Source organism: Antedon mediterranea, chromosome 6 (genome assembly GCF_964355755.1).
Source record: "Antedon mediterranea chromosome 6, ecAntMedi1.1, whole genome shotgun sequence".
Taxonomy (NCBI): domain Eukaryota; kingdom Metazoa; phylum Echinodermata; class Crinoidea; order Comatulida; family Antedonidae; genus Antedon; species Antedon mediterranea.
In genome coordinates this window covers 1069633-1357990 of record NC_092675.1, presented here as the reverse complement: position 1 = coordinate 1357990, position 288358 = coordinate 1069633, and the positions used below count along the sequence as shown (strand labels likewise).

The 288358-nt window shown below is 33.7% G+C and overlaps 24 protein-coding genes and 1 long non-coding RNA gene across 45 annotated transcripts; 18 read left to right on the top strand and 7 right to left on the bottom strand.

Annotated features, from left to right (window-relative positions):
- Positions 1 to 7748: 7748 nt before the first annotated feature.
- Positions 7749 to 15513, top strand: LOC140052358 (mitochondrial enolase superfamily member 1-like). 2 transcript variants are annotated; one of them, XM_072097896.1, is made up of 14 exons: positions 7749 to 7854; positions 8562 to 8670; positions 9021 to 9136; positions 9342 to 9428; positions 9899 to 9925; positions 10377 to 10417; positions 10859 to 10929; positions 11035 to 11117; positions 11432 to 11554; positions 12231 to 12365; positions 12645 to 12816; positions 13475 to 13574; positions 14040 to 14121; positions 15030 to 15513. In XM_072097896.1, exons 1-14 carry the CDS (start codon positions 7774 to 7776, stop codon positions 15129 to 15131), a joined length of 1329 nt encoding a protein of 442 aa, XP_071953997.1. In that variant the 5' UTR covers positions 7749 to 7773; the 3' UTR covers positions 15132 to 15513. The 2 variants fall into 2 exon arrangements, with proteins under 2 accessions (XP_071953997.1, XP_071953998.1); XM_072097897.1 differs by lacking the exons at positions 7749 to 7854; positions 8562 to 8670 and having other exon boundaries at positions 9094 to 9136; positions 9346 to 9428; positions 15030 to 15512.
- Positions 15514 to 15696: 183 nt separating this feature from the next.
- On the bottom strand, positions 15697 to 21321 carry LOC140052360 (tartrate-resistant acid phosphatase type 5-like). Its single transcript, XM_072097898.1, has 6 exons — positions 21166 to 21321; positions 19477 to 19697; positions 19135 to 19259; positions 18306 to 18509; positions 17671 to 17818; positions 15697 to 16866 (listed from the first exon to the last, which is right to left on the bottom strand). Exons 1-6 carry the CDS (start codon positions 21218 to 21220, stop codon positions 16621 to 16623), a joined length of 999 nt encoding a protein of 332 aa, XP_071953999.1. The 5' UTR covers positions 21221 to 21321; the 3' UTR covers positions 15697 to 16620.
- Positions 20402 to 56974, top strand: LOC140052357 (cytokine receptor-like). 3 transcript variants are annotated; one of them, XM_072097895.1, is made up of 18 exons: positions 20402 to 20631; positions 42068 to 42147; positions 43413 to 43691; positions 44250 to 44376; positions 44664 to 44812; positions 45322 to 45479; positions 45601 to 45751; positions 46149 to 46225; positions 46691 to 46811; positions 48545 to 48643; positions 49092 to 49233; positions 49709 to 49866; positions 50320 to 50445; positions 50803 to 50967; positions 51366 to 51635; positions 51929 to 52279; positions 53062 to 53198; positions 54412 to 56974. In XM_072097895.1, exons 2-18 carry the CDS (start codon positions 42084 to 42086, stop codon positions 55195 to 55197), a joined length of 3360 nt encoding a protein of 1119 aa, XP_071953996.1. In that variant the 5' UTR covers positions 20402 to 20631; positions 42068 to 42083; the 3' UTR covers positions 55198 to 56974. The 3 variants fall into 3 exon arrangements, with proteins under 3 accessions (XP_071953996.1, XP_071953995.1, XP_071953994.1); XM_072097894.1 differs by lacking the exon at positions 20402 to 20631 and adding an exon at positions 21756 to 21831; XM_072097893.1 differs by lacking the exon at positions 20402 to 20631 and adding an exon at positions 21808 to 23428.
- Positions 56975 to 61593: 4619 nt separating this feature from the next.
- LOC140051403 (uncharacterized) lies at positions 61594 to 73808 on the top strand. Of its 3 annotated transcripts, none has more exons than XM_072096612.1 (17): positions 61594 to 61635; positions 62641 to 62713; positions 63260 to 63345; positions 64004 to 64282; positions 64731 to 64854; positions 65071 to 65246; positions 65590 to 65747; positions 65939 to 66089; positions 66529 to 66605; positions 66690 to 66816; positions 67080 to 67181; positions 68101 to 68229; positions 68352 to 68516; positions 68866 to 69144; positions 69456 to 69746; positions 69960 to 70093; positions 70794 to 73808. In XM_072096612.1, exons 3-17 carry the CDS (start codon positions 63279 to 63281, stop codon positions 71913 to 71915), a joined length of 3381 nt encoding a protein of 1126 aa, XP_071952713.1. In that variant the 5' UTR covers positions 61594 to 61635; positions 62641 to 62713; positions 63260 to 63278; the 3' UTR covers positions 71916 to 73808. The 3 variants fall into 3 exon arrangements, with proteins under 3 accessions (XP_071952713.1, XP_071952712.1, XP_071952711.1); XM_072096611.1 differs by lacking the exon at positions 61594 to 61635 and adding an exon at positions 61675 to 61771; XM_072096610.1 differs by lacking the exons at positions 61594 to 61635; positions 62641 to 62713 and having other exon boundaries at positions 63256 to 63345; positions 63481 to 64282; positions 70794 to 73807.
- A 1046-nt stretch (positions 73809 to 74854) lies between these two features.
- Positions 74855 to 81891, bottom strand: LOC140052027 (uncharacterized). 3 transcript variants are annotated; one of them, XR_011845571.1, is made up of 5 exons: positions 81804 to 81891; positions 80949 to 81161; positions 79536 to 79658; positions 75992 to 76145; positions 74855 to 75844 (listed from the first exon to the last, which is right to left on the bottom strand). It is a non-coding gene; the product is annotated as an uncharacterized lncRNA (long non-coding RNA). The 3 variants fall into 3 exon arrangements; XR_011845572.1 differs by lacking the exon at positions 79536 to 79658; XR_011845570.1 differs by lacking the exon at positions 79536 to 79658 and having other exon boundaries at positions 80977 to 81161.
- LOC140052026 (uncharacterized) lies at positions 76499 to 85209 on the top strand. Its single transcript, XM_072097398.1, has 9 exons — positions 76499 to 76598; positions 77580 to 77671; positions 78649 to 78924; positions 79435 to 79558; positions 81007 to 81170; positions 81312 to 81401; positions 81787 to 81927; positions 82479 to 82612; positions 83133 to 85209. Exons 2-9 carry the CDS (start codon positions 77596 to 77598, stop codon positions 83616 to 83618), a joined length of 1491 nt encoding a protein of 496 aa, XP_071953499.1. The 5' UTR covers positions 76499 to 76598; positions 77580 to 77595; the 3' UTR covers positions 83619 to 85209.
- Positions 85210 to 87226: 2017 nt separating this feature from the next.
- LOC140051785 (cytokine receptor-like factor 1) lies at positions 87227 to 90416 on the top strand. Its single transcript, XM_072097100.1, has 4 exons — positions 87227 to 87388; positions 87556 to 87831; positions 89739 to 89862; positions 90341 to 90416. The coding sequence occupies exons 1-4, from the start codon at positions 87322 to 87324 to the stop codon at positions 90414 to 90416; spliced, it is 543 nt and encodes a 180-aa protein (XP_071953201.1). The 5' UTR covers positions 87227 to 87321.
- A 4506-nt stretch (positions 90417 to 94922) lies between these two features.
- LOC140051784 (cytokine receptor-like factor 1) lies at positions 94923 to 101942 on the top strand. The gene is made up of 9 exons (XM_072097099.1): positions 94923 to 95028; positions 97525 to 97608; positions 98160 to 98429; positions 99070 to 99196; positions 99651 to 99847; positions 99986 to 100143; positions 100723 to 100879; positions 101398 to 101436; positions 101559 to 101942. Exons 1-9 carry the CDS (start codon positions 94923 to 94925, stop codon positions 101687 to 101689), a joined length of 1269 nt encoding a protein of 422 aa, XP_071953200.1. The 3' UTR covers positions 101690 to 101942.
- A 34-nt stretch (positions 101943 to 101976) lies between these two features.
- LOC140051782 (uncharacterized) lies at positions 101977 to 106057 on the top strand. The gene is made up of 8 exons (XM_072097096.1): positions 101977 to 102067; positions 102274 to 102425; positions 102760 to 102910; positions 103080 to 103211; positions 103458 to 103631; positions 104147 to 104218; positions 104545 to 104678; positions 104892 to 106057. The coding sequence occupies exons 1-8, from the start codon at positions 101977 to 101979 to the stop codon at positions 105405 to 105407; spliced, it is 1422 nt and encodes a 473-aa protein (XP_071953197.1). The 3' UTR covers positions 105408 to 106057.
- A 4613-nt stretch (positions 106058 to 110670) lies between these two features.
- On the top strand, positions 110671 to 118639 carry LOC140051378 (cytokine receptor-like factor 1). Its single transcript, XM_072096573.1, has 8 exons — positions 110671 to 110848; positions 113655 to 113729; positions 114246 to 114524; positions 114689 to 114812; positions 115136 to 115284; positions 115523 to 115677; positions 116231 to 116395; positions 116730 to 118639. Exons 2-8 carry the CDS (start codon positions 113666 to 113668, stop codon positions 116772 to 116774), a joined length of 981 nt encoding a protein of 326 aa, XP_071952674.1. The 5' UTR covers positions 110671 to 110848; positions 113655 to 113665; the 3' UTR covers positions 116775 to 118639.
- Positions 118640 to 119813: 1174 nt separating this feature from the next.
- Positions 119814 to 121997, bottom strand: LOC140051777 (fibrinogen-like protein A). Its single transcript, XM_072097092.1, has 4 exons — positions 121862 to 121997; positions 121364 to 121743; positions 120648 to 120918; positions 119814 to 120067 (listed from the first exon to the last, which is right to left on the bottom strand). The coding sequence occupies exons 1-4, from the start codon at positions 121929 to 121931 to the stop codon at positions 119814 to 119816; spliced, it is 975 nt and encodes a 324-aa protein (XP_071953193.1). The 5' UTR covers positions 121932 to 121997.
- A 758-nt stretch (positions 121998 to 122755) lies between these two features.
- Positions 122756 to 145193, bottom strand: LOC140050905 (calcium uniporter protein, mitochondrial-like). Its single transcript, XM_072095902.1, has 9 exons — positions 145107 to 145193; positions 144729 to 144823; positions 142793 to 142856; positions 132674 to 132844; positions 128580 to 128684; positions 127560 to 127720; positions 126786 to 126989; positions 126070 to 126186; positions 122756 to 125617 (listed from the first exon to the last, which is right to left on the bottom strand). Exons 2-9 carry the CDS (start codon positions 144801 to 144803, stop codon positions 125534 to 125536), a joined length of 981 nt encoding a protein of 326 aa, XP_071952003.1. The 5' UTR covers positions 144804 to 144823; positions 145107 to 145193; the 3' UTR covers positions 122756 to 125533.
- Positions 145194 to 145229: 36 nt separating this feature from the next.
- On the top strand, positions 145230 to 155318 carry LOC140050904 (calcium uptake protein 1, mitochondrial-like). 2 transcript variants are annotated; one of them, XM_072095900.1, is made up of 13 exons: positions 145230 to 145278; positions 145952 to 146148; positions 146472 to 146616; positions 146944 to 147106; positions 147597 to 147634; positions 148425 to 148457; positions 151071 to 151182; positions 151944 to 152026; positions 152269 to 152469; positions 152777 to 152917; positions 153177 to 153285; positions 153536 to 153625; positions 154023 to 155318. In XM_072095900.1, the coding sequence occupies exons 2-13, from the start codon at positions 145979 to 145981 to the stop codon at positions 154169 to 154171; spliced, it is 1434 nt and encodes a 477-aa protein (XP_071952001.1). In that variant the 5' UTR covers positions 145230 to 145278; positions 145952 to 145978; the 3' UTR covers positions 154172 to 155318. The 2 variants fall into 2 exon arrangements, with proteins under 2 accessions (XP_071952001.1, XP_071952002.1); XM_072095901.1 differs by lacking the exon at positions 148425 to 148457.
- Positions 155319 to 158735: 3417 nt separating this feature from the next.
- LOC140051775 (aldo-keto reductase family 1 member A1-like) lies at positions 158736 to 161412 on the top strand. The gene is made up of 7 exons (XM_072097090.1): positions 158736 to 158928; positions 159070 to 159221; positions 159431 to 159626; positions 160113 to 160312; positions 160409 to 160481; positions 160811 to 160897; positions 161314 to 161412. The coding sequence occupies exons 1-7, from the start codon at positions 158767 to 158769 to the stop codon at positions 161410 to 161412; spliced, it is 969 nt and encodes a 322-aa protein (XP_071953191.1). The 5' UTR covers positions 158736 to 158766.
- An 810-nt stretch (positions 161413 to 162222) lies between these two features.
- Positions 162223 to 168068, top strand: LOC140051334 (aldo-keto reductase family 1 member A1-like). The gene is made up of 7 exons (XM_072096520.1): positions 162223 to 163009; positions 163498 to 163649; positions 163885 to 164080; positions 166089 to 166288; positions 166398 to 166470; positions 167017 to 167103; positions 167586 to 168068. The coding sequence occupies exons 1-7, from the start codon at positions 162809 to 162811 to the stop codon at positions 167685 to 167687; spliced, it is 1011 nt and encodes a 336-aa protein (XP_071952621.1). The 5' UTR covers positions 162223 to 162808; the 3' UTR covers positions 167688 to 168068.
- Positions 168069 to 168280: 212 nt separating this feature from the next.
- LOC140051333 (aldo-keto reductase family 1 member A1-like) lies at positions 168281 to 171005 on the top strand. Of its 2 annotated transcripts, none has more exons than XM_072096519.1 (6): positions 168281 to 168621; positions 169200 to 169351; positions 169437 to 169632; positions 170247 to 170446; positions 170544 to 170616; positions 170748 to 171005. In XM_072096519.1, exons 1-6 carry the CDS (start codon positions 168421 to 168423, stop codon positions 170916 to 170918), a joined length of 993 nt encoding a protein of 330 aa, XP_071952620.1. In that variant the 5' UTR covers positions 168281 to 168420; the 3' UTR covers positions 170919 to 171005. The 2 variants fall into 2 exon arrangements, with proteins under 2 accessions (XP_071952620.1, XP_071952619.1); XM_072096518.1 differs by having other exon boundaries at positions 168281 to 168648.
- Positions 171006 to 171222: 217 nt separating this feature from the next.
- On the bottom strand, positions 171223 to 210341 carry LOC140052333 (PDZ and LIM domain protein 5-like). Of its 9 annotated transcripts, XM_072097844.1 has the most exons (21): positions 210227 to 210341; positions 206808 to 206938; positions 200160 to 200311; positions 199557 to 199662; positions 196097 to 196329; positions 194640 to 194740; positions 193871 to 193972; positions 192874 to 193015; positions 192238 to 192323; positions 191771 to 191879; positions 189134 to 189310; positions 184129 to 184245; positions 182301 to 182390; positions 179896 to 180102; positions 177316 to 177363; positions 175831 to 175943; positions 175180 to 175363; positions 174718 to 174898; positions 174150 to 174270; positions 173507 to 173622; positions 171223 to 172986 (listed from the first exon to the last, which is right to left on the bottom strand). In XM_072097844.1, the coding sequence occupies exons 2-21, from the start codon at positions 206904 to 206906 to the stop codon at positions 172912 to 172914; spliced, it is 2559 nt and encodes an 852-aa protein (XP_071953945.1). In that variant the 5' UTR covers positions 206907 to 206938; positions 210227 to 210341; the 3' UTR covers positions 171223 to 172911. The 9 variants fall into 9 exon arrangements, with proteins under 9 accessions (XP_071953945.1, XP_071953946.1, XP_071953947.1 ...); XM_072097845.1 differs by lacking the exon at positions 177316 to 177363; XM_072097846.1 differs by lacking the exon at positions 182301 to 182390.
- Positions 210342 to 211311: 970 nt separating this feature from the next.
- On the top strand, positions 211312 to 215528 carry LOC140051605 (PDZ and LIM domain protein 3-like). Its single transcript, XM_072096870.1, has 5 exons — positions 211312 to 211481; positions 212723 to 212871; positions 213352 to 213520; positions 214143 to 214354; positions 214775 to 215528. The coding sequence occupies exons 1-5, from the start codon at positions 211383 to 211385 to the stop codon at positions 214950 to 214952; spliced, it is 807 nt and encodes a 268-aa protein (XP_071952971.1). The 5' UTR covers positions 211312 to 211382; the 3' UTR covers positions 214953 to 215528.
- Positions 215529 to 219254: 3726 nt separating this feature from the next.
- On the top strand, positions 219255 to 226261 carry LOC140051546 (uncharacterized). Its single transcript, XM_072096795.1, has 7 exons — positions 219255 to 219321; positions 219595 to 219711; positions 219876 to 219962; positions 222561 to 222806; positions 223260 to 223526; positions 223795 to 224397; positions 224602 to 226261. Exons 1-7 carry the CDS (start codon positions 219255 to 219257, stop codon positions 224877 to 224879), a joined length of 1665 nt encoding a protein of 554 aa, XP_071952896.1. The 3' UTR covers positions 224880 to 226261.
- Positions 226262 to 227102: 841 nt separating this feature from the next.
- LOC140051952 (small ribosomal subunit protein uS11) lies at positions 227103 to 230056 on the top strand. The gene is made up of 5 exons (XM_072097308.1): positions 227103 to 227186; positions 227978 to 228127; positions 228587 to 228748; positions 229516 to 229592; positions 229873 to 230056. Exons 2-5 carry the CDS (start codon positions 227979 to 227981, stop codon positions 229938 to 229940), a joined length of 456 nt encoding a protein of 151 aa, XP_071953409.1. The 5' UTR covers positions 227103 to 227186; position 227978; the 3' UTR covers positions 229941 to 230056.
- A 2466-nt stretch (positions 230057 to 232522) lies between these two features.
- On the top strand, positions 232523 to 247924 carry LOC140052151 (zinc finger SWIM domain-containing protein 8-like). Of its 2 annotated transcripts, none has more exons than XM_072097585.1 (18): positions 232523 to 233128; positions 234037 to 234184; positions 234823 to 234917; positions 235163 to 235443; positions 235666 to 235868; positions 236171 to 236372; positions 236559 to 237515; positions 237883 to 238023; positions 238388 to 238561; positions 239065 to 239257; positions 239435 to 239646; positions 241145 to 241649; positions 241970 to 242189; positions 242860 to 242949; positions 243588 to 243874; positions 244236 to 244447; positions 245095 to 245833; positions 245948 to 247924. In XM_072097585.1, the coding sequence occupies exons 1-18, from the start codon at positions 232927 to 232929 to the stop codon at positions 246364 to 246366; spliced, it is 5280 nt and encodes a 1759-aa protein (XP_071953686.1). In that variant the 5' UTR covers positions 232523 to 232926; the 3' UTR covers positions 246367 to 247924. The 2 variants fall into 2 exon arrangements, with proteins under 2 accessions (XP_071953686.1, XP_071953685.1); XM_072097584.1 differs by having other exon boundaries at positions 239423 to 239646.
- Positions 247925 to 248013: 89 nt separating this feature from the next.
- Positions 248014 to 252882, top strand: LOC140052154 (cytochrome c oxidase assembly protein COX18, mitochondrial-like). 2 transcript variants are annotated; one of them, XM_072097588.1, is made up of 7 exons: positions 248014 to 248132; positions 248585 to 248689; positions 249880 to 250359; positions 250998 to 251148; positions 251249 to 251370; positions 251849 to 251956; positions 252269 to 252882. In XM_072097588.1, the coding sequence occupies exons 2-7, from the start codon at positions 248651 to 248653 to the stop codon at positions 252446 to 252448; spliced, it is 1080 nt and encodes a 359-aa protein (XP_071953689.1). In that variant the 5' UTR covers positions 248014 to 248132; positions 248585 to 248650; the 3' UTR covers positions 252449 to 252882. The 2 variants fall into 2 exon arrangements, with proteins under 2 accessions (XP_071953689.1, XP_071953690.1); XM_072097589.1 differs by lacking the exon at positions 248014 to 248132 and adding an exon at positions 248142 to 248267.
- A 76-nt stretch (positions 252883 to 252958) lies between these two features.
- LOC140052152 (uncharacterized) lies at positions 252959 to 266313 on the bottom strand. 2 transcript variants are annotated; one of them, XM_072097586.1, is made up of 25 exons: positions 266188 to 266307; positions 264365 to 264395; positions 263951 to 264106; positions 263365 to 263419; positions 262995 to 263141; positions 262547 to 262758; positions 262066 to 262326; positions 261409 to 261660; positions 260772 to 260909; positions 260307 to 260489; positions 259941 to 260072; positions 259624 to 259710; positions 259206 to 259445; positions 258841 to 258925; positions 258399 to 258469; positions 257882 to 258133; positions 257185 to 257298; positions 256533 to 256689; positions 256136 to 256314; positions 255782 to 255895; positions 255271 to 255424; positions 254764 to 254951; positions 254394 to 254583; positions 253777 to 254057; positions 252959 to 253638 (listed from the first exon to the last, which is right to left on the bottom strand). In XM_072097586.1, the coding sequence occupies exons 1-25, from the start codon at positions 266236 to 266238 to the stop codon at positions 253322 to 253324; spliced, it is 4047 nt and encodes a 1348-aa protein (XP_071953687.1). In that variant the 5' UTR covers positions 266239 to 266307; the 3' UTR covers positions 252959 to 253321. The 2 variants fall into 2 exon arrangements, with proteins under 2 accessions (XP_071953687.1, XP_071953688.1); XM_072097587.1 differs by lacking the exon at positions 263951 to 264106 and having other exon boundaries at positions 266188 to 266313.
- A 953-nt stretch (positions 266314 to 267266) lies between these two features.
- LOC140051589 (caspase-6-like) lies at positions 267267 to 282603 on the top strand. Its single transcript, XM_072096850.1, has 5 exons — positions 267267 to 267595; positions 277500 to 277732; positions 278177 to 278352; positions 278653 to 278803; positions 279371 to 282603. The coding sequence occupies exons 1-5, from the start codon at positions 267372 to 267374 to the stop codon at positions 279601 to 279603; spliced, it is 1017 nt and encodes a 338-aa protein (XP_071952951.1). The 5' UTR covers positions 267267 to 267371; the 3' UTR covers positions 279604 to 282603.
- On the bottom strand, positions 282602 to 285227 carry LOC140051774 (synaptotagmin-15-like). Its single transcript, XM_072097089.1, has 4 exons — positions 284678 to 285227; positions 283813 to 284136; positions 283449 to 283575; positions 282602 to 282945 (listed from the first exon to the last, which is right to left on the bottom strand). Exons 1-4 carry the CDS (start codon positions 285221 to 285223, stop codon positions 282602 to 282604), a joined length of 1341 nt encoding a protein of 446 aa, XP_071953190.1. The 5' UTR covers positions 285224 to 285227.
- Positions 285228 to 288358: the final 3131 nt, after the last annotated feature.

Here is a 288358-nt window from a genome sequence, read left to right as displayed (position 1 = left end):
TTAGGAAAATCCCCCAAATAAATAATTTAGGTCTATTTCAGTTTCTCTTGACAACGGTATATTTATGATACTGTAATGGTATTAAATAGTGTTTATAATAAACAACAATAATAGAATAGGGACACGAAAGTACTCGCACCTTTGTCGGTTGCTCATGCCTTGTTTGCAAAATACGCTTCACATCATTATTTACACGTATAAGCAAATAAAAATTCAGAATAGATTTTTGTAGACGTAAACTTAAATTAAATACTTTGACTATTTATAGTATGAGACTGGATTTAATTAGATGTGCAGACATTTATTAATATTATATAGGTCTTTGTAGAAAACAATTTTGTTTACTATTTTTCATTTCTACATTTCATCCACGATGTATTGGTTGTGATATTATTGTTGCTGCTACACTTTAGAACAAGGCCATATACAATGACTGCAGTCACGTGCTCAAATTCAAATCATAGTGAGCTGTAGATTTATTAATCTTTTTATTCATTTTATATACTTGATTATATATGTTATCTAATTTGCTTTTTTATTATCAACATTTGTTTTAAGGGTGCTCATAAGCTTAAAGATCTCTGCTCTGCGTAGCACAGATCTTAAACTTTGCATCATCTTGTTTTATGTATCACGAAAGAGAAAACAAATCTTGTTTATGTAGGCCCATATGCACGGGAATTAAAGCCAATTGAAAATTCCTATAGAGGAGTGTACATTGACGAGAAAGTCGGAAGAATACATTTATTTGGTAATATAATGGTTTTATTTTGTATTCCATTAAATCTGGTAAACTACATTTCACTGTATTTCCAAATCCATTTAAAATATACAAACTCAGAAAGGAATAGTTGATAATACAGTTACGTAACAAGCCTCGGGGTCAGCGACATTTTTATTATATTACGCAAAGATTAGTGGCAATTCAACTTTTGTACAGATTTAAAGATTTTAAGGTTGATTAAGTTAACCCACCAATTACTCACATTAACTGCTTTTCCGGAACATCGTCCCCAGATTACAAAACGGGAATCTGACCCGGGTCTCACCGGGGACGACACAGGCGTTCTCATACTTAAGTACCTGTCAGGGTCTTCCGTTCTCTTTGTACTTTATTCGTACCGCGCAGCCCACCTTTAAAAACTGTACATAATTCAAGTGAAGAATAATCAACTAATTATACCTTGTTTTGTCGCGGTTCCGATGAATAGTTCAGTTCCCTCTAGTATCGGACGATGGCCCTACTCCCCCTCACAATTGTGCTAGTTCTTGGAATTTAATATGTACTTTTAAGGGGCCCTGTGGTGTGCATGCTATAAAGTGTGAAGTCATCGGATGTGATCTTAACAACACTGATGTCTGCTTGTGTGCAGCAATAACAGCGATACTTTGCTACGTCACCAGTTTTGTAACTTGGTTAAGTTATTAGTAACAAATTAGATAGCAAAGATCACATTTAATCTTTTGAAGGAATGTAAAATGTTGCTGGATGTTTGTATTAAAATACAAATATAATTTTGGATTTCTAATGTGGCTGTGGTCATGTTTTTAGTGAGTTAAGAGTCTGATAGCTCCTATGAATCCCTTTGCCATTTTCCCTCTGAAAATGTTTTTCCATGGTTAAACTCATATCTACATTTATTTGTCTACAGACGGTACAGTTTTAGTTGGACAGCCAATGAATAAAATATAATATTAAATTTCGTTGAAAAAATACTAACAATGCTTCATGATAGATTCAATCTGTTAGTGTCGGTTTTTTCGATGTTGGTTGTGAACTGAATAAAATAGAATAAATATTATATGTGATATTATTAAAAAAACACTTTAACAATAAAAATGATTGTAGATTATAACAATGTTATGTGTAGGAGGTGTTGTTATGAATGTTGTTTTTAGGCCTACAGAAATTGGACACCGTTCTGTGGTATACCAAATGTTATCCTTTGTGGTTCTGTGGCATTGTTTGACGTCAATGAAAGGCTAACCAGGGTACTATGAATATCCCCCAAAAAACCCCAACAAATCAAGGTCTTGGTAGGCCTACATGACGCATTAATCCGATGTGATAAACAAGGATAAAGGTGTAACATAAACACGTCCTTTGCGAAGCTCGAACGGTCCAATGTTGTGCAAACCACGTAGTACGCTTTGTTTAAAAGCTCTAAAGCGTGGTTCCCACTAGCGACGCAACGCAAGGACGTAAAGCAACGCAAGTGAATTGACCAATCACAAGCGATGGCTTATTCGCTTGTGCTGTCTATAACTTCGCTTGTCATTGGTTAAAACGCTTGCGTTGCGTTTACGTCCTTGCGTTGCGTTCTAATGGGAACCACGCTTAAAGCTCGGTTCCCACTATGACGCAACGCAAGGACGTCGTAAACGCAACGCAAGTGTGTTGACCAATGACAAGCGACAGTCGAATAAATCCATCGCTTGTGATTGGTCAAATCTCTTACGTTGCGTTACGTCCTTGCGTTGCGTCTCTCTAGAGTGGGAACCAAGCATAAACGTAGTCCCTATTACAAACAATAGAGCATAGGTCTATAATAGATAGAACGTTGGTATATAAGTACCTGGGTCCTATTCGGTTCATTTTCAAAAGTATGTCGTCGATCAGGTTGATGACGCCATAAGTTTATATCATGAATTGTGCAAGAACAACAAGGTAATGACATCTTGTGGTGACGTCGACGACCATCTGGTGACAACCAAAATGAGGTGTCCGTACATAAAGTCACCATTTGTAACCGGGACCACGTGTGGTGTTCAGTTATTTTACTAGGTCGATCACTCAATTATTGTCTTATCAAAGCAGAATCATACGTTGTGTTTAATCCTTCATATCCTTATGACCCGTAGGCCTATATAAATCCGGGGTTCATAATAAACTACTTAATTATTTCTAGACCTTTACCTACATTACCATACAAATTATACGACTAAATGAACAGATCACGCCATATGAACTTTTAATCTGAATTGCAGAATTAGACTATAGCGGCACATTACTGTCACTTTACAGTAGTCACAGATGTAGCAAAATTGTAGCGCAATATCTAATTTAAAATTAACTTTGTGAAGCAAAGTAAACCCAAACCCTGTCAACAGAAGACCGCTATGTATACGACAGATTGCTGGTTCGAATCTCGACGGAAGACCGCTATGTATACGATAGATTGCTGGTTCGAATCTCGACGGAAGACCGCTATGTATACGATAGATTGCTGGTTCGAATCTCGACGGAAGACCGCTATGTATACGATAGATTGCTGGTTCGAATCTCGACGGAAGACCGCTATGTATACGATAGATTGCTGGTTCGAATCTCGCCGGAAGACCGCTATGTATACGATAGATTGCTGGTTCGAATCTCGACGGAAGACCGCTATGTATACGATAGATTGCTGGTTCGAATCTCGACGGAAGACCGCTATGTATACGATAGATTGCTGGTTCGAATCTCGACGGAAGACCGCTATGTATACGATAGATCGCTGGTTCGAATCTCGACGGAAGACCGCTATGTATACGATAGATTGCTGGTTCGAATCTCGACGGAAGACCGCTATGTATACGATAGATTGCTGGTTCGAATCTCGACGGAAGACCGCTATGTATACGATAGATTGCTGGTTCGAATCTCGACGGAAGACCGCTATGTATACGATAGATCGCTGGTTCGAATCTCGACGGAAGACCGCTATGTATACGATAGATTGCTGGTTCGAATCTCGACGGAAGACCGCTATGTATACGATAGATCGCTGGTTCGAATCTCAACGGAAGACCGCTATGTATACGATAGATTGCTGGTTCGAATCTCGACGGAAGACCGCTATGTATACGATAGATCGCTGGTTCGAATCTCGACGGAAGACCGCTATGTATACGATAGATCGCTGGTTCGAATCTCGACGGAAGACCGCTATGTATACGATAGATTGCTGGTTCGAATCTCGACGGAAGACCGCTATGTATACGATAGATTGCTGGTTCGAATCTCGACGGAAGACCGCTATGTATACGATAGATCGCTGGTTCGAATCTCGACGGAAGACCGCTATGTATACGATAGATTGCTGGTTCGAATCTCGACGGAAGACCGCTATGTATACGATAGATTGCTGGTTCGAATCTCGACGGAAGACCGCTATGTATACAATAGATCGCTGGTTCGAATCTCGCCACAGACACTGAAATAAAACCAGACGTCTACACTGCCAAACTAGCTTGACAAACTAAACCCAAACCCTGTCAACGGAAGACCGCGCTATGTATCCGATAGATCGCTGGTTCGAATCTCGACGGAAGACCGCTATGTATACGATAGATCGCTGGTTCGAATCTCGCCACAGACACTGAAATAAAACCAGACGTCTACACTGCCAAACTAGCTTGACAAAGTAAACCCAAACCCTGTCAACGGAAGACCGCGCTATGTATCCGATAGATCGCTGGTTCGAATCTCGACGGAAGACCGCTATGTATACGATAGATCGCTGGTTCGAATCTCGCCACAGACACTGAAATAAAACCAGACGTCTACACTGCCAAACTAGCTTGACAAAGTAAACCCAAACCCTGTCAACGGAAGACTGCGCTATGTATCCGATAGATCGCTGGTTCGAATCTCGACGGAAGACCGCTATGTATACGATAGATTGCTGGTTCGAATCTCGACGGAAGACCGCTATGTATACGATAGATCGCTGGTTCGAATCTCGCCACAGACACTGAAATAAAACCAGACGTCTACACTGCCAAACTAGCTTGACAAAAAAAGTGTGATGTGTCCAAATATGGTAGTAATGTGACATCATCATGTCCATATATGGGCATATCAAATATTTTTGTCACATAGATATTGCGTTTCACCAAAAGTGTTCCTAGACATTGGTAGGCCAATACCATTCAGTAGGCTTGCTCAAGTGTTAAGACTAAATTTGATAAAGCTACTACAGTGGATTCTGAGATGAGGAGTTGCAGACTCGTCCTACCATTATGATAGCTATTAATGTTACCCGAATAATGGCACTAGTTATTGATTTGCAGTGTCGTAACGTAGAGACCTGAAGCCCCTGGTTTAGGAACCCTAAGTGGTCCTCCAACCCTGGAGGCCTCGGGCGTTTTTACCCCTTTTCGACATATTTTAATGCCTGTTTTTCCTCCTCTGGGTACTGCTCAGGGGCCCCCATAAGCCCCTGCGTTTAGTCAAGTGAGCGCTCATAGCCATTACGCTACTGTTGATATGCCATAAAAAAAAACCAAATAATTGGAGAAAAGTAATTGCAATCTAATATTCCCTCTCTGCAAAAAAAAAATGTTTCAGGTTCATTTAAAAATCGTCGGTTCTACGGATATCCGGTATACTGCGACCTAGTAATTATCGAGTGGGGAATGAATCCGGAATAGATCAATGGATCACTATCGGAACAAAATGTAATCGGCACTATTGTTAAAATCTCCTTCCGAATGCTATACCATCTGGTTACCACGCGGTATATCATGACGTCTAACGGGAATTTTGTTTTAATACCGTGGATTTTGTAGGCGTGAGAAATGATCAAGATGGCAGGTTAATAAATAAACAAGAAATTTAAATAAGGACTTTAAATAAGGTACTTCAAGGAAAAGTACGCTTGATTTGTACTTTATTAAATTTAATGGGATGGGAACAGTTACTTCTATCTTATTTTTACCACAGACGTTAAAGGAGGTGATGAGCTCGGGGTGAAAATGGACCTCTCTAAATAATCCATCCTTATTTAAGCACAATTAGGTATACCATCACGGTATATATGCCATCACGGTATATAATTATTCACTTTTTAAACATTAGAAAAAAATACATTCAAAGGAAATGGCTCATCGTTCTCTAGATGGCGCACTATATAATAAAGCAAACGAGGTTGAGTCGGCTGTTGCACCGTTTGCATTCTTATACAGCGCCCTCTGTTCCCTATTATGTCATAATTAATCATGAATTATTCATGATTTCTGCCCACGTTCGTCCTGGAAAAAAATAATTACGCGCACCGTTTCACCTAATAATTGTGCTGTTTCTGTACCGTAAAGCTTGGTTCTTAAGCGTGGTTCCCACTAGCGACGCAACAAAAGGACGTAACACAACGCAAGTGAATTAACCAATCACAAGCGATGGCTTATTCGCTTGATTGCTAACTGTCTATAACTTCACTTGTCATTGGTTAACACGTTTGTGTTGCGTTTACGTCTTTGCGTTACGTTCTAGTGGGAACCAAGCTTTACTAGATGCGCAACGCAAGAACGTAGATGCAACGCAAACGAGTTGACCAATGACAAGCGACATAACGAATGCTTCATCGCTTGTGATTGATCAACTCATTTACGTTACGTTGTGTCCTTCTGTTGCGTCTCTAGTGAGAACCAAACAAAACTAAACTAGTCTTATACTGCTTCTTCTTGACAGGAGCTGCTAACACAACTAACTTCCTCAAATCAGGATTTGTTTACTGCAGTACCTCATTTTCTCTAGGATAAAACTAATTTTAATCAGCCTCCTTTAGGTCCTATGACAAACGGTAATGATAATGTAAAAATATAGTATTAGGTAAGGAGAATTATGGAAAATGGAAACTTATCAAGAATAAGGACTATAAACCATGGGTCCAGCGTACACATCCAGTTCATGTGCACTTCGAAGCGAGTAGGGGGTACCCCTGTGTACACAAAGCCACTCATAACTCACCATAAACGAGTAGGGGGTACCCCTGTGTACACACAAAGCCACTCATAACTCACCATAAACGAGTAGGGGGTACCCCTGTGTACACACAAAGCCACTCATAACTCACCATAAACGAGTAGGGGGTACCCCTGTGTACACACAAAGCCACTCATAACTCACCATAAACGAGTAGGGGGTACCCCTGTGTACACACAAAGCCACTCATAACTCACCATAAACGAGTAGGGGGTACCCCTGTGTACACACAAAGCCACTCATAACTCACCATAAACGAGTAGGGGGTACCCCTGTGTACACACAAAGCCACTCATAACTCACCATAAAGGCCAATTGATTAGGCTGTTTAGGGTTACCCTCTATAAATAAGGTTAAATAAGAAAATAAATAAATAAAAAACACTCTAAATATATACTCAATACGGAATTTTTACCAATATTACTTAAAAATTATCTTAAATAACTTTATGTTTTGTTCTTGAATGTTAAATATTTTGTTGCGATATCATTTTCATAGGCTTTGCAATTTAGCTCGTCAAAGTGTCACATTTTCTTTGTTATAAATAAATATTAACAATCACTTTTAGATCAGTGGCAACACATTTAATAAGTGGTGCAGCCAAACTTGGAAACTTAAGCTACACACAATTAAAACATTATATAACCAAACAAATCACTGATTTAAATTTAACACACACAGAACTTTCAATAAAATAAAAACAATAATACAAATTCACTGATTAATTAGTAATGCCTTAACTTGAATAAAACATCTAAATTAATAACAAAATACAATATAATTAATAAGCAACCAATGCAAATTAAATCTGTTTTTTTGTACCCTCACGAAAAAGTCGACTAACCAAAAACATGCAACCAATCAGATTTCAGAGAACAAAGATAAGTTAAGCAAAGTTTATTCACCATCCAGGTACGTGTGTACGCCACGAAAGATGTCACGTGGACTTCGCTCCGCTTGGGTGAACACAGTGTGTTTTAGATTTTGTAGGCCTAGCATTTACTTATATTATATTGCTTATCAACATAATGACTGTTCTAATATCATCCCTAGAAGTGAAAGATATTCGTTTTCCGACATCTCTTGAAGGTCATGGATCAGACGCAATGGTAAAGATGTTTACAAAGTCACCTCTTTCCTAAATCTAGCTAGCATTGCTTTCTACACAGAGTCTGTCACTGCTGGCTGAGCTGAGCTTCACCTTCTCAGCTCTGTCTTAGAAGAATAGGCCTCTCTAGCCTAATTTAAATAGGCCTAGGCTAGTAGTAGTAGAGGCGTATTAGTAGTACTAGTAGTACAGTAATTTGTAATCATGCCTATATATCACATAACAATTTCCCCGGCTTTAGCTTAACAATGAATTATTTAATGGAATGAAAATAGGCCTACCGTAAATGTGTTTGCATTGTATTTAGTCTGTAGGCCTTATGATAATGCCATTAAATTGGTATTTTATTATATATAATATTTTTTATAAATTTTAATGCACTTGTCAATTGTGTGACCCATACAACACCCCTGCTGGTAGAGGTACGTCATGGGTGAGTCAATAATAATGGTACGTCACATCAACGAACAATTGTGTGTCACTTTACCACCCACCATATCATGGACAACATGGTAAATGGTTCTTTAAAATGGGTGTGTCATGGTTACTTAAAGGTAAGTCACTTTTCTTGACGCACGGGTGCGTCATGGTATTCTTAAGGTATGATGCACATCGAAAAAATGACGCACCTCTCCCGGGGTCGTAGAGTGGGTCATACAATTGCCAAGTGCCTACAGTAAATGCCTATTTGAACTTACTGTTTGTCAGCATACAGACCCAGACTATTCCTGTGCATATGTGATAATTGGAACCAATGTGAATGATGGATTAACCGGACATGGACCAACATTTACTTGTGGAAGAGGGACTGAAGTTAGTAAGTACAATTGAATTATATAATCTTAAGCTCTGTCTACAATATCAAACTTTATGTGTCAAAAAAGTTTGATGTGCCCATAATATATGGTAGTGTAGACAATGCTTTAAGCTCTGTCTACACTACCAAACTTTAGTTGTTGTCATATAAATCTGGACAATCAATTGTCATGCTTTCCTTAAGTGATGCTTACCTTTAAGTGAAATAAGGAAGCAATAGGAGTACTTGTAAAGGCTGCCTGCTAATTTGTATGTGCTATTTATTTTAAAAATTCAATTTACCTCCACCCTTTCTAACATAGATCTGTAGAAATGTGCAAATTTGAATAAACATGAATTTCTTTATTGCAGTATGCCAGGCAGTGAAAGCACTCGTACCATTTGTTGTTGGTAAGGATTTCAACAAGATTGTTGCAGAATTTGGAAGTTTCTGGAGAACCTTAACTAGTGAATCTCAATTAAGATGGGTTGAGTACAATTAAGATGTTTTCAAATTGTATACTAATGTAAGGGTGTGTGGAACAGTGTGTTGGACGTTCGTTGCATTGCTTGTATAAATGCAACAACCAACATAAAAATTCATTGTTATCATTACCATTATTATTAGATTAACTCATCAGCAATATACTGAAAATATTAACAATTACCTCATTTTATTTCTAATTTTTTTAGATAGGTCCAGAAAAGGGGGTGATACACTTGGCTTGTGCTGCGATTCTCAATGCAATATGGGATCTCTATGCCAAACGAGAAAAAAAGGTAAGCTTATCATTACGGAGTGGAGTTGGTTGGTGGTCTAATGTTTGCCTAGCTTACCTGTATAAACCGACAATAGCCCGTGCTCTCCAGAGGGAGGGCTTTAGATACGAAAGTGTATGATGCTTGGCCACCAATCAAAGGGTCCTGGGTTCAAGTCATGTCAGGATTTTTTATAATGACAAATTATAACTCCACTCCCAAAGACTTGTAATAAGACTTTGTTAATGTAGATCATCTTCTGTATATGTTTGTCTTGTGAACAGGTTATCCTTGGCAATGTTTTAATAGATAATCTTTAATTGATACTAAAAATATAAAAAAAAAATGCAGCTTTCACTTGTAGTTAGATGAGATAGGACCCAGAAGATGACATGTTTTCCTATTTTAAGGATTCCATACAATTTACGCAGCACCAAATGAAAACTGTGGTATTAGACCAATCATGATGAATTTTTTATTTTTTTATTCAGCCTTTATGGAAACTTCTAACAGACATGGTAAGTACTTTTATTACGTCTATTTGTCCTTTATGTTAAATATTCACTTTACTTTATTATAAACCAAGTACTTTATTAATTTTACTAAACATTCTAATAAAACGGATCATGTTGCTTAAGCTCTGTCTACACTATCAAACTAGTTTTACAAAAAAAGTGTAATGTGCCCAAATATGGTAGTGATTTGACATCATTAAGTCTATATATGGGCACAAGACATTTTTTGTCACATATAGTTTGATAGTGTAGACAGAGCTTAATTCATGACTAGTTTATCTGTATAAATATATATATATATGGCTATTTCCCCTTCCTTGAAAAGTAACCGTGTGTCAAAACAGTGGTATTGTCATATTATAAATATTCATATTTTAATTTTTTCTTTAAATATTTAAATTGAAATATTCAAATAAATGTGAATAAAAATAATTTGTTTGAATATTGTTTCTAGACACCAGAACAACTTGTTTCTTGTGTAGATTTTCGTTATATGTAAGTTGTTATTTTTGATGAATTTGTTCATCATTTTTAGAGGACATAATGTTTTGGAAAATGGACACTATTAGTATTCCTTGTTTAATAATATAAGCTACAAACCTGTTACTATAATTGTACTATTACTATACTACCTATTACCACTAGGGATCATTTTCTGTTACATTCAGTGGTGCTCACTGACTAAACCCTGAGCCCTGGAGCTTATGGGGCCCCTGAGCAGTGCCCAGAGAAAAGAAACAACATTAAAAAATATGTCGAAAAAGCTAAAAATGTGCAAGGCCTCCAGCGTTGGAGGTTAGGGTTTCTAATCCAGGTGCCGAAGCCCTCTGCGTTACGCCACTGGTTACGTTATGTTAATTCATTTTGCGATGCCTTTCTTACTAGATTCCTCAACACAGTATAGCTACTTAATGATTCATAATTTTACGAATTTAGAACTGATGTTGTTACAAAAGATGAGGCAACTGAAATACTGCAACAGCAGCAATCAACAAAGCTGAAAAGAGGTAACAAGTTATAGTTATCTTCATTTCACAATTTGTTGCTATCCTTTTTTTATTTTCAAATTCCAGTGTAATTAAAATATTTTATATACATTTATTTTTGTATAGAAAAGTTTGTATGTGAGAATGGTTACCCAGCATACACAACATCCACTGCTTGGCTAGGTTACTCAGATGAAACACTAAGAGAAGTAAGCAATAATCTATCCTATCTTATTCATTCTATCCTATCTTATTCATCTATCCTATTCATCCTATCCTATTCATCCTACAAATATCCTATTCATCCTTACTAATTAATTGTTTGAATTGATCCAAAGAGTCTAAAATCATTAATACTGTGTCTATAAGGTTTATTGCAGATAGCAAGTAAATACTATTTCAAGCTTTCTAAACCTTATGAAAAACTACAGTTTCCCCAAAAAAGTGCATTGAACCTTGACAATTTACTTACCTTAGGTGAAAATTAATTTTCTGTTGTTAAAAAGCTACCTTGTTTTTTCAGAAATGTAGAAAAGCTCTGTCAGAAGGTTGGACAAGATTCAAAATGAAAATAGGAGCAAATTTGGAAGATGACAAAAGAAGAGCAACAATTATGCGTGAAGAAATTGGATGGCAGAATGCACTTGTAAATGTTTATAAATTCTATAATTAGTAGTATTAGTATTTAATCTAGTATAATCATTTCCCTTTTTTACCTCCGCCAAGGAGGAGGCATATGTAGTTGATCGCGTTTGTCTGTTTGTTTGTTTGTTAGCAGGATTAATCAAAAAGTAATTACAAGATCTTTATCAAAATGAATGAAGATATGTGGTCAAGGACCACTCCATTAAATTTTGGAGGCAATCCAGACCATCGTCCCAATTCTGGACCACTTTTTAGTATAATCTTATGTACCAGAATTTATCAGGCTTTCTAGTTTTCTGAAGTGTTCTTTCAAACTATAGACCATCATGTACACTGCCATTGGATTCCGTGTTATTTTTTGGTTGATTGCATTTGAAATATTTTTTTTATATATATTTATACTGGGCTATTCTTTAAAGAATGTTTTCCAGTAAAATTGTTTCTTGTACTACCCTCCACGATAACATAATGTCCGAAATGTCCATGCAAATACTGCCATTACTTGTTTACAATATGTACATGTATTTATTCTGGTCCTCAAGCTTAACTGGTAACTGAGGAAATTTCGAATTAGTTCTAAGGATTCAATTAGTATGGTACTCCGACACCCAAATTAGATAATGTGAAAAGACACGCAGACATTTTTAGATCAATTTATGTTTTTTTTTATATTTCAGATGATGGACTGTAATCAAAGGTGGGATGTTCCTGATGCCATTTCATGGATGAAAGAACTTGCTCAATTTAAGCCACTCTGGATTGAGGAGCCTACTTCTCCAGATGACATACTTGGGCATGCGACTATTGCAAAAGTAAATTTAACATTTCATTGTGTTATTAAATTAATCAAATTTGGAAAGTAGGCATCTGTGATTCTAGTTTAAATATGAATGATTGTGGTGTCAAGTAAGTAAATCTATATATTTTTAAGATGATTTCTTTAGTATTTTGTGGCTTGTTGAATTACATTTCAAAAAGTGACACATCCCTTGTGATCGTTCAAATGAGAAGGAAATGTATTTAGGAAAAAGTAAATTGTTTTGACAACTAACATCGATATGTCCCAATAACATCTGGTTGTCACTGTCTAGGCCTTAAATCCTCTTGGCATTGGAGTTGCCACTGGTGAGATGTGTCAGAACAGAGTGATCTTTAAGCAGATGTTACAAGCTGGTTCCTTACAATTCCTACAAATTGATAGCTGTCGTGTCGGCAGTGTCAATGAACTCATTGCAATACTTTTGATGGCTAAAAAGTTTGACAGTAAGGACAGACTTTTTTTTTTGTTTCGCTTGTTTTTTTTCATTTGATGATACATAGTTTAAGTTTAATGGGATGCATGTGAATAATACTTGTTCCTTTCAAACTGTCTGCCTGTTTATTTTACAAAGTTTTTACATAATAATGTTGTATTTTGATTTGTGATTCCTTAGAACAAATAACCATAGATTGGAAATGATCATGCATTATAGTATGTTGTCATCATCTCACTAAATTTTGATTGAGGTTTTGAAAAAAGCAGAATCTACAAAATTGTGTACGAATACTTGACGACATAGCTTCTAGTTTATCACAAATCGCAAGCTCCTTATTAAGATGTACAGTTGGTGACCTTTAATTGAGTTTTTTACAAATTATTATTGTAATGTTTTTGTAGTTTTAAATTGATTACTTATCAAGATGTGTATTATTTTGTAATGATACTGTCCTAATGCTTCTAATACCATAGAGAGGAATTTATGTCATCCATGCTAAAGCTCTGTCTACACTATTAACCTTTATGTGACAAAATGATTATAATGATGTCATATCACTACCATATTTAAGCACATCACTGCCATATTTGGGCACTTAATACTTTTTTGTCAAACTAGTTTGATAGTGTAGACAGAGATTAATAAATTGTTTCATTTTCTTATAGTACCTGTTTGTCCTCATGCTGGTGGTGTCCTGCTTTGTGAGCTTGTTCACCACATCAGTATGTTTGATTTCTGTTGTGTTTCAGCAACGATGGAGAATAGGTGAATGTTTATTTCTACAGTTTCATTTAATTTTGAAAATTGTTCTAAGTTATTCCATTAACACAAGGTGCTTTATTATAATAAGTGAAATAGAAGTCAACCTTATAGTAATGTAACATATTTGTTACAATTTTTAATCTGCAAGTCATATAAAATCAATAGATTTAAAAGTCTTGTAGAACCAGTTTTAAAAAGTGAACAGTGTACATTCTGCTTGCATGCTTGTTGGAAAGATTGTCATCATGAATGAGGAATGTTGGAAAGATTGACATCATGAATGAGGAATGTTAGAAAGATTGACATCATGAATGAGGAATGTTAGAAAGATTGACATCATGAATGAGGAATGTTGGAAAGATTGACATCATGAATGAGGAATGTTGGAAAGATTGACATCATTATGGACGAGGAATGTTTTATACCTTATAAACAATAGACCATTTGTTATTTGTTTTAATATTTTAGAGTCATAGAGTTTGTTGAACATCTACGTGACAAATTTGTTTATCCAGTGAAAATGAAAGGAACAAACTATTTACCACCTAAGGTAAGTTTTTGATATCCACAACTGGTATTTGTTTGTACGAATTAATGAACTAAAATTTTAGATTTTACTTTAAATACCGCCATTAAGATCTATTTAAACAGGACACAGAATCTAGGGTCAACTAATAAGTTTTAAATATAAAAACAATATTTCAAACTTTGTTTACTTAAGGAATCTTTAGAATCATAATGGTTTTCCTCACTTTTTTTAAAGTTTGATATATTATATTAAGCATTACAGAATATTGATAATAGGTAATTTTGGCTTAGTTGACTGGTAAAGGTTTATTGTCAAAAAAAGTTTTGAGGTTTAAAAACGTTTTTACTTCATGTTTGCAGTAGTAAATATATTTGTTTCATGGTTTCATTTATATTATAAAAGATTTAAAGGCAGGAATTAAAATTAATTTACAAATACATTACACACACGAGGTGATTTGTATTATACAGTAGTAGCACTATTAACACTTCGTTTCCATTTAAAAGACATTTTCAATCATGATTTCATTTCAATTTCTTGAAGGATAGTCGATGTTAGACATTGCGCATCTCACCTGTGTTCGTCACTCTTAGTGTGTGTAAGCCGTAACTAGTCTTGGTGCACTGTGTCTAATATATTTCCAATATCATAGAAAAGAACCATGTATCATAATGTCTAACTTAAAATAAATTCTATTGTCACATACTATCATTACATCAAGAATTATAAACACTGCTTTTCATCCTTTTCATCATCACACCACACATCATAGTCCTGGTTCTAAATTTTAATTCAGCTTTTGGCACACATAGCGTGTCATACCTCAACTTGAGCTGGAATCACAAAAAATCACCAACTTTATGGTGGCGCTATTATACAAAACCATGTTTGTATAATAGTTAAAACTAACATTTTGTTTGAAATTGTAGGAGCCTGGTTACTCTTCAGAACTTACAGCTAAGTGTATAGAAGAATATGAATATCCTAATGGCAAGGTTTGGGCCGAGTTATTTCAGTCAGGAAAATTTTAACTTTAAGTTGTTTGTAGTTGAAAAAAGTCAATCAATTTTGTCACAAGTTTTACAATCAAGAGAATAGTAATTGGCAGGTTTTAAAGAAGTGAACTTGAGGAATAAACAGTTAAATGTAATTTTAAAAGGAACACTACAGAGAGAGAGAAATACAATAATTAAATAATAATTATAAGTTGTTATTCTTAATAGTAATAAAATATTTTAACGTTATCATTTATTTAATTTATTTTTTTAATTTATCAAAATCAAAGACCTGTTTCAAGTCTAGGTTACAACTACTTTTTAAGTTGCATAATTCTAAAAGAGTAACAGTTTTCATTATTAGTATAGTAGGCCGTTGACTCTTTTAAATAACACATTAATTTGAAGAATGGAAGAAGATCATTATTTTATTATAATATATAAAAATACAGTATACATTGGGTTATTGAATACATACATTAAAATATGCTAAAGAAATTATTTATGACTCAATGTTTTGGTATTTTAATAGCATTTTTCTATAAAAATATTACACAAAATTCTACATTGTTTAAAATCATTCACAAAATGTGCACACGTTATATCATACTCTTGTAATTATGTTTGTATTTTTAAAATATTATATTTAAAATAACATTATTTATTTGGTTATCAATGAATAATAATCAGGAGTGATAACAGCCTTCTGTAGTTGATTTAACTTATTAAACAATTAATTAAATCAAACAATCAACTTTTATTTCAGAACAAAGTCCATGGCTTACTTATAGAACAAAAATATAATCCTAAACTATAGTACTGTACATATTCCGAGGTAGAAGCGTTACTACCTAAGGTCATAGTGACTAATCAAACAATTCATCTATATACACACCAGGGTATGCACACCAGGGTATGCACACCAGGGTATGCACACCAGGGTATGCACACCAGGGTATGCACACCAGGGAATGCACACCAGGGAATGCACACCAGGGAATGCACACCAGGGAATGCACACCAGGGAATGCACACCAGGGAATGCACACCAGGGAATGCACACCAGGGTATGCACACCAGGGTATACACACCAGGGTATACACACCATTCACTAAAACTATTTACCATAGAAGAAGGATTAGACTATTATTATTAATATAATGACTAGGTTGACAGCCAAACTTTGTTTATTGAACAGTTCTTTACAGACTAGACTACTAGTCTACATACATCTCATAGACTATCTTCTCCTAGACATGCTTTGGTGTTTGAGCATGCCCAGTCCGAGTTTCCAAAAACCCATTTTTTTACCCGTAGTAAACTATAAGCTACCGCATGGTAACTCTTTCCAAATTAGTCCGTTCTCTTGAATATAACTGCCTAAAGGAGTAGTGCGAAATTATGTATAATATAAAAATAATATAATATGATTATATAATATATAAAATAACTAGAAAAAATAAAGTAATCACCTCAATCAACTATTTGATACAAAATATTGTTTAAAAAAAGTAGTTTTAGTGTTTTAGAAATTCTTAGATCTCGGTAGGATAATGTTTTGGTAGATATCCTTTCCTTCATGTCCATCTGCAAACGTCAGTGTTATATTCTGTGACGTTGCTGTTAGATACGCAAATCCACCTACTGGTTGTGAATAGAAAAATTTCAGCGAGTTAGGTGGTACACTATCCATATGCGACTTGGATGGATCTACAAAATTGGCTGAACCAATAACAAAATATTTCACTGTTGAATTGTCCTCCTTAAGATACTGAAATTCAAATAAATAATTTTAGTTAGTAATGGTTCAATTCATTTTAATTACCTCTATAGCTTACAATTAGATATCAATCATGTTAATAAATATTAATGAACAAACAAATTAATACAGTAAAGCTCGTCTACACTATTAAACTTTATGTGACAAAATAATGTGATGTGCCCATATATAGACATGGTGATGTCGTATCACTACCATATTTTCACACATCATTTTGTTGTCAAACTAGTTTCATAGTGTACACAGCGCTTTAAAGAATAAATAGATTCAGCAGATAGGACTGAATGTAATTTGGAAGAGCCGTTACGGAAAATTAATATAATGATTAAACGATACGAGTTAACAACTCATAAATATTTGTTCTATTTTCATTCTGATTTGATGAACTCCTAAGTACATGTGCTAATGAGTTATTTTCTATGTATATGAAATTACTAATTTAAGCATTAGCTAGAGCGATCATCAAGCTTGTTATTCTTTTCATGGCATGCCATACATTTTGATTATTTTTCTTTAAAATTTTGACTATATAGAATGTAATTGCGTGGTTTTTGCTAATTTTATTTTTCTCAATATAGTAGGCCTACAAACAAAATCTGCTTGATTCGATCATATTTATAGATTTTGTTTATTCGGTATTAGTTTACTAGTTTGACAAAAAAGTGTGATGTTCCCAAATATGGTAGTGACATGCTTAAATATAATAGTGATAGGACATCATCATGTCGATATATGGGCACAGCACATTTTTTTGTCACATAAAGTTTGATAGTGTAGACAGAGGTTAAGTCATACTTGTAAATTATGGTCATGTCCACAGAAATATGCATTAACTCGGTACTTGTTTAAGAGTGGTTGTAGTCGTGATACCAGGCACTCGGTGGGACCATGATGTGCCACAGACCATACAGGGAAATGACCGGCAACTATCACATATTCAAAACTGAAAAAGAAACAAGGAAGGAACTTGTATGTTTAACTTTAAAAAAAAAAAAATCAAATATTGGCACATCGCCTATATTAAACCGTTTTGTATTTTTTTACAAGAAGCAACAAAAAACAAAGATAACACAGAGGTTGTGAAAGTAAATGCAATAACAGTACGAGTCATACATAGGCACTTTTAGGGCTTATTTACCATGTATAAACGATAGGGACATATTTACCCCTCTGTCACAAAAAGCGTTGTACTTCATTTGAGTCCGTTCTTGGTTGGCTTGGTTCCCACTAGGACGCAACGCAAGGACGTAGACACAACGTAAGCGAGTTGACCAATGACAAGCGACACATCGAATAAGTGATTGGTTGTGATTGGTCAAATCCCTTATGGTGCGTTCATCGTTGTGTTGCGTCTCTAGTGGGAACGCATTAAGGCAGGCAGACACAAGATGACAACTTTGTATTGTTTGTTTTAGGAGTAAATCACTTACTTTTGAGAATTGTTTAGTTGTTGCTCAATCCACGCCCATTGCTCTTCAGCTGCCTGGGGATCATCTGGCCCTGTAGGCGCTGATCCAGGAAACAGCATATCGGAGTTACCACATAACACGACAGTATCAATCATCACTATTAATATTGATGATTTTGTATTTGGTATGTCAAACTTTAGTCTGTAGTACAGGGATGGGAAATTCCTAAAAAAAAACAATAATTAAATTAATATTCGTTTCCCTTTATTGCTAAACCGGTCTCCAAGTTCTATTAGACCATGGAGAAAATTCTCTTGACCATGATCAGAGTAGGGGCATGGCACCAATATCAGACCATGAACGTTACATCCTCCGTGATCAGAGGCACACACGCATTGGCTGAAAAAAGTTTTTAAATCGACGTTTTGGTCAGTTGAAAATCGTTGCTGAGAAACAAATATTCTGAAAACCATTCGTCTAAGGCATCTTGTAGTAGTTGTAGAGGTGGCTGTACCTCTGGGAAACTTTGACAGTGCTTTGATCTCAATTTTTAGTAGGCTGCTACGTCTATCTGATGTTCCAATCTGATTTTTTTAAAATTAATGTAATAGTTTTGTGTACCCGATTCTCAGTGATTTATCTCCAAACATAAGATAATGTTGGCACAGTATCATAAGACAATCCCGTAACACAGCATCACATGTGCATCACATGTGGTGTCTGTATTAAGGTTAAATTAGGCCTAATGGTTAGGTTATGAAATAAGATAGGCCTACTGGGCGATACACGTGAAACACAATTTATATTGGGAAATCTAGATAAAGTACCAATAACCAGGTTTGAGCCTTACCATCTTGGTGATATGTTTGTATACTCTGTTTGTCCTGTAATGTTACCAACGTGGTCATGGTTGCCACCAACAATATACCATGGTATATCGAGTGATGGTGCTGTGTAAACATTTTCAAATGTGTCCTAAATACAAAATTGAAAGTCTTTTACAATTAACAAAATGCAAAATGAAAACGAATGAACAAATCAGGCGCCCCTTTACATTTCACTTACTAAAAATATACAAACCAGCCCCCCACCGTACCCAGGCCCATCGTTAGTGCCTTCGGCGCGAAATTCTCACCCCGCACACTCCCCTGTCTTTAATAATTCTTACAATAGCATTCATATGGAAAACTACCTTAAATCGCCGATCATGCTCGTTCTCTACACCGTTGAAATAGAAGTTATCTCCCAGCGCTAGCACAAATTCTGACTTATAATTTGTAGCAATATCACCCATAACTTTAGCTACAGAAACCTCAATCGGAGTAAAATATGGAGATATTGGTAAGCCACCCCAGTCCGCTAACACCAGAAATCTAAGCGAATCATTGGTGTATAGTTTGTCCGATGATGCCACTAAAGTTAAAAAAAAAGAGAAAGAAATTAATAAATGTCGGGGTTCGAATCGCAGTTTTGCAATCTCGCAGATTTCCGCATTTTAACCCTTTAAACATTGATTATTTTCCAGTATATCACTGGGCGGTTTAATGGTTCTCTATGCATATTAATAAATAATTATTGGTTCTTATAATTTGTTAAACATGTGAAAATGTAAACTTTAAAAACAATTGTTATAGGATGTGGTAAGCTCTAATCACCAACCCAGCCTTACTGTCTGAAAAATACATAATTTAGAATCGCATTGCTGTTCAAAAGCGCCCTTTTTAATTATGGATATCCCAGAGAAACAGGATCTATGGGGTATCGGAGTTATAGAAAATTAATTTGATTAATATAGCCTACACATGGTAGGCCTATATAACGAGGCTAAAAGACTATACTATACAAGGCCGTAGTGAGATGTTAAAAACAGACGAGGCAATACTTAATAGGCCTAAATATAATTATTAATATAAAATATGACGATCTGTGCTGGGGAATTGGAGTGGGCGGTGACAATTGAAAAAAAACCCATGCTGGCTACGGCCCTGATACTGTCAATCAATTTGTCTATTTTTTAAACCAACAGGAAAGCTTTTGAATTTAAATGAATCCTGTTTTTTTATTTTAGTATAATAAGTTGTGGGCTACACAATTATTCACGACAGTAGTATAAATTATTATGCTATTATTATTTGTATATATTTATTCGCTGAAATATATGGTTGTTGCGTCATAAGTAAAATCAGTGAGGCGAGAATGTCATTCACCCGGACTAAAAAAAACAAAACACGTAGGCCTATGACAGAGTTGTAAACAAAAATTTATCATTGAAAAATAATAATTGAGTGTTCCAACACACACTTAGTCCTAAGGAGCTCGAGATATTGATCACTGTGTATCCAAGCTAGTAAGTTACCGTATATATATTATTATATTATATTTTCCTATTTTTGTTGGATGCACACGTGCACAGTGTGACGTAATCTTTTTTTTAATCTGTATACCCTACCTACTACAGTACCATTTTGATGTTTTTATATTTTAATAAAATGTGTTTTGTATGTTTTAACCTAATGTTTAACATATGTTGTAATATTTTTAAATTCCATGAACACTCAATATATTTTCATTTTTACTGAGGACGAAAGTAAATTGAAATGAATAACGATGATAATATAAATGGTACAGTATAGCGATGGCTTTTAGTTTAGAATAGTTTTCTGACAGGCGACACAAATTTGAATTTGTACGGACTTTCAAGAACATTAACGGAAGGATAATGCTCGCCTGATATATAGCAATGACGTAACAGGAAGTGACGTAACGCTTAATGTAACGCCGCGTTCCATTCTTCGAACTTCGTTGAAATGTATTAGGTCTGCAAACTAACCCCATAATGCGACTCGTACTTAGAACTTGTAGACATACACTGTGTACTTACCGCTTGAAATGACAAGTAATACTATATTTGAACATAAATATGACCGGGACAACATGTTTAAGAATTGTCAACCACTGAATTTTGTCTATATAACACTCTGAGCGTCTACAACACAAACTACGTTCAAAAGATATTCATTTATGAAGACAATACTGTAATGACAACAGTATCTGTTCCGGGTCACATGAGCTGAACAAAAAAAAACCAAATAGTTTCCACGTGACGTAACCCTGAGAGTATTATATTATATATCATGGATCGATTAGTGTACTCGAAATGGAGAAATACGGAAGTACGTCATAGCCTGTCCTATTGAGAATTGGCCCTCACACGTTGGTGTGTGTTAGGCCTACACCATTGTCAAATAAACCCTATTGTGCTAAAACCCTATTAGCCATGCAGGGCTATACATTATATGTAAGCTTTTAATTACCGTACTAGTGACTCAACTTGGTAGGGCCTCAGGGCGTTTTAATGGGAATAATGGGTTTGGTTAATACGGTCTGGCAGGATTTCTAAAAACTTTCTAGCGCTTTGTTTACATGTTGGATTTATACAATAAATATAACCAACCTCGGCAAACTGTTTACACTATTCCATTTTCAAAGTGCAATGCAGTGTGTATAGCTAGTTACTCATTGTATAGGATTGTTATGAAAAGTACCGGTAAGATCAGAATTTTTAACTTTTATACAATCAGAATTTAACTTTTATACAATCAGAATTTTTAACTTTTATACATTCATAATTTTTAACTTTTATACAATCAGAATTTGTAACTTTTATACAATCAGAATTTTTTACTTTTACACAATCAGATTGTTCAGATAGCAATTGCATTTTTATAACACTTTTGTTAACATTTTATTATACCATATTTTTCTATGTATTTTTCTAAATTTGTTAAATGTCGGTTTTATTGTATCCGATCAAGTTGACAGGGGCTGGTCAAGCACATCACAAGATGACAGTTTTATACTTTTGCTTTTCCGCTACTCCCCTGTTATACTTATATGTTTGTTTTTTTGCTATGTAGAAAGATTGAAAATAAAATAAATAAATAAGATACACCTGTCTGAACATCTATCTCTCTCCACCACCCCTCCCATAATATGCCAACCGACCCGGTCTCTTCCGGCGTCATCTTCGTTACGACGACGGTAGAAATCACTATCACGTTCAGAAGCACACCTTTATGGAAATTGTAACGTTGGTTTTTTAGTTGTTTTTTTTCATTTGAATGACAAGAATTTTGCTGTGTCAAAGTCAAACAATTCTGTACAGATTCAGAAAAAAAAGGATTGGCGTGATTGTGGTCATTTTTACTTCTTATAATGCATTTCTCAATCGTGTCGCAATTTTGTGATTTTCGTTTGTTACTATTCCTGATATATCATTAGTAAGTCTAGAATATCTATAAAGTGTCCATTTTTGTTGATCGTTTGAAATATCGTCTTATACGGTGTGGCTTTATTTTCGGTTTATGTAATTGTGAACCATTATTAACTTGTTGTATCTGTATATATTAGTTGTTACGAGAGTGTTCCTCCGTTTTAAAGGAAAGCAACCAATACATTTTAGTAGATTTCCAATAGATTTTACGGTGTATTATTTCTTTTCGTTATGCAATTAACAAAAATGGAATAATCCCATGCGCAAAAATAATAAGATATCACGTATAACATCCTTTCAACGTCAGCGGGTCCTGCTAAGAAATTTAAACCTTTTAGTAGATACTGTTGAAACTTGAAGAAGAGATTCATTTCGCGAATTTTACGATCACAGTAATTTTTTTTGGCACAAATGTGCACAGGATGTGGTGCACCGGAGTAAAATAATAGTATAATCTCATGCGCCCTCTAGAGAAACTAAACTTCCTCTCTCGATCTTCTTTCCGTTCCGAGCTTCTTCGCTCAATTTTTTGTTGGTGGTGATAGGCCTAGGTTAGGCCTATACTGTCTGTCATTTGATGTTTTGTGTTATGTATAAACTATGAACTTCAGATTTCCATCTTAATGTATAAATACCAAAATTGACCACCTGTGTCATTTAGCCTTAGATAGGCTATATCCAAAGCTTTCTTCCAGACCAGTTCAGGAAGTCAAAAGTCAATACTCAATCAATAACTAACGGACTCAAGTGTCAGCTCGATTGTTTACTTGAAAAGCACGCATAGGCACCGGCCTAGCTAGGCTTTGCTTTTTTCTTAGGTAGGCCTAAGTTGGCCTACCAAGAATTTATATATAACCATGACGTCAGTACGGTGAGTTCAAAGAAAGTTATTTCTTATTTATAAGTCTAACGCTATACTCTAAGTCTACACTATCAAACTTTATGTGACAAAAACACGTGATGTAGTACCCATTTATATATGTGTTATGCGCGATTTGAACGATTTGCGCAATTTGAAATTGCGCAAAAAAATCCTTGCGCAATTTGAAATTGCGCAAAGAATTCTTGCGCAATTTAAAATTGCGCAAGGATTTTTTTGCGCAATTTCAAATTGCGCAATCAACTTGCGCAATTTCAAATTGCGCAAGAAAATCTTTGCGCAATTTTAAATTGCGCTGCACAATTTGTAAATTGCGCAAGATAGTTCTTGCGCAATATGACACCTTTGCGCAATTTGAAAACGAACTGTAAATTTTCCCATACATGGCTAGGCTAGGCCTAGGCAGAGGAGTTTAAAATTTAGTATTTTATTATATAAATAAGACCATTTCAATGAAGATAATGTTTAATACTCACTTTTTAAGTTTTTAATATTAGTTTAAGCTAGGCCATGTAACCTAGTCAGTATCAGTAGTCCAGACCCTAGCTAGGCTAGAGTAGTATAGCCGGCCGCCCGCGCCGCGCCCGCCTGGTGGAACACCACCGCTTCGTTTTCCTTCGTCGGTTCTTCGACGGTATGCTAACTTATAACAATATTTGCACTACTAAAATAAGGAAATGCGATATTTATGTTTAATTTTGAATCATTCTTAGAAATTACTATAAAAATATGGGTGTGCATGATTTCACAATCTGTCGAAAAACCTTGCGCAATTTGCAGATTACTTGCGCAATTTAATACGTTGCTTGCGCAATTTGAAACACATGTTTCAATTCAAATTGCGCAAGGATTTTTTTTGCGCAATTTCAAATTGCGCAAATCGTTCAAATCGCGCATAACATATGTACATGATGATGTCATATCACTTCTATATTTGGGCACATCACACTTTTTTTGTCAAACTAGTTTGATAGTGTAGACAGAGCTTAAGACCAGAAAAGAGTTAATACTCTTCCCTACTAAGACTAATTAGGCCTACTTAGTAGAGTTTAATTTACTGGCACTTTTACACCTCTGCTGCGTTTGAAATCGATTGCGTCTTATTTTGTTTGCGATAAAATAAACTTCCAGCATGTTATTACAACTGCTTAAAAATGGCAGCCTACGGTTAAAAAAAACACCCAATCGATGTGATTGATGTTAGAACTCCATTTAACCAGTATTGCTGTGCAACTTTTAGCTGCAACGCAATGGTTATTTGATTGACAGCTGCTGACCTTAAGCACTGTAATAACATTTGAATTGACCACCAGTACCAATTGAATTTTAGGTACTTCTAACGTTTTCCGTCAAAGACCATCCACTCATTTAAACGGTTATTTAGGAGCAGAAATGCAGTCGATATAAAAACTATATTTTTAACCTATTTTGAACTAAACGGTTTATTCGGCGCTATGCACGAGAAACATCCATAGTGATAACCAAGCTTTAGTCACAATGTATCAATTTATGTTTCAATAATGCATTAGTTTCCAAGGACATACATGCAGCGCAAGTCATTATCATACATGAATGTTGGGATGATCCTCGCGTTGTATTTAGCTAATGTTCTTGCGTCATGTCCCAGTGGGAACCAAGCTTTTAGTCACAATGTTCAATTGCTTACTTTAAGTCATTACTTTTCGAATTATTTAAATAAAAAAAATAAAGTAGCCTACCAAACTTGCAACTCTCAGTTCAACAAACTACTTTATTTCACTGAATCTGTGGAAGATGCCTTGGTATCTTATGATACAAACTATGGAAATTAGTAAAAATATCATCAAATGGATAAAAATTAAGAAAAAAATCCAGCGGCCTATCAATTAATGATTGATTACTAAATTTCAAATCATTAAAAAATCAAACCTATTTACTGTTTTTAACCAAATACATTATACACTATTATTTATGTGAAAAATTGAAACGAAAAGTTTAAAAATAAAAAATATTACTACACAACAGACTTAATATGTTTATTTAGAGACGACAATCTTGAGCTTCAAAATTCTTAAATTTTCACTATAAAAATATTGAAACCGCGATGTTTGTTTTGCAACGATTATTTCAGATTTTACATAATGATATTCTGCAAAAATAAACTGTATAAAATGTTAAAAAAAACAACTCTTACTCTAATTCATTTTGTGTTTTTAAATTTGTGTTTGTACAGTATAATTTATGAGCTTGAAAATAACTTGCCTTACCAAAAAAATGAAATAATAATATGTTTATATTTTTCTCTTTAAATTGTAGTGGTGCTATAGCTTGGTGGTTAATGTGCTTGCCTTCCAATCCCAAGGTTCAGAGTTCAATCCTGACCTAGTGCCAGGGCTGTAACTCACAACTCTTTCAATTCCACTCCCTAATCCTCAAATGAGACTTAGTATATAAGCAGAATACATATTAAAATAGTTTTAATTGGATGAAAAAAATGAAGAAAACATTAGTTTCGAGCAATGTATTTTTAGCGGGAAATTGGGAGGATGACTTGAAATATCATAGTCAGGTCTGAGTACTTGTACCACTTAGTAGGCCTGTAAACAGTTTTTTTTATTGGAACTGGGCTAGTTGTCGGGAAACTAGGCGAGACGTATCTATAATGTAGTACTGTATGACATCAGATCCTTGGAAATCCATACACATCTATACAAAAAAAGAAGACAGACAATGATGTCTTGACTTCCAGGAAAACTAACAATACCACTGGGTGCAGTTTGTTGAAAACTATCCACTCAAGGTGCCCTTGTTTCGACGATCCTGTCTTCATTTTTAGCCCAAGTTAAGTTGGTATCTTACTTCTGTGAAGTAGCTGTATGTTGGTCCTTCAGTTGATTTTAGTCAAAAATACATCGAACAAAATTAATGTATGTTGAATATCGTAAACCGTGTATTCTGATAGCAACATGATATCAACAATTAACATTAAGTATTATCCAATACAATAGGATACATGACATACATGATGAACCATTCCCCAGAGATTCAATAATAGCACAGATGTGTAAGCTATCATCTTTTGAGTCTTACTTATATATTTTCTCTCGCTCATAATTAAATTTTTTCTTTTCACAATGTCTTGCACTTTAATCATTAAAATTATATTAGTTGACATTTAATATTATTACCATAAATGCTCTTATAATTTAACTACATTTGCTCTTAATTTTAATGAGTAATTTCAGTGAAAAAAAAGTTATTAAGGAAATGATTGTGACATGCAAGATACTAAGTTCAAGGACTTTCTTCCTATCTCTTTCCACCTTTTCTTTGTATAAACTATACACTACTTTAACAAGGAACAAATCTATCCTCTGACCACCAACACTATACAAACAATTAATGTAAATTTGAATGGTAAGAATATTTCATGGGTTGAAAGAAAAGTGCTCTATTTAAAGATAACAAAATATTTGTATTCACTTTGAGAAAAAACTGGATTTTAACAAAAATTATTTTCCTAAACAAATTTCAACTTAACAGACAATGGCTTTTGGTTAAAATTAACCATTTCTTTTGTCTTTTTATAATTGTAATAATTATTTTTTGTTGATTTTTCTTTTCTACGGAAGTGAATAACTTGATTAAAACTGCAAAATTACCTATCATTATTTTGAGGACAATACATCTTTAACTCGGCTCTGCCTCAATTTCTTTCTTATTTTTCGTACATGAGAACATTTTTTTACATAAAAGCTGAACATGCATTAGAACCATTAATTATCACATTCCTGATAGGTAGAACTAATATTGAACAGCCGCTGTGATGCATATTAACCAATCAAGTGGTAAGGATACTGCTTGTGTGTGTACTTCTGTATGAATTCAATACAGTAGTGTATCAAATGAGCTATTTGTACATATAATTCAAATAGCCATTTTAATTTATAAATTGATGCCACTTATTAAATTCAGTTCAATATCTTGAATTAAAAAAAAAACAAACAGTCCTATCCTGGAAAATGTTTTAATAAGTTAATAAACAACCTATTACAAGTAGTACCAATAAACTAACTTAATTACTCTCAGCTAACATTAAGAAGTAGGACATACTGTATGGACATATGCTATGATTTATAAACAGTATTTTTTTTGTGGCAGCAGAGACCTCATAAACAAGAATATTTCTTACAAAAAACGCTGCTCGCTTATTGTTATTGCTAAGGTCAAGTCTGGGGGTCACTTCATCACGCCTAGATACTTCAAGTATCCTATTACAAACAAAAACTTCAATGGACTGTTTTGATAATAATTCAATGATTATCTGACAGCGAATTATATCATGGGACTCATAAATACCAGAATGCTTTGGGATTTGTGTTAGACTCTTTTCTCAGCCGTTTTTGGATTCAACAGGTGGTACCAATAAATTATAGTGGAGTTTCCATTTTAACAAAAATGTCAAAGTGTAGTACTATAAAGCTGCTTGATTTCATCTAATGAATGAGTCATCTCGTGTGACGTAGCGGGCTAGAGCAGCAGCGTGAAAATATACCATATATATACTGATATTTATCATTTAGGATATTATACGGTGTATTTCAATATTTACACTGTACCTATGTTTCTTGCACCATTTCTGCTGCTTTTAAAACATACACAAGAAAACATTGTAATAGTCCTCCCACAAAATAGTTTTAGCAGAAATGGGGTCATTGAATTGTATACCATATATTATTATAGTATTTTGTATATTGATGATATGCAGCAAAAACGAGGCCTATTATAGTATTGTATTGATCATATATTTTTACAAGAGCATATTGTACTTAAAATGTGGATTAGTATTGTGTATAGATTAGGTAATAGGTCTAAACAAAATTCAAAACATTTTACAATTGAGTTGATGTCATGTGATAAAGCAATACGGTATATACATAAAGTAAAGTAGTATATTAGAAGATAGAATCAAACCTAGTGTATAAATATTGTTATTAACCAGTCTGCGATTTGAGAGCTTTTGTTATAATTTTTATATGATCATTGACAGTATTAATTATACAATTCATATCAATTTTTATGACGGATTTACCAGGATTTAGATAATAATAACATTTGGGTTCATGACATTGTAAATATTTTTTTACAGGTACTATAAAGTTCCACATATTTTTGTAAAATCTTTCTTGGTATTAGTATAAAGATTTAATATTGTAATAAAAATCATGACCCATTTGTAACCTGTGATATTCACCAATCAATTAAACAATAGTCAAGAAACAACTAGGTTTTTTCAAGTGTATACAAGGCAGAAATAGTGTACATTAGATCTCTAGTTTTAAGTCCTTCTACAAGGCTGAACCCAGGATAGGCCATGTGGGGTGGGGGAATTTAGGACACTTGGTATTTGAGTCACAAGCACCCCCCCCCCCCCAACACCATTTTAAGTTAAATTAAGTTAAAATGACACCCCTAGATGACCGGAACATGGTACTCTTGTAAAATTCATGATAAATAGCACCTCCTCCCATGTAGCGTGCTAGCAATCAGCAAAAAACTTCTGCCTGTATGAAACACAGATGGATAGGGTAGATTAAGGGGGTTTGACGTTTAAAAAAAGTGGGTGTATGCAAAAGATTCAACAGTTATTAATAGATATTCCCGATCTTTTGCTTGTTCATAGAATGTGGTAATTTATTAGCACAATAACAAGTTAAGGTGTGTCTTGAGTTTTTTTAAAAATAACAACTGACCTCGATCCACTCTGCAAGTTACTTTTTGATTTGAACCAGGGTTGTCATAAACGGGCCAGTCCAGGTTTCAATTAGCTTACCACTTCAACAGGATATACACTTATTCATCATTTAGATTAATTTTCATATCACATCTTGAACTATTATGAGATAATTAAGTATGAAGCATCTAAAAAAATATAATGCAGTAGCTATAATTTTTTTTACCACGTTTCGTGATCGCTCCCATAACCAGATATAAGTGGCTTCAACCCTCTAACACCACAACACTACATTAAGGGTATGTTCAGATCCATGGAGTTGTGCTTTCGTATCAAAAGCAATGTCATATTATAATTAGCGTCATAACAGCAATAATAACGCTTTCGTTTGAAACTGAGGTGCTGTCACTGATTTGGGCAAACATCTAGTATGCAGGAGTAAATTTGATTGGTTGAAAGTTAACAATTTGGATGCATGACTTTCGTATCATAAGTGTCATTCACTAATCTTGTCGTAGGAGGTGGCTTCCACTAATCTTGTCGTAGGAGGTGGCTTCCACTAATCTTGTCGTAGGAGGTGGCTTCCACTAATCTTGTCGTAGGAGGTGGCTTCCACTAATCTTGTCGTAGGAGGTGGCTTCCACTAATCTTGTCGTAGGAGGTGGCTTCCACTAATCTTGTCGTAGGAGGTTGCTTCCACTAATCTTGTCATAGGAGGTGGCTTCCACTAATCTTGTTGTAGGAGGTGGCTTCCACTAATCTGTTCCTGGTCCAGACCTATGGAGTGCAATACAAAAGCATAATTCCATAGGTTTGAACAGGGCCTAAGTCATATGTACCATGGGCTACTTCCAATGTCAAATAAATATTCCTTTAATTGCAACAGAGTGATCCTGTTAAATAGCATTGTAACTTTCAATCATCAGAAAAAGGACCAACTAGTATGATGGGCAGTCTGGTTTTAAAATTAAATTGTAGAATTTTAAAGAAATAATAACAACAAACCTAGTAGCCTACTTAGTGTTTTGTTGAACTGTTTGGATTGATGGATGGATTAAGTACTCATTTTCGTCATGAAAAAACGTAACTTCAAATAATGAGTCATGATTGAATGTTCATAAATAAATCAATTATGCACTTTATTCAGAAATTACACGTTGCATCAGCGACACACAATTATACCGAGTGATGCATCATATTGGAAAGAGAAAAAAAAATTCAAATCTATTAAGATATTTCATAAATTTGGCCAAATTGATTAAATTAACTATAATTTAATGATCGCCAAGGCAATTTAGTATGTATGTAGGTATGTAATATGTTTGTATAGAATTTTAAACTATAATAATATAGTTTTATTATAGCCAAGAGTATCGTACGACGAGTTGAATGAGATAGCGGGCGTAGTTTTTAGGTATTGGGATAACTTTAAGTTGGCCTTTAGAGAACCAGAAGGACTTTGTTATTTTATTTTATAAAAGTGGACACCTAAATGTAACTCTATAGCTCTTTGTCATGTATTTGTACCAGCAACAGGACTACAATATTTATGCTGGAATATGATTTCCGCAATAATTATTGCGGAAATCATATTCCGGTATAAATGAATATTATATTCATTCAGAAAATTGTTTTAATGGAATATGTAACCTGCAGTATAATTTTGCAATATAAAAAGATTTGATGAACCAATGAAAAATCATGCGCGAGTAAAGTCACTTGGCAAGAATTTTAAAAAGTGGATATTTTGGCCATTTTTTAGTAGGGCACCAGGTGGTAACCAGGAAACCATAACTGTGATGGTTAGGCCGGAACTTGGTGAAAAAGGGGCTTAATAAGTCATCAAAACCTAGAAAGAAAGCAAATTACATCTGTGTTGATGGGCAACGTATTGGTGGTAACACCAATGCCATTATTCATTTTAGAGTTTAGTTAATAATTTACAGAGCAGGATTTACATCTAATCTCCCTATTAAGACTGGTAAAACAATTTGGATCATAGTAATCGATTGTTTATAGACCTTGATTTTAAAGTCTGGATATGAAGAGTATAAATGGATAAATTAACAAAAAAGTAAAGAACCAATAAGATGATATGAAATTCACAATAACCAAAATAGGTGAATACAGAATGATGGTGCCATAATATGAAGGTTTTACAACTTTACATTTAAGACTTTGAGGGTAGTAGGAGCAAAACAAAAAATTAAATGTGACTTAAATATCGGTAGGCCTACAATATTAACTATTATCACATTGATTGAGTCTTAAAGAGGTGCCACATGTGTATCTGTTCCTCCAACTCATCTGGAAATTTCACATTTAAATTGGATTTATCATCCAACCTGGGGAATGTCTCTACCAAGGTATTTGAATGACAATTGCTGAATTCTTTGGAGATGTTGATAAAGAACAATTATAGAATATAAAAATGTGTTCATAGAAACATAAACAACATTAAATTACTGTGACCTTGTGAAGTATTATATAATCTATGCAACAAAAACACTGATTACATAGCAAAAATGTTGGCAAGCACCGTTTTAGCTCTAAATAAAGCAAGCCTGTATAAAGAAGATCAGGAAATAAAGATTCCACTCCTAAAGTCTTATTAGAAAAAAAACATAAAACTTCCTTCTCCCACAAAACCACAACAATGTAATATTGTTATAATTTTATTTCTTTTATGATGTAGTAATTGACTAAATAATAGGAAATAAGGACAGTAGGTCATTGTTTTAGTTGGTAAACAAGGTTCTATTGTACATTGAAATATACAAGTCATTAGTTGATTTTGTATTGCTTTGTTTTACCTCTGTGTATTAAACACACTCTACGTTCTGAAATAAATAAAGTTAATTTCCCCTACCACCTGCCCTCTCTCCCACCCCTGATATATAGATTAGGAAATCTGTGAGAATAAATTTTAGTGTAAAGGCCAGTGTTTGCTGTTTTTTTTTTTTTTTTTTTTTTTTTTTTTTTATGTCTTTAGGCAATGTGGCCAAGGATTACCAATAGTGAATTAATCACTGTCCTATCAGATAGGTGGTAATCCCCCTGATACAGGGGCTATTGTGTGAACCAGTTCACCGGGGTAACCTCCTACTCTTTTTCGAATAATGAACTGGGTTTCTTTAAAGTACACACAGGTTATAACTGTGTACACTGGACCTACGGTTTATAGTCCTTATCCGAGAAGACTTGTTCCACCACCAGAAGGAGCGAGTCGGCCTCAAACCCTTGCCGATGTTGTTGTTGGTTCTTTAGGTACGGTAAACGGCGCCCCTGCCTTAACCGCTCGGCCATATGACTCACTCATGTTAAAGTAATTATTAGGGAGATGTCTCATCTTTTTAATAGTAGAGTATATTCCAATTAATTATAGATAAAGTCAGTAGCAAATTTGATTTAAAATGATATTAGTGTTGGATTATTCGAGTGGGATTTTGTGTTTTTGCATTTTATTCTTCACAAGAAATTAACCACGTTCTTTTATTGATAATTAATTAGAATTGTACTGTTGTACTAAGAAATCATCTTCCTTGATTACCATATATTTTAGTTATAATTTATTGGAAACAATCGAGAGGTAATTAAATTTTGTGAACTCCCCCGAACCCGGACATCCAGAACGACTAATATTGGCAGTATACAGTGATACTATTACCATGGCAGTACGATTTTCTGTCAGAACGGCTCATGCTGTATGACAGAAAGATTATACAGACTATAATTTAAACAATTTAATTTCACCGCCATTTCTACAGAAAAATATACAATAACGAGAAAGAACGGCCAACGCAGTACAGTAGCAGAAATTGCCTGTGAGAACAGAGCTAAGACAATGACACCAGATAATATTTGGTTTCAACCACAACCAACAGCGTACGTGACGTGTGTGAAAAACAAACCATTCATTTCTTTCAGTACTGTTATTATTATAACTAAATGTTTAATTTTTTCGTCCATTATTTAAATATGACCTACAATAGTTTAAGCGATTCCGAGAAATTAAATTAACATTCTTGATTTATACATGAAATCATACGTTAATTAATCAATAGTTGAACTTGCGTAAGTTTCGTCTTTTGATTAAAGCCAAGTTGTCTTTTGTAATCACGACTATGACATCCTGTAATCACTCTCAGATTAATGGATCCTCAATCATTTAATCATACACATCATTCTCTGTTCCAAGTCTGCTTTTTAATCAAGTAACACCCACATATAAGCTTTTTCATTCAGTAATTTAAAAATTAAGCAGTTTGTATATTTATACAAGACGTTTGATAGATAATAATTATATATTCCAGAGGCACAGTATTAAAAACAAGTGTAGGGTGGGTAGATCAATACCTCTATCCCCTTTCCCTTTCCTAATCCCCTTTCCCTCTCCTAATCCCCTTTCCCTCTCATAATCCCCCTTTCCTCTCCTAATCCCCTTCCCCTCTCCTAATCCCTCCCCTAATCCCTTTCCCTAATCCCTTCCCCTCTCCTAACCCTTCCACTAATCTTCCCATTCCTAATCCCCTTACTTTTCCTAATTCATCCCCTTTTCCTTTCCTAATCCCTTCCCCTCTCCTAATCCCCCTTTCCCTCTCCTAATTTCCTACCTAATCCTGGATCTCAATTGAATGTTACATGTTCTTTTGATGATAACTAAGAAATTTATTTGTTTGCACTTTTAATTTTCTTGTATTTGGAATATAATAGTAAAAAACAAAAAAAAAAAAAAGAAAAATTCTGATACTAATTATGTATTATTATTAATTATAAATTAATTGATACATGGGTCTTGGCATTTTTTCTTCTATTTGTAGTAATCAACTTTTTTATATCCTACCATTTGATTGCCATATAAATTTGTAGTACACATTAGTAACATTTCTATAAATGCTCCTATTGCACGTTTTTAATAGCTCCGCCATCTCGTGGTCTTTTGACATTGATTCATGATGGAAGAATCAGATTAATTGAATAAAAGTTTATAAAACAAATAATTAATGTTGAATGCATTTGTTACATTTTTCTTTTTTTAGTGAGAAGGGACAGCGAGATGGTATATTTTCTATTTTTCAACTCATCCCCTGACTATTTGTGTAGGCCGACACAATACTAAACCAATTTATCATGTACATTGATTTTTTCTTATAAAAAAAGCTTTGGTAATTTTATATTAGGCTATTTGTCCATAAGTCATTTCCTCATGTTATTTGCCCACATTTTTTTCCCATCTGTATTTTCCTCCCACTTATATAAGAAACCTTCATACACTGGCACGAACCATCACCATCAAAACCACCTACTACCATTCATTACTGTCATTTTTAAAATCAAGTACTTGCAAGCCCGGCAGCCAGAACACAGTACACGCTCTAGTCTTATTCCATGAATATATATATATATATATAAATATACCATGTGACTATAGTGACCAATAGTTTGAATCAAATATGCGTTATCGTTTATCTGATAGGATAATTAAATATGTACAAGCATCACTTCTTATTGGCTGTTCTGTTTCTCTATAAAGTATACATACCTGCAGATAATTCTCATCCTAGTAAAATTGTTCAGCTTGTAGTATACAAGATCTTCTGAAGTTTCTTCATTTCTCTTTTATTCATCTATGAAATTTCTAAGGTTGGTCAACATTTTTTAATGAGTATGTTTGGCTAAGTACAATTATTTAAATTGTTCAGCTAAATATTGTTCAGTTTTATTCATAATCCACTTAACTATTAAAGATATTCATTTTTAAAATTTGTTTGTTTGTTTTATCTTTATACTGGGTGACCTCTTCAGTCAAAGACTGATCTCCCAGAGGGCCCAGTTGGTGATCAGTGGCTGTGATGTACTAATACACCGGGGAAACCCCCTACTCGTCTCGAAAGATGTACTAGGTTCTTTAAAGTGCACACGAGCAAGTTGTGTACACTGGACCTACGGTTTATAGTCCTTATCCGAGAAGACTCGTTCTACCACCAGAACCATGGAGTGAGTGAGCCTCGAACCCCTGCCGATTTTATGGCTACGTGATTACGGTTCCACTGTCTTAACCGCTCGGCCACTCACTCACTCCATAAATAAGTAAATAAATTGGGAGATCCCAGTCCCCCTCCCCCTTTTTTTTCCTTCTTCTTACCATTCTCTCTATTTTTCCATCTTTTTAATTTTGTTGTTAGAGGTTATGCAATTTGGTTCATATCCAACACCTAAAATGTCATTCCATCTCTTGATAATGGATGTCTTTAGCCAGAATTGACTAAAAGCATTTTAACTTACTTGTAAATCAATTCATACCTTGTATCTATCTATCTATTCTATTGATGGATATCTTAATAGCCAGAATTGACTAAATAAGAACATTTGATTCTACTCATAAATCGAGCCATGCCTTATTATTACCTCACTATCCACTGTGGTTGGGGCTTGTGAGAAAATTAAGGTAGGAACCTCAAATTGCTTTATTTTATTTTATTTATTTTATTTGAACCATATTTAATGAGGGTGATCCATCCTGCACTTGCTGATCATTTAGGACCCTCAGAGAATTGGAGATAGTGGTCTACCGTCCAATGTATGGCATTAATGGCCATTCACCATCATATTTATCCTCAATGTTTAAGTTTAATGACTCCCTCCACCCCAAATGCACCCGTAGCCAAAGTTGTAAACATTAATTACACCAAATTGGAAAAATGCTCAAGGTAAAAGAACCTTCAAATAGAGCAACAAAAGAATGGAATATTTTACCAACTGAAACTAGAACAAAAGTAACTGGGAAACATATTTATAAACTCAAAAATATAGCAACTCTTATGTCATCCAAGTGATCCTACATTTTTTTATATTTAATTTTTTATATTTTATTTGTTTTTAACTGTTCTGTATATATCTTTTAAATTAGGCCTACTGTGTATTTATGTTATAATTTTTATTTACTTTTAAACGTTGTATAACTGGACCATTTTGGAAAGCAGTACTGCGTTACTGAAAATCCAATCCAGTCAAAAGAAAGAATAAATAAATAAATAAATAAGGCAACACAGTCCTGGGGTTCCCCTTTTAATATGTAACTTTTAAAATAGCGAAAGAAAGATTTAAGATCTACTGATGCAACACCAGTAACTACTCAAGTGAGTACGGCCCTAACATTTTCATTTGTCCTACCTCTTTCTGGGCCTTGGTACAGACCAGTCATTTTCAAAAACTTGAAATCTGGATTGTTTTTTAGTGTACAAAATCCATAAAAAAAACCAAATATTTGATATTTATATTTTTTAAAACGGCCTAACCTAATTAATAAATTAATTAATGAAAAGGGCGGTTCAAATCTACTGGTTTTGTCTGCACCTGCACGGCATGTACTTGCCATGTAGAACGCCGTGCAGGGCGCCGTGCAGGGTGCCGTGCAATTTAACTTTTTTGAGAAGGTGTCTCAGTGATACGCATAAGGATGAGAAGCTTCTTTTTGTTTTATCTTGGCCTAATTAGTTTCTTGACCAAATATATTAAACATTTTAATTGAGACTGATATTTGAACAGTTGATGAGTTTCAATGTTTATGCATCTGGTTTTCATGAACCTAGTTAAATCATAGAGAAATTACTTATATGGTTAAATCTAGTATTCATGTTCTTTAGTTATATACTGTGGAAAAGCGAAATCGTTCAATTAATTATTTAGTGTTGTAGGAAATGTATGTTAATGGTCTGTGCTTTCAAATTAAAGAAATTAAAAACAAAACCATATTTATAAAAATGTAAATAAATTGAAATATACATAGAAAATATGTTAATTTATAAAACTAGATGGTACGCTCGCTTCGCTCGTTCTAGGTCGTGCGCACAGATGGTTCTCGAATACACAGTAATTTCAGCGTAGCAAATGGCGATTTTAAATGTACGTACCGCAGGACTATAATAAATTGTTGTTAGTCGTTTACAGAAACGAATAAATAGACACGATGATTTATGTAGTCAACTAAAATTAGCACCCTGGGAATTACTTCCGAAGGAGAAACTTATCACAAAATGAGTCCAAATTTTTGATTTAGACTCATTTAAAGAAACCCAATTTGTGTTTTTTATGTAACACATAAAAAATAAAAATAAAAATAAAAAAAATAATTAATAGGTATTTACAGTAAGTATTGCAAGTTTATTCTCAAAGGGCCCATATATTTACCTACCATATGTGTTAAACCAAGGGCTCATAAATTTACCTACTTGTGTTAAACCAAACTCTGGCAGACTGAGAGATTGGGATGTTCCATTCATCGCAAATCAATACAATTTTTAATCGTATATTAAATCTATCAAAATAGTATTTTTTTAAGAAAATCGGCCTGTCTTCAACATTATGATGGTGTACTCTAGCTGTTCAACCGGTTTTCAGCTATTAAAAACAATTATCGTAGGAGGAGATAGGAAAATGCGAAGCCTCCTCGCATTTTTGTGACGGGTATTTTTCAAGACGGACATCCATTAGACAGTGTATACCACGATCGGAAAACCCCTATTTGGGGCAAATTGTTGAACCTAAATTCGTTTTAATCATCAATAACTAATTATCTAACTTAATTTAATTAGTAAACAGGGTTACATCAGGTGTCAGTACCGAAAGTATGAACCAACTTTATATACCATCGAGTAAAAATTCTAGAAGTAAGGCGCGATTTACCGAATTTTGCCCTTACGTAAATTTACATATAGATGTAAGTAAATACATAAAAGCCTATTTTTTATACTGTTGAAGATTATTTGACTTTGGCTCTTCCTCAAGACCTAGGCCGTTAATATAAACATTTATTTAATAAAGTAAATTTTTTACCAGCGAACCATTACTGATTATAAAGATACAGCTACGATTGCTCTTCATTAATTAAATAAAGTTAATATAATATTAATAATTCACAAAATGATAATAAAGAAATAATATTAACTTTCACTATACAATATGTTTAGAGGATCCTCTAGTCAAGGCCATTTTAAGTCATTAGGGACTTATTATTTAAATTAATGATTTGTGTGGATGTTACGGACGTGTACAGTATGTACTGTACACCAACAACAATATTGTGAAATGAGGACATAAATGGAAATACCATATTTTTCTAGGAGATCATTAACATTGTTTGTCTATTACCCACATCAGAGAGAAAAAAACACACATCTCCTATTTGTTTCATGTATTGTTCTTAAACTTTGCGATGGAACTCGCTAACCATCTCAACAGTTTTTTAGGTCCAGATGACACCCGACAACACCTAGGCCGTTAATAAAAATTTAATTAGACATTTTTAACATTACAGAGCTGAAAAACGGTATATTATAGAGATATGTCTGTATACTATACAAATAATTAATGTTTATCCGTGCAATGGTACAAATAATTCATCATTAAAAATGAAAGGTTATATTTTCGCTCGGCACACCAAGTGAAAATATAATAAATTTTCTTCTTTCTACAATTATTTGTTCCATTGCACAAATATAAAACGTACATTATTTGTTTTAACACACCTACATATTCCTGAGGCTTAAAGTAGGCTAGAAAAGCAGATTAGCGATAGGCCTATGATTACACATCTTGTTTAGTTGTTCTCATTGATTAATCAAAACCATACAAAACTAGGATGTTTTGTTTTTTTGGTCTAAATTAGCTCTATAAAAATTCTAGTAGTGCCATTTTGAATTTATCGTTCACATGCCAAATCCAAGACATCATTTGGCAGCGTTGTTGGATTTCCACTACAAAATTTCTGTACTCAATTCTGTATATAACGTCGAAAAGTGCTAGTGCAGTTATTTAATATCATGTGACAATCACAATCAATGACAAAAATCTACTTAATGGTTTTAAATTTATATATCGCAAAATACAAATAGTCTCCCTATTCACTGTTTAACAAAAGTGTTATTGTTAGATAAACCAGAAAAAAGGCTTAATAAACTGAAAAAATTGACCAAGACAACATAAATAAAGAAGTCTGCCACTTAGGTGTGTTTTAATACAATACTAGGAAGCCTTTCTTTGGAAATCTGCTGTCAATATGTTTGTCATTTCCTTATGTTATAACATCATTACATAAAATGACATGTACAGTATGTATTCCAGAAATGTAATCACTGAAATGTAGCATACTGTATCCAATAACATTTCTTTTTGTAGCTATGTACAATAAACATGATTTTAATTTGTTATCCTTAAAATAAAAGATTATTCTGAAAGCCTACACCTAATGCATAAATATGAAAAGGATAGATATGCATATTCTGTCATTATAAATAGTTTAGAGATTCATTCTCCTTCATTTAATTAATCTAAAAGGAAAATATGAATTGAAATTACCTTTTTATTTATTTTGTAATACAGTTATTGAAAATTAATGCCAAAATAAATGGTTTTTATTTCTTTTCTTGTTAAAAGCTTGTTTGATTATTCTCAAAATACTGACAAGACTAACTAACTACTAAGAAATATATCATTTTTTTATACTCATGCATGCAATAGTACACACTCTTCTGTTATATTATTCAAATAATTAATGTTTATGAGTGGAATGGTACAAATAATGCCATGTTGAGGTGAATGATAAAAGATTATATTTATTATATAACTTTTTATCATTCACTGATTGACATTATTTGTACCATTCCATGAAACATTCATTGTTTGTTTTAGATAATAATATATATTCATCTTATTGGTATCAAGCCATTAAGATCAAGAAATTAGAGAGTTGAATGCTTTTCACCGAAGTTTATTAAATATTTGTTTTATCATGTATCGTACTATAAATCGCCAGACATCAATTTAGTCCAAACCATAAAATTCATCTTTAATAATCTCTGTTTCTTAATGTCCTCCTCTAAGTTGTTTGTGTATCTTTCTTCAACATGTCTCATAGATTTAATTATTTGAAAAATATATAAAGTACTACTTGGTATAAATACATGTTGTTAATTTTTAACCAAGTGTAATCAATATGTCTTGTTGGAGTGATAAAAATGTGACCGCACAAATACGGTTTGACTTTCGAGGAAATCTTCAACAAAAGATTAATGACATTAATGCCAAATGCTTATTGCTACATTATTAAGATCCTTCTAATATGATGCTACTAGATATTAATTACCAGCGATCTTTGATTAGGAATAAACAATCTTGTAATAATATATTAAAGAAGCAATACTGATAATTATTGCATTACCTGGAAACCTTGAATTTGAGTCTTTTTATCACTATTGTAGATTAGCAATGGTGCCAAGATCGTCCCGAAAAAAAAAAAGAACAAAAATTGGGGGAAAAATATCTTTATTTTTATTCTTCTTATTTATTTCTGTAGAGATTTTGTTGTGATGGAGATAGAACAATCATCATCATGTCCATATATGGCACATCACATTTTGTTTTCACATCAAGTTTGATAGTGTAGACAGAACTTAAAATCCATTCTTTCATATGAATTTGTTTAGTGTGACGAGAAAAGGAAAAACCATGCGACAAACAATTTAAACATCTTAAAAGTGATGTGAAAATTCAGCCCATTGAGAGTTTAGAAACATTTGAGGATAATTGAATAATTTTGTTGAGTGACATAAATAGCAGATTTAGTTTATTATTTTTGTTTTTTTTTTGCTTTATGCTTTTGATAGAGATCAAGATAAGTTGTTAAAAATTATAATAGGGATTTTTCGCAGGAGTTATGTTTTTAAGAATAAGAATTGTTCATCGCAATATGCTATTTATCACCCAATATTCATGATAAACATGCCTAGCTGAGCCTAGTCTCTAGGCCCAAGGTATTCCATTTTTTAAAAAATAAGCGGAGCAGTGTATGTTGCGTGCGCGACACATGCATTTTGTTCAACACTCGCGTTAAAGTGCAAAATCGAAACGAACAAGTACATTAACTCAACTCTTTGCTAAATTATGTTGTTATGAAATGAGTAGAATGTTGACGTCATCCGTTAAAGTTAACGTTTACGTGTTTCTGCGAAAACTCCCATATTATTCAGAATATGACTGTATAATGACATCAACACCATATTGATCTCTGTTATACATATTGAGATTCAATACACCACAATACCATTATGTTTTTTCCACCAAGATGTTGTGACAAAAACCCTGAATAATTCATGAACATTTCTAAATGACATAAATTAATACATTAGAGAGGGCACGATGATTGATGACGTCCATACCATATTTAGTGGAACATCATGATTCAAAGTTTGTCTGTGTGTTAAGCCAAAAATATTGGGAACGATACACACAATAAAAAGAGAGAAAGATTACCATAAAAGGAAAATAAATAAAAAATGTATATTATATACATGCCATCAATCATGTTCTATGACAGAGTTTTTCTGAGTGTCAGTGATAGCCTTAGTTTCATATTTACACATAGATGGATTCAAAGGGGGCCCAGCTGGCCTCTCCCCTCCCCCCAATTTTTTGCAATTTGTAATGCAAAAGATAGGACACTAAATATCAGTTTGGGACCTAAAATTTGCCATTATAGGCCCAGGGCCCTCCCTATTAGGCCCAGGGCCCTCCCTATTAGGCCCAGGGCCCTCCCTATTAGGCCCAGGGCCCTCCCTATTGCAAGGCCCAGGGCCCTACCTATTTGCCATTTTAGGCCCAGGGCCCTCCCTATTAGGCCCAGGGCCCTTCCTATTGCAAGGCCCAGGGCCCTCCCTATTTCAAGATATTGGATCTGCCAATGCATGTTACATGATGTTATTTTTGTTTTCATATGTTGCCATCGACAACAGTGTTGTCATATTTCATATTATATCATTGTGATCTTCTTGGCAATATTGTGATGTAGATTTTCCTGGATAGATAAGTGTATTTTTTCTTTTTGAATTGGTGGTAACATGTTTTCTTTTTCTTCTCCACAGATTAAAATTAATAAACATGAACATAATCTATATACTTGCAAGCTTATTCATTCAGGCGTACCATAGTAATGCTCGTGCAGGTAAACTTAACTCACATTTTATTAAACAATACTTTTTCTTCTTTTAAGTGTCTTTCACACTGTAAAATTGCATCTCAATGATACATTTTATGACACTCCACACAGCTATGAGCTCTTCATATGCGTGTAGTCTAGTCATGTGACACATAAAAATGATGCATTATGCCAGACCACAGAAGGTGTGAATAACCCTTTAAAGGAAGTAAATTTTATTTTAAAAAAACAGGAAATCAGTTATCTAAAAGATTAAAACATTGATCGCACTGGATTTAATTTGGTAAAATTAACAGAGTTGCTGGCTGAATTGGCCAAGAAAAGTTTAATATTCAATAAAATTACCAGCCGGCCTACAACCTTACCATGGTCTTGGTAAAACTAACGATACAGGCTAAAAAGTCCAATCTGAAATTGTGACTTGGGTAAAAACCCAGAGTTGACCTATGCCCTTCAATCGTAGTCACAGTTAAAATTTTGGTAAAAACCATGGAAAAACTGTCTACGGGAAATTTATCAAATTTACCATTACTACAAAAAAAAAACAATGTAAAGAATTGATTTGATTGGATCAAAGTTTTTGTAAAACAGGTATATGTTAACCTTCGTTTTGAAACAAAGTAATGTACTGTACCTGTCATCAGGAAAGAATGTAAAAACAAGAAATAATCTTAAAAGGAAATCATTTTAGTTTAAAGATAATTTTTTTAGATCTATAAGATGCAAAATCAATTGGAGGTCCAGTGAACCCAGAAATAAAAGGTGTGTTGAGCCCGGTGTTGAGTTGTCATAACAGGAACCAATATCACACAATCGCCTTTAAAAAGGAAATTATTTTGTTTGAAACTGGATAAGATGGTAGATAAGACTCATAAAATGAACCAAGATAATTGCCAGGTTTTAAACAAACTTTACATATGTACAGCACAATTTTTAACATTGGTCAATTTTACCTCTATAAATTGATTCTTAGAAAAAAATAATAGAATAATAAAGAAAAAAAAAAGCAGTAATAATTAAAAAAAAATACCCGATACCAGGGAAAAAAAGTTTAAAAATGCAATTTTTGTATAATTTATTTTATTTATACAGAGATGTATAATATTGATAGCAATCTGGAGCTTGTTAGTCTAACAGATCACAGTCTGTGGAATAATGCCTAACCTGGATAGCTTGATGACGCTTGGCTTATCAGGGATAGGTTACTTTATTATAAATACAATTTATATATAAACATAACTCCTAGTAACAAAATAAATTGTATTTTTTAGTGACCACATCACCGATGGACCCTACCCTACCTGCTGGATCAGATTTAAATATTACTTGTACGTTAGATAATTCAACCACATATACCTCAAGAGATATCATATGGACGACTAGTTATGATAAAGATACTGATAGAATAGACCCATCGAAGATAGATATCATATCAGACCGAGTGGCTATGCTAAGGTTACAGAACTTAGCGATGGTAAATGATAAAGATGATGAATACCATTGTTACTTACCAAATTCGTTATGGCATGGAACAGTTCTACATATAGGAAGTAAGATTTATTTTTTTATTTTAAAATCATATTAAATTTTTTTTTCTCCTGACAAACGTTTTTTTACTGTATGTTAATATTTGTTTGATTCAAAATCAAGACATTTTTATTCCACCAAATTACAAAATGTTCATAAATGTTTCTAACCTTAACACCAAATAGTATTTTTATTTTTATTTAGATTGCTGGCTGGATCAGCATCTGGGTTCTTGTAACATGCCCCACTAGATTTTTTGGAAATTGCTCATTATTTTTGTGAAGTGAATTATTTATTTAACTGCAAAATGGCCTATATTTATTGTCTATTATCCTATATTATCCTATATTTTCCCCCTAAAAAATAATTTTGTTTACATTTTTTTTAATATGCCATTTTAATATTTAAAAAAAAATATCTAAAAAAAAGTTAATTGTCCAATTTCTTAATAGCTCAAAATCCTGTAGCACTCCGTTTGAAATAGGGACCCAATTAATGACACCAAAAACAAATGACACTACTGCCATGGGGACGCCAATTGATATATTTTTTTCTTACAAAATAATATTCTTTATATACAGCGGCACCAACTAAACCAACACTCAACTGTTTTTCAACAAACATAATTGATTATTGGTGTGAGTGGTCAAAAACCGAAAACACAAATTTAAAAGATGCGTATAAATTTGAATATGAATACGAAAATGAGTAAGTACCAACTGTTTAATTTTGTTTATTACAGTATTATTAATTTATATGCCAGCCAAATTAAGAGTGTATTGAAAATTGTATGTGTTCAAACTATTAACATAAATTTATTTTATAACTAGACTAGATAATTATTAATAAACATTTTTATTATATAGCAACAAGCATGTCATTTTTATATTAAGAAAATACTGTAAATAAACAGAAAGGTGGTACGATAAACTATATTAGCATCTTATCCATTATGATAGTAACATGTATATTTTCTGTATTGTTTTTTTCTCAAGCTCTTGGAGAACCTGCCCTGAAAAAGTTGGCGAATTTAGGTGTAACATTAATTCTGCAAACAGTCCTGGAGTTCCCCATCGTATCAGGGTAACCGTTACCAATAAGCTTGATAAAGCCTCAACCCAAATTAAATTTGACTCTCACACAGGTAAGTAAATATTATTACTTGCATATAATAAACAAAGAATATACAAAGTGTTTAATAAAGCGGATCACAAATGAATATTTAAAAATAATGTTAGTGAGTGGCCAAGCGGGTATGACAGAGGAACCGTAATACCTACCTTAACATGGGCACCGGTTCGAGCTTCACTCGCTCCATGGTTCTGGTGGTAGAACGAGTCTTGAATAAGGACTATAAACCGTAGGTCCAGTGCACTTTAAATAACCTGGTACATTTTTTGAGACGAGTAGTTACCCCGTGTACTAGATACACAGCGACTGTTACACACACCTGTATCATAACTCATCATCAGGGCCCCTTGATTGTCAGCATACGCTGTTTAGGATCACCCTCTATAAATAAGATTAAATAAAATAAAAATAAATGTAATCAATCTTCCGTTCACACATTATTTTAATAATAATATAATAAGGCATCACGGACAATTGTATTTATAAAAATATATTGTTGTTATTATTATTTGCTTTATATAGCTGCCATCCCTCGTATGCCAAGTATTAAGAAGGTAGAGCCAACTAATGCAACACTGAGAATTACTGTTCAACTACAGCCAGATGCTGGTCGCTATAAGAACAGCTTACGTTACCAAATTCGCTACTGCAAGAATGATACAAACGAAAACTGGAAAGAGGTAAGAATTTATTTAGCCTTTGATTAATCCTGCAAATCGTTACCAGATAAGTTTTTAAAACTTAAATTCTTGATGTTCACAACATTTCTGTTTATTTTCTCTCTCATAATTGCTTTTTCAGGATTCAGATGACGATAATCGTTATAATCAGCCCATCACTATTATTAAACTTGAGCCCTACACTTGGTACAACCTACAAGCGCGTTCAAAATATATATATAATGATTGGAGTGATTGGGGACCAACGTATTCAGCTAAAACACTGGATGGTAGTAAGTTAATGTACATGATATATTGTATCTATAATAATATGAATGTAGCTAGATTTGACCTTGTCACTTTGGCGAGTTAGTTATGCCATTATGACCTGCAGAAATGTTTTGATTTATATTATGAAATCTATTTTAAAATAAATAGTTTATTCACCGCTATATACATAGCAGAAACAGGCCCTTACTGAGATTTGTGCTTATGTAGTTGAATATATAGCAAGCCTAAACGTACCTGCAACCTAGTTTATAATTTGTAATGGTTTGTGTAAGGATATTCAGTAAAAAAGAGTTAGTGCTCAACTACCCTATAGGTGCTCATTTGCATAATATTTTAACTAAATCAGAAATTTTACTATATTGTTTACTAAACTAACAAACATCTTCCTTATTATACTAGAACCTGAAGGTCATGTCAATTTTAGTGTAACTGAAAAAAACTATACTTTGACAAGAGACATCCTGGTGCAATGGACGGTAAATATACTATACTACAGTAATACACTTTTCACATCTTCATACCTAATTGTTACAGCTTGTAATGGTGATCTAATGATTTGTTACACATTTTCATACACACATAAGCAAACCCTGAGAAATTTGGGAAGAAAGCATAGTTGCACACTATTACTATGATTGGTCAGTTTAATACCAGGGCAATACATGCACGCGCAGTAAAAACCGAGGGATATCTCGGAACAAAAAACAGGCCTGTTATCGGTGTGTTTTTCTCTCGAGATTTCACAGGGATCCCTTGTGATTTTCCAAAAAATTGTCTTCACACTATGCAAACTTGGTTGTTACAAGTTGTTACTTTTTGTAGGTGTGAAAAGGGTATAATTTAAAAATATAAATGAAGTGTGTTTGTGGTGTCACTGGTATTCAGATTGTGATAGTTTAAACAATAAATTTCAATTATGAACAATTTTGTTTTGTGTTTAGACATTTTCAGAAGATGAACTGAACGGTAAACTTAAAGATTACCAAGTAACTCTGTGGCAGAATGATTCAATTAGAGAACAACAAAATGTTTCTGCAGGTTCTGTTAATAAGACCATAAAGAGTAAGTAAGTTCATAGGAACAAGGAAAAAAACACCTTGCACTACACTGATTTTCTTTACTCTTCTTGAAATTCATTAAATATAACGATAACAATTTAATTCAATTCAACAAACATTTATTTCATCAAATGCCATAATTTACATAACTAGATCTAGGTCATGCTCACAGATGGTTCTCGAATACATAGTAATTTCAGCGTAAAACACTGGCGATTTCAAATGTACGTACCGCAGGACTTTAAAACATTGTCGTTTACAGAAACAAATAAATAGACACAATGATTTATGTAGTCAACCAAGATTAGCACCCTGGCCGGGAATTACTCCCAAAAGAGAAACTTGTCACAAAATGAGTCCAAATTTTTGACTAGGACTCATTTAAACAAACCCACTTTGTGTTTTGTATCTAACATTAGAGTTGAGGGTTGGGGATGAGGATAGGTACAAAGAGGAACAATTTTTTAAATTAAATTATTCTTTATATTTCTTTATTATCCACTCAGTAACGAAATATTTTTTTTATAGGCCTATAAATAATATACCACTAAATAGAGTAAAACATTTCCGATTTAATACTTTGTTAAAACTGTCACTGTCATAGTCAATTTAAATAGTAAAGTACATGTAACGATACACCACTACGACATTTATATTTTTTGTAATTATTAATTAATACAAACGTTGAGAAGCAGCTGTCAGTAATAAAGTATTATATTATTATGTGTTTATAATCTAAACGTAGGGGCTACCCACACTCACAGTAATAAAGTTTATTAGTATATTTGTTTATATTATATCTAACAGTACCAACACTCACAATAAGAAATTTGCGATTCAAATGGCGATTAAAAGTGGTTAATACCTATTTACAGTATTGTATAGCTTTACAATACTATTTATGTTTATTTTCCAAGGGCCCATAAATTTACCTACTAGTGTTAAACCATAATTTGGAATGTTCAAGTCATTGCAAATCAATACATTTGTATAAACGTATATTAAGTCTATCAAAATAGTATTTTTTAAAGAAATCGGCCTGTCTTCAACATTATGATGCTATACTCGAGCTGTTCAACCGGTTTTCAGCCATTAAAAACAATTATTGTAGGAGGAGATAGGAAAATGCGAAGCATCCTCGTATTATTATATGCGGGTATTTTTCAAGATGGACATGCATTAGACAGTGTATACCACGATCGGAAAACACCCCTATTTGGGGCAAATCGTTGAACCTAAATCCGTTTTAATCGTCAATAACTAATTGTCGAACTCAATTTAATTAGTAAACAGGGTTACATCAGGTGGTTAAAATCAGTATCGAAAGTACAAACCAACTTTATATACCATCGAGTAAACATTCTAGAAATAACGCGTGATTTACCAAATTTTGCCCTTACATAAATTTATATATAGATAAAAGCAGTTCACCAGAGTAACCCCCTACTCGTCTCGAATGATGAACTGGGTTCTGGGGGCACACATGGTGCAATGGACCTACAGTTTATAGTCCTTATCATAGAAGACTTGTTCCACCACCAAAACTAGGAGCTCAAATCCATGCCAAATATAAAAAAATAATAATTGCCTCTCAGGTACTGTAAACGGCACTGATCCTGCCTTAACTACTCAGCCATTTGACTTTCTCACTCCATAATCTATTAATCATAATTAGTCTTAAGTGTCATTGCCAATAGTTGCCAAACATGTTTAACCCTTTATTTTGTTTTCCTACAGAAATTTCAATGTTTGAACAGTTTTACGTTAGTGTTGTTGCATTTAATTCTTATGGAAAAACAAAAGTTATTAAAAAGCAGATACCTGATCGTTCGAGTGGTAAGTTTATACTGTATGTAATTTGATGACTTGGCAGAAAGCATGGCAGGAGTTTGTACCTGATGATTAGTCCAAAAGCATGGCAGGAGTTAGTACCTCATGATTAGTCCAAAAGCATTTGCTGTTGATGACAATAAGATGGTAGTGATTTTTTTGAGAGCACAGATTTAGCAGATATACTGTTGATATAAAATTGACATTTCAAAATCTGTTTGTGTGGTGCGTGGGGGTGGGGAAGGGCCCCAAAAATTGTGTATTTAAGTGCTGAAGTGAACCTACTATATGTCCTATCTTTTGAATTGTTATTGGATCCATCTATGGATGATACAGCTTTGTATTTACTGTAAGTTCTACTATTCTATCTTTTGCTCTAAAATTGATTTTTTTTTCATATTGGTTGCATAAATCTGTTATTAATAATGACTGTTATTTCTGTAAACTTTTGTAGAACCAGGAAAACCACGCAAGCTTGAAGCCACGGCCATGTCAACAAGTGAAGTACATGTCAGTTGGAAATTCCCGCGTAAACCTGGAAGTTCGAATCTTAATACTTACGTACTGGAATGGAGAAAAATTGATAGCAAAGTGTCGTAAGCACATTTATTTTATTCATTTTTATAACATAATGAATGCATAGATCATTAAGTAAGAACATGGTAGTAAATCTAATTGGATACTACTATAATATGCAAATTACACAAACATGTTATATTCAAAATATCTAAATGTTTATATTGCAATGATCTGTCATATGGTAAGTCCGATATTATTTATGGTATACGCAGGCATAACATAAACAACTGATATTTAAAATAAACAAATTAGGCTGCTATAATGAAGAGTTTTACAGAATAATTTCTTATTAATAATATTATGAACAGTAATAATAATTAGTGAAAATGATGTAGCTAACTACAGTACTCCCACAGCCTGTCACTTCAAATCTTTGTAAAGTCGCCGTACAGATAGACTTCTTCATCGGTACTTTCTAAGAATGTGTGGCTATACGTTAGTTGATCATACCTCAGTACCTCATGACTGAAATTAAATACATTTTTTTTATAGTCCTGAAAATGTAACAATTGATTCTAATTCTACGGAAAAGATATCGTACAATGTAAAAGATCTTGAAGCCTGCACCATTTACAAGTTCAAAGTGAAAGCAAGAAATGAACATGGTGATGGGGAATTTTCTATATTAAATGAATCGACAAAGCAAACTGGTATAATATTTTTTTTTCAACAACTTAAGTGAATTAACCATTTTATTTTTTCTGTTGTAAAAAAATTGTCTGTCTGGCAAATTCTAGAAAAGTGAAATATAGTATTCTCCAAAGTACACCTGAACTCTGACCTTTTGCTTGATATTATACAGACGCCCTATAATTCAGACCCATCACTATTTACATGTTTCCTGCTCGCATGTACAGTCGGCCGGTATAAAATTGTTGACTAATGGTAGGAATAGGTAGCGGTAGCAGTTGAGCATAATAAGTCCTTATTTACTAGGCTTACAGTAGGTAGTGTGCTGTTTTGACTACAACAATCTTGATACTGTATTGCGACTAGGATTTGGACGCAGGACCCTGGGATTTGTAAGCAATAAGTTTAACCACCAGCCTATAGTGCCACTGTAATTATTTTGTTTTAAAATTATGTCATTATTGTGGTTATAGTTCCAGGTAATGTAACTTCAATATCAGTACAACCAGAAAAGATGAATTCAACTGTACTAAGTATTTCATGGACTCCACCAAAGAAACCAGAATGTGTAATGGACTATAACATTCACTACCAAGAATGTAAGTATTTTACATACCATTATTATGGTAATCAAATATTTAAAAATGAGCCTGGAAATGATGGAATAGTTGTGCAAATAAATGAACATTTTTTTCTGAATTCAATGAATATTATTGATAATTTTATGAAACGCCTTCTGTTCTAAAACTACTTTTATTCAATTAATCTGCTTCCAAAATTAATTTTTTTAATCATAATGTCGATTCAAATGTATTTTTTCCCTACAGAGTGGTAGATTGATGGTAACTGTATGCTAATTGGAAATAATAATAAACTGAAAAATGAAGAAAATAAAAATAAATATTTCACATTTTGTAAGAATTATTCTATGTTTTGTTTTTGTATTTTAATGTTAGATCCAAATGGTGATGTTAATTTTCTATCTCTGAATTCCAAACAACAAAGTTATAACCTTGCAAACCTCAAACCCTTCTCTGAATACAAGGTGTGGATGACAGTCAGTAACAATGCAGGAGAGGGGCCTAGCAGTGTTCATGTTACCAAGAAAACAAGCCAGGGAAGTAAGTTAATTTTACCGTAATCAAATTTATTAATTTTCACATTAAAAAAGTATTATTGATAGCACTATCCTGACTTCATGCTACACCTGTGTTTCTGCAAATAAGTGTTAAATGACTGAATTAATACTATGCTTGGATTTAAGAATAGTTGTTATCTTGCTATTAAAATTGATGACAAATTATTTATAAAAGTTTAAGAAATGTTTCCCTATAGTAAGTATAGCACATAAATAAAATCCCTTGTGGTTATGTGTGTAGTCAGAATTAATCGATAATAAATAGTTTATGAATATTAAAAACAATATATACCAGACGAGGCAGGCCTTACAGATGAAAGTTCAATTTTCTTTGACATAAAATTTATTCAAAGGTTTTTTCTTATTTGTTTTTATTTTCAGCTCCTAGTGTTCCGAAGAATATCAAACACAACTCAACTAACAACAGTTTTACAATTGTATGGGATGCACCATCTGAAAAAAATGGATTAATTCACTATCTTGTTAAATTGAACCAAACATTGGAGGTTAAGAATACCACAGACACAAACACTGTTTTTCAAAACCTCTTTGGATACACAGTGTATGAGGTGAGCGTGTCTGCATGCAGCGAGAGTTTGGTTAAACCATGTAGCGAAGAAGGAAAAGTTTATATCACAACATTGATAGGAGGTAAATATTTATATCAATTTATTCAGCTGATTTTGGCATTGTTGTATTTATATTTGTCTAGCATCATAAGAAAATTCTGTGATAGAGCATCTTATGTGTTTCACATGTGACAGCTGTTTCATAACCTATAACCTAACCTTCCACGATACAGAAATCACATGTGATACATGTGAGGTGATATTATTATCAAACTTGCCTATGATACTGTTGGTTGATGGGCTTTTGATGTAAAGTGTCACAAATATCTGATTTGTTTTTTATGTAATATTTTGAGTGTTTTTATATGTTTTCAGTTCCTGGACCACCTCAAGATGTAAAGTTTTTGAAAGACACAAATGAGTTACAATGGAGCGAACCAACGCATCCAAATGGACCTAAAATTGACCATTATGTAGTCGCATATGGAAAAGAGAATGATGAAGAGGAGGAACGTAGAACTATGTCTAGGTCATTAGATGTGGATGTTAAATGTAATACAAAAAATCTCCAGTATACATTCAGTGTTAAGGCAGTAAATAAGGATGAAAATGGAGACGAGATCAAGGGACCTGCAAACATTTTTTATGAAAGTATCCTGTGTACTCCCACTCCACGTGCTGAAGCTAGTAGTAGTAATAGTAGTAGCAGTAGTAACAATGATCCTTGTAAGTATACTTTGATTGACACAAGTTTGTATATGTTTAGCAACCTGTGTCATTCACAGGTTTTTACCAGTCAGTTGTACACAGGCTTGTTTACCTGTGCAATATAAACAGTACAAATGACAACTTAAAACTTATTTAGTTAGTTAGTAGACAAACTATTGAAAAAATGCAGTTTTATTGAATTTTTTATTTGATTGAGTTTTTAAATTGTTATGTTTACAAATTCTAGTTGCTCGATATTTTCATCCAAATCTTGTGATAACTGTCATTTACTTTTCCACTTTGGAACCAATTTCCCAAACATGTTAAATCTGCGACTTTATCATAAAAAATAATATAAGATTTCCTTATTGTTAGTAATTGCACTGATGGAGGGCTAGTGTTGCCCGAAAGCTCTGCTAATTCTGGCTGTTTTTTTATTCTTTTTCTCGTTTTGATTTAGCTTTTTGCTTATTTTATTTTGTATCTCCATTGAGATCCAGCCACTGATACCCACAGTTTTTTTTCAGCAATTTGCCTTTGCACTTATTATTATTAAATGTTCATTATGTATACAGTGTAGTACAAAATAGTCCTGTGTTTCATATATTATACCTTTGGTATATTATGTACAGTAAATTAGCAGTTTCATTAGAATGTTCGTATCAAATTGTCCGACTGTAAATCAACTCAATTTCAATCTAATTAATTAATCTACCCTAATTGATAAATATTAAGTTGTCAAATAAAAAGAAGAAAATAAATCATCTGTTTACTATATTTAACGATTTTTTTTTTTTTAGTTCCAGGAGGAATCTCTACAGTCATCCTAATACCAGGTGTCATAATATTGACATTTGTCCTTGTTATCTACATCTATAAACATAAATATCATGCTAAATATTTTAAACCGTGGCCTGATCCAAAATTCTTACATATTGTAAGTATATATTTAAACACTTATTTACACTTGGGGTGGATTGCTATAAAACAGTCTTAACTGATGGTCTTAACTCCCCGATTAAAGCCGGCTTTATCAGATAGACGGTCTTATTAAAGCCACTCCTGATAGACCATTGCTATAAAACAGTCTTGGATAAGACCGCGTAAAGTAACAAATTGAGGGCGTACTTTGCGCGTAGAATACCAAATAAGGTAATGTTCGTCACGCTTGTTCAATTCACAATCATTAAACAGTACGTACATTTCTACGCGAGAAAATCCATTCTAGGCCTATATAAGAATAAAATCACCGTTATTATTTGATTTAACACTTAAAACTCGTTTAATTGGTTGTCTTTGACGATAAATAATACGTAAAAGCAACAAAAAGAGAGGTTTAAGACTGTTTTAAGACTCCTTCGAGTAGGCTTTAATTTTAAAGACCGTTTACAGGTCAGACCGCGGTATAGCAATGGTCTATAAATAAAGACTACTTGCTACGCCACGAATTATAGCCGGCTAAGCGCTAAGACCGTTTATAGACCGCTTATAGCAATCCGCCCTTGGAGTTACCAATAATCTATTCTACAGCTCTGTATACACTATCAAACTAAACAAAAAGTGTGATGTGCCCAAATACGGTAGTGATATGCTAAAAAATGGTAGTGATATGCTAAAACATGATAGTGATATGACATCATCATGTCCATATATGGGCACATGACATTTCGTTGTCACATAAAGTTTGATAGTGTAGACAGAGCTTAAAAACGTCAGTGTACTATAGTTACTAACGATGCAACTTTAATAATAATTAGCTTTATTCGTAATCTTTATATATGCTGTATAATCAATATTTATTTTAAAAGTAATAATTTGAATTAATGCTATACTTGCATTAATTATTATTATTATTTGATGTGACCACCCCAAAAACAAGTTTGGTTATACTTCAACCTTCAAACCTTATAGAAGCTATGTGTATTTTATTCTTTCATGAAAAGACAGCTAAAGATACCAAAACCAAGCTTCAAACATGGTCATTTATAGGATTTGAACGATCATTATAATGATGGTTAATTATTATAGTAATTTCTCAATATCCATACAACTTTTATACAGGGCAGCAATATTTTTGCATTACTTTAATATTTTACAAATTACAATCGCTACAATAGTTATTTATCTGAAATTTTGTTTTATACTTTAAGGTGATTGATCCAAAGTTGTCCCCTCCTCCAAGAGAAAAAGAGATATTTGACGATCTTAAGACGAGGCCGAATAACAAAACCACAATCGGAAGCACAACAAGCTCTGATCAAGGATTCCATGACATGTCAAACTCTGTTTCTCAAATAGAAGAGAAAATGCAAGAACAAGGTGAAAAAGATAAAACTGTCGGTACATCACACTCCTTTAAAGAAATTGACGACGATGATGCATTTTATCCACAAGAACAGAAAAAGACAGAAAAAGAAATGCTGTGCAAAAGTGGTGCAACTCTTTCAGGCAATACGCGACAGGAGTATTTTAACAAGAATTATGAAGGAAACTTTGTGGAAGGTGAGATACCATATCGGCATCTTGTAAAGAGAGGATCAAAAGTGGAGTTGGTTTTTTCCATGCCTGATAATACTTCAAATATTGATCAATATACCAAAATGGTTCCCATTTCACCAACCAGCATGAACTCAATTCGACCATTTGCCAATGAAGATAGTGGGTATGTACCTAGTACAAATGTAAAGGAAATAAATTATTTTAATAGCGATAATAACAAGTTAGGGTATGTGGATAAATCCCATGCGCTTGTGCAAGACCGCAACAGTGAGCCTATAATTGGGGATTACATAACAAATGATGGTAGATTACCGCACCCAGTTTCAAATACGTTGGCCGATGACTTCACTGATACAGCCAGTGAAATTGATGATTATTCACAAATGGAGATTTTATCCAAATTTCTTGATAATATTCCTAGCACCATACAAGAATGAAACAATTCTACCAACTAGAGGGTATGTTCATTTTGCTCCATTACCCCCTAATAAGGAGTTGTGTAGCCGAGTGGTGAGGACACTTGACTGTCACACAGAGAGACCTGGGTTCAATTCCTGACAACTCCCAGTATACTTAGCTGTAAATGAGTACCTGGTTGAAAATAAAAGCGCGGCTAAGGTGGTGTGGAAAGGAACTGGCCACCCTACCACATAATGCCTAGGCTTGTCAAATGGAGCTCCTAACAGCTTATTACATTCAGAATTGAATATGGGACCTTTACCTCTATTTACACTCTAATAAATAATTTTTCTGTCAGTTGACCTGTGTTTACCTTCATACCTATATTACACTGGATCTACATATTTTGATGCCGTATTTGTGTGATAATGAATTAGGGATGTTTCCACCCAGTCGGCCGGCGCATATTGTCTGAAAAAATGAGGTTTTAATAATAATATTAATTGGAAAATCCCAAGCAACCTTATACCTGACATGTAATAAATGAGAATTTAACCTATCACTAAGCAAAAATGTCAAAAAATGTCAGCCTATCTTAAAAACGATTTATATAACACATATATATCACTTGCACTGATGAAGGGCTAGTGTTGCCCGAAAGCTCTGCTAACTTTTCTGGCTGTTTTACTTCTCGTTTTGATTTAGCTTTTCACTTTTATTTTGTATCTCCATTGAGATCCAGCCACTGATACCCACAGCATTGTCATTTTTTCAGTTATTTGCCTTTGGTTTTATATATATATATATATATATATATATATATATACGCTCTTTGTGTTCATAATCAGTGTACCATGTCCCGCATTCCTGGCTCAGCCTATATATTGTGCCAGTTCTGCGGTACATTTCATTTCGAAACCTGAGCTGCACTGACGAGATCTAATAAGATCGAAACAGTACTGTCTGCAGATTGGATATATATATATATATATGTATTTTGGTTATATTGGTGAAACTAAACGCAGGTTAGGTGATAGGTTTGTAGAACATTTAAGGTCTATTAAACTAAAGACTCCCGGATTACCTGTAGCCACCCATTTTTGTAATAATGAGCATTCTCTTTCGGATATTACTATTTCTGGTGTTAAAGTATGTAATGGTTCTGAGACATCTCGTAGAATTATAGAAGAAAGAATAATTGTAAAGCTTGGCACTCTTGCCCCTACCGGCATAAATGTACAATTTAGATCCTTTAAACATTAATTTTGCCAGAGACATTCACATATTAACTATTATTTACACTTGAAGCTTTTGTCTTTGTTTTAAATTTCCTGCTTTATAAGCAACCATTCCTGCTTTGTACACCATAGCTTTTGGAGGCGTGCCTTTATAACTATGCCTTTTGTTTGTTAACATCTTTGATTGGCTGATTTGTTTTATTATGTAATTTTGTGACTTATATATGTTATCCTTTGTTACAATTCTTTTCACCTGATGATGGGCTATGCCCGAAACATGTCGTTAAAATAAATCTATATTGAGGCACTTTTAACTTATTTGATCTTGATTTTTTTCTATATCCTGCCTATGCAGCCCTTTGATTTTTATATGTATTTTGTATATTTTAAAGACAAAAGGTATAATGATGGCAAATATACGATTAAAAGATTTGGAACAATGCAAAGGATTAAACAAAGCAGGTATTATATTCAATGTGTGTGTTTAGTCTTCGTGTCAAAAGAATATTATTATGTTTAGTTTTGTGTTAGTAATAGTAATATCTGCAGCTAGCAAAATGTAAAATAGGAGGTACAATTATTTTATCTTAATATTTTAGGCATATTTACATTAAAAAATTGTTTTTGTAGTTTAACATGTATATTATGCATCAACAACATGCTAAGATTAAATACTAATTTATATTATATTTTACATTGCAATTTTTTTAAATTTCGGTACTAAGTATTGTCTTAATTGTATGAATACAGTATATTTGTTGAAATTTGATGTGAATGTTTACATAAAGAACATGTACACATACATTTATATGTTTACATGTAAATCTACAAGATTGGTCAATATTATGTACAACCCATTTGTATACTGTATTATTATAATGAACAAGGTCATCTGAAATTACACAAATTAAATATTAAGACAAAATAGATCTTGCAGCATAGATATTGTAAATAACAATGATCTGGGGAAACAAATTAGAATTATAAATAAATTATGTTGTAAATATTTATATTTTTATATGTTGTATGTATGTTTTTTCTGCATAAATTGTCTATATTACATGATTTCGTAATACATTCCATATATGTTAATATTAATTGTTTTAAACGATTGTTCGTAAATGCGTAAGTTTGACTTGTAGGTAGGTTAAGGTGTTTACGGTATTTTCAGACAAATTCATAGTATAATTTTTGCGACAATAAAATCAGTATTAAAAAGTATTCTCAAAAATTTATTTTTCTTATTGATTTTATTGATGAAAATTTGTTAAAAATAAGACGGAAATTTTGACCCTTTCTTTTTTTTACTTAATTGGTTACATTTAAAAATAAGGTACTATTACTATATTTGCATGTATTGTATTATTATTATCTTATGGTGTGTTATAACAAAGTTTTGTCCAAAAATAGAAGGGTCCACATTTGCCCAAATTTTGACAAATTCACTAAACTATAGTACAGGGAAATTTCGACATTATGAAATAAAAAGGTCGAAATTTTGTCCAAAAATTGGCAAATTTTTGACCTTTTTATTTTTCGATAAAACTGGTTACTATAGCATAATTGACATGCGCAGACACCCATTATTCGCTTCTGCGCATGTTTATTATGCAATAGTAACCATTTATGTCAAAAAATAAATGGGTCTAAAATCGGCCATTTTTCGAAAATTTTCCTGTACTATAGTACAGGGATTTTTCAAAAATTGGCAAATTTTTGATCTTTTTATTTTTCGATAAAACTGGTTACTATAGCATAATTGACATGCGCAGACACCCATTATTCGCCTCTGCGCATGTTTATTATGCTATAGTAACCATTTATGTCAAAAATGGTTACTATAGCACAATTGACATGCGCAGAACCAATTTTTCGTCTCTGCGCATGTTTATTATGCAATAGTAACCATTTATGTCAAAAAATAAATGGGTCTAAAATCAGCCATTTTTCGAAAATTTTCCTGTACTATAGTACAGGGATTTTTCAAAAAATTGGCAAATTTTTGACCTTTTTATTTTTCGATAAAACTGGTTACTATAGCATAATTGACATGCGCAGACACCCATTATTCGCCTCTGCGCATGTTTATTATGCTATAGTAACCATTTATGTCACAACTGGTTACTATAACACAATTGACATGCGCAGACACCCATTATTCGCCTCTGCGCATGTTTATTATGCAATAGTAACCATTTATGTCAAAAAATAAATGGGTCTAAAATCGGCCATTTTTCGAAAATTTTCCTGTACTATAGTACAGGAATTTTTCAAAAAATGGCAAATTTTGACCTTTTTATTTTTCGATAAAACCGGCTAATATAGCACAATTGACATGAGCAGAACCCATTATTCGCCTCTGCGCATGTTTATTATGCTATAGTAACCATTTATGTCAAAATTGGTTACTATAGACAATTGACATGCGCAGAACCCATTATTCGCCTCTGCGCATGTTTATTATGCAATAGTAACCATTTATGTCAAAAAATAAATTTATTTCATTTTTTTTTTTTTTTCATTTCTTTATTCGAATTCATAAAATAACACAACATAAAAAAAAAATTGACATGCGCAGAACCCATTATTCGCCTCTGCGCATGTTTATTATGCAATAGTAACCATTTATGTCAAAAAATAAATTTATTTCATTTTTTTTTTTTTTTCATTTCTTTATTCGAATTCATAAAATAACACAACATAAAAAAAAAATACAAAGAATGAATTCAGGGTAACACAAAAAAGTAACCAAAGGTCAAACTTATTTCCATTGTGGCCCTTAAGGATAAAAACACCATAAGAATAAACATTTACAATAAACAATAACACTTATGTCAAAAAAAAAATGGCCAATTTTCGACCTTTTTATTTTTCGAGAAAACTGGTTACTATAGCACAATTAGTCGACTCTGCGCATGTTTATTATGCTATAGTAACCATTTAAGTCACTTTTGACATAAATGGTTACTATAGCATAATAAACATGCGCAGAGTCGAATAATGGGTTCTGCGCATGTCAATTGTGCTATAGTAACCATTTATGTCAAAACTGGTTATGATAGTACAGGGATTTTTTTCAAAAAATGGCCAATTTTCGACCTTTTTATTTTTCGATAAAACTGGTTACTATAGCACAATTGACATGCGCAGAACCCATTAGTCGACTCTGCGCATGCTTATCATGCTATAGTAACCATTTATGTCAAAAGTAACCGCTTTTGACATAAATGGTTACTATAGCATAATAAAAATGCGCAGAGTCGAATAATGGGTTCTGCGCATGTTTATTATGCAATAGTAACTATTTAGGCCTATGTCAAAAAATAAAAGGGTCGAAAATCGGCCATTTTTCACAAATTTTCCTGTACTATAGTACAGGGATTTTTCAAAAATTGGCACATTTTCGACCTTTTTATTTTTCGATAAAACTGGTTACTATAGCACAATTGACATGCGCAAAACCCATTATTCGCCTTTGCGCATGTTTATTATGCTAATCAAAATAACATTATCTGCACACGTGAAGAGCTAAAATAAGAACACGTTTTGTTGATTATCTCAAAACTTTTATGCTTTTATGAAGTTGAGTCGTTCTTTCCTGACGGGGCAGTATAGTAGGCCTACAGGGATGTTTTGAAAAATCACCCAAATTTCGACCTTTTTAAAATCCACTTATGATGCACTAATATTGCTATATGTGCACGTATAGTGCAATATCATCATCGTAAAGTGTCATTTGACCACTTTATATCGAAAAATAAAAAGGTCGAAATTTTTTCATTTTTCGAGAAAATCAGGGATTTTTTGAAAAATCACCAAAATTTCGACCTTTTTAAAATCCAATTATTATGCACTAATATTGCTATATGTGCACGTATAATGTCATATTATCATTTTAAAGTGTCATTGGATAACTTTATGTCGAAAAAATCACCCAAATTTCGACCTTTTTAAAATCCAATTATTATGCACTAATATTGCTATATGTGCACGTATAGTGCCACATCATCATCGTAAAGTGTCATTGGACCACTTTATATCGAAAAATAAAAAGGTCGAAATTTGGTCATTTTTCGAGAAAATCAGGGATTTTTTGAAAAATCACCCAAATTTTGACCTTTTTAAAATCCAATTATTATGCACTAATATTGCTATATGTGCACGTATAATGTCATATTATCATTTTAAAGTGTCATTGGATAACTTTATGTCGAAAAATATAAACATTTCGTCATTTTTCGAGAAAATCCCTGTACTATTAGTACATGGATTTTTTTGAAAAATCACCCAAATTATTTGGAATTTAAAGTCCAATTATTATGCACTAATATTGCTATATGTGTACGTATTATAGTGCCATATCTTCATCCTAAAGTGCCGGCATACCATGGGACCACTTTATGTCGAAAAATAAGAAGGTCGAAATTTGGTCATTTTTCGATCAAATCCATCCGAGTGGAAGCTCTGCTGAATAAAATCTCAACCGAAAAAACTTGTCAAACGCATGTAAAGTTGGAATTGAAATCTCTTGTTACACTAAGGATTGAAACAGTTTAACATAACATACGTCTGGTACACTAAACACTTATTATAAATATGCAATGTTATTCTATACAGAACATTTTACATTATACTATTATTTTATATACACTTGCAAGTTTTAGGTACCGTCCGTGTTATCTGAAGTTCATCGTTCTTTACGAATTTGAAAGTTGAAACTTTTTTCTGTTGCTATAGAAAACGTATTAAAAAGTGTTTTGAAGGTGTTGGTACATCCGTATTAACAATAAAAATAACAAAAATAACAATAAAAATGATGTATAATAGTGACATGAACTTTTCAATTCCTGTAAACGAATTATTCATCTATTGAACTGTAATAGGCTATAGTAGGACCAGGACCACAATGGAAATAAGTTTGCCGTCTCGGTACTTTTTTGTGTATTTATCCTATTGATTTTATATCAGAATAAAGAAATAAATAGTTGTGTTTAGTACATAGACTCAAATAGGCCAAATAAACATGCCAAAGGCCTATTTGCTTTAGACACACGGAACAACATATTTTTTGGCTCCAAGCTTGAGAGAAAAAAACCGACAGAATATAATGCGTCTTTTGAACATTTAAGGAGACGTGTTTAGCTTGTAATTGTTGTTTAATCATTTCTGGACTTATAGAACTGGTTAAATAAATATCGAGTTGTGGCAACACACTTATGTATGAACCTGATAAGTAAAGTGAGTAAACATGATTATTTAAAATGTAAAGGTACAAATTCTAAAGTGCATTTCTATTTAGTAGCTGGCAGGAGCTGGTCTCAAAATGTGTTGCATTTTATGCTTATACATAATATTTTGAATGAACTTGTGAAAGGTAAGTGTATGTTCTTACAGGTTTGACCTATAATTGTTATACTATTAAGTTATCTATTTTATACTAGGGAGCGTTTGTACGATTGTCGTTGTTGTAAGAAATCTCCTGCCTGGTGTATTGATATAAAAGTTGTGAATAGGTTTACTGATATAGCAATCACAAATGAACAATAATCAGAAATAAGAAAGAAAAATGTGTATACTGCACGCAAGTGTAGTAATAGATGTCAATGTAAGAGCAAGGCAATCACCCAGGACACTGAGCTCACCTTGCCTTATGTCTGGCTGCGACAAATACCAACTGTTATGTACTATGAACGGCACTGTTCTGTTAATTGGCGTGAAGAAACTGATCGTGTCGCAGCCACAGATAAACCCTTTGATGGACAACATTATTGAGTATAATCAAAAGTTTCATTAGTGGTTATTAATTCTTTAAATACAGCTTTCTGAAATTAATAAGATTATAAGCACTGGACTAAATTACTTAGTTATTTGTAATATTGGTAATATTTCTACTATCATCCAATAACTATATACATCCATGTAAAATGTATAGGTAATATTTTTAGGATTTAGAGTCATATCCAATAGCCAATACCAATCGTTATAAGTATCATTATACACTTCCGAGTCTCGGTACTATGAACAAATAGTTTCCGTAAACATCTGAAATAACCATCTTTCTGTGTTCCCAAGGAGTATTTAAAATAATAAAACGTAATTGGTATAAATTGTTAAAAAATATAATAAGGGCCAAATGTAGGTATAACTCGCATGCGAAACATATCAGCGGATTGAATTAAACTACTTTTCAATGTGTGGTTTTAATTAATAAGTTTTAATACAGTACGCAAAATTATGTTTCAGGCTTATTTACTGGTGCTGGAGTAAGTAAGACAATTATCGGTAACTTTGGTGGAAAGATCACCGACTTATCCAGGTAAGAAGTAACACAAATCACATTACCTGACTGTGAAGCGTTTCCTTATAATCTACCAACGATGTTGTTTTTTTACAGTTTTTTTTGTTTTTATTATTCCATATTTTATTTCCTCAATCATGACATCACTGTATTCTTAGAAATGCAATCACAAATATTTATATTTTAGCTTAGTGTAATGTATCAAATTACACGCTATCGGCATATACATAGATACAATTTCACATAATATGTAAGCCTACACCTATAAATATAAATATATTTTTATCATGTTTTTCCTCATGCAGGTCATAAACATGGCTAAACTATATAATAATTATTTAATAATATATATAATGTTAATCCTTTACTAATCATAAGTTTTATTGTTTCTCCCCAAAAGTTAAAACTCTATAAAATGAATTAATAATATTAATTAATTATCATTATTATTGATTAATCAGTTTCTTCAAGTTCAACATCAAAATAATTAAACATAGCTAAACACTCCATATAATCAATTAATTGTATAATAAATTATTGATTAAATATTTTTTTCTTCACCAGATAATAAAATCAATACAACATGGCTACATTTTATATACTTGCCAGCCTAATCATTAAGATTCATCATGCCTATTGTTATGGTGCAGGTAAAACACAATTTATTATTTATCTTTCCTCACATGAATAATTACTATTATTTACCTGAAAATAAAAACACCCCCACTGTTTATTAGAAGGATACATAACAAAACATAATATTGTAATATTGTAATCTTCTGCAGAAAAGTTTCCTTTTGTTTTACCTGTCAGACCAGAAAAAACTATCACGAAAGCATCATAGAGGAAACAATTATTTTATAAAGATAGCATGCTATAATAAAACGAATACGACACGAAAGCAATAAGGAAATAATTAGACTGACTACATTTCACAGCTATGCTTGATTCTAGTTATATTCCTTTTCAACAACAAGTGGAACTTCTTATAAATACTCAACGAAAAATGTGTATCGTTTCCTATATTTTAGACCCTACTTAGGCTTCTTTATAGCTCTTTATGTGACAACAAAATGTGATGTACTCATAATGGACATGATGAAGTCATATCATTACCATATTTAGGCATATCACTACCATATTTAGGCATATGACACTTTGTTTTTGTTAAACTAGTTTGATAGTGTAGACAGAGCTTTAGACATTCGTACAATATTAATGTTAATGTAATGTTAATTTCTTTACATTTATGTCTGATAGCTGTTTTTGTACAAAAGCTGTACTTAATCAATTGCATATTATCTTTAGTGACCATTGCACCGTTGGATCCTATCCTACCTGTCGAATCGGATATAAATATTACTTGTACATTAGATAATTCATCCACTTATACATCAAGAGATATCATATGGACGACTAGTTATGGTAAAGATACTGATAGAATAGACCCATCGCAGATAGATATCATTTCAGACTTAGAGGCTATGCTAAGGTTACAGAACTTAACGATGGCAAATCATAGAGATCAATATTATTGTTATCTATCTAATTCGTCGTCATGGGCTGGAACATATTTTCACATAGGAAGTAAGTTTACATTCAAATTCAGGAATTAAATCTGTTTAATAGAACCATGCCCTAACATTAAATATTTGCGTATACTGAATGTTTCTAGAAGCAGTAGTTCCAGTATGATGGTGTCCCTTCCTTTAATGAGTATATGCGAAAATCTATCTATGGCTTCATGCAACGTAATATGTTGAATAGTTGTAATATTCTTGTTGCTTGCGAATTTTCTTTTTTCTTTTTCTGTCTGTACGTTTGTTGATATGGATGACATTTCTCCGAAATAAAAGACACTGAATTAGCACCAATGTAACGACATAGATAACACAGATGTGTTCCTTTTGAAATTGCATGATCTTCTTTACCCACACTACACACCTCAAACCAAAAACAGGCCCATATAACAACCAACTCATCATCTTCATCATATTTGTCAGATTAAAAAAAAACAGTTTTTACTCATTTATAGTGGCACCATCTAAACCAACACTCAACTGTTTTTCAACTAATATAGTCGATTACTGGTGCGAGTGGTCAGAGATCCAATATACAAATTTAAAAGATACGTATATATTCGAATATGGAGATGGAACGTAAGTACCTAGTGTTTAATTGTGTGTAGAAAAGGCACTTTATTTCATCAGGGCATATAAAGCTTTCTTTCTAAAGATTGAATTTGTTGTAAATTAGATTCCTTGTTTTATCTATTAAAAATTGAATATTTTCTAAGTAACTTTATTTCTTATATACAATGTTGCTACTTATTTGAATATGCAAATTACCAAAATAAATTATTTAATATTTCACAGAAACAACATACGCTGGCATCCTTGCCCTGAATATGTAGGTAATTTCAAGTGTAATGTTCCACTTAAAGACGACAATGGAACTTATTTGAATCCAGGAATTGACCACAGTGTCAGGGTAAAAGTAAGCAATTATCTTGGCAACGCCTTAACCAAAATTGATTTTGATCCCAGCAAAGGTAAGAAAACATTTATTACTTATTAAGCTATAAGAATTAGCGCAAGTAAAAAGTATATATCATAAAAAAATTAATAAAAAGGATAAATTCGTTAATTGAAGAGAAATCAATGGTTTTTATGAAATAACAATAAAAATAATCTCATTATCCCTGACTTGGCACTTCCTTTCTGGATGTTTTACTTTATCGTTTTTATTAAAATTTGTGCTAATTTTATTTGTCACATTTTCCGTAATTGCCTTTGGATTTACCACCAATAATACTTATATCATGTATAACTTTCATATCGAATTCGGCTGCCTGTGTGTGGAAAATAACAAAATGTAAAATGTGTTTCGTCTAGATGCTGTTCCTCTTCCGCCAAATATCCAGCATGTAGAGCCAACCAATACGTCAATGTCGATTAATGTTGAACTTCAACCAGATATTACTACATATACGTACAGCTTACGTTACCAAATCCGTTACTGCAAGAATAACACTAACGGTAACTGGACAGAGGTACAATATGAATTTACTGTTGCAAATTCTAGGCCACAGTAATCGTTTTATGATCATAATCTCATCATTATTGTCGTAGTTTTTAAGAGTATCTGTCTAAATTTGTGTCTTTATTACGATTTGATTAGATATTTTGAGCATTCACATACAGGTAAAATATTTTTTAATTATTTTCATAATTTGCTTTACAGGATTTATACGTTAACAATAGTTATGATGTAACAATTACTATTATTAAACTTGAGCCCTACACTCGGTACAACCTACAAGCACGTTCACAATTTCAGTATAACGATTGGAGTGATTGGGGACCAACGTATTCAGCTCAAACACTGGAAGGTGGTAAGTTTGTCTAGTCTTGATAATACATAGACTTCACTTATTTTAAATGTATACCAAATGTTATAATATAAGACATTTATTTATCTTCGTAAAATTACAAAGAAATGTTGGTTGACAGCAAGTCCGATTAAAAAGATACAACGGTAGATAAACTATGTAGAGTAACATCTGAAAAGCAATATCTTTCTTGAGTATGTACTGGAATTATAACATGTTTGCATCGGAAGGTGGCATGGTCAGCAAGGGAATTTCTGTTATAATATGAATATTTGATGCGATGGAAAATATTGTGTTTAATTCTGACTCCCTCCCTCAAGTCGGTACCTCCAATCTTTCTCCATAAATGATGGATGTTTCTTACCCAATCCTTAAGTTTAAATCCCAATAATTATTTATTGTTTACCAAACTAATTTTAGTAAACATCTTTATTAAAAATAGAACCCGAAGGTCATGTTGATTTTAATATCACTGCTACCAATTATACTTTTACAAGAGATATCCTGGTGCAATGGAAGGTATAGTATAATGTTTTCTTTACCAGCGTTGGCACCAATATTTATAAAATAAATATTTGATAAACAATTTTGTTTTGTTTTTAGAAATTTTCAGAAGATGAACTGAACGGTAAACTTCAAGGTTACCAAGTAACTCTGTGGCAAAGTGATTGTCAAACAATTAGTGAACAACATAATGTTTCTAATTTTTCTGTTAATATGACCATACATGGTACGTTAATACTTTTACACTTATTATAATATACATACTAGTTATGCAATTTTACACAGACATGTTTTAAAATTTATTATATTTTCTTACAGAAATTTCGATGTTTGATGACTTTTACATTAGTGTGGTTGCATATAGTTATATTGGGTCCACATAAGCTGCTTAGCAAAAGCAAATAAATGACCATTTATTACACTTATTATACATACTATTTATGCAAATTTACATAAACATGCGTTAAAGTATATTTTATTTTCCTACAGACATTTCGATGTTTGATGAGTTTTACATTAGTGTTGTTGCATATAGTTCTATTGGGTCCACAGAAGCTGCTGAGAAAAAGCAGATAATTGACCATTCAGACGGTAAGTGCCCTTTAATGGTATAATTTATTTTTTTGCTTGCTATTTCATTGATAGCCGTTTAACAGTGTGTAAAATGACAAATATTCTCTAGCAAAGGTTTTAGATTTGCTGCATAGATATAACCCAATGCTTGTTTACATACCGTCTGAAGTGTAGATGGCAATCATTACAATGTATATATACTTGTTTACCCATATGCGGATACTAGGAAAAAGTAATCTCTAGAAGTTTTAGACATACCATATATGAACTAAGAACACAAACGCATTATCTTTATATATATGCAAATCTGAACTCAATTTGATAACATGACGCAAGAATCATAAATTTGTGTGATTATGAGTAACTTATACAACAATAGTACTGTAATGGTGTAATGCCTACAATTTGTGTGATTATGAGTAACTTATACAACAATAGTACTGTAATGGTGTAATGTAGTGTAATGTAATGGTGTAATGCCTACACTAATTTATTCATTCTTGATAGGCCTATAAGCTCAATTACTTGCTCTTAAAATATTGTTTGAACACACAAAGTAAGTGGCTATTGAAGTCATATAACATTTGAAGTACATTTTTAAAATGTTTGTAGAACCAGGAAAACCACGCTGCACAAGTAGCAGAGATAAAAAATGATTTTAAAGTTATTTAATCAAAATCTCGAAATCTCGAGATTTTCTCAATTTCATTTATTGTTGGTATTTTTTGCTTATTTGAAATTTCTCTCTTACCTGCAACACCTATGTTACCAACGTACCTCTAACAGTTAATTACTAGACTACAGTAGCTTATTACAAATATGCTTTATTAGACGTGCTAACAGTACCATGTAATTAAGTCAGATTTTAATTAGATTGGTGGTTTAGGAGAAATCATCACTATTTTATAGCTAACATTAATACTGTTTGTTGGTATAGTTCCAGGTAATGTATCTACACTATCAGTACAATCAGAAGAGATGAATGCAACTGTATTAAGTATTACATGGACACCACCAGAAAAACCAAATGGTGTAATTACTAAATATAATATTTACTACCAAGAATGTAAGTATATGTATATATTATAATAAAGATACTGTATTTACAAATCAGTTTTTATTAATAATTATTATGGTTGCATTATTAGAATACAGATTAAATCGATATATTTTGTATTTTAATGTTAGATCCAAATGGTTATGTTGATGGTCTATCTCTGAATTCCGAACAACAAAGTTATAAACTTGGAAACCTCAAACCTTTCTCTGAATATAAGGTGTGGATGACAGTAAGTAACAACGTGGGAGAGGGGCCTAGCAGTGTTCATGTTACCAAGAAAACAAGCCAGGGAAGTAAGTTGCCTAACTTTCATCAGATTAATTTATTTTGAATTTAGAAAACGATACCAAGGATTATCAATCACCGCCCACAACTTTATAATGCATCACAGTGGAAATATCTTTATATACATGTCTTTCGATACTGATATTTTGGACATTTCTCTACGGATTTACTCTGCATCACCTTTTCACACAGCCTCATTGATTCATTTGCATTTCCGTTTCAAATAAGAAATAATAAATATCAATATAAATAGTATCAATTATGAAGAAATATATTTACTGATGAAAGGCCCAATGCCACTTGCCTTTGTGGATTTAAAGAAAAATCTTTGATACTACTAATCATTTTTTTCTATAGCTCCCGGTGTTCCACAGAATGTCATAATTAGCAACATAACTGACAGCAGTTTAACAATCGTTTGGGATGAACCAAATGAAATAAACGGAAATATTAAACACTATAAAATTAAGTTAAATGGCACATTGTATTTCGAGACAACACAGAGCAAAATGTTAGAAAACCTTTTGGGAGACACTGTGTATATAGTGAGCGTGTCTGCTTGTAGTGAAAGTTTAGCTGATTATGCTTGTGGCCAGGAGGCATTTCCAAAAGATACTACCAAGACATTAATAGGAGGTAAATATTGTAATAGTAAAACTTAAGCTATTTAATAACAATGCAATAACATTTCAAGATTTTAACAAATCTTGGGAAAAAATATAATAATCAGTTCAGATCTCTCTCATTAAAAGACACACCACGCGCCGGGGAGAAAATATACATAGTTCTGTGGTATTTGTCGCAGCCAGGTACGAGATCAAAGGACTGTTACGAGTTCCTATCATTGCACGGCAAGCTCAGTGTCCTGTTGTTAGATTGCCTTGATCTAACATAACACTTTTTTGGTTAATAACTAAATAACTAACTCTTTTAAAATGCGTTTTCAGTTCCTGGACCCCCTCAAGATCTAACGTTTTTGAAAGACACAACACAGTTACAATGGAGCGAACCAAAGCATCCTAATGGACCTATTGACCATTATGTAGTCACATACAACAACCAATATATTAATGAGACTGAAAAGGTTATGACAACGTCTCTTACACTGCTTATTAGCTGTGATGTCACAGAAATACTTCATTATAAATTCCTTGTTCGGGCAGTCAATAAAGACGAATATGATTCACGCAGGTCCGGACCTGCATCTGAGATCTATGATAATTTTGAGTGCGATCCTGGTAAGTAAACACATATGATGTCTAAATACACTATATCTTAAATTAATACAGAAGAACAATAAGAAAAAGAAATAAAAATTCACTAAAATGTGCTTTAAATAATTCGAAAGGTTGATTTTAAATGATAATATGGTTTGTGAACCAACTACAGATTGAGGTAATGTGTTCCAAAGTGAAATAACAGGGATAGTAAATGTATCTGCTTTATTCTAGATTCATCAATCGCTACGTTAATCCTGATACTAGGTTTTATTTCACTGACATTTGTTCTGGTTGCCTACATCTATAGAAGTAAATACCACGACAAATACTTCAAAAAATGGCCAGAGCCAAAAATCTTACAAATTGTGAGTACATTTTTTCGTTTACTACTTTCAATGTGTGACCTTTACAATACACAAAGTATTCTTAGGGTTACATTCTGATAACTGGATACTGTATCGCAAAACCGTCTAGACGTTACAACTCGTGAAATGCAGATAAACAGATCACAAAACCACTGTTCTTACTTGGTAATTGATTTAGACCAATTTACCAACTTACTACAATTGCTGAATGTTTCTATTCTTCTTTCTCTTTTGAGTAGCAGCCTGGCGTTTCTCTGCTCATACTGTATTATTTCAGAATACAGAAACATAATAATACCGGAAATGATTAAACATTCTTTAATTTTAGACAGTTTTCCAGCATTTTAAATTCACTTAAATCACATGTTTTATATTGACTTTGTTGAATCGACTATAATGTATTTTATCCGTTTATTTTATATTGACACTGTTGATTCGTCTATTTGTTATTTAAATATTTTTATATAGTTTATTATATATCATTGTTGTTACTTTGGGAGTACGGAACCTGAACTCTTGTTATAGTGATTAGGTTCACTTTTAGGGGCCTACTCCCTTAGTTTCTGTGTTTTTGTTGTTTGTAACTGGTTTTTAGCAATAAATAATTAAAAAAAAAAAAAAAAAAAAAAAAAAAAATAAATAAACTAAAACTGTCATTCTGCTTCATACAGTATGTTAAAAACTTTGTTTTTATTCTTAGGTGATTGATCCAGAGTTATCCCCTCCTCCAAGAGAAAAAGAGATATTTGACGATCTTAAGAAGAGACCCAATAGCAAAACCTCAATCAGGAGCACAACAAGCTCTGATCAAGGATTCCATGATATGTCTCCTTCTCTGTCTCGTGTAGAACTTAATGTTCAAGAGCAACAAGTATTTTATGACAACCATGCTGCCTGTAGATCAGACTCCTTCAAAGATGAACTTAACGATAATGATGATGATGCATTTTATCCACAAGAACAAATCGTAAAGAAAGGAAACAAAATGGGGTGTAACAGTGACGTGACAAATTCAGAAAATGCAGGACAGGAATATTTCCCAATAAATTACAAAGGTAAATGTGTGAAAGATGAGAATCAGAATCCCGAAACGAAAGTAACAAAAGAGGAGTGTTCTTTCACCACTGACTTCTCAGATTCTGAACCATATACCAAAATAGTTACTGATGAGAATCAGAATCTTGAAACGAAAGGAACACAAGAGGAATGTTCTTCTACCAATGACTTCTCAGATTCTGAACCATATACTAAAATAGTTACCGATGAGAATCAGAATCCTGAAACGAAAGGAACACAAGAGGAGTGTTCTTCTACCAATGACTTCTCAGATTCTGAACCATATACCAAAATAGTTACCGATGAGAATCAGAATCCTGAAACGAAAGGAACACAAGAGGAATGTTCTTCTACCAATGACTTCTCAGATTCTGAACCATATACTAAAATAGTTACCGATGAGAATCAGAATCCTGAAACGAAAGGAACACAAGAGGAGTGTTCTTCTACCAATGACTTCTCAGATTCTGAACCATATACCAAAATAGTTACCGATTCTCCAACCAGCATTAACTCGATCGAACCTTTTCAAATGGAAGACTGTGGATACGTACCTACTTCAACCACAGATCATCCAGAAGCCAACGCCAGTGAACCGCTCCTTGGTGACTACATGGTAACCCATTTTGGTGCAGTACACTCGGTATCAGATACGTTAGAGGATGGCTTATTAGAAACAGACAGTGTTATTGATGATTATTCACAAATGGAGATAGCAAATTTAGTAGACTTTCTTGATAATATTACTAGCAACAAACAAGAATGAATAATGTCATAAATGTAATAAAATAGGGTATAGTAGTGAAAATTATTTAGTTTTGTAGCACATTTTGATACATAAAACTGTATTTTTTATATAAAAAATGAAAATATACTGCATTGATTTGTTTAAGGTAATTAAAACTATCTTTTAGCCTGATCTTTTCTAGCTCTTGACGGCATCATTTCGTCATCGACAACATTAATTATACTGTCTACACGACAAACTTTATGTGACAAAAAATGTGATGTGCCCATAGATGGACATGATGATGTCATGTCACATATTTGGGCATATCGCCACCATATTTGGGCACATTTTTTTTGTCAAACTAGTTTGATTGTGTAGAAAGAGTTTAAGATAATTTACTGTGATTGTATGTAACTTTGTCATAAACGTATTATTAGGAACATTCGATTTGAGACCGCATTTTTAGCCCGCGTAAAGTGGGCGGGGTCAGTTATGCTGGCAGATTCATACGTACAAGGTTTTGTAATCCAACAAAATTCATAATTTTGTATTTTGTTGCGCAATACCTTTACAGTGGTGTTGCTTGTGTTTTTACATGCATTATTACAATGTTAGCGAGTTATGTTTGTTTAAGGATCACCGTAAAATTAATAATGAATGCTAGACAGCTACAGTATAATTAATAATATTATTATTATTCCACGTTAGGAACGATTCCTTCTGCACTTTGTTTTGATAATTATGAGCCTACAAGTGGTCGTCGGGTCTACCAAAATCTATAGAAATGGCGCCTAATGTCCTAATCAATTCATAATTATCATCGATATTGATAAAGTTATACCTGTATTGCAAATTATAAATCATTTATATACCCAGTGTAAACGGAACTACATGATGGATTGGGTGCGATAGTACGCAGTAGAATTATAATAATAGGCGGTTGTGTTTATCAAACCAATTTCTCATTTTTGTTGTTGGTCTTATCACTATTATAAGACCGAATTATAAAAACAAATTTGTATGGAAGTTTTTTTGTTGGAATTTATGATATATTTTTTTTTATTTATTTATTCGGTATATAAAAATATATTACAAAACGACAGTCAAGGACTGAAATGAAATGTATTACAAATGACTAAAAATTAGTTAAAATTGCTATAAAAATAGAAACATCTTAATAAAATTAGATATCGTACCATACAATTAAAAACATACATGAATAAAAAACCTTAAAACATTCACTTATTACATATCTAAAAAAGAGCTAGTGGTGCCTATTAATTATATCCACCATGGTGGGAACTGGAGACGACCTAAGTCTGCTGGTTTTACCATGAGGTACTTCTAGAAAGCGGTTGACTCTGAGAGACCGAGCTGGCTTATGAAGAGGGGGAAGTATTTCTCTAAACAGCTCGGATTTTAATAAGCCTTCCCCGAAAGACAACACAAGTTTGTTTCTTCTCTCTACAAGAGTAGGTAAACCAGTAACAGACAATGCATGATCATAGCACAAATAGTTGTTACCTAGCATGATACGCAATGCTCTCTTTTGTACCTTTTCAATAGACTTGGACATGTCCTTAGTGATAGCGCCATGCCAAACAGGGGCAGCATATTCTAAAATATAAATAAAGGAGTTCATAATGAGATAATTGTAAACACGTTGTGTTGTGCTGATTTTGGATAGGTACGGTTTGTGAGAAACGTTTGAAGATTCCGCGGCGTGTTCTGTCTCCCTTGTCGTTAATGGTACGAACGCGCGCCAGCGATGTGTAATGAACCAGCAACAATGACGTAATTCAGAGCTTGTTCTTATTTTGATGCCATTGTTGTAAACAGGGAAAAGGGGAATATCCATAATTTCCGAGGTTTTTCTTTACATAACATAATCTAATTTAGAAACTTTGGAACAGCAGCCCTTCGGATATCCGATAGGCTCTTAGTTCTTGGGCGGATTGCTATAAGCGGTCTATAAACAGTCTTAGCGCTTAGCCGGCTATAATTCGTGACGTAGCAAGTAGTCTTTATTAAAAGACCATTGCTATACCGCGGTCTGACCTGTAAACGGTCTTTAAAATTAAAGCCTACTCGAAGGAGTCTTAAAACAGTCTTAAACCTCTCTTTTTGTTGCTTTTACGTATTATTTATCGTCAAAGACAACCAATTAAACGAGTTTTAAGTGTTAAATCAAATAATAACGGTGATTTTATTCTTATATAGGCCTAGAATGGATTTTCTCGCGTAGAAATGTACGTACTGTTATGATTGTGAATTGAACAAGCGTGACGAACATTACCTTATTTGGTATTCTACGCGCAAACTACGCCCTCAATTTGTTACTTTACGCGGTCTTATCCAAGACTGTTTTATAGCAATGGTCTATCAGGAGTGGCTTTAATAAGACCGTCTATCTGATAAAGCCGGCTTTAATCGGGGAGTTAAGACCATCAGTTAAGACTGTTTTATAGCAATCCACCCCTTGTCTTTTTAAGAAACAACTAAAACGTATTTGTTCCCCTAGTAGCATTTTTTATTTATGTTTTTGTATGTGGTATAGCGCTTTGATCTTCTGGAAAGGCGCTTTATAAATAATGAATAGTAATAATATTAAAATAGGATATTTTTCACGTAAAGAGAGACTTATCTTTAATTTGGTTACTCTTTGATATTCATTGTAACCATTTTTAATCAACACGCTCTTGTGAAAATTACATTTGATTAATGTCACAGCGAAACAGCAATTAATCAAACCAATTCTGCGTTACTACAATCAAAGATAATCTGCTTAATATATTTATTATTCATTAATCCATGCTATGAGGGACTTGAACACACAGCGATGCGAGTGATTCCTAACCTATTTTTTTTCAAGGCCTATTCGATTTTTAACTACTTTAAGGTGTGTTTCAATTATTAGATATAGGCCTAAAGTTAGTAAAAAAAAAACCCGGAAAAATCACTCAAGACGACAGATGTGTAGAAGAAACCGAAAGGTCGATGTGTACCACAAACCAACTTTTAATAATATTCTTATTACGTAAAACATATATCTAAATCAACGTGAAAGTGAAACAATATCGATATCTATATTTTCTTGCCATTTCTGGCTTTCACACCAGTCCCACCCTTTCCACTTATATTTCAAGTTTCCTGGACTTGCTGATTGATAAAAATGTCGACAAACTCAACAGTTATTTTCAGAAGTAATATACGTGGTGTACCGCAAACTTTATATCAACATTAATTTTGATTTCGCCATGCAAACCTTCAAACAATATATTATCTTGTTTATAATAATGAGACGTGATACAAGGGATACATTTCGGAATTATAAAGCATTATAGAATGTCATACCGTAGTAACCATCTGTAGCTATTCAAGTGAGACGAGTCTATTCAATTCACTTCCATTTTCATGGATTTTATTCGAGCATACATAGTCCTCAGGCCCTTATATTTTACAACAGTAACTCACTCAATTCAGTCATAGTTATTATTATTTAATTATCATTTCTTGTGATTTGGCGTAACTAATAACCGTGAAAACAATTTATAAGTAACAAAACAGGCTTTATATTTCATATTTTGACCCGACTGAGAGGGTATAGGCCTAGAACAGAACACCTTCCGTCTTAAACAAAACTTCTGTATTTGAACTAAGTTCGTATGTATAATAACGTGTTTTTGACTATGAAACAAACAAAAATATTAATATTTAATAAAATAATTGACTTATTTTACAAGACGTTCTAAAAATATCAGCCAACACCGAAATAGAGCGGATAATAGGACAGGATAGGATAGGACTAAACCATGATTTATAAACAAGTTCCATATCATGAGACTTGGCGGGTTTTTGGCTATGAAACATTTTAACAGCCATGTTAATTATGATGTTAAATATAACATGAACTCATCATCTTGCTCCTTCTTTCTTTCTCCGTTCCACGAAGTCATTATCTGGGCCTATAAATAATTAAAAACAACGAATGACGTGCAAAGCTATTATCTATTAATAATGAAATGAAGGAAGTTGAAAGTCATTATTTATAAATACATTAATATGAATGACGTGCGAAGTGATTTGAATACATAATGAAAATTAATAATCACCAAATGATAGAATGATTGAATATAGAGATCCACGAACGTTATGATAACGAAATGATGATCGGTAAACATTATATAATTATTACATTACATATATTCATAAACTGAATGACTTTCGAACAAAACATGGCAGTTGATGGTTCACTTCTTCACTGCCCTAAAACAGAAAAAAGGCTTAACATTAGTCACCAGAAGTTTTAAATAGTTGTAAAAATTTTTTACAAAAAATACGTGAATCGTTTAAAAAAAATTAAATGTCAGTAAACTTATAAAGTGATCACCTACAATTCTATTAATTCGTCAAATTCGATGAATTAAATTCTAGTTAATATTTATTTTACTTTTACCGCCATTTTGAACTTGAGAATGTTGACCCCAATTTACCTCAAATAATGTATTTCAGGAAATCCATTTTCCTGGTATATCGACTATTTAAGTTCCGAGTATGCATGCGCATGCGCACCAGTAAAATAATTACGTATTGTAGAGTATGTATGTAGCATGTATACAGCTGATCTGTTTAGATTTATTCTCAATTGAATGTGTGTTGTCAGGGATGCAGAGCTGGGTCGATAGCGTACGATTGGATCTTGACAACCGAATGTTATAAGTAGGTATATAATATATATCAATAATTATATGACAAATTTTTTTCCTGGAGCAAGTTTAACGTTTTTAAGTTTTTATTAAATTAATTTCATACTACATTGTGCGTAGCTGTCATAAAACGCCTAGGGCTTGGCGTAGTGGATGAAGTTAACAACGCCACTGCTAGGCTTTAGTTACGCTAGACTTACGCCAGGCTTACGCTAGTGCGGTGGGCGTACGATACCCGTATTGGGGCGAAATTTTTTTCGTTTAATAATCTCTTTAGGACAACAATGACTGAAATGTTAGGCATAGCGCAATGTGGGAATCTCTAGTAAACAATATTGTACCAGAATTTTACGTATATTTTTTTTTATCTATCTGTTTTTATGTTTGAATGAGTAGGCCTATTTTGCTGTAACTCACGCAGTTACCGTCTGGTAAGACAGACATTTCATTTTAGAATAAAGAAAGTAATGGATAAATTTTAAGGTGATTACATTTAAGTAATGAGATATTATTACATATTCACGGTTTAATGTAACGATAATGGCACTTGATACAAACCATTGAAGATTAAGATTGCTAACAGTTTATTTAAATAATCACGGTCTCAGCAGGAAGAGTGACATTACACTCTTCCATGGTCTCAGTCATTTACCATAGGCAACTCTACTCCACGCATGGACTTACTAATTTAGAGGTCTATGCTCCAAGTCAACTCGGCCTTAAGTGTACTCGCCCCCCAACTCAAACTTCATTATACTACATGCTATTTTTGCAATTAATTTGAGATTTTTCGTATGATTTTGTTAGATCATACTATATTTTGTATTAAAATATTTAAACAGTGGTCCTTATACAAGGAACCATTCCTTAAAGACTAGCCACTGACTTCTGTACATAAATAAGTAAAACTGGCGCATATTACAACTTTAACTATATTGAAATACTCTTACAGTCTTATTTATTATTAAATTATTATAATTTATTTTCTTTTCAGATCAAACTAAATAAACATGGCTATAACACTGACTGTAATCTACGCACTCGGGACTTTATTTAGTTACATTCATGATACCAACGCTCGTGCAGGTAAACATCTCAACTAGTTATTTAACAGAAATACTGTAGATATATATTATGTCCCTCAAAATATGAAAATTAAAATAAATAAAATCAAACTTTAAATAGGCAATTTTGTAGTTTTAATATAGGCCTAATAATAGTTACAATATTCACTTTTGCCAAAAACAAAATGCTAACAAATATATTATTATATCAAAAGAAAATGGCATATTAAAAGAAAAAATTACGAAATAGGACTACATTTTTTTCAAGGAGATATTATAATCTTTAAAATATTCTTATGTTATTGGAAAACATAGTAAATTGTTTACCTAAAACATGTGAAGTAATCTATTGATAATGATAACCTACTCTTCGAATTACATTTTATTGTTCGATAATCATTTTTTGTTTTTGCTTTTCCGCAAACAAGCTTTGCACGTAATGTTTGCTCTTTCGTTTTATAAAATTGTAATTATTGAGAAAAATGTTATTATTATTATTATTTATTCAGGCAAACGATACATATTTTACAAAATATAGTACAAATCAACAAATTAAACAAACACGACGCAAGGAGGAAAGAAATGTTTTCTTAAGACGTTATTTTTGTGTAAAATACATCCGTTATACCCATTAATAATGAAATCAATACATGCCGATGTGCGCTTTTGCGAAGCAGCAAAAATGGAAATAATTATTGCATTATTATTATGATCGAAACTTCTTAGAAACGGATATTCCATTTTAAACAGGTGGTTAACGATTCTTGATATATAATTACGAGGAACAATTACAAACTTTGAAGAGAAAATTATTTTAACTTTAGGCCTACAGATATCGGATGGCGGATAACCATTAAAAAAATAAAACATTAGGGTTTCAGGTTGAATAAAATGTTTCCTTATAGGCAAGGTTTTTTTTAGCGTTTTGTTATACTTTTTTTTAGTGATCGTGTCACTAATGGACTCTATCGTTTCTTAAACAAAAAATTGATTTTTTAGTGGTCATGACACCGATGGACCCTATCCTAGCTGCTGGATCAAATTTAAATATTACTTGTACATTAGATGCATCAACCACGTATACCTCAAGAGATATCATATGGACGACTAGTTTTGGTAAAGATACTGATAGAATAGACCCATCGAAGATAGATATCATATCAGACTCAGAGGCTATGCTAAGGTTACAGAACTTAACGATGGCAAATTACAAAGATCAATATCATTGTTATTTACCTGATTCGTCATGGCATGGAACATATGTATACGTAGGAAGTAAGCTTAAATAATGATTAAATATTTAGTAGTTAATTCTGTCGTCTTCACATGTTGTATGAGAATATTACTAACATAATTATTATTTGGCATTATGTTGTTGGTGTTTCTAAACCCACAGCAATAACACAGACGTTACTTATATAATTATATTAGTAAGTTGCTGTTGGTGATTTTAAAATCGGTTAAATTAAAAATCCACAACCAAAATAATTGCTTTCAAGATTGTTCATTCGACAGCTAAAAAATAAACTTAATATGGTTTTGTTACAGCGCGATCTACACTCCGTTTTTCCTGATTAATTAATGAAATGATGTAATGCATAAACGGGAATAATACGGAAAAAGATGTATATTAACTTGTGGTTCACTGTACGGGAGTCCCTCTCCGGCATTTGTAACAAGCCAGATATGTTGTTAATAAATTAATTTAGCTAATTTTCGCTTTTTTGTACTATTAATGATTATTGAACGACATATTACAAATTATGTACTTTAATGTATTTACAGTGGCACCAACTAAACCAACACTCAACTGTTCTTCAACAAATACTGTTGATTATGTGTGTAAGTGGTCAGAGATCGAGAACACAAATTTAAGAGATACATACACATTCGAGTTTGAAACTAAATCGTAAGTATACCAGTCATTTTAAACACACACTGTTGAGCATTGCATATGAAAACTTCAAATATATAGCCATTTAAAATGTCCCCTTTGCCTTTACCTAAGACTGAATATAAAAACATAGCCTTGCGTAATATTATAAATGTGAGGTTGATTAATTATATATTTTTTTTATGACATAATATACATTGGATTTTGGCTAGACTTGCCCCAAGTCTTTATTATCTTTTTTTTAAATTTATTGGTTTTTATTTCGACCGCGATTTTTGTCTGAAAATACAGACTTGTGAAACACGTATAGAAATCGATTTGCAGACCGCAAACATCCGATAAGAATGACGTAGGTTATCATACCGTATTTGGCTATATTGGGCGGGCGGTATGTAAATATGGATTTCGAATCAACCAATGATCATTTTGTTTCAAAATGAAAAAGATCGAGACGTACGTACAGTGCTGAATGTACGATCGAGACTGTTGAAATATAAAATCGTAATGCCAAGTTGTTTTGTTTATTAATTGTTTAGTCCTTGGCCTAGGCCTCTTTCGTAGGTCCCACTCAACTCGCACGCATGACCTGCCAAATAAAACGCCAATAAAGTAGCCCTACATACCACCACCGGCACACAACTTAACAGGACAGGGTCTGGGTGGGAATTAAATCAAAATTATCTCCGCGTAATAAATGATCCATTCAATGTTTGATTTGCGGAGAAGCTATAGCCTATCATATCAAGACGAGTTTCATGTTCTTGGGAAAAAATGCCATCAAATGTTTACCAGACTACTAGGTATATAAAATAATTTCTAGCCTTCAGAAACTTTCATAAATGTACCCAAGTACACATTGTCTAAACGTAACATAGCGCATGCGCATCATCTTAGTTGTTGAGTCTTTGAAATTCTGAAATATGAATATTAAAACGGTGTACGAGTGAGTAGCCAATCGCATGCAGCTGAAACTAGTCAACCGGATAATCGTATGCACCAAGAATTCTTGGTGTCAAACCACGTGACTTGTGCGTGTTTCCCCAGACGGAGTATCCAAAATCAAGTAGTATACGTATGAAACGCCATATGTGCCAAAATATTTATCTTTTTACTAATATTAAGACAAAACTCCGTCTGGAACCCAGACTAGATTTTGGCCTCCGTGCTTAAATATAGTTGAATTGATAAAGTTTTGTTTGAAAATACTTGTTCTGATGAAGACTCATTGAGAACTATGTAATTAGAAAGCATGGGTTTTAAACCTAAGCAATACAGATACTAATAATAATAATTTCATATTTTTTATAATATTCATTAATATGTATTAATGCATAAATATTTCAAAACAATATTATAAAATGAAACAAGGGTAACATTATTTTGAAAAAATAAAATAAAGCCATACCTGCCAAAATGTAATCAAATCCTCTTACCGTTCAATTCTCTTTTTTATTTTTCTCAAGTTCTTGGCAAACGTGTCCTGAAAAGGTTGGTGAATTTGGGTGTAAAGTTTCATTTGATGGCGATGAGGCTAATCTAAATTCTGGAATTGGCCATGGTTTCAGGGTAAATGTTACCAATTTTCTTGGAAAAGCTTCAACCCAAATTTATTTTTATCCTGAAACAGGTAAGAAATTAATCAAACTACTTTTAAGACTGTAAGATTATTCGCTTATTAAATATACATTGTCAAAACAGGCGATGGTTTAACATAAAAATGAGAGGCAGTGAGAGAATGAAAAATGATGTAATTTATATTTGATTTCAGCACAAAATACTTATATGCCTATAGCTGTACATGAAAACCCCCAAACCTCCATGCAATGGATGTCAAATACGGACAGCAATGATGAAGGTGGTAAGTTATCTATTATTTTGTAGAGTGATTTTGTGTTAGAAGATATTTGAATTTTGATTTACTCATACATAATTAGTCATTTGAAAGTAGTTCTCGAACCCAGAACCTTCTATCAGATCTAGAGCTAGACCCTTTTCGCACAAATTTGATTTATTACTGAGAGTAGACTAATGATTGTGTTGAGGAATTTGCTACGAAAACGTTTTACTCAACTCGGACTTGGCTCAAATTTTCAGAATGTAAACTTGTCTAAAATGTACAGTATTTACAATATACTTTAAGAAGATATATACACACTTATTTGTATAACATACCAGTCCATGGTTTATGCAAGTTTTTTTTGTAAAGGCTTTTATTAAAATAGTTCTAATTTATTTGATTTTAGCACAGACAACTACTTACACGACTACAGCTGTAGGCCTACATGAAAACCTCCCAACTTCCATGCAATGGACGTCGAAGACGGACAGCAATGATGCAAAAACGGGTTATCATAGTCCTGTTTCGAAGAAAATCAACCAGGAAAGTAAGTTCTTAATTCAATCTACCAGTTTATACTTTGAAAATTGACTATCAATCATCACCTTCAGCTTTAGGACTATAGGACACATACATTTTGTTGAAACGTTATTATATAAGTTGTGTATTTAAAAGATAAACTTAACAAATACCGTATGATACTTATGCATATGCTTATAGAAAATATGAAAATGTAACATTATTTAACATTAAAATGGCATATTGAACAAACAAATTATATATGTGCATTGTCTATCCGTCACTGTACTGAAAGATGTTCATATTGTCGATATAACTTTTGTTTACAAGCGGCAGTTGCTTGGTTTTCTAGATACAGTATTCGTTTGGTCTCAAATGGTACTGTAGTTTGATCATGAAAATATTTGTAAATCAACCCAAACGCAATTTTCCATAAAAAAAAGATAAAACGTCGTTCTTTGGTGGTATAGGTATTAAAATACCCTGTTTTACATTTAACATCCTATAAATAATAAGAGAAGGTGTAGTATCTACCTCACTCTATATATTATACTAATAACGATATATTTCTTATTCTAGCTTCAGCCATTTATCTATATATCCTCATACCAATTGTCATAATACTGACATTTGTACTGATTGCCTACATCTATAAACATAAATACCATGATAAATATTTTAAACCGTGGCCTGAACCGAAATTCACACATGTTGTAAGTATAGTTTATTCACTATTTCCGTATTCGTATATTAGTGTACAATCACACATCATGTGGCGTTATAACTTGAAAAATTATTATATAGAAGCTTTGCCTTTTTTTAAAACCTACCCTTTATGAAATTGTTATTATTTAATTATACTGGGCGACCTAAACTGGTCTCCCAGAGGGCCCATAGTTATGATCAGTGGTTGTGATGTACTAGTACACCGGGATAACCCGAAAGATGTACTAGGTGCAAATGAGCTAGGTGTGTACACTGGACCTACGTCCTTATCCGAGAAGACTTGTTCTATCACCATAAACCATGGAGTGAGTGAGCCTCGCACTCTTGCCGATGTTAGGGCTAAGTAATTACGGTTCCACCGTCTTAACTACTCAGCTACTCAAAGGCAAAGATCATCAAAACATTTGTTCTAACGATGTTTATTGAGTGGATTAGGGCTAAGGGTAATGTATGTTTGAAATAGAGTTTCAATTCCTTTCACTTGAAATCTTCTTTTTATACTCTAAGGTGATTGATCCTGAACTGTCCCCTCCTCCAACAGAGAAAGAAACGTTTGATGAACTTAAGAAAAGACCGAATAACAAAAGCACAATCGGAAGCACAGCAAGCTCTGATCAAGGATTCCATGATATGTCGAATTTTTCTCAAATAGAAGAGAAAACTTCATATAAGAATGAACTTAATAATTATGATGATACATTTTATCCAGCACAACAGGGTATAAATAGAGAAAATGAAAATATGGGAAAGGCATTTTTTCACATTAACTACGCAGGTAACTTTGTAAATGGTGAGATGTGTTATCAGTATCCTCCAGGGAACGAAATAAACGAAGAGTTTGTTTCCGATTATACGACTGATACCTCAAATTCTGAATCATACACCAATATGCCCTCCACTTCAACCATTGAGTCAATTATACCATCTACAAGCGAAGACTGTGGGTACGTACCAATGTTACCAAACCAAAAGCCTACACTTCACTCAAGTTAAAATCAGTGTCTACTATCAATTCTTTATGATAGTAATAATTCTTAAAGTGCTCTGTTTGATGATTAAAACGGAAAAAGTTCCTCATCAAAGCCATTAAGAGCGGACATGGTTTTGAATAATTTAATAACGAATTAACGCTAAAATAATGGAGGTAAAGTGGCATACAGGGTGCAGTAGTACAGTTGTATTTATCTAATATAGATTATAGATTTGTTTTTAAAAAAGAATATTGTATACAATTATTTATGCTTAATATCCTACGATAAGAAACTTAAGTATGTAAATTTGTATTTTAAAAGAAAATTGTATAATATAATGCTTAATTAGTGTAAGATAGCCGTACACAATGCAAACACATTATGTGAAATATTTTTCTTTAATACTTTTATCGTATTAATGTTGCATTTGTATTGTGTAGTACTATAAACATAACCACATATATCTTTGACTGAGAGATGAACTGAAAATTAAAATTGATTGATATGGAGCCAATTGTAAGAAGAATATTTATAAGTAAATGTACTGCAGCTTCTTTGGGAATTTGTTGCTATTAATGGTCTTGGTTAAAAGTCTAGCCTTGGTTAAAAGTCTAGTCTAGTCTTAGCCATAATGTATACTGAATAAATATTTTATTTTTGTACTTAAAACGTGTGTATTCTACTCATTATTAAGGAACAAGGCCATATACATGGCTGCAGTCGTGTGCTCAAATTTGAGTTAGTATTTACCGACCGACCGACCAACCGACCGATCAGCCGACCGACATAGTGAGCTGTAAAGTCGCGTTTGCACCGACATAGTGAGCTGTAAAGTCGCGTTTGCACACGACTAAAAACGGTAAGCGAACACAGATTCGGTGAATGGTGAATGATGATTATTAACACACTCGAGTTGATTATTGTCGTTTTATCACATGATATTCAATAACTACTCTATTGAACTTTTACGTCTTAGTTACACAGTGAACAACTGGAATGTGTGACACGAGGTTTTTGACTGATCGCGTTGAAAAATCAGCCTGTAGTGTGGCGCTATGCGCCGTCTATAATTGTTCTATTCCGCGTCCAAAATTAGAGCGCTGCCTTTTCGGTTGGTTTATATCCGTCCAACGGAACAAATAATTTCATTCGATGGAAGATAATGTCATACAGTCAACTCTCCCAATATCAGACACCTTTGGGCTGGTCAAGTATGTTTCCGAAAAGTCTGGTATTTGGAGAGTTTCTGATTTTCAGAGAGTCCGGTATTGGGAGAGTTGACTGTATCATCATGAAGTTATTTGTACCATTGCATTCATGAACATTAATTATTTTATACGGTACTATGCCGGTACGGACCCTTTCATTAACTGCAATAGGAGTATTTATTGCAACGCAATAAAACATGCTTACTTGTAGAGAATCTTTATTCCTAACTTTATTTCAACTATATTATTAGGCCTAGATGATAGCAATTAATAGTTGTTTGATTCAGGTTAATAATATATAAGGTTATGTAACAAATTCCTAGGTTTGGATAGTTTAGTACCGTGTTCCAATGCAGGTTCAATTTTCAATTCAATTTCTAAATACATATCTAATAGTAGGGCAAACGTGAATGATTCTACATTACTACAATAAATTGGTATAAATGGCGATGAAAAATCAAATAATAAACTTTGGAGAAAAATGTAATACTAATAATAGGCCTAATAACTAATATTTTTGTTAGCAGTCAATATGGACTACCATTCTGAACTTTAAACTAGTGTTAGCTTTAATCTTATCTCAAAAACACATAACATGTGAACGGGAAACATGGAAGACTAATTGCCATTTTCCTGGTATTGAGCATTCCTGATTCAGACGCATGCGCACCAGGCTAACTTTTACTACTATTTAACATTCGTTAAACTCATTTACCATTACTGCGTTCATGTATGGATGTATAGTTCATGGAGACACATGCTAGTTTAAATAAACTTAAATATTTGATGTTGTTCATTTCGTAGTAAACTTACATTTGCAAGTAAGTATAGTTTTTATTTAATTTTATTCTACCCCTATCTTTGAATGGAATATTCTGAAACTGGATCTTTCAGCAACATACTTAACATAATTATGATAGAGATGTACGATATTATTTAGATTTTGTATTTTGATATTTTAATTTATTTTAAGGACTTATCTTATTACTGTATAACGTTAATACTAATCACGAAGGAATGATTTATAACATTGTATTTCTATGATAACATTGTAAACTGTTTTGTAAATTCTAATAACACAGGTAAATTATTTACGTATGTTAGGTTAAAGCTAAATATATATCACAATTCACATGTAGATATTGCTTGTCTATTTAATGTGTGCAAACCAGCAACAGTGTGTTTACTACATGAAGAAATAAGTAAATATTAATCGTATTAGAAACCACGTTGAAAAATATATTCATCCGGTTTTTGTTTATTAATTGTACTTTGGTACATTATTTGAGAAACGATTGTTGTCCATCTGTTGTAACGATTTTAATACATCTTGATTGTATATGCTGAACTGTATTATGTATGATGCGTGGTGGTTAACCATTTCCTGAATCGTTACGTCAAACCATTCTCAGAAGTAGACAACAATCACTTCATTCATATTATAGGCCTATATTTATGGCTTCCTTGAACAAATGAACAAATTAATTCAAGAGTAAAAAGAGAGAACTAGAGTAAAGATAAATTAATTAAGTTTGTTTCTAATTTAATAGGCCTAATTCTCCCAATATCTCGGGAATGAAATAAATTATTTTTTCCAAAAACTAGATCGAATAAAACAGTTAATTTTTTAAATATAAAAAGCCGTTATTTTCGTTTCGTTTCTGTTTTTAAAATTTTAATTTATAACTCGGCTCAGCGCTGAATAATACACAGTGTTATACTATATTATATTATCACATTATGTAAACGTGAGCTCTTGTTTGAAGAAGTATGTTATACATATTGATTCATTTAAATTATTAAAATATAATATTTCTTTATTATTTTTTTTCTGTTATTAAATATTAAATTAAGTTTATCTATCTATTATCTAATATAAGTATATCTATCGGTAAGAGTTCATGAACTTTACCAGTAAATGATATTTAGGTAGACTACATTCAATGTTTATTTTATTTGACAAATAAATCCTTCATTTCAACAGTCATCCTTTACTGAATTATACATTAATAATAGAGAATATACTTATAAACAATAAACCATTGTGGCTTTCATGGTATTGTTCAATGTTTACGACATCTGCACATCAAACACAAGGTTTCAAGTTCGAATCTCATTCTCACAGATTTCCTCATCTTTATCGTTTCTAAATTAATTAATTTTCAGTATATCACCGGGCGGTTTAGAATTTATTTGTATTAATGATATTAATGATAAAAATGGTAGTAAGTAATTTTTTAATACATTTACTAATATATTGTGTAGAGTATATATTCAACATTTGTTAACACTTATTTTAGTACAGAATACGGTCATGTTCAGTCACTATTTTAGTTCGAGAATATTGTTTACCTGTTTCATGTTTTAGCACTTCTTAAGACATAGGCGTACACTTGCAGCTGTACAGTATATTGTTAAAGAGGATCGGATTGTCTGTTGCAAAATTGCCATGACTACTATATTCAAATGAACTTCACCATTTTATTGTTTTTGTTTTAGCAAATAAAATTATTAACCATGACTACACTATATATACTTATCGGCTTATGTTTTCAACAACTATATCAGGCCAGCGCCCGTGCAGGTAAAACAAATACTTTTTCGTACTTTCTAATAATAATATTAGTTTATAAAAATATCATGAAAAGATTCTACCATTAATTCTTATTGCGAAAACAAATTTGGATGATATTTTAATACAAGGGAGACATCTTGTTCTAAAGTTTCTTAAACAAACATTTTATTTTTTAGTGATCATGACACCGATGGACCCTATCGTAGCTACTGGATCAGATTTAAATATGATTTGTACATTAGATGCATCAACCACGTATACCTCAAGAGATATCATATGGACGACTAGTTTTGGTAAAGATACTGATAGAATAGACCCATCGAAGATAGATATCATATCAGACTCAGAGGCTATGCTAAGGTTACAGAACTTAACGATGGCAAATTACAAAGATCAATATCATTGTTATTTACCTGATTCGTCATGGCATGGAACATATGTATACGTAGGAAGTAAGCTTAAATAACGATTAAATATTTAGTAGTTAATTCTGTCCACTCCATATGTTGTATGAGATTATTACCAACATAATTATTATTTGGCATAATATTTATATGGTATTTTGAAACCCACAGCATTAACACGACAAACGTTTCTTTTATAATTATATTATTAGCTGTTGGAGAAACTCTACTTTGAGAGAAGAGAATATTTTTTTCTTTGACATCTAAACAACCTCTTTTGTAAACTTTTTATATGGTTTTGCGATAGTTACTCTCCGTTATGCGTGATTAATTAACGGAATGATGTAATGCATAAATGGACATAAATACAGAGAAAGATATTGGTGGTTCACTGCAATGCGTAGTTGTCCTAGTGGGTAGTTGTCCTAGTGGGTAGTTGTCCTAGTGGGTAGTTGTCCTAGTGGGTAGTTGTCCTAGTGGGTAGTTGTCCTAGTGGGTAGTTGTCCTAGTGGGTAGTTGTCCTAGTGGGTAGTTGTCCTAGTGGGTAGTTGTCCTAGTGGGTAGTTGTCCTAGTGGGTAGTTGTCCTAGTGGGTAGTTGTCCTAGTGGGTAGTTGTCCTAGTGGGTAGTTGTCCTAGTGGGTAGTTGTCCTAGTGGGTAGTTGTCCTAGTGGGTAGTTGTCCTAGTGGGTAGTTGTCCTAGTGGGTAGTTGTCCTAGTGGGTAGTTGTCCTAGTGGGTAGTTGTCCTAGTGGGTAGTTGTCCTAGTGGGTAGTTGTCCTAGTGGGTAGTTGTCCTAGTGGGTAGTTGTCCTAGTGGGTAGTTGTCCTAGTGGGTAGTTGTCCTAGTGGGTAGTTGTCCTAGTGGGTAGTTGTCCTAGTGGGTAGTTGTCCTAGTGGGTAGTTGTCCTAGTGGGTAGTTGTCCTAGTGGGTAGTTGTCCTAGTGGGTAGTTGTCCTAGTGGGTAGTTGTCCTAGTGGGTAGTTGTCCTAGTGGGTAGTTGTCCTAGTGGGTAGTTGTCCTAGTGGGTAGTTGTCCTAGTGGGTAGTTGTCCTAGTGGGTAGTTGTCCTAGTGGGTAGTTGTCCTAGTGGGTAGTTGTCCTAGTGGGTAGTTGTCCTAGTGGGTAGTTGTCCTAGTGGGTAGTTGTCCTAGTGGGTAGTTGTCCTAGTGGGTAGTTGTCCTAGTGGGTAGTTGTCCTAGTGGGTAGTTGTCCTAGTGGGTAGTTGTCCTAGTGGGTAGTTGTCCTAGTGGGTAGTTGTCCTAGTGGGTAGTTGTCCTAGTGGGTAGTTGTCCTAGTGGGTAGTTGTCCTAGTGGGTAGTTGTCCTAGTGGGTAGTTGTCCTAGGGGGTAGTTGTCTAGGGGGTAGTTATCATAGGTGTAGTTGTCCAGAGAGTAGTTGTCCGGGTGGTAATTGTGATAGTTGTCCGGATACGGTCAATAAGTGATTATTAATATCATTGTTTACCAAATTCCTATATATATATAGGAAGTAAGATTAAATTTAAGAATGCGATTACATATTCATTAGACATTTAGTACTCGTATGTCCTCTCAATACACTGACAAAATAACACAAAGTTTCCTTTTATTTGTTTGATTAAAACATCCACAACTAAACGAACTATTTTTTCTATGGTGGGGGGTGGATGGTGGTTTTGACGTGTAGGCTATACGCATCCATTCTCCAAAAGTACAAATGATTGACAAACGAAGATAACATTTTAAATATGTATCAACTTCAATAAAACATCCATTGTAATTTTGCAATGCTGGCTGGATCAGCTTTATTTTAGTATGTACAACCAGCACCGCCCATCTCACCCTCGGTTCCCCATATGCCTCTGCATTTTCTTTTAGAATTACTAACATTATCAATGCACCTCTTTGCCCAATTTGAAATTACCAACCAATCCATGACCTATCTTGACTACAGTATGGAATAATTTACTTATTTACAGTGGCACCAACTAAACCAACACTCAACTGTTTTTCAACAAATATAATTGATTACTGGTGTGAGTGGTCAGAAATCGAGAACACAAATTTAAAGGATACATATACATTTGAATATGAATATAAACAGTAAGTACCTACTGTCCGATTATATAAAACAACTATTAAATTTGCTGCCATTTAGAAATATAATGCCCGAGTTTCTATTTTGATTATAAATGTTTTCAGGTTTATATTATGTAATATAGTAATACATGTCCTAAATACCAAATATTGTAACTTATCTTATGTAACTTATTGTAACCAGTGTAATGTGGTTTGTTTCTAAGAAAATGTGTATTAGCATCTTATCTTTATCTTATTATGATGTACTTTTTCTGTATCTTTTTCCCCTTAAGCTCTTGGGGGTCTCTAGGTCTAGAAACAATAATAATAACCACCTCGATTTCTATAGCGCCTACTGTTGTAAAACCTCTAAGCGTTGTACATAAACTAATACGATAAAAGGGATTTAAAAAAAAAAAAAAAAAAGCGAAGTTAGTGGATACGCCCTCGTCGCTAACCAGGGAAAATGAGAAAAACGGGGATTAATATGCTTTTTTAATAGTCTCTTAAAAAGAACCACCGACTGTGCATCTTTAATGCAGTTTGGAAGAGAATTCCAAAGCATAGGAGCTGCATAAGATATTGCACGGTGACCATATGAGATGGTCTTCACTTGAGAGCAGTAACGTGTATTTTTCAAATACTTAACCAACTCGGATTATTCATAATTAATAATTCTTGTTTTTCTCAAGCTCATGGAGAACTTGCCCTGAACAAGTTGGTGAATTTAGGTGTAACATTAATTCTGCAAACAATCCAGCAATTGCCCATCGTATCAGAGTAACCGTTACCAATTTTATTGGTGAAGCCTCAACCCAAATTAATTTTGACTGTTACATAGGTAAGTAAAGATTATTACTTGCGTATAATAAACTAAGACAAAACAATGTGTTTACGCAGCAGATCAAATCAATGAATATTGAAAAATAATTTAATCAATCTTCCTTTAAAACATTATTTTAATACTAAAGGATCATGAGTTTTAAGTTGTAACCTAAAAACACAGAAAATCCCATGAAATATATTATTATTTGCTTTAGCTGCCATCCCTCGTACGCCAAGTATTAAGAAGGTAGAGCCAACTAGTACAACACTGAGAATTACTGTTCAACTACAGCCAGATGCTGGTCGCTATAAGAACAGCTTACGTTACCAAATTCGCTACTGCAAGAATGATACAAACGAAAACTGGAAAGAGGTAAGAATGTATTACTCTTGTTTACCAAATACAGATCAATCATCATATCATTAATCAAATATTTTTCTTTTCTGTTATTATATTCTATTGTTATTCGAATATGTATAGGCCTACAGCCAATTATTTTCTCCATTATATTATCCACCTTGTAATCTATATCCATGTTGCTTAAAATTACTTTATTTATATTGTGTAAATCATATTCATCATTATTATCATAGGTTTTAATATTTTATTAATATCAAATTGAGTCTTCACAAGATGCTTATATTGAACAAAATTCACGTTTCTATTTGAACAGCATTATTTTTAGTCGCGTGCAACGCGACTCTACAGCTGTCTATGTCGGTTGGTTGGTCGGTCTGTTGGTCGGTTGGTCGGTAAACACTAACTTGAGCACGCGACTGCAGCCATGTATATGGCCTTGTTTATTTTCTTAATTTTATTTAACTTAAATTCTTGATGTTCACAACAATTCTATTTATTTTCTCTCTCATAATTACTTTTTCAGGATTCAGATGACGATAATCGTTATAATCAGCCCATCACTATTATTAAACTTGAGCCCTACACTTGGTACAAGCTACAAGCGCGTTCGAAATTTCGGTATAACGATTGGAGTGATTGGGGACCAACGTATTCAGCTCAAACACTGGAAGGTGGTAAGATGATATGAATTTTTATTATAACGTGAGATTTTGTAGAATGATGTTGTCCAACCGTTTTAAAAATGATCTGATCATTTTTTAACCTTTGACCTAGATACAGATTGTTGCGTTATGATTGGGCACTTGGTTGTTCGGCAATGACTGACCATGCGCACATTATTTTCTTTAATATCTGATATCTTTATCTGATTGGGTAACAAATTAACTGATAATGTTGTTTTTTGTTTGACCCTAGTAAAACATATGCGCGCGGTTACCAATTATAGTAGGCCTATTCCTTTTTTTGTATTAGGAAATGTATGTGTTTTTTTTGTTGCAATTTTGACCCCACACCTTATCGATACTCATTGCGACTGTGTACTGATTCAGCAGAATTTATACTGTTAATAATTGCTTAAATCTTTTTTTTTTAATATAAAACTAGAACCTGAAGGCTATGTTGATTTTAGTGTCACTGTCATAAAAAATACTTTTAAAACAAGAGACATCATGGTGCAATGGACGGTATAGTATAATGTTATAATTTGAAGTTCTAAAATACATGAATAATAAGTGTGTTTGTACTGATATTCAAATAATTATCATTACTAGATGGTTCTCGAATACACATAGTTATTTCTGAGTAAAAAATGGCGATTTAAAATGTACGTACCGCAGGAATGTAAAATACATGTGATTCGTTTGCATAGTCAACTAAAACTTTGTACCTTGAGAATTACTTCCGAAAAAAACACATTTTTGAACCAAATTTAAATATACCCAATTTGTGTTTTGTATGTAACATTAGGGTCGAGGGATGGGGAAGAGGATTGGTGCAAAGAGGAACAATTTTAAAATAAATTCTTTTATCTATTCAGTATTGAAATATTTGTTTTCATGTTTTATAAATAATATACCACTAATAAAAACATTTGCGATTTAATACTTTGCTGAAAATGTCACTGTCATAGTCATAGTCGATTGAAATAGTAAAGTACATAATATGTCACGATACACCACTACGACGTTTATATTTGTTGTAATTATTAATCAATAAAAACGTTGAGAACCAACTGTCAGTAATAAAGTTTGTATATGTGTTTATATATCTAACAGTACCCACACGTACAGTAAGAAATCAGCGTTTCAAATGGCGACCAAAAATGGTTAATATGTATTTACAGTATTGTTAAAATGTGTTATACATGGAGGAAAACTTATAACTAACAACAGAATTGCAATACTATATTTAAAGGTTTTAAGTTTATTCCACAAGGACCCATAAATTTACCTACTTGCATTATACCAAAATGGAGTACTGGGAGACAGAATATTCATTCATCGCAATACATTTGTATACGCGTATAGTAATGTATTACATATATCAAAATAGTTTGTTTTTTTAAAGCAATTTGATTTGTCTTCGTAATTATCGTAGAAGGAGATAGGTAAATGCGAAGCATCCTCATTATTGTGTGCGGCTATTTTCCAGCATCGACATCCATTAAACAGTGTATACCTCGATCGGGAAACAGCGGTAATTGGTGCAAATCGTTGAACCTAAATTCGTTTTAATCGTAAATAACTAATTTTCTAACTCAACTTAATTAGTAAACAGAGGGTTATGTTAGGTGGTTAAAATCAGTACAACCAACTTTATATACCATCGAAGAAAAATTCTAGAAGCAACGCGCGATTTACCGAATTTTACCTTACGTAAATTTATATATACTAGATGGTACGCTCGCTTCGCTCGCGTACCATCTAGGTCGTGCCCACAGATGGTTCTCGAATACATAATGATTTCAGCGTTAAAAAACTGGCGACTTCAAATGTACAATAATGCAGGACAATAATACATGTCGTTTACAGGAACGAATAAATAGACACTGTGATTTATGTACTCAACTAAAATTAGCACCCTGGGAATTACTTCCGAAAGAGAAACTTGTCACACAATGAGACCAATTGTTTTAAAAGTCAGATTTAAACTAACTTATTTTGTGTTTTGTATGTAACATTATGGTTGAGGGATGGGGAAGAGGATGGGTGCAAAGAGGAACAATTTTTAAATATATTCTTTATTTTGTAACGAAATATTAATTGTTTTCATGTTTTACAAATAATATACCACTAAACACAGTAAAACATTGCGATGTAATCCTTTGTTGAAACTATCATCGTCGTAGTCGATTGAAATAGTACAGTACATGTAACGATACACTACGACGTATGTTTATATATAATGTTAAACAATTTGTGAAAACCACCTCTATTCGGGGAAAATCATAAGTTCGATTTAATCGTCAATAATATTAAATTATCTAACTCAACTTAATTAGTAGGCCTAATGGTTTTCAATTGTTTCTTAGAGCCAATTCATAATTAAGTTGGTTCCTACCCTACCCACCAAAGTTGTTCTGCGTTTAGGGCATGTGATGCACCGTATAGGCTTATCCTCTACTGGCTTTACAACGCTACTCATGGCAGTGAGGGAAGGGTGATGATGTGGGTGGTTTAAATGCAATAATAAAGATTTGTACATAATATACGGCGACTGAAAACGGTAGCTCATTATCCGTTTAAAAAAAATTATATCCAACCTCTGCAGTACAGATTGGGAAAAAAATGGATCGAATTTCTGTTATGAGTACTGTATACAGTACTGGCCTTTACGACGCCTGAGGGAATAGACACTTGTGGAACAGAGATTGGAATGTTCCATTCATCGCAAATCAATACATTTATATAAACGTATATTAAATCTATCAAAATAGTATTTTTTAAAGAAAATAGGCCTGTCTTCAACATTATGATGCTGTACTCGAGCTGTTCAACCGGTTTTCAGCCATTAAAAACAATTATCGTAGGAGGAGATAGGAAAATGCGAAGCATCCTCGTATTATTGTCTTCGGGTATTTTTCAAGACGGACATCCATTAGACAGTGTATACCACGATCGAAAAACACCCCTATTTGGGGCAAATCGTTGAACCTAAATTTGTTTTAATTGTCAATAACTAATTATCTAACTCAATTTAATTAGTAAACAGGGTTACATCTGGTGGTTAAAATCAGTACCGAGATTCTAACCAACTTTATATACCATCGAGTAAACATTCTAGAAATAACGCGCGATTTACCGAATTTTGCCCTTACGTAAATTTATATATAGATATAACAATAAATGTTCATTACACTTTTTTACACTTTTATTTTTATTAGAAATTTTCAAAAGATATGCTGAAAGGTAAACTTCAAGGTTACCAAGTAACTCTGTGGAAAAATGATTCTCAAACAATTAGTGAACAATATAATGTTTCATCTGATAAGATGATCATTAGAGGTAAGTACATGCTTTCAAATGCCTTATCGAAAATGCCTAAATGCCCTTTAATTGGGTAATTTGGCACTCAAGATGGCAGACTTATAGGTCAATTTGAACGGTTTGAGAATTGAATTCAGAAAACATATGACGTACCCGTGTGAATTGAATTCAGGTACACACGTACCCGTGTTGAATTGAATTCAGGTACACACGTACCCGTGTTGAATTGAATTCAGGTACACACGTACCCGTGTTGAATTGAATTCAGGTACACACGTACCCGTGTTGAATTGAATTCAGGTACACACGTACCCGTGTTGAATTGAATTCAGGTACACACGTACCCGTGTGAATTGAATTCAGGTACACACGTACCCGTGTTGAATTGAATTCAGGTACACACGTACCCGTGTGAATTCAGGTACACACGTACCCGTGTTGAATTGAATTCAGGTACACACGTACCCGTGTTGAATTGAATTCAGGTACACACGTACCCGTGTTGAATTGAATTCAGGTACACACGTACCCGTGTTGAATTGAATTCAGGTACACACGTACCCGTGTTGAATTGAATTCAGGTACACACGTACCCGTGTTGAATTGAATTCAGGTACACACGTACCCGTGTGAATTGAATTCAGGTACACACGTACCCGTGTGAATTGAATTCAGGTACACACGTACCCGTGTTGAATTGAATTCAGGTACACACGTACCCGTGTTGAATTGAATTCAGGTACACACGTACCCGTGTTGAATTGAATTCAGGTACACACGTACCCGTGTTGAATTGAATTCAGGTACACACGTACCCGTGTTGAATTGAATTCAGGTACACACGTACCCGTGTTGAATTGAATTCAGGTACACACGTACCCGTGTGAATTGAATTCAGGTACACACGTACCCGTGTGAATTGAATTCAGGTACACACGTACCCGTGTTGAATTGAATTCAGGTACACACGTACCCGTGTTGAATTGAATTCAGGTACACACGTACCCGTGTTGAATTGAATTCAGGTACACACGTACCCGTGTTGAATTGAATTCAGGTACACACGTACCCGTGTTGAATTGAATTCAGGTACACACGTACCCGTGTTGAATTGAATTCAGGTACACACGTACCCGTGTTGAATTGAATTCAGGTACACACGTACCCGTGTTGAATTGAATTCAGGTACACACGTACCCGTGTTGAATTGAATTCAGGTACACACGTACCCGTGTTGAATTGAATTCAGGTACACACGTACCCGTGTTGAATTGAATTCAGGTACACACGTACCCGTGTTGAATTGAATTCAGGTACACACGTACCCGTGTTGAATTGAATTCAGGTACACACGTACCCGTGTTGAATTGAATTCAGGTACACACGTACCCGTGTTGAATTGAATTCAGGTACACACGTACCCGTGTTGAATTGAATTCAGGTACACACGTACCCGTGTTGAATTGAATTCAGGTACACACGTACCCGTGTTGAATTGAATTCAGGTACACACGTACCCGTGTTGAATTGAATTCAGGTACACACGTACCCGTGTTGAATTGAATTCAGGTACACACGTACCCGTGTTGAATTGAATTCAGGTACACACGTACCCGTGTTGAATTGAATTCAGGTACACACGTACCCGTGTTGAATTGAATTCAGGTACACACGTACCCGTGTTGAATTGAATTCAGGTACACACGTACCCGTGTTGAATTGAATTCAGGTACACACGTACCCGTGTTGAATTGAATTCAGGTACACACGTACCCGTGTTGAATTGAATTCAGGTACACACGTACCCGTGTTGAATTGAATTCAGGTACACACGTACCCGTGTTGAATTGAATTCAGGTACACACGTACCCGTGTTGAATTGAATTCAGGTACACACGTACCCGTGTTGAATTGAATTCAGGTACACACGTACCCGTGTTGAATTGAATTCAGGTACACACGTACCCGTGTTGAATTGAATTCAGGTACACACGTACCCGTGTTGAATTGAATTCAGGTACACACGTACCCGTGTTGAATTGAATTCAGGTACACACGTACCCGTGTTGAATTGAATTCAGGTACACACGTACCCGTGTTGAATTGAATTCAGGTACACACGTACCCGTGTTGAATTGAATTCAGGTACACACGTACCCGTGTTGAATTGAATTCAGGTACACACGTACCCGTGTTGAATTGAATTCAGGTACACACGTACCCGTGTTGAATTGAATTCAGGTACACACGTACCCGTGTTGAATTGAATTCAGGTACACACGTACCCGTGTTGAATTGAATTCAGGTACACACGTACCCGTGTTGAATTGAATTCAGGTACACACGTACCCGTGTGAATTGAATTCAGGTACACACGTACCCGTGTTGAATTGAATTCAGGTACACACGTACCCGTGTTTGCAATGTTTGTTTTCTCGTTTTCTTCTTATATATATTGCTTATCAAACTGCTTTTACACAAACTTTTGTTAACGTTTATTTTATTTTCCTACAGAAATGTCAATGTTTGAACAGTTTTATATTAGTGTCGTTGTGTTTAATTCTATTGGAAAAACAGAAGTTATGAAAAAGCAGATAAGTAAGTTTGCGTGATGGTAATGCACCACCTCCTTGGTGGTTTTTGATCTATCCTTATTGTAATATGTCTTCTTTGCATAAAAAATGTTTTGTCTTGTCCCCTACTTATAACTGCTTTCATTATTACCAGAGTGATTTCAAATGTAGTTTAAAACTTTCACAATACAGTACAATTGCGGTCATCATGTAGCCCATGATGCATGAATATTTAAAGATCAGATGTTCCCTTCTCCCACCCATCTCTCTCTCCTTGATCTCATATTCTATACTATTAACCTATATAACAGGTAAATACTCAAATCCTATTCTTACAAGGACCATTCAGTCATCAACTGGTATGCGTACTTCCGAATCTATCACAGTTGTCTAGGTCCTAATAGAAATCTTCCAATTTTTTTTTAAAAATGACAGATAAATTAGAATAAAATTAATTATTTATATAATTTTCCTCCTAAAATTGGATGAAAACCCAACTATAGTAGCTAGTATTTTTTTTACAGCTTTGATCACAATATACACCATTTGATTTAACAATTTATCTTTGATTTTTAGATACTATAGCACCGTTGAATCCCATCTTACATGCTGGGTCAGATTTAAATATTAGTTGTACATTAAATATATCGGCTACGTATAAATCCAGAAATATCACATGGACGACTAGTTTCCAACCAGATACCGACAGAATAGACCCATCGGAGATAGATATATTATCAGACAAAGTGTCTATGCTAAGGTTGCAGAACTTAACGATGGCAAATTATAAATATTATTGTTATTTACCAAATTCATTATGGCACGCAACAACTTTACATATTGGAAGTAAGTTTATTTTAAAATTCAGGAATAAGATCAAGTGTTTAGAGAAGCAATTTATCAATACAAAATTTATTTAATTCTGACCTCTCCATGTGATGAGATAGTCATGACTATGATTACCAAGCTGTAATAAAACTTGGTTCATTACACAAAATGGAAGACGGGATGTTTAGTGCTTAGGCCTATACTATTTTCTATTCAAAACGACTCTGTCTTTCTTTCCCATTACACAAGCAAAGCAATGATGTAGATGCAACGCAAGAGGCAGTTTGGACAGGGAGTTGTAAAATTGGATAATCCATTGCTTGTGCTTGGTCAAATCACTACAAGCACTACGTCATTGCACTAACATTCATTCAGCTTGGTTCTCACTAGACAGACGCAACGGAATAACGTATGTGCAACGTAAGTGATTTAAACAATCACAAGCGATGGATTATTCGAACTGTTGCTTGTCATTGGTCGAATCGCTTGTCTACGTCTATGCCTTGCATCTCTAGTGAGAACCAAGTCCAGACAAAGCTTAACAAATTTTTTGATTTTTCTTTTATCCAAATATTATACAATCTCATTGTCTAGTCATATCTCCTGGATCAAAAATATCAAACCAGTATCAGTATCCATTATAACATTTCATTTACAGTGGCGCCAACTACGAAACCAACACTCAACTGTTTTTCAACAAATATTGTTGATTATTGGTGTGAGTGGTCAAAGATTGAGTTCACAAATTTAAGAGATACATATATATTTGAATACAAGTATGAAACGTAAGTAGTGTTTAATTTCGAAGACAAATTACTGAAAGTGCTGTGGGTATCAGTGGCAGGATCTCGATGGAGATACGAGCGAAAAGCTAAATCAAAACGATAAAGTCAAACAGCCAGAAAAGTTATTCACCGGCCTGTATCTCCTTTGTTATATTTCTGCGCTTGCTTGCTATTGTGAGTACGACAGTATTGAAATTGCAAAATGGCACAGTAAAGTAAAAGCATGTACAAATATTACCAAGTTTTTATTATGTTTTAGCAGTACTAACTGCTTATAACAACTTAATTAAGACATTCCTTGACAACAAAGTAATTGTAACTTTGTACTGCAGTGTAACAGATGCGAAGAAGACTTGTTAAAATTGTTGTCAGTAATAATTATATACATTTTGTTGTGATAAATCATTAATTAATTATGATTGTACCATGTGTATTTCAAACAAACATGTTAAAGACCAGATTCTCTAATTTTTTTAAACGGAAGTCCTTGGCGAACCTGCCCTGAATATGTAGGTCAATTTAAGTGTAATGTTCCGCTTCAAGACGATGATGGAAATTATTTTAACCCAGGAACTAACCATCGCATCAGGGTAACGGTTACCAATTATCTTGGTAATGTTTCAACCCAACGTTCTTTTAATCCTGACATGGGTAAGAAAAAGTTTATTATTAATAATATAATTTACATTTCAGTTTAATGAAATATGTACGGTATGCCTGTAGGGGAACCAACAACAACCACAACAGCAACAATAAAAACAAACATGCTAAATGTTATTGTTTTTTTAGCTGCCATCCCATTTCCACCAAGAATTAAGAAGGTAGAACGGAAAAAAAGATCATTGGAAATTAACGTTGAATTACAACCAGATATTACTCACTATAAAAACACTTTGCGTTACCAAATTCGTTACTGCAAGAATCATACAGATGACAATTGGACAGAGGTAAGTGAAATTGTATAAGCTATGGTTGTCATTCATCTTAGATTTTAACATCTAAGTACCATATATCATCATCATCAGCAGCAGCAGCAGCAGCTGTATTAGCATCACCAACAGCATCAGCAGCATCAGCAGTAGCAGCTGAATTAGCATCATCATCATCAGCAGCAGCAGCATCAGCATCATCAGCAGCATATCGATATAATAATAATAGCCAGATGCGTACACTGTACCTACGGTTTATAGTCCTTATCTGAGAAGACTTGTTCTACCACCAGAACAGGAGCGAGTGAGATTTGAACCCTTGCTGATGTTATGGTTACCGTACGTAATTACGGTTTAACTGTCTTAACTGCTTGCATTTATATATAAATTTACGTTTACTAATTAAGTTGAGTTATATAATTATTTATAGACGACTAAAACGAATTTAGGTTTAACGATTCCTCCGATCGTATACACTGTATAATGGATGTCGATGATGAAAAATACCAGCACACAATAATACGAAGATGGTTAACATTATTTTTTCCATCTACAATAATTGTTTTACGCTGTACAATCTACATATATACTTTTCAGGATTCAGATGACTATCGATATTATGATACAATTACTATTAGTAAACTTGAGCCCTACACTCAGTACAACCTACAAGCACGTTCACAATTTAAATATAGAGAGTGGAGTGACTGGGGACCAACGTATCAAGGTCAAATACGGGAAAATATCGTAAACGGTAAGTGAATTCTAACATCATGAATTCATGATTGAAATCCTTTGTAGAGGAATCCTAGTAATTGCGACATCAGTTTACAAATTTTAAAAAATTCCGCCCATTCCACTAAAGTAAACAAATCAGAAATACATATTGATTGAAATCTATATTTATACTGGGCAAACTCTTCAGTCAAAGACTGGTCTCCCAGTTGGTCAGTGGCTGTGATGTACTAATACACCGGGGTAACCCCCTACTCGTCTCGAAAGATGTACTAGGTTCTTTAAAGTGCACACGAGCTAGATGTGTACATTGGACCTACGGTTTATAGTCCTTATCCGAGAAGACTCGTTCGACCACCAGAACCATGGAGTGAGTGAGTCTCGAACCCCTGCCGATGTTATGGCTACGTAATTACGGTTCCACTGTCTTAACCGCTCGGCCACTCACTCACTCCTAATCAGATTCAGTGGCTATGGTAACATTACAGAACTTAACGGGTGCTAATAATAATAATAAATACCATTGTCGTTTGCCAGATTCAAGAAATAGTACGGATGGAACAGAGCTGCACATAGGTAAGTTTACGTTTTAATTATTATTAGTGTGGCGGGAAAAAGAAGATCTTATATAAAATAACGATAACTATAAACAACCATAACAGTATAAAATGTTTACATTACAATACATCTATTTATAGTGGCACCAACTAAGCCAATACTTACATGTTCGTCAACCGATGCTGTCAACTATGTATGTGTGTGGTCAAAGGTCGAAGATACAAATCTAGTAGAAACTTATATATTTGAATATGAACATAAACAAGGGTAAGAAGTATTGTTTACACATCCCACAAATGGGGTGGACACATTATTATAAAGAAACTATGATATATTATACCTTCTTGACTGGTTACTTATAGAATACCATTGTTTTACTATAACAGTTTTGTGTTACAGAAATATGTGAAGAGAAGTAGGCCTATACATTGAATACTGTGCTGCAATACTAATTATATATAATGCTTTGATTTTTTAACAAGTGAATGGAAAATATGTCCTATGCCTATCGGTACGTTCAAGTGTAGAGTTCCATCTCATGATTGCTATGGGAATATTATGAATACAACAGAACACGGTGTGAGGATAACTGTTAAAAACGATCTTGGAAATGCCACGACTCAAATGTCTTTTTCTCCTAAAAAGGAAAGTAAGATGTGATTTCTGCTATCATTTTTTCAGGAAATAAATATTATTTTACAATAGGCTATATTTTGAAAATTGCAATTGAGTATTGAAAGTTTTCTCTATTTTTTTTCTATAGAGGTAGGACTGTTCCACATGCGCGTTTATATATAATTAACTTATATAAAATAATGAATAAATAAAAACAACTTTTTAACGCCATTATTTCAGCTATTCCTCACCCGCCTGATATTAATGTAGAAACAAGCAGTACTTCATTGGTAGTTAGTTTTAATCTACAATACGATATTATGTCAAATGACGAGTACTACCGTTATCAAGTTCGCTATTGCCTCAGGAGTTCACCAAACAACTGGACCATGGTATGAATTTTATGTAAATTTGAAAGTAAATAAATATATATATATATGTTTGATGATTCTATTTCGGCATGTTTTGAAGAAAAAAACTATTAGGTCAAACTAAAGTAAAACAAATGTTTTGTAGAGCGTATCAGAGTATTTTTTGTTAGCAGTGTCAGATGAAGCTACCATAATCTCTAGTGGACGACAGACCTCATTTTACAGATTCAAAGGTTACTGTGCACCGTATACATACCCTTTTATTTCTGACACTAATTTTAAAAAGGGTTACAAATCTATATTGAAGAAACCACCGAGAAAATATTGCAACTGAAATTTATGGTCGTATTTTTAGGATTCAAATGATTATAATTATCATTATGATACGGTGAAGATTATTGGTCTGGATTACTACACAGAATATAACTTACAAGCACGTTCAAGATTTTTAAATAATGAGTGGAGTGATTGGGGACCAACTACATCAACTCAAACACTGGAAGGTGGTATGTGTACAGTTGGTTAGGCTTATCGAATAATCTAGCATGTGCATACCAAGACAAAATATAAGGTGAAAACTAAACAAAATAAAAACTGAGGAAAATAAGAAAAATGATGTAGGAGACTATAAGGAAAACCTGCATATAATCTGTTTATTCGTTGTTTTATTTATAGTTCCTGGAACCGGTCCTGTAATACTCTTAGTACAATCCGAAAAAACAAATGCAACTGTATTATTCATTTCATGTCAACCACCAGAGAAACCAAATGGTGTGATTACTAACTACCATATTTACTACCAAAAAAGTAAGTATTTTAATACATTTTGGTAGAAAGAATAATAAAAGTAGCAATAAATGAGAATGGTCTTTGTTGGAAATCCTATCTGAATAAAGTCAATAAATTGAGATAAAAACAATATAGACAAAATAAACCATAACGCAGAAGAGAATAATTTAGATACTGTACATAATAACATGAAAAGGTTTTTAAAAAGATATTGTATTTAGGCCTACTGTATTAATGTTAATAATCTGTTTTTGTTGCTGATAGATACGTCCGGCTCTGATATAGTTAAACGATCAATACAATTTTTAGGTAAAATCACTTATAGACTTCAAGGAATGGAAGCCTTTACGCAATATGTGGTGTGGATGACAGCCAGTACTAAGGTAGGGGAAGGTGCCAGTAGTCTTAAGATTGTGCACTCAACCAGTCAGCAGGAAGGTAAGTTTCAATTATTAATTATCAGTAGCATCCTGCAATACGTAATAAGTAATTATCAAGTCCTGAACATAATTAATATCGACATTATTTATGTCATAAATAAGTATTATATTCAATGTATAATAGTTAATTTAATTGATTGGATTAGGATAAACATTAGTACTTCAATATTATATAGTGGATACAGTTTTAAGATTTACATAATGCACACCATGTAACGAATTGAACACATAACAAACATTTTCATTTAGTTGTTATGGTGTATAATAATAACTAATATCAACAAGATTGTGTTTCTTGTTTTCCCAAAACATGCAACAGAAGATAATACTGGATAAACAATGCAGCCTAATTTGTGGCTTAATGAGTGAAATTGAAACAGCACTAGGTTAGAATTGAACTCTGGACCTTGGTCAGAAGGCATAAGAAATTCATTTATCGGTAATCATAACAGTGTATTATTCATAACTCAAACCATTGATTTTAAACTTATTTATTCCCGTTTTATCCTTCAGTTCCTAGTTCTCCAGACATTGACCATGTCACAGGCATAGGAGTTACGGGCGAAAATACTACACGCACTAAACGTAATGATATGCTTGAGAATTACAATTACAGAAAAGTTTGAATTGGGATAGGCCTATTTGTTGGTACAGTATTATTAAAACAAATGTACAGGTCATATTTCAATAGATATTTTTATATGTCGCTGTAAATTCTTATAGTAGGCCTAATTTCCAGCAGACAATCATCAATTAGTTAACTTTATTGTGTTGTACAATTTTATTAATTTACATGAAAATCAAAATTGTTAGTGATTCATATAAAGAGACGATTCATAACGATGATGCATCTTTAATTCTCATTGCCAACTATCAAAATATTAATATAACTTGTATCTTTTTATTTCTAGCTTCAAGAATACCTGTGATTATCTTGGCACCAAGTATTATAATACTGGCATTATTTGTGGTTGTGTATATCTATAAAAAGGAATATCATATCAAATACTTTAGATCATGGCCAGAACCAAGAATACCAATTATTGTAAGTACCGCGCTATGCTTTATAGTGGTGGAGACTACTAGATCTTACAAGCTACAAGTCATTATGCATTCTTCCAAAAATACCTTTTCTAGAATGTTCCTTGGAATGCCATCTATTTTTTCAATAACGAATAAATCCATCTAAATTGTTGGTTCAAACTTATTTCATGTTGGTTTTACCATGCTTCTTTCTAATTTCTATGGTTTTACTTAGACAATGTATCCAAGTGTATCGCCACATCCAATTGAAAAAGAAACCTTTGATGACCTTCTTACAAAAAGACCGGATGAGTTCAATGAAGATAATGTTGATGAGGATGCATCTTATTTGCAAGAACAAGGTAAACAGAGGGAAGAAAGAGCTCCATTAAAAACCGGCAAGACAAATACAGGACTGGAATTTTTTCACATGAATTATGAAGGCAACTTGGTGGGAGGTGAGGTATGTTATCCATACGAAAGTAGTGAATTGGAAGAAGAGTATACACACATGATGCCCATCTCTGAAACCACCACAAACTCAATCCAACCGCCTTTTAATGACTGCACGTATGTATACACAACTGTTTCAAATGAAGAAACCGACTTTAGTTGTGCCACTAAAACAGATTCAACTGGATCAGAAAATGGTGATGAGGATCCAGATCCGCCTCATGCTATTGAACATCTATCTACTGGCTATATAGCGTTAGATGATTTCAGAATAATGCATCAAAATTCAGAGGCGTAGTCGAATACATGAGCATTATTGAATAATATACATTTAGATATGCAACTGTGCTTCGCGTGATAGATAACTTGTTTGTTAATAGTTGTCATTCTTCTTGTCTTCTTCTTCTGAGTGGTGACTTCAGCGGAACTATCTTGAAAAAGAAATTCCGCTTTTTACAAAGTACCGTACTATAATATACAGTTTGGCAACTAAGTATTCGAATTTTGGAGGCTATTTAATTGATGGGTCAATGAGAAATAGAATAAACACTTGTTGAATTGCAATTTAGTGGTGTAGTTGGTGTGCATATAAGATTCAAGATTCAAGAAATTTTATTGGTTCACTGAAAATGGAAATTCATTTTCTTGGCATAATAAAATTAAGACATAACAATTACAGAAAAATACATCAAATTGCAGAAACGATTCATAGGCCAATGAAAAAATAATCTAAAAATAATGTTTAAACGCAGATTGCAAAAACGCTATTGAAAATTTAATTTTTTTTAACTGTATTTAATACTGCTAATTTACACACAACACAAATAGGTTAAGCTTTCCAAGTTTATTCAGAGTATACATATTTAACAATACATAATATTTATTTCTACTGATACCGTACAAGCAATGCTAAATACTACTAAATATATTTTGTCTATGTTCGATGTTTATTCGTATTTTTATAAGATTTTTTTTATCACACTTGTATTTTTGTATGCATGACTTTTTATATTTATAATTGTTTGAGCTTGTCAACAAAACGAATTTATTTTTGGACCAATAAATGTCTGTATTCTGTATATATGCTAATGTATATATATATATATATATATATATATATATATATATATATATGCTAAATACTGAAAGATGAGGGCGTACCAATTTGATCTCTGTTTGCCTCTTGTGTTTATATATATAAAAGTATCTCTTCGGAGATCCCGCCTCGTGAATAAAAATACTGAAAGATGAGGGCGTATCAATTTGATCTCTGTTGCGCGTGCGTACAACTGAGGACTAGTGCTGTTCCGCCGTACCACGCCGAGAATGTTCAAACAATACCATGAAAGCCCCAGTGGTCTAATGGTTAGGACATCTGCATATCAAGCAGGCGGTCCGAGTTCGAGTCTCGGTTGGGGCGACTTTTTCTCATTCTCACAGATTTCCTCATCTTTATCGTTTCAAATTAATTAATTAAATTTCAGTATATCACCGGGCGGTTTAGAATTAATGTTCTTTGCCTCTTGTGTTTATATATATATGTTAATATATATATATCTATATATATGCTAATGTAAAAACGATTAAAAATGGACGGTTAATATAATTAAGTAATTTTTGGAAGACATTTTTATCTATTTTCCCTTTTGACGCCCATTTCTATTTATACATTTACCATTTTAGTACGCTTGTACAATATAAACAAAATATTTCTACAGCCATTTTCATATATATAACTTTTCTTTTTTCTGAAATAGGAACTTATGCAGGCAAGATTAGTAAGATTAAAACTTTTAAAAACATACTTTTATTCCAGAATCTGCCGCTATCTAACATTGTTTTCAGTTACACAATTCTTCCTTTTTTCCCGATACACTAATTTGTCATTCATTGGTAAAACGTAAGTAATAACTTGAAAAAATACATTCTGATATTGTTTTTTTCTATTAACTTTTTATCTTTTTTTTATCATCAAATTACTGTAATGTTGGCATTATTCTTCCTCAAATAACATTTACAGTATTTCACAATCTTTAGGCCTATTATTTTAAAATTCCCAGCACTAATTATTCTTTAGTTATGTTTTCATGTTATGTATCATGTAATCATTGTATTCCGAAATCAAAAGATGAATGAGTGAATTTTTTTATTTATTAATTTTTTTTAAAATTTATTTTATTTCAACACATACAGTACATAATAAAAAATAGATAAAGGTAACGTAACCATTAAATATCAATACTCTCTCAAAACTAAGAGAGTAATGATATAAAAGAAAAATAATGTATCGCAAAATTACACCTTATAATAATCATTTTGTAAATAATAATATGGTTGCCTTGTATTTTTGGTAAATGTGAATTAAGTGATTATAGTTAAGTAATTGTTCTTTGATTTTGCAACTAAATATGTACCACTTTGTAATTAAAATTGATGAATGAGTGAATACATTCTGATATTTTTTTTAATTTTCCCTTTGTCATCTTGAACTCGTTGGAAAACATGTTGGTTTCATTTGTACACACAATTATTTAGCTCCAAGAAATCGAAGACAACAGAAAAACCTCAATGACAACCTCCTGATTATACGCACGTACAACCATTATACAGTACAATTAACAGGAAAAAACTAAGTCAATCGTGCAGCATAATATACCTCTCACCGATATACCATGCTGGATTAGGCCTAAATATTATATACTGTACTGGCAAATTCTCAAATATTTATATTATATATTTTCAATGAAATATTACAAAACAATTATAGAGCCTAGCTCAGCCTTTCTATGTAATTTCTCACAAAACATCATATAGCTTTAACCATAACCATTTAACTATTAGCAAAACAAAATGTTTTATAATTTTGCTGCTTACTTAGATTTTAAATGTCATATTTTAGTTATTTGGAATTTAAATTATTTGAAAAAGTTGACATGTAATATTAGAGTAGTACAATATTGTATTTCTTCATTTCCTACATCCGTATACCGTCGGTTGTTTTATGTAGGTTGTTAACCGTCAGTTTACGTATAATGACCTTTTTGTTAAATTTCCGTTTCAGTTTAATTATCAGAAATATTTTTATATAATTCTGGTATTATTAAGCCTGTTTTCCTGTCGACGTTATTCGATGCTATCGTTAACAAAAACCGGCAATCTTCTACGTAAACATTAGAATGTTAACGATTTACAAGAAAAGGTACTCACTATCGTTATCATTTCAACTGTTAACGATCAACGACAATTGCGTCGAATAACGTCGACAGGAAAACAGGCTTTACAGTACTTTACTGACTAACAGTATAGGCCTAATAACATTATTATTATTATTGATTATTTCACTGAAAGTACTTTTTTTGTTTTGTCTTTTCTGAGATTGTTTCAATCTTTCATTAATATGACTATCTATAATTTACAGTAGTACATTCTATTTCAATAAATGAGTTGCTTCTCCAATTTTGTGTCTTTTTTTTGTTTTCCACCATCACTGATTATCCACTAAAGCATATAAATATGGACACTTTAGTAAATATCAAATTTTGTTTTTGTAAACTGTGAGTGTGCTAAAGTTTGCTAAGTGTAGGGCCTATACTAGCTTTAGAAACTAGTTTTCTGTAGTACAATTGTTAGCAAGACTTTCTAGCCAAACACTTGAGTTTTTATGAATTTACAAACTAAAGTTTTGCCTTACACTTATAACATTTTGAAACAAAAATTAACGTTGATCACAACAATGAACTAAATGTTTTATAAGTGACACTCATACTAATGTTGGCTATTGAACAACAAAAAGTGCTTTTAATGTGATAAAATGTCATTAACATATCGTTAGAATGGATACATGTATACACGGTTGTGGAGTAAACAGTAATATTCTGATGTGTGTATTGCCCACCGATTTCTAGACCACTTTGGTGTCACATATTCTGTGATTAAGACTTATTGCATATTTTTTTGACAGAGGAAATTATCCTTAAATATGTTGCCCGGACCCCACATTTTAAAGCTTAGCTTCCAGTGAAGTACCTTTTTTCTCATTTTTTGTTTATTGTTTTAGAAAATGTTAACTGATTTTGTTTTTATTTGAGAAATAAATTATTATTGATTGATTGATTGATCCATTTTTATCTTTAAAGATGTATGACAATATAATTTTTTTTTATATGCCATTTTATGTCATCTAATAGTCATCCACTTTGACCAACAATTGGATTGAAAACAATTTATTTACCTAACAAACTGTCATCTTAAGAAAAAAATTGGCTGCCAGCCAATGGGTTTTTGTTGGAATTTTACCATTTATTCTGTCATTTTAAAGGAAAACACTATTTTTTTTCTAAGGAAGTGATTGACTTTATTAAAACTACAAAATAATCTATTCAGGTCTGATTATATTATTCTTTATTTTTCATGTTTTTGAGAGACAATATATCTGTAATTGATGTGTCCCAAATTCATTTTTTATTCAAACATAATGTTATAATTGTGTCCGAGCATTCCAATTGCGATCCTCTATTCCTTGATTTCTTTGTTTCAGACTGATTTACTGTGAGGCCGAAAGCAAAATAAATAACATCGTCTTCAATCACAAATTTATAGAGCATAGGTATAAAAAATCGTACTTTAATATCTATTCAAAAGTATAACAAGCAAGCTTACCATAAGGTCTGACTTCCTAAATAACAGAATTGTCATTAAAGACGTTCTACCAGTGGCTTGTTTTGCCGCTTACATTGACTATTAATAGGCCTGGTTACTGACTGTTAGCATGGGCTGTACTGATCGAACAACAATACAGCAGCAAGGTAGAGAAGCACGTGCAAGCATTCCTAAAGCATTGTTATCAAAACCAATAAAGCATGTAAAGCTAAGTTAATTGAAATTACAGTTCAAACATTTATTAGTTTCTATCAATGGTAACAGCAATACAATAAAAAAAGTGGTAATTTATGAGACAATACAAAAACACCATTAATAGAGGATCTTGCAAGAAGAGATTTCTTGTCACGCAAGACCCATAAACGAAAGAAAAAAAATACATTTCTGAATGTTAAAGAGCTGAAGTTATGATGAATAGTCCAAATAATTTATTTGTGGTTATCATCAGTGTGGCCAAAGGTTTTACAAAAATTATGCCAGGCAAATTCCAGAACGGTCATTTGGTAAATGCAAACGGATGCTAACTTGGATTCCAGAAAAAGAAAAAGAAAGCTTGTACATTGGATGCCTGATTACAAAGTTGTTGTTTTTTTTCTCATACACAGCTAAATTAAATCGGATGATCAATACAATAACTTAGAAACACTAAATTACATTTAATATAACACTTATATCTTTATTTTACGCATCTTGCCGCTTATTCCGGTTCCTGTCTTCAAAGTCTTTGTTAAACATGTCTAAATATGTACTAAAAACAAGGCCATATACATTTACCAATATTTCTGTTTTATTTACTTATTATTGTAATAAAGTAGTTTCAAAGAAAAACTGTACCGGAAGTATAATACTGTATCTTGATTATTTGTCCCACGTACACAGAATCATAGATACAAGATAAGATAAAAGGGGGAGAGCAGAGTCGACAGAAGAGTATTGTCAATCAGTAGTTTCAATAAAATTATTACATTAATCATACAGTAGAGATATCGTTAACTGTTAGCAGTGCGTACTGGTGTTTAAGTTCGATCTGTCGTCAGTTTAAGACATTTGTATATTTACTACCTTCATCACTGGTTAAAAGTAAGTAAATATGATATTTTTTCAAATATTATCATTTTTATTTGAATATTCTATAATTATTCTAGAGCTTTAACCTTTTTTTTTATCCTACATTTATTCTTACATAAGGCCTACATTTTAGGTATAGTTGATAGACCTAACTAGTTTGAATTTGTCTGGTGTTATTTACCTCCGCCAAGTTTGTTGTTTGTTTGTTACTTGGCCAAATTGAAAATTGGCCAAGTATGTTGATCTGTTTGATTTGTGTGTTTGTTACTTGGCCAAATTGAAAATTGGCCAAGTATGTTGATCTGTTTGGTTTGTGTTTGTGTGTTTGCGTGTTTGTTTGTTTGTTTGTCATCACTCTAGCGCTCACAATTTTGATTCGAATGACTCCAAATTACTGCCATACATGTCGGCTGGTGCAAGGACGACACTGACCAAATGGTTAAAATCCGGACCACAGTCCCAATTCTGGACCACTTTTTGAATTATTGTCAGATCTGCTAGTGTTAAAAAGATAGGAAAGAATTTTCACAAGCCGGTGAGCAGTCTTAGAGTAACAAGTAAACTTAAATTGCATTTTCTCGAGAACTACTTGTCCAAAAAACTTCATTTTTGTACAAGAGGCAAGAGGTACAATTTGTGATTTGTAATTTTAAAACTTAATTAGATTTAATATACAGGTTTTTTGATGCGAATAGTTTCTTTTCAAATTCACCCGTGAGTTTTTCACGTTGCTGTTCTATTGTTAGTCGACTGAAGCTATTGTTAGTTGAAAGACTGGTTACATAACCTTTACACTAAACTCGTATACACATGATTGTAGTGAATAAATCAACACAGCATTAAGACACACACTTTTAGTGAAAATCGTGTCATGGTCAGGAGGTCAATTTTGATTTGGCCAAGTATCGCGCTATGCGCGAGGGCTAGTTACTTGGCCAAATTGAAAATTGGCCAAGTATGTTGATCTGTTTGGTTTGTGTGTGTTTGTTTGTTTATCATCACTCTAGCGCTCACAGTTTTGATTCAAATTACTACCATACATGTCACCTGGTGCAAGGACGACACTGCCTAATTTTGGTTAAAATCTGGACCACGGTCCCAATTCTGGACCACTTTAAAAAATTATTTTCAGACCTGCTAGTGTTAAAAGATAGGAGAGAATTATCAAAAGCCGGTGAGCAGTCTTAAATTAACAAGTAAACTAAAATTGCATTTTCTCGAGAACTATTTCTCCAAAAAACTTCATTTTTTGTACAAGAGGCAAGAGTTATAATTTGTGATTTGTAATTTTAAAACATAAGTTGATTTAATATACAGGTTTTTTTATGCGAATAGTTTAAAAAACCTAATTCTTTTCAAATTCACCCGTGTGTTTGTCGCGTTGCTGTTCTATTGTTAGTCGACTGAAGCTATTGTTAGTTGAACATAACCTTTACACCAAACTCGTATACACATGATTGTAGTGAATAAATCAACACAGCATTAAGACACACACTTTTGGTGAAAATCGTGTCATGGTCAGGAGGCCAATTTTGATTTGGCCAAGTATCGCGCTATGCGCGAAGGCTAGTTTGTTTGTTAGGATTACTCAAAAAGTAATTAACCAAAATGAATATACAGATAGAAATGTGTTCAAGGACCATTCCATTACATTTTGGAACCATTTGGGACCACGGTCCCAATTCTGGACCACTTTTTAGTATACTTTCAGACCTGCTAGTGTTAAAAGATAGGACAGAATTTTTCAAAAGCCGGCGAGCAGTCTTAAAGTAACAAGTAAACTGTAATTGCATTTTCTCGAGAACTACTTGTCCAAAAAACTTCATTTTTGTACAAGAGGCAAAGAGTTATAATTTTTGATTTGTAATTTTAATTTAATTGATACATAATTTGATTTAATGTGCACGTTTTTTGATGCGAGTAGTTTAAAAAACCTATTTCTTTTCAAATTCACTCGTTTGATTTTTGCGTTGCTGTTCTATTGTTAGTCAACTGAAGCTATTGTTAATTGAAAGGCTTGTTACATAACCATTACACCAAACTCGCATAAACCTGCTTGTAGTGAAATTAGCCTAAATCACAAACAGATTAAGACACACAAATATAAATTATATACACATATTTTCCCGGAGAAATCTTATGTAGGAGAATTTTACAGAGGTGGAGGTATGCACTCTCGGAGTGGCTTTCTTAGTTATCTTTGTTTTACAACTTGTATTATAATTAGTATTTATATTATATTATTATTCTTATTATAATTTGCATTTTGATATTTTAATTTATTTTAAAATTATGTTATCTAAAAAATGGTAAAATGTAACATTTGAAGAATACCATGTTTTATACCTTGTAGTCTAACCGTGTACTTATAATTGTTATTGATATCTAATAACATTCGTCTCTTTATCCCGGATTCCAACCCGGTAAAAAAAAGGGTAAAACTAGAGTTCATTTTAGATTCTGTGAATGAACGCAGAGCCCGAAAAATGTTGGGCTCAGTGGCAACGAGTTTCTACGTCCAATTACTGCTTTCAGCTTTCTAACAGAACTATTTTATTGATATAAATTGATATGATTAAATAATTGAGATTATTACAGATTTCTAACTTGTTTGTTATTACCTTTGCCCATTTTGTCTGTCTGTCCTATTCACTAGTTTTTAGTGCAATAATCACACACAATGGACGATTTTTATGTAGTAAAATCATATTTTAGTTCGAGGTATGCACTTTATTTGGTAGTGAGATTCCTTTTTCTTGTTATTGAGATGTGTTTTTTTTTTCTTGTTTGTTAATGATAATAGTTATTTCTTCCACAGACCAAACAAACATGACTGCACTGGATACATTCTATATACTTGCAAGCTTGTTTATTCTTGCCAATGCTCGTTCAGGTAAAATACATGATAAAAAAAGGTGTGATGTGCCCAAATATGGTAGTGATCTGCCCAAATATGTTTTGTCACATAAAGTTTGATAGTGTAGACAGAGCTTAAAACGTGTTCATCTTGTCGGTTAGCTTGAAATTTCAATAGTTGTGTAATCTCTTTATGGAAAACTTCTAATTTCGGATGACGAATGAGCGGACGTACCCATAATATTATTATTATACTTGACCATAAGGCGGTGGACACAATGCATTAGGTATTTTAGAATCAACCGTCTTGACAGATTTTCCGCGTAAAGTAAGATTCTACTTTAACTATACGATATTGTTTCAAATTTTTCTCTTTGAACGACTAAATGAAGGATTTTCAATCGAGTTATGTAGGCCTACTTTTTTCACTAGGATTTAGAGCGGGTTCGATTTGTTTACTAACTTCAGCCATAATTATTATCTTTTAAGTGTTAAAAACTGTTTTATTTTAAATTTTTTAAAGTTTCATTTAGCGTTGTTTTTACTTTATTAGTCATTTTAACGCCAATGGACCCTATCATAGCTGCTGGATCAGATTTAAATCTGACTTGTACATTAGATGCATCAACCACGTATACCTCAAGAGATATCATATGGACGACTAGTTTTGGTAAAGATACTGATAGAATAGACCCATCGCAGATAGATATCATATCAGACTCAGAGGCTATGCTAAGATTACAGAACTTAACGATGGCAAATTACAAAGATCAATATCATTGTTATTTACCTGATTCGTCGTCATGGCATGGAACATATGTATACGTAGGAAGTAAGTTTACTTTAAAATTTCGGAAAACGATTAAATATTTAGTAGAAGAACATTTAATCGTCTGCATTATATTATTGCCAATGTTATTTGATCTGGTGCATTTATGTTTGCTAGCAGTAAATGACATTAAAAGATTAAGTTATAGATACATTACTTATTTACAGTGGCACCAACTAAGCCAACACTCAACTGTTTTTCAACAAACACTAATGATTACTGGTGTGAGTGGTCAGAGATCGAGAACACAAATTTAAGAGATACATACACATTCGAATATGAATATCAATCGTAAGTACAGTGTTTAACGTTATGTAGATGTTATTAATAAGAAACAACGAATCATAAGGAGTTTATCAAAAACATTATTTTCTCGAACTATTTTTGCTTTTTGACAATCAAACAATTTTGACAATCAGTTCATTCAGTACCCAGGCATGTGTAAGTGTATCTTCATTTAGCCCTGAAATACACCGCAGTTTATCTCAAAACTTACTTGCATTGACACACTCATTTTAAACATTGCAAAAGCTGCATATTTATGCATTTTGTAATAGGCCTAGTAACATGTATACACTTAATCAACGGATTCTATAATTCTTGTTTTTCTCAAGTTCTTGGAGAACCTGCCCTGAACCTGATCGTGAATTTAGGTGTAATGTTCCACGGGAAGACGGCAGTAGAATTGGCCATCGTGTTAGAGTAAATGTTACCAATTATCTTGGCAGTGTCTCAACCGAAATTTATTTTGATCCTAGCATGGGTAAGAAGGATTTTTACTGGTTATAAAGACACTGTTTTTTTTTGTTTTTTTTTGTGGAAGAAGGTTTAAGTCAAATATGTTATTGGCATTTTATAGAGTATCCCACTGCTTGTTGTTCCAATAACTTCTATGTATGTGTTTTATGGAATAATCAATTTATATATGTGTATAATAGATATTAATTTGTGGATATACAAACAAACAAAAACCCCATTCAACATGTTATTGTTTGCTTTAGCTGCCATACCTCTATCGCCTAGTATTAAGAAGGTAAAGGAAAGAAAACGATACTTGGAGATTAAGGTTGAACTACAACCAGATATTACTGAAAAGTCCAGCTTACGTTACCAAATCCGTTACTGCAAGAATGATACTGATGACAATTGGACAGAGGTAAGAATTTGGTTAGTCGTTGGCTACGGTCCATCACCGCACGTTATACATCCATTTACTTTTGCAGTTAGAATATATGATCTGCATGCCAATGAAATGTATCTTTCGACATTTTTATAGACAAATTAACAGCCCTGGTATGGTTTATACCATTCAGATACGTTCTATGTTGTCTGTATATAGTGTTATAGTTAGAGAGATAATTTGTATTGATGTATTGTCGTGCAGAGAATGCAGAGCTGAGTGTAAAGTATCTGAATTAGGGACTTAGGACTTATGACATTGGACGTTAAAAGACGTTTGGCTCGTTGGACCTAATTTGGTCGATTATAGGTCCAGGTAACGAAATTAGATTGCGTTCTCACAGAGAAGTTGCACCTGTTTGGTGCACATATGCTTTGACGAAATCGAGTTTATAGAGCTAGATGATGACTCAGAGTCGGATGACGTAGTAAAAAGTTTACAGGCCTACGTAAGTCAATACAGTTCTAAATCGAAATTGTACTATTGTTGTTTTGTAGCCTATACTTATCAAATACATTTTTTTTTTCAGGATTCAGCTGATAACAATCGGCATTGTGATCAAATTAAAATTGGTAAACTTGCGCCCTACACTTGGTACAAGATACAAGCGCGCGCACGATTTCACAATAAGTCGTGGAGTGATTGGGGACCAACATACCAAGCTGAAACAGGCAGAAATAATAATAAAAACAAGGTAATTTTATTCAGATGGTTTGATCCAATATCAATGACGCCAGCAGACGCACTTTAAAATGAATAGTAGATCTTAAAATGTAAACACAGTAACATCTATTTCCTATCCCATAGTGATTAAAAGTCTTTTTAGATGTACAGTACAGTGTACAGAAATCCTGTATTATTGATGTTACTGTATAGTAGGGTAGGAAGAGTGGGTTACCGTGCATCCCAATTAATGATTACTCGAACCGAAACATTCGGTAAGACCATGGTTAACGTATGGTGACGTGACGTTAATAGTTGGTATACGTCTATTACATGTTGAAAACAAAATGTTATTACTTTTTTAGTGTGGCCACCCGTCGACCCCATCCTACACCATAGATGGGATTTAAACATTGCTTGTGATACTTTCTACGTACACTGTAAGCTATATCGAAAAATATCATCAATGGATAACTAATCATTCTTCTTCTTCCGCTAGACCAATTAGAAATGCATTTCATTCAGATTTAGTGGTAATAATTGTTATTACTTGTTTTCAATTTAGAACATATAAATAAATAATTATCAATATTTTGCCTAATTTACGTAATAAAGGAATACTGCATTATAATTATAATATTTTTACCTTAAAGATGTATTGTTCACCTGAAAAAATAATTCTTAAACCAATTCTGTTGAATATGCCATTTTAATGTCGCATAATAGAAAAAAAATTATTTACCCAAAAATCTTGTAAAAAAATGTAAAGGAAAAATAGTCAAAATGTCTGCCAGTCAATGGGTTTTTGATTAGATTTAACCATTAAGTTTTACTGGGTTTTTTTTCAACCTTATTAAAACCAAAAAATAACCTTCATTTTTCTTGCATGTTTTTTGGGGACATACATCTTTAAGCTTGGTTTCCACTAGGACGCTGACTACTGAAAAGTGATGTATTTAATTCCAACTGTTGTGATTAAGCACAACATTGTGGAAATAAATATTGTAAAGCTTACAAAATTGTATAGAACTTGCTTATTAAAATCAATTATGTAATGTTTTTTTATTGTAAAGCTTGGTTACCACTAGGAAGTAACGCAAGGACGTAAACGCAACGCGATCGTGTTGACCAATGACAAGGGTTAGCCTGAATAATCCATCGCTTTTCATTGGTCAACTAACTTACATTGCGTTACGTCTTTGTGTTGCGTCTCTAAAGCGTGGTTCCCACTAGCGACGCAACGTAATATACGCAAATTTGTCTTAATGAATACGAGGTTTGTTATCTCCCTATGTATATAATTATTATTGTGAAGCTAAATTTCAATATTCATGGATACGTTTGATGGGATACAATTTCGGAAAGAGCATGTGGCATCAGTTATGTTTGTGAAAACTTAAGTAATGGGGTAGGAGGACCTTACAGATAGAATATTGTTTTTTTATTGTAATTTGTCTTATTGAATACGATGCTTTTTACCTCGCTATGTATATATTACTGTGAAGCTAAATTTCAATATACATGGATACGTTTGATGGGGTGCGAATTGAGAAAGAGCTTGAGTTATGTTTGTGGAAACTTAAGTAATGGGGAAGGAGGACTTTACAGATAGAATATTGTTTTTTTTATTGTAATTTGTCTTATTGAATACGATGCTTTTTACCTCACTATGTATATATTACTGTGAAGCTAAATTCAATATACATGGATACGTTTGATGGGATACGATTTGGGAAAGAGCTTGAGTTATGTTTGTGGAAACTTAAGTAATGGGGAAGGAGGACCTTACAGATAGAATATTGTTTTTTTATTGTAATTTGTCTTATTGAATACGATGCTTTTTACCTCGCTATGTATATATTATTGTGAAGCTAAATTTCATTATACATGGATACGTTTGATGGGATGCGAATTGAGAAAGAGCTTGAGTTACGTTTGTGGAAACTTAAGTATTGAGGAGGAGGACCTTACAGATAGAATAATTTATAATCAATTCTATAGATAGAACACATTTGTTACTGTATTTGATTACCTGATTATCTGTGCTGTATCTCCACATACGACATTTGTCCAGTATCACAAGAATATTTGGTAATACAGCATTATCAGGTGGTTGTATCATGTGAGGTCAGGTGGTCTATGAACTAGGCAATACTGTATTACCGAATATTACCGAATATTACCGAATATTTATATGATACTGGAGAAATCTAGATACAGTACAGAGCGATTTTATTATAGTTATGTACATTTTTATATGCATGTTTTTATTAAAGTCAATTTTGATCTTGCAATCTTTGAAAGTTTACAATTTTATTTCAATGTGTCATCGTCACGTGATTAATGTGTATACAAAAGTTACTGCATTATTTTGTTTACACCTGGCTGTTATTTAATGTATAATTTTGTTTTAGCCTACTTAATTAATAATTTAGGATGACAGAAGAAAGGAGATGGTTTCAGAATACTCTTAAAGAAGCCACGCTTTGATCAGAGTTTGCTTTGACGATGACGAATTAATAATTTAGGATGACAGAAGACAGGAGATGGTTTCAGAATACTCTTAAAGTAGCCACGCTTTGATCAGAGTTTGCTTTGACGATGACGAATTAATAATTTAGGATGACAGAAGACAGGAGATGGTTTCAGAATACTCTTAAAGTAGCCACGCTTTGATCAGAGTTTGCTTTGACGATGACGAATTAATAATTTGGATACACCTTGTTTTAAATTCAATCGTATATTGTTTTCATCTCTTCCAAATATGGCTATGACTATTATAGTATAATAATGATGATGTTACCAAAATTACAATAATAACAATAATATTTTTTTACCAATCCTTCCTTATAAGTACAAATTGGCAAAACTTCCAAGATCCAGTCTTACTTATTTGGTAATAATATTACCTTAAATAGCGATGCTTATAGAACTTACTAACTTAATTGAACTGTTTTTGATGATCAGATCAGAAGTGAAACATTTTAAAAAGAAAACCAAAACTAATTAATTACAAACAATTTGTTTACATGCTTATAAGGAAGGTTTACAATTTTAAATAATAATATTTTCTAAGAAAATAAACCAATTGATGACGATAGTGCAGTCAGAGTGCATGTTTGGTTCCGCACAAAATAGTGCGTCGTGTAAAAAAGTGATCATTCCTAAAACGTACTGGTTTCATAAATATTGTTTTACTATATTTATTTATTATCATAATTATACAAGTTGTATAAACGTTATCTAAAAAACTACTTGGGTTCTTAAATTCTCAATGAACACAAAAATACATTTTTCCATGTGCACAAAAAAATGCAAAATACTATTAATATAAACATACGCCTAAACAGTTTCAAAAAATATTATTTGATATTTTTTGAGTTTGAAAAAAACAACGACTCGGTTTTTCTGAGTAGAACAGTTTTTGAAATCTGCCAATATACCATCGTTCAAGCTATTCTTCGCATTTTCATTTCTGAAAATGTTAAATGCATATCTTTGTTAGGCTTAGGCGTTTTCCAATAAAAATGAGATTTAAAATCTCCATTAAGATTAACATAGGCGCATTGGCTATACCACCAACCGCCACCCTGTGTATTAGCACAGTTAATATCTCGTTGACTTCTATCATTGTCTCGGTCAGTGGTGGTGAATGAATTGGGTTTATTAGTAGTCAATGAAAATCCAGTTGCATCTCGATGATCTTAAAAATAAATACAAGTAATTATTTATAGTGAAAAATGGAAGAAATTACATTAGGTGAATCAGTTAATAATAATAATATTTATTCGGCAAAAGTTCTTAAAAGTACGATTTACATTTCATCTTGCCAGGAGTAAGTAATAGGCATAAGCCCAAACAGAAAACTGCTCTTACTCCATCATTATTATAAAATACAAAAATAACAAAACTAAGTAGTACAAATTAATTAAAAACAAATCAAAACAAAGTTGTATCTTTGAACAATGAAAATATTATCATTCTTTATTGAACGACGAAAACATTCATTGTTTGTTTTATGACAAAAACAAATTGTTAATCAGTTATTTCAGTTAGTCATCATCATCCTCATCAACAAAACTCAGCTTTCTTTTTGAATTGTTGTACACACTATGTCATATCGACGGCGCTCGGATTTTAGACCTTTTAAGGTCAAGCAATTAAAAAATAACTTGTTATATTAAACTGTATGAATTGGTTTTATGACATTAGACCGTTCTCTGATAACATGTTAACAATCTAAATCAATCAATTTACATTCAGTACAACATAAAAAGCCTCACCAAAACTGGAGCGGCTTCGTATGAACTTTCCCAAATGAATTCTATATTTGTCTGATTCACTTCCAATCCGAAATTGGTTAAAAACGGCATACTGTTTAGACCCCTCTGTATCAATCATATCAATACGTAATTCATACGAATCGGATGACGTCATTCTATAAATGTTCTCATTCCCCATCCAAAATTCACCGCAAATATCGCCAAAACCCAAAGCAAATGCTTCCCAATTCTGGTTAAAATCAATAGTTCCACTTATTCGCCGTTGGAATACCTATAGAGTATTATAAATGTATATAATCAATTCAATTCTTATAAAATATGTTTTTCTGAAAAATATAAATAATAGACAAATCAACCCTAGGCCTATAGTATCTCTTAAACCGTCTTTTATAATATTTTGTACCACAATGTGTTGAGAAATATTATGTTATAAAAATACATATTCGGAACTAAAAGAAGAAGTACGAAATAGAGAAACATGAAGAAAGAAAGACAAAGAAAGAAAGGTTGACCCTGGTTGACTCTGGTCTTTCCAATTCAGTTTGTAAAATGTAAATATTAAAATTAAATTTTCATTACAAAAATTGAGCTATTGTATGACAACGTCCACCGACATTAATACAGTACATGTACATTGCCTATAATAATTTGGTGGACATTTACAATTATCTTCGCATTTTTCAAACAGTTTTTTCCAATATACGAACGAAACTTACTGTCCAAGCTTTACCATCTGTACTCATGTCACAGTAAGTAAGAAATGCGTTAGTCGGTGGCTGGTGGATTAGATAAACACCACTTACGGCACCTGGTTGATTCTTAGCATCTGTACAGTCGCTATTAAGTACACGTTCATACAGAAACACATCTTTTGCGAACGGAAAAACATCATTTGGCCCTTCTGTTGTAAATACATCACATGATCCTTTGGTTTTATCATATGCGATGTATGTACAACTAGAATAATGATTCATGCACATTTGTTGACATTCTATCAAACTTCTAGCTGGTGTCTGATGTAGATGACGACCGTATAGACTGCTGCTATTGAACAATCTTGACATTTTCATTGTGCTATAATAGCAATCCACCACATCTACAATACCAAAAAAAAACATAATCATTATTACGATCTCATTTTTACCTTAGCGACCGTACCTGTTCAGTATCAATTACCGTTCTTCAATTTCCAATCACAATATATTCAAACTTACCGGTATCACATTGAAATGTCTGGATAACAAAATTGTTTACCAAAACAAGCAGACAAATTACAAATACCATAGTGGATTCATGAAGTTTGTGTTCGTCTCCTACCTTAGGCCTATACTGTGACGACACTACAAAAATGCTTTGGCCACTTTTTAATTACTGATATTAATGTATAATTTCTTTCATAGTAACAAAGGTATAGTCACGTGTCATGGCTTATTGTGAACCCACGAATAGTCTACAAAAGAATAAATACGTACCGCTAATCAATACAATTCTTATTTTCATGTTATTAGAACTCTCTTCTTGTCACCTTACAGCATAGGTTTCCTAGTAGTACTACGCTTTGTACTTACTTTCATGGAATCATAAATAAATAAATTTCTTACAAAACACTTGTTGACGGGCTTAAAATAACGAATTCTCAGGAGGAATGAAATTATTTGTCGAACTTAAGTGTTATGTCTGTGTGACATTCAGCAGTTTTTGAAAATAGAGAAGGCAAAGTATTTGTAGACAATCGGAACATAAGCAGTGCAATCTGAAACATGTTCAAATCATTAGAACAGTACAATAAAAATCAGACATATAGTCTCGAGACCATTCTAATAGAGTGAGTGCAGAATCTGTTTGGGCTTTAGCCTATTCTCATTCCTGGTTATTTTTACATTGATGACCGAATAAATATTATTATTATTATTATTATTATTATTATTATTATAGTCACCACCAAATAGACCTTTTTTCATCAGTGCTTTCTTTAACTTTATTAAGTTGTGTTTGGTGATAAATATGTATTGAGTAAAATGACAATGGCAAACTTATACGTTATTTTGATTCAATTAAAGTACTGTACACAATTTATACAAGAACACATTTTATAAATGTTTAACAAGTTTATAATGTTTATTTCAACATACAGTATAATAGAGTATTTAAGTAAAATCAGTATTATTTTATAGCATACTATGAATTCGTAAACAGATATCAAATCTTCCATAACAAACCGAGGATCGAACTTGAACATTCTGATTCATATACATTCACCTTACCATTAGACCACTTTCGTCGCATAAAAGATTATTATTATTACAAAACCGTTTTCAATAACATGGTACGGATAATATAATATAGATAGTATTGTACTTTCATAATAAGGTTGTAGATTTTAGATGATTTGTTCTGAGCATTTCTAAGCCGGCATTTTAAAGCAGTTCAAAATGCCAGCAAAGTTCCTAAAAACGATCTAAAGCTTGGTTTCCACTAGGACGCAACGCAAGGACCAATGACAAGCGACTGTTCGAATAATTCATCGGTTGTGATTGGTCAAATTACTTGTGTGGCGCTTACGTCATTGCGTTGCGTGTGCCTGGTGTGAACCAAGCTTGATAAAGCACCAGTTTGTCATCAACACTTGACGCAGAGAACACGGATTAATAATTACAAATAGAATATTATATGTAGATTTCGAAAATATTTCGAATTTTAACTTTCTACAAATTTACAGTGCAATATTAAATCTAAACCAAAATGTAAAAATTGAAGTGCAGAATTTACAATAAAATAACTGATACAATTTAGTATTCCATTCCTAAATACAAAGGCACGTAATTAATATCTTAAGTCAAGTTTTGCAAATTAATAGTTTAATTAATAGTTTTTTTTCTTTACACACAGAACGTAGAAATATAATTAGTTGTAAGGACTAATAACATCACTTTATAGTGAGTAAATACAAGTCAGTTTAAATTGAAAAATATGCACAATGTCTCAAGAAAACGCCGCTATAAATTTTAAAACAAAAAACGACCATTATTATACCTTCACTGATATTATTTCATAGCGCGCATGCTCACTAATATAATTTTTGTCTTTGTCATTCAACTCACTTGCGTTGCGCTTAGTCCTTGCGTAACCAAAGCAACGAAATAAGCAGTTGACCAATAACAATCGACAGTTTAGATGATATATGCGTCGTGATTGGTCAAATTTAATTCTATCCACGCATCAGGACCAATAGAACGCGACGATAATCCCGTAAAACTACTAAGCAAGATTGAAAGGAGGAGCGCGAGTATTTTTTATAAATTCTAATTTGTATATAAAAATTTGAAATATTTTAGTAAGTTTAATAGTAATTTAATTCAAGGATATAGTCTTCTAGTTTACTGTAGCAAATTTACATTACAATTTGAATAACCTATAGTACCTATATAATATTGATTCAAAACTGAGTTATTAATAATTTCAAAGAATACATTAATAAACATTATAATACATATACAAGTAATTATCATGAAAATTCGGCATCGTTGTGGGAAAGATCAAGTAGTATAATAGTCTATTGTGATTTAGAAACAGAATTAGACATACAAGACTATGCTATGTGCAGGGAGTTGTTAACAACTCCCTGCTATGTGTAATACAATATTCTAGCAGTCTTTTTATAAATATATGATATGATATTTAATTCATGAAATAGAATTTGAATACGTTTTCTTTTTCTGGTGATATTTATGTACATTTTGCTTATTTAATATATTCTTTTGTGCACAATATTCTGCACTTGCATCTCACCATTTATTTGCTTTGCATAAATTATTACTAAGAAACATTCTTTCAATCAAACTATGGAATGAACATAAAATACTGTTTTTCTACCTCTGGAATCTATCGTTATTGAATACAAATATTAATTTTTTTATATTAATGTATTGGACCAATCACAACTTCTCGATGCTAAATTTGATTTGTTTTAGTATAGTCTCAGGATTAACTCAATTTAATATGCTTCAAAAAATGTTATCAAAGAGTACTTTAATGTATTGCTACTTGCTTGTTTTTGTCAACCACCACCATAAAAATACTTCCCCTTAAATGTTTTTATTATTTTATTTTATTTTGTATTTTTTGGTTCACATTATAACACCAATATTTGCAGTTATACACTAAAGTACTTTTAAGCAAAATAATATAAAGATTTTACTGTTTCTTCTCAATTGTTCTATATCTATATTATTTTTTGTTATATTATACACATTTCATCATTCAGTTAATAATCTACAATAACCTAAATTGAACAAAAAATTTTATGGATGCCATCTTGCAGAGATGACAAACGTCATGACTAGCTATACGTAAAAAAAACCCCCAAAAATAACACCTTTTTTCAGACACCATGTTAATTAAAAAATCATAACAAATCATAACTCCAGAATGGAGGGTCATATGAGAAAACAAATTACTGTAAAATGTTCTAAATGTATGATAAAAAAAAAAATTCTTGGATTGCCTAAAATTAATTATATTATATAAATTATATATTATTATACTAGAAAAAGAAACAAGTAGAAAAAGTAACAAGTAAAAAAAAACCAACAAAATTAAAATAAAATCCTAAAACACAAACAAGCTTTTATTTTGTTTTGTAGTCTTTTTACCTGGATAATGTCAGTTTATCCAGGTAAGCTAGGCATTGGATTAATAGATTTGTAATCAAAGTTTGGCAATAAATCTTTACAGGCTGTTTCTCTTAAACATAAACAAGCATAACTGCATTTTTATGTACAATATCATGTTGTTTTCCTGAGTCTATTTATATATGTTCTGATCACCATTTTGTTCTACCATCTTTCTTACGCCTATCTTGTTTGTTGTGTTATTTACCAGTAGTTTTATTCTTCAACTTGTGGGAGAGGAGGAGCTATTGGAAGGTGAAGAGCAAGGGGATCACGTAATCGTCTAAGATCTTGTTCCACCTGTTAAAAAAATCACATCAATTAGGCTAAAAAATGTGGTGTTTTGAACTTCCCCCCACCACAAAAGATTTTATTGGTGTACAAACCTTTTAATATTTTATATATTGTACACAGTGGAAATATATTGTTTCCAACATGAAAAATCACAATAAGAAGGTCTGGAAATCATATTTTATTCCTATTCTATTCCTCCGATTATAAACTTTCTGAGTGACGTGACAGGTAGATTCTAATTTTTATGACATTTCATACAACAGAAAACCGGCTTAACTCCTAAAACAGAGTAATACAGTAAAACCCACAGTAGATGAGTACACCTTCAGGACATAACAACGTGTCCCCTGGGTTAACTGAAATGCTATAACATATAAGCAGCCTCGCTCATAACACTTTAAAATTGTCCCTTAATAGGGGGTCCAAAAGCAGGGGTTCTAATGTAATGTAATTCTCACTTGTGCTACTTTATCCTTGAGGCTGTTGTATGTTGCTATGTCTAACTGTTTCCTTTTAGCAAATCGATGAAAGAACTTTAAATACTGACGATCAGCAGCACCAGGGTTTGTGTAATCCTGAAACATCAAATCAATTATCATTATTTGCAATGCAGAATGTTTGTTAACATGCTTGCCCATCCATAGATACCAAACACTTATTTCATCAAATGCATAACCCAACCTAGAATTAATCTTTTTACAAAAAAATAAGTGAGATATGAAGCATCAAATATTAATATTTTACAGTTTACAAACAAGCAAGTTTTTGTCAGTCTAGAATATGGAATAATCATTTGAATATAATATCTCTTTGTTGAATTAAACAATTTTGAAATATTGATAAATGAAGTTGCCAATTAATTAAATGGTTAACATACTTGATTGCCATGTTTTAACCATTTTTGGTTAGCTGAAATTTGAACAGACATTGTCTTAAAATTTAAGAATCTCCTACTTTTTTCTTCGATAATAATGTAAAGTTAATATAAAAATATTATTCAATAGAATAAATTATTCAAGGAGATGGTCCAAAAATTGGTTGGTTTAGGCATGGGTATAAAACTCAGGGTTCACTTAATTTTGGGTCTTAATGGTTTCCTATAAGGAGAAGGTACCCACAGTATATTGATATTGCAATAAAATTGTAACCAATCAAAATGTACTATCAGACTTACTTCTTTTGTAAGTACATAGTAACTATACAAAGCCATAGCCGAGCCATAAGTAACAAAATATGTGATTGGTTCAACAATATCCCAAGAGTATTCCCACCAAGTTAGCCGCGCTAACAGACCAAACTGTAGTGCCATGTACCCCAGTCCGCCCCAGATCACAAGGTTTGTTCGTTTTGATGCACGGATATCAAGCTCCAATTTAATCTGAAAAATAAAATAAAATTTAGAACGTGTTTATGAGTTCGACATCGCTCCGTCACACTAAAAACTAAATCTTTAGAGACAGTGAACAAGGTACAGTAAATGCAGTGCAGACAATTAAAACTCAAAAGGTTATATAATTGAACAATTGAAATGTTTAATTCTCAAGAAAAATTGCCAAAAATATTTAGACCATCAATTTGTAGTTTTGAAATAGATTTTTAATATTCAAACAATGATTTAAATAAAGACTTGCGCTTGATTTTTATCTTAATTATCATTCATTGCATACTTGGATATTAATAATTGTTTTTGTTATAGATAGTTCATATAAAAAAATGATTGTCGATATTTTTTTGATGACATCATCAATTTTGAGGACTATTTCAATTTCTCTGTATTTAAGTTTATTTAATTTTTACACTTTAGGGGGTCGGAGAGTCACTCAATAGTGCTTTGTTTCACTTTTTGACAAACCCGTCTACCCCCTAAAGTGCCCTGTACCTTGTGACCTGTTTTTTTATTATTTATAAAAAGACGAAATGAATTAAATGAAATGAAAATGAAATATACCTTCTCAAGAGGTTGAAGTTCAAGTTTAAGATCTTCAAGATGTTGGACAAGTTTCTTTTCTTGGTTTAGTTGATATTCTTCCACATGTAGTGATGAATACAACTGATATACCATAGACTTTACATCAGACAGATTAGTACTATCCTCACTAACTGCAGCAACTACAATGAAAAAACAAACAAAGACAACATTAATTGATATTTATTCAAATGAACTAATAAAGATAACAATGTCCAACCCCATTTGTTCTAAACCTCATATAATACGCTCTCAGGAGGAAACGGTCGGAAGTCTGAAAAATCATTTATTAGATTACAACTTACTTTGAAAATAAATATTACACATCCGAATAAAAATAAATTATTTCAATCCGATCTCTAGTTCCAAAGGTTTTAAAGTTGTTAATAACGATGTCTAAGTCTCATATGATGCTTAGGTAGTGTCATGTATCACATCAGAATAATTCTGGAACCGTAACAGGATTTGAACCAAAGACCCTTGGATTAGTAAGCAAGAATGTCAACCACCAAGCCACAGCGCCACTAAAATACAGGCTACCCTGGTAATAATTATTGTTAATGGGCATGGGGTCTAATGCAAGGACATCGGTATGGCTGCTAGAGAAGCATGAACTATTTGCTATTCTCTGTGGTTCAAAATCCATTAATATTTATTCAAACTCTCTATTCATTCAACTGCATAATGTAGCTTCTAAGTAGGTCTCATTGCAATGTAAATGGATACATCATCACTGTAATGGCTTGATTTCAAACTGTTAAAATAAGACAATGTCATAGAGTTTAAATATCAAATATTTGCTATTTAAGAGCGAAATTCTTTATCTCTCTCCGACTCTCTTTATAAACATGAGCATAATAAAGCATTCATAAGTTCTATCAAACTTTATGTGACAAAAAAATGTGATGTGCCCAAATATGGTAGTGATATGACATCATTTTTTTGTCACATAAAGTTTGATAATGTAGACAGAACTTATGCATACAGTGACATGCCACATACCTGTTTCTGGTGGACTGACTTCAAAAGAATTTTCATTGATCTTAAGCTGAAAATTGTCTTTCATCAATACGTCTATACTTGTTGATTTTGCAATCTTAATGCCATCTGAAAAAGATGATAATTACTGAAAAATTATGGTAAAATATGATACAGTGTATTCTCACATAATAAGACGTATATTTATGAGATAACAAACAGTACTGCAGTATGATGATTTAAAAATATTTCATTTTTAAAATAGACAAAAAATCTTAATTTGCTTTCATAATGTCTCTGATATTATTAGTTGTATTAGGAGACACTTTGACAATCACCACCCTGGGTGAAAGAATTGAGAACAAGATCGTCAGTTGTTCAAATATTCATGTCTTCTTATGGCTATGGGTAGAGGAAAAAGTTTGGGTGTTATATATTTAGTGCTATTACAAAACTAATGTTGCCTATCTTGATAAAACATTGGGCCAACAAATTCCTATCTTTCTGGCTAGCATAAACAATTATCTTAAATGGCGAAATATTTCATCTTTTGGAATGTACAAAACACTAATAAACAGTAAACATAAATGACATTAAAATACACTTGATAAAAGATGTTCGGCTGAAATCCAGTTGAAGTACTGTACAGTGCATTATGAAGGCCTCCCATTGGTTTAATTTAATATTCTATAAGCAAGATGATCTGATTAGCATGGGACCTTGCATATGTGTGCGCATACAGACGTAATCTTTAAGTTGATGTTTAGAGGCTCTAAAAAGGGCCTAATATCATAATTAGAATGTATGAAAGCCCTGTAACGTTGTTACATCTGAAGAAATTATTGCTTTATTTATATTGCATATTTAGTTTTGTCCAACCATAAAAAGAATTATTTTTAGAATAAAAAAATGACGACCTGAAGATGTTTTTTAATGGTATTAAGAGTTTATTTTTATTGATATGAACAAGCATCTTCGTAATAAACTTCTCATTATGATTAACAAGCATTTCCAATGAATGTTATGAAGTTTAATTGGATGCATTAAAGTAGTTTAAAAATCAATCATTTTATTAATTATAATGACTAATGATATCTTCTTCCATTCATTTTCTGTTGTCTTTAACATAGTGATGATGCAGAGGCATTTTGTAGCTGGTACTTTGCTTAATTTCTTGGTCAATCAAGGAAAAAAAACATGATTCTGTAGTTGGTATGGTGATGATGTAATGATGACTACAATGTGTTTTTGATTTTATTTTCGTTTTTATATATTTAGGCAAATTGTAAGATCCATAAGCGAATTCATTCATAATCCTTCTTAAAGGTGGCAATCCTGTTTACAAGACAAACGTATACACAAGATGCTCTACATAAACAAAGTCTTATTTCAGGTTTTTGGGATAAAGAGTTGTAATTTGTCATTAGATTAGAACCCAGGACTGTTGGATTGGTAGCCAAGCATCACAACCACACTCCAAACCACCAGTCCATTGTGTAACTTGTAAAGCTACTTAGAAATGACTTCGGACATTTTCTTGACTCGAATGTCTACTAAAATTGTGCTTTATTTAATATATTTACAGTAGGCCTACAAGTATGTATGCAATGCTAGGATTTGATGCTTTTGGAAACCAGTGAATGTTAACCACTGACTACTACTACACTATCTTATATAGGTATAAAATGAGTCAAATCTTCATATACAGTAGTACAATTCTGTTCATATTGATACCCCATGTGTATGGATACTGTTGTTTGATATTTAATATTTTGTATAGTGGACAAACATACACACACATTCTCTTCATGATTCCTTTCACCAACATCTAATTTTGACATTAGTCAACACAATTAGCTTTCTATAGTACTTTAAATAAAAATCTACGCGAGCCAGGGTCGCGAACGCTGTAAACATTGCAAATAGCCACCAACCACAGTGACAAATGCAATGAACAGCACTATAACCTGCAATCTGTCAAGTGTAAAATACAAATCAACTTATATACAACATACAGTACTGTAGCACATATCATTAGCATGATATTACAAACCACAGTACAGACACCATTTATTCTAAATCAATCACAAAGTAAAGTATATCATGTCTGATTAACTTGGCAAATTATTATTGGGTTATATTGAGATATTTCACACAGAGTATAGATTTTAATAAACAGTGTTCATGTCACAGTATGGGTATTTTGTATTATCATGATATATTGTGATTGTCAAGAAATGTAGCTCTGAATGGTGGTATTTCAGGAAAACTAGCTCATAAAGACATTCCTGTCTCTAGCAATTTTAAAATTTAAGCAATAAAGATTCTTTTGTTAAAGTAAAGATTTTAAAATGTGCATAATATCATGATATGACAGAACCTACAGTATTATATTTCAATATTAATAATAAAATTTAATATATTTTTAAAAATTTATATTTTATATATCAACAGAAAAGAGCAAAAGAATAAAATAAAAGTGAAATTAAAAAGGTTAGATTTGAGGAGTTATATTAAACTGCACTGCAGTACTGTATGTATAAATAGAAAGGGAACAATATTTAATATCGTACGACCGATTATATTGCCAGGGGACCTTGCTACATAATGTTGCAAACATTATACCGACAGTTAACATCAGCATTTAACAAAATTGTACAACTGAGCAAACTTACTGATACAAAATAATGCCACAGTTTAAAGCGTGGTTCCCACTAGCGACGCAACGCAAGGACGTAACGCAACGCAAGTGAATTGACCAATCACAAGCTATGGCTTATTCGCTTGTGATTGCGTTTACGTCCTTGCGTTACGTTCTAGTGGGAACCAAGCTTTACTGTCTATAACTTCGCTTGTCATTGGTTAAAACGCTTGTGATTGCGTTTACGTCCTTGCGTTACGTTCTAGTGGGAACCAAGCTTTACTGTCTATAACTTCGCTTGTCATTGGTTAAAACGCTTGCGTTGCGTTTACGTCCTTGCGTTACGTTCTAGTGGGAACCAAGCTTTACTGTCTATAACTTCGCTTGTCATTGGTTAAAACGCTTGTGATTGCGTTTACGTCCTTGCGTTACGTTCTAGTGGGAACCAAGCTTAAATAAGTTATAAATTCACTAAGTTCTAATACTGTACTTTTCATATTTAGAAACCTCAAAGTACTCCTAAACAGTGTAAACATGCACAATGGTACTCTGTACATAATGTTGTTATGTTGCTCTGACTGACAGCAAACATAAAATTTGAACAACTGATCGTTACATGCAGAGTTCATTACTATTACCAGAATCAAATTCCATACACTTGCGATATTACATCAATTAACATCATTTATCATCACTGTAGGTTATGTTATTTTAGCATTATGTTTCTCGTATAATCTATAATCATAATTTAGTTTGTCTGATAGTAATGATATCAGAGAAACTAAAATTCAATTAGATTTCTAGACTGTGTGTACAAGTTGCAGGTTTAGGAATCATAAGCAAGGCTATCTTGTTTCAGTCACTAATTCATTAAGAACAACTTTTATTACCTTGTATCGTCACTAGTTTCTACTGTATCTAATAGAGAGAGTGCTGCAGAAATTCCATCATAGTTTCTATATTAGGAAAATGGTATGCCCAGTGGCGTAACGTCAATCAGCGCTGACTGACTAAACCCCCAGCTTAAGAAGCCCCAGAGTACAAAGTGACTACTTAGTGTTGGAGGGCCCCAGAGTATGAGAGTCCAATATGACTACCCAGTGTTGGAGGGCCCCAGAGTATAAGAGTCCAATGTGACTACCCAGTGTTGGAGAGCCCCAGAGTATGAGAGTCCAATGTGACTACCCAGTGTTGGAGGGCCCCAGAGTATGAGAGTCCAATGTGACTACCCAGTGTTGGAGAGCCCCAGAGTATGAGAGTCCAATGTGAATACCAAGCTTAAGGGGTCCCAGAGTATGAGAGTTCAATGTGACTACCCAGTGTTGGAGGGCCCATTAAGAGTGCTAAACTAGGATCAGCCTTTGACCATTGCATTAGGACATTGGATTTGCCCTTTAATTCCTACATCTTTTTTCAATTATTGATGAATAGTGGCTAGTGCTGTAAAAGCCCTCTTAATTTCTATCAATTAACTTACCATTACTATAGACAGCAACAGTCTCCACACCACCATCTTCACGCTTTAAGTGGTTAATGAAATCGCCCACGTTCTCTGTAATAGGTTTCAATGTGAACTGGCATAGCTCTTGTCGAGAAGGCAGAGGAACCAGCAAAACAGGTAAACCATTACGATAGTGACAAGTTACACCTGAGGAAGAAAAAACAAATTAACAAACGCTACCAGAAATCTGAACATTATATAAAAATTAATGAAAACACTAAAACATTAATTCAGATAATATTAATAAACAACTAATAGTTATCACAGACATGATATAAAATAATTATGATCAATAAAACAACAAACTCAACTGTAAACAGAAAAAAGTTTTTATCCTGGATACAGAGGCTAAAAGTGGAACATGTCTAGAATCCATTACAAAGAAAGAAAAAGTAGGAATTTTAACTTTCTACTTTTCGAGTTAAAATCTCGCTCTTCGAGGAGAAAGGGCTATTGTCGGTTTATCCAGGTAAGCTAGGCACGAAATAGACAAGTTAATCACCTGCATGACATTCAATGTAAAACACTGCTGACTGTACACAATTAATTCTCAGTCAAATGTGAGAATAGGCATTAGAAAGTTTGGCCAGCCTTGAAAAACACAATTAGTGTAAATTTCATCAAGCAATGCTTGCAGTACCCTACCTCTAGGCTGAATTACTAAAGTTGAAGATGAAGATCTGGATCACATGCTTATTAATTTGCTTTTAGCCCTGAGCATTACTATAATCATTATCTACTAACTGAAAGATGACTATTTTTAGAAACCTAGTAGGATTAATAATATAATAATGAAAGTAGAATTTCATGTGTAAGGGTTACAGTGTACAATAAAGTAAGTCCACATCGCTCTGATCTTCACAAGGTAGTGCTATATAAATGTATTATTAATATAAATTAAGTACAGCTTTGGTGAATCCACATGGAGAGTCATATTATGCATGCTCCTCTCCGCTTTTCTGTCTCTGTGCATGGAAAATACTCTAGTAGCTAGATCAACTTTCGTATGCACTTTGAGGTCCAGAGAATTTGACTTCAGAAATTGGTTTAGGGTGGTCAAACAATCATTTTTGGCTTGGTTACACATTTTGAAAATGTGGCGAAAGGTCAAAAGGTCAGGGTGAAAGGTCATAAGACCAAACACCAATATGTCCTTAAATCTCAACAACCACTGGTCACAGCGAAGTAATTTTGGTCTCAAATTGATCAGAAGGTATACATTTATATTCAGTCTAATGGGACATTTTAGTCAAAAATGACCGGAAATGCCATTTCTGACCTTTGACCCACACCTCAGGGCATGTATGTATCTCCGTAACTACTGATCGTAGACACTTAAATTTGGTCTTAAATTGTTTGAAATAAATATTTATTATTTGTAGCACATTTTTTTAAATGTTACAAAAGGTCAAAGGGTCAAGGTCAAAGGTTATATGAACAAATAAAAATAGATACTTGTATCTCGGCAACCACTCGTCGCAGCAAGTCAATTTTAGTCTCAAAATGTTCAGAAGGCATGCTTTCATATTCCGTCTAATGGGACATTTTAGTCAAAAATTATCAGAAATGCCATTTCTGACCTTTGACCCACATATCATGGCATCTTCATATCTCTGTAAGTACTGGTCGTAGAAACTTAAATTTGGTATCAAATTGTTCGAAATATACATATTTACATTCATTGTAATAGAAAATGTGGTTAAAAGATGAACAGAAATACCATTACTAATGTTTCAAACAAAAAACATATCTCTACATAACTTATCCTTAGACAGTAATGTTATGCAATAACTGATACTTTAAATTGTTTCAATTTCAAGTACTAGTTATTGCTGACCCCAAGAACATTTTGATAGAAACGTCAAGCTCAACAGTTCTTTTCAGAATGCTAGAAGTAACTTGCCATGTGTATCCGATTAAACTCCCCGGGCATTTATTGTTCAAAGGGGTTTTTAGGGGCAGGGGAGGCATCTTTATTTGTGGTATAATATGGTAATATGTATAATCAAATAAATACCACCTAGATGTAAAAAAAAATACAGCACAATTAATATCAAAAAGTGAAAAAAATGCTTGGTAAATTGTAGATTATGGTAGTTAATGTGTTGTGATACAATTATTGTGTAAATGCATGTGGCGGGCGTATTCCACGGTGTTCTATTAGAGGGAATGGTGGCGTTTATTTGAGAGAGGCTTTTATTCAAAGCGGGTGTTAATTCGAATAAATACTCTAATTTTAATAATTATAATTCGTTTCTCAACTGATAAAAGGTACTTTACATGATTCGTTTTCTTCTTTATGCTTTTTAACGAAATGTTTCTGTCTTTTAGAATAAAAGTGACACTGTCATAGATAACATTAAATGGATCTTCTCTTCCAGGTGCCAGTATAATGATATAAAACAATGACACATCATTATCCTGACACAATTGCACTCATAATGGATCTTCATTCTATCATCTGTTTGTTTGTGACTACAATTTGACAACAATCTTTTGCATATTTTTAAATGCCAATACATAGCTTCATTACTATTGTACAATATGTCCAGCTTTCCTGAAAACACCCTTGTGTACTGTAGTACAGTGTTGTAGTATGATTTTATCATGATAACTTCTGATGCTTTTATTGTCAATGAATTCAGTACCTAAAACATGTCAAAGTTTCTAGTGGTATTGATAATAAATCTCCAGAAACATATATTGTTTTATTATCTACACTGGGAACAGACGTGTATAATATACACCGACAAAATTTATACATATTATGTATAAGTTTTGTCGGTAACATTCAAAAATATTATGCAACAGTGTTACGGAATAATGACAATGAATTGGTCTATTATAGTTGTCTGTGATACCTTTTATATTACATGATTGTACTTGCAACAGGATAGAATGAGGTTTAATCCAGTTATTATTCAGATTATATTAATTTTTTTTTTTTTATCTGGGGTGTATTTATTTGATTATACATGTTACCATTATTACACCCAAACAAAATAAACGCCTTCTCTGAATAACTAAATGCCCGGACCTTTTATTCGGGTAACTATAGTAAGTTACTTCTAGCATTCTTAACTGTTGAGCTCGAGTATTTATTCGAATTAACACCCGCTTTGAATAAAAGCCTCCATTCCCTCCAATAGAACATCATGTGGAATAAACGCTCCGCCACATGCATTTACAAAATAATTGTATCACAACACATTTCATTAATTACCATAATCTACAATTTACCAAGCATTTTGACATAATGTTATCATTTTTTTATATTAATTGTGCTGTATTTTTTTACATCTAGGTGGTATTTATTTGATTATACATGTTACCATATTATACCCCAAATAAAGATGCCTCCCCTCCCCCTAAAAACCCTTTTGAACAATAAATGCCCGGGGCGTTTAATCGGATACACATGGCAAGTTACTTCTAGCATTCTGAAAAGAACTGTTGAGCCTGACGTTTATATCAAAATGTTCTCGTGGACAGCAATAACTAGTAGGCCTACTTGAAATTGAAACAATTTAAAGTATCATATTGCATAACATTACTGTCTAAGGATAAGTTGTGTAGAGATATGTTTTTTGTTTGAAACATTAGTAATAGTATTTTCTGTTCATCTTTTAACCACATTTTCTATTACAATGAATGTAAATATGTATATTTCGAACAATTTGATACCAAATTTAAGTTTCTACGACCAGTACTTACAGAGATATGAAGATGCCCTGGTATGTGGGTCAAAGGTCAGAAATGGCATTTCTGATCATTTTTTACTAAAATGCCCCATTAGACGGAATATAAATGCATGCCTTCTGAACATTTTGAGACCAAAATTGACTTGCTGCGACCAGTGGTTGCCGAGATACAAGTACCTTTATTTATTTGTTTATATAACCCTTGACCCTGACCCTTTGACGTTTTGTAACATTTTTCAAAATGTTTTTCATATAACAAAATATATATTTCGAACAATTTAAAACCAAATTCAAGTGTCTACGACCAGTAGTTACGGAGATAAATACATGCCATGGGTTGTGGGTCAAAGGTCAGAAATGGCATTTCCGGTCATTTTAAACTAAAATGTCCCATTAGACTGAATATAAATGTATACCTTCTGATCAATTTGAGACCAAAATTACTTCGCTGTGACCAGTGGTTGTTCAGATTTAAGGACATATTGGTGTTTGGTCTTATGACCTTTCACCCTGACCTTTTGACCTTTCGCCACATTTTCAAAATGTGTAACCAAGCCAAAAATGATTGTTTGACCACCCTAAACTAATTTCTGAAGTCAAATTCTCTGGACCTCAAAGTGCATACGAAAGTTGATCTAGCTACTAGAGTAAAATTGACTATTATTATTTGCCCTAAAAACAACCAGTGTTGAGATTTTTTTTTTCTATTTTATTTTTAATCCAGAATCAACAGCAAAAACAAATCTGCCACTTACAGCTTGGTTTAACAGATACAAAGATAATTACAACTCAGAAACACTTAAATTACGATGAAACAGATAAAGATTGGAATTAAAAATGTTGATATGGGCCTGGACGAAACTATTATTTAGATAAAATATTGTCAATGTTACAGAGTATGTTTAACTCCTTTTGGTGACCGCAAGCCTTCATACTTTATACTATTAAACAAAGAATTATTACTAATATAAAGTGAACATACAAACCAATTAGGGCCGATCACTACCATATTATTCAAATATAAATATGACTCAATATCCTCACTAATAATAAAGTACCTTAATTAATAATGAACATTTATATATTAAGATATTTATAAGATATTGTATCTCTACAGCCAATAATTATTGCTACAATTTAAGAAATCGACAAAAAATTAAATTTTTAAGCTAGTGAACAATATTAATGTATGTAGAGCAGTTAAGTAGTTCAGTATTTTCATATCTACAGTATAGGAGTAATGCTAAAAGAAGTATGTATATTAATATGAAACTTCTTTCAAAAGAAACACATTATGCAGTTTGTTTTTTGTCAGTCATGTCTGTAAATCAAATTGAAACTTGGTATATTACAATATTTGGTGTTTGATTTCAAACCTGAACTGGCTGCACATAATTCAACAAGAAAAATGTAATCTACTGTGAATAGTAACTACCTACAATGTAATCTACTGTGAATAGTAACTACCTACAATGTAATCTACTGTGAATAGTAACTACGGTACCTACAATGTAATCTACTGTGAATAGTAACTACCTACAATGTAATCTACTGTGAATAGTAACTACCTACAATGTAATCTACTGTGAATATAGTAACTACCTAAAATGTAATCTACTGTGAATATAGTAACTACCTACAATGTAATCTACTGTGAATAGTAACTACCTACAATGTAATCTACTGTGAATAGTAACTACTGTACCTACAATGTAATCTACTGTGAATATAGTAACTACCTACAATGTAATCTACTGTGAATAGTAACTACCTACAATGTATATCTACTGTGAATAGTAACTACCTACAATGTAATCTACTATGAATAGTAACTACCTACAATGTAATCTACTGTGAATAGTAACTACCTACAATGTAATCTACTGTGAATAGTAACTACCTACAATGTAATCTACTATGAATAGTAACTACCTACAATGTAATCTACTGTGAATAGTAACTACCTACAAGTTGGAAAAATTGTCTCCTTTGAATAATTTATAGTTTCTAATAATAATATTCAATAAAACCTAGTTTATCTTTTAAAACCACATAATATATAGGAAACACACTATGTTTGTTAAACAAATAATAATTATTAAAACAATATGCACCAATTCATTGAATTAGCCCAGCTGAGCAAAAATGAACATATATTGTATTGTAAAATCTAATTAAAAAACATACTAATGTTATTCTATTGGCTATGGGCTAATGTTTTGAAAGGTGTTCATATACTGAAATAGTGCACCCTCAATTACCACAAACAAACCTCCACTGAATTAAATGTCAAGTAAATGTCCTGATTATGTTACCATTATAACAGTTGTCATGCTTTTCAATATTTTGACAGCCTCTAGATTTGATTATGTCTATTTACTGTACTATACTAATATTAGTGAATACAACAACATTAACAATAAAAATGTTGGACAAATAACTAGACAGCATGGTCAACATAATAATAGATGGGTCCTTTAAAAATGCAATACTGTGTATAATAAGATATATTGTTAAATTGAATTGAATACGAAATTGTAGATGTAGTATTATAAAAGTACACATGAGAAGTACATTAGTCAATATTTGTTCAAATTCTATGTTATAACTTGCATACTCCAGTGTACAGTACTAATGATAGGCCTACGTACTATTCTATATAATCAGTACTGTAAAATTGCTTCTTCAAGGGATATAGATTTACTGTGAGAAAGAATTTCATTTATAAACCTTAAACTGGACCCAAGAACGTTAACATCACCTTCAAACACTGTAAAATATGAATTTATTTTTATTTAAAGAAACATAAAAAGAAGGAAATATATATACATACAGTATTAAGTGTTATCAAATTATTTTAGTTAGCTTTGATAAATAATACATTACTAGTATGTAGATCAAACAAATAGTTACTGTAGAAGAATAGAACAATGCCATCATCAATATCATCATCAAAACAAGTATTACAATATGCTATACAAACATGGAGTACAATAGGATAGCTTGAATACAAAACAAGCTAGATTATGTGTACTAAAATGGCTGCTGATAATAAACCCTTCCAATACTTGTTTAGTATTAAACATTTGATTGATCCTCTTTATAGGACGTCACATCCTTGTTCAGAGGAAACCATAGTAAAACAAGGAGACACCCTGTTGGATCCTAAAGGTGTCTCTTATAGCATTCAACTGTTATCATAAAAAAAACAACAAAAGCGATCTTTGTAATGTGTATGCTAACAAAATTATCATCATTATCACTATCAGCTAAAAAATGCTCAGAATTCATATTCAATTCACTTATTTGTCCAACATTGGAATTGGATTATGTCCTCCCTGGCGCCTTAACTCCAAACTACAGATTCAAGTTTTCCCCCTAACATCTTCACAAATTGTCTTTAAAATATGTTCAAAATTCATCAAAAATTATGATAAATATTTGCTTCTGTACCGTAATATGCGTGATGGTAATTGAGTCCACTTGAGATTATTGCTGCAATTTATTTATTTCTGTAACTCAACGTCATTGCAGTTTAGTATGCCATGCAGGGATTCTCAACGACTGTACACTGTGACACTTACTGAATTCATTAAGAAGTCAAGTATGTGCTTATTGTGGATTTTCTTGTTATTGCTTTGACTTTTGTTGTAAAATATAATTTATACTACTGTAGTTACATACAGTATCTAAATATAATTTATACTAGTTACAAGCTGAATTATACAGTATCTAGATAGAGATCATGTCCACAGCAACTCATACACTAAATTGTTTTGATTAATTCAATAACATTAATGTTGGTTAAATGGGGTTTGCTATGTTTGATTTTTTTTTTGGGGGGGGGGGGAGGAGAGATTGCTTGTACTAATCCTAGAGTAATTGGTCAAATCCTATAATAGTTCCAGATTTTTCAGACAGTCACATCACATAAATTGTGCTATTTTTCTGTAAATGGTATTTTTATAAATCAATAGTAGTAGAGTGTGGCTGACATGCTTTCAATCCAAGGGTAATTACACAAACCAACAGTGGTGTTGCCGCTTACCTGGATAAACCAACATTAGTCTCACTCTCCGAAGAGAATACATTACGAAAAAAAGAACATTAGTATATTAAAATACCACACCCCCGTCGGATAGTGGAATAGTCCATTACCAGAGCGCCCTCAGGTAAGCTAGGCACGAAATACACTAGTTCAAATCATGTTACAGGTCCATGAATTTTTTTATCTGAGCACAATTACTTCTTGGCTCTGGTAATTAAATAGATGCCTTAATCTAGACAATATGGTTTGGACAACTACATTAAAAATTCAATTGTCATTAGCTGGTTATTAAATAGAGAGATTATAATTAGTTTAAAATCCCTCATCCATCCAGGTTGCAGATCCCTAAAGCCAATAATAACTTCCTCAAACTGTGAACTTTATCTCAATTCAAGTTAATTATTAAAATGATATTGAACTACTCACATTTTAATTAGATAGATTATTGATATCATTAGAGCATTTTTAATACTAAGAAACCTACAAGAATTTGTTGGAGATAAAAATAAATGGTAAATTTGTATTTATTCTCGGTCCTCAATCTTAACTGGAGAAATTCGGATTAGGTCCTCCACAGACACACGGCAGCTAGCTGTGCAGCGCCTACCAGATCAGCACACCGGGAGACGATCCCCTACCCTTTTCGAATAGTCTACCAATGGTTTTACATCCCATCCGAATGACGAGGCAATGGGGTAAAGCATCCTGCCTAAGTATGCAATCAGTATGGTAAAGATCTAGTCCGTTATTATCATCATTACACCATCATAACAGGCATTGCAATAAATAAATGTACATTTTTTTTAATGAATGATTGATTTGTTCAATGAATTCGTAAATTGCAATTGGAGCTTTACTTACTGTAGATATATTTATGTAGTATACAGTATGTCTATAAGAAAACATGTTGATGTTCCTATATTAAAGCAAGACTAATCATTCAACATCACTATTCTAATACATACAAGTCATTTCAACCAGAATCTTAGTATTATTAATAAATACATAGTATCGATCATGTATAACTTATATTTTACAGTATATTTAAATATTGCCATATTGTAAAGTTTCTGAATAATGATGAAAAGTTAGTTCATTTTTAGAATTACGGTATTATTAAAATGAAATTATTTATTTTTATCATTTTCCAGGGGCGATGAAATGATTCCAAAATGGTTCCATCAGTATTTTGATAGAATTAAACTCGATCTTCCTTGATTTTAGAGGTAAAAGGGTCTTTCACACCTGTTCCGACATGGTTCCGGTCCGGCGAATCGAACATCAATGTTTCGTTTTCACGCGGCTATGCGCCAATCGATATGCACGTAGCCGCGTGAAAACGAAACATTGACGTTCGATTGGATTTTCCGGCGCCGGACCAGAACCGTGGCGGGACAGGTGTGAAAGATCCTTTACACTAGAAACAAAAAAAAGGTCAAAGGCCCTCTGATTTTATGGGTACCGGTAGTTATACAATAATTCTAGGGGAATTAGTGAATTTAAACTTCTTGTTGCATTTTAGAACTATAATGTTCTTTTTAGTCAGTAATGTTTTCAAACAGAATTTGTTAAATAACATTTTTGTCATTTGTGAGTAAATACACAATAAACATGAACATGTACATGGATGTCAATTGATAGCTAAAATAAAATACTGTAATGCTACCAGTATACAATATTAATGTATGTAAAGTAAACAGTATTATTCAAATTTTCAAGGACATAGAATATTCAACCTAGTTAAGCTGCAATCTGTTTACATTCTGAATGTTGAAACAGCACGGTCATCAATTTATTGTCTCAATTCCAGAGAACAATTTAATGACAAATGTCATTTAGTTACAAGAAGTCAGCATGTTGTAGTCACAAGTAGAACATAGTTTAAGAAGCAATGCATTAATTATGCCTTAGAAAAAGTAAAGGGCATCGTGCAGATCATATATTGATCTGAGTAATTAAAATATCACATGAATATACTAGTAAATATTCACATGAAAACATAAAAATTGTAATTTTTCTTGCAACAGCAAGTGAGTGGCCAAGTGGAACCGAAATTACGTAGCCATAACATCGGCTAGGGTTCGAGGCTCACTAGCTACATGGTTCTCGTGGTGGAACGGGTCTTCTTGGATAAGGACTATAAACCATAGGTCCAGTGTACACATCTAGCTCATGTGCAATTTAAAGAATCCAGTACATCTTTCAAGCAAGTAGAGGATACCTCGGTCTACAGGTAGTACGCACACACAGCAACTGTTCATAACTGGGCCCTCTGGGAGGCCAGCCTTTGACTGAAGAGGCCATCCAATACATAAATAATAACAAAATAATATTACAAAGTCTAACCTTGGTTAACTGATGTTGTACAATAGAAAGCAGAGGAAATCCTGAAAGGTGTAACAGCAAGATCCTGAAAAAAAAAATAAATAAATAAAAACTAGTTACAGTAAATAAAACTATGGTCTCTGTGTTGCATACCAGGAATAGTGTTCGTTATCTACAGTCAACTCTCCCAATACCAGACACCTTTGGGCTGGCCAAATGTGACTCTCCCAATACCAGACACCTTTGGGCTGGCCAAATGTGACTCTCCCAATACCAGACACCTTTGGGCTGGCCAAATGTGACTCTCCCAATACCAGACACCTTTGGGCTGGCCAAATGTGACTCTCCCAATACCAGACACCTTTGGGCTGGCCAAATGTGTTTTGTTTCAAAAAGTATCGTATTAGGAATGCATTTTTAGTGGTAAAAATGAATTTGTGACTTCAAGAAAAGTCTGGTAGTAGGAGAGTTTCGGGTTTTCAGAGAGTCCGGTATTGGGAGAGTTGACTGTATAAAGAAAAATACTACAATAAAATCGTAATTGAACATTTTAAATCAGCCAGTCAGTGATGATTATTAATTAATACAAATTATTTCAAAATTCTGCATAAAACCTGAACAATATCAACAGTGATTTCATTCATTTCACCCCTGCTACGGTCCGGCTCAGGAAAATAAAATCGCAACTCAATGGTTCGTTTCCACGATGCTCCATGCGGCTATGTGCCAATCTTTTCCCAATATGCGCATAGCTGTAATTCAACCTTTTTGTCTTTATCATCAAGTAGTTTTGCCCAAATAATGCTTTTATGAATCTAGACTTTATAACTAAAAAATAATTAAGCCTAGAGAAATACATTATATGGATCTTTAATCAAAATAACCATTAACATTTCATTAGAAATTGTAATAATAATGTAAATTGTTGAATACACCATTGTACCAGTAAATGTAATTGTGAAAATGACCTTAAAACCAAATCCAATACTGAACGCTGTCAATGGTTATATTGTACCAGTTGGATAAGTAATAATAATAAGTAATAGAATTCCACTTCAGAAAAATGCTATGATGAATTTGTTTGGTAGAGCTAGCCTTCATTATTCGATCTTTTTTAGTTACAAAAAACTATTTATAATTCCTCCACATGGATTGAATTGATCTTTTCTATCTATGAGTTTCCTAATTTGCTATAATTGGTAAATAATATACCACTACTCATAGCTAATTAGTAATAAGGAAAATTTGTTTATCTCTAAAGTCATTAATTATTTAGTTAATTAGAGATAACAAACAACCAATTTCCTGCTGATAATAATTTATTTGGAAATTACACATTGAGAAACAGTGGCACACTTCTTCAGTGAAGGTGTGTCCAGAGTAATTAAAATAAATTAAATTACAATAGGCCTACTGTATATATAAGAAAATGTAAAAAAAATACAAAATATAAAAGTAACAAAAGTTATAAAGGATTTAATAACAAGGAACTAAGCATTGTATTGTTATTAAATTGTGTCCTTTAGTCGTTAATTAACAATTTTAAAATAGTTGATTTCGGAACAACTCAAAGAAATCGACATGCATGGACACACTGCTAACCACACGCCCTTCCCTGTCACAACTTTGACCCCAACCACTCATTCACACCACTCAAATGAAACATTGGTGTTCGCTTCTCCGTACCGGAACCATGATGCCGGAACATGTGTGAAAGACCCTACACTGAGTGTAGAGTGTATCTGAAAATGACGGTATGAAATGTTTGTACATTGTTCTTGCAATGTGCTATAATGTCAGACCCCTTGGCACTCTACCCTTCCAAGGTTTGTTAGCTCCTGTCGCAAAGTATGCGCCTCCACCTTCCCTCCCCCTAATTCAAAATGCTAGATCCGCCCCTGATATCAATCAATCAGTGTCCTGATATCAATCAATCGGTGTCCTCATTTTTTTTTACCTTTTTCTTCAGTATAATTTGATGCAAAGGTTGAAATCTGAAGCAGATATCACGCACGATCATTCTTCCAGTCATATCTAAAAGGACCTCTCCACCTGAAAGTAGGGTAGCAAATAAAATAAGGATAAAACTAGCTTATTTTTGAACAAAATTTTGGAGGCGAGGCCACATTTACCGTGCTACTTTCAATAGGTTTTTCCTTGACTGCTGCTCTCTGTACTGTGTGTGTGGTGGGTGAGCAGTCGATTCTCCTCCCTTGAATATGTTCAACAAGTGAAATAGAAGCAACCAATTTAACTAGCCTAGGCTAATGATGTTTTCAACTGGTAATTTTATTATTGTATGTTTTCAGTGATAAGAACCACAAATTATACGTACCTTTCCTACAACAAAAATAATAACCGTGAATTATTTTCTTTTGGTTGTTGCAGTTGTTTGTGGGCGGATATGGTTGTTGTTAATGTTGGTTGTTCCATGCCTACCTCTTGGTGGCGCTGTTATTGTAAACAGAAAACAATGATTTTAGTAATGGATTTGGGAGAAAAATAAGGTGTGTTTCCTTTTTTTGTTTGTTTTCGGACCAATTATAAAGTTACTGATTATAAACAGATATATTAGTCAGAAGTTTGTAGTATAATGAATAATATAAGCCATTGGATGTAAATAAAGGCTAACTAAGGCCGGAGATCCCTAAGGCCTAGCCTAGCCTAGGCCGGTTCTGTATTTAGGCCTAGGCCTAGTAGGCTATATCTAGAGGGGAGGAGGAGGTAGACCTACTCGAGTCTAGCTAAGCTAGGCCTCTAGGCTGGACTAGTCACTAGAGAGGGTTGGCTAGCTACATATTCATATAAACTGACCGTCTGCTACTATAGGCTAGCTAAAAACATCTAGCCTTGTAACTTGTTAGACTATAGAGTATGTAGAGGTGACAGATGAAAATGCTTGCATTATTTTGTTTACATTGAGTGCCAGGCTAGATAGATGCGCTTTTGATAAAATCGTCTTTACTCACCATTTATTGCCAAAGTAGGGGGGGGAAGGGGGGGGGGGGGGGTCGGAAAGACAACCAGGTCCATGGACGTTGCTGATTGTCTGTTATCCCGAAGGTTATATATACTTCCAACCGACTAAATCACTTTGTCAAATGCCCTAGATTACTTTTAATATGTTAAAAGACATAATATACAATATTAATGTAATAGTACCAAATATATTGATTTCAGATGTAACTGTACATTCCATGAAAAAAGATGTTTGCAAGAACTTTAAGAAGTGGTTATTGCGTTCTAACACAAGTTCCAAAACTTGGTAGAAGATGCATAACACAACACCATCATGAAATTCAAAATAGACGACGCCTTCTATACTATTTGATTGGTGCTGGCACAGGAATCATAGGGGGTTCAATTTCGATTAAACGGTAAATTCTAAGAATTTATGAATTTAACAGCACATCACTTTTTATACTGTATTATTTTATTTGAACAGGAATCATCAGTATGAATTTCTAATAAACAGTAAATACTAACAAATTATGACTTTTAAAGGACCCTGTGTTAAGATTTAGTTTAGTTGATGACCTCCCCATTAAAGTTAGTGATAATTAGCCCCGGGAAAGTAACTCAGCCAGAACATGCCCAAAATAAATGGACTTTCTATGATATTTAATTGCTGAAACGATACACCATGTACTGTTTGCAGTTCTGAAAATAACTGTTGAGTTTCTCACTTTTGTTATTTAAGATCACTTCAAGCCTCTGTAGATAAAACAGTAACAGAAACATCTGATGAGGAACAGAAGGATGAAGATCTGTCAGAAGGTGAAGATTCTGAAGAGGAAGATGGACAAGACAAAGGAAAGAAGAGGACAGGATTCCGAGATCGCAAGGTATAAAAAATTCTTTGAAACGCAGCATTTTCCTCAGGTCATTCACCCTGGAAACATTTAGTATCAAATATCTTCTTGAAAATGTTTTCCATCATTCCACAATTTGTTTCCATATTTGTCTGTTTTTGGCAGGATTGTTTGTTATTGTGCTAAAGTCTGCATTTTTCCCTTTTAAATCTTTCTTATATATTTATTTAAATTTGTTTTGCTCATTAAAGTGTGTATATTATAATAATGATATAATGGTATTTGAAAATAAACCTTATCTTTTTAAGATTTGTTCAGTTATAATTTACATGTTAGATGTTTCTTTCTTTATTTCCTTAGATAATAGAATATGAAAATCGTATCCGCCATTATTCAACCCCCGATAAAATCTTTCGGTACTTTGCTACGATCAAGATGGTTGATGATCACGGAGATTCCGAGATCTTTATGACCCCAGAAGATTTCATAAGGTCAATTACACCTGATGAAAAACAGCCTGATGGTGAGCTGTTCAATTATTAAAGCCAATGAGAATGAAATTACTTTAAAAAAATCATTACATGTGATAATTATTCAATTTCACAAACAACTTTGGTAGTTGTGGAATAAAAGTCACAATGCTCTGTCTACTACACTATCACACTTTATGTGCCAAAATATGGACATGATGATGTCATATTTGGAGACATCACAGAGCTTTAAATCATGAACAATAATATTACACTGTTTATGTTTGTTATTTAAATTATTTATATAATTACAACAATTTAATCAATTAAAATTTTCCAATTACTTTTGTCTAATTCGTGCCTGCTTACCTGGATAAACCGACAGTAGCCCTTTCTCCACAAAGTGGGGACAATTACTAAAAGAATAATTTTGCAGTAGATCACCTCCATAATCAGTGGGACAGTCCACAATGTACTGTTATTTTAACTCTGAATTCATCATTACATCAGGAGGATTATATGGTTTTTTTTTTATAATTACAGGGCTTGGGCTTGACCAATTCATCAAAATTTCACCCAAGGTAATTCATTTAATAGTTTTTTTTAATATAATTGTATTTTCTTGATTTTCAGTAGATTGAAAAAAGTAGTTTAATCGATTATTCCAAAACATGGCTCCATAAATACTGTAAATTCTCCCTGAAACAGATATTTGTAGAAATTTGTTCCTAAATGTATTCTGGAAACCAGTATTTTTGGGAAATCATTTTGGTCTTTCTTAAAAGAGTAATATCACTGACGAGATCTAATAAGATTGAAACAGTGTCTGCAGATTGGATACGAAAGCCATAGCATTGTCACTAACAATTATGCTTGCTTACTGTACTGTTTATGTTACGTTTGGTTACTACTTGGATGCAACACAATGATGCAGGACGTAAATAACTTGACCAATCACAGGCGACAGTTCAAATGTTCTATCGCGTCATGATTGGTCAAATTTCTTTCAGTACGCTTATGTCCCCATATTCTTTGACAGGACATAGTTGGATATAAAGTAAAATGAGTAAAATAAGCCCACTTTCCTTTATGATACCAGAGGAATGTAAACGTAAACAATTTCTTTTTTTTCAATAATTCTATTTTTATTACTAATTTTTATTTTTCAATCTTTAAAAAGTATATCTTTCAAATCCCTGATTTTATATATTTATTTATATCTTTTATTTTTATTAGTGATTTTTTTACTTTTACAAACTTATGAAATCTTAATATCGGTTTATCAAATACAGTATACTGAAAAATTTGCTTCATTTTTTTAAAAACACAAATCAGTAATTTTTTGATAAATTTTCACCCAAATATTTATAGCAATTAAGACATGAAAAGGCGACGTTCCAACAGGTTTGTTTGTTGGGTTGTTGTGTTTATTAAAAAAACATAGCTTTTATTTTGCTGTAATTTTTTCCAAAGCATCTAGCTGATCAAAAAAATCTTTTTTTTTATCTCATTCTATAGACCATGTATATTTTATACTGATATTACTCTTCACAACACATATTAAATGTTTTTATTAAACTAAATATTGTTATATTTTTATATATATTTTCAATTGTATCGGTTGTTTTGTGTGTTTCTTGTTACATGGTCTATATATATCTTATTAACGAATGTCCACTTTTATTATAACTATCCTTCAACAATAGCGAATACAGTATTATACAAATTAATATTATTTAACATCAAAACATTCAAGCGTAAAAAAGTATCCTATATGCCTAAATCCTTAAATCATTTCAAGGTTTTTAAAAAAAGCCTCATAATGTTTCACAAAAAAAAAAATGCTGCACACACACAAACAAAGTAACTATTATATAGAGTAGAATGAAAATGACAGCAACTAGACTTCATTAAAAAAAAATTCATGAATATAGCATATTCATTAGGGCCGTAGCCAGCATGAGGCAGACGAGGCAATCTGAAATTTCCAATTTTAACCACCTACCCAAATTTCCCAACACAGATCGGCATATTTTATTTATTTTTAATAATTATATTTAAAGCATCTTTGCCTGTCTGTTTATATTCATAATAACTACTTAGAATGGAACTTTTACTATCAAAGAGAAGTGGAACGTCCGCAAAATTATGTTGTTTAATGTAGGCTGTATATTTGATCATTTGGATATTTTTTACTCCGGCTTTCTTTTAGATGCTAGGCCTACAAAAATAAATAAATATTATTATCATTATTCATGCAGGCAGATGTTCTGCTGTATATAAAAAATCCTATACAGTATAGTCAAATACATTATACTATACAGTACTTTTTAAGTTTGGAAAGTGGACATTCATTTTTTAAAGCTATACAGCTACACTATAATTTATTAAAATCAAAAGTATTGCAACACGACCCTATTGCTTCTTTGTTTTTTTGCATTTTTTTTTTAGTAAAATATAAAAATAATTTATTTTTATAAAATTTTGCAGTTTATACTGTAGTGATGTTTTTCTTAAATTCACAATATATCTAATTGTTGTTATTAATCCTGATTTTGTAAATATTAGATTTTATATGTTTTTGTTTAATTAAAAATGTTGTAGTGTTCTGTTTTTTCTATACTAATACAGCATGTTTTATTTTAAAAAGCTTTCACTTTAGTTTGTATTGTTTGTAGTATTCATTGCTTACAATTCGACGATTAGTGTTATTTGGCCAGAAGTACTATACACTGGTCAACACCGTGAGTGGCCGAGCGGTTAAGAAATTGGAACTGTAATTACGTAGCCATAACATTGGCAAGGGTTTGAGACTCACTCACTCCATGGTTCTGGTGGTAGAACAAGTCTTCTATAAACTCTAGGTTCAGTGTACAAATCTAGCTCATGTGCAATTTAAAGAACATATATTAAAATGTAGTATCTTTCGAAATGAGTACTGTAGGAGGTTAGGTTGATTGTGGGAGTTCATACCAAAGAGAGGATGCAACAAGAGAAAAAGTATGTACAGGGAAAATAAAAACAAACTAAAAATAGGTATAGTAATCATAAGGTAGTTACCAAATTACAATTTCTTCTGTGATTTTATGCTAGTTTGTTATATCATTTCTTTACACAAATTATTTTTAAATTCACTAAAACAGAATTCTTTTAAAGCAATATATTTTAATATAAATAAATATTGACAATTTTTATTATGATTAATTTGAAAGACTAGGGGCAAGTCTAGATCAATTATGAATTACACACTGGTAATGGGTATCGCTTTTGGTGTTATGGATTCAAATGTAAAATAGCAACTGGTATGGGTTATGCTAATTAATAATAATACCTTGTATACCTGGTATAGTTAGAATATTAATCTGTAAGAAAAAATCTTTATATGCTTAAAGCATTAAATTATTTAATTACGGTGACCATCTTGAGTGTCTCCCCCCCCCCCCCCTTCTCTTGTTGGAATCACTTGCTGTCTATACAGTTGATGGTCTAGTACTGTCTATGGGTTTCACAGAGTATGCTATGCAGAATGTCTTTTAGACAAGTAGCTTTGTAGTCTAGTCGGACTACGAAAACACACATTTTAAATTCACTTTTTTAAAGTTTATCTGCATTTCTGAAAAATTATGTTTTTATTCTGGTATAAAAGCAAATTCATGAAAATCAGTAAAATGCATGATGTCATAATATGGACGATAATACATTTTCTGGTAGATTAAAAACAAAAAGAATCATGCATACTTTATTAGTCTTGAAAAAAATATCTACGTTAACATAAACATTGAATTAACATTAATAATCTGCATGTTGAACTTAAGTACAAAAGCAGGCAAAAATAGATATTAAAGTGGCTCAAGTTTAAAATGTCAACATCTTATTGAATATTACAAACTTTTTCATGAATTCAAAATTTCGTTTCAGTTATCAGCACCTACAGTAGCATCTAATGATTAAAGGGAGATTTTTTATCTCCTATTTTTTAGATATATTACATTATACTAATGCTTTTGTTGCTTACAGACATTTAAACAGAAGTACATTTCTCTGAAAGAAAACAGCATCTTTTTCAATCTTGGAGAGTGTGGTCTTATATCATTTGTTGATTATATGTTTTTATTAACTGTTCTATCTAGTAAGTATAATATTTCAACACCAGTAGTCTGTCATTCACTGAGTCAAATAGCCAAGCGGTTAAGGCAAGAGCGCCGTTTATCGTACCTAACGATCCAACAATATTGGCATGGGTTTGAGGCTGTGAATAATTTACTATAGGTAATCCTTGGCCACATGTGCCTAAAGACATACAAATTAAAGAGCCAACAATATTGGCATGGGTTAGAGGCTGTGATTAATTTACTATAGGTAATCCTTGGCCACATGTGCCTAAAGACATACAAATTAAAGAGCCAACAATATTGGCATGGGTTAGAGGCTGTGATTAATTTACTATGGGTAATCCTTGGCCACATGTGCCTAAAGACATACAAATTAAAGAGCCAACAATATCGGCATGGGTTAGAGGCTGTGATTAATTTACTATAGGTAATCCTTGGCCACATGTGCCTAAAGACATACAAATTAAAGAGCCAACAATATCGGCATGGGTTAGAGGCTGTGATTAATTTACTATGGGTAATCCTTGGCCACATGTGCCTAAAGACATACAAATTAAAGAGCCAAAAATATCGGCATGGGTTAGAGGCTGTGATTAATTTACTATAGGTAATCCTTGGCCACATGTGCCTAAAGACATACAAATTAAAGAGCCAACAATATCGGCATGGGTTAGAGGCTGTGATTAATTTACTATGGGTAATCCTTGGCCTAAAGACATGCAAATAAATAGAAAAAACTAAACAAAAAGTCTTGTAATTTTTTAAATTTTGTTTCCAGCTCCAAGTAAACATTTTGAGATTGCCTTTCGATTGTTTGATCTAAACGGCGATGGTGTTGTGTCAAATGATGAATTTTCTAAGGTATATTTCTTGTTTTATGTAACTTATAGAATATTATTGGATTCAGGACTTTGAAATTGAGGGTTGAGGATGTGAAGTAGTATCTAAAAGGGTAAAATGAAGTGCTGAACATAACTCAATGTCAATTTATGGATGTTGGGAATCCTGGAGTCTGCTTGTATGCCTTAATATATTATATATAATTGAACTTTAAACTAAATTGACAATGTTTTAATATTTAGATTCAAACAATCTTTTCTTAGGTGACTGATGTTATTCGAGCTCAAACAGCTACTGGTAAACGTCATCGGGATCGCAGCACTACAGGCAACACACTAGACAAACATACTGCGGCTAGCTCACTGTCTACATACTTCTTTGGGCCTAACCTAGATCGCAAATTGACCACAGCAGACTTTGCTCAATTTCAGAAAGAACTTAGACTTGAGCTTCTAAGAATGGAGGTAAATTGTAGTTCTTTAGCTTTTTGGAATGTTAATATTTTTTAAAGAAATAACCCTCACTATTAAAATGAGGATGATTTTAATCTTGGTACTATGAGGCTTTTTTGAGTTTTCATAATCATTAACGTTATCTGTACAATAATTCCAAAGTTGATAATGTTCTTTTAATTTTTTGAGATGTTGATATTTTTAAAAGAAATAATCCTCACATTAATATGATTTATATGAAGTGTTCTTTACTAATTTATAGCAGAAACTTTATAATGTATTTGTACATCATTTAAAAATTGATAATCAAAATATTTAGTTTGAGCGTTGTGGTCCAGTGGATGGCAAGATAACTGAACAACATGTGGCTCATCTGTTACTTGTGTACGCCAATATAACACGCAAAAGAGAAATTAAGATGATGAAACGAGTCAAGAAAAAGTACCGTGACGATCCTCTGGTAAAACAATCATTATTATTAAAAACATCAATTAACTGTTGACTGTTTAAACTTTATGTGTTCATATGCTTGCCGGCCAACCATTGTTCTGGTAGTAGAACAAGTCGTCTTGGACCCTTTAAATAGGAAAAAGTTATTTTATGTGTTGTCCATACCTGACAATTCAGCCCAGTAGGCTGCAAGTCGCAGGTTATTTCCCCATTTACATTTACAAAATGGAAGCCATTTCAGACTTACTTGAGTATGTTGTTCATTTTAGGGCATAAGCTTGGTGGATTACCTCAACCTTCATGAAATGCTAAGGAACATCAATGACATTGACTTAGCATTGTCATTCTATCACGTGGCTGGTGCGTCTGTTGATAAAGGTTAGTCTATGAGATATTATAGTGAGAACAATGAAGATATCACAAAATTCAATCTCGAAAGGAATCCAAGTTGAATTAGAATTTTAAAATTGGCAAACCCTAACAAAATGGTTAATAATCTCATCTGAAACCCTAATCCTAACAAAATGGTTAATAATCTCTTCTGAAACCCTGATCCTAAGGATTTTTTATTATTTATAATTTGTATTGCCATATTATTAACAATATTATTGTGTAATTGTTTCCATAGAAACATTTAAGCATGTTGCCAAGATGGTTGCCAATGTAGAACTATCTAATCATTTAACAGATGTTGTCTTTACACTTTTTGATGAAGATGGTAGGTGAAACAAAATTAAGAGTAAATCTTTTTTTTCAAGGGGCCATTTTTTCCAAGTACGACACTCATAAGCCTGCCATGTTTGTTTAGTTGGAGAATTATTGTATATCATCGTAGCCAAATATTATCAGTGGTGTATCTCAACATATGACAACATTTGTCCAGTTTCATAGGCATATTCTGTAACACAGCATCACATGTGATGCTTTTATCAGGTTAAATTAAGTGTTAAGAGGTACTGTTAATACATATCACATATGAAACATATCTGACACCGTATCACAGAATATGCCTATGATACAGCCCAATTTTAGATACAATCCTGAGAATGGGCTGCTGTCTTTTGGTTCAGTGAATGCACAAAACAATATAATTTATTTCAACTTTTTATTTGTAGATGACAACAAGCTAAGTCACCATGAATTTGTATCTGTGATGAAAAATCGTGTCATGCGAGGTTTGGACAAGCCTAAAGAAGTCGGCCTAGCCAAGATCTCTTACTCTATGTGGAAGTGCGCAAAGAGGACAAAAATATTGAAGGATTGACTTATCTAAAAGGATCATTGCAAACCTTCACATCAAATTTATTCATTGTATAAAGCAATACGGTCGATAAAAAGGATGCAAACACAAAAAGAATAAAATGATGTGAATATTAAATTATTCTTTAGTACATAATAGTTAGATTATCTATATGTATATATATCAGACATTCTCACTCTCACACAGTGTGATCAACCCCCCCCCCCCCCCTAAATTATATTAGGAAAGAATTTCAGAAACACAAATCATTAATGCTGTTATATAATTGAGTAATCAAAGTCTAAATTCCGACAATACTCTTTAAGTTAAGTATTAAGCACTGAATATTGAAACGATCCCCAAAAGCATTGCCTTATGTAATAACACTGCAGCCTGTAATAACACTGCAGCCTGTAATAACACTGCAGCCTGTAATAACACTGCAGCCTGTAATAACACTGCAGCCTGTAATAACACTGCAGCTTGTAATAACACTGCAGCCTGTAATAACACTGCAGCCTGTAATAACACTGCAGCCTGTAATAACACTGCAGCCTGTAATAACACTGCAGCCTGTAATAACACTGCAGCCTGTAATAACACTGCAGCTTGTAATAACACTGCAGCCTGTTTACTTTGCATTTGTCTTGTCACATGAGTTTAGTAGATCTTATCTATCTTGAAAACAACAGCTCTTATAAAACTTTACTTATATACTCTCGGAGTAGCTTAGTTCTTTAGGCCTAAAATTTACAAATCTTAATAAGCCTATTTAAAAGTGTTCAACATTGCATTGTTGTTATTTTTCTATGCATCTTGAATGATATTAGAATTAATAAATATATAAATATTAGTAATATTTAACAGTTATTAAAAATAGTGTAATATTTGAATTAATAGATAATTAATATTAAATCATCAAATAATTTCATTTAGCTTCTATGTTTATAGATAGATAAAGATATATCTTTTTTGAAAGTTTCGATCTCTATCAGATATCTTTTTCAACTGACTTCTTGTTTACTTGCTTAATTAATATTAGTTATAAAGAATTATAAAATTGTTGCTAGACGTTTGTTGGCGAATCAGTGATATTTTGCCTCAATACAATTTAGTATTTTTATGGAAAAAAATATTTGAAAAGAATATTTTTAAATATTCAATTGATCAATATATTACTTTGATATTAATATAATAATTAAAATATGTATTTAATTCAATTCATACACATATTTGATCCTTTATTGTTTGGAACTAAATGATATTGATCATAAATATTATGTGTTATTTAAATTTTAATGATAATTTGTATAAAACAATACAATAATTTATTTAGTAAATCAATACACTACTTTTTATAAAAATAATAAACTGTTTAAAATAAATTATAATTGATATTGATTGTGTTTATGCATGTATTAACTATACTGACATTTGGATTAAAATAATACACTCTTTTTTAAATAATAATTTATAACTAATATTGTTATGTTAAAATAGGTCCTACTGACATTTAGATTATATAAAACAATTTAATAAAAATAATACAAATTGGTTCATTAACACTATTTTTAATAATTAGAATTATATTGAATATGATTTATTGATTCAAATAATTCACTATTTTTAATGACTATTACCATGGACCTATACATTGAATAATGCATAAGGCCATGCTAATACTAATTAAGTTCATTGATTAATTATCTAACATTAAAGTCATATAGAATAATAATTTATCCAGTTCCATATAGATCTATATTCTGAGGTGGATGCCGTTGTGGGAAGTGGGATGCATGTTGCTAAGGTGCTGAGGTCTCTCGCACAAAATCCTGCATCATTTACAGCATTCTTGTTAGTTTCCATGTTTTTGGAAACCTAAGTGGCCCTCCAAGTTCTAACACTGCAGGCTTCGGGCGTTTTAGCCTTTTCGGCATATTTTAATGCCCGTTTTTTTTTTCTTTGGGCCCTGCCCAGGGGACCCCATAAGCTCCGGGACCCATGTGTTTTGCCAGTGAGCGCTACTGTGTAATTGTCTATTCTAGGTAAATTGATTAAAATATAGAAATGATGATTCCTAATTTTACACAAAACTTTTTTTTTTAAACGGTTTGTTTCCAACTTGTAATTGGCGAGTTTATATACTTGCTGCTTTTATTGTGTTTACATTATTTTTCCTCTTCAGTGGGTTTACTAACTTGGTGTTTAGATGTTAATATTTCAAATAATCATTAGGTAACATTTTAGTAAACTGTAGAGTTCATTTTATTGACAAACATGTACCTTTTATCTTTGTCACAGCAGACTATAGTTATGGGCCTTCATCTAAATTTGTATAGTAGTAGGTAAGCCTTATATATATGATCACAATTTATTAGTATATCACAGCTTTCTTTGTTATTTACTGTATGAATTAATGTGCAATTAATAAAAATTCCCTGCATTACATTATAAATGGAGAGTTAATTTTATAGAATCTTTTTATACATCAAATTATTAGGTAATGAAAGAAATTGAAATGAGTACACTTTTAAATGCAACTTGTATTATTAATTAATACTAAGTGCATTATTATTATTAAAAATTTCCATGAGTTAGTAGTTCTTTTTGAAAAACTAAGCAGGACAGTGAAACTGTCAAGCAGGTTAGTTTCGCTAATGTTTGCTTTTGTTTTCAAAAAGAACTAAGTCACTAAGTGCATTGTAATTGAGTCGTTTGGGATTATATCCATTCCAATTGATTAGTAATACGTACGTTTAAACGGATTGAAACGTCTATTTAATGTCGATGATCAGCATCTTCTCATTGCTATAATAATTGTGTCAATGTATATAGAAAAAGATAGTATACTGTATAATATTAAAAAATGGAGAAACCCCAAGACTTGTCCATGATAATGTTTGATTTTCTCGCCAACAACAGCAACAAGCACGCCTGCCAAGTTGCGGGAGCTTTGGCGAATATATTGTATAGGCATACTAGTCTATATGGAGGCTATCGGCACGGCACTTTTTGTTACATGCACGACCAATATTTATTGTGGATACTACTATCGGCACAGTTCACTGTTGTGCGTCAAATGCATTGTTTAATCATAGTATATCTGTCAGACGGTGTCATCATCACCAACACCACCGACCACCTTCGTTATTTCATCACCACAACTACTACCAAAGTAAATAATGTATCCACCATCATCACAACCATTGTATTTACTATGTTTCAAAACACCAACCATTTTGTAAACATCACAATTACCTTTCCATACCATATATAATGATGTAATGATCTTAATTGCTGGTTTGGTTGCTCTCTATTTGCTTGTATTAGATAATTTGTACGTTAAAAAACTCTTTACGTCATCCCATTATATCGTTAACCTTGCGTCAGTACTGTTCAGAGAGATTATTCAATAAACTGGTGTTGAGACAGACAGACATACATACATTTATCACTTTTTCAACATTTTTTATTTAAATATAAAAAAAACTAACAATTGTAGCCGTATGGCTAAAAAAGCATTGTGTTCACAAACAATAGTACTGCAAAATTTAAATTATAGTAAAAAATGCAATAAAAACGAATAAAAAGGTATTACACAAAAATCGCTCACTTTGTCTCTATGAACTAAGCTTAGAATATATTAACTACCGTATTGTAAGGATGGGTGATTTTTAATTCTTTCGGTTCTCGGTTTGAATTGGTAGTATCTTGGTCCATTGCTTCGGAGCACACAAGGAATACTATATTTCCCCGACTTCCACAACTTCTTGCTAAATGTCAGTACAAAAGAATTACGTCTGACTTCAAGCGAAGGTAAATTTAAACGTTCGAATGCTAATTTATACGAACTATATAGTTAGGGCCAAGGATAATTGTTAGGATTCTTTACTTTTTGAACACATTCAATAAAGGTAGATATGACGTTGTGTGATAGCACCATTTTTACAGCAAGCGTAGGCCTACTCCAATACAGGGCGAATGTAACTCAAATAATTACATTTCATCGTTAAGTGCGGCCGGCATTGGCCACAACTTGGAGTTCAGTGCCACTAAGGGAGAAGCTCCTACTAATAAAGAAATTAATCCTCAGTATACTACTAGTACATTTCTTGGGATTGGGGATCACATTGTTCGCTTGGCAAAAGTTTGTCACGTCATACAGGCTTGATTGTATAGAATACGGTTTCCTTATTTAACAGATTCTCCAAGTGTAAGGTAAAATCTACGTTTTTCTATTCCTTGCAGCTTTCCGTGGAAATATCATTGGTTAAAAGTTTTCAATAATCTCATTGGTTAAAACCAGTTCACAAGATTCTAGTAATCTGATTTGTTAAAGACAGTCACTTGTCAAGATTCCAATGATTTTATTGGTTACCCTTCTTTATTTCCATTAAAAATGCATAGCTTGGAAAAGTAGAAAACCCCCTGTTATTATTTTTTTAAATGTTAGCATGGATATTCAATATGATACCACCTCTTAATATTTCAGTACTCTAATTGGTCAAATAGAGTTCTATAAAAACAATAAATAGTATTATATATTGTGTTTTCATTAGCAATTATACAGCATTTACAATATGAATATGACAGCTGCACGTTTATATACTGGAGCATCTATGCCCCTTCTTGGTTTAGGCCTATGGAAGACGAAGCCTGACCAAGTTGAATTAGCAATCAGATCAGCACTTGAAGTTGGCTACCGGCATTTTGATAGTGCTATGGTATATGGAAATGAAGAAGAAGTGGGCCTAGCCCTAAAAGCCGCAATTAAAGATATGGTATGGTAACAGTACTTTTTTTTTACTATAGTCCTACTTACAAATTCAAATATTAGATATCAGTCAAAAATAATAACAATATTTGCGTATGCTTATTATTCTTGACCTATTTTGTCCCTTTTGTTTGTGTTTTCCTAATAGAATGTGACAAGAGAGGAAATATTTATGTGTTCCAAACTATGGAATACCAGACATGCACCAGAGGATGTCAAACCAGCTTTAACGGAGACACTCAATGATCTTCAACTGGATTATTTGGATCTCTATCTGATGCATAACCCCATAGCTTTCAAGTAAGGAAACTGACCCAAGGTTTTGATTTAAAGAAATATTGCATGTTTATTGTTATTATTTTTTTTAAATTATAATTTTAGAGTAATTATATTATTTTTGCATCTGGCTTTTACTGTTCTAGAGAAAATAAAATCGGAGGAATTTAGGCTAAATAAAATAATTAGAAAAACATTACGGGAAAAAACTAAACATAAATGTAATTCTATAGAAATGTAGCATCAATTGTTCCGTATGATTCTGATGGTAACGTTATGTATGCTGATGTACATTATAAAGACACATGGAACGCAATGGAAAAACTTGTGGACGAGGGATTGGTTAAAGCAATTGGTGTTTCCAACTTCAACAGTAAACAAATTGAAGATATTTGCAGCAACTGCCGAATCAAACCAGCTGTATTGCAAGTGAGGTTTTAAAATTAAAAGTGTGTCTTTTTGTACTGTCCACCTGCAGAATCAAAATTTCAAAGCTGTAATTTGATTCACTGAGTTCACAAATATCAGCAAACTTAGTTACTGGTTTTATTATCATGATTAAGAACATAGGCCACCATACTGTTCAAAAAGGTGCATAACCTAACTCTCGCAAGCTAGTCTTTTGCAGTTTGCCGAAGTTTGTCAACTGCTCTACATTAGTAAACTTTGGCCAATTATTATTGCCTAACACATTTCTAAAGTTTTCTAGTGTATATAATTAATATAGATATACCTGTATTACATTTATTAAAACTGTACCATTGCTACATGCTCATACAATAAAGGAACATGTTTAAGCATTGGTATATTTTATTTAAAAATGAACATAGTTTTTAAATATTTAAGAAAAATAATAATAAGAATAATTATGTATAACAGTATTATACACACATAAATACTTTATTTATTGCACAGGTTGAGTCTCATCCCTACCTGCCTGAGAATGAACTTGTAATGTTTTGTAATGAACAAGACATTGTGTTTGAAGCATACAGTCCACTTTGCTGTGGCGATAAAAATGACAAATTTCCAGGCGATTTAGACCTTTTCTCTGAGCCTAAATTGGTAGAGATGGCTAAGAAATATAACAAGACTTTGGCCCAAATAGCTTTAAGGTTTGTGTGACATTAGACATATAGAGCCTTCTTAGAAACCGAAGCCTATACGACATCAATTTTACCTTCTATATTCTGTTTTTTTTTTCTTTTCAGATTTCAAGTTCAGCGTAATGTGGTAGCCATTCCAAAGAGTGTAAATCCTGGACGAATAGCTGAGAATTTCCAGGTTTGTTGAATACAATAAATATTGGAATGAAATAAGTGTATACGTATCGTTACTAATACCTATACTGCTGACTTTGGAATATGAGTGATTTATTTAAAAAGTATACTGTACTGTAGTGATTCTTTCCTGATTCGTATGCTAATTGATAATGTAATTCAACATAGAAAGCCAAACGTCATATGGAGAAAACTAACAAAATGTAATATTAGTAATTTGTATATTGTGTTGCAATTATTACTTTAAGCTATTCTAATTGTTTCTGTTTTGTTTACACAGGTATTTGATTTCACTCTTAAGCTATTCTAATTGTTTCTGTTTTGTTTACACAGGTATTTGATTTCACTCTTGATGATAGAGATATGAGTACAATTAGATATTCATTTCCAAAATGGAGAGTTTGTATTTCTATCAAAAGGGTAATTTATTTATTTATTCTAAACATTTTTTTTTTGCAAAATAGAATCTAATGTATTTTAAATTAAGATAATTAATATTAATTAAAATAATTTAAAATTGACAAATGCAGTAAATCCAGTAAATTACCATATCAAGGTAAAATATCATACTCCCATGATCAACAGAAATTGTTTAAAAATAGAATAATAGTATAAAAGAACATTAAGTAACATTGTTGTATCATTTACTTATTTATACGTTCGCTCGCTCGCTCCCTCATTTATTCATTCATTCATAACCATCTTTAATGTGGGAACTGATTAATGATTAAGGATCCTCGAATAAAATATGAAACATATGAATGATATATATAATATAACATATTGTAGTCATCTAACACTTTTACCTTTAAAATATGATTTTGTTTTATTTACAGGGATCTGATAATAAACCTATTAGGCCTATTGGAGAAGATGGCCGCCCAGTTGATAGATACCTTCATCATCCATTGCATTCTCGTTATGAGCCTAAATAATCTAGTTAACTTTTATATATTATTATCTATCAATACTATTATCATATTTATATAATTTGGGTTATTATTACAAATGGTTTACGGTAGGCCCTACTGTTTTTTTAATGTGGTGAATGTATTGTTATTACAAATGGTTTACGGTAGGCCCTACTGTTTTTTTAATGTGATGAATGTATTATTATTACAAATGGTTTACGGCGGTAGGCCCTATACTGTTTTTTTAATGTGGTGAATGTATTGTTATTACAAATGGTTTACGGTAGGCCCTACTGTTTTTTTAATGTGATGAATGTATTATTATTACAAATGGTTTACGGTAGGCCCTACTGTTTTTTTAATGTGATGAATGTATTATTATTACAAATGGTTTACGGTAGGCCCTACTGTTTTTTTTATGTGATGAATGTATTATTATTACAAATGGTTTACGGTAGGCCCTACTGTTTTTTTAATGTGGTGAATGTATTGTCTATGTCTATACTTATTTGCTATTTAGATTTTTTTTATAGAATTTTCGTTAAATAATGTCATTGAATTTCTGTATATTTCAGAATTCATCTCTGATTGTCATAGATTTATTACGATTTCACATGCATTTTTATTCTTTTTTTTGTCACAAACACGGCTGTGGGTTAATTCTCTGTTAATATAGTATGTATTTTTAATCATTTGCAATTATTGTAATTACTTGCATACATTATACATGGAGAATATTTGTACAAATCATTGTTTAAACATTAAACTATTAAAACGGACTTTGATGAATACGGACAGTAATTAAAGACTATTATATTATAACGGAGGGACATTTTTTTTAATTCGTGTCTTCGAAATACTATTTCATAAGTCCATAACTATGCATTAATTGTAATCCAATTGTGTAACTTCAATCGGAAAATATCTAATACTAAAATGGTAATGGAATCTAACCATGATGTGTCATTGCTCTGTTTCCTATATACATCAGTGTGTGCTTGTTGCAATTTTAGAATTAGGCCTACATAGAATCCGTGTAATACCTTTACAATAACTCGCCAGACATCGAAAACTGTGTTAAGTTAAATGATATATGTTTACTAACTTGGCAACAAATTATTCATTCACATTAAATGCTAACAATTAAAAAAAGTTTGACTTTTGATTTTATTTTATATGAACGTAATTAGGTCTCCTGCTGCCCTCGCGTTTTCTTAATTCCAAAATCCAGGGGCGTGTAAACCATCCCCAGGTCATTCATACGCATTGCTGCTTCAGCTGCTGCTAGCTATTCATTGCACATGAGACACGTAGGCCTACACGTTACTTTTTAATTAACAAGTATCAACATAATAAATGATATAATTGCTATTGTAGAATATATTTTTCTTTAGCAATATTATTATTAGTATTACAGTAGATGAATATGACAGCTGCACGTTTATATACTGGAGCATCTATGCCACTTCTTGGTTTAGGCCTATGGAAGTCGAAACCTGACCAAGTTGAGTTAGCAATCAGATCAGCACTCGGAGTGGGCTACCGGCATTTTGATAGTGCTATGGTATATGAAAATGAAAAAGAAGTGGGCCTAGCCCTAAAAGCCGCAATTAAAGATATGGTATGGTAACAGTCTTTTTTTTTAAGTATTAGATACTGGCTGATTTGTTGGATAGTTGTAGTTTTGATGTGCAAAAGTGGTGTCGGCACAGTTTACTAAATGTTGAAAATAAAATGTTGCTTCTCAATTCTGACAATGTATCACTAGACTGAGTGTATACCCGTCTGCATGGCCATGTTGCAGGACAATAGGCCTAGGCCTATTCCTTTTACATTTTGATCACAGTGTATGGAGCATCAATGAGTTTCATATATGTTTTTAAATGCATAAATAAATTATTACAATCAATAAAATTTTGAGTATATTAATATTATTTACAAATAATTAAAAAATGCAAGGTATAACAGACAAAGGAATGCCATGGCTAAAACATGAGATATACTGTATCCTAGGTCATTCTTCAACTTACAAATCAGACCCTAGGCCTATATCTAATTCTTATCATCCTTTTAATTGGTGTTAATTATTGTATTTGGTTTTTTTTCCAGAATTTGGCACGAGAGGAAATATTTATGTGTTCCAAACTATGGAATACCAGACATGCCCCAGAGGATGTCAAACCAGCTTTAATGGAGACACTCAATGATCTTCAACTGGATTATTTAGATCTCTATCTGATGCATAACCCCATAGCTTTTCAGTAAGGTTTAAGGTTCTTTAAAAAAAAAATTACATATCCATATGTCTATTGAAATTGACAAAAATATTATATTTTTAAATTGAAATAAATCTATTTTATTATATAATCATTAAAAAATACATACTGTATTTGTTTTAAATTTTCCGTTTATAATTCATTTTTAATCATTATCTCAGCACAAAGGATCTATCTTTATATATTCTGGTAATTAATTGATTAATTTATCATGTCATAGAAATGGAGGATCGTTAGTTCCATATGATTCTGAGAATAACATTATGTATGCTGATGTACATTATAAAGAAACATGGAATGAAATGGAAAAACTTGTGGACGAGGGATTGGTTAAAGCAATCGGTGTTTCAAACTTCAACAGTCAACAAATTGAAGAGATTTGCAGCAGCTGTCGAATCAAACCAGCTGTATTGCAAGTGAGGTTTTAATAATTATGAAGTTAATCAATATTTTAGAATAAATACACAGTACAGTACAAATAGTATTGTATAGGGAATAAAAATCACAAAATCTGTGTACAAATTCAATTTATTGTAAATTTTGTGAAGCTCTGTCTACACTATCAAGCTAGTGTGACAAAAAAGTGTGAATTGCCTAAATATGGTGGTGAAATACCCAAAATTATATGGTAGTGATATGACACCATCATGTCCATATATGGGCACATCACATTTTTTGTCACATATAGTTTAATGGTGTAGACAGAGCTGTAAGCCACCGTTGAATTCATTCAATCATTTCCTTTATTTTTCCAGATAGTATATTCATATAACAATACATACTGAACACAAAAAGAATTAAACTAGAAAAATAACCAGACATCTTCCACAATCACACCTAACAATTTGATTTGTACCAACACTGATGAACACATAAAATAACCATACATCTTCCACAATCACACCTAACAATTTGATTTGCACCAACACTGATGAACACATAAAATAACCAGACATCTTCCACAATCACACCTAACAATTTGATTTGCACCAACACTGATGAATACATAAAATAACCAGACATCTTCCACAATCACACCTAACAATTTGATTTGCACCAACACTGATGAACACATAAAATAACCAGACATCTTCCACAATCACACCTAACAATTTGATTTGCACCAACACTGATGAATACATAAAATAACCAGACATCTTCCACAATCACACCTAACAATTTGATTTGCACCAACACTGATGAATACATAAAATAACCAGACATCTTCCACAATCACACCTAACAATTTGATTTGCACCAACACTGATGAACACATAAAATAACCAGACATCTTCCACAATCACACCTAACAATTTGATTTGCACCAACACTGATGAATACATAAAATAACCAGACATCTTCCACAATCACACCTAACAATTTGATTTGCACCAACACTGAAGAACACATAAAATAACCAGACATCTTCCACAATCACACCTAACAATTTGATTTGCACCAACACTGATGAATACATAAAATAACCAGACATCTTCCACAATCACACCTAACAATTTGATTTGCAACAACACTGATGAATACATAATCACAAAACCAGGCTTTGTTTAATTTATAACCAAAAAACAATGATATGTTTTGCTTAAAAGTGTCCAGTCCAGTTATTTGGGAACTCTAGGCCTACACATATTATTGTTACTTTATTTGAAATCATCATTCGTTCTTAATTTATGCAGATAAAGTATCTACAGTATGTCAACATTATTACTAGTTTGGTAAAATTTCATTTCATAAAATCAATACGTACGTTTGGTTTGTGTTGCATAACAGCACAAATAATTGTTATTTATACAATCACAACAGATGTTTGTTTCATTGATAACAGTAATTTCTTCTCTGTCATTTTTATTTGAGTCATCAAGTGGCCGAACCAATACCATCACAGGTTCAAGTCACTTCTCTGTCATAGTTCTGGTGTAGAACATGTCTACCCAAGTGCTCTGGTCCATTTCAGCACCTTTGTTTAACACTATGTTGAATCACTTTGACCAAGGTTTTTAAGATATAGAGTAATTATTAAAAATGTCCACCATTTTTATTATGCAAAGAGGCTACTTCCCGTTGTCAAAAAAAGTCCTAACGTTGATAAAGAAAACATTTCATCAAAAAACCTTTCATTGCAATTTGATTTAAAAGTCTAAATCCCATGGACTATTTGATAAAACATATCTTTTATGTATCTTATTCTTATTTGATCAATATATTTGATCAATGTATTTAATAAAAATGTTGATTATGATCATTGGTATAACAAGACAAGTGACATTTCCTATGTTGTATATGTATTATGACTGAGTTTAAAATACTTAAAGTATAAAGTCATTGTAATTATTGAAGTCACATATTTTATTATATTAAAATCAAACACATTATCATGTTAATAAAGGTACTTCTTTTTTAATACAGGTTGAGTCTCACCCCTACCTGCCAGAGAATGAACTTGTAATGTTTTGTAATGAACAAGACATTGTGTTTGAAGCATACAGTCCACTTTGTTGTGGTGATAGAAATGCCAAGTACCCAGGCGATTTAGACCTTTTCTCTGAGCCTAAATTGGTAGAGATGGCTAAGAAATATAACAAGACTGTGGCCCAAATTGCTCTAAGGTTTGTGTGTATAAATAGTGATATTTACGATATCTGTTTATCATTGAGCAAACCTTGTTAAAAGTGAAGTCACATGAAATACTACCTTCTAAATTTCCTTTCTTTTCAGGTTTCAAGTTCAGCGTAATGTGGTAGCCATTCCAAAGAGTGTAAATCCTGGACGAATAGCTGAGAATTTCCAGGTTTGTTGAATACAACTATTTTATTTAAACGTGTATTGTCCCCCAAAACATAAAACTTAAAACAAAATCAAACTTTGAACATGCCATTTTTTAGTTTTAATAAAGTTGCTTACTTGCAAATAAACAGTACCAAAAACACATTAACTTCCAGACGATTTTTCTTAGTTTTCGATCCAATTTCTTTATTATGAGAATTTAAATGGCCTGTTCAACAAAATCTTTAAAATAATTTTGATCCAAAAATACTGAGCAATGTAACTAGTTAATCCCATGATCAGTAAGCCAAAATGTAATTTGTTATGGATAAAACCCTCACCAAAAGCAGACATCACATACTTTCCTTGTCTATTTCGTGCCTAGCTTATCTGGAAAAACCGACATTGGCCTATTCTCTACGAGAAGAGAGCTACAACTCGAATATATTCAAAATTTATGAAACACCTCTGTCAGATAATGGTTTGGATGTAATCATTACCTTAGTAAAGTTTGGTTTGCGGTACATCATGTGTTTATTTTTATGTTCTTTTTTTACCTTCTTATTCACAGATATTCGACTTTACTCTTGATGATAAAGATTTTAACACAATCAAATCTTCACTTCCAAAATGGAGAGTTTGTGTTGGAGCTAAAAAGGTAAACAATTTATTTCTTAACTACATTTATTCAAAAATATGATATTAAATTAGTTTAAGAAAAAAGTAATAATTAATTACCATACTATTATTATTAAGCTAGTTTCGTCTATTCCCTAATTTTAATCAATATTAATTTGGTAAAAGTTTGGGCTTAGAATTCTGAATATAATAATTTAATACACTTTCAATACTTTTAAATCCAATAAATTTTCAATATTTTTCAAAATGTGCTTTACTATATTTATAAGGTATGAATAGAAAAAAGGTATTATAGGGTATAGAACATCATGAAGTAAACATTAAATGTTGAAGTTGGGAACATTTTCAAAAGTGAACAATTTGTCATGTAGTAGTGATTGTATAGTGTCTGCAAATTCTAAATTCAAGCATTTCCACTCTTGCAGATTTCATATCCTTTCTAGATTATGAACAAGAAACTCATTTTCACAAGTTTAAAATACAATTTTGTTTTATTTCCAGGGACCTGATAATAAGCCAATTATTGGAGAAGATGGCCGCCCAGTTGCCAGGGACCTACATCATCCACTCTATGCACACTATGTGCCTAAGGAATCTAAATGATTTTAAAATAAAAATACTACATACACTTTAAGTATAATATTTTAAAAGTATTACAAAATTAAAAATTTAATTTATTAGTACAGACCCAGCACTACAGTATTCTATTCATATTCACGAGGCTGGTGTAGATATTAATAAATATTCATGAGGCTGGTGTAGATATTAATAAATATTCATAAGCCTTAAAAGTACAGTACTCTTTAAAAGAAACTTTCAAATTTTATTTTTTAAGAAATACTAATTACACTGTATCTAAAATATTTAATTTGTTTAGTAAATGTTAAAAAATATATGATCTCTGATATATTTTATATAGAGTTTTACCGCTCTTTGTCTGAGCAGCAAGATTATAAATTTAACATCTGCAAATTGTCAAGAATACTGTTTTTATATTACTGTATTAATACTTTACTGTTACTAAATAAAATTGGCAGAACTGAATATTAGTGATATATTTATGGTATCCTGAGCATTATTGTAGTACTGTACTGTAGTTACATTTAGAGTACAGTCAATTTTATTTTAACCATCTGCTGCCCTCAATGTTTTCATCCACAATCCAGGGGTGCGCGTGACCGCGTATAAGCCATCCTCAGGTCATTCACCTTTTATCAGCTGGTTGTTGCAGCACCCTAAGTTGCAGTATCAAAACATTCATGATACAATACTACTAATCCTTATTATTATTCTTTAGCTGTTAGTAAGAGTAGTAGGCCTACAGAGATCACAGTAGATGAATATGAAAACTGTACATTTATATACTGGAGCATCTATGCCACTTCTTGGGTTAGGCCTATGGAAGTCGAAGCCTGACCAAGTTGAGGTAGCAATCAGATCAGCACTTGAAGTGGGCTACCGGCATTTTGATAGTGCTATGGTATATAAAAATGAAAAAGAAGTGGGCCTAGCCCTAAAAGCTGCAATGAAAGATATGGTAATACAGTACATTAAAAAAGATAAGGTACAGGAGGCCACAGGCTCTGGATAAGAGGATAGAGGCTACTTTGATTACATTTAAAAAAAAATGTTTTTGTTAATCATCGTCTTTTAAAGATGTATTGTCCTCCAAAAACATGAAAAATGAAGATTAATTAAATTTGACTTTGAATAGTTTTTGTAGTTTCCAAAGTTAATCACTTCTGTAGAAAAACAAACGAAAAAAATTAGTGTTTTGACTTATGAAACTATTGTTATGACTATTTAAATTACAGTTTTTTCACTGGTAAATAAATGGTTTTTTTTTGCTCTATTTTTTAGTCAAAGTGGATAACTATTATGCGACATTATAATGGCATATTCAACAAAAAACGTGTAATAAATATTTTTCACGTGGACAATACATCTTTAAGCCTATTTTCCACTATGCAAATGTGTTAAAGGTGAATCAGACTGACCTATTTACCTTGGTTTTTGGTTGGTGGCCAGATCAGTTTATTCTATTCAACCCAAACTTAAAAAGATAGACTGACTTGGCATTTACGATTGTGATATTTTGTTTTTTTTCTCTCTTAGAATTTGTCAAGAGAGGAAATATTTATGTGTTCCAAACTATGGAATACCAGACATGCCCCAGAGGATGTCAAACCAGCTTTAATGGAGACACTCAATGATCTTCAACTAGATTATTTGGATCTGTACCTTATGCATTATCCCATATCTTTTCAGTAAGTAGTCTCCTAAAACAATTAAACTGCATTATCTGTCTTTTTATTTCTTATTTAAAAAATTAGCAAATTTTGAATTTAATAGAAATGGAGGATCCTTTTTTCCATATGATTCTGATAACAACATTATGTATGCTGATGTACATTATAAAGACACATGGAATGCAATGGAAAAACTTGTGGACGAGGGATTGGTTAAAGCAATTGGTGTTTCAAACTTCAACAGTAAACAAATTGAAGATATTTGCAGCAGCTGTCGAATCAAACCAGCTGTATTGCAAGTGAGGTTTTAATATATTAAAGATGCACAGTCGGTGGCTCTTTTTTAGGGGTTCTTTAGACATACTTGTTAAAAAAGCATATTAATCCCTTTTTTCTCCTTTACTATGTCACCTAGATTGTTGTAGATCTAATTAAAGTAGGGCAGGGGGTGCCGCCTGAGTCCGGGATGACCGACTGGTGTTCAATGATCCCTGGTTAGCGACGAAGGCGTATCTCCTTACTTCGGTTTGGGTTTTTTTTAGCATGGTTGAAATCCCTTTAATCGTATTAGTTTATGTACAGCGCTTAGAGGTTTCACAACATTATGCTCTATATAAATCAAGGATATTATTATTATTATTATTATTAATATTAAATGAAGAAATTATTATTTCAGATTAGGATAAAAACAGTACAATTATTCAGTTATTACAAACTAGAAAATATACCTACGCAGAGCCTGAGGGTACCTATCTCCCACCCTGCCCCAGTAGTTTAAACACTTCCCAGTACAATCCCTCATTTTTATACCTTATATTATTATCTATGTTATACATACATTTGTAATACTACATATTATATTGAAGTGAAACACAGATAATGTTGAACGAAAGCAACATCATTTATTATACAGGTTGAGTCTCATCCCTACCTGCCAGAGAATGAACTTGTAATGTTTTGTAATGAACAAGACATTGTGTTTGAAGCATACAGTCCACTTTGCTGTGGCGATAAAAATGCAAAGTACCCAGGCGATTTAGACCTTTTCTCTGAGCCTAAATTGGTAGAGATGGCTAAGAAATATAACAAGACTGTGGCCCAAATAGCTCTAAGGTTTGTGTGTATAAATAGTGATATTTTTATGGTATCTGTTTATCATTGAGCAAAAAAACAAAATTTTACCTGTCTGTTTTTCAAAATTTCTTTTCAGGTTTCAAGTGCAGCGTAATGTGGTAGCCATTCCAAAGAGTGTAAACCCTGGACGAATAGCTGAGAATTTCCAGGTTTGTTAAATAAAATAATATTGTTTAAACAAACAGGCCAAACTTATTGATATAATAACTTGTGATTAAAGGAATACGTACCATAATGTATGGCTTATGCCCAAGTGATTACCTTATTTCAATTTTCACAGATATTTGACTTTTGTCTTGATGATAAAGATTTTAACACGATTAAATCTTCACTTCCAAAATGGAGAGTTTGTGTCTTTGCACTGTACGTACTGTACTATATACAGGTAATTTTCATGAACCCTAATAAGTACAGTACTCTAATAATATTCACGAGTCTTGTAAGGCTATAAAGTACCGTTTTAATATTCATGTGCGTTAATAAATACAGTACTGTAAATAAATACTCTGTTTATAGTAGGCCTTCTCTATTAATACTTCATCAAACAATTTTTCAGATTTTATTTGTTAAGAAATGTTATTACATTATATAATGTTATTTAATTTGTATTAAATAGTCAAAAATCAAAAATATTGAATATACATACTATTTTATACAGGATTTTTTAACACGGCTTTAAAGTGTATCCTTGCATTTTCATCTTTACTTGGACTTTTGTACTCAACAAAACAACAAAATAAGACATGAAGACACAATTAGTTACAAAGCTGGTTTATTTCTACCTGGCAAATTTAGTATTATAAACATGATGACACATATAACATAGTACTAATGATATGTTTGACTGTTCTTACCTGTACTCAACAAGATACTTAGTTGTGACAGTGTTTGATATGATGTCACAAGATATGACAATTATTAACAACATAGGATTGTCACAATGAATATGGCGTGTCATGAAACTGTCATATTAAAAGAATTGACACGTGGTATTTGCGATAATCATAATATGGTATTCTGTCTTTACCATAAACAAATTGTCACAAAATAATGTGACAATGCTGGATATGTCACACGATTAGTGATATTTTAACATGTTATTTGTCACCCGGCAGTCTGACTTTTCTGTTTATTCTGTTATAAACTTGACATATACCAGTTATAATGGTAAAAAGCAAAATGCATTATTTGTTAATACTACTGTACATATTATTACAATTGGTTAATCTTATTAGTTTTGAATCCACAGTGTATGTAAATTTGTTAAACACATATTAAGTAGAAACTAATTAGGATAAATACTACATAATCTAGCTTTTTATATTTTTTTTGTTGATAAAATTGCATAAGTGAATACTACAATAGAAAGTAACCACTCTTCTGATGGTAAAACATTCCATTTCTCAATTAAGTTTCAATTTTTAACAATTGATTCTAAAAAAAACAACCACAGCATAGTTAACAGCAATTCAATCGTAAAATAGTGATAAAAAAAATCAAATTTGACTCTATTTTACTTAAAAAACAACTTTAAATTGTTTCTATAGTAATTATGCATACAAAGCCAATGTGAATAACCTAAATTTAACTGAAAAGAGTGACATCTATTGCATTAGATAAGCTCTGCACATAATATAATACTGATTGAAGATTTAGAATAATAATATCTCTAGGTCTACAATACAACATATAAATAAACTAAGTGTAATACTGAGACTACCTATACTTCAATATATTTCCCCACCAATCATTTTTCCTGTATCAGATCAGCTCTGTTAGGCCAATCTAGGTGCACAGTTTTTGGAGAGTTGCATGTATTAATTTATCAAACATTTCACTGTAAAGTTTGCAGTGGCGGATACAGGATTTTGAAATAGGGTTGGAGACAGTGCCTATAAATAGTGAAATGAAGGGCTGAGCTTAATTTGATTTAATTGTGTCCTATCTTTTGCGTTACAATTTGCAAAATTTAGGGGAAATTCACAAAGTATAGAGTAAAGAGCTATGGTGATTTTTTACACACAAATTGTTAACAATTAATATACCTACTAAACGAACAATTACTAAAATATAAATCAATAAAATATAATATTTGAATCTCTTTTGACTTAGTCTTTACACTAAACTCAAGGAGACATATAAAGGTATTAGCTTCTAATTAACAATAAAGCTATTATTTTAAAGAAATTCTGCAGAAGAATATACTAAACTATAAAATCTACCAATTAAACTTTGAAGTGCTTGGCACAAAAATATTTTATTTTATAATATATAAATTATGGAAGACACTTTTAAATCTAAATGAATATACCTTTTATACATATTTTTTTAGTGAAACAACTTGTAATTCAGCGAAACGTATCCGCATTTCACTATTATACTATTTTTACAGCTATAAAACTATGTTGCCAAATGTATAGATACTACTGTATTAACTCAAATATTTAAGCATGTTGGGGGCAGTATGGTTTACCATTTTTTGCGTAGAATCCATGACCTTCTAAGTTGATCTGACAAGCCTGGAAATAAATAAAAAAATAATTTTGATCATTTGTAAAATGTCTGCCTCGTCCAATAAATTCAAATTGAAGAATTTATTCAATAGAAATGTCATAACATTTAAAAGGTTAAAAATTTAACAATTTACATTGCAAGTCTGAAACCTCCTAAAGGGTCTAGCTTTCGGCTCTGGCAAATAAAATCAAACCTCAGTATTTTGTTTTCACGATGCTACATGCGGATATGCACCAATCGATATGTGTATAGCCGCGTGGGAAACATTGACTTCGTTTTTTTTTTCTGAACTGGTGCAGCATAGGGCAACAACTCAATCAATTAAGTCTCATCTTCAGTGAAAGTTTACTTTTCATTCTGTAATTAACATTCATGTGTGTAAAGCTCTGTCAAAAGTGATGATGTGCCCAAATATGGTAGTGATATGTCCAAATATGGTAGTGATATGGCATTGTCGTGTCTTCGTGTTGTTAAGTAAAGTTTGATGCACAGAGCATTAAAAAAAATTAAATATTGATAACCTACATTGCAGTTGAAGCAATTTGAATGCCAGCTAGCACTAAGGGCTTCAAGCCATTCATCACCAGGTTCAATAGCAAACTCACAGGAAGCACACATCACAGAGAATAAGGCAGTGTGGTCTAAATAGGAGAAAAACATTAATCTTTATTGCTGTGTAGAGAAATGCTAAATCAATAATATAACAATGTTTTGAGCTGCCTAAATTGCAGCTGTCGATATATAGAGAAACTTTTCTTTTCAATTTTAATTTTTTTATTTCTTTTTTTTTCATATTTATATGGATTATTTGTAATATCACAAACTTGTGTAAAAACAATCAATGTTGATTGAACAAGTTGTACTGTAGATCAGTCTCGTGAATAAATACAGTTTATATAAACACACAAACTAGAGTTCAGTCCATCTCTCCATTTCAAATACCCTTCATAAGCAGAAAATTAGTTTATACTGATAGATTCAGCAAGATTGTATACATATACAGTGGGATCAGCTTGTAATCTTAAGCCCTGTCTATCAAACTATTTTACAAAAAAAGAGTGATGTGTCCAAATATGGTAGTGATATATCTGAGCACATCACATTTTTTTGTTTGACAATGTAGACAGAGCGTAAGTGGCTGAATTAAGGCATCCTAAACAAAGTTTACCTGCAGTACAGTAAACTTTTCCTTCATTTGTATGGAATCCACTCTCTTCTATTGGCTTATTGCAGTGAAAGCAGACGAAGCAGGCTGGATGGAATTGGCCTCCGAGGGCATTCACACATTTCTGAAAAATCATTATTAAATAGTAATATTAAACTTTAAACTATCAAACTTTACGTGACAAAAAAATGTCATGTGCCTATATATGGACATGATGATGTCATATCACTACCACATTTGGGCATATCACCACCATATTTGAGCACATCAGATTTTTTTGTCAAGTTTGATAGTGTAGAATATATTTGTATTTTGATGGAAACAAGTTGTTTCAGGCTATGGAATTTACAAGATTGGTATGGGCATATCATTCCATTACAGAGTTTTTTATTTGATGGTGATAATTTGGTATGATTTGACAATCATCTGCCAGAAACAGATGCATTGGTTGCAGCATACAAAAGAAGAGTGCATTTACAGAAATCCATTGGAATTGCTACGCCTTGTGATAATACTAGTAGTGAAAGTCAGTGAGCTAGGCCTAGATAAAAAGGAATGTTTAAAGACTTACCCCAACAACACTCTGAAGACACTTGCTACACTTAGGAGCATACAGGGTACTATAGTCCTTCTCACAATACATTTTGCCTTTCTCTTCGACAAAACCAATTTTCTGGAGGGGTTCGTGACAATGAACACAAACAAAATGATCTGGATGCCAATTCTTACCCACAGCAGACACAAATGGCCCTCTGTCACACAGAAAAGAAAAATATACAAATGTTGGTATAAATGTAGTGGAGTTGTAGCTTGGTGGTTAAGGTGCTTGCTGTTGGATGCGTATGAAATAAAAAAATACCTAGAGATCCAAACAGGCATCAAAGGTTACTCATGATAAAGACAGAAATTAATTTTTGTATGAATTTCAGTATAATATAAAGACTGTTCTTATGGTTATCAAGCTATTTATCAGTTAATTTAAAACCTATGAATTCACTCAAAGTGTTGTATCTTCTCCAAATTATAAGAATACCTGATAATTTGTCCACATCCCTCACATGTTGGTGTGCGTGTGCCAGTTGGGGTGACTTTAGGAACTCCTGGGTTTGACGGTCTAGGGACTGTTGAAAATGGAGCTGTAGGTGCTGATGGCATTCTCGATTGAGAAGGGTTAAACACTGGTACCGTTGGAAGCACTGGCCCAGTGGCCTTTGGAGCTGAAAAAATATGGAGTGAAAATATATTTAATGAACTATTGTGCTTTTTCTAGCATCTCTCTTTTTTATTCATTCAATTGTTTGATAAACAATAATTAAATGTTTTCGTTATTTTATAGTTTTTTTCATCTTCTTTAATATTATTTATATTTTAATCTTACATAAGGCTATGCTTTAGATTTTTACTATATGCCAAATATTTTTTTAATATATAAATTTGGTTTTGTCTACTACACCATTTTTTTCCTACTACTACCATTATTTTCTGTATAGTTTCTGAACATTGTTTTCTGAAAATTCAATTATAATTATTTACTTTTAACATTCTTTTCTGTTATTTTATCTATACAAAATAGAGTGCAATCAATAAAAACCTAGAATGACAAAAAAGATATAAATACATTATGCTGAAACATAATTACTACCCCATTTGTACTTGAAATTATGGGGACGATCAGTGTACTTACTTGGTTGTCTTGGTGGTGTGTAGGCTTGTGGTGAGGAGCCGTATGCCTGAGGAGATTGAGTATTCTTCACTGTGCGTGCTTGCTGGGCAACTTGGCTAGGTGTGCTTTTCTTTCTGAAAACAAACATTTCACTTTAAAATTATTACTGGAAGATTTGCATAAATATTATGAAAACAATTTTAGTATCATAATAGTAAATAAACAATAAAAATGTCACAATTGGCAGTGATTAAAATCTAAACTGTAATGTTTTATACTTCATTGCAACAATATTCTTGAATACTTACACTTAAATATAATAACAGTTAAATAAAATGTACAGCATGTAATCCAAATAATTATAGCTCAATACATTTCACATAAACATGCTTAACATGCAACAAATAATTTCAATACTGAAATTGATATCAATTCATTTAAAAAAAAATATTTATAAAGAAAAAATGCACAGATCACTAAGTAACAATATTGTGTGCAAAGCATTAATAAATAAGAACACATTAAATAAAAAGTGTAAACAACTTTTCCATTGTTGGAATAACAATGGATAAATAAAACTAAAATAATATTGGGAGTTCTGGAAAGCTTCTGCTCTCAGCATCAACAAAAACTTATGTTTTGTGTTTTATTATTTCAATTCATTTTAAGTTGTTCTTGTTTAGTCTCATACCTACCTTATTATAAAATAAAATGAAACCTAAACTAGAAAAGTTTGTACAAGCATTATCCCGGGAATTCCAAATTTGATATACTAATCTGAAATTTAGCTAAAAGTGAATAATTTAATATTATTCAATATTAGCCAATTCTTTAACAATGTAACCAAAGAGTTATTAAAAAAAAACCTGTCCTTTAGGTTTCATGTTGTGACTAGTTGTAATGGAATTGGGTATAAACATTATGCCCCCCCCCCCCCCCCAACACTTTTCACTGTACAAAAGTACAGTACGAAGAAAGATTGTGATCTATGAAAGTGATCAAGACAGCATATATTCCCAATCACAATTCTACTGACTCTTTTCAAGCAAAACACAGGGAGTAACAAGTCAGGTTGACAACACATGCTTCTGGAATGTTTCAGAAAAATTATTTTAGTTCCTACTTGCAATGAATACTCATGGCACGTTGGTATTAAGTCTTGCACCCCCTTACTCACTTGCGCAAGGGGATAGGCTGCTCTATATCCTACATGACATTACTAGCTAGAATATAGTGTTTTGGTTTAAGTCTTTTTTGGTCTAAAAATGCTCCTCACTTCAAAAGGCAATCGCAGTAAATTTCCAATGGAGAAATAATTTGGAAGTTTCATAGATATCCAATATTAAAGATATAGTGAGAATATAAAGGTATTACATACTAGAAAATCCCATAACAAAAGCAAGTACATTCACAAACATTTAAACACAAGCAACAAACCATCAAAGAATAACAGTTTTAATTTATTCATTCATGGTTAGACAGTAAGCAAAAGCATTTGGTAGTTACCCATTATCCGGCAGAAACATCACTTTAATTCTTTCTGGTTGGTCCTCACTGGATAGAAATCAAGGGCAAGAGAGCAAAGAGAACAAAAGAGTGAGTGCAAAAGTGACCCAATCACAAAGATGAAAAAGCAATGAAAAAAGTGAAAAACAATATATTAATATAATAAGGGATAGTACTTATTGTAGACTAGTTTTGTAGGAAGTATTGTTGATTCTTTTATACTGGTCATGATGCATTGATAATAGGATATGATGTGATTCTGTGTGACAGAGTAACTTCCTTAATTGATACTAAAGGGCCAATATAAGATGTATTGCCTATCATATAATTGATTATTTGTTTTACTATTAATTTGTATTTAAATCACAAACAATATAACACATAAACATATAACACTTTTTTGTTTAGTGCTTTGACAATTATTTACTATCTTTCCTCTTGCTTTAGTTGATGACACATACCTACCGTTTGAAGCCTTCATATTGTATGAATATAACATTCATTTTAAAATTGTATTTAATATATACATTTAAAAACTGTAAAACATGCATATTATATTGATGGTTTTGTATATCTAGAATTTCACTACAAGTTTCTGGATATGGTAGAAAAGCTGTCTAAAATTAGTGTCTCAGTTAACAAAGCTTCTATGATGTTCAGTTTCTCAGTTTTGTGTATTTTTTTTTATTCTATAAATATTACTAGTTATTATATTTATTTATTTCAGGACAATTGTAATGCATTAGCCTGTAATATTTATCATTCATATACTTTCTTCTGCAATTAATATGTATGTTTGACATAACTTCATGAAAATTATATTTCTGAATTTGTTAAATACTGTACTAATGCAAAAAATACTTGCTACTTTGACCTTTCTGGTCTGACCTCTCTAAAACAATGATACTTATACAAATCATTTGAATGGTCTGACCTCTCTAAAACAATGATACTTATACAAATCATTTGAATGGTCTGACCTCTCTAAAACAATGATACTTATACAAATCATTTGAATGGTCTGACCTCTCTAAAACAATGATACTTATACAAATCATTTGAATGGTCTGACCTCTCTAAAACAATGATACTTATACAAATCATTTGAATGGTCTGACCTCTCTAAAACAATGATACTTATACAAATCATTTGAATGGTCTGACCTCTCTAAAACAATGATACTTATACAAATCATTTGAATGGTCTGACCTCTCTAAAACAATGATACTTATACAAATCATTTGAATGGTCTGACCTCTCTAAAACAATGATACTTATACAAATCATTTCAATGGTCTGACCTCTCTAAAACAATGATACTTATACAAATCATTTGAATTTGGTATACAATGTGAAGACTTAGTTAAGACATGGATTCGCACAGAAATTATGAGATTTGCTTTGAATTTGAATTGTGTCTGTGTTCACACACTGAAGTATTGTCACCTCCTGCTGTGTGTATTAGCATGACCAAGGCAAAATGTGCGTCTGGTGGGAATATAGATCAAGAATATTTGAAAAACTGCCAACGGATCAAATTAGAATTCTATATTTTGATGATTTTGACACTAGTACAGTATTTTAACATATACATATTCATTCCAAGCAACGGTCACACAATGCATACAAGACAAGAAGACTTCTGCATCATTTTATGAAATGATAATTCACTTTTAAATGATAATTAAGGAATGTAAAGTAAATGGAGATGCATGATAAACATGGATGATATATTTAGGATTATAATAAACAAGACAGAGAATAGCAAACAAAGGAAATTTGTGCAGTAAGTGTGTTTTTAAAATAATATGCATTAAATCAAGTAATTGGTACTTTTCGATCCAACTTTTAGGTTATGTACTCACCAACCCTGGGTCAGGTATGTAGGTTTTCGGGAGTTGCATATCACATATTTGCAGATAATTTTTTTAAATTAATATGAACTTATGATTTTTCTATGGGAGCTAACTAACTGTAACAATAATCTTCAACTCAAATTTGACACAAAACAATGCTAACGTCAAAAGCATCCTGAGGGTTTGCGTAAATGAGCGGAGAAATAAAAGGGAAAAGAATAAATTATGGATCGAAAAGTTCCTGTATTTGTTATTGTTTTCAGTTTCTCATAAATGAGTACACTCCAAAATATTAACAAACAAATATTTTATTAATAAAATCCACACTTTTAGTTTAAAATATAAATTAAAATTAAAGTTGGAGTATACTATGTCAGGGAAACAGAAAATGGAAGAAATGGGATAAAGATTGGGAAAGAATAATGAAGAAGAAATGGGAAAAGGAAGATTGAAGCGGTGCTGTGCTTTAAAGTTAGTAAATGCTAAAGTTCAATGTATACATACAAAACCCCTTAAAAAGGTTAAGTTTGGAATATTTAATACAAACATTTTTTCTAATCATAATTATCATGATTTGATAATCAATTTTTCAAATTTTCAAGTTTTTTATAAAGTTATGAAACTTGGTTTTGCACGAATACATTGATTATTAAGAATTAAGTGTTACAATCAATAATTTTGTGTTTAAAGTAATTTTAAAATAATATTTTTTTAATATTTTACCCCGGAGCTTTATAGACGGGAACATCCGGTGGTGGACTTCGCTTCATCTGTAACCCCATAGGCTTGGCAACGTTTATGGTGAACTCTGGACCTGGGGGAGGAGGTGGAGGAGGGGGCGGAGCTGGAAAATCATTTGACTGCGATGAAACATCGTATGGTTGTAATTCAGTAGGCGACGGAGGTGGTGGGAGATCCTCGTCGTCAAAACTGCAATAAACATGCAAGAAGTTTACCATGCAAATTTAGAATAAACACCACATTATCAAAATCTGATTAATAATTAATAATAATAATATTAATAATTATATCAAAACAAGTAAATTTGTAATTAACTGAAAACACATGTTGATTAAAATGTGAATTTTAACAATTCCAACAAAAACTAAACAACTGGTGTGAGAAAGTCAAATTAAAACAAAATTGAAAGAAATCACATATTTTATAACATTTTCACAAATAAATTAGAGTATTTATATGTTTTCATTAGAAAAACTTAAATAGAAGTATTCCTAAAAGGATGTCTTCGGCGTTGTGTATCTTGTTTGTATATATGTTTTTATATATTTAATAAGTATGCAAAAAAACATGGCGTACTCTGTCATTTGTGAGAATGTTTTTTATACACGCCAATATTTCTTTTATAATCACGATAAACCAAATAAAAAATAAAATAAAAGGATATTATAGAACATAGAAATTAACCATAAAAACAAATATCAAAAATAAAACTTGAATTAGTTTTTCTTGTTTATAACAAAATGAATATGAATGATGAAGATGTTGGTTAATAATGGGAATAATGTCACAAATATTTTTATGAAAAATGGAATGACGAACGAGAAATTATAAACACTCCTAACAAGGTAGAAAACCAATAACACATACACTCACACACCTGCACTGTAACAATAAAATAGATTATTTTTACAATTACAGAATATTACATAAACATTTTGAAGGTTTTGAAAAAGAGTTTATTATGTATTAAGGTTCAAGTTGGTTTTACACAATTTATTATTTCTCCACAACATACACTCTAAACATTTTTTTTTTTTCGATAAACGAATAAAACCAAGTTAATTTAACATCAATCAACCAATGATTTGTTAATGAGATATATGTTATTTGATAGAAATTCTCTCAATAACCAAAATCACAAATATACTGACACTTATAAACCAGTATCTACATAATCTCAACTATGTTTTTTTCTGTTATGTTATCTGCAATGTATGTCTTAAAATATAGGCCTACTAAATGTCTACCCACAGTAAAAACAAAGTCCAATTTGAGTGAGTCAGCTCACTCACACACCTTATGCAGGATTTCATAATTTCATATATGATATGTGATTTAGTGTTTTACACTGTTGGTTTGAATCACAAATGGTAGATTCAAATTCAAATAGTAGACTTAGGCCTAAGTCTACTGTATATTATCAAACTAGTTTGACAAAAAAGTGTGATGTGGTCAAACATGGTAGTGATATGACATCATCATGTCCATGGCACATCACATTTTTTTTGTCACATACATTTGATAGAGTTTTAAATTCTTCAACCTCTTTATCTCCTCACAACCACCCCTTCCCCAGGGGTTTGTTACATTTATGATATTTAACATTCCACTAAATGTTCATTTTAATATATTAATGTTTTTTAAATCTCTATAAAGGAAATGATGAATACACTAATCAAAAGATTGAAGGAACTGGTAATCTAAAGCCTTGTCTACACTATCAAACATTATGTGACAAAAAAATGTGGTGTGCCCATATATGGACATGATGTCATATCACTACCATATATGAGCATATCACTACCATATTGCATCAAACTTTGTTTGTCAAACTAGTTTGATAGTATAGATGAAGATTAAATTAACTGAATATTGCACTTTAAACACAAAGAGCAAAACTGATGAAAATGGTTCTCAAAAACATTATTATTAGTGATTATTATTGAGATATTAAAGTCTACTACCCTGTGTGGAAATGAACATGTACTTTCCATGCTGATGTGGTATTAGCGAGTCTGGAACAATAAGACTACTACCCTGTGTGGAAATAAACATGTTGTCATGCTGATGTGATATTAGTAAGTCTGGAACAATAAGACTATTACCCTGTGTGGAAATGAACATGTTTCCATGCTAGTCTGGAACAATAAGACTACTACCCTGTGTGGAACATCACATGTTTCCATGCCGATGTGGTGTTAGTGCACACATAGCAATCATGTGGAATATAATCTGAACATCAAGACTAGGTTGGCATCTACAGATTAAAATACCTAAAATCACTTGCACACATACGATGAATGATAAAACTACAACAAGCAAAGGTTCTTAAATTTAAACATGCAAATGAGAATGGGACTACTATGTTTTTTTTTATTTATCATTACCGCGGAGATGTTGGACCTGATTCCTTTTCCCAAGGAATTTGATGGGAAACTTTGTTTTGAACAGTGAACACTGGTTGAATTCCACAAACACTGAAATAAATCAATCATCAAAATATTCAAAAACATAATGAGTTTCATAAATTTCATAATATCCAAAAGATAATTTTCAGAAGTACAAATTGTTTCAGTAGCGACCTATAGACTAAAACAAACACATATAAGAAATATTGTATTTACAACATTATTTTAACAATATTTAAAGAAAATTTTACAAAGATTAAAATATCCAAACCTTCTTTAAAAGTATACTCAAACGGACACGAGCCAAATATGAAAAAGTTTAATTTTATGCGTTTTATTTAAAAAACGTTTTTAATTTGAACAGTGACAAATAAAGGTTAAAACTAAAATAACTAATTTGCACGAGTAGTGTATCCTAATAATGCTTGGGAAACCATAGCAACTGTGTGCTCATGCATTCATTTTATTTTAGAATCAAGTACATTATTTTAAAATAATTATCTGTAGTTCACATGATCTTCCATTTCAATCTATTATGGTTTCTAATATTAATTTGTTCTGCTTTCTCTATCCACTTGACATTAATTGACCAATGCTTTCTCTATCCACTTGACATTAATTGACCAATAAGCAAGTATACTTTCATTTTCTATCTATACCTTGTTTATGACCATATTTATCAATAATAGGCAAGTTTGAGTGTGGGTAAAAATGTCTGTGTTTACGTTATACAACTGATGATCGATATTACCATACATCTGATTTAATTAATTTTATTTTAAATGTGACTCCTATTTTTATACAGCGCTTTCGTCTCTAGGAAAAGCGCTGTATAAATCACTATAATAATAATATGGTTAAATATATTGTTAGAATAATTCCAATATTTTGGTCTACTAGCTTTCAATTGGGTGGGAATGAGTTTATTTATTTTATAGCTATATAATTTATATCTTTAAAAAGATACAGTTGTATGTATTACATATCTAAATGTTTTCTTTTCTAATTTATTCTTCTGAATAAATCTCCATGCATCAAGTTGCAGAGGCTAAAATCAAAAACATGCTATCTACAACTAGAGGTTACAATTACAGCGCTTTAGTTTATTTAGAGAATCTGTTAATTTGGGTAAAATGTTTTTTTTTTAAATTATTAATTCTCTTATATTTAAACATTTTGTTCTTTTTGCAATTGAGGTTGGCACTGGCTGGTAATATTAATCTCATGTTGTTTGGGCAGAGTCAACCAACACAGATTTCATTACTCTTACTTATTATAAATTCTAAGGCTCTCTCTCCACACAGCCTTATTTTAATATAGCACACCAAGAAATCTTTTTATAACCTCCAATAAACCTAGGTTTGCATAGCTATTCAAATTATTTAATATATAACTATATTTATTTATTTCTACCCACTCTTAATGTTTGCCATATGCCATCTACAGTACTACTACAGTAGATGATATACAGTATCTCTCATCAAGCAACACACAATTATGATCCCTTACATTGTGTTATAATATATAACACATATCAACACACACAGGCATATTAAAAAGGTAACAAACACATTCATCACTGTCAACACTCACTAACTTCGCAAAAGACAAACATCAAAATAAATGTGGCACTGATACATAAATAACAAAGAAAATATCATAACAAAAATCACAAAATAATAATGATTTTCGCTTTGTATCAACTTTGTAATAATTGAGAATAAACAAAATATGTTTCCCAAATAATCATACTGGAATTATAACAGCTTCTCATGCAACAAATAGAATAATAAAAGTGAAAACCTACGACTTCATCGCGTCTGGATTTTGGTTCAGAGCCTGGGCTATGACAAAGTTCGGATCTGGCGCATCAGAAGAACTGACCTTTGGCTTCGGTTTTACAACTGGTGGAGGACTCTTGAAGCTTCAACGGAAATGTCCATTTTAATTAGCGATTTATGGTGAGTTGTTATAATGAACGCATTTCCACAAAACGATAATACCAGACAATGTGATTAAGCACATAATACTATTTGGTTATCATCAACTAGACATGCACAAGGGATGACACAAAAGAACTATCTATACATCAGTATCAATTAAACAAGACAAACACTATTCTATACAGTATTTCAGGAACTTATTTCAGACCATGTTAAGCTACAATCAATTAATTACAATATGTAAAAGTAAACAGTAAAACAGTTATATTTAGAATTCTGATTCTACAACATCAAAACAGATGCAGTTGCGTTTTATCATCTGAGAACAACCCCCCCCCCCCCCCAATGACGTCACACAAACTATCTGGTGACATCATTCCTGATGAGGTCACACAAACTATCTGGTGACATCATTCCTGATGAGGTCACATAAACTATCTGGTGACATCATTCCTGATGAGGTCACACAAACTATCTGGTGACATCATTCCTGATGAGGTCACACAAACTATCTGGTGACATCATTCCTGATGAGGTCACACAAACTATCTGGTGACATCATTCCTGATGACGTCACACGAACTATCTGGTGACATCATTCCTGATGAGGTCACACAAACTATCTGGTGACATCATTCCTGATGACGTCACACAAACTATCTGGTGACATCATTCCTGATGAGGTCACACAAACTATCTGGTGACATCATTCCTGATGAGGTCACACAAACTATCTGGTGACATCATTCCTGATGAGGTCACACAAACTATCTGGTGACATCATTCCTGATGAGGTCTCCAGGGAAAGACATGTTTAAAGTACCGGTAATATGTATTTATACCTCAAGTTAATTCAAATTTACTGAAGGACCAGAAAAACACTATAAATGAGAGATTGCAGGTTCAAATACTACAAGAAACATTTTTGTATACACAAAAAAAATATTAAGATTAAATTCAAAATACAATCCATGGGAGGTAAGTTTTAATGTTTTAAATGTTAAATTTCTCCTTTTATCAAATATAAGATGACATTTGGCACATACATGACATCTGTTAGACATTATTATGCAAGTTTAAGCAAACTAGTATGGTTTGGCGGGGTTCACTCTCATACATCATATCAAACATGCATTAGTATGTGAATTGAATTTGATTTATTGAGTACAGCCAATGCTCAAGTGACATTTGAATGTTGCCAAGTGAAACATTTCATAAACACTAAAAAGCAATACCTTATATTATAGACTACAACACACTTTGGGAATAACAGTGATATTATGGTAGTTAAAGCATTCATACAAATATTATTCAAACCATTTTAATTGATGATGATAATGATAAATATAGAGCATAATGAAAGCCCATCTCTTTCATTTTTAGTAATTTTATGTAAAAATAAATTATCTTTTAGAAAAATGAATTGAGACTTTTCTACACTATGTGCAGAACATGTAATAATTTACATTTAATGTAGGAAAATAACTTGTGATTCACAGCCTACTGTGCTGAATTGCATTGTGGAGAACAACTCTGTATACAGGGGTTTCTTTATATCGTATAGCTGCCACCAAAGGTCACTCATTTTTCTGCTTAGATGGACCAGATAACTGATGCAACGCTTTACTATTCTGAAAGATGAACTGCGTTCTTAAAAAATGCACATTAGCCAATTTACACTGAACCTCCAGCATTAGGTTTTTTAGGATAAGACTACCAACTATGGTCGAGCAGAGCCTCGGACATGTGCCAATTTTATCGCTATATATGTCAACCGCTTGGCCACTCAACTCGAATAAATATAATATACTATTAAAATAAAAGTACAAATTCTGAATAACGTTGCTTGAACAGTGAAGAAGTTGGCCTATAATTTACCGTTAAATGCTTTTAATACACACTTACACTGGATCTTGTGGTTTTACATGAAAGCCAACAATAGCATGGATAGATGAAAACATTGTTTGAAATGTGATTGGTGTAAAAGTAAATTGGTGAAAATTGATAGAGGAATTTGTAAATAATGTTATTTAAACATTATTTATAGTGTAGAATATCAGTTGTTTTGTGAATATAAGGTGTTTATCATTTGTTATTAAACTATTAGTAAAGTTAGTGAAAATTAAATGAAAATTATAAGTATAATGTTGACACATAGAACACAATACAAAAACATAAATATCCAATAATCAAACACACACATTGGGATATTATAAAAAGAGATTATATTTATTTAAAGGATAACTAAAAACTCAATGGAGTATGCCTTTAAACACTGGCAAAATTGAGCATGGGAAAATGAAAGCGAGGACAGAGATGTACTTTAATTCCATAATTTCATAAAAAAAGGAATTTATAAAAAGTATGTTGTCTCCAAATATTGTTACTTTTTTCTTTTATCTATTTGCAAACACCAAATTGTTGCAATAACCATGGAGTAAAGAATAAGAGGAGGCACAACACGGCCTAGCTATCCAGTTAATCCAATTAGTATCACGCTGTGCGGTAGTGCTTAAGCATAGGGTAATAAACTTCCCATAACGATCCTTTGAAGAACATCCTGTTTACCCGTGCAGCTCGCTGCAGAGTTGGCTCTGATTACGTAACACCCTAATTAAGGAAGAAGCCAGGCATGACATCGGTGACAAAAAAAGTAAACAGAGGCTGCGCAGTAGTTTCTAATACATCATAGTGAAGCATGACCTTTGTGCAGTTGTTCATTGTTCTTTGAGCTTTTTTCTCGAAAAAACCGTTTAAAAATCGAGTAAATTTTCACGGAGATATCGCAGTTTTTATACCAGCTAACAAATTAATCATATTTTTTATCAAGCCATAGACGTATCATTTGGTAAATCGAAATTTTACCGTTTAAGCAACTTTTTAATTTACGAACCCTAGTGCATTTTGTAGCATATTAAAGACTCCAACTTATTTTAAAATCACATTTTAGTGCGCGCAAATGCGCGCATGAAAAAAATTATATAATTTGTTCTCATGAATATTAAAAAATATACGTATATTAGAATTCCAACGACACAATTTCTTATTTTTATTACTGTATATGACATTTAATTTATGTTTCAGTCTATATTATGACTGTTTAGCAAAACTAAAATTCTTCTATTTTAGTCTGATATTGTATAATTAAATTATTTATGATATTAATATCATAAAATATATGATTTTTACGATCACATACTTAGAGTTCAGTGAAATTGTAGGACTTAAATTATATATCGTTTAACGATTTGTGGCTACACATAGGCCTAGTAGTTCGTAATATATTATTATTTAATAAATAGCCTAAATAAGGATAATATTTAATCCCATAATGATGGACATATTTAGTGCATACCGTAACCGGTAGGCCTAATAGGTTCAGGCATAGGCGCGCCTATAGTAACAATAAACAATATCAATAATAATAATAGGTTTTTTTTTATGTAGGTCTATATTAATATATTAATAATTGTAATAACGTTAGAAAACAAATAGTAGTAATATTTTATTAAAGAAGAAATTAATCAATTAGTTTTAGTTTTCGGTTGGTCGTTATTATATAATATGGTATAAAATGGTACGGTACTACGAGAATATTCGTTTAGTATCAACCCGTAACAACAACTACAAATGATATGTGTTGGTTGTTTTAATTCAATTACAAATATAGTCTATGCTCTTTTGTAATTATAAGCCATTGTTTAAAAGGATTATGTACAGTTCGGTACATAGCGGTTAATCGTAAAATTAAAAAATCGGACATACGAACAATAGATCGCCAACATTATTCGTACCCTTTTGCTGTATTGCGTACGTCGATCACGACTGACGCGGCTGTAAACTTCGCCTGGAAAGTAACTAGTACAGTACACATTCTGGTCCCTGGATGGAACATGATATCACACGTAAACCGCAATGGAGCAGGTCCAATGTTAAACAATTCGTACAAAGGGGAACCGCCAGACAAGTGCGTACCTATTCATTGTTTATTAGATCGCTGGCAATAATGCATGCAAAGTGCAATAGCTCTCCGCTCCACCAACGTACAATACTAAAAAAAATGGAACGTCGCAGTTTTTCTAGGCGCTGAAGTTATACGAAGTGAACGCGAATGATTTTTACTGCATATTATATTCCTCGACGAAAAGTACTCGCGTTTCCCAGACGGGGAAGAGGGGAAGAGGGGAAGAGGGGAAGGGGGGGAGACGACGAGGGGATACAGCCCCCGTAGCCCCCCCGCTGGCACCACCACTGGTCCTTATTAAACCCATTAATTCATAATGATTCATGATAAGTTGTCTGGAGAAATTACCAACATTTAGTACACAGTAAACCATATAAATATAATTCCTTTATTGGTGCCGTATAAAACTCGTATTATTAATTTATTAATAAGCGATATCCAGTAGAATATATGTATATATATAGCGCTGCTTTTTAATAAAAATTAATAAACAAGGTCGGAATACAAGTTCAGTAGGTCTACAAACAGTATATAGTACACCTTTCACGCTTTAACGCACATCGCCTAGCAAGAGTATTGTGACGTCCTAATACGCATGTGTACTAACACCAAAATTGACCGCGGGCAGTAAACATTGTACTCTTTGCTAATTGGGTTACATAACGGCAGTGTTTAGCACCTCCTTAAATACTCATTACAAGCATAGCCTTAAGCAAGCGGTAAACACGATGAACTGACTGAACTATTCAAGTTGTGTCTCCTCTTATTCTTTACTCCATGCAATAACACACATCCATACAATGAAGGGAATTACACTGTAAATGTTTTAAACTACATTTGAGACCTACCCTGGGACGGGTATCTTTCCCAGTAGGCAGGGCAGTTATCAATCCTTTTTAACTTACCTCGGAGGCTTCTGTTGGTAGGCCTGTTGAGGTGAGTAGGGTTGGACTGCTGGTTGAGGTGAGTAGGTTTGGGCTGCTGGCTTTTGTTGGTAGGCCTGTTGTGGTGAGTAGGGTTGGGCTGCTGGTTTTGCTGCCGAGCTTAAATTTATCTTCATTGAACTTTGTCCGTTAGTAACACTAAAAAGAAAACAATGCATTACTCAAAAAATTAAACTACTAAAGTACTGATGACCTGTTTAGATAAAAATATTGAATTATTTCACATTAAAAAACCTTGTATGAGCACCTAAAACATGTCTTGAGAAAAAAAAACGCTTTGCAGTTGGCTGTTGCTTTTAAAATGCTGCCATTGCAATGCACGGTACACCTGAAAACATATTGGGCACAAAAAGTAAATTTCAAAAAAAGAGAGATATTAGGATTTGAAAAAATAGCAAAGTTATAATTTTGGTAAAAATGTAATTTTAATATATAAATATTAACACTATTTCTGTATACTAAAATGCTATTTGACTATGTTTTTTTTTATAATAGTTGTATTGCATATACTTATGACTAGTCAAACTAAATTTTATATTTCAGAAATGTGTGTAACGTAATACTTGTGCTGTAGTGTGAAGATGGCATTTGATGCCTGTCACTGCCTGTGCACTCTATGACATCTAACTGTTTGTGAAGACCTCAATTTCAATTTAACCTTTCCTTTCACGATAGTTATTTTTAATAAACCATTTCCTTAATATAATACTGTCACAAGCTCACCTTCAGTATATACAAGCACACCCTCAAAAGTAATAATCTAGCTCTTTCTACACTATCAAACTAGTTTGACAAAAAGTGTCATGTGCCCAAATATGGTGGTGATATACCCAAATATGGTAGTGAAATGACATCACCATGTCTATATACAGTCACATTTTTTTGACAGTATAGACAGAGCTTTAGTCCTTTGGTATCCACAAACTAAATGTAACCATTTGTATGTATAAGAGGATGAGATCCATTTGTTTGTATAACATGATGGAATAAATATAATTATGTCAAAATGTCATTCATCACTTCTCCAACAAGCTTACTTAAACATCATTTATAAGCGTTATACGAAAATTAAGTATTGTATTTCATTACACTCCCTGGTGTGTGTATTAATTTTATGTTGGGGTTCTTACATACTCTTTTATTGTTATTTCAATTAATTGTTTGGGGTAAATATTTTGTACTTTTGAAACAAGTTGTTTTATTCATTAATTGCATCTCAGAACTAAACCTCAAATTTGATATTTGTTACTAATTACCTATATAGTAAAATATGTAATGTATACAATTAAATAGGAATTATAATATGTCATATTCCAAAGTGAATTACTATACAGAAAATGAACTATGACATTTGATAATACTATGACCTATGACCTTTCATCTGTTGTTTTGAATTCCAACGCATCTCAAAGCTGTCTTGTCAAATCACACATACCTGCTCAACCTGCACAGCTAACAATATACTACATACAGTGTAACCAGTATTACATTCTTATTAAGTTTCAAGTAAAAACAATTCAACTATGAAGTTTCACACCGTTGTGTTTTCAAATTAAATACAGACAACTTTTCTAAACTGGAAACTAATAAAGTTTTTAAGTTTTCTATTCATTCATTCATTCTTTATTTAGCCTTCGAAATCGAAATACATTTAAACATAGTAACAAAAACAAGACAGGCAGAAATCTAAGGAGGCAAGGATAAGCAAAAACAATTAAAATCTTATCTTATCCATCCTTAGACATCCAGTACATATAAATAAATAAAATACAGATTTACTATCCAAGTATAAATATGATGTTTGATGTTATATTTGATATTATTCAATATTATTTCTTTGAATTCTATCATTTATTAGGTGTATCTGTGATTTCCCATAGGAAATATAATAATCTCAAAATACAAGACAAAAAGGAAAAGATTTAATAACTTAGAATACAAAAATAACCATACAAAGTTGTTAAAAATCAGGATCTATAAATGGGAGAGAATGTTTGCTACTGCACGTATCCATACACTTACATTAAATGGGAGAGAATGTTTGCTCATGTTGTTGCTACTGCACGTATCCATACACTTACATTAAATGGGAGAGAATGTTTGCTCATGTTGTTGCTACTGCACGTATCCATACACTTACATTAAATGGGAGAGAATGTTTGCTCATGTTGTTGCTACTGCACGTATCCATACACTTACATTAAATGGGAGAGAATGTTTGCTCATGTTGTTGCTACTGCACGTATCCATACACATACATTAAATAGGAGAGAATGTTTGCTCATGTTGTTGCTACTGCACGTATCCATACACATACATTAAATGGGAGAGAATGTTTTCTCATGTTGTTGCTACTGCACGTATCCATACACATACATTGTACGGGGAACGTTTTAAGCTCTGTCTACACTATCAAACAGTCTGACAAAAAAAGTGTTATGTTCCCAAATATGGTAGTGATATGACATTATATATATAGGCACATCACACTTTTTGTCACATAAAGTTTGATAGTGTAGACAGAGCTTTAGACTACATTTGAAACCAGCCAGTATCTCTGCTAATATTATATAAACAAATGTGTATGTGAGCAATTACCTTGGTGCAGCAGGCGCTGGTGATTGCTGGGGTGGCTGCTGTTGCTGCTCTATTTGCTTAGCTCTGGCATCTTTTTCACAATACATTTTTCCAGCAACTGTAAAATATCCTATCAAATAGAAATATTATTGTATCATTATTAGCATTTATTTTAAATCTAGAAAAAGCAAGAAATAATCATTAAAAGGAGTATTGATTGATTGATCACTTTATTTTCAAATAAAAATTCCATATATACAACAAACAATACAAAACGGAAAATCACACTAAAATAGGATTTTATAATGTATTTAGGAAGATGCTTTAAACTCCTAGGATAGGATGTTGAGCTATTGGTATACAAAAGGAAAGAATATATATAATTGTCACAGTTGATTATGGAAGGCGATATTCCGTGTAGCTTTAGAGGATTTAATTAAGAATTAGTGGATACACATCTAGTGAGTGTATTATGGTTGCCTACATACCTTTGTTTCTCAAACTGCAGTTGCAAGCCTCACAAACAAAACAATCAGGATGCAATGATTTTCCTTTAAGGTTCACAAATGGTCCACTAAAGCCAATAAAATAAAATGATGGTTTGATTTGTATAGGGCCACCCTGAACTTTCTACACATTTTTATTTTTCAGGCTATCAATAGCTGATAACCATCATAATTTTGGTTTTTACACTTTAGGCACAAACTTCAAATTTAGTTTAAGGGAAGTGTGCCATATAATATCCCCATGTCATCATATTTAAAACCACTACCAATACCATACATATACATAATACATGCCATATCCCCATGTCATCATATTTAAAACCATTACCAATACCATACATATACATAATACATTTCTGAATATAAAATAACTGGGTAACATATAACATGATTTACAAAGCAGATAAAACTACTATATTTTTCGGATTGCAAGAATTTATTTTACTTAAATTACATTTATTTAAGAAGATAAGATAAAAGGGCAACCAAGATAACATTTGATCAGTGCTTACAAGTAGGGCAAACATCTGACCAATTACTCAACACCCTGACGCAAAACTACTCCACAATTATTATCCGTTATTCCCACATTATTTTCTGTTACTCCAGAATACTTACACTATTCCTATTTGGCAGCGAACACAGATTGGTAGTTGTCCTGTTGATGCTGGTTTTGATCCAGCATTTGGACTTGTTTTGGGAGCTTGTACACTCTTCATTCCAGTTGGCTTGGCCCCATTTGACATACCTTCTTGATGCCCTGAAAGTGAATGCATACATTATTTATAAAAAGTTACTGTAGTAGAGAAATGACCATGGCATAGTGATGTTTAAAATGGAGACAAGGTTCCCAGCGCCTACTGTATAACAACCACATAATATCATACATTACATTTCCAAAGCAAAACAAATTAACAAAGCGTTAAATGAATCAACTCTTGGAAAAATGGATGCTTAAAAAAATTTAAAAAAAGTAAACAATTAAATAAAGCAAAAGCGCAGGTGTACACCAGCGAAGGCCTGACAAACTCAAGGTATGGTGTGCCTATTATACTGTTGAAAATGGACCAATTACATTGGTATTGAATCAGCAATATGAAATAATAGTGCTCTCCTAGTTATTAGTTTTTAAAAATGAAAGACTTTAAGGTACTATTTCTTCCATAGAGGCTGGCTAGGCATTCAATTTGGGAATTGGTTTATAATAAAGCAATTCAATTAGTATTTAAAAAATAATAATATAGTAAATTAAAAAAATGAATGGCACTCCAGATACTATTGGTTCCATACAGAGCAGGCAACCATGGTAACCAAACAAATAATTTGCATTCTTTGAGCAGTATAAGAAGTAAATGAATAGCAAAATGTACAAATTATAAAAAAATAAATTTTGAAGAAGCTAGTTGAATGTATTAATGGAACTTGGATGGACATCACATGCAAAAAAGAAAACAGCAGAATAGTGACAATTTATGTAAAATAACAGAAAAACAATTTATTAAAACGAAAACCAATTACCAATACGAATAGACCAATAAAAACTTAACAATTTGATCGAAGAAGCTTGAAAAGGCAGATTTGGCGAAAATAAAAAAAAAGGTTAGTAATGTTTTACCAACTGGGGCCTGGACACTCTTGAAGTAGCAAGGATATGATAGCCTTTCGTCCTTGTTTTTCCCAATCGCTGAACTGGAGTTCATAGTATGTGGTCTATAACCTGCAGACGCAGTGATATTTAGATAAATACATACTAATCTATATGGGATTAGTGATACAGTGAGTAGATTGGAATGATAGTACACTATTGTATGTTGACTATGTTGTTGGTGTTGGTTTTGACAATGAATGATATAAAGTCTTGTCTACACTATCAAACTAGTTTGACAAATGTGATGTGGTGATATGACATCATCATGTCCATATGGGCCCATCACATTTTTTTGTCAAACTACTTTGATAGTATAGACAGAGCTTTACATTAACAATGCCAATACCCAGGCAATGCTTATGAGGATGATTGAAGATCTAGATGAAAAAGAATATTGATATTAAATCATTAATTAAATTCAGCAATGGTGATGAACATGATTTTGTCATTGTACAGTAATATAAGGAAAGGATGTTTTTGATAAAGTGGTGTAAAGCTCTGTCTACACTATCAAACTTTATGTGATGTGCTCATATATGAACAAAATAATGTCTCATCACTACCATATTTGGATGGCACCACAAAAAGACAATTAAGGTGGTATTGGCAAAGTCACCCACATCAGGGTGGTGGTTTTGGGTTTTCTTAGAGGGTGTTCAAAGTTTTTTTGAGTTTATGTTTTCACCTCAGAAGGCAATTGAGTTATCAAGGTAAAGCTAGGCACTAAATGCTATACCTGCATCAGGTTCATCCTCTTCTCCAACATGTTGCTGTAACATCTTGAATGATCTTGATTGTGCACCAGGATTGCTCACAGTTTGTGGTTCATCTTCTTGCCTGGGTATTACAAAATTGGCATTTAGTTTTGTATAAACAGTATAATATAACACCTAAATAAATTCCTGCCATTTGATTGGATGATTGTGGGTCACATGGCATGCAATAGTATGCACTGTTGAATGGTCGTTCAATAGTTTTTTGTGTATGAAAAAAAATCTTATATATTTCACCACCATGCTATTATTTATACCATTACACTCATAAACATTCTTTATTTGTACAATTATATTATAACAAAATCTATATTATGTAGTAATAACAAAAGCTGTTTATTACAAAATCAGATCTATTTAGTCTCATAAAAGATAAAATTTATATTCGGTAAAAAGGCGAAAACAACAATTATAGTAAGTAGTAAATGGTCTATCCACATCCGAGAAGCAGAAACTGAATCTGACTCAAGTTAAACTTAGAGGTCAGCCCGATGGTTTGGTGAAGAGTTGACTGTAATACATTTTTGTTTTTCAAATCATATCCGCCAACATGAAATAAGGTTTGTGAAGTGGCTAGTTGCAATCAATTGTTAAACCCATTAATCACTAAAAATGTGCAGTTAGCTAAACTGATCAAACAATATGTAAGCATCAATTGCTATTTGTTTAATGTAAAGAATATTCATGTTAACAATGAGATCAATGCATACTTTGTATTCTATTCTGGTAATGGTTTGAGGTATACGTGTTTACACTCACATCAGCTGAGCATAGGTGGGGTTAAGGTTCTCTAGATATTAGGCAATCACAAACATACTGTTCAACAATTTCAACCCACAACATTGCATTGCGCATACATTGTTCTTATTTAGTCATAAAAATTGATTAACAACTAACATTTATTAATAACGTAAAATGTTTTGTTGTCGGGTAACAAAACATCATGATAACACGTCAGTGAACATCATCAAGCAGTCATCGTTAGCCTACCATTCTATTTCGTAAAATCACTCGTAACTCCATACGAGAGCATTGTGAAATAATCCCTATATATCTAGTATTCCTATAAACTGTACATACATTCTGATAGTCAATCAATCAATATTATATTCATGGTGAAACACCATTTCTGCTTTTTTTATATCCTGTAAATCCCACCCACCTAGAACACTAAATTGAGCTGACTTTGGGGATGGGACTATACCTGGAGAAACCCTGGTTCAGTAAAAAAATGATTGTTAATAAAATCTCATCTGAACTCGATAGAGAGAGGCCTATATCCAGACCAAAAGTCAATACTGGGACTATACTAGGGGATATGCCTGTTTGTGAAATCATAAAATAGGAGGTGAGATTAAACCTGAAGTGGGATTATACCCGAGGATACGGTACTTTAATTTAAAAACAATTTAAATCTTACCCTTCAAGCAAATGCCCTGCAATAAGACCTTCAGTCTGACCTTTGAAAGTCTCAGCAATGTTGGAGGCAGAATACAGGCCTGCTGGAGAGTTAAATTGTTTGTGGACAACTGTTGCTTTACCTGGTGAAATCCCTCCACCTATGCCACTGTCAACACCACCTCCACCACCTCCCCCTCCTCCTCCGAATGGTCTTGCTGTTGAGTTATGTTTACTACCTATGTTTTGCGGTGACTACAGAAAATGATTAAAAATAGATTATATTGAAATAATCTTTCCAAGCCTGAGCCAAGGGGTTCGGGAGTTTGAGGGTTCATACAAATTACTTTTTCCAACTAGGTGATAGGTCTAGTGTTGGTAATGACTATTTTTTGCCGTTAGAAGAAAGAACGTTCCTATAAAAATTCTGGCTAGGCTTGCTTTTTCTAGTAGAAAGGAAACTAACAATAATTTTAAGTTTAGTTTCCATGAAATTACTATAGTATCACTACAACTTTTTCATTTTATTTGCTGCACGGAAGAAAAGTCAGCAAAAAAGTATCACAAACAAGTCAGCGATTGTCATATTATTATCTTCAATAATCAATCTTTAGACAATCAATGGCTGTGTGTCTGCATGTAGTGTACTTAAGGATTTAACTAGGCTTAAGATGACAAAACACACAACTATACATCATTTTAACCTGTTACGATTAATCTATCATTGAAAAATTGAAAATATTTTACTCTATAAAATGTGTACAATAGTATAACTGACAGGTGGCATAATCAATTTTGAAGAAAATTCTTTATTATTAAAAGATGCGTTGTTATTATAACATTTTTCCTCCAATACAGTCGTTTGTGTATTTTCTTTTCTTTCAATATTGTTAAGAAGACCCCATCAACCGCCAGCATATACTATTAACTATAAAGGGCAGTTAGTACATGAGCTATTCCTTCTGAATTATTAACATAATACGATAGATATACTTTGAACTTTATCCTTAATCCTGGGCACTAAGTAAAACAAAAATCAATAAAACAATATGCAAGACCACATATTGCTATGGAAACAGTAAATTGAATTATATCAGCTGCCAGGCCCTGGAAAGCTCTAAGAACATGAATCCTGCTGGGTAATAGAGGGTATCAAGGTGAGGAAAAATTACACTTGAACTTGGTACAAGTTGTCCGCCTCACAGTGGACATAGAACACACACTGTGATGTAGTGTCTAGGTTTACATTCTTTCCAGCATATACTGTAGTCTGCAAATGGCCATAAACACAGACCGAGCATTTATGGTAGCTTTAGAATCCACAGCAAGGAACCAGGCAAGGTTACAGAAGTATACTCTTAAAAAGTACAAATTTACACCCCTATTTATATGCTACGAATTCCTGTAATCCAATTTAATATTAGGCCTACAACATCTGAATCATTACTATGATTTAATTAACAAACTATATCATATCATTATATGATAGCTACCTCATGGGCATATCATTGAATTATGACAAAAATTAATTATTAGATCATATTTCAAATACGTTCAACAGTAAGACATCAATATAGGCCTAACTGAATTTTATGAAATTGATTCAGAATTATACCGAATTATATTACTGACTAAGGCTGTGTTTATACAACACCCTAAATTTGAACACGTCTTTAATTGTTAGCGTGTTGCACAGGCCGAGGTAAACCCCGCAAAAAAACCTTGGAGTTATATATTAAATCGTAATACCGTGTTATACCATAGTTCATAATCCTAAGTTGTATATACTCAAATGCATTATGAATTATATGAGTTTATTAAGGATTTTAATAAAGGATGATTTCGTTACAAATTTAGTATATTCAGTTATTGATTTTTTAAATCTGCTTTTGAAATTAGAAAAAAAAAATGTTTTAGAATTAGTATAAAACTATGCCACATTTTGCTAAATTATGCTAACATTTGATTAGCGTTAATGTAAGTGCTAAATCGGTTAAAATATCCAAAAATGCACAATTATCTACTAGATTTGGTCAACATTTTCACAGCACATACTTTTATTTAACGAGAGGTCAAAACAATACCCTGAGGACACTTCCAACACACCAACAGCAACCGGGAATCCACAAAATTTTAATTTTAATTTTCCGCCAAGTAGCCATTTTGCAATTAAAATCTCATTACACGGAATCTCTTCGATGTTATACAACACACTTCTCGTAGGCATGTTGAAATGCCTGTAATAGCGTGTTGTATAAACGCGCCCTAAGAACACCATTTTTAATTCCATTGATTATCGAAGGTTAAATAAACAATTGTGTATAGTCTTTATCAGAGATCAATTTGGAGTGTCATTGAAAATCTTAAGAACAAATGGTACTTTATCATTACTAGAAAAAGCTATGTGCTTAAAACAGTTTATTGATTATAAATTTGGAGTTTAAAAACTTAGTTTCTTAATTTCTTTCTTTTTTCACTCGTACTGGCTAGTTACAAAAATGCTTCTGAAACTCTGTAGCCTACCAGGAAAAATGTAGGCCTGCTGATTGTCTAGGTGGTTCAGAACACATATTCCTAACAGAAATTGAGTCCTAATTTTTATCAAAAAATTGGAAAATAATGATTGGCAGCAAACGAAAAAAGTCTAATCATAATATCATGGTATATTTTAATACAATGAATGTAATGCACTCGATATTAATGGATGTATATTCATATGGCATACAGTAACTAAATCCATTTCAATTAGTTTAACTGCAGAGTATACTAAATATAAACAAATCTCATTTAATTCTACTGTCAGTATTTTGCATATGGTTGATTGAGCATGGACATATTACATGTTAATTTCTCAATGTAGAATAGATCACATTAAGCCTGACTGATACTGCTTTCAAACAACGTTTACCTTTTTAGAAATAATAATTATAGTAGGTAGGTATGTGGGTACTATCTTCCCCTTCAAAAGCAAGTTTGGGATGGGGCTAGTGGGCTTATACTAGGGGATAATAGATAGTTATTATTTTAAGCCATATTCACAAGTTCAAACACTAAGTGCATGCAAACACACACTACCAAATTTGGGGTGGGCTTAATAGTACTCATGTTAGTAGCAATATGGAGAATTCTCACTCTTGAGAACGATCAAAGTATATTGATCGAAATGTTGAGAAATTCAACAGTTCTTTTCAGAACTACTGTATACGTAATTCCTAATTGTATCCTCTCTTCGGAAAGAGAGGGCTATATTTTCAGTTTATCCAGGTAAGCAGGAACGAAATAGACTTTATATCAACATATTCATTTTCCTATGCAAACCTTCCAAAAGTTTGATCAAATTGTCTGCAGTAACAGCATAATACTGCAAATCGTTTTATTAAAATGTATAACTGATAATTTTAGTAGCCACTAATTTTTTAATGATACATGTAGTACATTATAATCTGACCTATATATTTACTATCTAATAAAAATCAACTTACTGGTTGTTTGTTAGCTGCAAGAGACACTTTAAAAGCCGGACCTTCGTTTGGTGCTTGGGGTTCAATCCTTGTAGTAGTCGGCTTCCAAATTCTTGCCTCACCAGTTCTACAAATAAACAGAAGTTTACAAATAATCACAGACCCTCTAATTAACATAGAATTCCAATCAAGAAATACTATAATTCATAATCCAACATGAAATACATGGTGTAGAAGATGTAAGTACCGTAAGAGAAATAATTGCCAAAAAAAACAAACATACTAAATTAATTATTACAATTTATTCTTGAAATAATGTAGATATTGCAATTAAGGGATAATTTTAGGTTTCAAATGTTTGTTTATCCATTTTTTTCTCTCCATGGTTTTATATCTTTCAACACTATAAAAAAGGTTCTTTAGCACCAATAAAAGGGCTTAATTTATAATATATATAATAAAGCTCCTATCTTAAAAGGTTCTTTAGCACCAATAAGGGCTTAATTTAAGCTCCTATCTTAAACTATACTCTTTAAAGTAAACATTACCAAATAAAGTTGAATATTATTATTTTTAGTGTAATAGTCCTTTTAGTAGGAACATAAAAAGCTATACTGTACTTACCTTTGAATGTTTAAAGCAAGATCTCCAGTGGCTAGCTTAATTTTGTTTTGCGCTTCAAGATGGGTCATAGAGCTGGTATCCTCACCATCAATAGAGGTCACAATATCATTTGGGTACAGATTTTGTTTGGCTGCTTTGCCTCCAGGGGTTACCTATAGAGAGGTTGAATGCGATGTTATGATTATATTATGGCCCAGGTATGATTAAATATCTTGAAACATAATAGTTTTAAATAAATTATCAGACATAAGGACCTGTTTTTACATCCTCAGTGCTTCTTCAATTCAATGATGTATAATTATGGTTTTTTTAAAAGATTTTACAGAGGAAAAAATGTGCCAACAGCGATAATTCCTAAACAAAGTGTTGCACACCCTACACTAATGGGCAACACACCCAAGCATACAATATTACCATCATCATCTCTTAAGCTCTGTCTACACTATCAAACTTTATGTGACAACAAAATGTGATGTGCCCATACAGTATATGGACATGATGATGTGATATCACTACCATATTTGGGCATATCACACTTTTTTGTCAAACTAGTTTGATAGTGTAGACAGAGCCTTAGGGAGACATATTGCTTATCCATTTTACAAGTTAGGTTCATCATTTTAGTTTCTCTGAGTAGCAGTATGATAAATGTTTATGCGTTGATTGGGGGAGAACATGAGTTAAAAGATTGAATGTGAACAACAAGGAATAGGCGTAACAGTCACGCGTTCATTTCAGCAAATGTAATCAAAATGGTACACTTTATGTGTGTATATAATACAGATATTTGTGTGGTGGAGATCACTGAAAATTGTATATTCAATTCATAAGTAAATTCAGGTGTTGTTGAAATGCCAATTAAATATTCTAGCTTTACAATACAGGATTGTCTGTATGGCCCACTAATTGTAAGCTGTAAAGATACAAGGACAAACTGAATTGAATCCACCTTAAAATCTTTACAAAGATTTATTATACAAAGGTCTCCACCTGGAACTAATGGATGAAGAATTCAACAATTTGCAAAATCTTCACACCTCAGTGACTTTATACAAAAACCAATTTTTTAGCCATTCTGCTGCCATTAACATTTATGATGATCAATACAATTTAAAACTAAAAATTAATAGAGTTACTGGATTGTTGTTGGTTTTGAAATTCAATCTGCTTTATTAACAGTGGTTTCATTAATTAGAAAATATAATACTGTTTCCTCACATTTCATTTAACATTTTTTATACATACAACAATTTGTGTAGTGTTCAATCAAAACAGAATCAGTTGGAGAGATCTAGGATCTTAGGAAGAGGGGCGGGGCAGGGCCACGCCTAAACATGGTAAAATAAAGAGCTAATTTTTACAATTCCTTGAACTTTGTGTAATATGTTTCTAAATACATGGTTTTTTTTCTCTATATAAATTTGCTTTCAGATAAATAATAGCTGTTGACCATTTGTTGACCAATAATAGCTGTTGACCATTTGTTGACCAATAATAGCTGTTGACCATTTGTTGACCAATAATAGCTGTTGACCATTTGTTGACCAATAATAGCTGTTGACCATTTGTTGACCAATAATAGCTGTTCACCATTTTGTATACAAACAGTAAATTCGTACAAAAAATAAAATAATAATGATTAAAAAAAAACATTTCAAAAGCAGAGGGTGGAGATCCTCTTCCTCTATGATGACACTTGTGACAATGAAAACGGGACATAAAACCTACAAGATGAGAAACAAAACAAGACTAGTGTATTTGTGGTTGAAACAAAATGATTCATTTCTTAATCTCAAAAGTTAAAAAAAGTATAATTCTTCTATTATGATGATAAAACCATAATAATTAAATGATTTTATTTAGTAATCTTTTTCATCATCCTGGTCAATATATCCTAAAGTTAATCCAGGTATTAAATACCATAACTCAAATTCAAAGAAAATCCCCCAAAATGCACAAACAACCATTATAAAAGTGGTTTAAAATCATAATGGCATATGTTTCCCTATACTGAACACAGACAGGAACCAGATCAATGACCACAGTACTAGGGATAGTGATTTAGATGTTTTATGAAATGTTTGAAGCATGAGTAATTTACCTGTTTGCTATTTGAAAAAAAATGTCTGTTTTTTCCATTAAAATTCAGCAGAAAATTCACTGGTTTTAATACAGGGTCCTAAAATCTTAGCAGTTCTCAATTCTTAGGAATTGTTCTATTTTGCCCTTGTTTTACTTTTAATTTTTAATCTGAATTTCCGTCTGATGAAGGTTTTTTTAAAGTATTTTAATACTATATTTAATAAAAGCATGGTTTTCTTTAAAGTTTTAATTAGATTAGAAAATGATAGCTGGATGGTTATATTTGAAACACTGAATATCAGAAAAACATTTCCTGTAGATAATATATTCATGGGTGTATAAAATAGATTTTATACATCACTTCATGCATCATTCACTGGTCTAGCACATCACAAACAATTTCCAAAATATTTACAAAAAGCCGATAGCAGGCTTAGAATTAGATAGACCCCGAATCCTTAAACTGAGAGAAAATGCAAAAATTATGCAAATTAAACCAATTAACTGATAAGGAAACATACAGTAGGTATATGTTATTATAACATGGAGGTATACCTCCGTGGTTATAATAGTTTTTACTGAATAGGGATTCAATATGTTAATGTAATTTATAAATTACTATAGGGCATTTGCTGTTTTGGTTGTACTGTATTTACTGACCCTAACATCAAACAGGATGTATTCTGTTACTAGTAAATTACCTTGTCTATTACTGTATTACATTGACAATGCCATATAAGGATATGGTACAGAACATAGTATGGTGGGTGATTATGTAGAAAGTGAAAATGATGTCAAGTTCAACTATTATGTGTACAACAAGGAAATGAATAGACAAGAGGCAGTTAAAGTCACACATTGGGTGTGGAATTCTAGCTGCAATAGTTTTAATACTCTATCAAGTTAAATCTTCCTATTCAAATAGAAAACACAAGTCTGTCGTTCACAGGAGGGGTATCTTCGACCTTTCTGCAACCTGAATGTGTTATTTACAGTACATGTAAAGGATGGCCGAAAAATGCCAAACCTTTGTTTGGCCTTTCCAAAGAAATTTGTCTAAAAAATATGTTTCATTAAAAGGATAATCTCTGTTCTAAACACATTGGGGGATTTACAAGGTGGCTTAAAAACAAAAGGTGTGATTAACGGTCCCTCTATGGTTTAGAATGAGATAGGTTCAGTATGGTATACATAGTATGTAGATACAAATAATAGATACTATCTCCCAGGGTGTAATTAGGAGATCAACCAAGTAGCCCCTTATGTATATTATCAATATTTGGCAAGATAGATATTACCTTCACAATAAATATAGACCTGTCAAGAGTTTAGTTAGCAATTAGCTTTTATAGTTATGACTAATATGAAATAGGTGATAAATGGCGACAAACACAATACATTTACTAATACAAAAACTACCAAGAAATAATCAACAATGAGATTAACTCATGACAAAGAAAACCGCATAAGATAAAATCTGATCTTTTAAATGAAGCTATACAGAACTGTACACTGTTACTGATGAGCACATTGAACAAAATATTGTACAGTTAAAGACCCCTTCCCTGCAATTTTGGACGTTTTTTGGAAAATAATACATATATATCACTTTAAAAACATTAAACCATGTCATTCCTTGTCTTAAATGTACGTTTTATGGTAAATTATGATAAAAAGTGAGAAACAATGCACTACCTAAGTAGCTCGCGGCGATCGACCTCTCGTGGACGGTCTCAGGCCTAGCCTAGCTAGGCTTAGTTTTGTAGGCCTAGCTGGTAAACATCGGTAACGTACGAACATCGTACGCTAGCTATATACCTAGCCTGACGTTGTATAGTTGCTGCATTAATTGTCTTTCTATTTTTGCCAGACTCCGTTGATAAAAATTGGGGAAAACCCGGTATTTTCGCTGAAAAGTTAGGAGTCTTCCATTTGTTTTGGCTTCACGATCGATCGAAAAGTGGGCGAATTACAGGTGAAAAACAACAATATCAATCCGCGCGCAATGCATTTTGGGATTTATAGCGGGCCGCTATAATTATTAAAATCGATTTATTTTTCACATTTTTAACCGTTTAAAGACGAAAAAAGTTATCGCAATAGGACCATATAGTATTATTTTTACATTAAATATAGTTTGTGATCTTAAATTAGATCTAAAAAACGTAGGGAATGGGGCTTTAAGCACAAGTTTTACTGGTGTTGACTGCTGTGTTGTAGTGTAGTGTTGTTACACATACAGTTAATAAAGTAGTTAGTGGTTCACCTAAAAATGGCACATATGTTTAGTAAATTTGGCTTAGAATTTAGTATACAGCATGATCAGATGTGATAATATCTCTAGGCCTAAATCTCAATACAGTATTTAATATATAAATATGTATATTTTTAAAATTCAGAATGAAACTACCTTTATACTGTACATTTAATATAGTTATAAAAATGTGTTTTGGCATACTGTATACAGAAATCTAAAAAACTGCTTGTGGTTGATATTTGAACACTCTGAACCAACTAACTATCTATCAATTGAGGATGTTGTCTACCCATTGGTTTCCAATAGGTAACCCACACAGGTAACTGTAGATATAGGAAGAGGAAATCATACTGGTCTACATACATCTACCACTCAATACCTATTTAGTACTGTACTGTATTATTGTGAAGACATGGCATGACCAGTCAGTGGTGAAACGCCAGGCCTTGTCTTTTAAGGGGAGCAAGTGCGATTACTCACCTACTGTAACATACTCCTAATCTGCCCTTGAGGTGTGTGATTTACAACACGCTTAAATTTGGTCTACACCCCAAAATACAAACAGAACACTACAGTAAAGCACCCCTGAATGTATTGAGGAATGCAATTTTTTTTAGACAAGGCCTGTAACGCAAACAAATGATCCTGGTTTAGCCCTCCAATGCTAGGCAATTGCACTGCGACCACCAGTGATGGTTAAAAAACAGTTAAACAGCACCTATTTAAATTTACTTTAATTTTAATAAATTTATAATAATCATTACATATATATTATTTATACCCAGTTTTCAGTTCCCCTTCAATGAGTCACTTGTGTATGATAAATGGATGTTAAAACAATGTTAATTGCTAAAAAATTAATAGACAACCAGCTTATTTTACGGTTCATGACCATAGAACGATATCTCTACTTGTCATAAATGGATAATTCTATGAATTATCTAAGATAATGCAATAAAAAAATATTGTCATAATTTTTTTAGTAAAATGTTATTAAATGAAAAGTGCATTTTGTTGAATCTCCTTAGTTTTATTAAGATTGTTATAAATTCAATTCAAGCATGGCTACAATCTAGTCTACTTTTAAGTACTTTATAATCAGGAGAATTTCAGTTTAAGTTATTTTGGATAAAAAATAACATTTTTGTTGTTGTAACAAATGACTCATTTTTATAATAAGGAACCTGAAATCGATGTTATGAAGAAAAATTGTACAGCAAAAAAAAAAAGAAAAGCGTGAATTCAATGGTGGTGTGGATATTATCTTAAATTTCAAACTTACTATTTAGTAAATAAATCAAGCTACTTAGAAGATACTAAATTAACCAGTCCAGTATTAATCTATTCATAATTAATACAAGGGGGAACAATATTAACAAGTGGCCAACCGGTTACGAAAACCGTAATCCAGTCATAATATCGGCAATGTACTAGGTGTACTAGTTCATGCATCCACTGTCATAGACAGATGAATGAGCTCTAAAAATGTCAGCACCAAAATAACATGACCTTTACAGTAGGAGGAGAAGCATGTAGTTGTAAAGTGTAACATCACAAAATGTAATATGTCCACAGCGTCATGAACAATGATTGTTGGAATGGCGCTATAAAAAAGGAAATTATTATTATTAACAATTCACATTTGAAAGTGCAAAAAAATTAAGGAATTGTTAATAATAATGTGCACCAGTCTACTGCCTAATTTAATGCCTGAAGAAACAGGGGAAGAATATTATATTGTATCATCTTGGCTGAAGTCAACTCAATATATAATACCATACATAATTATTATACAATAATATACAAATGAATAATCAAACAGAAAGATTGAACAGTCATTGCATACATTGAATACAAAAAGGGACTTGTTGTTGTTTTGTATGTAGGTTCACGTGAACTTGAATTCAATAATAGGTGGATTGAGACATATTGCTAATACATAAAATGACCAACAGTATGTAATGGAAAAAACCCAAAAATTACAAAATGGAAAAAACTAAAATGTCTACATGTGTTATGAAATGTATTACAAACACATAAAACATCACTAAAGCAACTTGGATATGTCATATCCGTCATATCAGTAAATAATGGAATACAGACATCATCAGAGTTTATGTATGTTTTAGCAACTTATTCTCAAATTTAAAGTAATCCAATATTATCATTACCATGAAGGACACTGAGATGGATTTGATCCACCTTATCAACAACAGGCTAGTGACTTAAATACTTCAATGTGCAAAATATGGAAGACATGATCTCGTTCAATGAGCTTATAAAATCATTAAAATATCAAAATTACTTACCTTTGAAATTTGTAAAGGAGTGTTGAAGTCCTTGCCACCGGCTAGTCGGAACCCCCATGGTCCCGGGCCTGGTATTATCACTTGGAGAGCTCGGTCCATATCCACAAGAAATTATTGCTGATCCTTCTCTTCTGAAGGGGAAGAGAGAAGAAGCATTGAAGGGAGTTACACTCAGAACAGACCACACCATAAATGACTCCTTGGAATGCAAAGAATGTCGACAGGAAGTGGTTTCAAGCCGACTCCCTAGCTTCATGAAAAATTAATAGATAGGGAAGCCCTGGCCTGTGACAACTCAGCTTTCAATTGGATGGAATGTTCCTAGCTAAAATGTTCCTATTTTTAGGATGTTTGATGAACGAATGATGGTCACTGTAAGTCTTGAGTAAATACCTACATGAAAAGGCTAAGACATGAGTCAACACCAAAATACGTCATACAACAGTGGTGCTTTTGTAAAGAAACAATTATTTTAATCTTTGTAAAATCCCTAAATAAATAGCAGTTTTAATTGTGATTTTTGCTCTAACTTATGTCATACTTATACTGTACATACCCTTTTTTTAAACCAACATTTTGTGGACAAAATATAATATCTCTATGCTTTTTCTAAAGGTCTATTATTATTCGGTAGACTGTGCAACAAAATGTATATACAGTAATAGTATCTGAAAATTATGTTTTAGTAACGTCCCCGGCTAACAAAATATATTTTAATTTTATTCAAAAAAGCAGCTCTCCATCACAGTGTGTGAATGGCAAGCTTGGTTACCGTACCAACATTCTGTTTTTAAATGAAAGGGACTTATAAAGAAACTGGAAATAATTTATTTTATAAAGGAAGGAAAACAATATTGGTTTGTTGTACTGTATATTGTCAGTTTTTTTAAAATATTTAAATCTTATTTGCCACAATATCTAAATAGTTCTACATGAAGTTTTGCAGTCAGTGAGTTGTATTTATTAGTAATAGCAAGTGACATTTGTAATGCAAATTTAGTAACGAGCATTTTTAATGCGTAAATCATACATAAATTATCAAGTTGCTTTTTAAATTATTCAGTAGGCCTAATGACCAATTGTATCAGGCTATATTCAGTGATGTTTACGGTTTGATATTAAAACATGGTACTGTATAATGAAGCAGCAAACAACTGGCAGGCAATCACAAACTTCAATTTCATTTATTCCTCTAAAAATAGCAGAAAAATAAGGCAAAAGAGGATAATATAGGGATGGGGTTCATTTACATTACAATCAGTCATTATCATCATCATCAGTTTACAGGGTGTCCTTAAAAAACTCTGATCTGATCAAGCATTCCTTCGACTCTGCAAGTTTGCAAAATAAATTTATATTTAACATAGAGACAGAAAAAATAAAAAAATTGTCAACCCAACAGTATTGGAATGCAAAAATACAAGTACATTACTGTATTTGGCACATCGGCCTAGATTTGAAATAAGTATTTCTTCACAGGTGAGTGTTATAAAGTATCACTCCAAGCCATTGAATATTTTCAAGCCCTTTTTAAATTACTGTATAGTATTATGACCATAGCAAGCATGTTTAAACCAATCCCTATAAATAATCAATTGATAAACAAAATGAATATTAGTGTGGATGGAGCATTTGAAGTGAAGCAAATGGGATGGAAAATCACAATTAGAGGTCCTTGTGATGTACTAAGCACACAATAAAACAGAGGTCATGGGTATTTTATTTTCAAGGATTTAGCTCTCTGCTGAAGGCAATTAGTACTTTGGAACTTCTAATTAAAAACAACAGAAAAGGTTATTTTTAACAACAGCAATAGATAACACAAGCAAATAAAAAAACAAATTGGCTAGACATATTGAGTAATATAAACTTGATGGCTAGAACAAGCCACAGAGTAAATAACAGTTATAACAGCAATCAAGTTTAGGCCAACAACATCAACCACCTATAAATAAGATAATATGAAAGGCTATCAATTGTTATTTTTCAATTCAATAGGCCTAGTTATTGGTACTGGTATCTGAACTAACCAGTTGCTACTATACAGAGTTATGGTTCGGCGGTAAATGATACATTTCTGTACTTTTTATATGTTGTTTATTTTTTAAATAAAATGTCATATTACTGTAGCCTGGTGGTATTTATATCTTGATTGCAATAAATTTAAGTTTCACCTCTCCTGGTGACGCCAAGCATTAGTTCACAGTACAGAATGTACTGCAAGGTATTAGAGAATAAATGTGACATTCTTTGTACATACATAGAAACGTTAAAGATTCATCAGAGTTGAGGTAGCACATCAACCTGTTGCACAGGAAATAATACAGTTCATACCGGAAAAAGGTTCGACAATGAGCCAACCGCACAAACTAATCACTGATACAGCCAGTGTTTAAAGTACACAACAAAATTATAAGTGTGCACAAAATACTAATTCAGTTCAATTCAAGATCACATCTATCTATCTAGCAAAGAAAAAAAATCAGCATGGATCTTACAAAGATTTTACATTAGTATTTGGTTGTAATAAATGAAAAAATGATACACCAGTACTAACTCCATTTAAATGACTAACCTATTGTCCTATGAATGGGTTTTAAAGTGAAATTTCCCCTTTTATTTTACCTTTGATAAAATATTCTATTCATTGTGACAAAAACAAGTTTTTCTCTAGGAATATCTTCTCTTCTTTTGTAGTGTCTGAATTTAATCACAAAAAAAGACACAACACAACTACTGTATATCTTTAAAAATATGCTATGGATGGTCAATTATATATAGTAGTGCATTACTGTATTTTTCATATATGGCTATAATATATTGACCATTCACACTACACTAGGCATAAAGTAATACTTTGTGGGCTAGGGGAAACACTATATGGGCTAAGGAAACACTATACTAGGGAAACCCCAGAAAATCAAAAACAAATAGATATAACAATGTTTATCAGAAACTGGTTGAAGAAACTGATTGAATAAACTGATTGAAGAACTGACTTAAAATGACTAATTTTGCTTGCATTGCCATCCTCTCCTCCACCCTCTCTTAAAAAACTGTCCCTCTCACTCTTTTAGATTTAACAAAACAAATTATTAATAATAATATAGAAATTCAATCTTATATATTTTTTGTTTTTAATGCATTGAAATCCATGTACTATAATGGTGTTACAATTTTATGGAAATCTGGAAATAAGTTGATTATTTATATAAAATTACTAAGCTACTCAAAATCTACTCTATACAGAGGACAGATAGATGCCGGTAGATAAAGGGGCCCTGTAAAATAAAAACAGACTACCGCTGGCGCTGACAACCATAGGCTTAGCCGCCTTTTTAATCTAAGGACTGAAAATGCGACTGTCCGGTGCCTAAAAAATATTTAAAAGAAGTAAAATTTACATTATGATTACTCACGAAGTATATTAAAGTGTCATGAATAACTGATCTTGTTTATAATTTGTCCGACAATACAATGATGTAAGTGTAAACTTAACCCACCCGGCGGCAGGCGACAACTCTGATGAAGATGTTTCGCATGAGTGATTATGACGTCTGTCCACCAATGAGATGAGTTTTTAATTTATAATATCAGGTTCAATAATATAATGCGATATTGAAGTTAGTAATATTATAATAAATAACAAATTATAAGCAAATATAAAAAAAATAGTGAGGACTGGTACTTTTATGAAGATTTTGAGGAGGATGGGGTGGGCGGGTTACAATAGAATATTACGGGAAAAAAGGATTTTTTTAGAAACCTATTATTACTGTTTGCATTTTTAAATTGTATTAAAATTGTAAAAGTTTTACATTTTTATATTATCGAATTTATGTAAGCCCTACTCTTTTCAGAGGGTGATGGTAGGCAATATTTAGCATATTTTTTTTTAATATATTGTAAACTTTGTAGTACAGTATTAGTATTCTTGATATGTTGACGCACTTTTCATATAGCATTGAGTGCCAATGTCTTATGTCAATGAATAATATTCACTACATGCCAGTGTTTTTTTTAACGAGCTCAGTATTTCCAGTATTTTTTATTTTTTTCGAGGGCGCTATAACAAATATTAAAATGCAATACCATAGATAAATAAAAAAACTACATATAAACTTTTTTATAACCGTACGTCGCCATTTGCATTATTTTTCACAATGTATATTCGATTAATTTTAAACTTCCGTTCAAAAGTGCATAATTAATATGTTCGGTTGCTTACCTCCACCTTTTCAGTGATAATGCCATTAAAAAGAATGCGATATAGGCCTACAGGCATGAATCCAGATAGGTAAAATGTATAAATGGCATTATAAAGTGCTTATATCTTAGTAACTACGGTACTATAACCTATTATTTTACCTTTTATACATAACATTAAATGATATTAAATTATTTACTTCAGTATTAATTAACTGATCATAACTTATCAATGTATATTGCATTAACCTTTGACATGATTGGCAAGAATTCCACGTACGCGCGGTATGTCGGGCAGCTGAGTGTAGCTTTCGTTCGTATCTATCTACATCTTCTTCACTCTAAGAGAGCACAATTTACAACCTAACAATGCCTACAACAATGGAAGTTACTCTCCCCGGGCCCGGGCCATGGGGACTACGTCTAATTGGAGGAAAAGACTTCAACACTCCATTACGCATTTCAAAGGTAAGGACAGCATTTATAAAGTTTTCTCAACTGACAGTTGTGACCATTACAAATTAAAAGATGACACTTAAGAACAATATTGGATACCTTGAAGCGAAAGATAAAAATACACGCGTCTAAACAGGGAAAATGCCATTCTGTGTTCGGTTTCTGGCTGTAAATTTAACATTTAAACATTATACGTCAGCCTTTGACAGTACGCGTCATTATTATGCGTCGTCTCTACATTTTGATTGATTCAAAAACAACATTGTCTGACGTGTGACATCGTCAATACAACATGATCATGTAAATATAGGCCTACTTATAAAACTGGTTTTTTTTATGAATGTGTCTCTTTATTTGGGTATGATTTTATTACCAACTTAAAAATGTGCAATTTTTTAAATGATGATGTTTATGATGCTAAATAATATTTTGGAACTTATCGTCTGTTATGACGGGATTGGGCCATGATTTCAAAATTTCAAAATACTCAATCTACAATTACTTTTTTTGGTAATAAGTATGACATAACACAAATTACAAAAGATCTAGAAAATGGATTTGTGTTTAATTATTATTTATTTCATTTTGTTTCTTTGCTTAACTGTTTTTCCTGCTGCTGCTGCTGTATGACATATGACATAAGCCTATAATGTTTCAACATCGATCTATAATTAGAAACATATTTGAGAACCTATAACGAGCAGTTCATCAACGAAATGAATTCATTTTTAAAAAAAAGACTCGAAGAAGATTCGAACATGTGCCCTCGAGCGAAAAATTTAGGATTTCTTTACAAATGTTTTCACTCCATATTCTTTTATACAATCATTCTGATGATACTGGAATTGAAAAGTAATTCATTGATCGCTATGAAAGTCATTTTTGTTATACACAATTGGAAACACGAAGTTTCCATGTTTTAATTACATTTATTTTAGGCCTAATCACATCTGAGTGGCCCAAAAAAAGAGGTCGGTGAAAGAGGAAAATTGTGAAAGCACTCAAAGCATGGGGGCCTATACAAACAAAAATCAGTACAAAAATTAATCAATTGGTTGGGCATAATTTTTGTAAACATTTTTTTTTTAATACCATCGGTCCCAACTTCTACTACAAAGGATATCTTTAATATCTACAAAACATCATGTCATAAAAATTTTAAAAAATTGAACGATGTAAACGTAATTTGAAATACATTACATTTTATATATAAACAATAATTATGCAATTCATATTTTTTTTTTTAATGATAGACCACTCCAGGTGGCAAAGCAAATCGGGCCAAAATTTTACCAGGTGATATCGTACGAAGTATTAATGGACAACAAACGTACAACCTGACACATCTTGAGGGACAAACAGTCATCAAACAAGCGTCAAACCTGAAAATGATCCTAGAAAGGTTGGTACGACGTCATTTAAATATTCTTTATCGATTTAGGATGATTTATAATGCATCGTGCATAATGAACTCAAAGTTTCATTTGAGTTGAACGAGTCCTGAGTTACAACCCTGGACATAGGTTGGTAAAAACGGATTAAAATGACAAGAATACTGTCAAATACAATATAACCATGTTGTAAGTATTTAGAGAGGGGCGAGCCGGCTCATCCACTTCCTCATTTTGAAGGATCGAAATCAAAAGAAGACTTGCTTTAAAATTGTTTCTCCTTCTCTTTTCTCTGTTTCTCTTTCACAAGATAACATATAAAAGTAAAAGAGTAATAGGTAGATATGTCACCCTATTTCGACAAAACCATGCCTAGAATTAAACGAGATAGTCCAAAGTGTAAATGATTCGTTACCGAGCTATGATCGAATAATGACATGATTAATTTATGTTTGAAATCATAAAATGTTTAATTTCTTGGCATATAACAGAGGCTCTGGTTTGAGTTCACCACTTCCACCGCCTGTAGTTCCTAAGCCAGTTGAGAATAAGGAAAAGCACAAGATACCAATGGGACCACGTGAATATTTTCCTGCAGGAACAGTAGTCTACGAAACTCCTGGCCATGTTTATGAATTGTCTCCAACAACGAGCAGACAGGTACGCTTGAACGTAATTACATACAATAAAAGTGAAAAAATCTTGTTCCAGCAAATATTAATTTCATTAATGGTGAAGGAAAAGGGTTATTTCGGCAAACCAAGCTGACATCAGAAGTGCGATGATAACGCATGAAACGTTGGGTAAGTTTCAACGTAACCTTTTTCCTTCACCATAAACGAAATATCAAATATTATTCACAATGCAACTGATAGGCGTACTCAAGCTTCGTGTGAAAAGTCATCGAACGGTGCCATTCCCAAATCTATTCTAGATATTTGTTTGGATGATGTTGTTACCTCAAACCATGGACTAAAGCAGGCCTACTCAGACATTATTTGTTATTAGTTTAAAAAGAAGCTGTTGAAACACCATGTATTTAATTTACAAAACAATATTGAGACTTAATTTGAACTTAAAAGAACAAACTAAGGCCTACAGTTCTAATTATTAGCCTTTAAAAAGGCGTAGCCATGTGGCTGATGAATGTTCGTGCAATACACTAGAAGGACCATTACTTGTATCGCAAAAAGTAGATCAACAAGAACTATATAACTCGATAATGTATATTAGTTTTACTAATGCGAAAGGTCTAAAAGTAAATGCATCTTTATCTTTCCAGAAAGATGCAATGTTCCCAGCTCCTCTTAAGAAAACAGCTCCTCCTCGTGCGCCGCCCGTTACCAAGGTGCCGTTTCGTGGAACTGCTTTAGGAGGAACCGCCACTGTCGTCCATAACCAATACAATTCACCAATGGGTCTTTACTCTGCAAATAATATTGCTGACACCTTTAGAGGACAGACAGAAGGAATGATTACTGGAAAATTGGGAGAGTAAGTTGCGATCATTTCTAGATTTGACAGAGGTTTTTATTTCCTCAAAGTTGTGATTCTAATTCTTATTAAACGTTTAGAAAGCTAGTTTTCCTGTATTGAGAACTTAATTTTAGTTCCTGACCCTGTAAATAGTGGTAAATGTTTGACTTTATTTAATTTCGTTTGATTTTAAGTCAAGCTCTAGAAAGATGGTCAATAGGCCTATAAATGTTAAAATGTATTGATAGTTAATTGATAGAGGTTTTTTTTAAAGTTTCTATGAAAGTCGATCAGGAATCGGTAGTTTCCTAAGAATGAGGTAACTGAGAAATGAAATATTAGATGACAATCTAGGTGAAATTGTTTGATCTTTTTTTGTTATAAAACTTGTTATTAAAAATGACGGCTTTTTATGCACACTTTTTATATTTTTCGCAGAGATGATTCTAATATTGAAATTGATAAAGACGCCTATATACACCTACCAACTGCGGCACAGATTCAGTATACTAATCCTCACCCTGCCGGCCTAGAAGACCATCAAAATAATCCTATCAACCAATCACGATCATTCCGAATTCTCCAACAGCTCACAGAAGAAGGTCATCAGTTTTAATATTATAGTATTTGTGTATATATAATAATACGAATTTGATCCTGAAGTGGAAAGTCCCCAAAAAATGTTTATTTTTTCTGAATCACGAACTTATTTAAAGTTAGTTGAATTGTGCTTAAAAATGCAAACGTCCCAAAGTCAGTTAATGATATCAGAATACGACATTAAAAGCCATGATTAATCTGGAATTCTAGAATAGCATTTTTTAGGCTAAAATAAAAAAAAATTGTACATAATTGTACATCGAGTGTTATCATTTGCAGTGATGATTTGTTTTGTCTATTTTAAAATCCCAACCGAACCTTGTAATTACATATTGTGTATGCTTTATTTTCAAAACCTTATCTACTGGTAGGTATTATTCTTATATTTTAGCTATTGAATAGTTTAATAATATGTACCCACTTAAGGAGCACAGTATAATAAGATTATGTATGGTGGTATTGAGTTTATGTAGGGGTGTGTTGTCTCATACTATCCAACAAAATAAAAAACAGACAAAACTATAGTCGTTTATATTGTGATTCCTCGAGTATTCATCTTTATTACTAAACTGTAAAATATACGGTAATGGCATGGCATCCATTTTAAAAACAATGCGGTTGTTGAGCTCTAGACTTGCCCCAAGTCTGTATACATTGTCTTTTTTGTATCTATTTGTTTTATTTCGATTTTTGTCTGAAAATAGTATACGTATGAAACGCCATATGTGCCAAAATATTTATCTTTTTACTAATATTAAGAAAAAACTCGTTGAGCTCAGCATTGAAGCCTGTGTGTTGTCTAAAAGAATAAACCCACCTCATTTAACATCTTCATCTTAGGTAGCATCCAGACTTAATATTTATATTGTACTTTGCAGCAACATTGATAATATCTCCACTTATATTTCGTCAGCCATGAAGAAGAATGAGGCCTTTGGTGGCACAGTACCCTTTGTCTAGTGTTAAAAGATGGAAAATTCACTAACAGTAATTTAAAGGCATTTAAGAAAAAAAAGTATATATAGAAAGAACAATCATATTATTATCTTGTCAGTGTCGAAAGTTTTCTTATTAGTTTATCATCTTACCATATATGCATGAATTGATGCACGCCATAGTAAGGTAATTAAATTAAAAACATCAAAATAATATTTATATGCTTAATTTACAGTATTGTAAATTCAACTTTTGCAACAGCTTGTCGGACACCCTGGGCCAAAGAAATTTTGCATTTGTAGACAAGAGAGCTAATAATGATTTTTTTTTAAACAGTCACAAGTTACATTTAAAATTGTTTCACCTAACAATACCTACTCAAGTGAATGTTTATTCCATCTATGCCTACGGTTTAAAACGAACAAATTTATCTAATGATGAATGGTGTAGGCCTATGTAAGAAACAACAATGTACAACAAAAACTGGGTGCAACCAACCGATTATGTTTTTTTATTTTTTTTTTATTCAGTGCATTTCCATCTGGAATGAAGGAGTGTGGCCGCTACAACCAAGGCCATACATAATGGCTCCAGTCGCGTGCGCAAATTTGAGATAGTGTTTACCGACCAACCCGACCAAGCTGTAGAGTCTGCACGCGACTAAAAATCCAGAGAACAATTATTGTTCTCTGGATTTTTAGTCGCGTGCAAAGTCAAAGTTCACCATAATATTTCACAAGAAATAATGCATCCGCTGCGCGCAATGAGTGCTGTTGAACGAAGTGGTTATATTAGTACGGAATCGACCATTACTAATGCATTATATTTTTTCCCATCGATTATCCTCCCTCTACTTGTCATACATGAAGCCATTCTTCTATAAAAACTTGAAAATTAGTGGAAATTCTGGTATCTTTATTTAAATCTCATGGGCGCCATTTTCTCCTTCTCATAGATTTCCTCATGTTTATCGTTTCTAAATTCATTAATAAATTTCAGTATCACCAAGCTGTTTGTCCCCGTAAAGTGCAACTATTCATTGAAATATGAAATTAAATATTAAGTCTCCGGTACTAGCCCACCATGGTTGGGGCAGAGCTAATAATGAAAATAGAGCCCAGAATTGCACTTATACTTATTACTATACATAATCACCTATGATAACTTTAAAACTCGACTTCGTATATGCCTATATACGGCGGAAATAGTCTAAGCTTCGAAATTGGTCTAGAAATCGGCATCTTTGCAAATGTTTTATATTTTATCTTATTTCACTCTCCATTAACCCCATACAAAAACCATCGGAGACAATTACTATCTGTTTAAAACTGGGACGGTGCGGCCATACACACCAACAATCATAAACGTGTATTCATAACATATTACAATACAATATCTTGCATGAATCGGAAATTTCGCTACCAATGTAGCAACATTGATTAACACTACATCAGTCTTTCCCACTACATCTGCACAACCACTGCATAACAACGCACGGCATACCAAACCGTTTCGTACACCTGCGATAAAAATAATAAATTCAATTTCTTTTTAAAATTGAGGGCGGCAAACATACAATTTACGAGATCGAATACAGGTTGAAAAAAAAATTTAATAAAAAAAAAGATGTTAAATGTGCTCTCCCTGCCTCAGCACTAAGGCCCTGCCACAGCCTTTTGGGGTCGTTTCCAGCACATCACCAGATGCATTGATGTTGTCGCCTCGTGATGTGTGGTGCAAAGGGGGACGTATAATTATGTGAACCCCAAACACAGTGGCCGCATGCCTTTAACTCTATTCCACCGACCAGCGTGGGAATCGAACTAACGACATACGTGTTGTCAATAGACTATTATTAGCTGTTCAGTCATGTATTCCTTTGTGGCGTAACGTGTAATACTCAGGTTTGAGTGCTCTCAGCTTGGATTTGAACCTCTACGGATTTTTTTTTAAATGAAAATAATGAATATTTTTTTTTATTTTGAAAGAAGAGATATTTTGATGGTTGTAAATGTCAGGCCTAAAAAAGTGAACCCTTAAAATCAGAAACAAAGTTGCATGGCATTATTTTCCATTAAATAGACTGCCATAAAACCTCGAAAAGAAGCCTATGTGCTCCTTCATTTTTAGTACTCTTCGGTGAGCTTCTTTTCCACATGGAGTTCTCGAGATTACATTTTCAAACTAAGAGGAGCTGCTAGGTTCCCGCCCGGAAAATGTTTTATTACATGACAATCTTCTAATGTAAAGATTAACAACATCAAAATTTAACAATGTGGCGTGTTGACCGCGAATGACTAACAATACCATCTTCCCCATAATACACCTGCACAAACTCATTTGCATAACAACGCACGGTATACCAAACTGAAATGTCCTTGGAAATGACATCTATTATCTTTTTAAACAACATGTATAAGAATCCTTAGTACCCCACCATTCTTGCGCCTGTTGATTTACATATAAATCACGTGATAAAATTTAAGAAATAGATATTTAACCAGTAAAGAGTGGAATTGAATTTCACCCTCTTCTGGTCTCACCTATTTTATGGAGAGTGACATGTTTGTCTGTTCTGAACTACTTGGAAATCGATGCTACTTAAATTAGGTTTTAGACGGTTCATTTCATTTTAAATTATTGTATATTTCGAATACCATAATCATTAACAATTACTGTGTTTATCTGTAACAGATAAACACAGTAATTGTTAATGATTATGGTATGAACAATTTCTAAAGACATTTGTATTACGCTAATTAACTGACATTCTTGTCAGTTTTGGTAAAACGCCAAATAAGCACACACGTTAATTCCATTCAATATTTGTTTAATGAAAAAGAAGGAGGAAACAACAATAGGCCTATATATAGGCATTTATATAGATTATATTTATATAGATAGAATATGTGTACCATGACAAAAATAAATTCTGTAAAATAGCATTTTAGCAGCATTATTATTAAAGATGTATGGCATATTAAAAACAATAATGATATTCAATTATTTTTTTCAATTTTAACATTTTTGAATTTAAATTTAAAAAAAATTGACAAGTTTTCAAAATGTATTCAATATAAACATTTTTTGGAAATTTACATCTCACTGAAAATTCTCTTTTCTCATTATTTTTCACGGATTAGGCCTAATTGTGTAATAGTAAATCTTAAAACTTTCGCACTGTAGATTTAAAATAACAATGTTGTCATATCCAATGGTCGAGTTACGTCAGAATTTACTGAAGCCTATTTTGTCAATATTCCTTTACATGCATTCATTATTAATTAGCCAACCATTGTAGTCGTGTTTCTTTGAGCATCTAATGTATACATTTTGACGACGCACGCTGAAACTAAACACTGCATAACCGAACGTCCCTAAAATGAAGCAGAATACGATTCTTTTTGTCGGTTGTTCTTTCATATTTTTATGGAAATATGCTGACACGTGTAAGTACTGTTACTTTGTTAAATTATGATACCGTTATTTTATCTATTTTGTACTTAAACAAGGCCTAGGTGGAATTCCCGATTATGGTTAAGAAGCTGTTTCAAGGAATAAAATCCGATTAGCTAAATAGTTCAGCAGATACCAAATAATCAGGAAAGAGTGAGATTTCATAAGATACTACCCTCGTATAGTTTCACTTATATACTCTTTCAAGGATAATATCACGTTGTTAATTTGCAGGATTTATTATGTATAAGATCTATGTATTTCAGCTTATTTATCGTACAAAAAGGATGTAACGCAGAGTTCAGTTTTTGGTGGTTACCACGGCAGAGCGGTTACTGATGGAAATGATTACACAGTGATGGGATCAACATGTTACCATTCACGTGAGTGTATCAAGTTATATTACAAAAAAAAAAAGAGTTAAACAATTTTGAATAGTCTTTAAAATGTTCTTAACAAAAAAGAACATAAGCAAAAAGAATAACAACTGTTTTAAATTTTAAGAATGACTAAATACATAATTTTATTTGTATAATTTTTGTTTTAGACGACAACAGTGAAGAATTCCTAAAGATTGATTTGTCCAAAGAGTACAACGTTACTAAAGTTACTATTATCAATAGAGTACAGCCAAGTAAGTGTTTTATTACTATTTATATCGAAAAATAAGTTAAATCATTGGAACATCATCCAAAGGTTTTTCATTACTATTTTATTTGTGTCGAGAGTAGTAGTGTTCTTAGTGTGTTCACCAATCACCTTGACAACATCTACGCATGACGCATGTGACATTAAAAGTGTTCAAAGTGTTGACAACATTCCATTTTTAACTGAAAGCATGTGACATTCATCTGTATATATTTATATTGATTATCGATCATGCAAATGATTGTTAGGTTAATGTGGTATGTCTAATGAGTTTAAATACCCAGTCTGTGAACATATTTCAAATTTAGTTGATACGTGATCATTTACAAAAAAAGAATACACGGTTTCATTGACTGTCGTCTGAAAAGTTTGTCTGGCGTAACTTTATGGTATTGTACCTATGTCTGATCTCACAGGGGAGTGGTGGAGATTGAGTTACACCATACGTTATTAAATTGATTTCTCCATTCATTATTAATCATCTTACGTTCTGTATTAATTCATCTTTTTCTTCAGGTAGTTTTCCAAATTATTTAAAGTTAGCAAAAGTTATTCCAATTTTCAAGAAAGGTAGACAAGATATACTTTCAAATTACAGACCCATTTCACTACTTAGTACCTTTTCCAAAATCATTGAAAAATTAATGTACTCCCGTCTCTATGAGTTCCTGGATTGCAATAACGTACTCTTTGCTCATCAATATGGTTTTCGTAAATCTCATTCCACTTCACATGCAATCCTTGATCTCATAAATAATGTAACAAACTCCTTTGAAAAAAGAAAATTTTTGTTATCTGTCTTTGTCGACTTATCCAAGGCCTTCGATATTTTAGATCACCGTATACTTATTAATAAACTTAACAATTATGGAATCAGGGGTATTACCTTAAACTGGTTTCGTAGTTACTTAAGTATGAGGAAGCAATATGTCTCGTTTGGTAATTGTATATCACCAGAGGAGGAGATGACATGTGGGGTGCCACAAGGGTCGGTTCTTGGCCCTCTCCTTTTTTAAATTTACGTAAATGACTTATCCAGAGTCAGTGACACCCTCCATGTCATCTCTTTGCTGATGACACTACACTATTTTTTTCTCATTCAGATTTAAAAGTTTTATTTTCTATAGTTAATAATGAATTGTCAAAATATAATGACTGGTTCATCTCAAATAAACTCCTTATAAACTCCATGAAAACCAATTACATTCTTTTTCATACACAACGTCAATCGTTAGACCTTACTGATTACAATATATTTATTAATGGAGATAACATTAAACAAACGTCAGAGACTATGTTCCTTGGTGTTTTAATCCAGGAAAACTTGAGATGGACCAGTCATCAGAATCATATTGCAAATAAAATTTCTAAAACAATTGGGATTATAAATAATCTTAAGCACACTTTTCCCCGGCGTATCCTTCTTTCATTATATAATTCTTTAATTTTACCTCATCTTTATTATTGTAACATTATTTGGGCTGCTGACTATCCATCACATCTCGATAAACTTAATAAGCTGATTAAGCGTGCTATTAGAAATATTACTTGTACGTCTCGCATTACTCCATCTGAACCTTTATTTTATGAACTTAAGTTACTGAAGTTAGGTGATATACATAAATTGCAAAGTGCCTCTTTTGTCTTTCAATATTTTTCTAACAATCTTCCTTCTCCCATGATGAATTTATTTAACACTGCTGATTTCAACCATGGTCATAATTTAAGATGTACTGTTCATAAGTTTCAGTTAACTATTCCTTTTGTAAGATTAACTAGTTCTTCCCACTTTATTTATGTTTCTGGCCCTTTAATTTGGAATCAATTAGATACTAGTATTGTTAACTCTTCCTCTCTCCCAACTTTTCGTAAAAAACTTAAAAGTAATTTGTTATCATTGTACTCAAACTAGACCTTCAAACTGTTTTTGTCATGACTTTCTTTTATTTTATTTAATAATTATATACAAATGTATTTTTTCCTTTGTTTATGGGTCTTGCGTGACAAGTATTCTCTTCTTGCAAGATCTTCTATTAATGGTATTTTTTGTATTTTCTCATTATAAATTATCATTCTTTTTTATTGTATTGTTATACCATTGATAGAAACTAATAAATGTTGAATTATTAGTGGTGGTGAAGGATTTGTGCCTCACCTTACACTACAATTATTCTAGAAAAATATACCGAAAAGAAGGTAGCCAATGTCAACGGGATGAAATCAATAATATAAACATTATCTAATTAATTACTTATTGTACACATTTTCTATCTCTATTCTGACATTCCAAAAATCGTGTTGCACCAAACATTGCCAATTTGAACAAAGAAACGTTGGTTGACAACAATTCCGATTAAACACATACACATGCCTAACGATACATAAAGTAACTAAAATGGCAAAAAGTGTAAATTATGAAACTTTTAATTTAATGATACTATTTAAATGTGTACTTTTTTTAAAAGCTTTTGCAAATAAATATTGTAAATATTTAGAAAGATGAGAGGCAAACTCATCAGATTCTTAAACATGATCAATGAACCACCAGTACGTTATAAACATGGAAGAACAATTTTTGTTTCAGGTTCAGGTAGTCATTATCGGTTAGCACAAAGTGAGGTGAGAATTGGTAATGTTTATGACGATTTAAGAAATGCACCTAAATGTGGAATGTCCGTTACTACGGAACAAGTAGAAAGAAGTGCTATCATCGATTTAGAATGTGGTGAACCGATTTCTGGGCGTTACGTCATGCTATGGCATCCAACAATCGATCAATTTCTGAACGTGTGTGAGGTCAGAGTTTACAATGAATATGAGCCAGAAATAAGTAAGTCATGTCTACACACAATCACAACTATAAATATCTTCGTGTTGCTTTCATATCCATTTTATTATAAATGTTTGTAAGCGTAGTTTCCTTAAGCTTGGTTCACACGTAGTTACGACTTATATGCATCCTCCAAATTGTCGGTAAAGCCGAAAAAAGACGAAACGCAAGAGAGTTGACCAATGACAAGCGACAATATTTCATCGCTTGTGATTGGTAAAATCACTTATATTGCGTTACGTCCTTGCGGTGCGTTTCTAGTGAGAACCACGCTTTATGTTGCGTTACGTCCTTGCGTTGCGTTTCTAGTGAGAACCAAGCTTAAACAATAATTAGTCAACTGCAGTAACTTGCGTTGTGCATACGTCGTAGTGCTGCATCTACGTAGGAACCAATCTTGAATATAATTCTTTATATAACTTTACTTTTTATATTCATATGATATTTCCACAGGTGAATGCACTCTCATGGAAAACAAAAATGATTATAGAGGTCTAGTGCATACCACAACTAATAATATACTTTGTCAGACTTGGACATCAAATTCACCTCACGTTCCGTATTCAGGCATTTCGATTCCAAATTCGGAGACTGGGCTAGGACATCACAACTTATGTCGAAACCCAGACAATGAACCGGGGGCATGGTGTTATACTTCTGATGCAAACGTAAGGTGGGAATACTGCGATGTGGCTGACACGGGATCATCATGTCCGCTTAGTAAGTTATTATAACCATTGTGGTATTTTCAATTCTCCTCTTTTTAGCTGACATGCATTTTTGTTTTGTTTTTCACACATTGATTCCGGTTTACATCCTGCAGCAGTATTGGAGAATACTGTACTTGGTACGCACTTATTTAATTAAGTATCATATAATATAAATTATAAGTATACACTATTTCTCAGATTTAATAACGTTTAAACTTCTCTTTCTCTATATAAATATATATTAAAGGTTTGTTTATTTGTAATTTCGTTCTACTTAGGTTCAGTAATCCCAGACTTGAGTGTTCTTCGGATATCAGATCTTAGCCTTAGTTGCTTACAATCATGGTTTGCTTCTACTAATTCCGTAAACCTAAATTCTGACTGTTTAGACGATAATATTCAGTCGTTAAACCATGCTATTACTATTGACAGTCAGAGTGTTGGGAATGAAGTAACAGCGTTAACAGTAACGATGTACATCTATCCAAATGAAGTATCGTCTGGTGAAATACTAAGCACCATCAACGGCGACACACATCTCAAAATTGAACAAACATATTCGAATAACTACTTATATCATTCAGAAGTCACGGTTTCCTACAATGATCAGGAGATAACGAAAGCACATGTACTTTTACCAAATGTTTGGACTTTTATTGCCATTACATTTGACGGTTCAAAAAGAAACTTCAAACTGTGGAGAGATGGAGAGATCGCTAGCATTGCGTTTACAGATTTCGATAGTATGGACCTGGACTTAAGCGAGCTACAACTTGGAAGTTCCAACGATGATTTATTTGCTAGAGTAGCTGCATTACAAGTTTACAGCCATGCATTAAATGAAGTGGAAATAAAAGCTGCAAAAGACAAGATATTTGAAAGTATGTCTACCTGCCAAACAGTGTTATAACACGGAGAAATAAGTTCTCCATGGCTGCTATACTTTCCCAAATTTTGTGTGTGGTGGATGCCACTGAATGCCACTAGGAAGTATTAACCCACTACTCCTTACCTCTATCTTATAGTTGTCAATTGCATGCCAATTACGTACTTTAATTACTACTATTTTTTTATTGTTTTGATAGATTGGCCGTTCGACAAAAGCGCAACATTTTCGAAGGTTGTTCAATCACTGGGCATTACGGGATCACAGCTCTACGAAGGTACAGATACATCTGCATTGGCATGTTCAAAAACATGTGTACACTTACCGTGTTGTAAAGCGTTTAAGTTTAACTCTGGAACTAACTCATGCATCGCCTTTTCACAGTCAAGTATCGATGACCGAGTACCAGGAGAGTCTGATGATATTGTGTATTATCAGAAACAGTCGCAATCGTATCCGCTGGTTAAATATTGTTAACTTTTCATTTCTGGCAAGTAGGCCTTATACGGTATACATCCTAGAATATAGGAAAAGAGTCAACAATTATGACTCAATATATTTCCTTCGTATTGTAAGCCAATCTCGTATTTTCTAATTCATAAGTCATTTTTATGTGCGTAGATTGAATTTATCCTTTATAACCACAATCAGATTATTTAATGCTATTTTTCTGAAATTCTAAATAAAAAATGTCAGTCAAATTAAATGGCGATTTTAATTAAGACTTATAAAGTCATTGGCACCGATCGTGAACATAAAACGAACCATAACAAATTGTTGTGAGCTATGAATCCCTCAAACACTAATTTAAGTTTCAGTACCTGTTTAATCTATAAGTGTCCATTAAATATCAACAGGAAAATTTACGGACAGAAAATTACAAAGCTGTGGTTATCAGTAACTGAATCTTAATTGATTTCGCTGAAATTGCAATATATGGTCATATTAATTGTAAAATATAAAATTGTAACAACTAAGACTACAGTACAATTTAGACATTTTAAAATTAGATTTGAAACTTGAAAGGACGTCAGTGTTGTATTATATTCCAGGCCTTTGCAAAGTAAAGTGATAGGCATAAAAGGTAAAACTGATAGAAAGAGAAAGTGACAAGCTTTTGGAAAACAATCCTTCGTCGTCAGGCCTAATATCCATGGACCATAATAATAATCCTTATTGGAAAAAAAATACCAATTTATATTTGTAGCACTCGTAAACATGAAAAATGAACGAAACAAACTTGAAAAACGACAATAAATTAAATTATAAGTCAATTAAAAATAATTAAAAGAACTTATAGCAACAACAACACAATAATTTGGCATCAAATTATGTTTGATATCATCAATCAATAAAGATGATAACGTTTTACATAATGATTAACAAAATATGTCTATTTTAGAAAAAATATCGTAAGTATTATTTTCATTTAGGCCCACTGTTGAAAAACATGAAAGACAATATTTTATTCCAAATTATATATTTTTCTTCGTTATTTAAGTCTAGAAAAAAATTCAGGAAATGAACATTTTATTTGGCACACTCACATTATTTTAAAGACCTGATATTTCCATTCAAGGACTTATAAGGCCACGGGCAAATGTGTGACAAAGTCATCTATTGATGACCACTACTGAGTGTAATATTATTTCAGAGACATTATTTCTAAATCTAAATATAATGATATAATTTCACCTTTTTATAAATAAAATGTATTGCCTAAGTTTGATTGTATTCATTGAGAGAAATATTTAAATTTCATCATTTATGATTTTTGTATTATAGGCTAATTTAACGAAAAATAGGAAATATGTATATGTATAAAATGATAGCGTTATTTTAATGAATGTATTATCCGGTAGGCTTAGTTATTTTATTATTAAATGTTCAAATCAATATTTGTGTTCAAAACTGTGGTATATTACATACGCACGTGACTATCGGATAAAGAAAAAGGAGAAACATTGAAGCCGACTGGCGACAAAAATATGCGGAATGAATTGAATTAAGGTTGAATATAAAGACAACATGATAAGGAGAGTGCCATTGCAAGAGAGATAATAAAGCCTTACTAGATGGCGGCCAAAATATTCAAATAGCTAAATATCTTCGTAATGGTCAAAATGTCAGAAATAGTAGTTACAGCTTTGGACAAAATGTATGGTTGAAGTGAATATGTGACTATTACACCAGCCATTACGAAGATAAGCTATTTGAATATTTTGGCCGCCATTTTGTAAAGGCCCCTAAACCGCCCCCCCCCCCCACGGGGTTACAGATTGAGCTAGCTACGAACGTTTTTCTGGTTTATTTTGACACTAAATTTAAGTACCAACTTTCATCACAAATTGCACTATGACACCTTGAATCGCACTCTTAGTAGACCCGTTAGAAATAAAGTAATAACAAGAAGTGCACACAATATAATACAATAATAGATAGATATAAAATATGATAATGCTTGTTTTGCATGTTACACTATAGATGTTGTTTTTCAACTTATACAAAAAACTCACAGTCACGTATCATTGATTTTTCTATAAACGGATGTAAATCGTGATCACATCATCCAATGTTGATCAATAGTTGAACGAAATTATTTGTTGAGAAATCGATTGGACTGTCTTGGTAGATATATACAATATAGGTTGTCGTGCTTCGATTTTTGTATTTTGTAAGCTATTTGTGCTGTGGCTGAAAATAGGGTTAAAATGAAACAAGATAACCTGGCAATTAATTCTGCGCATGCTCTCTAACGTTCTTTTAATTCTCATAGCTAAACAGGTAAATGTTGTTGTTAAATTGCCGAAAATGATCTGCTTTATTTTAGCTTAATCATTGTATTTGATTTACTCATGTTAACATTATGATAAATTATACATTTACCTGAATTTAGGAAACCCAATATTTCTCAAAATACCAACATTCGTTCCGTAAAAATGAAGCGTTTAAATACGACTGTCTAAATTGTTTTCTTTTGCTAGGAAAATCGCTATTCATTTCCTCGGCTGGCTTGGTTATATTAGTGTAGGCTACACACACGCTCTTTGAAAAGAAAATTGTCTAATATAGCAACAACAAAAACATCTGAATAACATAGTCCCAGGTCTAGGCCTAGCCTGTCCGGGCCAGAGAGGCAGAGCTAGCTACTAGCTAGGCCTAGAGGCTAGGCCCTAGGCCTACTACTACTTTTTAGCCTAAGGCCTAGCTAGGAAGGATAGTAGGCTAGGCAGCACTGTCCTGTCTGCATGCAGTAGTGCAGCTGGCTGGACTAGGCCTAGCTAGCTAGGCATGCCACGTAGGGCGACTGCACGTTTCGAGAGGCACCATTGATACTGAAAGTAACCAGGCCTTGTCTTTTGAAAATTTTAGGTGTGCTACAATTTGCACTCCTCAATACATTCAGAGGTGCTGTTTGTATTTTTTTTGGTGTGTAGAAGTTTACCAAATTTAGGCGTGTTGTAAATTGCACACCTCAAAGGCAGTTTAGGAGTGTGTTAGGTGAGTGATCGCACTCGCTCGCCTTAAAAGACCAGGCCTGCATCTCCAACCTTTTTTACTATTCTTTTATTTAGGATGGCTCCAAGAAAGGGCAAGCAACAAAAAGAAGAAGTCCAAGTTCAACTTGGACCACAAGTTACTGAAGGCGAGAATGTTTTTGGTGTTGCACACATTTTTGCATCTTTCAATGACACATTTGTGCATGTGACAGATTTGTCCGGAAAGTATGTTATCATTGAAATTCAGTATTGTGTTTTTACCTGGTTGCAATTGAGTACTTGCCTAGCAAAAAAACAAATCCGCATGTCTCTTATGATCAAATGTAATTTTCATCTGATAACTGGTTTTAAATTTTTCTTGCCAGATTTATGAATAAATTGATTACTTTTATCGTTATAATTTTGCAACTATGTTACAACAAATTTTCAGTTTAAATGTCACCACAACAGCCAGCTATGCTGGATTTTAGACTAGCACCCAGTAGTTATTAGTTCCTCTTGATTTTTGTTATTTTCTTTCGTCGTCATTGGTTATTCCAAGACTCTACCATTTTAAAAATGACCAGCTTTAAAAAAAGAATAACACTGTTACAGCGGTCGCTTAAAATGTCAAAGAAATGTAATTTTTCAAATTTTATCTTTTGAGATAATTATTATGTTATAATTAATCATCATAATTTGTAGAGAGACTATTTGCCGAGTAACTGGTGGGATGAAGGTGAAGGCCGATCGTGATGAAGCTTCACCATATGCTGCTATGTTGGCAGCTCAAGATGTAGCAGCTAGATGCAAAGAGATTGGAATCACTGCCCTACACATCAAACTCAGGGCTACTGGAGGCAACAAGTGAGTTTACAGCAATTAGCTGCACCACATAGCTTGTGTTAGAGATTCTAGGCCCACTGTGGGTGTACCCAGTAAGCAACCTAAGGGCCTGTTTATACCACTACATTGGCTTATTGTTTGAACAGAAATTAATTCCTTATAATTACTAAACCACCTGTATACTGACTGACATTATTTTATTGTCCATAGTAATATAAATGGTAATTCATTTGAAACTGGCATGAAAAATATTTAAAAAACAAAGATATACTATACAAATTCAACTAAATACACAAATATACATTAAAAGCTAGTTAAGTAGAATACATACAGATTAAAAGCTTCTATCATAAAATTATAAAAATATTAAAAAGTAGGAATTGCACAATGATACATTACCACTACAGTTTCCTATCTTTTTGCCGTGAGTTTATCAAATGTATGACGTTGGCTATAAAGGTGTAACGGGATGGGTTTGTTCTTGTCTTAGGGAGCCTACCACTTCGGGATCGAAAAAAATGATCATTTAGGGGATGACTGACATCACCCATTATACGCAAAGCAGCCTGTATTTATCTATCATTATATAATTCATCCAGACATTCATTTAAGGCTACCTAAGGAACGGCCACATTTTTAAAACTTGATTTGGCCTTTTGCTTATTTTATTTGTTATCTATATTGAGAGTAGACCCAGCCATAGGTGCCCACAGCATTGTAATTTCTTTTTCAGTAATGTGCCTTTGGATTTACTGTAACTAACAAATGATTGTTTTTTTAAAAATTAGAACAAAGACTCCAGGACCAGGAGCACAATCAGCCCTTAGAGCTCTCGCAAGATCTGGTATGAAGATTGGCCGTATTGGTAAGGCACATTCTATCATCATCATTTATTTATGATACAGTTGACCATTTCTTCAAAAAATATATTCAGTTACAGTAAAAAAATATTTAAGTAAATGTTTGTACATTTATAAAATACTCATTCCCTAGGTTTTCAATATATACACTCTATATATCATTAAAAAAAAGACATCTATTGGATATTATTCGCTTTATTTTTTATTTAGACAATCAAAAAATTTACAAAATACTAGTACAATGTTATTTACTTATAAATGTCTATGTATACTTATTTCATTCAGAGGATGTTACTCCAATTCCATCAGACAGTACACGCAGAAAGGGTGGACGACGTGGAAGACGTCTCTAGAAGTATTGCCAGAATGGTCGGACAATATGAAAGAACATCGTTATCAAAATATGTCTATAGTTGGTCCATGGTGGTGAAGAAGAGTCATTGTAATTAAAACTGTATCTGAATCAAAATATTGTAACTTGTATGTTATTTCAGTGTCTTTATTTTGGTTATAAAGTCCTATAGCGTAACTTCTTTCAATACAGTATATCAATTAAAAGACTCTGTTACACAAACACTGTTTGTGGTAAACAATGTGTCTACTCAAATTCTTCAATACGGAGCTTTCGATTTTTGCCAAGAACTATAAGAAATACGATGCTATTGAAGTGTTGGAGGTAGAAAGTGAGGAAGCGTTTCCTAACTTGCGCGCAATTAATTTATGACCCACAGTAAAACCTTGAAAAGAAGCACCCCTCTTTGGTCTGCAAAAGTTATCTTGAAAAGAAGCCGAGTGAGGTTGTTTTCGAGATAGAATATTTGAATAACAAAGGTGATTTAATGCCAGGTATCTTGTGATGCAGATATAATATATGATCGAGTTTATAACATACAGTAATTTTACAGTTTTAAATGGTATTTTATCACAAATAAAATTGACAGTTAAATGTCTAAACAATCGTGTTGTAGTAGCAAATCAGCAGTCATGGACGCATTTAGACGCCCTCTAGAGTTTGCAAGTAATCTAGTAAAGATGCCCATCTCGGGCTTCTTTTCAAGACAGACCACAAGCCCCCACAACCCCATGGGCTTCTTTTCAAGATAGACCACAAGCCCCCCACAACCCCATGGGCTTCTTTTCAAGATAGACCACAAGCCATCTCAAAATGATTGAAACAAAAAAAGAGTATCTTGTGTATTAAAATGACTATCAGCAGCAACAAGCAAATGGATGATTCTGGATCATAATAAGTCCACGTACATCTAAAGCTCTGTCTACACTATCAAACTTTATGCAACAAATGGGTTATCCTATAAAATACAAGCAAGCAATGTACACACTCCTGATTGAAGTCCGTCACGATTTCTATATATATATATTTTTTTTAATAACAATTCAATTTCTTTATTGCTGCAAATGCCATCAAGGACTAATATCCGCTAAAACATACTACATGTAGAGCATATATTGTGTATATGTTTGTCTTGTGAACCTCTGATGGTCCCTAATGATCAGCAATAGCTGGATGGATCACCCTCATTAAATATGGATAAAAAACATATACATATTTACATTTAAAATTGTTGTTATCATTACTATAGTTATTATTATCATTACTATTGTCGTCGTTATTATAATTATTATTATTTATTACAACATAGTACAATAATTAGATACGTTGCAATCCAGCAATTTGACGCATTTTTTAGACCTAGGTATTTGTAATTGCAAATAATATTTAATAATATCGTACTTGGTAAACCAAATCTTTTATTGGAATTGGTTTCAATCATCACTATAATCTACTATCTGTTTTGACACCTTCAATTGAAATAATCAATTCAACTTTTATTACGAACTGTCCTTTGTCATACAACAAACAAAAGAATTTATTCGAATAAACGCACCCATAAAACATCATTTTGAATAAATTGAATATTTATTTATGTCTTCGAAGAAATACACAATACACTACACAATATTATATTGCAACACATAGGCCTATATTTGTAATAATAGAAGTTATTGATTGACATGATCTACAATTTACCAAGCTTTTTTTAATTTATTTTTAGGTCCCTACTGATTTGATCACTTCTCGGTATTATTAATTATGTTGTATTTTTTCATATCTGGGGGTTGATTATACATGTTACAATATTACACCCCAAAAAAATAAACGCCTCCCCCGAATAAACGCCTACCTCGAATAAGCGAATTCCTCCCCAGCTCTGAAAACCCTCCTTTATAAAGCCCCCGGGCGTTTATTCGAGTAAATCCCGGTAGCGTGAAGGATACTCTACCAAATAAGACCATCATATTCACTAGCATTGTGCCCCGCATTGTGCAAAGAAGGCTATTGAAATTGATAGTAGTTAAATTAATTATCTTTGAAAACAATTCCATTATTTTATATTAAATAGGGCCTACGGAGGAGCAAGGCTCAGACAGACAACACGAAGAGATATTAATTAATTAATAGGCAACATTTTAAAAATGTACAAATAATGTTAAAATGTTAATTTTAAAATCTCTCTATGCGAGACTTTATGTTGTATCAAAAAAGGGGGACAACATACTGTACTTTAAAGGCGTGGTTGCATACGCCCTTCCCGTTACTCATTTTGCCAATTACTTTATTTCATGTCAATGAGTTCAAGCATGAGATGATTTTTAAGACCAAATACTCTCATTTTAAGCCTGTTCTCATATTATAGTAGACTAGTGGTAAACTTAAATTGAATTTTCTCTTGATAATTTTGTTGTAAACTTACGGGACTCCCCCTCGACAACTGAAGTCATGCGAGTATATAGTGACGCAATTCTCCACATGCGCATGATTTAGAGCTTGACAATCGATTTGTCGAGCATTTCCGACAAAGTCCGAAGTTATCAGGTGCCATATTGTGTTATTGTTTTGATAGCCAGCAGAGGATCGAGTGTACGTCGTGTGTGTGGGACTTTAAATGTAGATAAAAAGTAGTCAATTTTCCCCCTTAAATTCGGGATTCTCAAAGTCCATATAGGTTCATGTGTGGTTGTACTTTTCGAAATGTTAGATTGGAAATAATATTCGTGTTATCTGACAATAAGTCTAGGCTTATTAGGTCATTTACCGGTATATCTAATTCATTACGGAATTCCTTTGTCGTCTGGCCAAGTTTGGCCCTACAACAAGCACTACTCTCCCTGGCCGATCAGCTGGTCTGACGTACATAAAACAGAGCGGAGAAACCCACCGACAGATCGGCCTAGCTTTAGACAATAAGGCACCGATTCTTGTCCTGTTCTTTGTTGAAGAACAGTAGGACTAACTACAAAAAAAGGTAATATTGTGTCATGGAGTTTATGTTTGATTGGGAGGATGGTGATCGGTTTTCTTTTGAGGATAGTGATCGGTTTGAAGAGGACTCGCTTTGTTCTTGGTTGAGTGACACAGAAAGTATTTGTAACAACTGGCGAGGCTGGAAGAAAGGGGCAGCCGGGGGATCACCTACAACATCACAGGCAGCGGCAGCAGCCCCCGTCGAAACATGTGACGGTAATTTTGGTTTACATTTGTACTGTTTTAAAAAAGTCTAGGCCTAGGCCTATTCATTTATTTGTTTGTTTTTTTTAATTCAAAAGTAAACTTTTAGGCCTAGGCTAGTCTTTGTTTCCGCAGCCAAAACAAAAAATTGTGTAATTAATACAAAAATAAAGTCCAGTCATTACCGAACCACCAAACCAAGACTAGAGCCCAATCACAACTGATTTGAATGAGATAATTTATCGGTTAATTTTTCTCGAGCGAAATAGTACACACTGTTTCCACAGACTGTTTATCAGTTAATTTTTGACTGCGAAAATATGGCCTAAGTAGTTGAAATTATATGTTGTATTTGGCATGGCTAATTTGTGTTTCTAGGTTTGACCCTAACCTAACCCCACATGAATAATGATATTCATCCTGGTCGAGGAATTAAAATTAAGATGAAGAACATGCTATAACATTGTACACCATCCATTACACACAAGTTCAATTCCCTACCTTCTGATTTCAAAATAATCTGTCTGGTGGTACACTCTCACACATTTTTCCCGACGAAAGATCATTATATTTAGCTGTTCTTATTTTTTTTCCTATGGTTAAACTCAAACCATACATGTACATTAAAGAGAGTATGATCACCTTTTTTTTCTATTATTAAATCCATATAAAATATCATTTTTTCTTCAGCAAAGTGTAAAAAATAATTGTTGATGAAAATTGGCAACATTTCAAGTCTGCTCTCAAAATAGAGCTTGTGTACAATTTCATTTTCCATATGAGAGTTATAAATCCATCTATTACTGTATATGGGGGCAGTTCGTGTATCCCCTTCACAATAGTCTCAGTAACAGTTCCAATCAAGGAAATGAATGCCTGTTTGTTATAGTTATTATAAATTAATATAATTCGTTTCTTAGAAGTTTTGCCATTGGTCGAGCTAGCTGCAAGGACTGTAGCATTTCACATTCCATTTGAAGTTGTAGAGAATGTCTATCCACCTGTTCCTGAAAATCTACAACTGCGGATCTCCTTTTGGAGCTTCCCAGAAAATGAGGATGATATACGGTATGTGACTGTCTTGTTATTGTGTTTGTTTCTGTTAGTCAACTTCAATCAAGCCAGTTTTTAACAGTTAAATTATATTTTAACTATATTGCTTTATAACTGTTATTTTTAAAATGATATTTAATTTTTTTGCTGCCAAGAAAATGTGGTAATTTATTCATTATTAATCAGTTATCTGTTCACAACAGAAACAAGCCCATTGTCATTATTTTTAGTTGTACAGTACTGTACATTGTAAGGCCATTTCCTTCAAGGTCTACCATACCATACAGCCTAAACCTTAGCTCAAGGTTTGTCCTTCCAGTAAAGTTTAATCTAGCACCAACCCAATGTACATATACATGTGTTATACTGTATAACAGATATTAGGCCTACTATATTAATTTTAATGTCAACATATAACAAATTAAAGTATGGTACAATAAGTGGTATAACTAATGATAACTATATTGTGTAATTTCTTTGTATTCTAATATTAATAAGCAGAATAGCTATGGTAGATTTATGAATCATTCTTTAATCACATAAAATCACAAAGACAATACTATTTTGATTGATTTTCTTATAGGAGACCATAAATATATTAATTATTTGAAGATCTAGATTCCTTTTAATAAACATTCTCTTCCCTTTTTTAGGTTGTATTCCTGTTTAGCTAATGGGAGTCCAGAAGAATTTCAGAAGGGTGAGCTTTTACTGAAAAGTAAAGTGGTGAAGGATGTTTTACAAATTGGTAAGCATTAAAATGTTATCATTTAATTATTTTATCATGAAAAGTGACTAGGGGTCAGTTTTCTTAGATCTCCTATTGTATGTATATACTGGTATAGTCTTTCTTACAGTACATGAGTTCCTTATCAGTGGCATAACGCAGAGGCCTAAGGCCCCTGGTTTAGGAACCCTAAGTGACCATCTAACGCTGGAGGCCTCAGGCGTTTTTAGCACACATTAACAATATATATTTTTTTCTCTAACAAGGATTTCATCTTAGTGGAACCATTGGACCATCGACAACCTTGTCAATCAAAGATACCTTTAATGTGGCCATTACCTTCTACAAGAGACGCATAACAACATGTAGCTGCACATGCACCATAACGGGCAAGTGGTGTTCTCACGTCGTCGCGCTCTGCCTTTATCGTATTGTGAATGCGGAAAATGTTTGTCTGCGTGCACCAGTTTCAGAATCGTTGTCGCGCCTTCATCGTGATCAGCTTCAGAAGTTTGCACAATACTTAATTAGTGAACTACCACAACAAGTAAGTGGGCAATGCAATTTTAGGAGTACACGTAAATTCTCACCTTTTTAACTCTTAATTTTCTTGACAAATTTTGACAAATATTGTCACAGAGCTTACACATAAACAAAGCAAGTTTTCTTGTGACTGTCATTTGTATTGGGGAAATATTTTTTAAAGAAAAGGAAAGATTTTTGTTTGATTGCTCAAGAAATGGAAATTAAAAAATGTTGTTGTTTATAGATTCTACCAACAGCTCAACGATTGCTAGATGAATTACTGTCATCGCAAGCCAATACCATCAATACAGTTCGTGGAGCCCCAGATCCTACTGCAGGACCACCAGCGACTGAACCAAGCCAGTGGTTCCTGGATGATAGCCTATTACATGAGAACATCAAGAAGACATTATTGCGCTTTTGTGGACCAGGTCCACTTGTTTTTAGGTAATGTCATCATCAGTCTCTACTTATGCTGAAATTAATGTTAGCTTAAATTGTATTTTAATTATTGTATGTTTGTAATTATATGCATTAACGTTATCCATTACTCACAAAAATAAGTGCCCGTTCAAATATGGTAATTTTTACTGATAAATAAAATGAAACCCAAACATGTGTATCAGCACATGGGCAATAATATGCGAAAATACAGTACAGTACATCTTAAACTACTTCTATCCCAACTCAGAGCAAAAGGACAAAAACGTGTATGCATTCTTTAAATAATATTGATTTTGTCTTATCAGTGATGTGAATTCCCTGTACCTATCAAACCCTGCTCCTGCTGCGTCAGCTGAATGGACCAACTTATTACGTCCACTGAGAGGACGAGAACCAGAAGGCGTCTGGAATCTGTTATCTATAATTCGTGAATTGTTTCGAAGACGTGATAGTAATGCCATCTTTCTCTTAAAGATTCTTACAGAAGAATGTATTTCTTGTGAACAGGTATGATTTACTAAAAATACATGAACAAAAAATACATTCATTTCATTATGATTTCCACCATCGTGTGTTGTGATGATAATTTCTTTGGACTGAAGTTTTTCATCATTTAGCTGTGACCAAAAATTATGCCTTTAATACCTTCTTTAATGCCTTTTTTACATAATAATTTCTTAATTTTACCTGTAGGTTGTTGTGTGGTGGTTTAGTATACGTACCTCAGCGATTCACTCTCACCACGGTAACCATGGTCACCGTGCTCATAACAACAACAGTTCGTCAATGCAGAATCAGCATTCATGTGCAAGTATGTGTGATGAGATCGTAACTCTGTGGCGTTACGCCTCACTGAATCCTGCTAACTCCCCCGCACAGCGTAAACAGTTTGGTGCTGAATTCCGTAAATGGCACCTTCAGGTTATCGAGAGTTCCAAGAAGGGGCGACGAGTGGGAGGAGGAGGTGCGAATGTACGTAAAGTTGACATGGACGTTTTTTCAGGATTTAAACCAGCTATCGAGGCATGCCTTCAGGATTGGAATGACTTTCCAATCGAGGGCGTTACATTTTCAGAACGGAATTCTGAAGAAGATGTTTGTAATTGGATAGAGGATGATCATTTTGCAGCATCGTCCAAAGATTACACTGTGCCACAATCGGACTGCAAGCATTCCACTGATACAAAACATGTCAATCGGCAGAAATCTGATGAATGCGACTCTGACTTTATTGCAATTGACAGTTCAGACTCTCGTGGCGACGAAACAGAAAATATTGTACAATCTATTGAAGGTTTGCATGTTTTAGACGGAGATGACGAGTCGGAATCTGCAAATGTAGTCCAAGGAGCAAGAAGGAAAAATAAGAGTAAACATTCTGAGAAAGATTTCTCAAATCGAGAAAAAAGTGATGGAGATTCAGACGGTTCAAACACTGAAACATCTAACGTTGTGGATGATGCAGCACCGGCTTCCATCCCTGATGGTGCCGCTGCAGCCGAAGCACCCCCGGGCCAAGTCAAAGAGCCTGATGAATTAAACATGTACTTTTATGACACAAAGGCTAAAGTTCAAGATGTACCAAAAAAGAAGAAAGATGAAGTGTATAATCCATTTAATGGTGTCAAACCGGTTGATGATAAAATGCAGGTGTGTATATGTATATGATGCCCTGAGTTCTTTATAGTGCACACAAGCCATATATGTACACCGAGAAAGTTCTACCACCAGAACTATGATCTAGGAGAGACTTGAACCTGTACTGCTATTATGGTTTGTGACGCCCCTGCCTTAACCACTTGGAACTTGACTCTACTAAACATTTTAAATTATAATGTCTTCATAAATTATTTTTATAAAAAATGGTATAAAACATTCTCTTACAGCAGATAAACTACAAAAATGATCTGTATTGTTTTCGGGGCGACTTCATTATGCCAAATAGTCTTAATTAGAAATAATTCATTGTTATTTCTGTGTTTGTTTCTGTATTAAAACATACATTTTGTAATTTCAGATACAGTTTAACAGAACAGAGGCACTGTATGTACATGGCCATACATGGTATGCCTGTCATCTAGCCATCCAGCTAGCTGAGGAGATGGTAGCTAATCCACCTAAGCTTGATACCGAGATACCAAGTGGATTATCCAATAAGGTTTAATATTATCTTAAATCTTAATACAAATGTATTTAAGAAGCATTCAACAGCATTACATGTCAATATAAGATAAAAATATAAAACTATGATGTTTTAAACCCCTTATCCTGAACCAGAATTTGATTTATTTAATAGTATTTATCCTCAGTTGAAGAAATTGAGCTTGGTTCCTCCATGGCAGCCCAAGAATGAGTCTGAGATGGAACAATATGCCCTGGTTAAACCTCTACACTTTTAAAAGATGTACTGGGTTCTTTCAAATGCACACAAGCCAGACGTGTACACTGGACCCCCAGTTAATTCCAGACTCGTATAGTATAAATAAACTTGTTTTAACCATTTTTTGTTGTTAATCCTACAGGTAAGAAAACGCTACCTTCACCAGCAGAGTAAATTAGCTAGTCAATTACTGTTTAAGATCAGCTTCCTCTGCAGTGTTCTAGCAGAACAGCCTGGTTGCCATAACCTAGCATTTCAAATTGGATTGCTAGGTTTACAGATTACTAGACAGCCTGCATCAACTAAAGGACTTGAGGTAAGTCATTGACAAAATAGTTTAAAGATTGATAAATTAAGCATATTAATCCATGAGATCATACAGTAGATACAGCCAATGTATATTGAAATCTCATCTCAAAAAATGAATGTTTATAATGAATGAATGAGCTTTTTCAAGAGTTGAAAGATTGTTGTATTATGAGGCATCCTGAGTTGAAAGTTTAACTATTCTATTCAAGGCAGAGCCAGGCTAAATAAAGCAGTCAGAATTTCAACAAAATCGACCAATAAAATGGTTAGGATACATTAGGTGTGCTATAAAAAATAATGTATGATTATATGATACTAATTTTCATACTGTAATATGTAGTGATAACACTAATCAATCAATGCAAAGTAATTCTCGGGTGGGCCTCGAACCCACGACCTCCAGATTACTAGCCCGGTGTTCGTAATCCTCCGAGCTTGAGCTGATGGCTAGGGGTTGTGATTTCTTTTTGTTTATTTGTGATTTATATTTTAAATATTTGTTTCATCCAGGTGAAATTAGCAAACCAGGAGTCTGAACTAGTTCTGTTATTGAAGAGGGTTCCACTAGGAGTTCCAGAAATGGATCAGCTACGGCAGCTGGCGGAGCAAATGCGCAATTGGTCGATGCAGAAACTTGCAGAGGGCGTTCTGCCACTTATGCTTGCTGGCTACATCTTTGAGGCCATGTGCTTAACATCATCAGGTGCGCATGAAAAATTCACTTATTAATAATAATAGTTATAATAATAATAATTTTAGTTTTAAAATATATGTATTTTTAATTTCTACATTTATTATTATAATTATTATATTATATTATGTAATTTTATTGTACAAAAACTATAAGTTTATGTAAATATTTTTTCAGCATTGTCACCAGGGAGATCTCCATCCAAATCAATCATAACGACAGAACATCGACAGGAAGATGAAATTCTAGGGTTTGAGGCTGCAGTGGCCGCTCTGGCAATGAAAAACAACGTATCAGAAGCTGCTCACCCATTGCTGTGTGAAGGAACACGAAGACAACGTGGAGACTTAGCTTTGTCCATGTGTATGCACTACAGAGATGACCAGACGAGGCTTAGAAGGGTTGGTATTCAGTGTATTACTTTCTTTCTTTGTCCATGTGTATTCACTACAGAGATGACCAGACAAGGCTTAGAAGGGTTTGTATTCAGTGTATTACTTTCTTGCTTTGTCCATGTGTATTCACTACAGAGATGACCAGACAAGGCTTAGAAGGGTTGGTATTCAGTGTATTACTTTCTTGCTTTGTCCATGTGTATTCACTACAGAGATGACCAGACAAGGCTTAGAAGGGTTGGTATTCAGTGTATTACTTTCTTGCTTTGTCCATGTGTATGCACTACAGAGATGACCAGACAAGGCTTAGAAGGGTTTGTATTCAGTGTATTACTTTCTTGCTTTGTCCATGTGTATTCACTACAGAGATGACCAGACAAGGCTTAGAAGGGTTGGTATTCAGTGTATTACTTTCTTGCTTTGTCCATGTGTATTCACTACAGAGATGACCAGACAAGGCTTAGAAGGGTTGGTATTCAGTGTATTACTTTCTTGCTTTGTCCATGTGTATTCACTACAGAGATGACCAGACAAGGCTTAGAAGGGTTTGTATTCAGTGTATTACTTTCTTGCTTTGTCCATGTGTATGCACTACAGAGATGACCAGACGAGGCTTAGAAGGGTTTGTATTCAGTGTATTACTTTCTTGCTTTGTCCATGTGTATTCACTACAGAGATGACCAGACAAGGCTTAGAAGGGTTTGTATTCAGTGTATTACTTTCTTTCTTTGTCCATGTGTATTCACTACAGAGATGACCAGACGAGGCTTAGAAGGGTTTGTATTCAGTGTATTACTTTCTTGCTTTGTCCATGTGTATTCACTACAGAGATGAACCAGACAAGGCTTAGAAGGGTTTGTATTCAGTGTATTACTTTCTTGCTTTGTCCATGTGTATTCACTACAGAGATGACCAGACAAGGCTTAGAAGGGTTTGTATTCAGTGTATTACTTTCTTGCTTTGTCCATGTGTATTCACTACAGAGATGACCAGACAAGGCTTAGAAGGGTTTGTATTCAGTGTATTACTTTCTTGCTTTGTCCATGTGTATGCACTACAGAGATGACCAGACGAGGCTTAGAAGGGTTTGTATTCAGTGAATTACTTTCTTTCTTTCCTACGAGCATTGCCTAGGCCATTTATTATACATAAGCCATTGGCCCAAATACATCAATATAAATATAAACAATAAATTAAATGTTACAGTATAGCATTAATATACAATCACCTTTCTTCTACATAAATCTTTATCTTACATATTAAAGAATGGTATATGACCAAGTACAATCCCTCCCCCCCCCCCTCACATTTCCCCAAATTATTCCCTTGAACTATATACAGTCTTAAAAGTATTTGTTTCTTGAAGTATACATTTTAACAAAAATAAGTTTTTGTAATCTTTGACTTGAAAAGGTTGTTTGATTGATGTCAAATTTTAGATAATTTTTAAATAATGAAAATAACAAAGTGTACCATTAACAATATTTATCAATATTCACTTCAGATATTAGATGCATTCTTGGACAAACAGCATTTAAGTCCTACACAGAAAGTTGTGCAGTGTATTCCAAGTTCTATAGCTCCAAATAAACCTACATTTCAATCAACGGCATCAAGGCAAACTGTTAGTGAAGCATCAAGAAGGGAACAACCACATCACCATGTTGTCAACAGAGCATCTAGTCATGAGGCTAGAACCACAAACCATGACCAGAAGAAAGGAAACCAATCCGTTGATAGCAAAGGCCGACGGGCAAAACATCTAGATGGTGCACGGAGTGGCGCATGCGATTCTGAAGATAGAAACGCTAGAAGAAGCGGCTCCTCTAAAGACTGCCTTGAGCATGAACATGTTCAAAGTATGTTAGCACAACAGCAGACTGGGAAAAGTGCCTCTATGGTTACAAGCTGGGAGGAGGAAGCTGCTGGTGCACATGGCGGTGCCTCTTGTAGCAGTAACCCATCTAAGTGGGACAAAATGTTTGGACGACATACAAAGAGAAGTCGAGGTTAATATTTCTTTTCATTTGTGAATTGAAACTACAGTTGTTCCCCTATCTCATTAATGATTTACTTTTAAATGTGAGCTCATACTTATAGTAGGCATTCTGCAACTTTATTAGGAATGAGAATGATAATTAACTGTTGGCCAATCAATAATAAACTATTGATCAAAAACAGTAAACAAATCACTTTTGCAACTTATGTTTACCCCCAGCATAATGAACAAAACAAAAATATTTCAATTTAATATTTTGAATCATTAATATCCAAATTCTTGTATAATGTTTAAAGCTTAAAACTAAAAAAGAAGTTGGTTTTAATATAGAAATGGCAAGCATTGATAGTAGTGCACCAGAGACCACATCCAGTGACAATTCACCTGCCCTAGGGCGTCGGTTACCACCTTCAGGTGGCTGGAGTAGGCATCAAGGGCCTGGAAGTGACAGCGGCAGCAGTGGCAACTCTAGTGACTCCCTTAGTTCTAGTAGTTCATGGGACAGGCCAGCAAACGCTGCTCCCAATGAATCAAGAGATCACATAGAAGGGTAAGTAGGCTACTTAGGAAGCTCATTTATTTATACTGTATATATATATTTCATTAATATAACAATATCTGTATAACATTAACATGCTGTGAAACTCTGTCTACACTATTAAACTAGTTTGGAAAATTAAAAATAAGTGTGATGTCCCCAAATATGGTAGTGATATGCTTAAATATGGTAGTGATATGACATCATCATGTCCATATATGGACACATCACATTTTTCTGTCACATAAAGTTTGATAGTGTAGACAGAGTTTAGGATTGTCCTTACATCTGAAAATAAGTCTTTTCCCAATCTCAATAGCAAGTATTATTTGATAATTCACAGATTTTTTTTTTTGGGGGGGGGGGGGGTGGGGTGGGGAGTGCTAACATATAATTATAATAGTATGTCAAAAAGTTATAAAGTAGAGCATGATATCATTTTAACTGGTGAAAGGGAGAGCGTGCGCCCCTAGCTCCAGTAAGCATTGTTCCATTGTAGATCACACAGCAGTGTGCTTACCTTCTCAGCCACACCCAAATATGTAAGTTATTGTGCAGGGAAATCAATGTGTATGTGTATGCACCTAAACTTCATCATGTATTTTAACAACATTTATTTTGCATTGTAATCATTGTGTTATATGTGTACTTAATATTTCAATCATTGGTCTTGGTTTTATAGTGCAATAAATGTTGCATTAAGGGTAGGACCTTGTGTGGCATCCGAAATGAACGAATCAAGAAGTTCAACTCCTAGCCCCCGTAATGGAAGGTATGTGTACCACAAAGGTTACTGTAGAACTATGATTTTATAGTACAGTAATATACAAATATTGCCTGCTTAAAGGTGAAATATAAGATTTGACATCCCTGAGGGAATGTTTCCCGAAGCGCAAGCTCAGGGAAATATATATTCATTTGAACAAAATATCATTCCCAAGGGTATGTCAAATATTATATTTTACCGCTATAAAAGACAATATCTGCTATATTATGTAGCAAACAACCAGTAGAATATCTGATTGGTTGGGTAGCTAGGCCTCCTTATGTAAATAAGCCTGCCTAGGCTAGTTAGGCGTTGCGTTCACCTTACCTTGCGAAGAATAATATACAGATAATTACTAATTAATGACACGGTGGACTAATCTTTGTGAGTTCGAGTCCCAGTAGATGACTTTTATTTATTTATCGCAATGCCTTATGCTATTACTATAATAATTTGTGTAGAATGCATTAATCTATTAAAGACAACAATAAAGATCAAAGATAATAAAGCAATACTAATAAAGGTCATCTAACAGCAAAATAATAATTTATAATAATTAACCTTTATAAAGGTAATTGCATTTTTCTATTTTCTTTGCAACCAATATGAAAAGAATTTTGTATTTGATTTCAAACTCTTTTCAGATATCGTGGGAAAAACCGAACATACTGTCCTTCAATACCTAATCAGCCAAGCGAGGCATCCGCTCATTTTTACCTAGAGCTAGCAAAGACCATAGTCACCAAAGCTGGTGGTAACTCTAGTCCAACACACTTTACTCAGAATCCAGCCAATAACAACCAGTCTGGTCCTCATCGGGGACTGTTATTGGCTGCTTTTGAAGTTGGGTTTTATGCCCTCAGCTTATACAATGCTGTATCACCAAACTGGCTCTCGAGGACATATTCTGCATATGAGTCGTTTATTAGAAGTAAGTTAGTTGTAAATATAGACAATGATTGAAAATTTGATTTATGACCAATCATATGCCATACATGCATATCACAATGTCTCTTTAGTGCAGAGTGGATAACAATAACAAAAAACAATATAATGTTTTATTTGTGTATATTTTTGATGAGATTATTTTATTGTGACTATTATTTTTGTTGTAGAGGGATGTTATATTTACTGAGGCTCTCATAACAAGTCTTAGTAGTTTATGAACCTAAAAATACCAATATCCTGAATTATAAAATTTCTCAATTATAAACCCTGGTTGAACATAGCAAGAGATGTTACTGTATAATATTTAAACAAAACTTTTCATTGAGGTCATTGCACTGTTTCAGGTCAAGCTCTTGAGTTGGGTAGTGGTGGAATCAATATTCTTGTTAACTATTGGGAAGGACATCTGACGCCAGCAGAAGCTGCTGCCATAGCTGACCGTGCATCAAGATGTCGTGACCTACAGATGGTTCAAGCTGCAGCTGAGCTTGCTTTGTCCTGTCTCTCTCATGCCCATGCTTTAAATCCATCAGATGTCAACAGAGCTTTGCTACAGGTAGATATCTAGCACATACATCCTCCCACACTAACAAATAGTAACAAACTTATTATTTGATGTTGAAACAAAATATGTTTAGTAGTGTGAAGACAATTCATGTTTCAAAGAACCTTAAAAACATCTGGTAGTATGTTCCTTACTCAAGTAGTACAGTATTCACTTAGTTAGGAACATTTTTACATTTTAAGTGTTACCGAATACCCAGTATAATTAGTGAATGTGGCCACTGGTGCACAGCTATAGACAAGTTAGCACTTTACCTATTTCCCTTTAATGATTATTATTATAATATAACTATTATTTCATAATCTTTGGGATAATACCAGCATACTACATACTTTATCATACTACTACATACTACTACATTATCTTTATAACATATATTATGCGATGTCTTTGACCTTTTATCAATAAGTATAACTATATTTTTATCACTTGCACTGATAAAGGGCTAGTGTTCCCCGAAAGCTCTGCTAATTTTTCTGCCTATTTTACTTTATTGTTTTGATTTAGCTTTTCGTGAATTTTTTTGTATCTCTATTGAGATCCGGCCACTGATACCCACAGCATTGTCATTTTTTCAGTAATTTGGATTTATATATTTTACTCTATATATATATTATGTTTTTCCCCCTTTGTTTTAGTGTAAAGAACAAGATGTGAACATGCTGAGTAAGGCATGTTTAGCAGTTGAGAATGCTGCCAAAGGAGGAGATGTTTACCCTGATGTACTCTTTACTGTTGGTAAACACTGGGAATGGCTTCACAAGCAAACACAGCATCACCGTGATGATGATGCCAACATTCCACCAGAGGACAACAATATTGCAGTTGCGGGAGCAATGGTTGCGCAAGGAATGATACCACCATACCATGAGGCTGTACCAGTATCTATTCCACTACCGCTATACCACACTTATCCTTTACAGTATGGGGCTAGGCCTAACCATCCATCTCATCCCTACCATCCAGCAAGGCCTGGCTTTATTCCTCACAATCAGCCACCAACATCACAAGCAAATGCAATGTATGGTCCACCAATGTTTCCACCAGGCTCTCTGCCCTATGTACCTGCAGTTGGCTTCCCTTCAAGAGGAATTGTAGGCCCAACTGTTCAACCGTACATGGGTGGTACACCTCCAGTCTCTGCCATGCTTCCAGCTTCAGGAAGAGGTGCCAGAACAGGATCACCAGCTCTAGTTCCTGCTGCTGTAGTACCACACCAGAGTCAGTATTACCTTCATCACACATACCGAGTAGGTATGCTGGCAATGGATACACTAGCTAGACGGGTACACGATGAACGTTATCAGTCGCGGTTCTCTCGTAATCCTCCATATGGAGAAGATGTAAAGTGGCTACTCGGTATAGCTAAGAAACTAGGTATGTATCAACATTTGTATAATGAATTTAAACAAATTCCGGAATTTAAATTGCAATACTTAATTTTTTTTTTTACGATTTATCTAAGAAATATTTTTCCATTTTTTAAATTAGGTGCGTCACATGTGCAGCAGTATTGCCTCAGTGTTCCAAACATCATATTTAGTCCGTATGTTCTTCAAGAGATTGTGACCGAGTCCGCTCAATTCCTGTCAAATGTCCATCATACGCCGCTACAGAACACGCTACGAACACCGCCACTAACACACATAATTCAGAAATGCCAGCAGATGTACATGCAGTGTATTCATCAGCGTATGAATCATATTAACCAGCACGAGTATGAGGAGGTACTCGGGATTATGCGCAACGCACAGAGCGCGTTCCTCATGTCACCGTGTGGAGGTAGCCAATTCCAAGACTTTTTAAATAATTTACATCGTATGAAACCTGGCAAACGCGAAATGCTGACACGGATAATATCAAGCCTATCGTTTGGTAACATCTATGAACATTCATTATCAAATCGCTGACGTGGTTATTGCATTTACATAAAATAATTTAGGCTGAGTTTTATTGAGAAATAGTAACTAGATGAATGTGTTACTAATCTTGTTCAACCACAAAGTGGTTATAATTAGATGTTGCTTTAATTATTACGGATGAATATGTGCATTCATTATGTAAAAGTTCGGTGTAAAGAAACTTTCTTTTTGTGAAATACAGTACTTCAGAATGTAGAAATGATGTTGCATATAATTTGGAATGAAGAACAAAAATGACCTAATGTACGCAGCGATAGGTATTGTGTATTATTAAGCATTTTTGGTTTTATTATACCGAAATTATTGATTTTTGTATATAAATCTTAATACTATTTATTATACATTTTTAAAGTTTGTCGTGAATGTGTGTTTAATGTTATAGTTAGAAGTTCATTAACAATTATTCTGAGACAATGAGGTCATTTTAAAAGAATTGAAATTTGTATTGAAAAATAAATAAGAATTTGCTCCTGACACCAAATAAAACCCTACAAACAAAATACTAAGAGAAGATAAATGTGAAAAATGTTGTAGACATACTGTACGGCTATGAGCACTCACTGGCTAAACCCAGGGGGCCCATGAGCATTATAATATGCTGAAGAAGGCTAAAAACGCCCCAGGCCTCCAGAGTTGGAACTTGGAGCGCCACTTTGGTTTCCTAAACCAGGGGACTCGGGCCTCTGCTTTATGCCATTGACAGTTATCCGGATTCCAAAACCTGTAGAGAAAAATGTAACATTGTATGTATTTAGTCCTTAGTTTTTCTGCAAACACGTGGTCAGCTCTATTGTTCTATGTTTTACTAAATGTATATTTTAAACTCTAGTTAAGATCTTTTTTCATAATGTTTAATGTGATTATAAAGGTGGTAATCTTTGCTTGCCTGCTTAACCAATTGACATTTGTTTTCTAAAATGGTATTTTATTCTACTAAAGAGTGAGATTTCAGTTTGTGATGATCTACAACTATGCATATGCATTGCAAATCTAAAGGTCCATATTATCTTATAGATTTCAAATTTGTACCACTGTATTTTAAATCTAAATATGTGTGTGAGTCTATTACACAGTGGAGTATTCCACATTTTAAACATGGCTGATACAGATAATAAGTAAATATTTCAGGAGAAATATATTTTTTTGAAGCCTATTATATTAATTTCTGTCTACACTATCAAAGTCATTTGACAAAAAAAAAGTGTGATGCCCAAATATGGTAGTGATATGCTTTAATGTGGCACATCACAGTTTGCTTTGTCACATAAAGTTTAATAATGTAGACAGAACTTTAAAACATTGGGTAAAAAAACTATAACTGTTTTGTTTTATTTAAGTTTTTGAATTTATTTTACTACTTTTTAATACTATGACCCATGTGCATCCTCAGGTATTGTAATTTAAACAATTTAAAGGCTACATACAAATGTTGTAAATATAGTACCATGACCTACAGAACAGAAATAAACAATTAAAATTTAAAACTGTAGTTTGTTCTATATGTTCTGTATTTAATTCAAGTACTCTAACTTTTATACCTTTTTTTTTACATTTTTGATTGTAGATTTTAGATGAAAAGTAAATTCCACTGAAGACACGTCTTGCGTTCCATGGGTATTCTCGTGTCGTCAGTCTCTCATCCTCAAACATTTGCTCACCACCGCGCTGTGCATGGCATGGTTAATTTGTTATTTTTAGCCATTATAAAGGCCTAGTTTTCAACGACAAAAAATAATTTGTAATGGCGTAAAAAGGTACTTTTACTAACTGCACTATAATTAGGGCAATGTACGCCAAGCTAGGCATATTTTCCTCCGGTCAATGCTAGGCCTTGCTCTAGCTGTAGACGTGACGGACTTGCAGAAAGGGAGAGGTGGATAGCAGAGCAGGTGAAGCTTGCTGCCTCGCTACCTATAGTAGTAGGCCTAGTAGCTCTAGGCTAGTAGGCCTAGCTAGTAAATATGCTCTGATTAGAGTCACATAAGCCCTGTAGTAGTGTTAATTAATGCGCATTTTCAATCAAAATACTCAATTCAAATTGTGCAGAAAATTTCTAACTGCATAAATACGATAAATTAATTAAACTGCAAAAAATGTCATTAATCATATTCATAATTTAATATTTTATTATTATTCAGTTTACTTGCTTGTTGTACAAGCAATACATAATTAATATGCAAACAGTCACACTTTCTCTTATTTTTAGCACCCAGGCCTACACAATAACAAGAGTTGCTGGTGAGTTAACATACAGTTAACTTCAGTATAAAGAATGAGTGCTTTAAAATTGTTCCACGGATGTGTAAAACAGGTAAGTGCCTGTCTGTAATAATCAAACTGATAAATAAATCGCCGTGGCTAAAGATACGGTACCGTATTCTACCTTCTGTTTACTAAAGGTACGGTAAAATTGCATTACATCATAACCAGCCAATGGGGTGCTGGTACGTGTGTGACGTCATCGTATAAGGACTTTGGATTTTTTCATATCGCGAAAACAGTGATCCACCGCATTTTCTTTATGCTTCATTTATCGCTATTATCGCCGTCATGTGTGACAAAAACTAAATGTAGCCTATGTCTGTTATTATTATTATTGAAAAGCCAAAACATGTTGATTTTAATTCTAGAATACAAAAAACCGTTTCAAAAGAGGCCTAGGCCTACTTACTACGTACTATAACCTCATTATATGAGTTTGTTTGTGTAGGGAAAGCGATGCCAGGCTGGCGCCAGCTGCATTTGTGCGCTGATTTCTGTGAATCAGACCTGGGGCTACTGTCTAAAAATTATAGTATTTGAGGGCCCCTTTATTGTCCGCATTTGCTTGTTGTTTATGGTCACCATTGTAAACAAAGTTTAATAAAAAATATAGGCCTAAAGGCCATTTGGAATAAAACCTTCATCAGCGCACACACACCCATGCAGCCTGGCGCCGCCGACAGGAATTCTCTACATCATGATACAACAGACGCGATATGAAAAAAAATCAAAAGTCCTTATACGATGACGTCACACACGTACCAGCACCCCCATTGGCTGGTTATGACGTAATGCAATTTTACGGTACCTTTAGTAAACAGAAGTTAGAATACGGTACCGTATCTTTAGCCACAGCGTAAATAAATACAGCTGAGAAAGATACTGTATGCTTGGAAGAAGGGACATGAAATGACAGGCACACCACATACACTAATAATATTATTTTAACTATCTAAACTCGACATTTTTGATACGGTGGAAATTCCAGGATTTTTTTTTAAACAAGGGAGCACTAACATATAATATTTAATAGCCAAAAAAACATGTCAAAATGTAGTTCATAATATAATTTTAGCTATCAAAAGGGAGTAGCACTCACCCTTTCTTCTCCCTGGATCTGCTACAATATTATACACTGTACATACAGTAACTATCCCACTGTACAATTGAAGTCTTCCAACTTTTTAAATGTAATATAATATTGAAGATCAAATATAAGTTTTATTCTTTAAATTCCAGATAAATTCTGTGCAATTTAAATACATTACTAGCTGTACAAGTAACCGTAGCTTTCTCATACGAAACACTGCAATATTACGGAAGTCATCATTCCACAGTTTAACATTAAAAAACAATACATTGCTGTATAGAAAACTACCATTAACAGCATGTACACGTGGATTCAAAGTGGAAGTTACTGATAAAGTAGTGGACAATATATATATTCCTACACCTGTGGAAACATTCTATGAACTGTTGGAGAAATTGCATGATGGCTATGGCATTCCCTGGTGGTTAACAATCATAGCTTCCACAGTAATGCTTAGAACTTTTTTTATTTTGCCATTTGCTGTTTTGCAACAAAAAGTGATGGCTAAAATTGAATCTACACAAATTGAGATTAACACATATGCAGAACATTTAAAACAACAGACTGCGGTTCGTGCAAAAGAATCTGGCTGGTCGCAAAGACAAATGGCAGATGTTTACAGCGAGCAGGTAAATTTTTTTTTTTTTTGTATAGAAAACCATGGTCAATAAGGACTTAGATGGAAATAAGTTACACTGAAAACGTGAAACTTTATCTAATTATCCTTGGTTCATTTTGTTCTGTTTCCATTGTTTAACACCTTCTGTTTTGTTGTACTTTTCTGGTGTTGTCTTTTGAATTTGATGTACTGTTTATCGTCTTTTTTTAATGTATTTATGTATGAACCAAATAAAATTCAATAATTATGTTAATTATGTTATTTATACTATTTAGCAGTGACTGAATGAAGGTGTGTATCCCAGCCTACTCCACCCAACACAGTTACAGATCTACAATTAATTATAAATAATATCCTGGATTTCTTTAGCGCCTAATGTTGTGAAACCTCCAAGCACTGAACTTTATTACCCCAGTCATTTTTTGGGATCAAACACGTATGGAAACATACTCCTATAATTAGATGATCATCATCATTACCAGTCGTTTTCAACCCACTGCAGAGTCCGCGCCTCTCTGACTCTATTTTATGCTGTTCTCCTAGATTTTACTAAATTTCTTGGGTATTATCATTATGCCATTGAACTTGAATCTCACCATCAATTTAGATAATTACAGTGTTATCATTTCATTTTACTATGCCTTGCAGATTTCTGCGTTTGTCAAAAAAGTTCACAAGAGAGAAAACTGCAGACCATTTCGAATGTGTTATGTTTCGATAGCACAGGTTGCATCTTGGGTTACTGTGACAACAGCTATTGGACAAATGACTGGTGTATATCCCAGTTTATTTGGAACAGGTACAGTATTTAATTTATACTGAGGATACTTCTTAAAGCAAACTATGCATTTTTTTAAAGCTTAACTTTAATTGGTCGTAATAAAATTTGAATTTTTCAGAAGTGGATATTGATTTTTTACCAAGTTTGCTAACAGGAGGTACACTGTGGTTCCAAGACCTAGTTCAATCAGATTTTATTTTACCTTTTTTATTTGGAGTTTCAAATGTATCGTTAGTGCTGGTAAGCCTCCTTTTTTGTACCTACAATATAAATGTACCTATTATTGCTATTATTATTGTGTAATGTACAGTTGTTCTGTATTATTATTGTTCTGATGGTTTAACAAGGCCTCTTGGATAAGGACATAATAGGCGTCCAGTGTACATGTCTAATTTGTGTGCACTTTAAAGAACCCAGCGCATCTTTTGGAAGAGTAGGAGGTTCTCCTATTTACCGGTCCATCTTAGCCCCTGTCATTCATGGTAGGTTCTGCACTGTCGCTGCCATTGGTCCGTAGAGGGCCTAATTTTCTTAGTTGATGATGAATGATGTAAACAAACAAAGTAATTGTATTTCTCACAACCAATAATCCACAGACACACTACCTTACTCTTTACCATGTCTGGATACATTTCTATCTACATGAATAACCCATCAATTGGTTTTAATTCCTTCTATAAATATTACATAGCTGGATTTTGTTTCTTATTTTCACCAGCTATGGTCATTACGTCGTGGCCCTCTTACAAGAATTCAACACCGTTTGCAATATTTATTGTTTTCACTTTCCATCGGCCTGGTACCCACAGCTATGTTAATGCCTTCAGTAAGTCATTTTTTTATTTATTTTAGTGTATAATCAGGCGCAGAGTTAGGCAGGAGCTAAACAGCCATGTCTTTTTAAAATAATGATAATGATAATTATTTTTTCTGCACTCCGACAGATCGTTTTTATTATTTATGAATTATGTAGCCTCCCCCTCCCCCCTAATCTATAATGCTGGATCCGCCACTGATAATTTCATGTATTTGCATTCGATATTGAACGTTTTTGTGACTGAATCAACTGAAGTTCATCTTATGTTAACTGTGTTTGCACCTACTAGTCCCAACAAACAAATCTGTTTGTGTTTTTCAGGCTATCACGTTATACTGGACCGTGTCTAGTCTATGTGGACTTGTGTACTTCTTTCTTCTTAGGATTCCATATGTAAGACGATTGCTTTATATTCCACTTGTACCAAGTGAAATGAAATATCCTCTCAAAGAAATGCATCAGATATTTAAAATTCGATTTCAATCAAAAAAATATTTTTAAGGCAATGTATATAACGGTCAGGAGCCTTTGCTCAAATAATGTTTACAGAGAACATTGTTGGTGTGAAGATCATTCAGTTCAATTCTCATTATCATTTGTATTATAAATATTACTGAGAGAATGTAGTAAAGATTTGCGTATTCTATTGTTTGTGTATGCTGAAATTATTCTCATCGTCTATGAAAATGACTCTGAATTTAAAATTCTTTGGAAAGAGAACTCAATTTAATTGTTACTGTTCCACCAGAGCCAAGCGATTCAGAAGGGCCTACGCTGCGAGACAGGGGGGAGGGAGAGAGATACTGTCGGTCGTTGCCCTTCGCGCAAGGGTGCGTAGTTAATAAAACGGCTATTTTGACTGTATTCGATTTTACGCTCTAGTGAACACAGGATATTCGTCGTCCTCCCCTAACCGTCATGTTTTGTAAAGTGCCTATTGGACAAGGACAAAATGAAATGTTCCCAGTCACTTTCTTTAAACATTTTTTATTAGAGTAAATATATAAAAATAGAGTTTATGAACAATATGAGACCATTTAACTTTATGGTAATCTGCCAACATAGAAAGTGGAATAATAAACGGTGTAAGATAAGACAAACACTAAAAAAGAACACCAAAAAGGAACAAAATGTTTCTGATCCTTGTGGAACAACTTGATAAATAAAAATACAACTACAAAATAATAAAATGTTCTACTACAGCCTCGTTGTTGATGAACACCATTTTGGTAAACAAGAGCTTTCATTATACCCAATTTATCAGTTAGAATGCTAAATCTCATTCAAGAATATTGTAACTAACTATAGTTGAATGCAAACGAGATACACACACATAATAATATTAATACAGTACAGTATAACACATGTACACATTTATTCACACACTCTGGAATTCTTTTTTTGGTTAATCCAGTTAATATATTCAGATACCCTGGCATACACACCGGGAGCATTAGCTTGAGCACAGCCGTAGCCCCATGATGTCACACCATACAGTGTCCATACTCCATTGCGTTCACATACTAAAGGTCCACCACTATCGCCATCACAAGAGTCGATGCCACCTTTCAGATATCCTGCGCAGAACATCTTCGCTGTCAACTTTTTTCCATAAACTTTCTGACTCTTGCACTCGGAACGTGGAAGTAAAGGTATACGGGCTTCTTGTAGAATGCGTGGATAGTCGCCACCTATAGCAATAATTATATATTAATAATTATAATATTAATAATATAATATTTGGCTTGTTCTACTTTTTTTTTTAATGAACAAACTTGTTTTTCTTTGTCTTTATTAAAATACATGTATAACAATTAAAGCATAATTACCTGTATTCCCCCATCCAGAAGTCCAGCAGACATGGCCACTGGGAAACTGTGCTGTGCCATTAGTAGGCCATGGTAAACAAGCTGGCATTACATACGGTCCAAACTGAGCACCACCGTTGGACTTTCGTTTTAACTTCAAAACGGCAATGTCATTGTTGGTGGTGTCCGAGTCGTATTTCGGGTGAAGAAAAAGACATTCAATGTCAAACGATTGTTCACTTCCTTCATTGATGCCTTGATCATGTTCTCCAAGACGAACTGTAAACAGTTCTTTTGTGTATCTTGAATTGAAGAAAACAATTTAGTAGTCTTTCATTGATGATTGTTATTTCTGTAGTTCCATATTTTAAGTTTTAGAAAGATAGTTATGTTTGTTTGACGTTGGCTTTTCCTATAGTTTCCAAATTGTATCATGGATACAAAGATATTCTAATTGATGTACTCTTTTATATAATTAAAGGTTAATTCAACCACAACGGAATTGAATGGGAAAATAACAAACATCTTGTGTTGAACATTAATAAAACGGTTTACATAAAAAAAGATCAAAATATGATATTAAAGCTCTGTCTGTAGACAGAGCTTCACAGTAGGTCCTGTTTGACTAGAGAGCATACCTTGTGAAGCAGTGAGCCGCACTGATCACGTAGTCTTCTGATATTAGGGTGCCACCACAATAGTGACCTCCACCCCCTTTCAGTATCAGTTGTACTTGCCAAGGCCAACTCCCTCGCTTCGCTGATGTCCCACCAATGATGCGAGCATTGATGCCAGAGGTAGCCATCTTGACGCCACAAGTGTTTGGTTCTGAAAACATACGGACAAATTGTATCTCAAAACATTGTTCCTCCACATTTGTAATAAGTGCTTCTTTGTGAATTTGGATTCAACTTTTCAAAGCCAATAATACTATATGTATTATTATTGTAAATGTTTCGGATGATTAGTTTGAACAAAAGTCTGTTAATAATGTTTGCCGTGTCTTACCTATTGTGACCATTTCGATTCCACATCGAACACCTACGTCTTCGCTGTGAGCGCAATTGTGTCCTTTTAATGGGGCATGGTCACACTCATTAAGATCGTTTTCATTGCCTTCACAGATGACGTCATCGAGTATAATCTGACCGACTCCTTCTCCAAACGTAGCAGTCGGGATGACGTCAACATCACCACTGTTCATCAAATAAAAACATGCTTTAATGAATCTTGTATTTACTTACTTTTTCCTTTTTTTAATTAAACTAAAAGTAAATGAAACTATGATGTTCAAATAGCATAAAAGTAAATACAAAGTCATATCTGTGTTTTGCCAAGATAGATGATGAAAGATACAGTAGCTATGTCGTTGGTTGTCGTCGTCTGGACCTAAACATTTCCTCACTGGAGGAATTGAGTGAGCAGGCATCTGACAATGTCCCAATGACGCATGTGCACAATGAATTAATATGACATAAAACTAGTTCTTGTATCGCCGTAAAGAAATGTACAAACCTAAAGCCAAGTTTTCTACATACAACTTCAGCTGCTTTTTTATCAAACAAATCATCACAGACAGTTCCCCAGGTTCCTTCATAAAGTACTTCCAACCGGCCCTCCTTTTCGTTACTTCCACCAACAAGTCGAAGTGGTAACTCTACTGGTTTTTCTAAAAAGACAATCGTTTATTTTTATCGTCTGAAATTGGTTAATTAGTTTAGTGTGAAAGTACAGACAATGAAGGGTACAGCACGATTTTCCACTACGTTACTGGTACTGTGCGCAATATTCCTTACGTCATTTCTCCATGAAGTCAACTGGTGACTTGACGTTTATTTCAAACTAACAAAACCATGAAAATGAATCCACACAAATCGGCACTAACGCGTAATTAGTTAATAAACCAAACACTCTAACTGAAGTATTTAATATCGAAGTATTCTAAAATATTCCAATGATTTAGCACAGAAGACAAAAAGAAAGAAGAAAAAAAGAAAGAAGAAAAAAAGAAGGAAGAAAAGCATACCAGTGGGACAGCCCATTTCATCACTGCCATCTACACATTGCATAGATCCATCGCATTGTTCAGATCCTGGAATACACCTATCGTTTCCACACCTAAACTCCCCTTCAAGGCAGCCTATAAAAAGAAAGTTAAATTAAATTCAAATCTCGATCTTTGATTTGATGGAGCAGTCGTATTTTAAAATAAAAGATACTGATACCAGGCATTGTTTAATCTATCTCAACGTGAAGTTTTTGATATACAAATATATATAATTCTCAATATTTATTGTATCTGTGTCTTTTTGATGTGTCTAATTTGTCCAAAGGGGATGATTAATGTTTATCTCATCTTAATATATGATTACAATCTTACCAGAATCCATAAGGCAAACAACTCCAGCAGCCTCTCCTTTAACACAATCATGTGTTCCCCAACCGGCATTTGGACACTCTGCCAAAGAGGTTTCTGAGCCTGTACACTTTACCTCATCTAGAATGATGTTACCTCCTCCAGAACCAAACTCCGCCATAGCTGTCGCCTTCGAGGCACCCCTTTATAATATCAATAAACACAATCATACAACTGTTTATGTAATATTATGAATATAAAACTGTTTTGTACATTCTCTCGTAACCTTTCTTCAATTAGATATGTTAACATCTTAAATAGTTTAAATTACTTCATATCAACACATTCTGTTGACTTGTTGTACGTTTTACATTATTGATGTCAGTTCGTATTTCTAGATGATGACAATTATTGTATTTACCTTGAATAGCCTAGTTGCTTGCAAACCACATTAGCATCCGTCAAATCCCATCTATCATCACAAATTATACCCCACACCCCCATCCAGCGTACCTCAACTCGTCCCTCACTCTCTGATGTACCGTCAACAATGCGTACCTCAAACGGGGCCGTTGTGCCTATGAAGGTTTAAATTATTTAACAATTAAAACATGAGGAATTGTTGGAAATTGCATAAATCATGGATTATTAAACTTTCTCAAAATCTTTAGATTATGTCAAAATTATTCTACTGCAGTTGCTGCAGGAACTACATGTTTTACTGCAGTAATGTATATGATAGTTATTTTCATTATAGAAGTTTGAGGCTTTCACTGCAATACACAGATTGATTGCATTTTTTTGATTGAATTTATTTGATGCTCATCATTAAAATTACATAGAGACAAAATAACGAGCATCAGGTCCAGGGATACACCTTTTCCAAAGGGGTCTATATTGCACATAACAAACAAAAGAAATACAACATTTATAAAAAAAATATATCACACATGCACAGCGTGTGTGTAGTTACCCAAGGAACGCTTGTTTGTAAATATATTGCATAATAATTATAACGGGTCAAAGAGTAAACAATATATAGTTACTGCGGTAAGAATGACATAATCCCTTACCACAATTTGATTCGTCACTGAAATCGTTACAGTCGTTATCGCCATCACAGAGCCATCTCATCGGGATGCATAGACCAGAAGGACACGGATGATGGTCTGCATCATCACAGTCACCTGAAATAATGAGAACAATAATCTTCATTAAGTTTAAGTCCACACTATCAAACTTTGTGACATCATCATGTCCATTGGACATGATGATGCCATATCACTACCATATGTAAACTAGTTTGATAGTGTAGACAGCTTTAGATTATAAACATACACCATGAAAAAATATAGGAGATCCTGGTATATAATTGTTTTTTTCTGGCATTTATCAAACAGCAAACAAATTATTTAGACCAAAGATTGATGGTATGATTGTTAACCACCAATTGTTGACTTAATGTTTATTGTGTCGTCACGCATAAATGACGTTTAATCAATTACTGAACTATGACCCTTCCAGAGCTTTGCTTTTTTTGCGGTGTAATCTACCACATTTATTCGTTCATCATAATTATTACAAATACATATTGACATATTACTCTCTTTTTTTTTTCCATTATTTTCTTGAATTTAGAAAACTCAAGGTTATAGTAAATAAACGTAACAATGCATATAAGAAGAATGTTTACAATACAGTTTAGTATATACATCAGTATATCTAAAATGGCTATATAAAATATCTCATCAGGAGGTGGGAAAGTCTTACTTGTTTGTGAACTTCTTTCATAATGAGTGTAGCCATTAGCATCAATCAACCCTCCTCTCAAAGCTCTATTTTGTGAAAACAGGTAGCAATCCATTGTGGTTGATTTATAGTCAAAAGAGCGACACACAAACGATTCAGTCTCGATACATTTCTGCGCACATTCCCACTCACTCACGCGCATATATTCCTCTTCTGATCTAGCCTTCGGTAATTGCTGATTTTCAAAACCTCGAAAGTCATCTAACGGGTTCACTATAGGTCAAATATATAAATTAGATTTTTTTTTAAATCCCATAGATATTTTTAGTTTATAACTAACAATAAAATGTGATTTTAAGAATTCTTAATACACACTTCAAATAATGATGATGTGACTGAGAAAGATTTACTAATACCATAGAGAGTAAGAATAGCTGATACCAGGGAAGTAATTTAACTCTTCCCTGCTCATACTGAGATAAAGTAAAACGATGAACTAAGCAGAGATTAATAGAAAGGTGTGATTTATTCGTCTTACCGCATCCATCTTCATCACTTCTATCTGCACAGTTATCATCCCCATTACACTTCCACGATAATGGAATACACCTACAAATCACAATCAGATATTAGTAAAACCGAAGGGGTTTATCAAAAGGAATCTTTACTCCTCCCTCAGTTGAATTTGGTCTGTACAGGCAGCTTGCTGGATTAATGTGTTCCGTTATGGTGAGAAATATTTTTTTTTGTATTTTTTTGGCATGATGGGAGATATCGTATGTCCATCCGATAAACACGAAGTTCAAGGTTAAGAATTGTCGACTGAGATGTTTGGATAGTGACACCAGGTTGCTGTCTCTTGTAGATCTTACATCTTACACTACACGGTTTCATTCAGATGTTGGTCTAAAGTTGTTTTGACTAATTACATTTAATATTTGATTTTTTAAATAATATTTACATATGTTCTTTTAACCTACCTTTGATCATCGTTGCAACGGAACTCGGTTGTACTACATGTGGGCGATGGGGTTGTAGCTGCTAGCGTAGGTACAACTTGGTTTCCTAAATAATTTATAATATATATATACATGTTATTATCGCATAATTATGGAAATCATAAAGTACTGTATTATATTCCATACAATTGTATACCATTCATAGTATCTTTGTATTCATGATTAAGTTGATTTCGATGCAGTATGTTGTCTCTCTCTCTATACACGTAGCACCCGCATATTCTTTGTAACGCCTATTAGTATACATATAGTTAAAGATGTATATATATAATAAAGAATTAATTTAAAGAAATGAATGAACCATTTCAAAATTCATCATACTGTACCTGAAATGCTATATCCATAGACGCTGACTTCACATAGAGATAGATAATTCTGCGTATCAACTAATTTTACAGTGACGTAACGACCCCGAAGCAAACTTCCACATTGAATGGTAATGACTCTTGAGGAATCCTGTTGACTCTCTTCGTACATTGATGTGGTGATAGGGCTGCCACAACTCTGGAAGGTTGTTGGTGCCGATTGCCTACTTACACTAACCTGTGCGTTAATTAAACGGTTGCCTGTAATAATAGACATATATACAAAATATAGAATTGTTATGTTCATCATGGGATGTAACAAGTCACAAGTTTGTATCGCTGAGGAAAGAACTTCGAAAGAACACGAAAGATCCAAACTTTACGTTCCTCTTTGATGGTGATGAGGAAGGAATATAAAACCAAACGAGTATTTTCTTACCGTTTGTCGCTCTATTAACAATTGTAACATGTTCAATGTTAAATTCAGCACCGAGATCAACATACCAATATGGTTCCGGCTCAAGATCTATAATAAGAATCACATATTACTCCACATCTACATTTGTTACTTCGACAAATTAATTTTCTTTTTGGTCAAATTCTTGATTTAAGTAGACGTACATGCATATTACTAACTCCGCACGCGTTCCTGCTTTCATTGTCCATATACAGTATAGCAAACGTTTATATATTATTTCAATATATCCCACTTGATTGCTTAAATATTCGCACATGTACTCAACTGGATTGACGTACCTGTATGTGTACAGCTACCCTCATAGTAGTTAGGAGACAAGTTACCATCCACGGCCTTATCCGAACTTCCAATAATGGAAGACCAAGACGTTGTACTGCTTTGTCCAGTTGTCTTGCCAAGCGATAATAATTCTACGTTTAAAAAATAGGAAAGTTTTACGATGCTTTATGACTCGAAACAAGCAGTAAATGTAGCTTTTTGTTTATTTTTTAACAACATTTAACAAATATTGGTCATGGTGGGTGTAGAAAAGTTCCGTCTCAAATTCCCGAATTCGTGATTACATTACAAAAGTTTCGCCATTTTCAATATTGGAATTTCTACGAAGGTGTGTGTATACAAATGTATAATTGACAGTTACTTACTAATATCTTGAGTAGGAGTTAATATATTAGGCTTTCCTGTTGGATCTCCACAAGCAGAAACACTACAATAATCCCAACCACTCACGATCTGCAAACCAGCAATAGAACTCGAAGACACATAGTAGTAACACCACGGTTTTTCATCGCCATCAGGATTTCGACAAAAATTATGGTCACCAAGTCCTGCAAGTTTAACATACGTTTAAAGGATGTGAATAAGGACTTTCTCAATATAATAACTCGCAACATGAATTAAAATAATGGACATGTTAGTGTTATTGAAGAATGCTATGATTGGCTATCATATCAATAAATCTGTCATTTATATACTGTATCAATCTTCGCTATTTGTCACTGAATTTTCTGTACTGAAAGTTAAAACCTTAACCCTTATTTTATTACAATGATAAATGCAAACGTTTATTTGATTTGTACTGCCTAAAGTAATACAAAAACATGAATTACCTGTATTTGGAAATGTTGTAGGATTGACGTCTACTGCATTGCCAACATCCTGCCAGTTGGCGCATCTTTGTCCTCCACCAGTCATAGATGCCTTTCCTCTGTATAATTCTCCTTTTCCAACAACGCACTCGCGAGCAGCTGAAAGATCAATGCATAAATTAGTTATTTTATTTAGTACATTTGTGTATATAACTTGTATGATCCTCTTGGATTGGTAAGGACTTGTACTTATGTTGGTGCGTCACTTTTGTTCTTTCTTATGGTTAGTCTTTGCATTATCCAATAGGTATAGGTAGTATAAAATATTATATATTTGCAAGAAAACAAATTTTAAATTATATGTTAATTATGTAGGCCTATTTACGGAATGAATTAAAGAAATGATGAATCATTGCACTAAACTCCAATGCCTTACAAATGATTTACATGTATACTTTATACCTTTGGGATTCAGATGTATATGCGCTGCACTAAAGGCGCATCTCATCTTGTTTTCAAAGTCATTTAGAAAATCAGCAGTTTGGAAAAGTTGGAGAAACTAAGGTGTATATCGTATTAGATACGGTAGATTTCCATCCAACTATTGAATATGAGTTTGTTATAATAGTATAAAAATAATGCTAAAAGTAATACAAACATGTTCCTTTGCGTTCGTAATAATCATACGGGTTGTCCGGATAATCACTCCGTAGTGGCACACTCGCCGTTGTACGATTTGCACTGCTTAACCAACACTGGCTTGTTTTACGTGAGAAGTCAAAAGATGCGCATTGAAACGCAGCAGCGAGGCAAAGTTCAGCACACTTTTCTAGCATAGTATTGCGATATTCTATCATATTCTGACCTGGCAACGCAGAATTGGGTACAATTTGAAAAGATGATACAGGTCCTAAAAAAGAAAATTGTTAAGTTATATAAAAGTTTGTTACTAATTGTATCATCCATAAATAATGTAAGGCAATGTGTAATTATGACGTTTTTATTTTAGTTATTTCAATTATCCATACCAACAGCAAGTCATTGTCACTTATAAAAGTCTGACAGAAACTTTACTACAGTTATAAATATAAAACGAAGATTTTCTTTACAAGTTAATGGGAAGTAATATTATGGAAATACATAGTACTATATGTACTGTATATATTGAAATGTTAACTGTAAAGCATTTGATTCTGAGTTAATATTCAAGCCTTGTTTCATCAGATCATATAATAACACATTACGCTTCTATTCCACACATATATTCAGTTTAAATATAAATGTTGACCAAGAAGTCACACTAATTAATACATACCTATATCAATTCGTTCATAATAATCGTAAGGATTGTCTCGATAACTGAAACTCAAGGAAACCGATCGTGAGTTTTCTTCACTTAACCAGCATCTCTCTTTTGTTTTGTCAAAATCAAACGATCTGCACGTGAAGCTTTGCTCTCGTATACATCTTAATGCGCATGCTCCGGGATCCATGTTTTCTATTAGTATGTTGTTGCTTGCTGGAATTGCTGCGTTGGCAAATTTAGCGAATTTGTGTAGCATATCTGGAGCTGGAGCTGCAAACAAAATTGTACATACTTTTTGATAAAAATAAATAAATACGGTACATTATAGAGCTAGCAGATATATGAACACTTGTATTTCAGTCCAGTGTCATATTAAAAATGATTATCATTGGAAACTCACTTCTCGTAGGCCTACTATGACGAAATGTTTGTTGCTGCTGAAATACTGTTTTGAAAATAATAAATCAATAGTAGTTTTAGTTACACATACTTGTTAGCTGGTTGATCCAGCATTCGACCCCGGCAGTCCTGACTTTCTTATCCTTGCAATTACCTCTACCGAACTTATTACTACCCTTCTTTCCGAATGTGCAAAGCTGTAAAGCTTCTTCGGTTCCAGAACACTCGACGTCATCCATAAAGAAATTAAGTTTGCCTGGCCCAAATGTTCTCTCTGCATTTTTAATGACTTTCTTTGCACCCCTATAAAAGACAGTTTTGATCGATGAAGACACTTTAAAAGAAGCGATGAGACAATGTACAATTTTTGTCTTCAACTACTGTAAAAAGAAATGTTAGAGAAGCGAGTGTCATGTCGAAACATTGCATGCTTGCTAAAACGAGTGCTAAAGGGCTCCTCGCTGTATGGATGTATACAAAATCCGCACGAATATTACACGCGTGTCAGAGCATGGAGTAATCATTTACATGTTATTTACCGTGAAAATCCTAACTGTCGACAGGCAACGTCTGCATCTTCTTGTTCCCATTTATCATGACATACTTTCCCCCATTTTATTTTACCAGGCTTGACTTCTGCACGAATTTCAACACGACCAATGTTGTCACTTTCTCCATCAACTAATCTAAAATGTCAACCAAAAAATGTAGTTTAAATGTTTCGTAATACGCAGATTCATGTTTTCCTAATTCTCAAGATGTGACAATTTTTGTTTACAATACACGTCCAGTTAATAAATTTTGAGAGTTAGGAGTTAGGACTATATGATTACAGAATGGAGTCACACGAGCATCAAAATTGTTATTCTAGTTATGTTACTAGCTATGATAACATAATATAATAAATACCTTATTTCCGTTGACCATTCATCAGCATTAGCATTCCTATTTTGGTTCCTAACAGCTTTGAAAAAAAAATATGGCCAACATTAGAAGTTCGATTTCACTTCTACTGTAGTTGAGGACTTAGAGAAAAGTATTTTACATGTGCAAATTATATAAATGTCATTATTATACCAAACGATTTCACTGCTATTGTTATTATTACCGTACATGTTTTGTCTCTAAATCTATAAATGTTTACTGTTATTTTTATTGTCTAATAACATTGGTGCTGAATATTGTTGCTATTAGCTTGGACATTGGGAGTATACAAACAACATTTTAATATGAAATTCGTTTGAAAGCTAAACTATAATCGAAGACGAAACGTGATCACAAATGTAGATGCGTAAGCTGCAATGTTCTGACTTCAGGACCATAAGTGTATGTAAATGAAATGATATTCCAGTCCTATAAATAATCTCACTATAGTGGCAAACTAATCTCATCACCTTAGCAAAATACCGGAGTTTGCACACACAGCCGTCCGTCAACGCCTGATATGTGTAAACTCCGAGGTGCAATGTGCTGAAATCATTGATCTTTTCACTACCTTTTTGGGGTAGAGGAGGAGGAGGTGGTGAGGTCGCTATAGGGTATCTTGGTCTGGGTCTCGGTCTATCTGTTTGGCGACGATGTGGTACTCTCGGTTTAATTGGTGGTCGTGGGTTCCCAGGCGATCTTCTGTTTAAACTACGATATAATTCATCTATGAAATTCATGACCAGAAGAATTGTAAGTCAAGAAAGAACCATTTTATTAATTGGAGAAACTTTGATATTTGTGTTTCCAAAATAATTTAACAAAGTACTTTAGAACTATATTACAGTATACTGAATATTTTAATATGTGTCGTAAGTTATAGAATGTGTAGGCCTACACTCACATAATAACTGTTTGTGTATGTGACACATTTGAGTAATAAATGACGAAACAAAGTTGTTAAAACATTTTATTCAAAACTTACCGTCGGTTTCTTGTTTTCCAGCATCAACGAACTAAAATAAAAATACAAAAAAATCCCAATATAACTATACTATTACGCCTTAAAATGTAAGTAAATCATAAATCATTTAAATAATCATATTTTAAAGATATCATTATGCAGGTTTGGTAGTGGATGTAATACTAATAGAGTTTGTCATATTATTTGATATTTTCCTGTAAATTTAAACCTTTTCTTAATTTTGACGATTTCAGCAAAAGTGAAAAAGTGCGGTTCATAATTTTGTTTTATGAAATAGCAATACACATTGTATAACAATAGATAAGAATTAAGTGAGATCTAATATTGAACACCCGGAAATCCATAAGGAAACCCCGAACTTAATCGGCTTTATTGAACATTGAACGTAACCTTCTGAAAACCATAAAGAATTAACCGATTTAATAGAAATATATAACAAGAACCCAGAGAATATAAGGGAAAACGGAAGATATTAATTGATTTGCGAAAATAAAGAATGGAATGCAACCCACGATATATGATGTCTAGGTCAACGAGATAGGAACTTGTAATGTAGGCTATACATACATATTGCTAGAAAATCATGTACCGTATACAGTATATATATATACATATTTTTACCAGAGCCAGGCAAATATTTTACAGATATTGACTGCTTAGACGTTAAATATAAGATTTGACATCCCCGAGGAAATGATATTATGTTCGAGGGAATAATATATATTTCCCGAAGCGCTAGCTGAATATATATTCGTATTGACTGTTTGTATATTTTTCCAAATAATGTTTGGCCAACAGTCGCGCATACCGGTAATTTGTTGAAACATGAATACATTTGAATCATCTCCAGCCCCCGGAATCTGTAGCTATAGCCTACGTAATTTTGAGTAAATTAGTCAGTGGCCATTATTGTGGCAAAAATTACACTTGTTGCGCCCACACCCAATTACGTACCCCCAACCGGGACTATTGAACGCCCTTTTGTTTTGTTATACATTGTAACATGGAAAGTGTTACCTGATAGACACCCTTGCTTTTTTATGATTATTGCCAAACTATATATTCAAAATTTATGGTATAGCATGGAGGTATCCTCCATGGGTATAGCCTTTAATATTTCTGTTTCAAATTCTAACATTTTCCTCTCCTCATATTATGAATAGTTTTCTTTCGACTTAATACCTCTCTTTCCACTCTCTACTTCTTTATCACGACTTGAATGATTAGGCGAATTTTATTGATACCATTTAAACAAAAATTTTCTTCCCAACTTCTTTATATTAGATAGATATGGCCTTATTGAAGTTAATACAATACGTAAAATATATACGTCGACCATTGCACGATCTCTTTTATTTCCTTGAATTTTTCAAAAAAATCCATATAAATTAAAGTAGGCCTATAGCCTACATTTTAGACAACATAATATGTATGATTTTTAGGCCTAACCCCTAGGGTGCTAAGCAATCCATGGAGGTATATCTCGAGCAATTGTAACGAGGGGTGAGGAATTTACGAGTGACCGTGAGGTTGTTGAATTTAGTTCTCAGCATGTGGACATTGTAATGTAAGTCCTTCGTGATATTCTTGTTACTGTATTTAGCATTAGAAGCACTACAAATCTGGCTATGCACATCTCTATGTTATGTACACCCATTAGCATATATATTTAGACTAGATATGCATAATAAGAACAAAACATTCTATCTAACCTTGAGTAAAAATTTGCAAAATTGCAAAAAATGAAGTGAAACCCAATTCACTTCAAACAATAATGCAACTACCTGCAACTTGCAAAATAAACAATTTGTCAGTATACTTACCGATATAAATAATATAAAACCTAAGCATATTAGCAGACGGAATGAAAACATATTTTCTGTTGCCGATGTAGATGGTTTCTATGAATCACATTGACATGTCTTATGAGATCTTTGCGCTTTGTTTGATCAATTCGTTTGTGACAGCTTCCTGGATAAGGTAAGAATTGGATCCTCGGTTAATTTTACTAGTCGTGGGCCAATCACAAAGTGGACTATTATGACGTCACATATATGATTGTTTATTCAGGGCGACCTTGGGGTAGCTGGTAGACTGGTGGTAGTTGATGTTCGTGAGGAGAGGAAACAGATAAGAAACGGATGTCAATTATTTTCAGTACCATAAATAGATAAACGAATTCAGATACAGGATACTTTCTCCATACGTAAAAGAAAATGTAACACGTCAGTGTGGGTGGTAGATTAATAGAATTGTTTGCAAAAACAAGTCATGATACCAGGGATTTGTTACAACTCCCTGATGATACTAAGCCAAGCTTTGTATTTGCATGGAGTAAAGCTTCTTTACTCCATGGTATTTGCAAAAGAGAAAACAAATATTAAAAACAAACAACAAATCATGATAAAAGCGAAACAGATAACCAAGAGCCTAAAAGTACTGTTTATAACTAAAGGAAAGGCTGATTGACAATGAAAACTTTTCGCCTGTGCCGCCGGTAAAAACTTTTTTTTAAATTACCCTTTTTCTTGTTGAAATCATTCAAATTTAACAATTTAAAAACTATACTAAACGAAACTAAAACTGCTATTCCATGCAACCGCCCTCTATCACATCTTTTCTTTGTTTGGATTTTATGAACTGCGCATGACTCGACTGTAATCTCCTCGTTCTATGATATAACTATTTACATTTTATTTCATTGATTAATATGCCAATAATGGTAAATCAATTTATATTTTATACCAGAAAAAACAAGGTTAAATATGCTGTTTTATCATGTTTTAAATTAGTAACGCGTTACACATAATAGTTGACGCGAATTGGTTCGTCTGTCATTGTAGAGCAGACTTACTAATGACATCATTTGTATTGTTTGTTTTTTGTTGTGTGTGTATTATTCTGTCGGTTTTCTGTGTGTCACTTCTGTGATTGATGATATCCTACTGTATTTTCTAAATCTGTATCAAGTAGGCCTAGTCAAAACTAGCCTCAATTAAATTTGGACATGGCAGATCAATCAAAGAACGATAATCACATAACAGAAAACGATGCTTTGTTTGCATCGTCTCGTCCTTCCATTCATTCATCGTCGTCGAGCAACCAACAACAGCCATCTACGGTAAGAAGTCGGTATCAAACCCCAGCGTCTGAGGCCACAGCCAGTAGTTGGAATGTTCAACCAGGCCTAGGACTAATGCCTGATTATTCTACTTCCTCTGACGTACCAAGGTAAATACCTGCTAACTGATAAACTAATAGTAATAATAGTAATACTGTATAGACTAATAGACCTAGGCTAGGTCTATAATAATAGTAAATTAATAATTAGCATTTAGGCCTAGCCTAGCTAGGCTACTACTAGTACTGTTGTAAAACGGCCGAGAGTATAATCAGACTAGCAGAAAGTAGTGTGGCTTACCTGTCGTGGTGGGCTGGTCTCTTGGGAGGTCATCACCCAACCTTTGTCAACAGTAAATACTACGGTATGCTGTCTCTGTCTTGATATCGAACACGGTAAAACACTCAGTGTACTTCCGATGTGCGGTGTCTATATCCCGTGTTTATCCTATGTCGTCCAAGTCTCAAGAGAGCGCAGGTCTCTCCGGGACGGCACACATGACCTCGGGTCACTCGGTGGACCGAACCATTAAGCGGAGGGGTATTTCACTACACTTCCCCCGATTTTATAAGGCCAGGGCCGGTGCCCGGGTGGTCATGCTGTAAAATAAAACAATAACTTTTGGTTAACGCTAAGATAACTGAATCTGGTGCATCTTCTGGCACCTTACAAAAAATAACATAATAAAATAACTTAAAACTTCTGGTAGGCCGCCGGAATGGTCGGCTCTACACCATGAGGAACAGATCTCGGCCGTTCTTCCGGGTCAAGTCTAGAACTTGCTCGGCGTCCTGGCCTAAGATCCTTCCGACTACCTACTGCGGTGTGATGGAGCAGATGTGGTGCACCCACTCGTTGCCCCGGAGGAGCAAAGTGGGGCCCATCTGATTCCAGTAGCAGGCGACGGTCATCCATGCGGAAGATGTGTCGGCACGCTTCCTTCTGCTCTTCGTTGAAGCCCTCCACCGACCGTGTAAAGCTGAAATAGGTCAGGGGGAAAACACTCCTAAACCTATCGGCCATTAACACAGTCGATGAGAAATTATGCAGTAGAATGCGTACACATCTTGGAACCCGTGCTATCTGCAAGATGTTTAGGCAGTTCTGATAACACGTCTCCGCCGTCGGATCGTTGCGACTGCCTCTTAGGTGCAGGCAAATCGCCAGATGGTGTCGAGGTGAGAAAACCTGTGCCAGGAGGCACCGCAGCATCTCTTCCTGCCTGAACCAGTCAGCTACCGGAACGGAGTGATCCAAGCCGATCTCCCCGAGCACCCGGGTAGCGCCGGAGCGCACCAAGGCCTTCAGTCGGGAGAGTTGACCAGGCGAGACGTCCTTCTTGGGGTGCACCCCGACCCCCACCTCATACCCCTCCCGCCGGAGGCGATGAATCTCCTCCGCTGAAGGGTAAGAGGGAGGATCGCAAAAGATGGCGACACCCCCAACAGGTCTTACCGGCTTTGTCTGGGCTCCAGCTGGTTCAGCTAGCAAGGTCTCCATCAGTGTGGCTCGAGGAGACAGCCTCAGAAAAGAGCGCAAACGGTCCGGGTGGAAGTGGGCGTCGAACGCTCTCATCGTGGTCCGCACCATCTTCTTCTCCCGCCTGGAGGGGGTCGGTGACCCGAGCCTCCTCTTGCGTTTTACGGTCTTACGTTTGGTGGCTGGTGGCTGAGCGCGGCCAGTCTCGGCCTCAGCTTCGGCGGGCTGGGCGAGGGGATTCTCGGCCTCAGCTTCGGCGGCTAGCTGGCTCATCTTAGTGATGTCCATCCGCTGGGCCATCGCTACCATGTAGCGCCAATGGATTAGGGCCGCTGGATGGTTGAGTGGCACAAGGTTAAATCCCTCAGGTGGCTCACCTCCGATCGCCGCTTGTAGCTCGGACATCATCTCCAGTGTCCTCTGGTCGATGACGCCTACATGCGGACCAACAGCCCTCTCCGCATTCAGCTGGGTGACCAGGTCGTCCAAAGTGGACTCCGGCCTACCCAATATTTCCACGGCGTACTTCCGCAGCAGGCAGAGCTTGGTCTGTATTTTTTGCGGAGTCGATGGTAACTTAAAACATGAGGGGAGGTGGTGGGACCACACGTGCCTCCTCATGTTGTGCACAGCCTCGAAGTTACATCCCGGAAACACGCACGGGTTCTTACGCCGTGGGCGTGAATCCTCGGTCGGCGCGCCGGATGGTGGTGGTTCTGGCGTCGACTCGAGGGCAGTATCTACGCCGGTCACATCTCCACTGACCTCCCCCGTTGGGGCTAGGGTAGGTTCAGATGCGAGTAGTCGCCGCCGGGTTTCCTCCTGCTCCTCTCCCGACAGGGCACGCCACCGTCCATTGACTTGCCGTTGTTGTCTCAACCGGATGTCGGTTGCGCCGAAAACAACCTATGGAGATACAAAAATACGGAGACAATTAAATAATGGTACCCTACAATCGCTTCAGCTCGGATACTCAGTCTCTGCAATTAGCGCATTTGTAGCGGTCGATATTCAGAGCGTCTAAAGGAGAGACATTCACGCAGGCGCCATGGTACCAAACGTCACAGTAATCGCACTGAATCATGAATGACCCAGCCCAGGGCTTCCGGCAGGAACAGTATAGCGTTCCCGGCGCATCGTCGACGTTCTCCTCGCTCGGATCTGAAAGAGATAAATGATAGTTAGTTATCCACCGCGGGAGCTGCCGGTCGTGACAGGGCTTGAGCTTGTCATGGTTCAAAACCATCACTTTGTTCCTCAGCTTGACCCGGAACAGTCCCGGAGAGATAACTTGGATGATGATGCCGGGTCCCTTCCAAGGAGGACACAGCTTCTTGCATTTACCTTTCGGTTGGCTATTATCTAGCACATATACCTTATCCCCACGGTCGTAGGGGCGTGAGAGGACTCGGAGGTCGTAGTCTCTCTTCATGCGTCGCTGCGTTTCCCCCAGAGTAGCCCGTGCTATGTCGTGTGCTTCACGGATTGATTGTGTGAGAGCGGTCACGTAGCTATCGGGTGCTCGTGCAGTTGGCGGGTCGCTAGCTGTAAACATGAGATCGGCCGGAAGGTTGATCTCTCGTCCGAGCATCAGCATGTTGGGAGTGTACCCCGTCGAGCGATTCACCGTCGCCCGGAGGGCTCCAGTTAGCTGTGGTAGAAACACATCCCAATCTTTCTGCTGCCGGCCTACAAAACATCTCACAGCATCCATCAGGGTCCGGTTGTATCGCTCCACCTGGCCGTTGGCGGCGGGTCGGTAACTGGTGGTCCTGGTCTTGTGGATCTGTAAAACTTTACATAAAGAACTAAATAATTCACTTTCAAAATTACTCCCCTGATCAGAGTGGAGTTCCAGAGGCATCCCGAACCGGGAGAAGAAATTCCCTACCACGGCTCGGGCCGTTACCTCCGCTGTCTGACAAGGAAGTGGGCTCGCTTCAACCCACTTAGTGAATTGGTCCACCATCATGAGAATGTATACATTGCCCATGTTGGTTTTAGGCAAAGGCCCAAGAAAATCGATATGTACCCGTTCCATGGGTGTACCTGCATGAAAGTTTGTTAAGGGATACCGGGCTTTACGGCCGGTTTTCTTATTGCGGTTACACACTTCACAGTTGGCTACATACCTTCCGATATCCCTGGACATACCATACCAAAAGAACTTTTCCTTAAGACGAAAACGGGTTCGGGCGATGCCTTGGTGTCCAGCCGAAGGGAGGTCGTGGTGTAGTCGCAGGGCAACTAGTTGCAAACCCCTCGGCAGTACCAAAAGACGCTCGCCCGACGTTTCGTGCTTCAGGAACAGAATGCCGTCGTCGGACAGATGAAGACGGTCTCGATTCAACCAAAAGAACTTCGTGCTCGGGCTGAAGAGGAACAGCTCATTGGTTGAGGGGTCGTCTTGGCGCTCCAACCACCGCAGGATAGGCTGGAGATCAGCATTCTTACGTTGTTGGTCCCGGAGTTCGCTGACGGAGTACCCCCAACATCGGGCGGTCGGTGTCTCCGGCTGAATCGATGTGACCATATCCCCATCCTGTAATACACAAATATTCGTTAATCCATTGGGAGCCCGGGTTACTTCCACGGTCGCTCGACCACCCGGGTCCCATACAAACCCCTCACTACCCACTCCTCTACTTGCCTGTCGAATCTGGGAGATGGGTACGACGTCGTCGACATCCTCCCGGAACCGTGCCCATTTCGCATGCGTCCTACGGCAGTAGGTGCAACCCCCACAGGGCAGGTCGTCCGGAGTGATGGTGCCGTGCTCACACCCCCCAAGACGAGAAAGCGCGTCTGCATTGGTGTGTAACCTACCTCGCCGGTGCTCGACTACCATGGTATACTGGCTAAGCTCCTCCATCCAACGAGCTAGTTGTCCTTGGGGACCTTTGAAATTAAGGAGCCAAGTTAGACTGCTGTGGTCGGTTCTTACCCGGAAAGGCTGGCCCAGCAGGTAGTGGCGGAAATGCCGGGTCATGTACACGATGGCCAGCAACTCCTTACGAGTTGTGCAGTAGTTGCGCTGTTCGGCGGTGAGCCGGATGCTAGCGTAGGCGATTACTCGTTCCTTACCCTCTTGCATCTGCAGCAATTCACCGCCGATGGCGTGGTCCGATGCGTCCACATCTAGTATGAATTCATCCCGGATGTTGGGCAACGTCAAGACAGGAGGTTGAACCAATGCGTTCTTGAGAGATTCAAAAGCGATCCGCTGGTCCTCTCCCCACACAAATTGGACTCCCTTCTCAGTCAGACGGTACAACGGGACAGCCAGGTTGGCGAAAGAACTGATGAATTCCCGGTGGTAGTTAGCCAGACCAAGAAACTGTTGTACTTCTCGCAGGTTGGTTGGCGTGGGCCAGTTCTGGACGGCTTCCACATCCGTGTCGGAGACTGTGAAAGAGTTGTCACCGACGATGCGTCCAAGAAATTCTACCTTTCTCTGAAAAAAAACACACTTTTTGGGTTTTAGTTTAAGGTTAGCATTCCTAAATCTCCCCAGGACAGTGGTCAAGTTGTTCAGGTGATCTTCGAAGGTTTTTCCCAGCACGACGATATCGTCCAGAAATGCTAGTACGACGTCCCATACCAAACCTCGTAGCACTAACCCCATGGCACGGGAAAACGTAGCCGGGCAGTTTGAAAGACCAAATGGCATTTTGACAAATTCATACAAACCATGCTTGGTAATGAACGCAGTTTTCCTCTGGTCCTCCTCCTTCATCGGGATCTGCCAGTATCCCCAGAGGGCGTCAAGCTTGGAGAACCAGATGTTTCCAGATAACGTATCTATGCAGTCCCTTACTAACGGCAACGGATAGGCATCTTTGATGGTGATGTTATTCAGTGCTCGATAGTCTATGCAGAAGCGCACGGAGCCGTCACGCTTCCGCACCAGGACTGGTGGTGATGCCCACTCTGAGATGGAGGGTTGAATCACTCCAGCTTGGAGCATCTTTTTTATCTCCTTCTCCTCTTCGCCAGCAAAGCGAATCGGCGTTGGCCGGAGCCGTTGCTTGATAGCCGGAGCCTTGCCCGTATCTATGGTGTGCTCAATATCCTTGAACGTACCAATATCGAACTGATGCGAAGCGAAGGCTTCTTGATGTTGAATGATAAGAGAAGACAATTGTGCGAATTCGGAGTCGGAGAGATCAGCACGGGACGCTTCTAGCATGTCCACCAGATGCATGGGTACTGCCGACGAGACAGGTTTATCATGACTGGCTGCGGAACATACATCGGCAGCGTTGGCTTTTCCATCCTCCTCCACCTGATCTACTTCTGTGGCTGTTGCAATGTTCCGTCCCTGTTTCAGGGTGACGTACATGTCCGATGTGTTGACCACGCACAGGTGCGGAATACGCAGGCCTCGATGTGTGGTAGCTGGAATTGCCACAGAAGCGTTGATCTCTGGATCTATAAAGAAATCTGGTAAAGGTAAATGGTTAGGTGAAAGTTGACATTGGACGTGCACTACAGAGTGAGGTGGTATCACTCTACGCTTTGCGACAAGAACACGAGCGGTTCTCGGGGGTTCGGGTTCCCGATTTCCCCGCAGAGAGACTGTGCTTGCACCTACAGTTAACAGCAGTTGTCCGCAGTCTACCATGGCCCCATTTTTTACCAGAAAATCCTGACCTAACAGCATTTCATCGTGAATCGGTGCTACATAGAAAAATTCGGTGTAGGATTCCGACCCTAGCCTAAAATGAATAGGTCCCACCTTGTAACCAGGCATCGATGTCCCTCTACCCGCTAGGGTAAAGTTAAGCTTGGCCACAATCGGTGGTTTAGGAACTAAACGAGAGTATACGTTATCCGAGAGTATTGTCCGGTCCGCAGCCGTGTCCACCACAGCTGTTACTTCAGTCTGATTCACGTAGACCGTGGTGTATAAGGCTCGGTTGGATCGTACTCGATTGATAACGATTGGTTCTTCCGTTTCGTCTGCGGTGCCGGCTACTTCCACTGGCCGAGTCCACCCCGCAGCACCCCGAGGTTCCAACGATTCGTTGGTCGTCGAAGTAGTGCCCACGGGTGGGTCTCCGCCACCTGGGAGCAGGTCTGATCGCAGCGTTGTCTCTGAAAGATTACTCATAGTAATGAAAGAATTATTAGTATTATCTTGACCCGTGTTAATGTGACTAATATTTCTATTAATGTTATCACCATTATCACGGGGATTGTCAATACTCTTATTATCCTTACCATTATTCTTACTACCCTTATACTTACCTTTGTTACCCGTTACAAGACCTGAGCCCGGACGAGGTGACAGGTTGGGGAGCTGGGCTGCGCTTCCAACCTGGTCTAGTTTGACGACTGGTCACCTTCCGACTCAATCTGTCGAACTTGTCGGGCTAGCTTAGGACAGTCCTTCCTGAAATGACCCGGTTCTCGACACTCAAAACACACTCTCGGGGGCGAGGTTGAGTACCGTCTACCCGGCGATGGTGGTGATGTAGGTGTTGGATGCAAGGCCGTTAATAGACTGTCAAACCTGGTCATCAAATGGCCGACGTTGGTCGTCAACTGGTCGACGTTCGTGTTCAACTGCCCCACTTGTCGTTCGACCGCTTCCATCCTGGTCTCGGTGCGAGGTGGAGTCGGCCGTGGAGGACCCTTGCGATCGTATTGATCCTTCCTGTCCACAGGCCCAGGTACAACAGGTTTCTCGAGGCTCGCCGGGCGAGTCCAACCCTTTCCAACCTGTCGAACCTCTACCTCCTCTCCACTCTCAGAAGACTCTATTGTATACGAGGGCGGCGACCGGTGATGTCGTCGGTCAGGCACAGTTGCGAATCGTACGTGCGGCCTCACCTGCTCCCTTGGTCGCCCCTTTCTTCCTCGATTGCAAAGTTCCCTAAAACCAATGTATTTTTCGTAGGCTGCCAGTGCTCTCACCAAAGTAGTATGATTCTGGTGTAGAATATACTGACCGGCCTCGGCATCGAGACAACCCACGCAAAATTTCACGACTGCTCTCCGATGAATCCAGTCTTTAGGAAGTTCACGGAAAGCTTTCCTCGTTAGGGTGAGTACTCTGTCGCTCCAATCTTCAATGGATTCACCTTCCTGTTGACTGGCCGCCTCCAACTTCACTTGCAAGACCTCAGGTAATTCCTCAGCCTTGAAGCGCTCGTCAAAAGCCCCTATAATATGCCTGAAAGATAAATCTCGGTTCATATGAGTTAGGTTTATGAAGTAATCTGCCGCAATACCTGTAACGCACCATTGAAAAGCGTCGCGCATTCCCCTATCGCTGAGGCCATATTCGTCAGCATAGTTGAGGAACCGCTGCTTAAATAAAACCCAATTGTCCCTCCCGCTAAACGACAGATTTTTAGGAATGTCCTTTGACCTAAAATGTGGTTGTTGTTGTTGTTGTCGTCTAGGAGCCCTACGCTCGGTGGACCGTAAGAACTCTCTGAAGGACGCCAAGAATTCATCGTGGTCGGTGTGAAATGATGGTTGGGCATTTTCTCCCTCACTCTCGCTGCCACCGTAATACGTACGGTCATGGTTTCCATACGCCCAATCAACTTGGCGTCTCTGAGGTACCTCTCTAGATGACCGCCTTGCTGGTGGGTGACCCCCTCTGTTATTATAGTATTGGGGCCTATGAGAGACGGGAGTGTGCGGCCGGGTATACGCCGACGTGGTGCTAGCAGTAACCACGGGAGTGTTACCCCTCACATTCTGTTCAGCCTGAGGAGTAGCCTGGGCCCTAGAATACACAGGCGTAATTCCAGGACTAACAGTAGATGTTACTCGTGTACCGTGAGATGAAAGTGTAGGAGGGGTGTCCCGATATTCCGGTTCCCCCCAGGAATCCACATAGGAGTATTGACCGGGCATATGGGATGGGACAACTCCCTCCGGGCTACCTACAAACGGGTTAAATGGTGTACCATTACCATCGCAAAGAGGGCGGTCTTCCTCAACCTCGGAACGTAAGGGGACCTCCGGGAGTGTAGGGGATCTAAATTCGTGTCCCGGTCCCGGGTTGGCAGGGAAGTACGATCGGTCCCGTTCATCTCCCCGAGGCTCACGGTGAACCGTGGAGTCCCCGTTAGCGGGATTTAAACTGGCAGCCCTAGTTTCGTTCCGTGCATCCACTAAGTATGTCACAGCGTTCATTGTGGTGATAATCCCTCCCCGCTTAGGATTTGGGGTGAAGTCGAACCATCTGGAAAATTTGGTTTTCCCCAAACCCTTTATATCCCCAATGTTAACCGGGGTGATATTCCCATAACGGCCTCTCCAGTCTAATAATTTCTGAGCACGTGCAGCACCTATACCAGGCACCAGGAGTAAGTCTGTAACGTCGCAGAAATTTATAGATATCAGTCTGGCTTTTGGAGGCATATTTATGTAATCAAGTGCACTCTAAATAACAATTCAAGGTCAAACCAAAGTGTTATATCAATAGGGATTCAAATTGTATATATTGACTGCTGATTATACCTATTCTACCCCACAGGAAACGTATCCCAATTTACAAAGAGTATACGTAAAATGTAATGGTAAAATATCGTAATAAACAAAGTTTCAAAATAACCTCTATTTCTGAAAGACAATAGTAAATTAAAATGTATCACAGTTGCTAAACACAAAACGATATGCAAATGAGACTAATGGAATGCGCGGAATCCGCCCACAGGTGTCTTAGGAATTCAAAAGAACACACAATGGAGGAGTCGCCCGTTGAATCAATTTCCACAACGTTTGAACTAAAAACAACTGAAATAACTCTTTCTATTATAGTTTATATTTTTACTATATCAACAAAACCCACAACAAAATAATACTCAGTCTATAATTCTTCTGTATTGTCAGTCTAACTTCTCAATGGGATTCACTTGATGAAGTTACGGTACAAAAGCAATAACGCAGTGCAAGTAGCGCCTACAGAGTCGAACAAAAAATCCGTGCACTTTATTAAATTCACTAATCGCGGTGAGTCTACACCGTGCGGAATTGTGAAAATGCAGCGGGAAATTCGAACCGTTGTCGCCCCACAGGTGTGGGAACGAACTCTATGCCAAAACTAATTAACTTGGCGTTAATCGCTTACGTTTTTGCTCGCAGCGCCAATGTTGTAAAACGGCCGAGAGTATAATCAGACTAGCAGAAAGTAGTGTGGCTTACCTGTCGTGGTGGGCTGGTCTCTTGGGAGGTCATCACCCAACCTTTGTCAACAGTAAATACTACGGTATGCTGTCTCTGTCTTGATATCGAACACGGTAAAACACTCAGTGTACCTCCGATGTGCGGTGTCTATATCCCGTGTTTATCCTATGTCGTCCAAGTCTCAAGAGAGCGCAGGTCTCTCCGGGACGGCACACATGACCTCGGGTCACTCGGTGGACCGAACCATTAAGCGGAGGGGTATTTCACTACAGTACTAGCCCTAGCTAGAGAGAGGCTATATACTAGGCCTATATTATACGGTCTCTATTATACATCTTGTTGAACAAATAAACATTTATATAACATGTTTTATAAATTATTATTTAGTATTTTACAGGGAATTGACAAGAATTTATTAAGCTACAATATGTCTCATCCAAAACGTGGTGTTGCTGTCATTTTCAATCATGAAGAATTTCATCTGGGCACGCAAATGCCACGTAGACGAGGAACTCAACATGATGTCGACAACTTGAAAAAACGACTCACAAAGCTTCAATTTGATGTCAAAGTTCATCAAGATTTAACAGTCGTGCAGTTATGGGATGCCCTAAAAAATGGTACGACACTAGTACTACAAGTTGGCAATTTTTTCATTAATCCATCGGGAAAAAACAATCATTGTTTGTGTTCATCATCCATACTATTATTTTAATAATTAAGTGTTTTTTTTTAAATTGTATTAAAATTGAAATATTTTATTTATACTGAGCGACTTCTTCAGTCAAAGACTGGTCTCCCAGAGGGCCCAGTTGTGATCAGTGCCTGTGATGTACTAGTACACCGGGGTAACCCCTACTTGTCTCGTAAGATGTACTAGGTTCTTTAAAGTTCACATAAGCTAGATTTGTACACTGGCCTACGGTTTATAGTCCTGAGAAGACATGTCCTATACCGGGCATAGATACAGTAATTACTGGTTGTTTAATGATTTTAAGAATTTTCCTTTAGAAATCAAATCTTTAATATCAGAAATTTTACTTTACAACAATTTGTATTTTTAGTGTCATTACAGAGTCATGCAGATTCAGATTGCTTTGTATGCGTCTTCCTTACTCATGGTGATAACGATGTCATTTATGCTTATGATGGTGTACTTAAGTTACAAGAACTCATCGACCGTTTTAGAGGAGAAAAGTGCAAAAGTTTAGTTGGAAAACCAAAGATTTTTTTAATACAGGTTAGTAGAAGATTTATAATGAAATTAGTAAACAAGTTATATTTACAGAAGGAATAAAACAAACTATCTTTGAAATGATGAGTTGGAAACATGTATAGAGTTGTGGACAAATGATTTCTTAACTATGTCATCCACTACAGAGGTTGTGTAAATTAGTACATCTCAATACTCCATAAATAAACATTAATGAAAATTAATATTGTTCTTAAATATGCAATTACACAATGATAGATATGAGGTTTAAAATTTGGAGCACAAACTTTAACAACAATTTAATATATACTATTGTTTATTTTAAAGGCATGTCGTGGTGAGGACCATGAGATAGGTATAGATGCTATGGATGGTCTTGATGATGTAGAGTTAATGGATGTTGATGTAGCAGATGCAGGCCCAAGGCCCACTGTACCTGCTGGTGCTGACTTTCTTTTAGCATACTCTGTAGCTGAAGGTAAACCTCTACCTATCAATTTAAAATCATATGCATTAATGAGATATGCACAGTGGTGAGATCCTAGGGGCCCCAGAGAGTATGAACAGCCCCAATGCAACGAGTTAAAGGACCTTAGGAGTGCTAAACCAGGGACCTTTGCCCCATACGTTACACCATTGGATACAGTCCTAATTTTCAATATGTTTCTTGTTGAGCTTTTTAATTAAAACTAATATCTCTTAGTTTTTCCTTCATAAGTTAAATATCCCTTGAATAGGGCAAGCACACATTGTTGTTTTACTTAGTGGCTTGACTATAAACAATATGTTAACAATAACATTATACATATACTTAAATTCAAAGGCAAAATACTGAAAAAATGACAATGTTGTGGGTATCAGTGGCTGGATCTCAATGGAGATTCAAAATAAAAGCGAAAAGCTAAATCAAAACGATAAAGTAAAACAGCCAGAAAAGTTAGCAGAGCTTTCGGGCAACACGCCTTCATCAATGTATATATTATATATTATACGTAGTTACATTATTTTTATTTAAAATGATTTTCGCTATTTCCATTGACTGTAGGATATTACTCGCACCGAGACACAGCCTATGGTTCTTGGTTCATTCAAGCTCTTTCATTTGTCATGGAACGCTACGGAACGACGATGGAATTTACAGACATGCTTCTGTTGGTCAACCATATTGTTTCTCAGCGGTCAGTAAAGGCCTGTAGGGATCCTGCAATGATTGGCAAGAAGCAGGTACCATGCTTTATGTCAATGTTAACTAAAAAATTATACTTTGCCAAAAAGTGAATAATAGGAGATTCTAGTTACAACATGCCATAGTTACACCGTAGCATGATAAGACAAGGCAATCTAAAAGCAGTATACTGAGCTCTTGAGATCAAAGGGTTTATCTGTGGCTGCGACACGATAAGTTAACAGACACCGCACGCCGCAGAGAATATGTACATAGTACAGTACTATTGGTATTTGTTGCAGCCAGACATAAAATAAAAGGACTGTTATGAGTTCCTATCTTGGCAAGTGAGCTCAGTGTGCTGTTAGATTGCCTTGATAAGGCCACCTCATATTGCGTCAGCAAAATCTGCCTCTGAAACCATTTAAAACCAAATGTGAGGTTGTACCTCATTAATTGTAATGCAGTATGAGTTGGCCTTGGTATTTAAATCAGTCAAAGAATCATTGGTATAGTACTTGCGTTTTTATAAACATTCCCTCTAGTAACTTAAACATTTTTCTAAATTTTACATACTTAACAAATTGCCAAAGTTTGCTGGAATTAATCGGTTTTATTGGTTATTTTAAAAAAGAATCTTATGAAGCTTTAGAAACATTTTTTTAACAGTTTTACTTCCTTTGAAACGTGATTTGGTGATTTGGTGATTTGGTGCTGACAGCTAAACTCGCATGTTTAAATAATTATTGTTTTTAACATTCATGGCCGCAGAAAAGAAACCATCCTTTAAACAGTAAGTGTATGGCATTTGGTAAAGCCCTTTAAAAGTGTGTTTCTAAATGGGATGGATTGTTAAGGAACTGAAATTTGTTTCGTGAAAATGGTTGTACTATTTTTTTATTAATTGGCCTTACAATTACATTAAACATGTATTCAGCAGCTGAGATATAGGTATGATTGGTAATTGCTGAACTTATATATAATACAGTATCATGCCAAATGCAACTTATTATATTAGTACTTAACTTATAATAGCTACAGTATCAATGGACTTTGTGTTTGCTGTGTTTAATCATGTATTATTATTATTACTTAATTTATTAAGCACTTTCTTCTCAGGAGTAGAACTAAAACACTTGCATGATAACAACAATTATTCTAAATACAAAGCTAAGAGGGAGTATTAGTGGGGTGCTTGTTAGATGAAATTTGCTTACAGTAGGTTAAGAGCTAGTTAGTTTATTTAAACTGCCATTGCATGCAAGTTAAAGGCCAACTCAGACAGCGGCGTACGACAAGGCCTTACAAAACGTTTTGCTATCCGAGTTGAATCCCGACAAGACCGATCGTCTTGAAATAGCGTCGGGCGTAGTTTTTAGGTCGTCGGGAGAACTTCAAACAGGTTTAATTTTCTCTCGACGAGATGACTCGTCGTAAAACGCTGTCTTAGTTAGCCGAGGGAGCCTTAAGCTCATTGCAATATGTGCCTCATACATTGGCAATGTAATGACATGTAGGCCTACAAAGGTTTTGGTTACAATCGTTTCCAGGTATTCAATCATTTGTGCAGGCTACTTCATGTAGACATTCAGTAAATCATGCATGCATACAGAAACCGTACCATTAATGTTAAAATGTGTACATAATCATGTCTCTTTTCATTGGTTAATCTGAGTTGAGGTTGATTTTCTTTTTGGTAAATTTCCAAAAAAAGTAAATATTATTAGCTTATTATAGTATATCTTGTGTAAACAATATCAGCTTATTACTGTCGATTCTTTTGTTTGTTCGGCATGTTTATATATTTTTATAGCAAAAGTATTCGGAACACTTTCCCATCATATTATGAATTATGCTTAGAAACTGAAACTTATACTTAAATTTGGTTTTCAGTATTGTTAATAACAATATCAATTCATACTAACTTAATTTACAATTACATTAATCCTATTACGTGCAATACTCGAGACTGTACCTCTTAAAAGATATGTAGGCATTATTATGAGTGAACATTATATCAAGGCAATCTAACGCTGATGCTGAGCTCCGGAGTTCAAATGGTTTATCTGTGGCTGCAACATAATCAGTTCGTGCCGCGGAGATTATGCACTGTTGGTGTTTGTCGCAGCCAGACATAAGATCAAAGGACTGTTATGAGTTCCTATCTTGGCAAGAGGAGCTCAGTGTCCTCTTGTCAGATTGCCTTGATTGTATACTACATTCAATATTTAATTCAACTAGAGATTCCTCCACGTTTTATTGCGTATCCGCCTAGGGGTTTAAAAAGGACTAACCAGGGAGATGAAATAAATAATGTTATTTTACATCTCTCAGCTTTAACTGCATCATTATTTGAGGAAACACTGCTATTTTACATAATATACCTAGTTGTGAGATTGGGTTAACTAATAATATCAAAAGTAACTTTGTCTGGGTTTTTTTAAAATCTATTTTTTACTAATATTTCCTCCATGCAATGTGTTGATATACAGTAGTATAAATGTAAGTGTTTTATTTTCCTGTTTTAAACAGATTATCTGTGTTTGTACTTAGTATCTAGTAGTCGAGTGATTATTATTACTAATAATTAATATAATATCTGAAACGAAAACTTCTCGTTTATTTTTTAACGACTAGTGGCATTGATTGCAAAAAAGAAAATCGAAAAGTGAAAAACAAGTTCTGAATACATTTATTTTACTAGAAAACAGGCGATTTCTCTCGTTAATAAGGTCCTTTAAATTCATTCACTCACAGGACACCAGCAATTTAGAAGAATGTGTGCCAGTGTGGTACCGCGCTCCTTGGTGCTTCCTTCCATAATGTTATTCCAATGCTCAGCAGCACCGTCACCAGTGTGGTACCGCGCTCCTTGGTGCTTCCTTCCATAATGTTATTCCAATGCTCAGCAGCACCGTCACCAGTGTGGTACCGCGCTCCTTGGTGCTTCCTTCCATAATGTTATTCCAATGCTCAGCAGCACCGTCACCAGTGTGGTACCGCGCTCCTTGGTGCTTCCTTCCATAATGTTATTCCAATGCTCAGCAGCACCGTCACCAGTGGTAGGCCTACATGTATTACCTCCATGAGTGGTATACACAAAATGTAATATTAGAACAATGTGTGCCAGTGTGGTACCGCGCTCCTTGGTGCTTCCAGCATGTCATTCCAATGCTCAGCACCGTCACCAGTTGAATACACAAAAGGCCCAATCACAGTTCTCCCTACAACGCCGTGCGCACGTAGGCTGTAGCATACAGCAATTACGATATACGCATGTTCCAATTCGCTCGCTTTTAAGTCTAATGAAAAAGCCTGGTTGAACACTGGGTGCTGGTGACATGATTTCACTGAAGTTTGTCGATTTTTGTAACACTTCTTGTATTTAATCATGGAAAGTTTGACATAAAGACCACATTTGCCTTTGTTGAATGAACGCCGAGTTGTTTGATGACCTACAAGGTACAAATTGGTACACAACGAGTAGGCCTAAGTTAGATGGAATATTTATTGACTAACTTTAAGTAGAAAAGAGGATAATTGTAAGACGTGATTCTGGAGAGCCGAAAAAAATACACAGTATAATAACAGAAATGTAGTCAGATCTTAGCCTCAACTTGTAAAACAAATGCAGAAATAATAAAGGAAAATTAGAAGAAAATGGGAATATGCCCGACATTTTAAATAAAGTAACGCGATATAATCAATTGGATTAGAGAGAATCGAAGACTTTAATCATGTCAAACCGCATTTTGTGAGAGTTATTTGAAGAAAGGAGGAGGGGAGAGACTGAGGAGGGGAGAAGAGAGGAGGAGGGGAGAGAAGAGAGAGAGCTAATGTAATCATATAGTACCATGACGAGTGATAAAAACGTGTATTTATAATACGCATAAAGCTACAAATATGTCTCATGCAATCTTTGAGAATATATTACACTTTAAAAGAAAAAAAAACTTACATTGACATGATTTTAATTCGTGATTATTAAGTTGCAAGTTTTTGGCACGTAGAATAACCACGTTCAGTCGACTTGCATTTGGTAGGTACGTTAATGACAAGAACAATTCTCCCTGTCGATAGTCACGCTAATAAGAGATAAAAAAAATGTAATAGAATAGACGATAGATGATTGAGGCAAAATGAGTGCAAGTACGTGTGCACGAAATTTGATTATCAGTAGTTTTTACCTATGCCACATTGCGCAAATACATTTGATAGAAAAAAACAAACAAACTTGAAGGTACTATGTCCAAACAACAAAACAAATGGATGATCAGCTATATATATACATATAAAAACAATCAAATATACAAAAACATTACCAATAGATCGTCTTGATGGATGTCTATCCAAATTGGTTCAAATCTTTCGTTCGAATTTGGATCAAAGGTTCGAAGAGGATATATAATTTCACCTAGAGGATATGGACTGTTGTCGTCATCGCACTGAAAAACAACAAAGCGGACTGCCATAGCCTGTACTACTGATATTGGAACTGTGAACGTGAAATACTGCCGGAACTGAGGTGATAACGTATCACGCTTCATACGGGACCTGTACGTTAATCTGTGCGTATTTGGGATCATTTTTACTTCAACGTACGAGTCGGTTGTTCCACGCATGTTTGTTGCCGGTAGTTGAATTACCTGAAACAATAAAAAATAGACAACTGAAATATAATGAGATTAATAAAGAATAATAATAATCTATAGAAAAAAGCATAAATAATATGCCGTTACAGGTTACGCCATGTATGAAACTAATTCGTCTGTTCCTAGTTAGTTTTTGGAGTGATTATTGATTCAATTAATTATATAAAATTAACTCTCTTTGTTTTTGTCGGAAAGTTACATTTATTTAATTATTGGAAGGACTTGTAACAGCCTATAAAGAAACATATTTTTAGAAGAGTTTCCTGCAGTCTGATATTGAGAGATAGTTGAATTGTCTGAATAAATGAAAACATGGAACATAGTATAGTACAGTACAGAACGATTATAATTTAAAATTAGCCAGTTTTCCAAAGGTTTCCTCTAAACAGTCTTTTACATTCTTTGTTTGTTTCATTAATCTATTGAAATGCTTTCCATCCTGCGCCTTTGTTAATATTTATACACAATGTCATTTTCTAATGGGGCAGAGATTTCGAAGTAAAAGATTGAATGAATATCAATTCTCATATCTTACCTGTAAAAGAAAAAATGTAAGTTGACTCTCCATAGGTGCGTAAGAAATAGAAAACTGCAATTTCCCCCGGCAATACTTTGAGGGGATTTGCGACTGATCTTCGTCTGGTACACTGCTGATTTTATAGACAGCAGGATCAATTCCATAATCGACTGGACTTGGTTGATCTTTATTCCTTAATGGTGTTGAAGTCCTCTGAAAGCAAGGTTCATCAGCAGCAGTAGTTGAGGAGTCTTCACTGCTCGTGCTTCTTACAGTCGATGAAACTTTAATATGTTTCTTCGTACTGCTACTGGAACCCTCTTTCTTAGATGATGTTTTTGGAATTGTGAAAGCGACAGAACTCGTTAGTTTCATCGGTTTGTGATAGATGAAATACTCTGGAGAAATGTTAGTTAATTTATTACGTCTTTTACAGTAGTATGCAGTAATGAGGATAAGAAACGGTACCAACAAGACACCAGCTAGTATAGATGTTACGGCGATTGGAAGAGGTAGCGACGTATTTTCCAAGATGGTTGTAGTTGTTTCGTTGATGTCTTTCATTTTAAAACTTCTGATGTTGAATGTGTTGTGTCGTTTTGGGAAATCTTGCGTTTAATCTTTGTTAAGTGAATATACAGGCCTATACTGTAAATAAGAAAACAACATAACTTGACTACACATTAATAAATACTGTATTTGGCCTTAATTGAAAGACCTATTTAATTGTACATAGGAAAGTGTATTAAAATACGTTTTAATTTGATCATCTAGGCCTGTACTTTCAGTTTTCTTCATTTCAAGTTTAAAAAAAAAACAAAAACAAATCGGAAAGGCCTACCGTGTAGGTCTATTCAATTGGTAATTTTTGCAATAAAGTGTATAGGCCTAATGTGTTGGAAATAACTATAACTAATAAAAACGTTTCAATAAAGTTGTTATCCCGTGTCACTCCGTAATTCATGGTCGCCTTGCGTTATGACAAAACGCTGCCTAAACGGGGGCCGGGCCTAAAGCAAACAGTTTTCCAAAACTAACAGTAACCTACTGTGTACACGAACTTATTCAGAATACTATATCGAAATCTTACCGTTTGAAAAGACATCTATGTTATAGTCCTATAACTTTATCCTTTGATCGTCTTCAATAAAAAAACTATATAGGCTAGTTCTAATCTTTCTGTGAACATATCGACATAGCAATTGTTTTCCGTACTGTTGTTACGGTATGTGTAAAACACGTGCAATTCAAGAATACTGTTGTTATGCAAATGTTCCTGTTTTGAATTTCTAGTTAATTCTTATTAAAACTAAGAAACCGTATCGATTAAGAGCGTAGGCCTACCGTTTCCTCACAGTAAACGGCTATTTTAAATATAATTGATTCGGAGAAACTCACAAACGAGATTCAGTCAAGTAAACAAATTAGTTGTAAAAAACTTGAAGTATTGAAAACTATAATAACGAAACTTAAATTAGGCATATAAAGAAAAAAATGGGATTTTAAAAAAAATGAAAAAAAACGCAGAGCTTAAAATATTTTGTTTAATTTTACAAAAAGCATTCAATATAATAAACAAATAAAATGTTTTTATCAATTCACCATATTGTTCAACCTGTCAGTTTCTGTTAAAATGAAAAAAGGTAGGCCTATATGAGATGCTGTTGTTGGTTCTAGGACACCTACCCCCTAGACAGTTACCCCCCGGATGTTTACCACCCGGACAACTACCCCCTTAGGACAACTACCCCCCGGACAACTACCCCCCGGACAACTACCCCCTTAGGACAACTACCCCCTTAGGATAACAACCCCCCGGACAACTACCCCCCGGACAACCACCCCCTTAGGACAACTACCCCCTTAGGATAACTACCCCCCGGTCAACTACCCCCCGGTCAACTACCCCCCGGTCAACTACCCCCCCCCCCCCCCCCATCCAAAAGTAGACAAATATATAGGACCGGTTTCTGTAAAAATGAAATCATCTGTTTTTAACGGGTGTTTCGAAACTAGAGATCCGAGACCAGAGACCTGAAACGAGACCCAATACGAAAAGGGAGACCTATATTTGGGTCTCCCTTTTCGTATATTATTAGGGTCTCCCTTTTCGTATAGTGTGGTCTCTCTTTTCGTATAGTGGGGTCTCCCTTTTCTTATAGTGGGTCTCCCTTTTCTTATAGTGGGTCTCCCTTTTCGTATATTTGGGTCTCCCATTTTGTATATTTGGGTCTCCCTTTCGTATAATTGGGTCTCCCTTTTCGTATATTTAGGTCTCCCTTTTCGTATATTAGGGTCTCCCTTTTCGTATAGTGGGGTCTCCCTTTTCGTATAGGGGGTCTCCCTTTTCGGTTCTAGGACACCTACCCCCTAGACAGTTACCCCCCGGATGTTTACCACCCGGACAACTACCCCCTTAGGACAACTACCCCCGGACAACTACCCCCTTAGGACAACTACCCCCTTAGGATAACAAACCCCCGGACAACTACCCCCCGGTCAACTACCCCCGGTCAACTACCCCCCCCCCCCCATCCAAAAGTAGACAAATATATAGGACCGGTTTCTGTAAAAATGAAATTGTTTTTAACGGGTGTTTCGAAACTAGAGATCCGAGACCAGAGACCTGAAACGAGACCCAATACGAAAATGGAGACCTATATTTGGGTCTCCCTTTTCGTATATTATTAGGGTCTCCCTTTTCGTATAGTGTGGTCTCTCTTTTCGTATAGTGGGGTCTCCCTTTTCTTATAGTGGGTCTCCCTTTTCTTATAGTGGGTCTCCCTTTTCGTATATTTGGGCCTCCCATTTTGTATATTTGGGTCTCCCTTTCGTATAATTGGGTCTCCCTTTTCGTATATTTAGGTCTCCCTTTTCGTATATTAGGGTCTCCCTTTTCGTATAGTGGGGTCTCCCTTTTCGTATAGTGGGGTCTCCCTTTTCGTACGTGGGTCTCCCTTTTCGTATATTTAGGTCTCCCTTTTCGTATTGGGTCTCTGGTCTCTGGTCTCGGGTCTCTAGTTTCGAAACACCCGTTTTTAACCGATTATTCTGTTTAACAGCACGCTAGACCCTAGATGTGCTAGATTTAAAGTACCGTATTTATTGAAAAAACGGCCTGGGCTGTTTATTGTTTAGGTGGTTTTTAGGTGGACATTTATTGGAAGAAAGTTGTTTATTCAATGGGAGGGGGTATAATCTAATGGAAATAGACGCCGATTATTCCATATGATGTTTCATGGGAGTGACATGGTCACCGTTTATTTGAGGGGAATTTATTTAAAGATCGACGTTTATTCGGTGAGTGAACATTGAGGTCAAATATCAAAAGTGATATTATTCTTCAAGTGTACAAAAATACATATATGACAAATTTGAGACAAATATTAATTCTTTTAAGACCAGTGGTTATCGAAGCATTGTCCTGACGCAAAAATTATTATTATTATTAGCGATCCCAGTCTTTACAGTAAATACAGGGAGTACTATATAATACGTTCGACTATCCTATGATCATGTGTGACGATCTTCAGTTTATACCAGGCTATATTTATGTTCAATCTTTTACTTTTGTTTACAATAATGAATAGTAATTCGTCAAAGTAACGAATTAAAATATAGTTATTAATTCCTATTATACACTGTTGCAGAGTCAGGTTGTTGAATGGTCTGGGTGGTTAGGGTGTTCTAAAGGGATAG

Excerpts from the sequence above, each read along its gene's own strand:
- LOC140052358 (XM_072097896.1), top strand. The coding sequence starts at position 7,774 with ATGACTGTTCTAATATCATCCCTAGAAGTGAAAGATATTCGTTTTCCG. Across the intron at positions 9,137-9,341 it reads GTGAATCTCAATTAAGATGG|ATAGGTCCAGAAAAGGGGGT; the intron begins GTTGAGTACAAT and ends TAATTTTTTTAG. Across the intron at positions 10,930-11,034 it reads ATCAACAAAGCTGAAAAGAG|AAAAGTTTGTATGTGAGAAT; the intron begins GTAACAAGTTAT and ends ATTTTTGTATAG.
- LOC140052360 (XM_072097898.1), bottom strand. The coding sequence starts at position 21,220 with ATGTTGTCCCGGTCATATTTATGTTCAAATATAGTATTACTTGTCATT. Across the intron at positions 18,510-19,134 it reads ACAAACATATCACCAAGATG|GAATTTCCCATCCCTGTACT; the intron begins GTAAGGCTCAAA and ends GTTTTTTTTTAG. Across the intron at positions 17,819-18,305 it reads CAACTAAACAATTCTCAAAA|TTTTGAATATGTGATAGTTG; the intron begins GTAAGTGATTTA and ends TTTCTTTTTCAG.
- LOC140052357 (XM_072097893.1), top strand. Across the intron at positions 44,813-45,321 it reads TAAATTTGACTCTCACACAG|CTGCCATCCCTCGTATGCCA; the intron begins GTAAGTAAATAT and ends TGCTTTATATAG. Across the intron at positions 45,480-45,600 it reads CAAACGAAAACTGGAAAGAG|GATTCAGATGACGATAATCG; the intron begins GTAAGAATTTAT and ends TTGCTTTTTCAG.
- LOC140051403 (XM_072096610.1), top strand. The coding sequence starts at position 63,925 with ATGTTAATTTCTTTACATTTATGTCTGATAGCTGTTTTTGTACAAAAG. Across the intron at positions 65,748-65,938 it reads CTAACGGTAACTGGACAGAG|GATTTATACGTTAACAATAG; the intron begins GTACAATATGAA and ends TTTGCTTTACAG. Across the intron at positions 66,606-66,689 it reads ATATCCTGGTGCAATGGAAG|AAATTTTCAGAAGATGAACT; the intron begins GTATAGTATAAT and ends TTTTGTTTTTAG.
- LOC140052026 (XM_072097398.1), top strand. The coding sequence starts at position 77,596 with ATGGCTATAACACTGACTGTAATCTACGCACTCGGGACTTTATTTAGT. Across the intron at positions 81,171-81,311 it reads TTATTTTTATCCTGAAACAG|CACAAAATACTTATATGCCT; the intron begins GTAAGAAATTAA and ends ATTTGATTTCAG. Across the intron at positions 81,928-82,478 it reads GAAGAAAATCAACCAGGAAA|CTTCAGCCATTTATCTATAT; the intron begins GTAAGTTCTTAA and ends TTCTTATTCTAG.
- LOC140051785 (XM_072097100.1), top strand. The coding sequence starts at position 87,322 with ATGACTACACTATATATACTTATCGGCTTATGTTTTCAACAACTATAT. Across the intron at positions 87,832-89,738 it reads AACATATGTATACGTAGGAA|TGGCACCAACTAAACCAACA; the intron begins GTAAGCTTAAAT and ends ACTTATTTACAG. Across the intron at positions 89,863-90,340 it reads TTTGAATATGAATATAAACA|TCTCTTAAAAAGAACCACCG; the intron begins GTAAGTACCTAC and ends CTTTTTTAATAG.
- LOC140051784 (XM_072097099.1), top strand. The coding sequence starts at position 94,923 with ATGCTGAAAGGTAAACTTCAAGGTTACCAAGTAACTCTGTGGAAAAAT. Across the intron at positions 95,029-97,524 it reads TGATAAGATGATCATTAGAG|AAATGTCAATGTTTGAACAG; the intron begins GTAAGTACATGC and ends ATTTTCCTACAG. Across the intron at positions 99,848-99,985 it reads TTCTTTTAATCCTGACATGG|CTGCCATCCCATTTCCACCA; the intron begins GTAAGAAAAAGT and ends TTGTTTTTTTAG.
- LOC140051782 (XM_072097096.1), top strand. The coding sequence starts at position 101,977 with ATGAATACAACAGAACACGGTGTGAGGATAACTGTTAAAAACGATCTT. Across the intron at positions 102,426-102,759 it reads CACCAAACAACTGGACCATG|GATTCAAATGATTATAATTA; the intron begins GTATGAATTTTA and ends TCGTATTTTTAG. Across the intron at positions 104,679-104,891 it reads AACCAAGAATACCAATTATT|ACAATGTATCCAAGTGTATC; the intron begins GTAAGTACCGCG and ends GGTTTTACTTAG.
- LOC140051378 (XM_072096573.1), top strand. The coding sequence starts at position 113,666 with ATGACTGCACTGGATACATTCTATATACTTGCAAGCTTGTTTATTCTT. Across the intron at positions 114,813-115,135 it reads TTCGAATATGAATATCAATC|TTCTTGGAGAACCTGCCCTG; the intron begins GTAAGTACAGTG and ends GTTTTTCTCAAG. Across the intron at positions 115,285-115,522 it reads TTATTTTGATCCTAGCATGG|CTGCCATACCTCTATCGCCT; the intron begins GTAAGAAGGATT and ends TGTTTGCTTTAG.
- LOC140051777 (XM_072097092.1), bottom strand. The coding sequence starts at position 121,931 with ATGGTATTTGTAATTTGTCTGCTTGTTTTGGTAAACAATTTTGTTATC. Across the intron at positions 121,744-121,861 it reads GACATTTCAATGTGATACCG|ATGTGGTGGATTGCTATTAT; the intron begins GTAAGTTTGAAT and ends TTGGTATTGTAG. Across the intron at positions 120,919-121,363 it reads CAGATGGTAAAGCTTGGACA|GTATTCCAACGGCGAATAAG; the intron begins GTAAGTTTCGTT and ends AATACTCTATAG.
- LOC140050905 (XM_072095902.1), bottom strand. The coding sequence starts at position 144,803 with ATGACTGGAAGAATGATCGTGCGTGATATCTGCTTCAGATTTCAACCT. Across the intron at positions 142,857-144,728 it reads AAATTATACTGAAGAAAAAG|GATCTTGCTGTTACACCTTT; the intron begins GTAAAAAAAAAT and ends TTTTTTTTTCAG. Across the intron at positions 127,721-128,579 it reads AGTCAGTCCACCAGAAACAG|TTGCTGCAGTTAGTGAGGAT; the intron begins GTATGTGGCATG and ends TTTTCATTGTAG.
- LOC140050904 (XM_072095900.1), top strand. The coding sequence starts at position 145,979 with ATGTTTGCAAGAACTTTAAGAAGTGGTTATTGCGTTCTAACACAAGTT. Across the intron at positions 146,149-146,471 it reads GGTTCAATTTCGATTAAACG|ATCACTTCAAGCCTCTGTAG; the intron begins GTAAATTCTAAG and ends TTGTTATTTAAG. Across the intron at positions 147,107-147,596 it reads TGATGAAAAACAGCCTGATG|GGCTTGGGCTTGACCAATTC; the intron begins GTGAGCTGTTCA and ends TTATAATTACAG.
- LOC140051775 (XM_072097090.1), top strand. The coding sequence starts at position 158,767 with ATGCCCCTTCTTGGTTTAGGCCTATGGAAGACGAAGCCTGACCAAGTT. Across the intron at positions 160,313-160,408 it reads TTGGCCCAAATAGCTTTAAG|ATTTCAAGTTCAGCGTAATG; the intron begins GTTTGTGTGACA and ends TTTTCTTTTCAG. Across the intron at positions 160,482-160,810 it reads GAATAGCTGAGAATTTCCAG|GTATTTGATTTCACTCTTGA; the intron begins GTTTGTTGAATA and ends TTGTTTACACAG.
- LOC140051334 (XM_072096520.1), top strand. The coding sequence starts at position 162,809 with ATGAATATGACAGCTGCACGTTTATATACTGGAGCATCTATGCCACTT. Across the intron at positions 166,289-166,397 it reads GTGGCCCAAATTGCTCTAAG|GTTTCAAGTTCAGCGTAATG; the intron begins GTTTGTGTGTAT and ends CTTTCTTTTCAG. Across the intron at positions 167,104-167,585 it reads TTTGTGTTGGAGCTAAAAAG|GGACCTGATAATAAGCCAAT; the intron begins GTAAACAATTTA and ends TTTTATTTCCAG.
- LOC140051333 (XM_072096518.1), top strand. The coding sequence starts at position 168,421 with ATGAATATGAAAACTGTACATTTATATACTGGAGCATCTATGCCACTT. Across the intron at positions 168,649-169,199 it reads AGTACATTAAAAAAGATAAG|AATTTGTCAAGAGAGGAAAT; the intron begins GTACAGGAGGCC and ends TTTCTCTCTTAG. Across the intron at positions 169,352-169,436 it reads CATTATCCCATATCTTTTCA|AAATGGAGGATCCTTTTTTC; the intron begins GTAAGTAGTCTC and ends TGAATTTAATAG.
- LOC140052333 (XM_072097844.1), bottom strand. The coding sequence starts at position 206,906 with ATGGACCGAGCTCTCCAAGTGATAATACCAGGCCCGGGACCATGGGGG. Across the intron at positions 193,973-194,639 it reads AGAGGATGAACCTGATGCAG|GTTATAGACCACATACTATG; the intron begins GTATAGCATTTA and ends CTGCGTCTGCAG. Across the intron at positions 175,364-175,830 it reads CACACCACCAAGACAACCAA|CTCCAAAGGCCACTGGGCCA; the intron begins GTAAGTACACTG and ends ATATTTTTTCAG.
- LOC140051605 (XM_072096870.1), top strand. The coding sequence starts at position 211,383 with ATGCCTACAACAATGGAAGTTACTCTCCCCGGGCCCGGGCCATGGGGA. Across the intron at positions 211,482-212,722 it reads CTCCATTACGCATTTCAAAG|ACCACTCCAGGTGGCAAAGC; the intron begins GTAAGGACAGCA and ends TTTTAATGATAG. Across the intron at positions 212,872-213,351 it reads CTGAAAATGATCCTAGAAAG|AGGCTCTGGTTTGAGTTCAC; the intron begins GTTGGTACGACG and ends GGCATATAACAG.
- LOC140051546 (XM_072096795.1), top strand. The coding sequence starts at position 219,255 with ATGAAGCAGAATACGATTCTTTTTGTCGGTTGTTCTTTCATATTTTTA. Across the intron at positions 219,712-219,875 it reads ATCAACATGTTACCATTCAC|ACGACAACAGTGAAGAATTC; the intron begins GTGAGTGTATCA and ends TTTTTGTTTTAG. Across the intron at positions 222,807-223,259 it reads TGAATATGAGCCAGAAATAA|GTGAATGCACTCTCATGGAA; the intron begins GTAAGTCATGTC and ends ATATTTCCACAG.
- LOC140051952 (XM_072097308.1), top strand. The coding sequence starts at position 227,979 with ATGGCTCCAAGAAAGGGCAAGCAACAAAAAGAAGAAGTCCAAGTTCAA. Across the intron at positions 228,749-229,515 it reads AGGGCTACTGGAGGCAACAA|AACAAAGACTCCAGGACCAG; the intron begins GTGAGTTTACAG and ends TTTAAAAATTAG. Across the intron at positions 229,593-229,872 it reads TATGAAGATTGGCCGTATTG|AGGATGTTACTCCAATTCCA; the intron begins GTAAGGCACATT and ends TATTTCATTCAG.
- LOC140052151 (XM_072097584.1), top strand. The coding sequence starts at position 232,927 with ATGGAGTTTATGTTTGATTGGGAGGATGGTGATCGGTTTTCTTTTGAG. Across the intron at positions 233,129-234,036 it reads CCCCGTCGAAACATGTGACG|AAGTTTTGCCATTGGTCGAG; the intron begins GTAATTTTGGTT and ends TTCGTTTCTTAG. Across the intron at positions 236,373-236,558 it reads AATGTATTTCTTGTGAACAG|GTTGTTGTGTGGTGGTTTAG; the intron begins GTATGATTTACT and ends TTTTACCTGTAG.
- LOC140052154 (XM_072097588.1), top strand. The coding sequence starts at position 248,651 with ATGAGTGCTTTAAAATTGTTCCACGGATGTGTAAAACAG. Across the intron at positions 251,371-251,848 it reads CAAATGTATCGTTAGTGCTG|CTATGGTCATTACGTCGTGG; the intron begins GTAAGCCTCCTT and ends TATTTTCACCAG. Across the intron at positions 251,957-252,268 it reads CAGCTATGTTAATGCCTTCA|GCTATCACGTTATACTGGAC; the intron begins GTAAGTCATTTT and ends TGTGTTTTTCAG.
- LOC140052152 (XM_072097586.1), bottom strand. The coding sequence starts at position 266,238 with ATGTTTTCATTCCGTCTGCTAATATGCTTAGGTTTTATATTATTTATA. Across the intron at positions 258,926-259,205 it reads CTATGGATATAGCATTTCAG|GAAACCAAGTTGTACCTACG; the intron begins GTACAGTATGAT and ends TAAATTATTTAG. Across the intron at positions 254,058-254,393 it reads GCGGCTCACTGCTTCACAAG|ATACACAAAAGAACTGTTTA; the intron begins GTATGCTCTCTA and ends CTTCAATTCAAG.
- LOC140051589 (XM_072096850.1), top strand. The coding sequence starts at position 267,372 with ATGGCAGATCAATCAAAGAACGATAATCACATAACAGAAAACGATGCT. Across the intron at positions 267,596-277,499 it reads ACTTCCTCTGACGTACCAAG|TATTTTACAGGGAATTGACA; the intron begins GTAAATACCTGC and ends ATTATTATTTAG. Across the intron at positions 278,353-278,652 it reads CAAAGATTTTTTTAATACAG|GCATGTCGTGGTGAGGACCA; the intron begins GTTAGTAGAAGA and ends TTTATTTTAAAG.
- LOC140051774 (XM_072097089.1), bottom strand. The coding sequence starts at position 285,223 with ATGAAAGACATCAACGAAACAACTACAACCATCTTGGAAAATACGTCG. Across the intron at positions 283,576-283,812 it reads TCCATCAAGACGATCTATTG|CGTGACTATCGACAGGGAGA; the intron begins GTAATGTTTTTG and ends ATCTCTTATTAG. Across the intron at positions 282,946-283,448 it reads CGAATTAAAATCATGTCAAT|GTCATCAAACAACTCGGCGT; the intron begins GTAAGTTTTTTT and ends TGTACCTTGTAG.